General features: G+C 40.7%; 11 protein-coding genes across 18 annotated transcripts; 5 read left to right on the top strand and 6 right to left on the bottom strand.

Moving 5' to 3' along the window:
- Positions 1–4,907: 4,907 nt before the first annotated feature.
- On the top strand, positions 4,908–8,171 carry txnipa (thioredoxin interacting protein a). Its single transcript, XM_033637927.2, has 6 exons — positions 4,908–5,296; positions 5,627–5,702; positions 5,814–5,961; positions 6,120–6,479; positions 6,586–6,888; positions 6,997–8,171. Exons 1-6 carry the CDS (start codon positions 5,041–5,043, stop codon positions 7,045–7,047), a joined length of 1,194 nt encoding a protein of 397 aa, XP_033493818.1. The 5' UTR covers positions 4,908–5,040; the 3' UTR covers positions 7,048–8,171.
- Positions 8,172–33,145: 24,974 nt separating this feature from the next.
- gatad2b (GATA zinc finger domain containing 2B) lies at positions 33,146–78,834 on the bottom strand. Its single transcript, XM_033636863.2, has 11 exons — positions 78,709–78,834; positions 47,484–47,864; positions 43,876–44,005; positions 43,352–43,483; positions 41,577–41,705; positions 39,068–39,238; positions 37,549–37,918; positions 37,256–37,458; positions 36,641–36,751; positions 36,074–36,284; positions 33,146–34,743 (listed from the first exon to the last, which is right to left on the bottom strand). The coding sequence occupies exons 2-11, from the start codon at positions 47,861–47,863 to the stop codon at positions 34,607–34,609; spliced, it is 1,974 nt and encodes a 657-aa protein (XP_033492754.2). The 5' UTR covers position 47,864; positions 78,709–78,834; the 3' UTR covers positions 33,146–34,606.
- Positions 78,835–88,695: 9,861 nt separating this feature from the next.
- gnrhr1 (gonadotropin releasing hormone receptor 1) lies at positions 88,696–96,184 on the top strand. Its single transcript, XM_033636549.1, has 4 exons — positions 88,696–88,964; positions 92,433–92,973; positions 94,359–94,560; positions 95,436–96,184. The coding sequence occupies exons 2-4, from the start codon at positions 92,434–92,436 to the stop codon at positions 95,849–95,851; spliced, it is 1,158 nt and encodes a 385-aa protein (XP_033492440.1). The 5' UTR covers positions 88,696–88,964; position 92,433; the 3' UTR covers positions 95,852–96,184.
- Positions 96,185–98,413: 2,229 nt separating this feature from the next.
- LOC117263226 (immunoglobulin superfamily DCC subclass member 3) lies at positions 98,414–132,574 on the bottom strand. 2 transcript variants are annotated; one of them, XM_033636434.2, is made up of 14 exons: positions 132,257–132,574; positions 123,806–124,111; positions 120,621–120,765; positions 119,914–120,044; positions 119,617–119,754; positions 119,372–119,530; positions 110,030–110,195; positions 108,054–108,304; positions 107,739–107,903; positions 107,257–107,445; positions 104,453–104,566; positions 103,633–103,759; positions 103,276–103,390; positions 98,414–102,814 (listed from the first exon to the last, which is right to left on the bottom strand). In XM_033636434.2, exons 1-14 carry the CDS (start codon positions 132,303–132,305, stop codon positions 102,737–102,739), a joined length of 2,133 nt encoding a protein of 710 aa, XP_033492325.1. In that variant the 5' UTR covers positions 132,306–132,574; the 3' UTR covers positions 98,414–102,736. The 2 variants fall into 2 exon arrangements, with proteins under 2 accessions (XP_033492325.1, XP_033492326.1); XM_033636435.2 differs by having other exon boundaries at positions 98,414–102,811.
- A 9,696-nt stretch (positions 132,575–142,270) lies between these two features.
- On the top strand, positions 142,271–146,855 carry LOC117263053 (uncharacterized). Its single transcript, XM_078175997.1, has 5 exons — positions 142,271–142,444; positions 144,037–144,113; positions 144,789–144,928; positions 145,037–146,205; positions 146,661–146,855. The coding sequence occupies exons 1-5, from the start codon at positions 142,271–142,273 to the stop codon at positions 146,853–146,855; spliced, it is 1,755 nt and encodes a 584-aa protein (XP_078032123.1).
- Positions 146,856–168,646: 21,791 nt separating this feature from the next.
- Positions 168,647–180,147, bottom strand: LOC117263220 (uncharacterized). 3 transcript variants are annotated; one of them, XM_033636421.2, is made up of 9 exons: positions 179,811–180,147; positions 178,485–178,581; positions 178,179–178,292; positions 177,188–177,244; positions 176,078–176,215; positions 175,383–175,430; positions 174,681–174,794; positions 174,272–174,379; positions 168,647–170,905 (listed from the first exon to the last, which is right to left on the bottom strand). In XM_033636421.2, the coding sequence occupies exons 2-9, from the start codon at positions 178,572–178,574 to the stop codon at positions 170,798–170,800; spliced, it is 777 nt and encodes a 258-aa protein (XP_033492312.2). In that variant the 5' UTR covers positions 178,575–178,581; positions 179,811–180,147; the 3' UTR covers positions 168,647–170,797. The 3 variants fall into 3 exon arrangements, with proteins under 3 accessions (XP_033492312.2, XP_033492313.2, XP_033492315.2); XM_033636422.2 differs by having other exon boundaries at positions 170,570–170,905; positions 178,485–178,578; XM_033636424.2 differs by lacking the exon at positions 175,383–175,430 and having other exon boundaries at positions 170,570–170,905; positions 179,811–180,146.
- Positions 180,148–183,575: 3,428 nt separating this feature from the next.
- sema4ab (sema domain, immunoglobulin domain (Ig), transmembrane domain (TM) and short cytoplasmic domain, (semaphorin) 4Ab) lies at positions 183,576–209,009 on the bottom strand. 4 transcript variants are annotated; one of them, XM_078175588.1, is made up of 16 exons: positions 205,067–205,270; positions 204,914–204,987; positions 200,351–200,605; positions 199,870–200,030; positions 198,874–198,933; positions 198,412–198,510; positions 197,129–197,222; positions 196,439–196,561; positions 196,098–196,225; positions 195,752–195,933; positions 195,121–195,265; positions 193,731–193,920; positions 191,725–191,840; positions 191,184–191,347; positions 190,271–190,365; positions 183,576–187,853 (listed from the first exon to the last, which is right to left on the bottom strand). In XM_078175588.1, exons 3-16 carry the CDS (start codon positions 200,445–200,447, stop codon positions 187,021–187,023), a joined length of 2,487 nt encoding a protein of 828 aa, XP_078031714.1. In that variant the 5' UTR covers positions 200,448–200,605; positions 204,914–204,987; positions 205,067–205,270; the 3' UTR covers positions 183,576–187,020. The 4 variants fall into 4 exon arrangements, with proteins under 4 accessions (XP_078031714.1, XP_078031715.1, XP_078031713.1 ...); XM_078175589.1 differs by lacking the exons at positions 204,914–204,987; positions 205,067–205,270 and adding an exon at positions 208,899–209,009; XM_078175587.1 differs by lacking the exon at positions 204,914–204,987.
- Positions 209,010–211,826: 2,817 nt separating this feature from the next.
- LOC144467286 (uncharacterized) lies at positions 211,827–218,113 on the top strand. The gene is made up of 3 exons (XM_078175486.1): positions 211,827–211,903; positions 212,734–212,779; positions 214,762–218,113. The coding sequence occupies exons 1-3, from the start codon at positions 211,837–211,839 to the stop codon at positions 216,551–216,553; spliced, it is 1,905 nt and encodes a 634-aa protein (XP_078031612.1). The 5' UTR covers positions 211,827–211,836; the 3' UTR covers positions 216,554–218,113.
- Positions 216,877–227,955, bottom strand: s100v2 (S100 calcium binding protein V2). The gene is made up of 3 exons (XM_033637966.2): positions 227,797–227,955; positions 222,667–222,798; positions 216,877–218,929 (listed from the first exon to the last, which is right to left on the bottom strand). Exons 1-3 carry the CDS (start codon positions 227,803–227,805, stop codon positions 218,759–218,761), a joined length of 312 nt encoding a protein of 103 aa, XP_033493857.1. The 5' UTR covers positions 227,806–227,955; the 3' UTR covers positions 216,877–218,758.
- Positions 227,956–231,323: 3,368 nt separating this feature from the next.
- thap7 (THAP domain containing 7) lies at positions 231,324–241,659 on the bottom strand. 2 transcript variants are annotated; one of them, XR_013493557.1, is made up of 9 exons: positions 241,544–241,659; positions 239,351–239,430; positions 239,032–239,169; positions 238,786–238,896; positions 234,729–236,295; positions 234,368–234,560; positions 233,479–233,645; positions 233,340–233,400; positions 231,324–233,129 (listed from the first exon to the last, which is right to left on the bottom strand). XR_013493557.1 is itself a non-coding variant. In XM_033636551.2 (5 exons), the coding sequence occupies exons 2-5, from the start codon at positions 239,428–239,430 to the stop codon at positions 234,921–234,923; spliced, it is 1,704 nt and encodes a 567-aa protein (XP_033492442.1). In that variant the 5' UTR covers positions 241,544–241,659; the 3' UTR covers positions 234,647–234,920. The 2 variants fall into 2 exon arrangements, 1 of the variants encoding a protein (XP_033492442.1); XM_033636551.2 differs by lacking the exons at positions 231,324–233,129; positions 233,340–233,400; positions 233,479–233,645; positions 234,368–234,560 and having other exon boundaries at positions 234,647–236,295.
- Positions 241,660–244,678: 3,019 nt separating this feature from the next.
- On the top strand, positions 244,679–252,877 carry LOC117264207 (protein TMEPAI-like). Its single transcript, XM_033638077.2, has 4 exons — positions 244,679–244,985; positions 248,986–249,137; positions 249,587–249,637; positions 250,366–252,877. The coding sequence occupies exons 1-4, from the start codon at positions 244,742–244,744 to the stop codon at positions 250,807–250,809; spliced, it is 891 nt and encodes a 296-aa protein (XP_033493968.1). The 5' UTR covers positions 244,679–244,741; the 3' UTR covers positions 250,810–252,877.
- Positions 252,878–253,835: the final 958 nt, after the last annotated feature.

Genomic DNA, 253,835 nt, shown 5'->3' with positions numbered 1-253,835 from the left:
TGGGTCTAGTCTTTGGTACATTTGAAGTGGATCACTGTGGGATCCTGTCCGAACAGTAGGGGGCAGCAGTGCAGTGTTTCATTAAGGAAATGCTTTACCCACAGTCTGCTAGCCTCTTCAAGGATCAGGGAGGGAGGGAGGGAGGGGGTGAATTAGTGGGTTAAGAGGGTGAAACAGTTGGTACTAAATTTTTCAAAGAAATGTCAAATATCACAGATGGAGTTAAGGGACGCTTTAATGATTCCAATCACAGCAATCTGATTTTTGCTGCCTTAAAGTTGCCCAAGAATCAATTCTGCAGAGTTCGCAGCCTGTTATAGGCTACACTTAAAGGCCCTAAGAGTATGGATATTGTTTGAATTCACATGGTTACATAATTATGCAAAGAGTTGAGTGACCCCTTTCAAGGACAGAATTTTATTTAAAAAATGGGGAGGAAACAGTTAATACAGGAAGAAACTGGCTTAAGGGCTTTAGTTTTCCAGATACCCCTGTACTAAAGTGTGCAGCTTTCAGGCCCTGATTCCCTTAATTTCATTATTAACTTACCTGATTGGCAGAGGAGCACGCCATCCTCAGAAGAGACCAATAGTATCATTCAGAGCACAAGACCCTCTCAGTTTGATTTGTGATCAAAAAAGACAGTTGTGTGGACTTTTTCCAGAACTGAGTAACAAGTTCTTAGGGTGAATTTAGGTACATTTTTTCTTTTGGTGCCAGCCCTTGAGGATAAAACCACACTTAGAGGTGATGCATCTTCCTGTAGCCTTTATATTAGAGTTCCTGCAATATATGCTAAAAATAGAAATACCTGCTTCCCATGTCCTGACCATCACCCCTCAGAGACTCTCACTTTGTTTCCTAAGTCAGCTACTTTCTATCCGAGGTAGAAAAAAAACGTGACATAATTCGCTGTGAAGGTCCAAAGGACAGAGGGATGTCGTATGCTGTAAAGCCCTGTGAGGCAAATTGTGATTTGTGATATTGGGCTTTATAAATAAAATTGAAATTGATTGAAATTGAATATAATAAGAATTACAAATGTAGGATTTTCCCTGGGGACTATCATTGATAAAAGTGTGAATTTTTTTCTGATAGTCTTTGGGCGCAAATGGGTTAAACCAGACACTCAAAGCTTCACCATAATAGATACTGTTATCAATTAAAATTCTTTTTATTTTCAAGTTATTCTCATTTCTATACTCTCCATTCATTCTCTGCATAATTTCCTGCAACTTGTAAGATACAAACACCATTCCAGCCTCCATGCTTTTTTGCCTGCCCTCTAGAAAAAAAGGGCAGAGGAATGTCCCGTGTGCCCCCCCTGTAAATTACACCCCTGCTTCATTTGCTGAGGTGGCCCTTTGTGTTGCACTCCTAAGTATTTTATCTAATCTGCTTAAAGTGCCCCCAGAACTGTGGGAGGATGCTGGCACATCAGATTCAAGTTTGCAACTGTAGCAGCATATTTCCTCCACTAGCGAGCAGTATATTTACACAAGCAGAATGACTGTGCCACGATGACGAGCTCCGCATTCATTAAGTCCTTCAAAGGAGACGTCAAAGAAGAAGGACAATGGATGATCTCTGCTGTTCAGACTGTAAAGCCCCCTGAGGAAAATTATTATTTGTAATACTGGGTCATATAAATTCTGAAGAGTGACTGAAGAGTCTGACTTGAAGAGGGCTTTTCCTGTTTGGGCTGCACACAAGCAACCGCCCCCCCTACACCCCACCTATTTTCAGTCCATCCATATGCTCAGTATGCCTTGACATGCATGGCCATGTGGAGCTCACAACTGGTCATTCCACTGGTCAGAGTCACTCTATCCTCGCTAACTCACTTGCAACAGTGCTTTCCTCTATAAACCACAAAACACATGGGTCACCTAGTTATTAGCACCCAATCACACAAGCATCAGTAAATGTCTGACAGTAAACTCAAGTCATAGCCTATTGCATGGGCAAATTTTAAGCCTCGGGGTTTATGTCTGCTACACTCCTTCAGTAATCAGTCCATGAGGGCAGGCATGATTCATCCTCGAAGACTGGGAAATTGGGTGGAGAACTCCTTTAAAGGTTTTATGACGGAAAATGTTCCTGGTGATATTATAAAACAAGTGGGTAAAAGTTCACACATGGGAAACATGGGATCCAAAACTGTTTCTATTCCCAGCCCAGAGCAACAACAGTGGGCCCCAGTGCCAGTCACATGACACCATGCACACACACTACAACGGAAATTTCCAAAGGGTCACACACATTAAAAAACTTCTCCTAGTCATTATCATCTTTTATTTTTGGCCCCAGTACGTATTCATAACCCAAATTAAGTCTTATGAGCATGAAGCCAGGGGGAGCCACAGAGGGACTGATGTCCATATTGTCTGGACCTAAAACTTTCTCTGGAATAAATGATATTGATGTTTGAACAATGCTTCATTGCACCATCAGAATTTTACTGATGAAACACAATGTCAGAATGGTTTGCATGTAGCTGTTGTGCTGCAGTCCTTCAACCTTCAAGATGTAAGAAATGCTTGTCTGCAAAATGCATTCCAGTACAACAGTCCTTCATTAAATACAGTCGTTGCAAAACTTGTTCCTGTCCACATGTGGTGTATATATATTTTTCCTTTCAGCCTTTGTACTTAAAACACAAATCTTTAGGTGCAGTCAGGTTTTCTGATGCATCCATTCCAAGGCTGAAGCCATGCAGTCAATATTCAGGGGGTGACCAAATCTGACGGGAGCCTGATAATCTGTGTGGAAGACTGCTCCTTATCATGTGAGCTGTTCCCAAAGAAACTTTCACTGAAATTAGCACAAACAGTTGACATGCATTAAACCTGGAGCTTTGCAGGCTCAGCCAGTTGGGAATCCAGCCTTGCTGTGGATGGCGTTTGAAGTGTATGACCTCAACATTCAGCCACCAACTTTCACATTCAATATAGTGCTTGTCATAATAATATCAACTACTGTGTTCAGGGTCATGTCATTTCACACATGTAAATTGGGGCAATCTGTGGATGGAATTTGTTTTATCTTTATTTTCTTTTTGTTATTCATATGTGTTAAACTGCTGTTTTTGTTGTATTTTACATGTTTGAAATAAAGACATCAATCACAATCAATCACATGACTGAATATCAAGTTCAGCTTTTAGGGCAACATGGATAGGAAGTGAAAACATGCTCAGAATCAGTTTCATGACAATATGGATCTGCAGAAGTTAGAACCTTTAATGCTGAGTCAGACTGTGCAATACAGTCAAAAGCTCCAGAACATGTCAGTAAATTGAGCTTGAGTTAAGATTGTTTGATCGGCTGCAGTTTCCAAGCTCAGGAATCAGCTGTGAAGCTTGACTTTTATCATTTACCCTGGAGAATGGGATAATTTCTTTAGGCCTACAACAATAGAAGGTACACTGGAATCCTTCACTATTCTGAACCAGATCAATGTGGTCGCATAACTACACCTGAGCTGTCTTGGCTGTAGACGTACTTGTAGTTGACGAAATGTTAAAACATTTTTGTTAGGTGAATAGGCTACACACTTTTACCCCTGGAGAATGAGATAGTTTCTTAAGGCCTACAACAACAGAAGGTACACTGGAAGGTAGCTACCCCTGATTAAACCAAATCCTTCACTATTCTGAACCAGATCGATGTGGTCGCATAACTGAACCTGAGCTGTCTTGGCTGTAGACGTACATTGTAGTTGACGAAATGTTAAAACATTTTTGTTAGGTGTATAGGTGTACATTTTTACCCCTAGAGAATGGGATCATTTCTTTAGCCCGACAACAACGGAAGGTACACTGAAAGGTAGCTACCCCCTGATTAAACCAAATCCTTCATCATTCTGAACCAGATCGATGTGGTCGCATAATTACACCTGAGCTGTCTTGGCTGTAGACATACATTGTAGTTGACGAAATGTTAAAACATTTTTGTTAGGTGTATAGGTGTACATTTTTAGCCCTAGAGAATGGGATCATTTCTTTAGGCTGACAACAACAGAAGGTACACTGGAAGGTAGCTACCCCTGATTAAACCAAATCCTTCATTATTCTGAACCAGATCGATGTGGTCGCAAAACTACACCTGAAATGTCTTTTGCGGACATTGTTAGTGCCCAATAACAATCCAGTATCAACACTCTATCTTAATTAATAAGCTGAATCAAATGCCATCTGGGTATTTCCCACAAAATGTAGCCTACTTTAATGCACTATGAATGCATATGAACAAAACTCTGTAGGGGGATACTTTTGGCTAAAAATGTGACAGGGAGTTGGGTATAGATTCAGTAAATGTGTCCTCGGTGTCTTGAAATAATGCTAAAATCTCTTCCCTCAACTATCAAATCTTTAAAAGGCATAAAAAATCCCAATTAAATATGTATTATACTCATTATGATGTAGTGCTTCATACTGACATTTTTACCAACTACATTTCCATACAGTAGCCAGCATTCACACCACTTGCTCTGTAAATTATTGTCCTTTTTTCCTATTATTGTATGTTATAGTAGCATAATCCCGTTGATACTAATAATAGCCTGAGGGATATTCAGGATCAGTATGGTCGATACTGAAACACCTTCACTTGGACGTCTCCCGATGAGTCAGATCAATGCTCATATACGTAGCTGATCCCTGGTCTCAGTTTGTTTACTACAAAAGCACCTCTCTTTCTGTGTGCCTGCGACTTCCTGTCCTTCCTCACATCTGCTGAGCACGCTCTACATTCTCCCAGCCATGCAGTGTCCACGCGTCGATTCCGGGCGCTGATTGGCTAGCGCTGACACAAACAAAGGTTTTCCACCAATGGGAGCAGTGTGCACGCGCTGGGCCATGCTGCTCATACTGGTTGGTCATGTCTCGACATATAAAACCTGCAGTGTTCCCTTTGTTTACAGCAGGAGAAGTAGAAGCTGATGATCTTCGGTGCACAAGCAAGCGTTTAATAGCGACTTAGTAGTTCACCAACGAGGCTTGGTTTTATCGGTTTATTGGATAAGCACTTACAAGCAGTCATGGTGGCTATGGCGAAGAGAGTGAAAACCTTTCAAATTATCTTTACGGACCCCAGCAAGACTTTTTACTGCGGCGGGGACAAGGTCTCTGGACGGATAGAAGTGGAAGTGAACGATGTGACTCGTGTGTCCGCAATGAAGGTTCTGGGTCTGGGCTGCGCCAAGGTGGAGTACGCTAAAGGCAAGCAGCGATGCCGACAGGAGGACGAGTACCTCAGATATGAAGAGGTCCTGCGACTGGACGACCAGCCCACAGGTACGGTTACTATTCCACATTATCATCCTCTGCAGTCACACATACAGCTAAAAAGTCCTCGTAGTTAATTTGAACGAGTTGCTAGCAGCATGTTTTATTGATTTTATGCATTGCTGCTCCCTGGTTTTTACAAGTATGAGTCATTTCATTGGCGTTAAGGGATGATCCAAGCGGAACTTCCCTGATTTCCCGTTACAGCATACTGGAGGGTGACTCCTGTTGACCTGAGTTGATAGCCATCCCCCTCATGTTTCCCATGTGGAATTGAACAGCTGGCAGTGAAACAGTAGTCAAGACAAGGTGTTTAATTATTTAATATTTTTCTTCCAGACTCTGATGGATCAGTTGTCTTGAGGCCGGGCAACAAGTACGAGTACACTTTTGGATTTGAGCTCCCCCAGCATGGGTAAGGCCCTGTTTCTTAATTAATATGACATCATCTTTGGAGTCATGGTTCATTGAGTTATCTTTTACAGAAAGCTTTTGGTTTTGATTTTCCTTACTCATGTTTTTACAGGCAGCTGGTGTCATCATACAAGGGGAAGTTTGGTTATGTCCACTATTATGTGAAGGCTATCATGGAGAGGCCACACCAGCCCGTCCTCGAGTGTAAAAAGCAGTTTGAGGTGGAGGAGCCCCTTGATATCAACACCCCAGACCTGCTGGTGAGTTCACTGACACTGAATAACAAATCAGCTTTTCAGCGTTGCATGTTTTGCTTCAGCTCAAACATTAGATCAAACATATTGAGCTCTATTGTGTTGATTGGTTATACATTTACAATAAGCTGATGCTTGAGTCTGACCTTCCTGCCTCTCCTCAGTCTCCCACAGGTGGCATGAAGGAGAAGAAGGTCACCTGCATGTTCATTCCTGATGGCCAGGTGTCGCTGAATGTAAAAATTGACCGCCGTGGCTTCTGTGAAGGCGAAGATATCTGCATCAATGCAAAGTTTGAGAACACCTGCTCTCGCATTGTGGTGCCCAAGGCAGCCATCATCGCCAAACACATCTACCAGGCCAATGGCCGCACCAAAGTCTTTCGGCAGAAGCTGTCTGCAGTGCGTGGTAACCACATCATCTCCGGCATGTGTGACGCCTGGCAGGGAAAAACCATCAGGGTACCAAAGATTAAACCATCCATGCTGGGCTGCAACATCATCCGTGTGGAGTACGCTTTAATGGTAAGCCTTCAGTTGCTGCAATGAGATTTTTTGTGGTGTAATTTTGAGAATTGAAAATCAGTGTTTTTATATATGCATTAACAAACGTTTATTATTCCTCTATCAGATTTACATCCACATTCCTGGTAGTGAGAAGGTGGTCCTGGAGCTGCCCTTGGTCATTGGTACTGCCGGACTGGGCAGCCGCAGCAACAGCGTGAGCAGTCAGGAGGGTTCAGTCAGCAACGCCTCCCAGAGCTGGGTGTCTCTCAGGATGCCCTCAGAGCCTCCCAGCTACTGTGACGTCAGCCGTGACTGCCGCCTGGACCAGCCCCTCACTCCACTGCTGGACGACTTTGATGGTGATGACAGCCCCATCTTCATGAACACTCCAACCTTCCAGTTCCCGCCTCCTCCAGCATACAATGAGGTGGGTGTCTTATCCAGGTGTTTCCAATATCTGAGCAAAACACTCTCTGTCAAGCTAATATGTTACCTTTGCTGATAGTCAGTCTAATAAAGCTGTAATTTTTTCCAGGCTGAGGAGGAGTACAATGGCAACACCCCTCGCATGATGCCAGTCTGTTGAAGTCCAGCAGAGATTCAAGGACTATGGTCCAGCTCTCAGGGACCATCCATCCAAAGCACTTAAAAAGGAGCAGAAGGTCCAAACTCCAGAGAGGATGTGTTGGATGGAGAGGTAAAGCCACAACTGTGGAAATGGACAGAAAGAGATTTGCCTGGTCTGTCCACTCCTTCACTGCGCTTCATCACCTTCGCTGATCTTGAGTCTTCCTCTTGGTGCTCTGGAGGTCGAGCCACAGCAGCTGTGACGTGCTACATTTCTGAATAAGCTGTTCTTCCAGAGACTCAGACTTTCAGGGTCTCACTGTCCATTCACAGACACTTCATGACTATGTTTTGGGGGCCAAGCATTGTATGAGTCAGCCCCAGCCTGCTGTGACATATTTGACTTTTTGGGGTTTGCCTTTCCTCATGATGCTTTTTCATTCCTGTCAAATCCTGTATTTTTAAGGGATTTCACTAGAGGAACCATCTATTTTGTTAACTCCAGCCAGTTTGTGTTGCTGTAAAGAATGCGTCAGGAATATTGTTGCCTTCGAGAATTACTCCATGTAGAAAAACCTTCCTCAGATGCCCATAGAACCTCATGCAGCATCTTTATTTTCTCATGTACCAGTGTTTAAAAAAAGTATGGCTTGTTCCTTTATTGCACTTTTTGATTGATGCATTTTGCTCTACTACTGCCTACAACAGTTTCTTTTAAAAGTTTTGTTTGAACAATGTTAGTGATGTGGAGAGTGAAATGTTCTAGGTAAAACACTCTAAACTTGTTGGAACCTCACCTTTGATTTCCAAATCCCAGCTTGGTGATTGGCTGTAATTTGTTGACACTGCAAGTGCCAAACATTTTCCATACAACTTCGATGCTCCATTAATTGTGGGACGCACCTTATGTGAGGATAATCATTGTATCTGACCTGTGGTTGTCAAAGACAACATTTCACTCTGAGATCTCTGCTGTGGTGGTTTCACAAAATCTGTTCTTCACGGCGCAAAGAAAATCACAGTTAGAGACTAATTTGTGAGAAAGTATGTTTGCAATGCATTCTTGTTACTTATTACAAGTATTTTTTGTATGAAACCCTATGGGTTGTCTTTTTTTTATAAATAAAGTCATGTTAAAAAATATCCAGCGTGTCAGCTTTCCTTTGTATCTCTGTTTTCAGATCAGCCATCTGTAGTTGGTTAATTCTGGTTCAGCCTTCCCGTTAAGTTCGACAAGTTGTATAGAAGAGGCAGCACCATCTGGATGCTGTAGAGTAGTGGTTCCCAACTGGTCCAGCCACGGGGTTCAGATTTTTTCTTAGTCTTAAGTTTAAGGTCCACACAGTTTATTATATTAAGCGTCATAGTAGTGTTTGGCAATATTGTAATGCTAGTTTTACGAACTTAACACATTCACGAGTCTTATAAGGCCCGTTCAGAATGACCCACTTTTGGACCAATTAGGAACCACTGCTGTAGGGCAGAGCTTCATCGTGGTCGACCTTTATTATATTGTGGCCCTAATTGGTGCTTTGACCTTACTGACGGCCAGAGAGGCCTGAATATATTGGTCACCAAAGAAAAGGTAATGCTTGCGCACTTACTCCATGCCAAAGGAGTTTAATGATAACAACATTTTGGTTACACTGGGAACTTCATCAGGTTAAAATGTTGGAAAAGAGGAAACTATTGTTGTTGAAAATATAGACTGTCAATACCTACCAATTTGGAGTATTTGAAATGGTATCAGTCCTCGTTTCTTGCAGACCGACAGACCAATAGGAGCTGCACTGTCTTCTTCTCTCTTACTGTCAATACTACAGGCACTCTGCTGTTCTCTGGTACTAACCAAAAGAAAAGTCGTCATTGTAATGTTAAAGCCTTGTTATTGTATTGACGTTAGAAATTCCAGTATCAAAAAAAATGAGCTAGATCAAATTATGACAAGAAAAAAAAAGACACGCCCGAGGTATTTATATGTAAAACAATCCACTATTCAAACATTCTTACCTGACGAAGATCCAAGTAGGATTGACATTTTATTAAACTTCCGTGGCATGGAGTAAGTGTGCAGGAGTCAAATGCTGGTATGGCCTGTTACTCTGCTACATAGCAGGACTTTGAACTGAATTACTCGCTCCACTGTTGAAATCTCAGATTGGTGCAAATATTGGTCACAGATCTGGGAAATGCCAAACATCAAAGATGCACACTCTCTTACCACAGTTTGACATTCAAGAGTTTTCTTGTAGTATTTTGATAAGGACGACTGGGTTATCTTGCCAGGTGCCACCATTACCCTAATCCAGCTAAGCAGCAGATAATGGACAGATAGAGCCTGATACAAGTGGACAGCACTAAATACAAGTGTGAATGACCACAAGGACGCATTGTGATCTGATCGCTCAAACCATTGCCTGAGGTGGTCTGGGAGACATTTGATCACATATGTTTTGTAGTGTCAATGCTAATGCAACCTGATGTGTCCCCAATAAGGACTACATCATCAATGCAGGACGTGGTGGTTGTTTTGGTAACAGCACCCTAAAATTTGTCCATTTTACAGTCATTTTAAAAGTGTTGTGTGATGTGTTGGATTCTGCTGACAGCAATATCTCTAGGTGTACTGACACAACCCCTAACGTGACCCCGAGCATGCTGGCGAGCAGATGATGTAATAACTATGTGTAATGATGTAATAACACACATGGACAGCTCTGTGCCTTTGCTGTCCATGTGTGTTCTGATCACAGAGTTGCATGTTAATACCAGGTATAAACAGGCTCATAGCTTGAACAGATGATGCCTTGATGAAGCTCTATCACATAAACTTTGCATTTCAGTTTTTGTACTGAATTCATTCATTATGTTGGCATGATCTGGTAAGTTAGTGTTAACAATTGGACAGGCATTGGACACCACAGCAATGATAGAAATGCAACATGGTTGGAGATATGAAGAGAACAGTGCCTCTATTCTGCTACATTTGAGATGGTCAGTGGTCCAGTACTTAAGAAATAGTGCAATAACATCCAACAGGGTAAATTATTTTTAAAGTCCTGATCAAGATGTTCCAAGTCTCTGCAAAACTGTCTATTTTGGGCTCAACTAAAGAATGTCAGCCCTCTGGCTTCTGGGAATTTTGGCTGTTACGACAGCTCAATGTATACTACTGAGACACTGGATGACAAAGTGTTCACCCCTCATAAAGACGCACTAGCTGCCAATGACACAGTGACTTTCGACTGAGAGCTGTTGTACTCGCTGTCACCAAAAAATCTGTTATATGGATTGCGCTGTTTCTGCCCACCGAGTTAAAGGGCTAGTTCACTCAAATTGCAACAAAATATTTCTCACTTGATGGTATCTAACCATGCAGAAACTTTAAGTTTTATTTGTATAGGATATGATATAAATTATGTGTCTCATGTTTGAGATTTCTGCCTCTGTCTCAGTATATGAAGGTGAAAGAAATTTCATTTGAGCTGCTTCAGGTACACGACGCAGCAGTGCATGCAGTGGTTAGCATCATCACCTCACAGCAAGAGGGTTCCTGGTTCAAAGTCAGGGTGAGGGAGCCCTTCTGTATAGAGTTTGCATGTTCTCCCTGTGTCAGCGTGGGTTGTCTTTGGGTACTCCGGCTTCCTCCCACAGTACAAAGACATGCAGGCTAGGTTAATCAGTAACTCTAAATTGACCGTGGTTGTTAATATGTATATGTAATAAATATGAGTGTGAATGGCTGTCTGTCTCTGTGTGTCAGCCCTGTGATAGTCTGGTGACCTGTTGAGGGTGTGCCGCGCCTCTCGCCCAATGTCAGCTGGGATAGGCCCCAGTGTAAAGTGTCTTTACTCTAGTACTTAAAGCAGAATTAATGAAATTCCTCTGAGATCCACAGGTGTCAAAGAGAGCAACCTTAACTACTTCACTGACCGAATGAAAAACAATGATCATTATTATGAATTATGGGTGACAGAAGATACCAGTTAGGAATCATTTTGCAGAAGTTTTCACAAAGATGCCAAACGTTGATAACTTCTGTAATATTAGAGCTGAAGTTCTTTTTCAGTTGTTCTACAGACATGTGGGAATAGATCAGATCTTGTAAAATGCGAAGGCGCACACTGTCGGCCTCTGAGAGACACAAGCAGGAGGGTTGATTCATGTGGCTCCTGTTGTGGAGCCTGCAGCCAGGGTCCTGTGCATGATATTTTTCCTTTTCAAAGTATGTTCTCTGCTCTGTGCTGCCGACGTCTGGTAACTGAAAACAACAGATAAGGAAACTGTTTATCTGTGAATCACTCTAAGACGGGGGCGTTGGCTGCTGCAGGCCTGTCAGTCGCTGGAGGGTGAAATGTTGCTTCACAACCCAAGAATGTCATGGTCCTCAGAGGCCATGAAGTTTTCTGAGCACAGTCCTGCTTCCCAGGGGATGAGTACATGGACAAAATATACATTTAAGTACTAGGTTGTAAGAATACTAAATTATCTGTATGTTGTGCTCAACATATTTAAACCTTTACAGTGGGTGCAGTAACCATTACAGGCTCTAACCTTCACACATCTATTTAGCTGTATGCATTCTCTCCATCTGTGGAGTGGCATGTTTTTTTTTCTCCCTTCCTTATTCTGCCCTGCATACTTGGCTTCTCATGACATGGCCTACTAAAATACATCAGCTATAATCTGCTGTGCACCTAAAATAGTCCTCCCACAATGCAAGCACATGCACATTTCTTTATTGCCTTGCAATGGTATTTCCTATTGCTGTATGGGCAGCCAGTGAGGGGTCTTGTCCTTGTTAACAATGTTTCAGGGGTTTGAGGAAGGTCACAATTTGACACTTTCAGCAGTTTATAGTTACTATGGCAATGCAGAACAAACATGCTTTCTTAACTGAGAAGTCAACTAGCAAGCAAAATGTAATGTTTCCCCTTTTTTGAGTGTCACTACAAGAAAGATACAAAATATAGAATATGCATATAAACAAGAACAGGTTTAGAAATTTGGGGAAGGGTTGAAGCAACATGGGAAGGTGTCGAAAGTTTCTAAGTATGTTGCCGCCAGTGTTAGGCTGGGCAGATGAGGAGGAGGGTGCAGTCACTTGTGGAGCAAGTGTCAACAAATGGAACGGCCAGAGTCTGTTTGACTGACATGTGCATGGAAAATACTGCACACTCCTCCACTGTCCATCTGCTTTCCAAGAAAGACCAACATGGAGGAGAAACTGATCCTCAGTTTTCCATTACCTATGGCGCGTTCCTTTTTTGTAGTTGTGCAAAACAACATTACATAACAGACAAAACAACATGATGGTTAATTATATAAAAGATGAAATCATTTTGTTGTTGTGTCTGTTGTTGTTCTGTTAATGTTTTGTCTTGCAATAAAAAAAATACTATCTATATAAACAGATATCTGCATATGTATGCAGAATCTGTAGGCAACAAGACAAGGTTTTGGTATTGGAGGCATTCTGATTTCTGTATGCAGTCTGAGTAGAATCAGGTAATAACCTAACCAATCACGTGTGGAGAACAAAAGAGGGGGAACCAAACGACAACCTCCTGGGCTGAAAAATGAAGCCAGCATGAAGTGCCAAAACTGCAGTTCCTCAAATGGCCACTGGAGGCTGGCTCCAAGATGGAGTCAATCTCCACAGACACAACTTTACAGCAAAAATAAACATGTTTGTAGCCTATTACAAAAAAACAGTTTTGGTCTGTATAGCTAATTTCAATATTCACGACAGCTGTACAGGTGGTTAATTTTTTATGTAACTCACCATTTACATTTTATTAAGGCTTAAAGTTACACATATTTAATGATGTGGTCGCTTTGAGTGACAGGCTGCCTGCAACGCATCACCACAGTCTATGAGTCAGATCCACCCCTTGCTCCCCCACAGCTCCACCCTCTCATCCAAATATGGTCACTTCTGGCTCCAAAAACCAAGATGGCAATAGCCAAAATGCCAAACTCAAGGCTTCGAAACAGCAGCCCATAAACCAATGGGTGATGTCATGGTAGCTACGTCCATTATTTTATACAGTCTATGGGTGAAAATGCATCGGCCAAAATGCAATCTTGGAACCCAATGGCTATCGTGCGATGACAGATAAACCTATATCAGCTTTTTCTAAAAATGTATCCACATTAATATGCAGATATCTCTTTAAAGGAATTAACGAAATTAGTGGCACATGGAAAAGGAAGTCCTGACCGGGATATTGGGGTGGGGAGGGGGGAACATTTTTATGACATTAGATGGTGGTGTGTGGTTAACTGTTGCAGCAAAGCAAACATTTTTTCCTTATTTATAATTTTTTATGCCTCTGCGTGATGGAGGCTGGAGGCTTTATGTTTTTGGGTTGTCTATCTGTCCGTCCATCCGTTTGGCACAAATGTCCACTTGGACTCAACAATTAACCAATTAGTTTTTGGTGGCCATGGGTCAAAGGTCAAGATCAGTCAGACCTTGTTTGTCTCATTCTTGTGAGTGAGGGAATTTCTTCAAATTTGGCACAAATGTCCACTTGGGCTGAAGAATAAACAGATAAGAATTTGGTGGTCTCGGGTCACAGGTCAAGGTCAGTGTGATCTCACAAAACATGTTTTTGGCAATAACTCAATAATTCATATGCTAATTGTGGCAAAACACAAATGCCTAATAGGATATAACGAGTGGTGACATTTTATATCCAAAAGGTCAACTCACTGTGACATCATAACATTCTGCATGAAGCACTTTTTGGCAATTACTCAACACCATAACTCAGGAACAGAGAGGGAGATGTTTGGTCAGATACTGAATTGGTGACATTCATCTTGGGTGCCCATCTTGACAATGTGATGATTGTATAGATTTTTTGTGCTGTTGGGGGGATAATGGGTGTACACCCGCAGGACTGTAATTCTAGTTTATCAATATATTAGGGAGGACATTTTGATTTGAATATTGGGAGGGATGTGTCTGCCCTAGTATATATTATAATAACCAAGGACATCAGTCTTTTCATAGAATTGTCTAATTATTGACAAAGTACACAAAAAACAATCAAAGTGTGTTGGTAAGGTGTGACCTACTGAACACCTGACCAACACACGGCTAAGACTATTTAACCACTCCGTGCTCCTTGTCCCAGATTCTCCAAGTGTGTCGAACTCTACTGGAAGGATGCACAGCATTCCCCCTTTAGATATTCTCTCACATGATGTTGTGTGTTATAACAATGACGTGCGCTGTCAAATGTGTCATGTCACATGTGAAGGCTATAACATTTCGTGCCATAGAGCTCCAGTGTTGTCCAAAAATGGCTCCACTTTGGACTCATTCGTATAGGAGAGTTTTTTCCCTGCTTCTCACTGTCAGCAGAGACTCAGTCTGCAGCGTAGTCCTATAGACCTCATCACAATGTGTACAATAACCTCCATGTAGAAAATCCCTGCATCACATAAATACAATTTCACTAACAAGACCACACCAATAGTATTTTCAGAATGATTTATTACATGTTATGGATGATGAGTAGTAATGACTGAGGAGGAGAGGGATGAAGGGATGAGGGTCAAGGGATGAGGGTCGAGGGATGGAGGGGTGAGGGATGAAGGGATGAGGGGATGAGGATGAAGGGATGAGAGGATGAGGGGATGAGGATGAAGGGATGAGGGGATGAGGTTTGAGGGATGAAGGGATGAAGGGATGAGGTTTGAGGGATGAAGGGATGAGAGATGAAGGGATGAAGGGATGAGGGATGAAGGGATGAGGTTTGAGGGATGACGGGATGAGGATCAAGGGAAGGAGGGATGAGGGGGAGAAGGGGTGAAGGTATGAGAGGAGGAAAGAGAGTTATGGGTGGATGGACGGATGGATGGACGGATGCTTGGTGGTCAGAACCAGGAAGTTGAGGGGGAGCTGTCTCTTCAATCTGTAATAACACAAAAGAGAGAAAAGGAAACAAAAAAGAAAGGGGGTTTGGGGGGGGGGGGGGGGGGGGGGGTGGAAACTGAGTCAGAGGAGTAGGAAATGGATGAGGTGTGCTTAAATACTTATTAAACGGAAATGGGATGTGTTCAAGGCATGGTCTTGTTCCCGAATTTAGTTATAAAACTTCATTTCACTAACAAGACCACACCAATACTCACACTCAGCAGCAAATATAAATATAAATAGCACTATAGGTAAGGTAGATATTTTTGATTTTGGGGTTCACTATCCCTTTAATTTAGATAAGATAGGAGGTCTTAAACAGGAGAAGTCACAGCCATGAGTCAGAGTACAGTCTTTAGTTAGAAAAGGTCCCTCTTTTTTTGTTGGTTTGTTCCTTTCTTTGACATTTCCTGATAGTTTGACAATGGGAACTGACAGAAAACTTTGGGGTGACTTGCAACAGAGGTTGCTGAGTGATCAGAAGCGGGGTTGTCTTGCTTACAGCCATCTTATACCACCAGACCAAACCATTCTAGTGTATATTTAAATAAAACAATGCTCCTTTAAAAGAATACGTTACAGTACATATGTTGACTTAGTAAAGTGTAAATGTAGGTCAGAGGTCAGCATGTGTTATTTTACTGTAATACAATAGAGACGCTCCCTGTACTTTCTGCCTTTTGAGCTCTTTAGATAAACCTGACACAGCTTGCTTTTATGTTTAGGGTGTGTGTTTGGGCAACAATAATTACCATCATGTCATGATTCTTACCAGCGAGTTGCATGCCTTGCTCTGTCTTCAGACACTGCCTGTGATTGGCTGAGGCGGCAGAGAATTCGCCTCCTCTTTGGCTAAAGCAGTTGTTCACGAGGGTAAGCATTCGAGAGCTGCATGCTCACACACACACACACACACAGAACCTCTGTGGTGTTTTTTCCTCAACCTTCCTCTGTTTGTTCCCTCAGTGATTCACGTCAGAAAGTTCATGGCTTGCACAGCAAGTCTGATCACGTGCCTACGGTCAACTATGATTCAAAGTATGCTTCTGAAAAACATGCAGAGAAGTTACAGTTACATAACATAGCCAATTACTCATATAACATGAATCAAATCAAGTCTTCATAGTCTAATAATCTCATGTGTCATGCATCCCTGGTATTATAATTTATACTCATTACACGCTTGAAACTCATGTCGTTTAGTGAGATGATGTAACTCCATGTAATTGGACATATATCTTATTCACACCTTTAGAGCCATCACAGGAGTTATGGGATCAAGATATGGACTCAGCATGTGTTTTAAAATCATGACAGTTTAATGAATGTCTTACTTTCGCTAAGAAGGCTAAAAAAAAACTTATGGGCCATTTTCCCTGCCTACATTTTATTATAGTCTGAATAAAGCTACTTGATGGAGATGCTGTACATGTGACTGGAAAAGGTCCAGTGATTTAATATCACTTCCATAAAGTTGGGGGACTCACAAGAGACAGATTCATAAGCTAATGGATAAAATTAAAACAGCAGAGTCTGAGGTACCCTGACTTTTAGTCAAGGTCAAGCTTGAAAAACCACTACATGCAGCTCGTCACTGTCTTTACCAACATCTTTTAAACTCCATCGCTCCAGTTTTCAACAGAGGCTGCCAGCCCAAGCTGAGATAACCCTGAGGACATCCTTCATGTGATGACTCCTCCGACTGAGGAAGATTCACCATGAGCGGTAAACTCACCAGCAAATGATTACCAGTCGTGACGGCTGGTGTTGTTTTCACCTTGTGAGTCTGAGTGTGTGTGCATCATCATGATAAAATGTGGTCCTGCTGACACCTGTTGTAGCGGGAACTACCACAGAGGGCATTTTTATATGTATATGTCATATGTTAATGCAGGTATTATTATGTCTGACTGGGTGCAGTGGGTGTCACTGCGATTGTCGTGCAAGACGTAGTTAAAAAACTTCACAGGTGTTTCATTGAGATCAAAATGAAGGCCAAGTTCAAAGATGGGCGTAGTTCAAGAGAGAGGGCTGATGTAGCGGGGAAGGAAGTAGGAAAAGAGGCCATTGCCCCCCAAATTTTACACCCCTGGCCCACATCACAAGATGGTCTCTAGTTTTAGGATGAAATAGCTTGATATTGTCAAAATCATAATGATTATGAAATATAATTATGATCCAATATATCCCAAAAATATCATTTCATATCACGAGGAGGGGAAATTCTGAGGGATACACTGAATTCTGGCACAAAGTACTGCCCTTTGCAGCGCTGATCAAAACCTATCAGTGAACATCTCCCACAGCTCCCAGCTCCGAAGCTATTGTTATTACACCTCAGTTAATTTATTGTAGATAAAATGCCTGTCTATCGTACTGCACAGTGTCAAACCGCCATGCTATGCTTTACCCAGGGCTTATCGGGACACAGCCACCACCAGATCCATAACTCAGATACCCAGCATTTTAAACAGATCAGTTGTGTCCTTTTCTTGAGAAAGGTCTGGTGAGCGAGACTAGTTGTGCCCTGAAAGACACTGTGAAGTGTTTCAATAAACCATATAACCTCATTCGCACAAGGATTAGAACATCGGTTCTTGTTGTTGAACTGGATCTTTTCTGTTTCCAACTGTGTCTCACTTTTCAGACACAGGAGCATGTCATACAACAAAAGTCGCATGCCAGTTGGAATTTATAGTGTACACACAGTTATATTGTCAGAAGCCCTACTTCTCAGAATCTCAGAAGTTTGACAGGTTTCCCCACTTCTCTTTTTCTCAGCTGTTACATTCATCCAGAAAAACAAAGCTGGAAACCAGCGGAGCTGCCATTGGCTGATTATCTGCTGCCATGCGTCGTGTGATTGGCTGAAATCCTTGTTCATGCGTGGGGCATGCAGGCAGAGCATGTCAGCATCCTCTGGAGGAAGTCTGTTGTTTTTTTATTGCCCTGCCGCTGTACTGCATTGGCTCCACACGGGAGGGACTTTCTTCTCTCCTCTGCTGAGGCTGCTTTCACTTGTGGAATTTGAGTGTGCAAAACGCAGGTCACTATGTCCTTATTTGGTTCTGCTACACATCTGTCGTAGAATTACATCTGGCCCTTTTACTGCATACTCATGCTAAAGTTACTTTCACTCTGATAGTAAATGCCAACAGCATAGAGAGTTGCTGCTCAGTGTAAACTCAGTCTGTCAAAGAGATCCCAGGCATCAAGTGATCACTTAAAAAAATATGAACCATCCATCACCAAACATAGCAAAGGCATGGTCATGAATCTAGTCTGGGAACAGCCAGCAGGCTCTCGTCTGAGAGCCTCAGGCTGTGCACAGCTACACAGGGGAGAGCAACTCTGAAATATCCAGTGGAGCAACGAGAAGCCTTGGAAGTAATCTGATCAATTCAAATATTAATAAAATGTCAAAATCAAGTGTAGTGGTGCTGAGAAAATACAGGTATTGTAGTATTCTAGTCACGAAGAAATAAAGGCATGTAGAGCAGTTTCTGCATCTTTAAAAAACAACTGAGTTCATCTTGGAAACATTTTTTCAGGTGGAAAAAACAGGGCAAGAGAAGCTTGCTAATATTTGATATATCAAAATTTAAATCACCACAGACTCGATGTACTGCAAAGGCACCAAAATATGACTAAAGATTTTTTTTCAGATTTTTTGCCTTTACAAGACAGGACAGAGAGCCATGGGTTAGAATTGAACCCTCAGCTGCTGCAGCAAGGACAAGGCCTTTGTACATGGGGCGTCCACTCTACTGTGTGACATAGTGGGCGCCCACAAAATATGACTTCATATACGCATGCAGATTGTCAGGGCCAATGAACAACACTTTGTTTTCCTTGCACGCCTCCACCATGAGCGGAGAATCCAAAATCAGAGATAATTCTTGATGAATTGGTGTCAGAAGGGCGCCACGTTTAAACAGCAGTAAAACTATATCAAAAGATACATTCACAAACTCTCACACAACTCCTGCAGTGTAATCCCAGTCTCATTGATCCAGTTGTATGCTCAATACTTTCCAAACACATGCATTTTTGCTAAAACCTTACATCATTTAACACTTAGTGCATCTCTGCAACTCAGTGGAGTGCATGAGCAGAATTCAAATGCAGGTGCACACTACCACTGCAGAAGTGCTTTAAATAGTAATGTTTTAGTGAAAATGCTTATGTTTGTAAAGTACAGTGCACACAACTAGATGAATGAGACTTAGATTATACTGCATGAGTTGTATGAGAGTGTGTAAACGGATGTTTTGACATACACTCACTGGCCTCTTAATTAGGTACACCTTGCTAGTACCAGGTTGGACCCATTTTGCCCTCAGAACTGGCTCAATTCTTTGTGGCATAGATTCAACAAGGTGCTGGAAACATTCCTCAGAGATTTTGGTTCATATGAATGATGACATCACACAGTTGCTGCAGATTTGTTGGCTGCACATCCATGATGTGAATCTCCCATTCCACCACATCCCAAAGGTGCTCTATTGGATTGAGATCTTGTGACTGTGGAGGCCATTGGAGCACAGTGAACTCATTGTCATGTTCAAGAAACCAGTTTGAGATGATTTGAGCTTTGTGACATGGTGCGTTATCCTGCTGGAAGTAGCCATCAGAAGATGGGAACACTGTGGTCATAAAGGGATGGACACGGTCAGCAACAATACTCAGGTAGGCTGTGGTGTTTAAACCATGCTCAGTTGGCACTAAGGGGCCCAAAAGGCTGCTCACTGGATATTTTTCTTTTTTCTGACCATCCTCTGTAAACCGCAGAGATGACTGTGCATAAAAATCACAGTAGATCAGCAGTTTCTGACAGACCAGCCCATCTGGCACCAACAACCATGCCACATTCAAAGTCACTTAAATCACCTTTCTTCCCCATTGTGATGCTCAGTTTGAACTTCAGCAGGTCATCTTGACCATGTCTACATGCCTAAATGCACTGAGTTGCTGCCACCTGATTGGCTGATTAGCTATTTGTGTTAACCAGCAGTTGAACAGGTGTACCTAAATAAGTGGCCGGTGAGTGTAGTTTAACTGTTGTGATACACGTTCATCAAGAAGGTTCTCCATTTTTGGGTTCTCTGTTTACCGCAGAGGCATGCAAGAAACTGCAAGTGAATTTAGTGTAACACAGAGCGAGTAACTGATAAACAAAGGATCATTTTGAGGGCAGAGTATTCCATCACTCCAAGTAGACCAAGCCTATTTTTATCAGTACCCTGAGGGCAGTGTTCTCAGGTAAAAAACATCCACCACTGTCAGTCTGAGCATGCCCAGATTGAGAAACAGAGAAACAGTCTGAGCATACCCATTCTGAGAAACACCCATTCAGCTGGCAACTGCATGAGCAGTTCAGACCCAAGCTCCACCGGCCAGACTCCACCCACACACATAGTTTCTCCACCTGCCCACACAGCCTACTTTAGCTTCCCCACCTGCACATACAGCTTCTCCACCTGCCCACACAGCTTCTCTACTTCCATCTGCACACACAGCTTCTTTTCAGAGTCTCCACCTTCACACACAGATTCTCGACCCTCACACACAGCTTCTCGACCCTCACACACAGCTTCTTTCTGTTTTTCCATCTGCACACATGGCTTCTCCACCTCTGTCTGTGCACAGCAATCCTCCACCCGCACACATATACAGTACAGTTGAAAACAGCTTACAAGGTGGAACATGCATCACAGATGTGTTGTTTTGCACTCTCACAGATCTAAGTGGGACATAAACTGACGTGCAGTTGTGTAAAGAATCTGTATGTTGTGTATGTGTGTGTGTGTGTGTGTGTGTGTGTATTTGTCTGTGAGTGAGTGTGTGTTTAAGAGCCTGTGAGAACGAGAGAGAAAGAGAGAGGAAGTAAGTAAACAGCCTTGAGGGAGTGTGGAATGTCTGGCTGCACCTTCAGCAAACCAACTGCAAAACAAGTTCCTCCATAAGGACAGGAAGACCTTCAACTGACCTCCACCTACAGTACATGCTCCTTCCTTAAACCAACCACTGCACTGTACCATTTGTAGGTCATGATAAAGTTATCCATAATAACATATAATTATGTTATATATTATGTATGTTTAAAATTCAACCCACCATCTGAGTTTTGAGAGAGTTTTTAAAGCCCCTCCTCTGACCTTTCTTTACCCTATAGTTTCGGTAACATATTGTAACTGTGAAATGTGTTAGACCATAATTACTTTGTAGGTACTGCAGAATATCAATATCTTTAACACCATTCTTCCAGTGCTGCACCCTGTAGGTACCCAGTGCTTATAAAAACTCTTACAGGCACATCTTTTAAAGTGGGGTTGTATGAGGTACGTATCCATAGTTGGTGTTTTATCTACTGTAGATGGTGGTCAGCACACCAACAGTTTGGAGAAACAGACAGGAGTACGGACACAGAAACTTAGCAATAAAATATATTTTAGCCACCTAAAAAGGTAAATGTCAGCTAAAAAATAAGTCAAGTTGCTGACCCCTATCCACAAGAGTACTCTGTGTCAGACTCCAGCCTGCTTCTCCGAACTGGGGCCATGCCAATTGACATCTACTGGATGTAAAACACTGACTAAGGATAAGTACCTCGCTCGTATGACCCTGCTTCAAAAAAGCTGAGCCATCCCTTTAAGAGTATCATTTATTCCTCCTCTCCTTTGAAATGCCCGGTTGTTACACCTCTGTCCCCATAGTCTTGTTTTCTTGTAGTCTTTTATCAGTAGTACGTATTTTCTGGGTATATGACTCATACAATAAAAGTACAATGTAAATTGTGAGCTGTATTATAAAGTGTTACTGATTTTATTTCCCCCAATTGTAGTTGTGGACAATGCGCAACAATATCAAGGATGGCAGGATCTGAAGTGGGATCTGATTTGTGATATGAGAGCCTTCTGTTTGAACGTAAGAAACCACGAGCCACATAAAGAATATGGTGCTGGTCGATATAACATTACTGATCCCTAAAACAAGACCAAACACTGTCTCTTATGATCCTTTTATTTGAAAATGTTGAACTAGTCTTTAAGGGTTCACAGGATAAAAAGATGAGGAGCAGTGGCTTACTATTGGTTATATATTTATATATATATATATTTGAACTGTTACAAAGGACACCCAGTTTCAATTCATGATGTTAAGTGTGTGGTATTTGGAACAGACAAATCCAAAACCAAAACCAAATGAAGATGAGACAGGGTCAGTAATGATGGCCGCAGCCTCTTTTACACAATGCTGGCATACATATCATTTCTGGGAGGTTGTGTTCCTCGATATGTTTTTGGAAGATCACGGTGGAGTTATATCACACCATTGCAACTTTTGCTTCAAACAGTCTCATGGTTGAGGCTTTTTTAGCTGCAGGCTGTGGTCATTTGCAGCATCATTCTATTTCCATGACATTCAGCGCTTCTAGAAACTGAGCAATGTCCTCTGGCTGCTGTGCGGTTGTCCTTGAAGCAGACGTGAGGGTAAACACTCAGAGGACTTCACGTTTCACACAAAAGAAATGTTCTACAGAGTACAGGCCCCGCCCACTGTCACATATTGTTCCATAATAACACCACACCGTCAACCACAGACTTGCTGTGTACATGCACACGTCGCAGCTTTTGTGTTATGCAATGTGTTTTCCTGCTGCACTCACAGAGACTGAGGTGCAGCTGTTCAAGTTCCTGGAAAGTGTTGAGCCTTGGGATCCTCCGCATGTTAAACTGGAAAGACAGAAAAAACATGGGAAAAAAGAACAAAACAAGTATCAACCTGTTTCTTTGGCAATGTGTATCCCAGCTGCAATTCATGGAAATGCCCTTATAACTGTACGCTTGTCTGACTTGTCTCGGCTGTATATTGTTTGGACTTGTTCAACAGTCTTTTCTAATATGCAGGGTAATACATGACTCACAGAACTTAATTGTTAAAGGAAGACTTGGTTCTTGTCTTCCTCAGATGAGATCATCGCCGTGTGTTCAGCAAAGGCCAGCGTAGAGGAACACTTCTTGGCTGGGAGCCGATCTGACACAGCCAAAATCACTGGTCACACCACTGAGGACTTCCTCCCATACACATCCTGTCCGAAAGAAATTACTTTCGCAATCACAGGGCGTTGCTCCCTCCACTGCACAATCAAATCCATCACCAAATCTGCATCCAACAACCTCGAGACTTTGTGGCACAGACCCTCCTCTATGCCTTCACCACCTTTTGTCTGGATTATTGCAGTGGACTCAGCAAAACACTGGACAGGCTTGTGAAGAATTCAGCTGCCAGAGTTCCCACCTGCACCAAGCCCAGGCACTGTCACCTAACTGAAACCTACCTGATCACCGAGGCCAATGGACTGAGTTAATTATTTTATCAATGGCAAACACTGATACGTTATTTTCTACTCTTGAGTCCTTTCTTTTTGTCTGCCTTACACGTGCAAAGTGTCCTTAAATCCCCTGAAAGACACTAAAAATATTTGTAATAAAACAGCCGAGAGCATTTCCTGAGTGTCACACACAAAAAAAACCCTCTGGATAATCACAATTCGAGCCACTAGATGCAATCAACAACAGTTTAGTACTAACAATAAAAAACAGCATGACAGTCAAGGGTAAAAATACAGATCACAAGTATATTATTGTCCTTGACAGCTGCATGTTTTTCAGTTCCTCTGTGATATAAAATCCATGATGTCCCTCAGTAAGTGATAGCAGACCTCAGCTTTAGAGTGTTGTTCAGTCTGCTCATTATTTATCCAAAGTGGTTGCGTCCAGATAGGCAGGATATCTAGGATTTCAAGATTGTTTTCTTGGCAGGTGTCAAATAACTTTCTCTGATGTATCAATTTCAAAATAAAGGGAGGATTAATATTAAGGAGAAACAGCTAATGATCGCAGGCGGCATGATGGTGCAGTGGTTAGCATTATTGCCTCACAGCTAGAGGGATTTCTGGTTTGAACCCAGGGTGGGGGAGCCCTTTTGTGTGGAGTTTGCATGTTCTCCCAGTGTCAGTGTGAGTTTTCTGCAGGTATTCAGGCTTGCTCCCACAGGCTAGTTTAATTGGTAACTCTAAATTGGCTGTACGTGTGAATGTGAGTGTGTCAGCCCTGCCATAATCTGGCGACCTGTCCAGGGTGCGCCCCGCCTCTCGCCCAGTGTCAGCTAGGAAAGGCTCCAGCCCCCCCGCAACCCCTAACAGGATAAGCAGTTATGGAAAATAAGTGAGCTACAGTAAGGATTGTACCAGGCAATATTCATGAGATGAGCTAATGCTCTGTTAACAAAAGCATATCCCCCAGCAACCCCTGGAAACTTTCCTGTAATAAGAGCAATATAAATAATGAGAGGGTGTAGGTTATGCTCTATTAATATCTTTAAAATAAATGTGTTCATGATGTTATATTTTATTCATATTTTGTTTGCACACACAAAACTGCATAAAATCCAGATAGTGAAAATAAAGAAAGACAGAAATGTGTCAGAAGAGGTCAAGAGGTCTTTCTAAGCTGATCTGCTGATGATGTCCAGAGACTCTGATATGCTGACCCTGTGTGCAGAAACTAAAAAGGAGAACTGCTGGTTTCACCTCTTTCGTGGTCGACATGATATATCAGCTGTGTTGAAATCACTCTCTAAAGACTGTGTGTGTGTGTGTGGGGCAGGCACTTGACGGTTGCTGAGGCAGAAATGACATTTACTAAATCAATCATTGCTGCCCAGTAGAGCAGTGTTTACTCTTCAGTACTGTGATCCACAAAACAGGAAGCTCGGGTCCCGCTGGTCGGCTTGGCCTTTCTGTGTAGAGTTTGCATGTCTCCCACAGACCTGCAAGGCAGCACATCAGGTTAATTGGAGAATCTAAATTGTGAATGTCAGTGGTTGTCTCAGTTTGTGTCAGTCCTGTGATAAACTGGTGACCTGTTCAGATGTGTACCCTGCCTACCCTGGTCTGCATTACACAGCGGGATTGCTTTCCTTTGTAGTATATGGGGTAGCAGCCCAGTCTCAAGAATAAAATGTTGGCATTTTTGTTTTGGCAAATCACTGATATACAACATTTTTTTAACAAGAGGTTGGGACATTTCCAGCCATATTTATAGCACCAAAAGTGGGTATTTTATGATGACCGGTTTGGACATTTCTAGAGATTTTTATAGCACCAAAAGTGTCTATTTTTAACAGGAGGTTGGGACATATTCAGCTGTATTTATAGCACCAAAAGTAGGTATTTTTTTAATGAGAAGTTGACATATTTCCAGTTGTATTAAGAGCACCAAAAGCGGGTATTTTTAAACGAGGGGTTGGGACATTTTCAGCCATAATTATAGCACCACAAGCTGGTATTTTTTAACGTGAGGCTGGGACATATTCAGCTGTATTTGTAGCACCATAAGCAGGTATTTTTTTATGAGAGGTTGGGACATATTCAGCCGTATTTATAGCACCAAATGCGGGTATTTTTTTAATGAGAGGTTGAGATATTTCCAGCTGTATTCAGAGCGCCAAAAGTGGGTATTTTTTAACTAGAGGTTGGGACATTTCCAGCTGTGTTTGTAGCACCAAAAGCTGGTATTTTTTAATAACAGGTTGGGACATTTCCAGCTGTATTTATAGCACCAAAAGCAGGTGTTTTTTAACAAGAGGCTGGGACATTTCCAACTGTATTTATAGCACCAAAAGTGGGTATTTTTTAACTAGAGGTTGGGACATTTCCAGCCGTATTTATAGCACCAAATGCTGGTATTTTTTTAATGAGAGGTTGAGATATTTCCAGCTGTATTCAGAGTGCAAAAAGTGGGTATTTTTTAACTAGAGGTTGGGACATTTCCAGCCGTATTTATAGCACCAAATGCGGGTATTTTTTTAATGAGAGGTTGAGATATTTCCAGCTGTGTTTGTAGCACCAAAAGCTGGTATTTTTTAATAACAGGTTGGGACATTTCAGCTGTATTTATAGCACAAAAAGCGGGTATTTTTTAATGAGAGGTTGGGACATTTCCAGCTGTATTTATAGCACCAAAAGCGGGTATTTTTTAATGAGAGGTTGAGATATTTCCAGCTGTATTCAGAGCACCAAAAGTGGGTATTTTTAAACGAGGGGTTGAGATATTTCCAGCCATATTTATAGCACCACAAGTGGGTATTTTTTAACGTGAGACTGGGACATATTCAGCTGTATTTGTAGCATCCAAAACGGGTATTTTTTAATGAGAGGCTGGGATATTTCCAGCTGTATTTATAGTGTATTGGTGTATAGTGGGTATTTTTTCACAAGCAATTGGGTTGTGGGTTGACTGAGGACAGATGCTGAACTAGATTCTGTATGAGAGTGCAGTTGGGTGCAGTTTTTGGAAACAACACCAAGCATATAGTTTGCCACATGCCCTAAAGCACTTGTAGCTCATTGATTCAATCCTATGGCCATATGGGTCTATACACAAAGATGGCCTTTTTGTAGGCCTACATACAAGGCTGTGTTCATGATCAGATTGCACTCATGATGAACAGATCATGCAAACATGTAAAAGATGACTCACTATACACTGTGTATATATACAGAGGCTAGACTAGATACAAGATCTTACAGCTACAAGATAAAACAAGAGGTCACCATTGTTATATTCATAGCAGTCATATTTTGGGAGGAGCTGTTAACTCTTATCCTTGATCTATGATCAAATGTAAAGAATGAATTGACAGCGGAGGTTTCTGTTTCTCATGTTGTGTTGAGTCAGACCCAGGCAACTTTCAACACAGCTGACCCCTTTCATCTGACCTAATCCTGCCACCTAGTGGTTGATACAGGATCCACACACCATGAAGTGAAGTTGTTTTGTCAACTGCTTTTTACCAAGCCCAAGAAGACATTCTGAAGCTAAACTTTTACAAACATTTTTAAGCTGTTAACTTGGGCTTGAGAACCCAGTGAAAATTCATGTGCCATAAATAAGAGAGTTTCTAAATTAGGTCAAAGTGATGCAGTTTAATCCAACAGTCCAGCATGAAATCGTCCTGCCATAGAGGTTCTAATGTTCATTTCATCTGAGACACACTACAGTTTGAAACATTGTCCAGAGTCCCTGACAGAACAGTCCGTCTCACAGTCCTGATACAAAAAGCTTAATGAAGTCACACTTGGAAGCAAATTGTTTCAACCTTTATTAAACATAGCTTGCAAGAGATAAATATTACAAAGTTATTTCCTCCAAAATTAGCTTATTTTTTCAATCAATGCATAATTGTCAATCAACTGGCAGTATTCAAACAGCATTATTTTCTTTTACTTTTTTGAAGACCGTTAAATATCAAGCATGTGCAAAAGGTCAGGATTGATGTAAGCAAAAACAAAAAAAAGGACTTTTAGATTAGTTTCCGGTCGATTTTGTCTGTTTCCGCGTCCCCAAATGTTTATTTCAACATTGTCAACATTATACAAAAAGTCAACTGAGAATTGATCAAACTAATTTCGAAAATTAAACATTTCCCTGCATTAGCAACAACAACTAATAGAAGATAAAGCCAAACAGTAGAGGACCATACGTGTTGTATGCTGGTGTTGGCAGGAAAAGTGATCACTGATTCAGGGTCAGTTCTTCTCAGGTCAAGCAGCAGACGTGGCCATTTAACAAAAACCAGGGTTCCACTGATGTAAGAGCGAATACCTGGATGGAACATCTAGAGCCAAACTTCTGTATAAAATTGACTTTTTTATGCCAAAAGTTCCAAGAAATTATGTAAACCATGGTGAAAAGCTGGAACCCACTTGAAATGCACATTAGGATCATATCAACAATTTACCATTCACAATGAATGTCCCTGTTACCCTTCGTCACTGTAAACAGCTGGAACTCCTTTCTGAGAAAAGTCTGAATGAGAACAGTCTTCAGTGTGTTCGTCAGAGCAACAGGGACACTAGACACCATGTTTTTAAATGTCATCTTTCAACACTGTGAGTAGCACAAATGTGTCAGCACCTACTCTCCAGTCCAGCAAATTTCACAACTCAATGGTTCATAGAAAGCCAATGTGCCTGAATGTGTGGACATACAATCAGCAATAATGTAGGATAGACATGGTGTGTATGAACGTGCAAAAACACCAGTCTGGTCCTTTGGTGAGAGGCCAAACTGGCACATCAGTCTGACCCTGGATCAAACCATTAGTTCAGGAGGGTCACTCAATTCTCTCCATGTAATCTGACACACAAAGTGAAACATTCAAAGTGCTTTTATCTAGAGCAAGATCAGGAAAGGAAACAAAGTTATTTCAAGTTTCAACGCTCTGAGAGAAAACAAAAGAAATGTTCAGGTGTGTAATGTGAACCAGACTGCAGACCCTGTGTGTCTGAACCAATGAGCACCTTCCTGCAAACTCTTAACTAGTCCCCAACCAAAGCGAATGCATCCAGGGAGACCGCTTCAAGAAGCAGAGGAGGGAGGGGGGAAAAAAAAGAATCCCAAACATTTTGCACATTTGTTACACAATAATACACAGTGATCACAAAACGAAATGACAAGCTTCACAATATTCATGGCTTTTTGTTTGCTTTTCTACACAATATACAACCATTTAATTTCTTTTTTCAGTACAAGGGAGGAGAAAATGCTTATGTACAATAAGTCATTATTACTTCAAACCTAGCAAATATCGTGTCATTTATTCCATAGTCAATACATTTGTTTATTTTTTAAAACTGCAATAGAAAGAAAACAGAACTCAATTGAGACGTCAGAAAAAGAATGACTTCAAATTTAAATCTTTTAGATTTCAAGAAAGAATCTGCAGTCCAAATACAAAGGTGTGTGGATGCATCTGCAAAAGAGCAAGAGACAGGAGCTTTTTTTTTTCTTTAACTTCAGCTTGGCAGCAAAAGGAGATGCATGACAAAAACATTGCTAAAATCAAATCGTGAGTGGCAGTAAAAATTTATCCCAGACATTAAAAACTCATTAAAATATATCTCTATATCCAATTTCAACTGTTCCACCAAAGTGATAATTGATCCATGTTTTTTATAGGATTAACAAAAATGATGTTTTCCAAGTGTTAACTTGAGCTAATATCTCTGAATCTAATCGTAGGTAGTTTCATAGTCCTGGCCTAAGTCTTTCATGTCACTGGGCTGTTCATCATCACATCGCTCTGACGTGCAGGTCTGAACCAGAAGACATCCACCTGACAGTCGGGCTGGAATAAACATCACCAACCACTGTGCACATATGGACGGGGGGACTGTAACAATGCAGAGGGTAACAGTGACATAGATTCACATAAAAAAAATGACAGAAGATGTGCAGAGGCTGTGCAGTTACACCACCAATCTCTCAACTGTGTAGAGCTCCATTAAGGACATCCACTGGAGAGGTGAAACATGGTCATGGCTACAGAATTATCTAAAAGGATTGTTTGTATTAACATTACTAAAGGTGAGCAGATTTAGGGTTTATATTGCTGTGGTTTGTTCTAAATTGTCTTGACTTTAGAAGAGGAGTTTGTGAAGTGAAGTCTGTCCCCTTTTTAAGCTAGCTTGTGCTAAACTAGCATTGGTCAAACGATTTGTTTTTCCCGTAAAGGCTATCTCTCATTGGTCTCTCAGAAAAGGTTCCAAATATTACACATTCTCAGAGCTCGAAATACCACTTGCATATGCATGTAAGTGCACATAAAAGTCGAGCTGTGCAAGTAATGGTCAGCTTTACATGCACCAGTGCACGTAGCTTGGTACAGACCGTAGTCTCATGCATTGACCATGAAAACTTTTCACTTGCTCTGATGCCACAGGGCCATTTTTCTACACAATGAAAAACAAATTGATAATTGATGACATTGCGGATTGAATAAAGGGCGCTGAAGCCTTCTTTATACTCGTGCTGACAGTGCACAGATGGACATGACGGAGTGGCACATTGCAAAAGCTGCACCATGTATAACCCGATCAAGCTGGCCCGTTTGGGCTCTGATGTCTTTTCGTTCTGTTACAGTACTGGTGCTTAGAGCGTCAGCATCACAGCGATAATTTATTAGACACCACCGTGACATCTGTGAAGAAGTCCTAATATGATTTTTTAAAAAAGTTTTCATATTAGTATTAATATAAACTTAGGTTGACCATAAAGCTCAAATGGTATTCTGACATACTGAAAATGTCCTGACACCAAATAGTGAAGTAAAATAAAACCTTGGTGCAGGTAAAAAAGTTACATGCACCAGTGCATGTACACAGAAGTATTTTGAGCCCTGAATTCTGCTACTGCATTGGCTGAAGAAAACACTTCATCGCCCGGTCGTTAAAATGATTTCCCTGTTAAAATGTCAAGTGTTTCCATTTTACTAGCAATCTGAAGAGCTGATAGAAACTGAATTTAGAACATGGACAGAGAACATCGGTGTCAGTGTCAGTGTTAGCCTGAATGAAGACAGAAGCCGTCCGTGAGAAAAATAACACTAAAAAAAAATTTAAACTGAGGGGCTTTGTTAGCTAGCTTAGCTAACTAGCTGATGGACTCATTGAACAAAATGGATGCTACCACTGCTAGCTTCTACCACTGTGCAGACAGTAGTTCTGCTCAAATCAAAGAAACAAGACTGGCCACTTATTGACACACAGTGTTTGAAATTAAGTGCTATAGTTTATTTTGCCGGTTTGTTTTTAGCAAGAAGCTTAAACTTATTAGCTACTTTTAAAAACAAAACTTTAGAAAGGGTTTTTAAGTGCCACTGTAGCTTCTCTTGCTATTTAGCTTTATCTTACATTTTTGCATCACTTGCTATTCAGCAGAAGGAGCTTTAACAAGAATAAGAGACTACAGCCACACCAGCTGTGTGGCTTTACTTAGCATAGCAGTACATTGAGCTTAACGCCAATGTCAGGATGTGAACATGCTCAAAATGAATGTTAACAAGGTAGGTAGCAGGTATAATGTTTACCGTGTTAGCGTGCTACCATTTGTGAATTAAAACTTAACACAAAGTACAGCTGAAGCTGATGAGAATGTCATTAGTCTTGCAGATATTTGGTCGTAAACCAAAGTACCTGACAAAAGTGAAATTTTGGAACGTGAGTGTCTGCGACGTTGTGTAGAGGATTAAAAGTTTAAGAGTGTGAGTCCAGAATGAACTGAGTGTGATATAACCCAAACGTGATCAGAAATCCAAACACAGCGTAATCATGACTGTTTCATTCACACATATTAACTGCACAGAAACTGAGACATAAACATTTTGTCAGAAGCTGTAACAAGCTGTTGCCCAAGAAGTGAAGGAATCCAACATGGCTGCCAGAATGTGTGTTGGCCACCTGCGACCCTCTGCAACAGTGTCGGTCTCATGTCAATGGTGAACCTGTGCCACGTTGTTTCACCACACAACAATCTAGATGTTCTCTATGAACAATTTACATGCTCCTGCCTGGATGATGTTTAACATGGATCTGTGTCATCCTAAAATGAGTCACTAAAACAGTCTTTGCTTTGTGTTTTATCCAAATCCGACATGAGATTTCATGGACGACAGTTGACTATTTGCTACGGCTCCTTAGTAAGCTGAGGTTTCCCACTCAGACTGAAATGTGTTGGTCAGTTCAGAACCCTGTATCTCAAACACAAACTGACTTCATCACAGTGCCTGTGTCCTTCAGTCAGGAGTCACTTAAGTTCTGAGAGTAATACTGCACATTGACTGAACACTGCTTGAAATGCCTGAGCTACGACAACATTTGGAGCCCACCACTCCTGAAGAAACCAGTTAAGTGTTGCTCTTACACTTCACATCGGGGTAGTGTGTGTGTGTCTATATGTATTTATATAAAGTTAACTAGATGTAGCCTGATGTTAGCAGGTTTGAGCTGTAAACCAGTCCTCTCCTTTGAGACAGGGCGAAACTCTGGGACACACAACTGCCTCTAAAGCTGGGCTCAGACTAGAGGAGTTTAAAATCGTTCAAAACCAATTTTAAAATCAGGGTGTATCATGCAAATAAGACTTAACAGATGTTCTTCTCTACTCTCAAACACACTACAAGATTAGAAAACAATGGCGCATCACATAATAGAGAATATAATAAAGACTATCATGACAGAGGGAGCATGAATGCAACACCTCACGTCAGTTTTAATATCAAAAGTAGTGTGTTCACTAATGTTTGGAGCTAGAATGTTTATTGTTGCTTGGGAAAACGGTCAGCAGCTGCGTACTGACGTAATCATAACCACCATCACCCTGATTTTAAATCCTTAATATCAGCCATGATTGAAGTTGGGAACTGTATATTTAAACGTCTCACATTACCAGATAATCTGGGCCTGACATCCGATTTCTCCTCTAGGTGAATCAGGGGATAAGTCGGCCCAAAACTCCTGCAGCCTGAGCCCGGCTTAAATGAAATATTTATGGAACAGATTGAACGGTTCAATGAATGAAATGTGCAAATTAAAACAAATCTCATTTTTAGGTTTCCTGTAGCTGTGATCAGGGAAGAGCTGTGGCTGCACACAACTAGCTAATATCTGAGAAGGAAGATCCATATGGACAAATTGGACAGCTGATGGTGTCCCACTGCACTGAAAAGGAGACTAAATTTACGGCTGGGTTTTGATGATGGTACATCTACTTATCTAGTAATCATCTAACCCCAGCACACTGGGCACCAGGGATTTGGAAACCGACACTTGAGGTCCAACATTAACAGAGATCAACACTGGCAAAGTAAAAATAGGATCAAACCACTCATCATCCCTAAAACACAAACCTTGATGCAATCCACAATACTCAGGACATCTCCCCTAACACTCCGGTGGGCTGTCAGCCAGCGTCCGGACCTTAGCCACTCTCAATTGTAACATTCTTTTCCTCCTTTTTAAAAAAAATGTTTTTCCAATTGGAAATATGCAAAGTGCTCCTCTGGAGTGAGGCAACTTGTGTGCAGAGCATGCACACAATGATTGATCCATGTCTCTCCCATAAAAGATATAATCCACATCCTTTTTTTTCTCCCTCTGAAGCTAGGTATCTATACATTATCCATACAGATATTTCAATAGTTTTTGTTTTTAGCTATGTTGATTATTATCGTCTCCGGGGGCTAATACCTCTCAGGCACGCCACCATTTCATTAGGAGACGCCGCAAAAAATAACAAACAAATAAACTAACAGATAAACTAAAAAAAAAGAAGGGAAGGTTGGGTGGGAGGGGTCAACAATCAGAAAACAATCTAAAAATCCAAATATAACAAGAAAAGGAACCCAGATTTTTCTAGGTTTTTAGGTACAGAATCTGTGGTTTGGACGCAGAAAATGTGCCTCCACCTTCAGATTTGAGTTCTTTTCACTTTCTCAAAGAACATGTGATGCCAAGAGGAGCTGCTGGGTAAAAAGGGTTCAGTCTGTGCATACTGGATAACCAAAGGTATCTAGGGGGGCATGGAGGGGTCGGTGGCAGGTAGTGAGATAGGAGGGAAAACCAACTTGCTTCTCTCTGAGTGGACTCCATCATCCCCCCGTTCATACAGGGTGAGTTTGTAGACGATGTCCTCCGGCCTGTCAGCTCCCTCCTTGCTTAAGTTTATATGGGCTGTTGGTCCAGTGAAGGTGCAGTAGTTTCGTCTGTCAGTCCTGATTAGTACAACTACAGTTTGTAGTTAACAGTTACATCCATCTGGTAAGTGTTCAAATCTGTAGCAGGAGAGGCAGACGTCTGAAATGAAGAAACTGGTGATGACCTTTGATTTGGAAATGGTGGGAGCCGACTAGAAAAGCACAAGGTTTTCCAAAATCTGATCACATAGGATTCTCTTTTGTACACATATGCACCTTTTGTTAGTCATGTCGGTTGATTAGCTCTGATGGTAGCAGGATGTCTCCTCAAAATTGGTGATGCTGCCCCAAACCCAAGTTGTCGGAGCTGCATATCGGTGTGAAAACAGCTCTTGAAACTGGCCCTTTTGACAAGACGATACAAATGTGGGTGCTCTGGTCTCAATTTCATTTTCATGCCCCCCCCACCCCTGTTTTTGTTCCTATTGAGTATTTTCCACTTTGTTACTCCAAGTTAGCGAGCTAACACTTTTTACAAAGCTTCAAAGTTGTTAAACTTTATGTTGCATAGCAACCAGAATGCACCCTGTTGATCTGTTACTAGCAATAGTCACATCTAAGCTTTATAATTGAGTGGAGAAAAAAATCCTATATGATCGTGGCCTAAAGTGGCCCTACAATGACTCACCGTCACTGCCCAAGGTAAAGGAGCGACAGCAGAGAAACAAAAACGGACCAAACACTTATAAAAGAAAAAAAGCATAATGAGTAATCGTAACTGAAGCAAAAATGGTAGTTGCAGGTATAATAATAGTGCTACCAACAGCGATAATAATGGGAATTATAATTGTTAAACAACGCTGACGAAGAAGATTTTTACTATAATAACAACATTTGAGATGCACTGACAGTTTAGTGTCTTTGTCCGACTTCGTGGGTTTTCATGGGTTGGTTTAAGGTAGGCACACGGACAGGCACTGCATGCGATGGGGGGTGGGGTGGGGGTGGGGTGGGGATGTTGGTCGATCTGGGAGTGCTTCAGTATGGGGTAGGAGGGCAGGATGGGGGGGGGGGGGGGCTTCAGAGGGGCAGGAGAGCTGGGCGGGGCTCATTTCTGTCCGGTGATGGACTGCGATATGGATCGAGGTGGGATCATGTCCAACAGGTACTCTCTCTGCCGGTCTGCTAAGCTGGAGCTCTTATGGGGTCCAACTGCCGCTGGGTTCAGATAGGCAATATTTAACCCTGTGGGAACAAGACAGACACATAAAGAGGAGACTGTAAGGTCTGGCAACACTTAAAGTTTAGGCTCTGGAGTTTCCATATAAAATCTTAAATATTTATTTACCCCAAAGCCATGACTTTTGATCAGGCATAATACGTGATCACCCCATATAAAAAAATAAAATTCACTGTCCCTTAACGGATCACTATGACACCAGATTTGTCCTGTATTTTCGTACATGTATGAGGGTATTCTTTTCTCTCAGATATTGGTAGGGACAATTCTGTCCTCCCAAAATATTGGTAGGGATATGTCCCTGTTGTCCACATGCAAATCTACGCCTTTGTTTGACTGCACTGGTATGAGTGACTCTGAGCACAGACAGAGGTCGGCGAAATGCTTAACTCTTACCCCATTTACACTGTCGGTTCAAGGCAGGAATATCGCAACATTATGCTGCCTTCCAGTTTTGAACAAAAGGTACGATCATAGAGTTAGGGGACTGATTTGTCTTGCCTCTGACAGGACAACCAGCAGGATGAGATCACAGGCTGCATGGGTGTGATGTTCTGACAATGTGTTATGCGTGTGACCCACTGAGGGAGACTTAACAAGTAGCTGGCAGCAGCTAGTGGCTTACTCAAAGAGGAGGAACAGCGGCCGAAAATGCCCAACAATGAGGTCTGGGAGCTCCTTACCCTCCGAGAAGAGGACAAGATCAGCTGCTACATAACAGAGATGGTGAATAATTGCTATTGCTAGTGCCATGTTATGCCATTGTTATTGTTGATAAAGAGGCTGCGATGCCGACATGCCTTCTAAAAACCACACATGGGAGCAGCATGATGCTGCCGTTGTTTGGTTCTGTGTAAAAATGCAAAGGTGGCATGAAGAAGGGACTTCATCACGATTTTATAGTACGATCTATGTGTAAAGACGGCTTCTGTCTCTAAAAAGTCTCAAAGACCAGTGTATAAAAGATTCAGATAGCAGCTTCTCGTTCATATCATATCAGCTGTCACTGGTTCAAGTGCTCTCTTCAACCAGCGTCTATTTGGTCAAAGATTATTTGTGAGGGAAGAGGCTCCACTCTGTAGCACCACAGTCCAGTCAGAGTGGACTGAGTTGATTCATGCCAATTTCACATTCTCTCAGTAAAACTTTCATTCATATCATATCTATAATTTAAGATGATCAACTTTTTTAGTTTTGAACCACGACCTTCAATATTTCAGTCAAGTCTTGCCAGATCGAGCATCTACAGCTGTTATTTCAATGTGTCAGACATCCCTGATGAACATGAGTTGATTCAGGCACCCCAACACACAGCAGACCCTGTACAGCAGATACCTGGGATGTTGTAGATCTGGCGACGGCTGTCATGCTGCAGTCTATTGCTGCTACTGCTGCTGCTGCCTCCACCGCTGCCACAGTGCTTGGCACTAGTCATTCCCATGAGGCTGCTGGCCACTGACAGCTGGGAGGCCTGGGCGAAGTTGGACAGAACACCTCGCGCTGAGTTGGACAGACCTCGCTGCAGGGAGGCCTGAGGCTGGGGAGCCTGAGGACAGTACAGACATCCCATTAACTTCACCATTGCTGCCACACAGTGCACAAATTACACATTGTAGGTTAGCAGATGCAATGCATTACTGGATTTAGTCAATTGTCAAGTACAAATAACAGAAACTTGGTGGTTACAGCTTAAAACATGCTTAGTTAGAGTCCATTTCTTTGTTTCATGTCATCATCCGTACTGCAGAACACGAGACATTCACATGACCACAAAAAAATCCTGAGCACTTTTTTTTTCCAAAGCCTTTTTGTTACAGATCATTCTACACCGACAGGCAGACAAACTTACAAATACTTTTACACAAGCAAAGGCGGACTGTGAGATGGCAGGCTGCAGTGTACCTGGCGGAGTGCATGATGTCGAATCATGGTGTCAGTCTTGGAGGCATTGGGGCCAGTAGGAGCCGAGCTGGGAGAGAGGGCCGCCTGCTGCTGAAGCCTCTGTTCAATTTCCTGTCATGGTGGCACATTTAGGAGTTTACATTGATTCATACATTCACATACATCCATTCCATTTAGCCCTTGTAGCCAACAGTTGTTTGAAAGCAGTTGTACTGAAAACCCGGTCAGATAACCTAGCTAACATGAGTGTTTGGGAGTTTTTGGCAGGTTGACAACATCTCTAAAAAGGTCAGTGTCAGGCCCTGGGCAGAGAAGGCATGTAGTACATTGTGCTGTGTGATCACAGCGCTTTTCTGCCTGCATCCTCTCACTGAAGTACATTGAGTTCAGAGGTGATTCTCCTATGTTGCTGCTCTCTGTTAAAAAGTGTGTAGTTCACCCATTCCTTAAAAGGTGCAAATGTCCACAGGACATGGCAAAAGAAACCATTTACTAAATAATAAGATGTATTATTTCTCTGAGATGTAGGTGGCAAGATTAGGATGATGTTGTTGTGATATAACTTTATGTTGATATGTATATAAACAAACTGTTGCAGAGGGACATGGTGCTGACCTGCTCCTGCTGCAGGGCCTTCACAAAGGCGTTCTTCAGCCTGTTGGTGTGCTCCGCCTTCAGAGCCTTCTTCTGATTGGAAGTCATGCACTGCTCACAGAGAATTCGCCCGCTCTTCTCTTGCTTCCAGTGGGGGGTGAAGTCGGTTCTGCATTGGGCACAGAAGAAAGGCTCCATGCGGGCCAGCGTCCCTCTGAGTTTACCTACAGAGAAGAATTTTGGTGCTTACTTTATCTATGAGTTTGACTAAAACGAATGATCTGTTTTCTCTCCTCTGAGTGTTGGCTGCTTACCCTGACTGTCGAGCACACTCTGCACCACCTCCTCCAGGCCCACCATGTAGATGAACTCGCTGTTGGCGGCAGAGGGCAGGAAGTGAAGGAGTGGGGCGGGGGGTTTGGGTGGAGGGATCTCCAGCAGGGTTTTCTCAAGCTGCTTCCTAAGGGCCAGCTTGGCCGCCGCCTGGCTACTGGCCTGATCGGCCATGGAGCTCACCCCTCCGCCAGCCGAGCTGGACATGGTGGATGGGCTGACAGCCGAGGCTCCGCCCAGGCCACCAGCCACCCCGCCGGCCCCTGCTGCTGCTGCTGCTTGCATGTGGGCCAGGTTCATGTACATGGCACTAGAGCCTGAGCGCTGGGAAGCTGCCACCTGCTGGCTGGCCTGCAGGGAGACACACATTCACTTTTGCTTAGCAAAGTAAAGTCACATTTTTAAGGTTTGAGCACTGATGTCACAACCTGCCACAGAATAAAAGAACATTTGCTGCCTTTGCTTCCCTTCAATGCCCTGAGCTACTTTATGTGTTATCATTTACACAACAGCTTTTAATGCAGTTCTTTTTAAAGTGCTCCCTGTCTACTGATTGGCCTCAGCCTATAGAGCTGCGGATGTTTAAGTAACAATGGTCTTTGGACAGAGGTTTGCAAAGGTCCACTTGGTTCCTAATAAGTGAGAGCCAGTCAGGGAACTCAGGCCAGGTCCTGCTGCATGTGTGTCAATAACTCTAATACACAAGTGGATCCGAACAGACTCTTGACAGCTCTGCTCTTGGGTAAGCATCATGATGCTGCCAGTGCTGGTGTCCTCTTTCTTGGGTCTGCTTGAGTTCAATTCATTTTGGACTGGGCCTTATTATTCGGTCTGCTGGGATAGTGTGTGAGTGTACTCAGGTTCCAATGGGGCTGAATCTCTCTTTGCAGAGAATGGATTAAGTGACATCATAAATCAATATGCAATACTGATTTTGATCTGTCTTTGTCAGGAACTGTCAAGTCTTTAAATTCGATTGGACTGTTTCGGATTAGGTCTAAACACCCAAAGAACCTGTAATGTAACCTGTATCTTTAGTGTTTGTTAAATGCTGCTAAAAACAGAAATATGAAATAAACAACATTCTTTTTTATGTTAAGAATGTTGCCGGGCTCAAATTTTTAGTGATTTAAGTTGTTACAAATGTCAGTGTGATTTTAAAACAGGTTTTCTTACATCTGGAACAGAGTCTGAAAGTTCTGGTTTCACTCAGGCTCACTACGATGACTAAGACAGTTAACAGTTTCACCGCAGACTAACTTTTTCCCCTTAAGTTAAGCTCACTGTGGATACTCCTCAACTGAATGCGCTGCTCTCACCCACTCGCTAAAGCATTACTGATTTTTGTTACATAAAATTAAAATCACAATAACAGAAAAAATCATCTCTAAATAAGAGGTTTCTGCACAGCTACAGAGAGAAAAGCTGACTTCACTGTCAACACAGTCTATGACATTACTGAATGCACTGCAGTTAGCTGGGCTTGGTATGGCTCCATACCTGCTGGTAGCTGACTGCATTGGCCAAGCTGCTTGAGCTGGAGCGAGACATCCCAGGCTTAGAAGAGATCCTCTGGCCTTGCAACTGGGCAGGGTTGGGGGCTATCACTCGCTGGGACATCAGCATGGGCGGCAGGTTGGCATTGGCTGCTGACCTGATGACTGTATGACCCTACAGAGAGGAAAAACAGAGAAGTTAAATGAAAGGAAAATACTCAAAGTAAAGGAAACACTTTATGCAGTTAAACATTTTTGTTTGATATAAGGGTAAGTTTGGGATTTTTTAACATGGACCTCATATACCTATGTTTTTGTGTCTTAGTGACCAATTGAAATTGGTCCAGTATTAAGCGAGGCCGCTGCAACCGGCAGCAGCAAAACAAACTGCTTTGTAACCACTCTGTGCATGATCACACCGTCAATTAACATCCACTAAAGTTGCTTATTTTTGTCACAGACAGGCTCAGATTATTATTACTATTGTCTGATAGCTTATGAAAAGGATCCTGCAGAGATACAGCTTTTTATTAAAGAATAAGATCCTTTTTATTTTACCAGAAACAGCCCAAAAATCACTATTGCCAAACCCACCAGACTCCATTTAAAATAACAGTACATTTATCACCCCAAAACACTTCACTTAAAGTCAACAAAAACAATACGAAACTCATATAACCCATCTTGGTTTGTCTTCTCACTATTCCAAAAATCACTAACTCTAGTTTGGTTGAAATAACAAGTCTGGTGTCTATAACAATGGTGATGTCAGGGCAGTTTCTGGCTAAACAAAAAGGATCTTAATCTTTAACAAAAAGGTCTATCGCTGTAAGGATACTTTCCACAACTTGTCAGACACTTAAAATGACAGTCTGAGCCTGTCAGTGGCAAAAACAAGCACTTTTAGTGGACATAAATTCACATTGCCAACATGCCCCTGATGGTTACGCTGCTGTCTGTTTCAGTCTCGTTCAATATTGGACCAAGTTCAAAAACCATTGTTTCCATTCGTTACTTAGACACACAAAACATAAACTAAACATAAAGCTAAACATTTGTATAAGAAGTGTTTCTAATATTTAGTCTACCATCATTAATATACATTTTGTGGACGAAATATTACAAACATCTTTCGGTACGGTGCAATACAATCATGACGGGAGGATTTATTACATGGCTGTTATATGCCTGCATTAGTTTGAGCGGGACAGACCTTGTACACCAACAACTGAGTGTATAACACTGTGTAAATCTCTTCATAATAAATGAGGCACTTATGTTGACACGTTTTACCACAAACCAGGTCTAATGAGAGTCTATATTAAGGGTGGAGCTCTCTCTTCATGTACACACATCCAGTGTTTGAACAGATACTATACACAGTGTGGGCAGCAGAGGGCAGCAGCTGCTTGGTGAGTAAACCAACAACAAACCAGGCAGAATATCTCACACACACACACACACACACACACACACACACACACACACACACACACACACACAGCCATCCATAACCACAGAAATCTGCTGAATATTTAACACCAACTCAACATGTAATGGAGGAGCAGGGCTACGTCACGCAAGAACAAAGGCTTCCAGCAGGAGGCTGTCTTATAATCAGAGCGGGACCTTCTACCATTCACAGCATTCTAAAATAACCCCAGTATTTATGTCAGTCAAAAACAGCATCTTAATCCCAATTAAACCTGAACCTTTACCTTGACCTCACATAGCACATTTTTTGTCTCTGCATACTCACAGAGGGCCGAAGCAAATATTCTAAAAAGCTTGGATGATGAGAGATATGGAGGATACAGACATTCACCTCTGGAAAAGGCATATGCGTTTCAATTTCTGTTCGGATTTCTCCAAATGGAATTTCAGTGTTGTATTCAAGACCACTTGAGTAAAATTTAAGACAAGGCCAAGCACAGTCAAATTTGATGTTAAATAGTCAAGAGACTGACAGAAATAGAGCCCTCTCCCAAAACCAAGCTTGAAGAAAGACTTTTTATTCTGTTAAAAATCCCCCAGCGATTTAGAATTGCATTTGGGGGAATCACAAGAGACAGATTTTGGAAAAAAGAATGGATGAAATCTAGTATGGGTCGAGTTTCAAAAGCACTAGATGGTACGTTCCTCACGACACAACAGGATAGCATCTTTTCCTTAGACCCTCCCTGTCAGGTAAACACCACAAACTCCAGACGTCACAGGTTCTCTGTTATCTACTTGTAGGTATTTTGTCAGACTCAGACACTGAGGACATTCCATGAGACAGCTGTTTCACTGTGTAGCATTAACCATGACCAGTAAACTGACCTGTCGGAGTACAACTGGTGGAGTGGCCCTTTAATTTGAGATTAAGATGTGTTTGCCCCACCTGATTCCCTCAGGACTAATAGTATTATTCAAGTAGTGGGCAGGATTAATCATTAACTCTCTGGAGGTGTATACATGTAATAGTGAATCAAATGTAAAGAACACACAAACACACACACACACACACAGACCTGTGCAGTGCGGAGGTTCTGGGGCTCAGGGTTGTGCAGGCCCGGCCTCACAGGCAGCTTCCCCAGACCAGGAGAGCTGTGCATGGGAGGAGGCTGCACAGAGGATGCAGCGTTCTGGACCACTGGAACCTGCACACAGTCATCAACAGAGCATTAACACAGCAACACGATTCCTGTTATAGTAACATTTTTTTTTAACCTTGAGGTTTTACTTCACATACATTTTAAATCATATTACAGTACCCAATTACAGCTCGACCTTAACAGCCAATCTGAAAAGAGCCATGTTTAGCCTATTTAACACAGCTCATATATTTGCTTCAAATGCTGTCGACAATTTTTAAAACGCACCATAGTGTTGTCTAAGGTATGCTGCAATCACTCTACAGAATATTTCTGTCTATATAGATGCTCACTGCGTCAATGTAGGTACTCATAGAGTCATAAATTCTTACCATGACTTAAATCAAAGACACTTCTGCATTAAAAGTCTGGATAAAGAGCGGGCAAGCACTTGCATTTAAACTCTGCTCTTGCATTCCATGGAAATCCCACCTCTCAGCTCGTTCATCAGCCAGTTCTGTCATGGCTCACCTATGCCTGTTACTTTACGTGATGTAAAAAAAAAATGCATGTGTTTGGGAAGTACTGAGCATTACGACTGGATAAATGAGACATGGATCGTACTGCATGAATTGTGAGAGTAGTTTTGCTGTTAAATGTGAACTGATTTACTGCAGTTCATCAAGAATTTTCTCCATTTTCGGATTCTTTGTTCACCATGGAGGCATGGAAGACAAACAGAGTAACTGGTATGTAAATCATTAGTTAGGGGGTGAAGCATTTCTTTAAGCTACAATAATACACCATAATTTATTTGTTACATTTTTTATCGATAATATCAAACTGCAAAGTGCGATATTTCCCTCTGAAATGCAGCACAGTAGAAGTAGAAAGTAGCATAAAATAGATATTACAAATAAATTCATAGCACGCAATTGTACTTAAAGCTGCAGTAAGTAGAAAGCCTGAAAACGGTTGATTTTTGAGTCTCATCTGAGTTAGGTTTCGTTCGTCTCTGCCCTGAGCCCCTCCTACCAGACGAGCATGCGAGTATTTTATCCTACTTGGTTCTATTTCTCAGCTCTCCCTCACCTTGCAGCAGCCCTCCTCATCCCTCCCTCGCAGCCCCGCACATACCCCCCTCGGCTCGGCTCTCCCTCTCCGCGGAGAGCCCTCGGCTCTGCTCCTACGGCCGACCCTCGTGCCCTCCGGCCAGGCCCGGCCCCGCCTCACCCTTCCCCTCCCTCTGGGGCTCCGGGGAACCGAGTTCTGTCGTCCTTTTTTTGGGTTGTTTAGCCGTCCGTGTAGGCAGTTGTAGCCAATGCTGGAATAGCTATTTTACCTGGTGCACTGTTCACCATTGCCGCTTGCTCTCCCCTTCTGTCGGCGGCATGCGAACGTGCATATGCAGTGGCACAGCCAATAGGAAAGCAGTGGTCTGAGCTGACCTTTGATTGGTTGATGCACATCGGCACGATACTGATTCTTTAGAGGCTGAACACAGAGCCATGGTGAGGTGCAGAAACCTATTGTTTGTCATAGACCACTTGACTTACATCATGCTTAGAGGATATTATAAAATTTTTACTCAATTATACCAAAACAATGTTGCCTACTGCAGCTTTAAGTACAGTACTGGAGTGAAATGTAATTAATGACATTCCACCACAGAGTGTCCAGCAGTGTAAAAGTGTGGTAGCAGCAGCACTGACCTTCTGCACCACATTCTCCTTCTGCATCTGACTCTGTCGGAGCTTCTTGAGGAGGACCAGGCGGGCCTCCTCCAGACGCAGCTCCTCTCTCAGAGCTTTGATCATCTGCTGCCGCTCTTCTCCTGTCTTCCCCTGGAACACACACACACAGAGAAAATCACAATGACACATGGTATCCTGATGGCAAATTTAAGGCAACCTAATTACACATCACTGGGCTAAACAGCCTCCCTAAATACACCTTCAAATAAATAAGAATTTAAGAGAAATGTCTCCTTTATTCTGATGATGTATGTCATGATTTATCTGTGATGAGATATTTGCCTGACTGCTATTAATAAGTCCCTACAATTATTTTTTATTTCTACCGTAATTTCTAATTGTGTTTTTGCTCTATAGCTTTAATTTCTTGCTAATGCATTCATTATGTTGATTAATCAAGGACTGCAAAGATTTCATTTTGACAGTATCTGACACGCAAGTTGCAAACAGCTCTACAATATGTTCAGTGTGTTTCTTATTACCTTGAACATGTCCAAGTTGGCCTGGTGCAGGCGCTCCTCAGGGCGAGGTGTTGTTCTGGGACTGGATGCCTCGTTGTCTGACAGGATGATGACGTCCGGAGAGGGAGTTCGTCTGTCATGGTCTGCATCACTACATGGGCAAACAAGAAAAACAAATCTGGACATGAAGCTTTGAGTGGCCGACTTAGGAGTCAGTTTGTCAGGCAGTGCACACCACATTGGAGGAGTGGGATATGAGGAGCACCACAGCCTCTAGGAGCTGCTAGCAGGGCTGTTGGGGCAGCTCTGACTTAAACTTTTTTGAGCCTTTCTTTTCATTTCAGTGTAGTAAGCCCTTTAATCTAGCTGGTCACTGCAAACTGATGCAGTGCAAAGGCTTAAATACATATTTCCACTCTTACCTGTAGTGCTATTTATCCCGTTTGTTGCATTAACAGCCATCAGCGTCTCACACTTTTGTGAGTTACATCGCTACTTCTCAAAGGGAAATTTGACCCCAAGCATGAGGTCACACACTTTTATAGATCTGATTATTTTTGTCATTTCAACGCATGTAAACTTTTGGGATGGATCATACACACACATCTTTGCACGAGACCTCAGATCTGTCTGGGTAAATTTAGAGAAATGTGTCAATGATGCACCAGATGTCTGGAATAAATCCATCTAATGAAAGGGTGGAAACTTCACATAGCCTCAGTGAAGAACTGCAATATTCAGTCTTCAGGCCTCTTTAAGTCTTAGGGTAGGTCTCCACGGACTTTGGGACATTTCTGCTGTTCTTCCTGGCAGATCCTCTCAGGCTCAATCACACTATGTACTGACATCTTTATGTCTCTCCACAGATGTTTTCTGTCACGTGTCCTTAACTCAGGAGTGGCCTGATTAGCCACTTGCATGGGTATGTTACAGAGTGCTCTGGGTACTTGGTCACCTCGCTGACTGAGGTGCTTCTGCCCAGGTTACTGAGTTTCGGGGTACAACCAGCTCTAGGTAGGTGGTTCCAGACTTCTTCTGTGTCATTATGATGGAGCCCACTGTGCTCCTGGCAACAGTAGCCTTTTTGTGATTTCATACCCTCACCCAGATCTGCACCTCCACACAGTTTCACACAGTTTTATCATGGAGGTCTACAGAGAGCTGCTTGGTTTTTTGATGTCACCACAACAGTGAACAGCGGGACCTTAGAAACACAGATGTGTGCTTTTCGAAATCACGTCCAATGTATCGAGGATGCCACTGGTGGACTCGAATCAAGTTGTAGAGTCTCAAAGATAATCAAAGCTAACACTGTGCACCTGAGCTCAATGGGAAAAGCCAAAGCAAAGGCTCTGAATATATTCATAGATTTCTGTTTCTGATCTTGAAGAACTTGAAGTGAAATAATTCGATTTTTAATTAAATCTTTAACACCCCTTTCTCTTCAGTAACTTCTCTGCTGATATCAGAGATCTGACTCCACTGAGGCCTTTACATCCAAAGTTAAAACTAACCTTTTCGGCTCAACTTTCGGTTAGTTGTTTATTTTATGATTACGTCAGGCTTGTAACTGTGACTATTATCCTTCTGGTGGGTTTTTTCCTTTTCACATGTAGTGCTATATATCAGTCTAGATTGTTTTGGTGTGAGTTGCCAAGTGATAGAGATATCTGCCGCACAGCTGTCTACCTTCTCTCATATATAATGGAACTAGATGGCTCAGCTTGAGTTGCTCAGAGCACCAAAACATAGATTTTAAAAACTTAACTGAAATGTCTCTTTCCAGAAACCATGACCAGGTTACTCAAGATAATACACAGATCCTCTTGTGAGAGTTTCACGTAGGAACTATTTTCTCTCTACCAAACTACACCCGCCAGCTGCATCACTGCGCATAAGGAAGCATGTATCTACTGCCTGAGCTAGCTAGCATTACAGCTCAGCCAACGAGGACGCCTTTAATGTTTACATCTCATGCTGTCACAAGCATGAGCCTCTCGTCCATGAGTAGATGCACATTTCCTTCTGGGTGGTGATATGGTTGGCAGCTGTAGTTCAGGTGAACTGACTCTTTAAGCCCAGTACTTACAGTCTGAATTAGTCCTGCAGATAAGAATACTGTAAACTCTCTGAAACCACTGCATCTCGCCTACCCTCTACTTGTCTGTGTCACAGCTCTCTTTCTCTCTCTCCTCTTCACTCAGCCTTCTCTGGGCATCCATGTCTATGTTTACAATCCATCTATTATTTTGTCATCCTCATTGTCTACACTGTAATTTTAATATGTTGACTATTCTGCACACATGACATCTATTGCACGTTGTCTGTCCTGGGAGAGGGATCGCTCCTCTGCTGCTATTTCTGAGGTTTCTTCCATTTTTTCCTCGCTAAAGGATTTTTTGGGGGGTTTAACCTTATCAGAGGGTTTAAGGACAGAGGGTGTTGTATGCTGTACAAACTGTAAAGCCCCTTGGGGCACATTGTGGTTTGTGATATTTGGCGATATAAATAAACATGACTTGACTTAACACAATCAAGTGTGCAAAAGTGAATACGTCTCTCAGTTGAACTGGTATTAGCTTATAAAATGAAAGCATGTCAGTGGTAAAGAGAGCAGAATGAGATTCAACCCCAGTCTTCTGATAATTCTGAGCTATTGTGAGAGACAACATCAGATCCTTTCTGCAGTGCCAAGGCCAGCCCCACAACTCCATATCAACACAATAACTGTCAGAGCTTTTGTTAGCAAAAATATATTTTAGATCAGGTTTTCATATTAACAGTAATGAGGAGCAAAATAACTAGCAAGATGTGAGATGTGAAAGGTTTAGCCTGCAGTAGCCACGGACTGAGAAAACGCTCACTGGCAAATTATTTGATTTGTACCTAATTAAGATCTGTCAGTCGGCCAAACTACAAAATTAAGCTCTTTCTCAGTGTAATATCGTATCATGATGATACTGATGATTTACACCCCTAATGGTGACTTATTATTAAGCCTTCACTACTTCCTGCAGGTGGATATTTAAGAGGAGGAAACATCAAACCACTGCAAACTGGAGACTGAGTTAGCATGGTGCTGTGTGTATGGGATGTAATCGAGAAACACATGATAGACAGGTGTCCAGAGTGAGAGCACTATTCAGACTGGAGGCTGCAGATGGATCACGCATATCGGACCAGAGCAGGGCACGAAAATATAAGTGACTTTCAAAGTCATGAAAATACCAAATTTTTAGGAGCTGTTTTGCTGGTCTTAGCACAGCCACAAAATGCCCAAATGTGTTTAAGACACCTTATATCAGGGGTAGCCAACCAACCAGCAGTCTCCAATCACTGGTTTGTAATGTTTCAGGTAAAGGGGGACTCATTTCAATGTAACACATGTTGCCACAGGTGGAAACAATCAAATGAATGATGGCTTTCAGGGTCCTGGTATTGTTCATGCTGGCTCACTGTCAAGGGAGAATTAAATAGAACAGAGCCATCATACTTTTTTATGAGTAACACCTGGTACTTTTCCCACTACGACAAGTCATAATATCTGCTTTCTTCTCTGTACAGGTCAGTGTTCAGAGGTAAGTAGTACTCCACTGTGGTTTTTATGTGTAAATAGACTTTGTTCTCACCATCTTCTTCCAGCGCTCATATCCACCGGCTCATCCAGGATGTTTTCCTTCCCATTCTTACTGGCTCCAATATGGCTGCCATGGCCTCCCAGCCTCATACTCCCATTCAGCTTCTCCTCATAAGCAGCACCCATTAGGCTCTGGTGGTGGAGGCTGCTGGCTCCGGGCCCCTTCCCGTCTCCCAGGGGCCCCGCAACCTCCAGGGCTGCTAGGTCAGCTAGGTCCTTGCGTTTAAGTAGTGCTAGCATCTTGAGGCGCTCCATGGCCTCGTGTCCCTCCATTTTGAGGCGCTTGGCCAGCGCCTCCTCTCGCTCGCTAGGTGACTCCAGACCTCGCTTCAGCAGGTTGAGCCTCAGCGCCTCCTCAGACATCCGCTCCATCCTGTGAGACAGGAGAGGAAAGAGGGGTTAGCAGAGCCACATCAAACATTAGCTATCACGATGCCTAACCCCCCACCTGGATTTAGGTCAAACACCCAAATACACTAGTATATAGATTGAAGAATGGTGGAATGGCTTCAAATGGCTACTTACACACCTATTTCTGTCACTTTTCATGTGAACAACTGAGTGAAACACTACACTGAAAATGTGCTCCCGACATTAGCACTGGTCTGTGACTGGGCAGGGGAGGCAATTATTTACTTCTCATAATTTCACTTGAAGCACTTGAAGGAAAAGCATTAGCACTAACAAGGAATATTAATAAAAAATAAAAAAGCAGGAACTACAGGCACATGACAATGCATCAGCCGAAGTGCCAAAGGAGAGTCAATCCTGAATATCCTCAGACAGGTGCAATCAGTTTCATTGTCAGGGGTCAAAGTCCTTCAGACTCATCCTCTACAGACCATAAAATTCATTCATATTGAAATGTGACAATGAGGCAAAGCAGGGAGCGTTCCATATCAAACACCACCTGAGTCAAATTAAAGGAGCTGTGTAGGATTAAGGAAGTTACATTGGCAGAAATTGAATATTCATAATTATGTTTTCATTAGTGTATAATCACCTGAAACTAAGAATGGTTGTGCTTCCCTTAGGTGAGAATGAGCCCATCCAGCCCATACATAGGGACCAGGTCTCCCACGGAGTCTGCCATGTTTCTACAGTAACCCAAAATGGACAAATCAAACACTGGCTCTACAAAGGGCCTTTTGCATTTTTACCTTACCTCAAGGCCACTGTAGGTGGACCTTAAGCGAAGGATGAGTGGAGGGGTATTCAGTTGGTTGCAAACTGCAACATCACCCCTAGATGCCACTAAATCTAATACACAGCTCCTTTAAGTATTGTAACTAACCAATGTAACCCAGTTGACCTGCGGATCAGTGCAGTGAAATGCCAGGATGCAACGGGGATAAATAAATAATAAGACAATATGAGCAGCTGATTGTAAGCTCATTCAGATGGAAGTGGGTTAAACACAGCAGGCTAAGAATAGCCTGGATCTCTGTACTGGATGGTGACAAATACATTTGTGAAATGTTTGATGCCTCTGTTTGTGTGTGTGTGTGTGTGTCTGTGTGTGTGTGTGTGTGTGTGTGTGTGTGATTCAGAACAGCAAGGAGGACTTTAAGGACAACAACAAGCCAAGTCTTATGAGCATTAACTCAGTCATGTGACTGGCTTCAGCATGGGGGCTGACAGCACAGTGAACCAATCAAGATACTGCATCAGAGCACAAGCTGGAGGAAATGACAAAGCAGAAAGGCTCACTGTACACATCCTGCTGGCCCAGTTTCAAATCCATGGCTTTTAAAACCTCTGGCTGAAGATGTCGCAGGTCACTGAAGGAACCCCACAGTGAATATGAACTGAATTGTAACCTCTGGCTGAGTCAGGGTCTCATCTGATGGCTGGGCTCTGCAGTTATTGCTCTATGGTTATTGTTCAGCTAGCAGCACTGTTTTGTCCAACAATAAATCTCACCCAACAGTTTTCCAAAACTGATCTACACTTTAAGGGTGAACAAAGTAACAGGAAACTCTGAACAATAAGGTGCAATCCAGTTGAACAACCCTGCAATAAATACAACCTTTACAAAACTTTCTCACTGCTAACGTGTGAACGCGGCATGTTGCTCTGGCCTGAGTGAGAAACAACCAGCAAGAGGTAGAAGGCATTACAGGCACATAAAGCCACAACACCCTTAGGAAGTGTCTCGAATATGTTAACCACAACAAGTGACCGTGAAAAAAGTTGATGTAACATTTCTGACACTAAGTGACTAAACATTAACTAATGTCACCTAAATGTCAGATATGACAGGTGTAAACAGGTTGCTAAAGCTTTCAGAGTTGTCAGATCACTGCACCATTTACACCACACAATGGGCATATAGAGAGGGTTAGGATAAGCTTACAAGAAAATATCACAGGTCACCCAGAGAGGGTCAGAATGAAACAAAGCAACATTCGAATAAAGTTACTAGAAAATTACAAAAACATCACATGCAATAGTCCACCTTCCACCTTGTCTTCCCCGCTCTCATTGGCTATAACTTGCTGACACAGTGATGCATCAACGAGCCTCTTAGCTCCAAAAACTAATTCTGCCAATGCTAGCCATGACTGATACGTTACAGGATGCACATTCAGCAGATGTCAGTGCTCCTGAGCAGAGTGAGTTCTTAAAGTTAAAGTTCTTAAGTTAAATCACCTCACTTGTAGCTCCAAAAAACTAAGATGGCAAGAGCCGAAATGCCAAACCCAAAACAGGATGTCCACAAACCAATGGGTGATGTCACAGTAGCTATATCCATTATTGTTACAGTCTATGGTTCCACCTGAAAAAGAAAACTCGTCAAAATTGCATAGGGATATTCAGTGCTTCACTTTCCCTTGAAAAGCCCCAAAATCCTTGATGTTTATGGCAAGCAAAGAGACTCAACTCCACAAATCAGGCAGCTGAGATTTACAAAGTTCATAGTTCACGTTATAGTTCATGCAAGATGGAGACTGTTCTTACTGTAGTGGCTGGTGGTTGGATTTGACACTACTCAAAAACAATGAGTACAGCTGCAGAGAACTGCAGGCACACCGAACCAGTGATGATTACCGACATCATGCTGGGTTTAAACTTTGATGCAAGACAAAAGTGCTGCAAGGCAATTTATGCACTGGGGCCAGAGCAATGTCCTGACATTTTTTGAGACGATCCACTGTAAAACTAAACTGCGCATTCCCTGAACGCCCATTAAAGGTATACTATGCAGGATTTTCCTATAAAAACAATGTATGGACTCATACAGAAAAAATCCCTCTAAATCATCTCTTATGACCCACTGGAGTGTGTCGTGGTGTACTTTTCAGCACAGACTCTGCCCTCTGCCTTTATTTCCTTCTGACTGTCTGTGCCGGGACGTTTATGGGCGTGTACCCTCACAGCACTCAGGTGAGGTTGGGGTTTTATAAAAAAGGTAGCTACCAGCTGCCTGACTGTAAGCAGCAGGCATCCAGGAGACAATATAGCGAGGCAAAACGCCAAATCGAAAAGGGTTAATATTGCTGCTGACTTCTGTGAAAACACCAGGTTACCTTTTATTTCCATACTTGTAAATTCAACATCACTGTTGTGCAGTAATGTGATGAAGACTCAAAGTGAATCTTCACTTGCAGATATACTGCAACTCAAAAAGACTTGAGTTTACTGTGATGGATTACACAACTCCAGCAAGTTTTAAGAGTCTGCCAAGAAACAGATGAATTGAAACCACTGGCTGCCTATAAAGTAGTGTGTATATTGTGTATATAGAAATAAGATTCTTCAGCATGCATTGGAAAACGCCTGTAGTAATGTATAGTTTATGTGATTTGTAGTCATGGAGTTAAAACACATCCCGTTCTACGTGTTTATTTGGTACAAGTTAGTCGTTTTTTTTTTTACATGTGAACGACTAAATCCTGCAGGCTTCTCCTCCATTATGACAGACAGTGCATCGTGCGTGTGGCCAGACAACATGCAAATGGATGCTTTCATTTCCAGCACTGCCCCACGGCATTAACAACACCTGGACACTGAATTTGGCAAAAATGTCATGTACAGCGGAGCGTCAGTGACTGTAATTCAGACAGAGATTTAATTGGCCTGTTATCACTTAATCAGCTTCCTATTAGCAGATTATTCCTGCTGGTGTCATTCTATCGTTTCCCCTCATCTATTGTATCGCGGTGCCGTGGCTGCCACCACTCTAATCTGTTCATTCTGTCCTTAACGTCTCTGTTATCCATCACATCTACAGCAGCCTCTTTAACACAGGGAGGAGTCTTAATGATCGCACAGTACGGCCCTCCCCGCCACTTCTTCTTCTTCTCTAATTAATTTGTGACGCAGCGGCGGAGCCCAGTCGTCGCCTCCATTTGCTGAGAGAAAAACACAAGCAGCCCCTGCAACCTCTCCTCCGAGCCTCCACCTTTAATGAGCCAGAAAGCACCACTGAGAATGGCGCTGATGAGCCAATCAGGGTCGGCCTTGTGCTGCGCGTCAGTAACTGGCACCTCACACCCTTCCCCTCCACCTCCCTCTCTCCCCCCTCCTCCTCCTCCTCCCGGCCACTGCCGCCGCCGCCTGCCTTTACATAATATAATGACTGTTTCAGTCAGCTGCTATACAAGCCACACACTCTCTTTCTCCTCACCCTCCACCCCTCCCCTCTAATCCCTCCCACTACCTCCTTCCCGCCCCGCCCCTCTAGCTTTGGGCGCTCTGCCAGGCCAATGCAATAAAGGAAAAGAAAAGAAAAAGAGACATGAGGTAGAAAGACACAGGGTGGAGGTTGATGGAAGGCAAATGCAGCTCCACCTAGAGCCAAAATCAAACGCATCGTAAACCTAATGCCAAGACAAAGTTAGACAGGTAGACATCTTTATCAAAACCATGACAGAGGACTCCTCACACTGGCAACACTGTACCACCAAAGTGTAGAGTACCAAGTAGAAGTAGCCCTCTGTCATAAAGCGGCAGATCGAAAGTGTCCAGACATCCACGTACAGCACAGCATTCCAACAGAAGGCAGGATTTTGTAACCCCCTCTCCTGCTCCAGCTGTATTGTACCACAAAGAAACCCCTCCCTGCTCCTCTACCCTCCCCCAGTTCCTCAAACCCACCGTCTCCCCCCCTTCACTGTAAAAATAAACACATGCTTACTTTCAGGGGCCCCTTAAATGTAGCCAGAGCTGAGAGCTTCATTTGTTAATATTACACCAGCCAATCAGGAGTGGATATGGAGCCTGTGTAGGCATGTGTGCATGGGCGTGTGTGTGTATATGGGGGGTAATAAAGGAGTGACACAGCCAAGATACACCGAGAGCGGAGGGATTTTTTTTCTTCATCTAGCGTTATCCTCGCACAAGTCTTTGTGTGTAGGCTGTGTGTGTATGTGTGTGTGTGTGTGTGTGTGTGTATGTACAGGGCTAGAAAGGAGGCAGAGATGGCAGCTCTCTCCTGATGTAATGCCAACTCTTAATTCCCTCCTCCCATCCCCCCACTGCACACACACACACCCGACACACACACACACCATGTTCTTTATGCACAGAGCTGTCGATCAGATGGCTGCTGCTAAAATGTCCTCCTCAGAATTAAACCAGCGGCCTTTGTCACACTCTCACTGTCCACAGCAGAGAGCGCCTTCCTGGCCTGTCCTGTCCTGGTCTGTCCTATGTGGCTCAACACCAGGTTAACACCATTTGCCAAACGTGCCCATTGCCAGCTGACTGAGTATAATGGTAATAAGGCCGGCAAGGACAATTTGCAACTGCACTGTGGAATCTGCTGCTCATTTCACGCACGATCTGCATCATGACAATTCATTTGGCTGATGCAACTCCACTCCTCCCAGTCCGCCTTCTGTCTCTCCACCACCTCCACCTTCTCCTCCTCCTGGACTCTGATTTTTTTTTTTTTTTTTTTTTAACACACGACCAAGAAAGCGTTCTCTTTCATTTTTCAACAGTTTGATTCATCGGTGGATGTCAGGCTTATCGCTGAAGTGCAGGAGCCAGATGTGTCAGCCTGACTTCCCATCTCTACCCAAAGACAAAAAAAAAAAAGAAGAAAAAAAAGTGCAATTACTGATCCAGTGCTGCGAATCACCCGCCGCCTCCATTTGTGCCATTAATCCTACCGTCAAAATGGTGGTGATGGGTGCAAAATGGCTGCCATGGCACAAATCTGGCAGGACCCTGAACCCAAATCAATATCATGTAAAGCTACACACACTACCTCTTCATGGTTTCTCTTCTGCTGTGGATTCAAATCATCGTTTTTCCAGTTGCACGCTGGATTTTCTTTGTAACTATGTGAAGAAAAGGCGCAGGTAGTATTGGTAAAATGATTTTAGGTCTAGAGGGATTTCATTACTGCTAAGCCTTGTGGCTGTACCGACTACTAAGCGGGGAATCAGACAGCAGGGGGCTTCATTGGTGGGGGCGTGTTGTTTAAGGTACTGGTGAGACAATGAAGTACAATTCAGGAAGTTCAGTTAGAATAACAGATTAACACATTTAACAAGCTTAACAGGCACCAAAACACTGCACACAGGTTTGTCAAATTCATTTTTTTACAACTCTGGATCACAGAAACAAAAATGTTATCTCTGATCACAGTGTAACGCAACATCATCCAGCAAGGCGCTGCAATGGCCTCCTTAAGCATCCTGGAACCTTGTTCAACTATTATGCTTTTGTGTCCCAGAGCCCTCTATGTTGCACCCCTGCTGCATCATGGGACTGGCACTGAAGTCAGTGAGGGTCTGCATTGTTTTACGCAGGGCTAGAGTTGGTCTGGACGCATATATTCAAACTGTCAATCTTCAAGAAAATGATGCAGGCCTTACCTATGCTGGACTAACTTCTTAGACAGAGCTTCACTACACTTGTTCCGCCCTTACCCCTTTTCCATCAACATGGAACTGGTTCCAGTTCCCACATGTAATTATGAACCCTTCAGAGTAATTTGACCAAATATAATTGGTTCAGAACCCAAAGAGTTGGTTCTCAGCTGGTACAAAAGAAAAAGGTTTTACTTAACCTGAAGTGCAAACTATGATGACATCAATGGGCATGTCATATTCTACAGTTTAAAAAGAGGGGATGGAGAATGCAACAGTAGAGAACTCGTCAGGAAAAAAAAGTGTGCAGTGGTCTTATTAATGGTCGATCCATGCTTGTTTTTTGGGTAAAAACAAATATCTGTAATAACTCGCAGGTAATCAGTTTAATCCACAATTTTGCTCCTACTGTTTATTTTTGTTGTGCATTTTGCAACGTCTTCCATTGATAACACATCCTTGATTACAATGGTTTGACTCAAAATTGGTGGAAACGCTGGCTAGTTTGCTAGATAGCACCAAGGTTCCAAGAATCCTAAAAGGAACCAGTTCAAGAACAAGAGGTCATTTGGTGCAAAGGGGGTAACAGCAGATATACTGATGACATCCAAAATCTAAGAAGATATCTAGTCTTAGTCATAGTCATCATAGTCATATCGTAAGTGTTTTCTCCATATCTGGGATTCAGTGCTGGTACCCAACGGGACCTTTTTTTGGTACTCTACCCTCTCTTATGACAAAAATGGAATTTTAGTTGTTAAATACAAGTCCAAACTTCCAGCTGCTGGCAAAAAGTGAATGGAGAGTCTGTGGGATTACAAACTGGAGTAGAGTGGCCTGTTTTTGGACAGAGCCAGAGCTTGGGTACCTAGGTTGCAAAACTTAGATAAATATATTTATTCAGTGCATTTCTATTAGGCAACAACCGTTCACAGGCATATTGTCGAAGGAAAAAATAGACTTGAAGTGTAAATAAACCCTTCAGGTCACTGTTATGCCCTTGAGATGCAGCAAAGACGCAAGCCTGCACAGAGCTGGTGCACATAGCTGGACTGATGACAATAAGAGGTCGTCTGTTGCATGAGACATGCGAGTGAAAAATGCTGATTCGCTTGTGACATAGGGATGGTTTCCACCTGGCGCCGCGTTCTGGCTGCAACACAGTTTTGTTCCATCCTACGTTGTCCAGAGGGGCCATGATTAGCTCTGGCAGCCGCGTGGCATTCTCTCAACCAGATGTGCTCACAGGTACTTGATTGATTTTACGTGAATCACTTCTCGGAGGTACCGATGTAATTTGGTCAGTTCCCTTAAAAGTACCAATTTTGGCACCCAACCCTAATGCATGAATCAAAGCCCTTTTCAATTTTGGGTGCTGGTGCTGAAACTCCAGTATCCTTGACCGATGCCAAACATCTTCAACAAAATCCAGTCCTACTGCTATAGTGCATTTTATTATTAGTCAGTGCACTGTATAAATTACAGTATTGTTTGCAAATGCGATAAAAAAAAAAATCTCAGCTCAACTACAAATGAAGGGTTCAAAGAAAAAGACAGAGTGAAATATACCTGCAGGCTATACCTTTATCATTCAGACATGCTGCAGTTTCATTGATCCAGTCAGACAGTGTGCGTATTCAACAGACAAGAGGGGGTTTAAAGTTTGACTGGAGGATGGGAACAAAATGGCTGCCGTGGACAATCCCAGTGAGATCCCCTAAGATGCATGATGCCTCAGTCAGTATCATATAGAGTAGCATGAGGGCAGCCATCAGCAGTTCTTACTGCTGGTATATAGGTCATGTTAATCGTGGCAGCACTGAGCTTTAGGCTGTGCGTACACTTGGGCTTTGTGCTGAGGTCATACAGGGTGAGCAGCAGGAAGCTCTATGCTCAGTCTCATCACACCCAACGTATACAGCACCCGGCTGTATACATTGGGTGTGACATTTTACAACATCGGTACAGCAGCTCACTTAACAGGTGCTTTTTGGCTGCACTGAATATGACATTTTGTTGCTTCTAACTTCCTCCGTCATCACTCAGTCTAAATGTCAGTACAGTCGATCTCACAGCACGACTGCTGTCGTTAACCTGGATTTTGGTTTATTTTGTCTGATCATGTCATGACTGGAGATCATGAAATGATTTTATCTGCAAATCAGCAGCTTCGTACTGGCACATGGTGGTCAACGTAGCATTTGTTGGGTTGTGATCGACTTTTATTTATATACTGACAACACACACAAAACAATGTGTGAATGTAAACAACTGTCCGGTGAATTCAGTTACATTTTCACCCTTTCTCTGACTACAAACCTAAAAAACTTGCTTTTGTTGTATGTTCAGGCAAAGCCAAAAAAACCCCAAATGAAATACATTACTAAAAATGTATTTTAACTGAACTGCCAATAAATTTAGGCTTTTATATACATTCCAAAGTGAATTTCATGCACTTGTTTCTTCGGCAGACAGACCTGAGGCCAAATGCATTAAACTCAATTCATGAACAGGGTTGCCACATGTTCTCTGACTTCAAATTCAAGAACTTTTCAAGGACCTCCCAGGCCTAATTCCCTCGAATTCAAGGTCCCAATATTGCATAGCTTGAGACATGGATCAAGATTAATTATTGTTATAACACTGAGAATTTTTATAATAAGGATAAGCAGGCTTTACAGAAGCTCACAGACATTTTTAAAGCCTACTTACCTTTATGTGCTTTAAACGTAAAATATTAAAACGAAATCAAGAGCAATTTTATTTGTTTTGTTCTAGCAAGCCCTTTCATTGACCAGTGTCTATTCATGCCTATTTACTTCCAAGGCCTTGAGTTTTTTCCCTCAAATTCACAAACTTCAGAGGATTTCAAGGACCTGTGGGAACCCTGTATAAATCTCAGTCATTGCGGAACTGGGCATGCATGCAGGAGCCTCATTTCCACTCCCACAGATCACCATAAATGGATGTCCTAACGCCCTTAAACCTCCGTTTGTATATTGATACTTGCACCCGCTGCACTACTCGTTCTACCTGTCAATGAGCAGAACTGCAAAGATGAAGCGCTGTATTACCCACCCGGTTGTATCAGCAAGGTTCTCCAACAGAGCAGCTGTCATTACACACAACTGTGACTATTAAAAGCACTATACCACTAATTCATTACCTGCAAACCATCATTATGATTCTGTGAGATTATTGTTGGTCAATTTTCATCAGTCAAATTTTCCAGATCAAATGACAAGATCTTTAACAAGGAGATGAACTGATGAAATTAATCACTTATTGTTTAAATTAAGTTTTTAAATTTGCCTTGGATTGACATTTTACAGAAGGCTGTGTAGCCTGCAAAAACAATATCACAGTCAGTGAAACAACCTCAACAAGGTTTTACTACAAGGTTACATCTCTCACTTTTGTTTCATGTCTCATGTCTCATCACTTCACCCACAGCTTATCTCAGCTAAACTGTGTGTACGCTGGTCTGCAGTGTGCCTGAGGTCCGCACATTCTCACTGGGCATTTCTTATAAATAAGAGTTTTTATGTGGAAAAAATGTTTGTTTTTTTAAACACTGTTTAGACTCGGGGTGTCATGATTTAGATTCTTTGTTTTTGGACTGTGGGAGGAAGCTGGGGTACCCGGAGGAAACCCACACTGACGCGGGGAGAACATGCAAACTCCGCACAGAGGGGCTCCCTCCTGGGAACCCTCTTGCTGTAAGGCAACAGTGCTAACCACTTCATCACCGTGCCACACTAAAAATAAAGGTATTGCTATTTATTAAATTTTAAGTAACTTACGTTAAATTGACCATATGGCCTCAGTTTTGTGCATTACAGAAAAAAGGCAGTTATATCACACTTGACACCATGTAGCCTATCTCTTTAAATAAGATTTTGTAAATATAAATGACAGTTGTCACGGCATTAGACGAATAATCTGTTGATCTTTATGAATCAAGTCTTGATAGTCTAACAATGGCATAGACATCAGCACTGAAAAAAAATTAAAGCGAAACTTGATTGAATCGTGAACCTTAAATCTAAAGTTTGAAATGGTGGATTTGGAGAATTCTAACACCCCTACTTTATACATCTGGCCCCTGGTGTATAATACTGATAGCAGAGTGAGATGCTCCGGTCATGGATCCAGTGGGTACACACACACACTGACTAGAGTGACTGCAGCTTCAGTGGCCACAATGCAGCTGGATGTTGTGCATGTATGAAAAAGAGAGGGAAGCAGAATGAGTGCATGTATCCAAGCGAGAGAAACTAAGAATGAACAGAAAAAGAAACTCGTATTCTTCAATAAATATCAATGTGTTTCTCTGGTTTAACAGTGAAGAGTATGAACTACACTGCTGACTTTGCTAAAGCTGACAATCATAGAATAACTTGTGGCAGCGGTCTCATATGTGGCCTTGTGGTAGAGTGTCCGCCCTGAGACTGGGAGGTCGTGGGTTCGATCCCCGGCCGGGTCATACCAAAGACTATAAAAATGGGACCCATTGCCTCCCTGCTTGGCACTCAGCATCAAGGGTTGGAATTGGGGGGGTTAGATCACCACATGATTCCCGAACGCGGCACCGCTGCTGCTCACCGCTCCCTCAGGGGATGGGTCAAATGCGGAGAACAAATTTCACACACTCAGGTGTGTGACTATCAGTGGAACTTTACCTTTACTTTATATGAAAAGGTCTAACGTAGGTCAAACCAGGTTGAGTGGACTTGTGTCTCCTGCGTGTGAAGAGCTATAAATGAGGCCTCCCTTGACCAGACCTTTGGCTGGGAGCAAGTGTGGACCACTGTGTTTTCTACAAGAAACTGAAAACATGACATATTGGTTGTGTGTGTTGTTGAGGTTGTTTACAGTGTTTATGTGGTCTTCTTTTTTTTGCATGTAAAGGAACACACCTGCAAAGTTGCACTAAAACAGAACGTTTGATTGTTAGATGTGTGTGTCAGTCATCACCACATAAAAAGTCGCAATTATCACAATTCTGCCACATTTCTTGCTGTAGTTTTAAAGTGTTGAAGCACTGTCAGCCCAGACAGGAAGATGTCTTTTGAATGAGTTTCACAACCATCGATGGAGTGTTGCTCTGGTGTAATGTTATACAGTGGGCATCTTTGACTCAGCACGCAAAAACAACTTTTTTGTCCACTTGCCAGATGGCTAGTGAATGTTCAAAGTTTACCAGCCACTCAATTTATCGTTTTTGTGCCTGGTGAGTGACGCAAATCTACCAGCCATTTGCATAGTTAACCAACATTTAGCTACTGGATGGTGCTAATTTTGTACCCTGCACGGACCTACATGAAATTATACAGTGACACCAGGGTTTCTCCCACATTCATTTATTTGTGGCAGCATTCACTGCCACATATAGATTTTCTATTTTTGGAGCTGGACTATTAATTCAGAGAACTGTTGGAATATATATATTGTTCAGTTATTCAGAGCACCAGGTGCAGTGAAACTGAAACCTAACCGTTTGTTAATTCAAACAGAAACAGAATGCTCCATTTCTTAGAGCAACAGCGCTCTCAATTTAGTGTTGTCTGTTGTTTTACCAACCTACTTCAATATAAAACTGGCTGATTCCCACAGAAACTGTGCACCTCTCAGTCCAGTGCTGGGTTTAACCTGTGTGACTGCAGCAACAGAAACTTTGCTCTCACTCGCCTTTGCAGCAGCTGCTCCTCTAACCCATCGATCTGATCCATCAGCTCTGACTGATCCAAACACAAACTGATCCATTTTCTACCATGCAACTCAAACTCAACAAACTGCCACCAAGGGGAAAAATCAAAAAGACCAAAAACCTCAGGGCCCCAGCAAGGGTAAAAAAAACAAAAAACAAACCAATTCAACTGGTGGAGCACCAACGCAGGTCCAACTACAACTTGTCCAAAGACTACATGGAAACCAACTGCTGTTTTAATCATGGGATAGTATGCATGGTGTGTGCATTCAAGTGATTCACTCAGCCCCATGTAAATAGTGCATCCCACTGAAGCAAACCCATTAGCTTCAGCATTGTGTATTATTTATCGATATCCACGCAGCCAGTCATCTAACCCTTAAAATATTCCAAAAACAGAGAAAGCAGACTGACAGCATCACAACACACGACTCACTGGGGCACATGGACCACCTACATTGTGTTTCATTGATGCAGCAGCACCTTTGTGAAGCAGAAATCGAGTCCTGACACAGCTCATGCCCTGTCCACAGCAGAGAGGCTGCTGTGTGTGTGGTGGAAGCTCCTTGTTGCCAATCATCAGCAGTCCTTCAGGAAACCAGCTACCATCTGGCTTCTTTAGCCAGTGCTAAAAAAGATGGAGAGATGTCATGGAACAACAAACCCCTTCCCGTGCCAACAGGAGGCAGCGGTTCAGCTCTCTGGTCCAGCTGACACACTGGAACAGCATCTCAAAAACACACAGACACACACAAACACACACACAGTCTGCCTGGCTGTAAAGGATGTTGATGACAGGGCTGCTGGGAATATGACCAAAATTTGCATATGGCCAGTTTTTGACACTAATGAGGCCAATCAGAATGGAGCTCATAGCAACAGAGTTGTAATTGGTTGTGCGGAGTGGCTCAGGAGTTTGTGGTCGTGGGATGCAGATTCAGACGGCGGTGTTTTGTTGTGTACAGAAGTCACATCCAGCAAGACCACAGTGTGATAATTACACACACCTTACCTTACCACAGCACGTAAGGCAACACGCACACACACACACACACACACACACACACACACACACACACACACAAACATACACGCACACACCTTCCACCTTGCGCTCAGACACAACGCTGCTCTTTATTAAACTAGACAACAGCTCATTGTGGGCGTTGCTATGACAACCAGTCATCTATTTTTAAGCCGTGCCACTAATCAATTCCTGTTCTGCTGTCGCCTGAGGGGTGGGGGTGTGCATGTGCGTGTGAGGGTACTGATGTGAGGGGAGGGTGGGGGGGCAGTGGTCGGGGGCAAAGGGGAGGAGGAGGGGTGAGTGTGCAGTTGGAGACAAAGAGCATGGCAAAAGAAGTGAGAGGAAGAAACAGTGTCGAGGATTCATACCAGCACACTCCACACAGCTGAGGTCTTTATCCACATTACTGTCTGAACGCTTCCACGCTAATGTCCGTAAACAGATATCTGCATATCTATGAAGAGTCTGTAAGCAACGGGACAAGATTTTGGTATCGGAAGTGTTCTGGTTTCTGTTTGAAGTCAGAGTAGTATTGACCAATCATGTTTGAGCAGGCTTTGGTTTACTGCAGGTAAGCCCATGTACAGAGACAAAGAGGCGAAACACATTGGCGGGAATCCATTCACTAAAGACGATTTAGCTCATTATTAAATGTATCTGCGCTCATATGCAGATATGTGTTTACAGAGATTAGCCAAATTGTTGTCTGGACCTGTCTCAAGTTGCTAATTGAACTGTAAACAATGAACGGCGCACAGAAGAAGTCGTGGGCCGGATATACGCTGGCTACATCAGAACCCCAGAAATATTGCATCCATTAATCAAAAGAGTGAAGGACTGATTGGCAATTAAACTATCTTTAGATGCAGCAAGAGATGTCCTGAGCCGAACCTAAGAATATGTATTGGATCCAATCCGATATTGGCATATTCTGCAAGACTGCTATCAGCTAAAATAAAGCCGATCAAAATCATTTTCTTTGGTGAACTCTACTGTGTTTTGTCACCTCAGCCAGCCAGTGTCACAGCACTGGTCTCCTTGCTCTCTCCAGCAGGCTCTATAACGCAAACAAACATTTTGGCAAACCGTTAAGTGATTCTTGGTCTGCAAATGCACAGACTGGCTAAGCTAAAACTCTCCTCTCTTTCTAGTTAGCAAAGAGCAATGTACAAAACATTCATGTAGCAGCTTCTCATTTCTTGTTGGCACTGATTGAAACTTTTAAAATGACTAGACTTCAAACAGGTATCCAATATACAGTAGGCTGCATGTTATTTTAAATCAATGATGTTCGTTATCAGGGCTCCTGAGTGCGAACAATAACTGTCAAGTGTGACTAAACATTTTTATTGGTCGCACCTGTGCACTTGACATTTAGCAGGTCCGTCTGTGTGTGTAGCGTAACTTTTTTCCCACCTACATTCTGCGAAAAACCCACCCCTACTCTTCCTCTGATTGTCTCTGACCCTGATATACTTCTTTCCTGAATGTGGGTGGGGAAAAAACATAAGGAATGTGTCAATGTGTCTATGTGTGAGCGCCCTGTACTGCTCGTCAAATGACATCACAAACTTAAAACATATCTGTAATTCAAAATTAAGAGAACTACTGATTGTTTTATCATCAACTAAAATGCTGTGATGTCTGTTACAGCAGTGCCTGGTCCTGAAAGGCCCAGCCATCATCGGCTAAAATAAACGTTCCCCTGACCCCACATCTTCAGCGTTTACAATCATTTACATAATGTGTTAAGCTGGGTTCTAACTAAAGGGTGTCCAGCTGTCCCACGGACGAAAAAAAAGAAATATCAGAGATGATAAAAAATATATCTTGGGACGTCAACAGAACAGAACAGAACAGAAGGTAGACCTTGCCTGGGAAAAAAAAAAAAATACAACTGCGAATTAACCACACCATTAATCTATGAGGAAGCTGTCAATGTAGAATTGCGAGAGAGTACACGATTCAAGAGTGTGTGAGCACTTTGTCACAGACACTGATAAACGCACACACAGCGAGAAGATGAACCTTGAAAATGAAATCTGAAAGAACTGAACCAGTCGCGGCTGTCAGGCAGTCACAATGGCATCTCGAGGCAGTGGTGGAATTTTATGCTTTCTGTTGTGGCTGGTGGTCTGACCGTTAAACCGTACTGCGGAAGTGACAAAGACAAAGATGGGGACAAACTCCAAACACGCTCTCTCTCTCTCTAGCCCCTTTCACACTGCCTCTTCAAGGTGGGAATTTATACCACCTCGCTGTTCTGTATAACAGGTACAATCGCAAAATTAGCGGACAGAGTTGTTCGCCTTTAAGCCGGCATCAGAGGTAGTAAAAGTGCCAAAACGACCTCTGTATAAACGTGACAGCTGGCAGTATGGGATCATTGGATCATGGTTCTGTGTAAAAATACAAAGGCAGCATCAAGAAGGGACTTCGCAGCTCTATGGCATGATCTCTATGTAAAAAGGACTTATGTCTCGCACACTGGAGCACGCCAGACAGGTGGCCTTCTCATGTGCGCACACAGCCTCGAGCACACCATGAGTATTTACAAAAAAAGCTAACATGAAGTTCACATATAACAATAAAAAAGAAAAACAGTTGATTTAAGAATTGATTGCATGGGATATGATTACGTCAATGTTTATGTGACAAATGTTTTCATCAAATGTGAGCTGATTTATATTCTATTTTTTATTAAAGCCCCATTTATTGAAGCCCCACTTCTGGATAGTTTTATTTGTATTTCAGGATGGTTGTGAAAAAGGTTTTCATTTAAGTTAATCATTATAGAAGTTTGTTATGGGAACTTACAGATAGGGTAACACATAAAATGCGTAATTGTAGTGCCAAAGGGCGCAATAAAAAGTTTTAAGTGCACCTATTCCGAGGTTATGCACCTTAAAGAAAAAGTTAGATGCACCAGTGCAAGCAATGTAAAAATTTAGTTTAGCGCCCTGATTAAAGATATTCAATCAACATGTCATATCCTCTGCTGCTCATCTCATTTTCAGGTTGTAGCTACAGCCTGTCAACATTAATTAGGCTGCCATTAAGAACTGTTTCTGCCTCTCAGCCAACAAAATGTGATTACAGATCTAAAGTCAGCCTAAATAGATTTGTTAAGGAATAAGAAAGGATTGAATTTGATACCCATGTTTGATATTGGATTCCGATTCAGTGACATGTTACCAAAACCCAACCTTGGTGAGTCAATTTACCTGGATGGCATGGCATGCTCTCAACCTCGGCCATGCAGGCAACTGGGCCAATCGGTAGGAGTGCCGTGACCAAGATACGACCACTAACCCTGCTCCCATTAACACTGCCAGAGGTGATGCCCAGATGTAATCCAGTACAAGTCTGTGGAGTTTTTATTTATATTCTTCACATGATTTGATACGTACCTTAACATATTGCCCAAATAAACATAACAAACATGAATGTGTTCAGTAAATCTCATAGCAAAATGTCCAATAGTTGTTGATCATTTGGAACTACAGAAAAGGACATACATCCTCCACCGAGTTGCCAGAAGAAAATGTTGGCATCGTATGCCTCAACAAACAACAGATATGTTACATCTTTACGTTTCATTTGTATCATATCAACATGTCTAAAATGGCATGGTATATGAGCTGAGTATGTCATTGGAAAAAAGAGGGCATGGTGGATGGCATGACATGTTGGCGAGATGCCTGCCAAGGTGCAGACCACTGTTCGAGACCAACAAACACAAAACCGGTTGTTTTCTCACGAGTCATCCCTGCTTTTTCAGTGGTTTTTTGGCCACGAAAGATAGGAGTTTCGTAGCAACCTGATGCTATGTTTCCAATAGGGATAATGCCATGAAAAGCCATTATTTTTTTTACAGAGACATCACAGTATATCCAGCCATGATAGTGCCACGAAAGGCAGTTGTTGTTGTTTACTGAGACTGTGCAGGTCTTTTAAGCCAAACATGATCTTTGCCAAACCATATCCAACGGTTGTCTGGGCCTAAACCTAATCACGCATTTACTACAGTGTTGTTGAAAAATCAAAGTTTCAATATATCTGCTAAATAATAACCTACAAATTTACTGCATTTGTAGTTTGCAGAAATGTACAATGCCAACATTCATTCTGATAACTGGGTCGACATCCTCAAGAGAATGGGTTCAAAATACCATTCAAATATAATGTTTAAGTAGAAGCATTGGTTTAAGGGTTGTAACAGAGGAATGTGTTTATACAATCAGTTGCACTTGTCCCAATGGGTATCATAAATATTTACAAAATATTAGCAAACCACGAGAGTCTGACCTTGAGAAAGGTCAGGCGGTCACTAAAAATACCAGTCCATTGGGGACAATGGAAATCCACAACACACTCCACAGAGATCTGGCCAGGGGTTTTCAGGTACCATGTCACAGAAGAATAACTGATATCACCATCCAAAAACTCTTGGAAAATCATCTTAAGGAAATAAAGCTTAATATGAACCATTCCTGTGCAATCCCAACAACATGGCTATATGAAAGACTCCATCCCACCATACCAAATAGCTTCTTACATCTCATTGACTGTCAGTATGAAGGAAGTGATGGAAGGACAGAAAGTTCGAATCTTCTGTGGGATTTGAATCATCAATATTTCGGGGGCAGTCTGTCCCAGATAATACTTGTCTTTTCCATTTATCAATGAGAGTGCACTACATATTACAGTTAACAGCAGCATAAACTACAACCAGAAATGAATGTCAGGCCTAAACCATTAACTATTTTGACATTGAAAGCATGATATTAAAGACAGCTATTTTAAAATTGTAAAGGCCCTGACACCGTCAGTCAATGTTGGGCTGTTGGTGAGCGTCCCTGGCTCTTGCACTGCAGCGCGTCCCTAAGCGACTTTTTTCTCGCTGCTGAACTGGCATCGGCGACTGCAGAGCCTGTCGGTGAATAAAATCATTTTAGCTCAGCGCACGAGAATATGTAAGTGAGGAAAGTAAACAAAGAGCTAAAGTCAAGAGGGAGTGAGACCAAAGCAAACTTGCTACATAAGATAAGATTATTTGAGCTCTCTAACAGAAATAGTTTGTGTAATTGTTCACTGCAGCACGGTAAAAATACTTTGATATTAGTGGCAAGAAGGTCCTCTGGTTACCCTTTGTGAACAACGAATACAGACAGCTCCTGTTTGAGAGTTATTTCCTCTCACGCAAGTGCATAACGTATGTGCTGGTTGGCTATCGGTTTAAGTCTCTGTGATGTGTTCATGTGCAACTTTTTGGCCAAGACATAGGCAATGTGAGGTGACACAGCAGGGGGCGCTCATCACCACTAGTTCTCTGATGTTGGTGTGGTGTGTCTGGGCCTTCAAGAGCCACACTTAAATTGGATTTTTTTACAATTACTTGGCAAAATCTTGAAAACATGCAAGTACAGCCAGCAACCATCTATTTCTCTGTTCAAAAAAGCAGCTGTGTTTGGCAGGTTGAGTCAGCTGTAACTAAAATAACTGGTTTTTGCTCTCTTATTAGGACACGATCAAGAAACATAGCTGTGTAATTTTGTTGTAAATTTTTGAAATAATTACAAATGGACTGTCTATATCCTATTCAAAAAGACCAACATAGTCAGGAACTTTATCTACATATGATTATGCTTGATACAAACTTATTTTGTTTAACACAATGCAGAGCACCAACGCAGGCCTGGAGTTTAATTTATAAAAAAATAATCACAGTTATTTCATAAAAGTCCTATGATCTGTTGTTCATAAAGCAGTCGGCTGGACTACTGTGATCCTTTGTGTTAATGTGGGAGAGAAGCATTCCTTTTATGAAAGGCAAGGAAGAGAAAAACTATCCGTAAAAATGTAAATGTGTTTTTGGTTCCCTGAGGTGAAGTCAGAGAAACTATTTACAGAAGAAAAAAAAAGTCACTAATTATTCCTTATTGTCAGACAACAGAGGTGTGTGTTTCTTGTTGTTGCTGCTGTGACTCTCCTGCTGCAAATTAGTCTCATGTTCCTTTAAAAAAGCACAGACGTAATATTTTTTTCTGTTTTTTTATTTATTTATTTTTGCCCAGGGAACAGAGCGCAGTCAAAACGCATTGAGCCAGTCTGAGCCGGTTTGTGACCTCAGGGTATGGAATTATCTCTTAATATGTAGCCGTTAGTGGTCAAAACGTCACACAGTAAGACAGTCAGAGAGACAGAGCCAGGGTGGGAGGTGAGGAGAAGGAGGAGTAGGAGGAGGAGGAGCAGCCCCGGTGTTTTCAGAGCAGAAAGAGGAAAATATCTCCCTTTAAGAGCTGGCACTTTGACAAGAAAAGACTGAGTGCAGAACTTCAGACCACAGGGTGGAGCAGACACGGTTTCACCAGCCAAAAGAGAGAAAAAGAAGAAAGAAAAAAAGCAGCGGGAACATGAGACATTGAGTCAGAGCGAGGCACACAGAGGTAGCACAGACATCTTAAAATGGGGCCGAATGTGGCAGTCAGGAGGAGTATCAATACACAGCAGAGACAGAAATATGCCAAAGACAATCGACACGACGCTCCTCAGCACGGCGTTATTAGCTACACTAATCCCTGACACTGAATTACACATATTCACTGTCATATCACACTGAATTCTGGGTATTTCTGGGGCAAATGCATCATTGTTGGATGCTGGTGTTTGTTTACATATGGTGCAAATGTTACAGCTGCTATTTTTAGGTACACATCCCACTACATCACAGGAGATCTGTTACTGAACAATGAAATGGATGGTGGGTGGTAAAAAGTTACATTTACTCCATTACATGTACTTCAGTAACTTTTGTGCCGCAAATTACTTGTTGGTGTGATTTTAATGCAGCTTACTTTTCACTTTTAAAATTCTCCCATTTTTGCTTATTACATTTTGATACATTAAAGGCACTACTTTAATCATTTTATGCAATCATGTCTGATGTGTAAAGAGGCTGGTGGTCTGCTGATCCAAGGTCTACTGGCACTCTTGTTACCCTACCGCAGCCACGCCCATTCATGATTCTGTCCATAGCAGAGTAATGGTTGAAGCTAAAGCGGGAGATTAAGATGACACAAAAAACATCCCTGGCCTCACTTTTTTACCACTGTTGGAAAATGGCTTTCAAACAGTGCTAACAGCTACTTTTAACATACCACAGTGCAGCGAGCTCCAGTTGTGAAAGCTGGTCTGAGGTCAGTATATCAGAACTGTAAGTGTTTGTTGTGTTAATGCGAATAAGATTAATGCTATGCATACATTATCTCATACTTTATAACTACTAGTTTTCTGTCATAATGTGATACAACCATGCGTGACTTTGCAATACTATGAACAGGTCATGACCAAGCCTGACAGAAGAGAGCAAATTATGCACGTGAAAAAACAAAGGAACAACCTTTAGTTTTTGTCGACATGACTAGTAAGTTTCAACACAGATGTCCTCCTCTAGTAAAAGGTAAGTGAATGCATCTGTATTTAACAGACAATTCGCGACGAAACGTCACATCATTATCTCTTAATTAGCCTAAATTAGTCTTCTGATATTAGACATTTTCCATAAACTGTCAGATTTACTCTTGGCCTAATATTCTTATTTGGTTAAGACATGTTCTAACAGTGCTGCCTTTAACAAACCCCCTATAATAAGTATAATAATTATGCAAGCTATAAATGTGTATCACACGTTGTGCAATGTAAAACTTCAATCATCCTAAAAGTTAAGTTGAATGGATGAACGGTACTTTGTACTGCTGGTTTGGTTCCGATTTAGTAAGCATAGTCTATGTATGTCAACTACTCGCAAAGTCCGAGTCCGAGAGGAGTGTTTATTGCTGCGTTTTGGGACCAAACTCGCATATCCTGTAACTGACGTCAGAGAATACCAAATGAAAGCATGTGGTTAACATGCTTGAGCCCTGCTACAATGTGCTTTTATGTGTGCATTTTAATGAGACTGTTGTACCTGCTCTGTGAGCAAGCGCAAAATGTGGGCGCCCTAACTCTTACAGTAAGAATTATGGTCAATGAACTACCAAAATAAAATAAATGAAAAAAAAGTATGCCTGATTCATGAAAACCCCAAACTGAGGTACTGAACCGTGAATTTTGTGTAACGCAACACTCCTAGCATAGAGGGACTACAACTGCATTTTGTTGTGTGACCCTGTGTTGTGCAGTTTCTTTGTCCTCACCATTTAATAGTTATTAGCACTTCTTTAACAAAGCACAGTATAATGCAGTTGGAAGGACATAAAAGCATACGCTGTAATTGTATGAAGAGAATTTGCAAACATCTATGCAACATTTATAACTGGTGCACAAATTATTAACTTGACAACTGTAAGAAATGTGATAGCCCAACAATATTAATATGAAGGAATGAATTTCGTGTCTGAGGGCACATTAGTACCAACAATCAATTGCTTGTCAGCCAGGTGCTCCTCCAAAACTGACAAGAGTAGCCACACAACCATCTCCAACTTCAGTTCCTGCTGACATTCGAATGCACTTTATGAGTTATTTCATTTGTCAAAATGAATCAACTCATTGGTGTGCACAAGTTATTATTCAAGAGCGCAGACTATACTTTTTTTTTTTTTTTTTTGCCAAAAAATAACTTCTACTACTTCTGATGTGCACCTGCTGGGCTCCAACATTAAAAATAGTCCTTCTCTATAAACTATTTTAAAGCCACTATGAATTACTGGTACATGTGTATAAACAGCACATACATGCTAAATGTGGGTAGGGAGAAAAACAAAGTGACACTGCATGACAAATGCTTTTTAAAGCCTTCTGTATATTTTTATGTATTCTATGTATGGCTCATGCCCCTCTTCTAAAAACAGTGACTCTTTCTGCTGTTAGTGGTACATGTCTGACTTTCCACCACGTGCAAAATAGAAGAACATCCACTGCACATCATCTGTATGATAACAGGATCCCATCATCATAATATTAATAATCAAAATGTCCAGGAGAGCTTTCATAAAGACACTGTCTGTGTTTCGTCACGATCAAATTAAAATGGTCATTAAAGATCCCGTCAGGTACGACTGCAGAAACACCCTGATGCTGGCTGTGTACAGTGAGCACTGGGACGATTGCATTCAGACAAGTTGACTGGGGTGACCTTGTGCAGCACCTGGCTAAATGCAGCACAGCAATGCAGCAATGATCTGCACACTGCTTATTCACTGGCTGGATTAGTCACAGCTGCACTGCCACTGACTGCTGGGCCATTTCTACAACCGACTCTGAGAATAATCAAACAGCAAACATTTCCCCCAGTCCCCTTTTTATTTTACTACAGCAAGTGCACACCACTCCCTGCTACATGCATTCATTAAAAAGCACAGACATCAATAAGTGCCAACTTACAGGTATTACCTGCACCCACTCAAAAATGTTTTTTTTTCTTACTAATTACAAACTGATTATGCAGATTTCTCTCATCTCAAACACAAAGTAATGCAGACAGACTCTTTTACACTCTTTGCAAGAGAATCCAACTTTACTGTGACACAGCAGGTCTCCAGATTGGTTACACATCAAACATGACTCTTCAAGTGTTACAGAAATGAGTGTGCAATTCCATACATTCCCACATAATCACATAATAATCATGTGAGTAAGGATAAAAAAATCAGCATTTAAGATTTAAAATAAAACTACCTCTTATATAGGGATGGCCCCATCGAGTTTTCTGGCCATGATCCAAGCCCTTCAATGTTGGGTACCCACTGACACAGAGCCCAAACCAATACTTAGGTAGCAACACAAGATATGCAATGTTAATTAAATATGTACAACTAAATGTTGCCCAGTGACTCTGGCACACCTTGTTTTTCAGCTGCATGTTCCAAATACTGAGGTTTCTGATTCAAAACGATTAAGTTCATCAGTGTAAATTATAACCTTTGGTATGATCTGAAAGGTAACTGGAGGGGTCCGATTCCTGAAACTGATGTGATGCGATCAGCTAGAGAGAGGACGACTCACACTGTTGGAGTTGTTAGAACTACAGAAACACTCAGTCCACTCTAAATGCACAGTGTTGTTACAAAGTGAAGCTTCTTACCTCACACAAGCCCCTACAACACACATGCCCACCCACCAATTCTACCGCGCCAGCTCAAGCAAAAACTATGCCAGCAAAGTGCACATCCACTCACAACCATCTCACCGTCTACAGAGTGATGTCCAGTTTGCTTGCCAATGACTGACAGTTGGAGGTCCTCCATTTTACAAAGCTACATTATTCTCCAACTTTATCCCCCACTTCGTTAATCAGCTAGCAAACCAGCCGACCGTTTCCTGGAGCCAACTGCAGCATACTGTCCAAACTATGGGAGGTAATCTCTATGAACATGTATTTACATATGTATGTAGAATCTGTGTGCAACGGGACAAGACTTTTGTATCATAGTGTTCTAGTTTACGTTTGTAGTCCAAGTAGCAAGTCAGTCCAAGTGGAACCCATTGGCATGCAGACATCTGTTTACGGAGATTAGCCGATATGACCAGCGCAGGGAAAACGTCTTGGCCCAGATATCCGCCTGCTACACTAGATGTCCCGAAATATTGGCCGTTGCCCCCTGAGGCTCATTGATGTCAGACCGAGATTGTACGGGATGTAACTCCAGTACAACCCCGAGATGATCCAGAGAAAACATACTCAAGCTGCCAATGAGTCGCAAGACGGTTTACTTGGTTCTGTTTTGGTGGGCCAATTTCTAATCCTGAGTATTTTTGGTTAGCTTTTTTTCTGGGATCCTGAAGAGGCACTTTCTGCTGAGAAATTGACTGCTGTTGAACTGTGAAATTAAAGAGAGCAAAGGACTATATTCTTTGGGTTTGAACTGAGCACTTATTGTATGATACACTGTTGTGAACTATGAATCTTGTGATTTTTGGAGTTTGTGCTATTGTGCTACCTGGTTACTGAGTTACTGATTATCCCAAGGTTAAAGTAATGAATGGCTTGTATCCTGTGAAGGGTTGTCTGGTACTAAAGACAGGACTAAAAAAATACAATCTTTGTCAGACTTTAAAATGCAGGATTTTCATTTAAAAATTGTATATATTTATACAAAAGAAATCCCTCTCAATCATCACTAATGACCCACTAACAGTGTGTAGTGGTGTATGTGTCTGAAGGGACCTAGCCCACTGCCTGTATTTTCTTATTTTCTCCTTAATTTGCTGTGTTCAGAACATTACTGAACGTGTAGCCCACAACCAATAACAGCACACAGGTGAGGCCTGCACTTTATAAAAAGGTATCAACCAGGTAGTAGCTACACGCAAGCTACAAAAAAAATTGCAAACACAGGGTTAAAAAAAGTGAATATTTCCAACCTGGACTTCAATTTCCGTCACTGCTGTGCTCAAATCATTGTTCACATTCCCATTCTACCATTTTCAGAAAGCTATTAAATACATATAGTGAGAGGCAACCATGTTGATTGTTTGAATGACAATTTCATTTTGAAGAATACTTTAAGCTGCACCAATCAATATCTTTACATTTCAGTCATCTGATCGCCTACTGATCCACTGCTAATGTGAAAAGTGAGTATTTTAGCCTCTTTTAGCTAGCTGTTCTGGTTGTACTACCCATTCTGTTTCCAGCTGAAAATAAGCTACAAGCTTTAAAAACCCAGCTGTACCTGCTCGGCACCAAACTGCAGACAGAAAGTTAGCAACTAGCTGGTGAACATATGGAGCAGCTAAAGAGACTAGAGCAAGGCCATCATTCATGTTATTAGTAACACCTGTGCTGTTCCTATTATGACAAGCGAAAATGTCTGATGTAAAAATGTGGATTTGCAGGAAACCAACAGCACTTCAAAAAACAGTATAGTGCAATGCATACTTTATTGCGAAGATGCCACAGCTTCCTGTGGCTTTAGTCAACATATTTACCAATTATGACCTCCTCAGTGAGTAACAACTGATCTGCATAAAGACAAGGACGTTTTGTGGCACTTACTTTGTTTTATCAGCACACGTTTTAAATACAGCAGGGTGGAACAATAAAGAGTGAGCTAGTCAGATGAAGAGATGCCCATGTCAGGCACTTGCTAGAGTTTGAGGCAATGTCAAGCTTATAACATGCCATCAAGGTACAGTAAGTGACACCCTTTATGGTGCGATCCTGGGCCTGACAATCAATGGTATAGCTGCATGATTTTGAAAAAACTAACACTGCCATATTTTTTTCCTTGGATTTATATTGTGATATGAAATAATACAGGAATTGTAACCAGATTACTTCAATAGCTCTATCTGGAAATAATTAATTATTCGACAATTAATGGTGTGATTTTGTAGGGGAGTGCGTCTGCATAGAAAGTTTTAAAAAATAACAATGAAAGCTGAAAAATGATTTGCTACTCTGAAGAATTAGGCTAGGTACAACTGTATTCATATAATACTCTTCTGTCAATCCAGGCTGAAGTCAATGATCTAACATGTCATATTAATAATGCATGTTGTTTAACCTAAAATAAGGGGGCTCTCTCACGTTGCTTCCTTTTTGTTCCTCGCTCATTTTCAGGTTGTGGTTAACTACTAGCTGGGCGAGCTTTGGTTGTTTATCAGGCAGTCTTCCTTTATTGAGTGATTTAAGTGTGAACATTACCTTTCCAGCCTTGCGGCTCCAAACTGTGGGTGGGAGACCTCTGGTTTCTTTAGGCTAACTCAATTAGCTTACTCAATTTAACCTGGCTCATAGTTGATAAATAGCTTTTACAATCCAGCAACTCTATGGTAAAAATGGTCGGAAGATGTTTTGATATGCATTTAAAAGATGCTTTATTTCTTCTCTGCAGTGAACACAAAATGTGGCCCTTTTTACAGTTGTTATAATGGAGCTTATCCAGACACTTTCTGCTGACTACTTCAGCTTTTGAAAAGCATGCGCAGGTGATTCACACTTCCCTAAACAAACACCACCAAAGAAGTTCAAATATACATGTAACCTGTCTTAAAGGGGAAGGCATGTTTTCCTTTCGTATCAAGCAGCAAAAATCGAACATCCTGTGATTCAGCTATTGCGCATGCCCACACCGTAATGTCGATGCTGAAACAATATATTGTGCAGCCCTAGAATTACATTTTTTAAAACCAAAACCCGACCCGAAGCAAACATCAAGCACCCCCGGTCAGGTAATCTGCATGTGAAAATGAGTCCAACCTGACCTGGCCAGGTCACCCTTGGGTTCCTATTAGCCTCAGGCTGAGTTAAAGAACTTCACAAGGAACCTTCACTGACGTCAACTGATGTGATCTGTACAGGAAACTGAGTGCAATGATAAAAGGAGTTGTGATACTGTATGAAGGAGGGGGAAACACATTGTGAAATGATGCTACCTTACCAGAAGTTAGAGCCAAATGTGTTCAGCTGATGAGAGGGTCTGGTCTCAAATGTATTTCAGAATGTAAATCTTCCTGATTGTTAACTCTATAAATGATTTAGGACTGCTCGAAAGATATGACTCAGTTTCAAAAAAGAAACGATTTTTTGGAAATGATGAAGAATCAATAAGTTCTGTTCCAATATCCATGCACACTCAACATGAATGAGTTCAGAATCAAAGTTCATGCCATTCAGATTGCTCCACACCACTGGCTTCATTATTTTAAAATAGTTTTTGTTTTGTTAATGGTTTTGATTCTATTTTATGAGGATACAGATGGTATTTTGCAAATTAAATTAATTCGATATTCATGCACATTTCAATTGTAAAGACCTCTTTCATTCAGTGTGCATTTTTTATTTGTCACCATTTACTTTTAACAAACAATCAACAAAAATTCATACACCAAACCAGCCAGTGAGATCTTGGCTCCATAAAGCTTGAAATTTTCTGCTTGGCAAGATTCAGGTTCTGCTTTTGGAACACTTTACTCTTCTTTTTTGGGTGGTAGCCACCTAAACAATGTCCAATTCCATGGTCAACATTGGAGAAATTTAAGAGTTCCGACTGCCTGAGACAAACTAGGTTGCGCAACATGTCATGTGACCTTGACATGTCCAAAAATGTTTTCTAAATGTTCTGAATGCCTGCAGTCATAGCCTCCACCTGGCTGCATCCTGCTGCCTCCCCGATCTCTCTCCAACAACTGTGTCTTTTGTGTGTCTGTAGTCACAACACCATGAATTGTACAAACAGGATAGCAACACACCTTCCAGACAGTCCCTCCGTGTAGCCATTCATAGTGTCACACTCGGTTGTTTACATGAAAAGTGACAGAAATAGTTGTGTGAAGAATGAAAAAAAGGAGCAGTTTAAACCTTGCCTACTATCACACATCCACGCAGCTGGCCAATCACTGAAAGCGTGCACGATTGTCAGATTCTGACCTTGGAAAGGACTTACCAGATGCTGTTTGATGATTTGACAAGCAATTGGTTTTAAGCATACTGACATGATGTCCACTCTGACCACTTTTTTGTAATATGCAAAATAGATGCATGTTTGCTCCCACCATTATTTTCAATTGTAAAATTCAATACAAAGATTTGCTTCATGCTTCATACACCTCTGTACAGTGTATATGGCCGAGTCCAATAGACGTCCCCATCACAAACTATTTCCTGTTAAGAACACATAGGCTTTATCTCTGGTCTTCCCAGTGTACTGGCTACATGGATAGTTTGGGAACCATGTACACTGTCAATCATTCAAAACATTCCGCTACTTTTCTCTGTGTGATTAAGTGTTTTCCATCCGGTTGGTAGGAGAATCCAAAAAGGCTAACATCCTTCATGAATTGAGGTAAATTGGGACTGTGTTTAGCAACAGTAAAATTATATAAAAACATCCGCTTACGAAGTCTCACACAATTTGTGCAGTATAATCCAAGTCTCATTTTTACAGCCGTATGCTCAGAATCTCCTAAACACATGAATGCTCACAAAAACTTTACTATTTTAAACACTTCCACAAAGAAGTAGTGCACCCCCACGTGTGCTCGAGCACTCTACCTGACCTCGCATGAGACAGTTTGTACTGACATGCTTTAAATCATAATGTTACAGCAAAATTGCACGTGTATAGGAAGTACTGGGTATACAACTGGATAAATGAGACTTGGATCATACCACACAAGTTGTGTTCGAGATTGTAAATGTATGTTTTAGTAAACGTCTGCTTTTGTTAAACGCGGTCCCAAATTACTTCAGTGCACAAAGATGTTTTGCCTTTTTGGATTCTCAGTTTACTGTGAAGGCATGCCAGAGAAACAAAGTTTTCGTCACCAATTCAAGGTAACAAGCAGTGAGTAACTGATATTTAAATTGTCATTTTATAGGTGAAGTATTCCTTTAAGGATATTTTTTTTCTCTGAACTCTAGCTGCCATTGTTGTTTGTGTAGGCATAAACATTTAATGTTCGACAGAAAAGTTTTCTGCCACTTCAAGTCCTTCCACATCCAACAGTCTGGAGTTTTCAGTCCAACCAAAATTACAACAGCTCATTTCACTAAACACATTTTTTTTTAATAGTATAGAATGCCAATAATATTTTTGACGTTGTTAAGAAACAGTCTCAAGTAGACTACCTATTTTGTCTATCATTAACAAGTTTACATTTAAACTGCAAAGCATATATCTTTAATCATAATTCTTTAATAACCACATTAAAGGATTCCTTCCTAACATTTGCTTATGTTATGTGTCCTCTAAAAAGATCATATAAGCTAATTTATCATGATCCCAATTATCAATGTCTGTATCTGCCTCAAAAATCCATTAATGGTCCAGGTATATCAGTAAGTACTGTGGTTTCATAGCCTAACTGGGACACAGTGTTGGGGTTACAAAACAGCCAGATTAATGCATCAGTAGTTTTCTTTTTACTCTTTAATGAAAAGCCTTCCTAATTACTGCCCAGGTACATATGTTACAAACTACATTATCTGCAGTGTTTCAGTGAGGACCAGCTAAATAATTAAAACATTAAACTCTAAATGCACTAAGTTCCTCAAAAATGGCACAATAATACTCAGGGGGTACTGTAGAAACCTGTCATAACAGTATAGCACTCTTCATCTGTATGCTACTGGGGCTGCCATGGGACTCAGAGTTGGAAATAGGAAGAGGAAGGACTCCATCATTGAGAATACTACAGTTCATTCACACTCTTCAACAGCAGGGACCTTTCATTCATACAGACCCACTATCACTATGTGAGTGGAGGGCTGAGTGTATCAAGGTCTGCCAACTTTTATCTCAGAACTAAAGGCTGTGGGGCTACTTTACTTGCACGCTTAGATGAAGATTTGTGAAGTGAGCACCATGTCCTAAATTCAAAGTGCCTTGATGATTTACCCTATTGTGGAAAAGGTGCAATACAAATAGCCCAGAGAGGAGACGACACTAGAAACAAACAGCTGGTTGAAAGTGATACACTGCTGAGGATAGTGAAAGGGGTGCAGGTTTCATGGCAAGAAAACATGAAGCAGTGACAACCACTTTCCTGCTGTCTGTCATCTTTTCACTTCAACAGACAGTTTTCCTGGGACATAAAGTTTTTTTTGTTACCCAAACTGGTGTGAAAGACAAAACTTGACTGTGACTTAAAACAACCCATTTCTGCAAATGTCTTTTTGTCGTGGAGGAATGTAACATTAACAACACCTTGGCTCCTCACCTCATTTCATCACCCTCCATCTCAAAGACTGTACATATTCAAATTTGGACAATGCAATCACAAAGGCAGTGATGGCAGTCATGTGTGGATTCATCTGCATGTGACTCATGTAAATCTTGAGGAGCAGTGCAGCAACAGGGGAGAGACCAATTCTGGTCAACAGACACAAAATGAGGTCCTGTATACTGCAGAATAATAGGCAGCACACATTAAATATTGATTCCCGTTTGGTCTCTAACGTCATCTAGACATCTACCTCTGTTAATCCGCCGCTCAGGAAACAACCAGCCGCTCGGCCTGAATAAAGCCTTGCCCTTACAGTAAAATGTTGGTTATGCTGTCAGGCGCCAGGCAGCCATTTAGGTGCATATGGAGCCAGTTGAGTCTCTACGTAAATGGCTGATGCATTTCGAATTTTTCTACCTAATTGCTGAGAGCCATCAGCGACCCCGGCCTCCTCCTAGCGCGTTTTAATCCGCCACTTCACACAGCTTTGCTTGAATATAACCGATCTAACATCTCATCTAATCCCGGTGCTCTTTAAATGAGCGTTAACAAGTATTTGGAGGACCCTGGCTCTTTCTCCAGTCTGAGTTAACCCCTAGAGACTCTGGATCAAACAATGAAACGGGATTGGAGGCATTCCGCACAGCGTTTCTATCACAATGTAATCACAATATCTCCGCTAACAGCTCGGTTATTGTCAAAACACAAACAGCCGGGCAGGATTTAGATGTCCGATGATGTTTCTGCTGCGACTCCAGACCTTTAAATGCAAATTAACAGTTCGAGGCGACGGCTACTGGTCGCCAACATGTCAGCCCGCATCAATAAATAGCAAAGCAAAGCCGCTCTATTGTCTATCAGCATATCCACCGGTAGGAAAACGACACAACAACTAGCCGTCCTGCCGCGACATGAATCCCGCCGCTGCCATTTCAAAACATCTCCCGCCGGAGCCAGGCCTCGCTCACATCCTCGGACTCACCTGTGTCTCCTTTTCGCCTCAGTGTGTACCGTCTCCGGGTTCACGGTCCGGTCCTGACGCGCTGCAGCGGCTCCTCACCACCAGTCCCCGGCACCGGCAGGCAGCACTGAGCCGCTGATTGGGCCTCGGCAGACGCTCACCCCCTCGGTGCAGCCAGACAGAGCGCTCATTGGCCAGGCCGTCACTCCGTGTAGCCCAGACAGACCGCTGAGTGGCTGTTCGTTTCCCCAGCAGAACCAGACAGACAGCTGATTGGCTCCCCGTCGGTTATCACTGGAAGCACACGGGCAGCTGATTTGTCGTTTATTTCCGCGGCGGAGACAGAGAGAGATCTGATTGGCTGGTAGTAGTGTTGTTGTCTGTGTCTGGATGGAGAGCCATGTTAACTCCAATGGGGCTAAAGAAACAATGTGTTCGTTTACATTCATTAAAGTAACCGGGTCATAAATGGCTTCCTGCATTAATTCTTTAACATAGGGTAGGTTAATCCGCTGTCCTTGACTGGAGCCAGGGATCAGGATAAACCTGGTTGTTACATTTGTACCGGAGAGTCCCGATTTCGTGTTACACCGGGTTACCAGCGGGTTTCTGTGCACGCATGTGCATGACAAAGACCCAAGACATGGCAAACATAGCTGTGACAGCAGTGCGGATGGCTGATAAGAAACGTCATTACTCCTATCAGAGCGGGTGCACTCCTGAGCAGCCCTCCACTGTCTGCTCCCTGTGCGCCGTCAGTCCAAATGCTCTGACAAAGAAAACTCTTCAGCCTGCAGCGTCATTGCACTTCAAATGTGCCACGATTCAAAAACATTGCCAGGGACATGAGAGGAATGTGATACTAATCGGCTGTGCATAACTCTTTACTGTAACAGCGATATTGCAGTGCGTTATCCTGCTTTAACCTATGTAAGCATAGACAGTCTGGTGGATGTAAACAACTTGTAAACGAATCAGTTCAACCTTCTCATTAAAAGACACTGATACGAATAATTGGTCGAGATGTCTAAATGCTAAAAACTGAATTGTCAAGCTGAGATATGTTTTTACACAGACACGTGAGGAGACAATAGAGAGCATCCCTATACGATGTCCTGACCTACTTTGCATATTGACAGTAAAATTATTTATCACCTGTGCCCACTTGATATTTTCCATTCCCTATTTTGTTTGCAACACCCACTGATTGTCAGCTATAGGTGATCCCATTGCTTTCCGATTTCACTCCTGGCATGCAGCACAGACTGTGGGTTACTGGTACAGTATTATAACATTTCTGTGCATGCCATGTGGCTCCACTATCTGGTAAACCACAGTGTAACATACAGGTAGGATATCGTCATTTGGAGACACAGTCAGGCCATGCAATAATACACATTATAATAACCTGGGTCTCGGGCAGCAGACAATGAATGAAGTTAAAATGTTGGTGGTAGCAGCTGTTCATGTTGACTACCAATGGGCCCTCTAGTGGCTTCACAGGTTTTAACTTCACTTCCAGTCAAGGTCTACAGTATGAATTCTGTTGTTATTGTTCATGTATTTATTTAGTTTTAATGTTCAGTTTATGTAATTGATCTGTTTTAATTGTTGAACAAATTAAGTTGTGGTAAACATGTGTTGCTTTTGTGACTTATGTTGGAAGCACTCTCTCAAGGCTATTGCAGTTTTTTTTAACATAATAATCCACTCAGTATGCTGCATTTCCTGAGAATCCTATATATTGTCCAACTTCAATTAATAGCCCAGGCTATTATTTGCTCAAATCACAGAACTCAACAAGCTTATATTTGGGGCAGATGTGTATGTGGGACTTTTCACACAAAACTGTTGCAGAGAAATTGTTTATTTAAACCAATATGAATATTACTTGTATAAAAATTAGGCTTCAGATGATTTATCAATTATGAGTCATTCATTTCAACTCGCTCCAAAAGACAGAGAGAGGGTGAGTTATGGCCCCTGAGGATTACAGCACCTGGCATACCAAAACAACACCACTTTACCCTGTTAAAACAATACTCACAACTTGTTTTAATTTCTATGAAAAACACTTTTGATCCTCTTGATCTGCAGACCCGTACATACCTAAGGAATATAAATATTATATAGGGTAATCCAGGAATGGACACATTATTAAGGTCGCTAACAACCCAGTTTTATACTTCCGAAGAACTTCTACATAAAGAACTGCTTGCCGGCCAGACCAGATGTCTAATTGAGACAGGCGATTTACAGTATTATAATTGAAAAATATAATGAAAAGACAAAATTATATCGAACAGTTGCAACAGTTTGCACAGACTGGCATCCAAATTTGAAAGACTGTAGCTTGTTCCCTTGCAGACCTCCTCATGTAACTCCACACAGTGGACCAGAATACTGGACCATTAGTTGCACCTAATGGCTTTATAAATAGTTAATAAATCATTTACTAATGCTGTTTAGGTCAGTTATAAGCTATTAATGAGAACGTTGGGATTGCCAGGATATTAAAAATTCTCTCTGGCAGATGTTAAGATTACTCCAACAGGACACTTGCTGCTCCAGTGGAATTTTACCTCTGACCAAATATCCATTTATAAACAACTTAATAACATTTACAGCTGCAGACTTGATGGATTGTAACCCTTTATTAACAGGTTAGCCGACAGAAATGGCTGAGCCCCTGAAAAAGTCCAGTGACTGGGCCTTCCCTAAATTTGCTTTTCTTATGTACACACATAGATGTAAACTGAGAGAGACTTTCTCAGTCTCTAAGAGGGCACTACACTTCTTTCTCACAGGTGGTACTGGGCTTGGTGGCTCCTTTATTGATACTGGTTACCTCTTGGCTAGTAACATTAGCTGTAACGTTTGTCTGTTGTTTGCCTCTTCAGCCTGGCTGGGAGCAGCTTTCTGAGCTGACTGAAAAAAGTTGGTCATTTCATCACTATTGGAGTTATAGCCCTTTCCATCTCCCATTTTTTCCACTTGCTTTTCCACAGATTGACCTGTATGTCCTGGTATAGCAAGGAAATTCACTCTAGCAAGTAATTAGTTTACTTATACCATTTTCAGGAGAGAGCATTGTCATGATGAATAAGGTTATATCTTACGAAAGCAAATGATAAATTCTGTAGAGTGCTTATTTTTATTGTTGTTTGAATAAGTAGCGGTGAATATTTTTATTTTAAAGTGCTGACCTCAACAGGCCCCCCACCCAGGGGCTGCACCCCAGGGAGCTTTCTCCTTTTCCCTGTTTATGAGCAGCCCTGTTTATTAATGGCTTTATTAACATGCATGTAACATCAGAGTTAGGCTTCCCTTATAAAGGCCAGACAGCTATTTTTCCGCTTGAAGCTTTTTGTTTTGCTTTCAAACCATTGTCAGGAGCGAGAAAGCTAAAAGTTGAAGAGGGCCTACCTAACCCTTAGGATCCTGGTCAACTTTATTGCAGCACAACACAGAGCATCCTAATATAGGGCATTAGAGTATGGTATAGTAACTTTAACACTGCTGAAAGCCTGCAGCCGTAAAACTGCACTTTGCCTCCATGCGTCTAAACGTCTATACATCCAAGCCCAGAAACAACTTTAAATAAAGACTATAACTGAACTCAGAGCCACAAACTGCTCTCTCTGTATAGCTTTTATGTCCAGTGTATTTATAGTGTACATGATTTTTTTCTCTTGAAAGTATTTTGCACTATTATTATTCTGTATGTGTATATGTATAGTATGTTTATTGTGTAAACAACAGTGTATCCTATAATTATACGGCCTATAGACTTTTTATGTCTTTAATGACTTCCACTATCTTGGAATGATGGGACTATTTTTTTTGTGTGTGTGTGGTCCATTCATCCATAACAGTGTATTCATCCGCTCAGCACGAATGCAGCATCTCTGGCTATGGTGTAACCTCACTGTAAGGACAGGACTCCAGGGAGCTGTGCACAGTCGCTGTACCCGATGTTGTGCAACTACAAATAGTTCCAGTACATAATTCCCCCTTAAAACCACAAACCTTTATTTTCCCTTGACATTTCTGTTTGTGTACAGAATACTGAAACCAAACAAGAAACATGTCAATAGCGAACTTTAGAGGTGTTGGTTGGTATGTCTTTTTTACTTTGGATGAAGCCAGGCTGGCTGTTTCCCCTTGGTTTCAGTGTGTATGCTAAGCTAGGCTAACCTGACTCCAGCCCTGTATTGCTGTTGCATAACCTCTGATACAACTTTGCCTCGCTATTCTAATTTTGGGTACAGTTGCTTCTGTTTTTTTGCAAATTAATTGCACCGCATACTCAGTCCTGGTGCGTGCTTCAGACTCTTAATGGCTTTATCTCGCATCACTGGGGGCATGCAACGTATTTGTTTACTTATCCTGACCTCAACAAGATGGCGGCATGGTCACATGGTTGTTCCGCAGCCGCTTCTGACAACATACAGCAGTGATCCAGATCAGGAGCAGGACCACACCTTACATTCCCAGTGTCACACCAGTCCATTTCACCATAAAGCACAAGCCTCCTCCCCTTCTCTTGCCAGAGTCCTCTGCTCTGTTAGAGCAGCAAAAAGACTCACCTGATTGAATGGCACTGTCCAGGACTCAGCCAAGTTTCAGTGAAACAAAGGGTATTACAGTGATATCCTGTTGTAAACTGATGCAGCATGGATGTCGCCCAGTTTATTATCCGACGCCTGTACAATGGCCAGTAGGATGATAGTTCAGCTGGTGCCCATCTTCTCCATCTCTTCTTCAATGTTTACTGATATTTACATTTGAAAATCTCCACCTGGCTAGCAGAAGTAGGCAGGAGGAGAATTTACACACTGGTAAGTTGATTTTCTCATTCTGAAAAGCTGGGAGATCAACATGAACACAAGTAGACCTATACTCTTAATGGGAAAGCTACCTCTTTATCCCTGCATTTAGGAAGACAATGGCTATGGAGATTAATGAGTGTTTGTATCTGTTTGTTTTGACTGAGGTAAATCTAAAACAGGCGACAGAGGGTAAGGATTAAAACTCCTGATGAAGAGGGTGGGTGCCATCAGACAGGATGCAATTTTCCATCCTTACCTGACTTTATACAGAATGGACAGGCTACTCTGTGGGATGTGTAAAAAATGTGTTACTTCTGTTTACTATTTTAGCCAGTGCACTCTTGGATTTGATATGTAGATACAGCCATGCCAACTGTTGAGGAAAATTGTTACAATTGATTCAGCGTAGGATATATCGATAAGAGTCATCAGGGACATGTAAGCATAAACTTGGCAAGTTTCCATAAGCAGAAAAGTTGTAGTTGACCTTTCCTACAAGCAATTAAGCATTCAAAAGTGAGCTTGTTATCAGAGATTGAACCAAGATGCTACCTCTTGACCCTCAATAATGGTGCTCTGAGTGAGGGGAGGGATGTCATTGGAAGTTAATGCATGTCTTCTGTCGATGACACACTGAGTTGAAGGATCATGTTTTTGTACCATCCTACAAAATAATCAACCACAGGGCCATGACTTGGTTCATTATCGTAGAGGAAACTAACTATAACTGAGTCGTCTGCAAACTTCAGGATATATTGGTTCTAAAACTGGCTCCGACAGTCGTCTGTATGCAGAATACAAAGGAGTGGGGAGAGGATACACTCCTGGAGCGAACCTGTAGATGAAGAGAGCTCCCCTGACAGTCACAAATTTACCCTCACCCTCCAGGTTCTGTTCAAGATGAAGTCAAGGATCCAACCAGCAGAAACTAGAGTCAACACTGAAGTAGTTGGAATGTTTATCCACTAACAGGAGGGGTTGAATAGTGTTGAAAGCTGAGGAGAAATCAGCAAATAACTCAGTGTGAGTTTCACTGCCTGCTAGGTGTTTGAATAAAAGGTCAAACATGGAGGCGCCTCCTGTACAGATGTCTGGCATTGTATGAAAACTGAAATTAATCAAGAAGGTGCTGGGTTTTGTCCAGAAGGTCATGTCTTATCTTTTTCAAAGGACTTCATGACCTGGGAGGTCAAGGCCATTGGCATATAATCATTCAGGACCTTTGGGTGATTGTTCTTAGCTTCTATGCTGAGTACTAACAATTGAAAGTGTTGATACAATGGGAAAATAATTGCATGTATGCTCAGAATACAGAAGGAATTTTTTATACAAAGATGGACACCACTGATGGAGATCATGGGGGACATACCCTGAAGTGATACCCTGAAGTTGTCTGATGACTTCTTTAAAGTAAGATAAAATAAAGAGGACATTTTATTTTATAGATAATATGTACATTCTTCTATTATTTTGGACTGAATATGTATGTTTATGGAAGATGAACTTATACATAACCCATGTTCATTTTGAATCTTAATATGTTTATTTTTTTATGTTGTTTTTTTCAGTGTTATAGCGAAATTGTCGACCTATGTTGATTTTTTTTAGCACTTAAAAGTATTAACTACAGTATGTTCATCAAATGTAGTGAGCGGGATGAGTTAGAGATGATATACCTTAGTTGTTCAGATTAATTTAGGAAGTTATGAACATCACATCTGAGGTAAAATTCATTGATCTCCTGACCCAATAAATCATCAGATTTAATGACACTCTTCTACTTTTCTACTGCAGACCAGCCATAGTTTTCTTGACATCCAAGTTTGTCTTCTAGTTTGTCTTTGTACATTTCAATTCTTTTTGCAGAATGGTTGCCTAGCTTAACTGCTTGTTTCTCTTTGTTTAACAGAAATGACTTATGGAGCTAGATCTTACTGTGCCTCACGGTTTTATCTGGGTTTTCTATATCCTCACAAAACAACACACCCAAGAGCAAACGCCATCCATAAGTTAATCAGTATTGCTACCGGAGTCAACCAACCTGTCCTGGTCAGTACAGTGGCACAACATGCACCCCTGCAGAGTTAATGAGGAATCGACAGTCCGGTTATTAACCACTTTTGTGAGCACTTTCCCCTCAGCTGAGCTGTGATGATGTGCACCCAAGTTGTGTTTGTAAGAGGCTATTCAAAAATCTTAAGGAGTCCTCTTGACTTACCTGCAGCCAGCTCAAAAACACACAAGAATCTTTTGGTAACAGCATTTATAAAGCCCACGTTTATAATGTAACAGCATAAAAAGTGTGCCTATTCATACTTCATTTTGATATGTGTATAATGCATTTCAGGAGTTGCTGTAAGCCGCCATAATGCTTTATGATGTCACATTAAAACAGGCCAAAGTATAATTAAGCAAGGCAAGGAAGCTGTATTTGTATAACATATTTCATACGCAAGGGCAATTCAAAGTGCTTTACAGAGCAATAGAATATAAAACATAATAATGGTTACAGCTTTACAATAAAAGAGTAAAGAGAAAAGATATAAAAGGTAAAATTGATTACTGTATTAATTGTATTATTTGCTATTCTAAATTTTACAATTAAAAAATCACCATTAAAAATAGCAAAGATGCAGATAAAAGGTGCAAAGATTAAAAAATAAGATTAACATGTATAACATCATCTGGGAGGTTATTCCAGGTTTGTGCCACATAACAAAACCCTGCATCACCATGTTCTGTTTTAACTCTTGGAACAGTTAATCGGCCAGCCTCAGACGTCCTCAGGGTCCTAGAAGGTTTATGTGTCACAAGCATGTCAGACGTATATTTGGGCGCTGAGCCACAGGCGATTTATACACAATTAGGCTGAATTATCAACCAGGTAAAGCGGGCTCCAGACTGTTGGGCTCCAGGTTCATTATGTGGACATTGTTTTGAGGTGATGTATTTGGAAATATGGGAGTATTTACGACTAAAGCAGGCTATGACAAAGACCTCAAGCTTTGTCCTGCTGTATACGTTGTGTCCTCATGACAGGCGCTTTGTCAAAAAATAATAGGGGTAATAGGGGCCCAGCAGCAAGTTTTTGCAGCAGGGGCCTTAACGCAGATTGATCCAGTCATGAGTGTAATTATGTCTGACTCATTCTGCGAAAGAGTTTAAAAGGTGTTATTAACGTCATGCTGGTGGTGGTGGTGATGATAGTGAGTGAGGTCTTTGGATGGCATAGTGCCTTAATGGGAGCTCATTGTCTGGATGTGCCTGTTCATCTGTTTTGATATTCAACAAACAATATTTGACCTGCAAAAATAAAGTCCTCAAAAACTCTGAATAGACAGCATTTGTATGAATATCAAAGAACTCATATTGGCCTGCCCTCAGTATTGATGTGTAGCACACATAAGGCTGAATCAGAGATAGGACCATCACTGACGCTGAACCCACAGACATTACTGAGGTGACTCATAAATGACATCAGAAAATACAAGAAATTGGAATGTACGTGAAAAGAGGCTCTCGTATCTGTCCTCTGTATCTGTATCTGCATCACACTCTCTACTGCTGAATACATTCATCGACATGTGTTGTCACATCTCAACCTTTAAAAGCTGTCAATCAGAAACACAGAGCCCCATCACTTTTGAAGATAAATGTAATCAGGTTAACCATATTTCAAATACTGCACCAACCTGTTTTCAGTCTGCATCATATAAAACACATTAAATGGAATTCATATACTGTAAACTGGTTGCCACTTTAAAAGTCTGAACATGTCAGTGGGTTGTGATACTTTTTATCTAGCACTTGGAGCGCTACTTTATCTTGAATAAGATATTTTACATAGGAAATTCACAGTGTCATCTGCTATATCCCCTGCACACAATGCAGATATTTGTTGGCCGAGCATGCATGCTCCTTTACACCGAGAAGCAGGGCCGTAATCACTTATTTAATACTGGGGGGACAGAGGGACCATTTTCGATCTACACCTTCTGCAACTAATCCTCGAGGGGTGTCTGGGGCAAAATGCCTTCAGGATAAATGTTCAGAAACATAGCAGCTAAAGTGACTATTTTATAGCATTTTAAAACAAAATCTTAGATGTGGGGTTCCCAAAGTTTTGATGACTGAACGCCATTTGAGGGAGCCAGAAGAAGTATCAGATATTGGATTTTTTGCCGATGTTTGATATGCCTGTAACAAAACAGTTGAGGAATAACCAATACCAGTATCAGTAGCCTATGTCCACTTTTTTCTCTGAGTAAGTCCCTTCTGTAGTGGGATCAACATCAGACTGTGCATACATACTCTTATCATGATAGCCCATCAGCTGATGGAGACATGAAATGCAATACTTTACAATGCATGTAATATTCGTTAATTGCGCAAATTAAGAAAAAGCATGTTGGCCGATTCCAATACTTCATTTTAAAGTCGATATTGGCCAATACCGATGACGAGCCGATATTATCATGCATACACAATGACTTTCTTTTTTAATTACTATACTATGATATATTACTGACCTTATTTATGATAGTCTAACACTATAACAGTCGACAGTGATATACCCTACAGAACACTCATATTACAATCTAGCTTTCCACTTTTTAATACATTTGAAAGCAATGACATTAAGAGAGACAGTGTTTGGCATTGATTGTACCTGTCCACAGCAGTCGAGCAACAGCTTTGCTTGGCGTATGACAACACCACTTGGACAAACCACACGCAGAACTGCAGTACACTGAAATACTCGAACCAATAGTATTAATAATGGCAATTTGCTAAGTTTATTTATGATTATTTAGCCTTTATTTGCTTGCAATTATTTCGGACAGCAATACGTGGTTGCCTGTCGTGGTAATGTTTTTGAAATATATGGGGTAATATTTTTGCAATATACTGCAAAGGACAGGTCAATGAAAGTAGGCAGGTACAGAATGTTACAGCTGCAGACAGCCACATGTGTAAACATTTTAAAACTGTAAACATGATCCTGGCAGAGCCCATCATCTCCACACCTCTGCATAAAGAGCACATAATATACTGGAAATTCCCCAGGATGCCTCTCTGTCACAAAGGTGGCTACCGCTGCAACACCTCGCACGTCACCAACCCTAATTAACCAATCGGCGTTGATTCTTGTGGCTCCTCGTTCATGCGGTACAGATATTCTCTGTAGAAGGCAGTATATGTGTGTCTAAGTGTGTGAATGTGTGTGTGTGTGTGTGTGCATGCGGGCTGATGGAGGGAGCAGATGGAACCGATGCAAAAAAACATCACACTGCTCCGGTTGAATTTTCGTTGATTTATCAGATGGTAAAAAGTGTGCGTCTGGAGGACAGGGAGCAGGGAAAGTGATGCTTCAGCACGTTGGACAGCTCCGCTCTGCTCCTCTCTTCATCTGACCACCAGTGGACTCACCAGATTCTCCTCCAGGTAGAAATACGTCTGCTGATTGTGTTTTTGAAGCTTAAAGTACTAAAGTGTGCTTACAGATATGGTTTAATGTGTTTGAGTCAGTACCAGTGGGTGCAGGTCGGTGGGGGACGAGGGCGCGTCCCCCCGCCCTCACCCCCAGTATCGGAGTAATGCAGTCAAACATATGCAGCTGAGAATATGGAAAAAGTTAAATAAAGAGGAGAATACATTCACTCAGATTGTTATTCTTAAAAGACCAGAGGAGTTGTGTTTGATTTTATTGTGTGGAAATGAATTAAATGATACCTGTGCGTTTGAGTCATACGTTGCCTATACTGAGTTCTTTGGTGCAACAACACATGTAGACGTGCAGTGGTCCGCCAGCAGAGGGCGCTCCTGCACCGCCTTCTACTGATGAGGACCAGTGGTATGCGCATGTGGTGGCTAATTACAAATGACACTTTACATCACCTCTGATCACCTTACAAAGCATGCTGTCGTGTCATTTTCTGTCGCAGTTTTTTTTTGAAGCACTCATCAGCTTCTAACTTCCATCAGAGACTCTCTTTTTTTGTTTACAAGATTAAAAATGTGCCTGGGGGCCCCTCATGTGTGTCCCTTTGGAAAAATTTGATGTCACCTGCTATTTTTACACTTTTATAGTCTTAGTTATGTGAAGGAACTACTGTATTACAAATATATTAGACACTTACCAACACATATTTGCAGATTTTAAGTGTTATAGACTTGTTGTGAGATTAGAATGAGTTGTATGAACTATTATAGATTTTAAAACTAAAGCATCACTTCTTGAACTATGATTCCTTTTGTTAAAAAATAAGCCATGATGATTTTAATGAATAAATGTGAAGACTTTTCATAGATCCCCTGGTAGAGTACCACTGACCCCCAGGAGTCCCTGGACCCCACTTTGAGAATCACTTGCCTACAATATAACATAAAAACCTCAGATTTGGGGAGGGTTAAACATTGGTATTGATGTCAAAAGCACATCAGTTGGATCTATAGAAAGCTAAGTTTGGCTCTCCTATTAAAGAGGGGTAAAGATATAAGAGGACAGTCTCTTTATTTCGTGGTGTGTGTGGCTTTGGCCTCCACCAACTCCTGAGTGAAATATCCATCTCTTTAGTTGTTGCATTCTCCACGGTGTTCACCAGCTAATGCTCTATCTGCCTGCTGTCTGCTGCTGAGCAATTAGTGTACAGGGGGTCTATTAGAGCTTTTTCTCCAACAACAGCTGCCTGCCACGTCTAAACATGACACTATGAGATGAGGGCGAACCAAACTAGTTGCGGATGTGCTGCAGATACAGAAAGTACAAGAAAATAATGCCAATATCTTCACCAATTTTACATGTGCAGCAATAAGAAAAACAATGCGTGGTTTTCTGCTTTTGCAGTGTGCTCCTGTATTTGGTTGTATTTTGTTTTCTGCATTTGGTTTTCATCACCATATTATCATGTCATCATGGTCATGATTGGCAAGTCAGAGAAACAACTCAGCAATATATTTGACAGTACTGTACGCAGGAAGGCCAAACATATAACTGCCGATGCCTCACATCCATTACACTCAGAGTATGAGCTGCTCCCGTCTGGGCATCAATTTAGGGTCCCAAGAACCAGTCGAAACATATATAGGAAGTCATTTATTTCCTATGCCGTACAGGCAATGAACAAAGAATGACTGCATCAGGGAACACTACTATTTTTATAAGATGTGCTCTCTTTTACTATTTATGTAACTTATTGCTCTTACTTGCCCATGTGCACTATTGTACCATACATATTGTAAAAATGCATGTTTTGCATCTGTCTATCTAGTTTGTCAGTTTACTGAGAGGTTCCTCAAATTTTTCTTGTTTTTATCGCAACTAGGTAGGAAATGCAGCTGTCTCAAGATCCTGATGCTGGTTGCTGCTGCAGCATATTAGTCATGGACGGCTTTGTTTTGATGACATATTGTCGTTCTAAAACAGCTTCTGACTACTTTTATCTTCTGCTGATTTGCAACAGCAATACCTGAAGCTCTGTATTGTGAAATTCCTCTTTTTAGGCTCTGCTAACATTGTTGTGAATGAAACTTGCCCCCCACACACAGAGCAGAACAGGAGTCCTTGTATGCCAGTTCTTAGGAGCAGGATGACGCCAATGACAACATCTCATGAACACGCTCCTCTCCATGAATAGGATTCATCAAGCTGACAGTGTGTCCAGTTAAGAAAGTTTAGTGAATCTGACTTGGAGTTTTGGATAATAATACAGATATTTTTCTTTAAAGTTTAAGTTAAACCCACTGACTCAGACGTACTTTTATCTTAGCTGTATCCATCAGCTCACTTGATTGTTTGTATGAACCAAAAATTACCATTTACTTAGTGGTGTTTTATTCAACATGTTATTAATGATGTGCCATGTTTCAAATGTCCACCTTGTTTGTCCTAAGAATCAGCAGTACTGTCAGTACTTTCTCTGCCAAGTGGTTGTTTTTATCTCTTAACCTCCACAGGTTTAGTGGGTAAGTTGCTGCTCTGTGAGATTCTGTTTCAACAAAATAAGAAAACACATCAACATCATGTAAAATCAACAAAATCTGATATCCTTTGATCAGCTCTGACTTCAGCCCTCTGTAGAAATTCAAACTACAAGCTGTTGTATTAAAAGATTTAACAAGGCTATAGCATGACCAGCAAACTCAAGAGCAAAAACAGTACCCAATCCAGGAATTAAAATCAATATCAACTTCCATGAGTGAGTGAGGAGTGCTGGGAGTTTGCAGCACAACCTGCTACCCTGGCATTTAGTTTTTCTAATTAGTAAGCAAGCTGTTGTCTTCACTGTCCTTTCACTAGAAGAAAACATTGACATTTGCAGATTTCTTCAAACCACAAATATGCTGCATTTGTTTGTTTTATACCTAGCATATCAACGTTTCTACTGACGTAGTACATGAGCTGAGTTTATCATTGGAAAGTGGAGCCAATGGTTTAGATGGTGTGAGTCCCGAGGCAAGACACCTGCCAAGCTGCAGACCACTGCAGTCCTCTGTTTGAGATCAATAAACAACAAAACCGGTTGTTTTTCAGTGACTTGTCGTGTTTCAACTGAGGACAGTGCCACAAAAAGTGATTATTTTCTCTGATGGTTTCTCCAGCCATGATTGTGCAACCAAACTGTGATTTTTATGCCTTAACATCATCTTTTCCAGCCATAACTGAGTGGTCTTTGTGCCTAAACCTAACCACACATTAACCACAGTGCCGATGAGATTTAAGAATGACATACAAATGTAACAAATTTGTAGTTTGCAGACACTTGCAGGAGCTTTGTCCCACTGAGACTGCTTGCATGTTTTGTGTTAGCAGGTCATGTCATAATACTGACAAAAATGTCAAAACAAAGAAGTTGAAGAGATTTTGTTTGGTCATGGTCCATGTCAAATGATTGTTTTCTCTCTTTGCCACAGGATGACAGAAAACGTGTCTCTGTGGGTTTCCACACCTGCAGACCCTTTACAGACAGGCCTTGTCTTCTCCCTGCTGAACTCATCTGCTCCACCCTCCCCTCCACCCTGGAAGGTTCCGTCCTTCACTGTGGCTGCTCGTTGTCGTGTAGCAGCCACCCTGGTGCTCTTTGTCTTTTCTGCTGGGAGTAACCTGTCAGTCCTGATCAGCGTGTGCTGGGGACGGGGCTATCGGCTGGCAGCACATCTCCGCCCGCTGATCGCCAGTTTGGCATCAGCTGATTTGGTGATGACTTTTGTGGTCATGCCACTGGATGCCATTTGGAATATTACAGTACAGTGGTATGCTGGGGATGTTATGTGTAAGCTGCTGTGTTTCCTCAAGCTCTTTGCCATGCACTCAGCAGCATTCATACTGGTGGTGGTAAGTCTGGACCGCTATCGGGCCATCCTCCATCCTCTGGATTCTCTCGATGCTGGACTCAGGAACAGACGCATGCTGCTGGTGGCCTGGGCTCTGAGTGTGCTGCTGGCATCTCCACAGGTACAGTGGGTTCTGGGTTACACATTGATCTTTAAGGCTGTTATTATTGTAGGCATATATGATTAACACCAGATTGGACTTATAGTTCCACTATCATTAGATTTTAGATGTGGTAATGATCAAACAGCACCGCAGCTTAGACTTTTTTCACCTGTGAATCATGTTTTGAGGTTGGCTAACAGTTGGGAAATGACAGGCCAGCAGGGGCAGAAAAGTAAAAGAGAGAGTGCATTCCCGGCAACTAATCCACAACCACGCCAAACTGATAATTGATGTGCCTGTGGACACATTATTGACCTACCTGTGTTAGCTGGACATTCTTTACCATTCTGCATGCGTACTGCTGTTTAGCATGACAGTGACATGACACTATCCCAACATGTAATTGGTCAGAGGATGATTATTTTACACCTTGGACAGGTCCAACTTGACAGACACACTTCCATCTAAGCACATATTCAGAGGTTTCACTTATACTGCATGGTGCGGCATTGCTCTATTCATCTCGCTTGGAAACGTTCTTTTGTGGTTTTCCATAGGCAAAAGTTGTGGATTATACCTGGTGCCTGTTTCCAAGCAAGCTGAGCGAACACTAGAATATAAAGTTAAAACTCTGCAGACCACTAATTAGACAAAGTGAACTGTCATTGGCAAGGTTGGCAGCAGAATGGCTCATTGATCTGTTGGAGACAATGGAGCTTTATGGCACAGAGGAATAGGCTTTGACACACACGCACGCACACACACAGTATACTTGTTAGCAGGATACATTTACTGGTTGGTCTGGAATTAGTTGACAGTGACAAACACATCAAATTTAACTCTAAATCATATATTTATAGTTTATTAGCAAACACTTTGTTATAATTGGAGTGATCAGTAAAACTCGTATTCACACTGCTGCTGTATAGACGCTTAATTGAAGTAGATGTAGCCCTCTTGTTAATTTGTCTAAGTGTGTTCCATCTCTGACATTGCTGTTATCAACCCTGTGTTCACCCATAGCACTGCCACTAACAACCATTCAATGAACAGTGCTCCAGTTCAAGTGTAAATCTCTTGTAAATCCATACCTCCACTAGAAAGTTACTAACCAACTTAGTTAAGCTCCAGAATCATGTCGAACATCACCTTTTAAAACTGGCTCTAGAACAGGTAAGAACCTGTTGGTTGCAGTGTTTTGTTTCTGACGTGGTATAATTGGTACACTTGAAGGGACCCACACTACACAGAGTCAAAGAACCCCCCTGCATTGTGTGGATCTTTGTGTATTTTGTATAAACAAATATATTACATAGTTTGTTTAATAAAACAAACTGCATTTGTGTTTTTCAGTGACTGCATGAAATTAATTTCTCATCTCTTTGCGATCTCTTCATCCTCAGCTTTTCATCTTTCGGGCCATTAAAGCTGATGGAGTGGACTTCATTCAGTGTGCAACCCATGGCAGTTTCCAGTTTCGCTGGCAGGAAACGGCATACAACATGTTTCACTTTGTGACACTGTATGTCTTCCCCCTTCTTGTCATGACTTTCTGCTACACCCGCATCCTCACCAAGATCAATGGGCAAATGCACAAGAGAAAAGGTGTGTGACTCTCAAAAGACATTCGGAGGTCTAACTAGGGAAGTAACGAGTTACATGTTGTCTCATCGATATAACAAACTTTATTTTTATGTACTTTTATTTCAAGTATAGGTACATTGCAATAGTCACTTTTAAAAGTCCTGATAAACTGTGTGACAAAGATAAATCAGCAGCTGCAGCAGTGAAGAAGCTGCAGGTGCGTTTGTGATCGCTGGAGGGCAGAGTTCCATATTCAGAGAGGTCACACTGCACTCAGCCGACACACTGGAAGTGTTATAAATGTTTATGGTCAATGGTGGAGTGTCAGGAGGGCCAGTGTTCTGACCAATAGAGCTAATGCTCAGAATGACCTACCAACATGAGGTGCACATTTCCTGTGTGTTTGAGAGGCAAAAAAAATATTCCAGAGGAGACGTGCATATTTTTACCCACATTTACAGAGGTAGTAGCATATTTTGATGGATGCTTCCAATGTGACAGAATAAGCTACTCTACTATAAACTACATTTACAGAAGTAGCAGTCCATTCTGATCTATTGCTGCCAAGCGGCAACCTCCTGGGCTAATAAATGAAGCCAACGCTGAAGTGAAAAAAACAACATGCTAATTATTTGCTACTTTAATGCACCACCCAGCAAGCATTCAACTTTAAGTAATATGTTCGCTTTTGGCTGCAGCCAGTGTGGGATTTATGTTGTTTGTACATCTCTGTGTTGGCACTTGAAACAAATTTAGGACAATCGGAGACGGGTTGAAATAAACCGAAATTTCCCTTTAAGGTGGGGGTAATCTATTCTCTTACATTTATGAAATGTAAGAGAATGAAATGTATGCCTTCCCATTTTTCAGTTTTTGCCCATGTTGTGTTTCTGCAGATGGTGAGCACTGCCTGAGACGCAGTGGAACAGACATGATACCCAAAGCCCGGATTAAGACTCTCAAGATGACCATTGTGATTGTTAGCTCCTTCGTCATCTGTTGGACACCCTACTACCTCCTGGGGATCTGGTACTGGTTCCAACCAGCCATTATCAAGCACACACCTGAGTATGTCCACCACATACTCTTTATCTTTGGCAACCTGAACTCTTGCTGTGACCCGGTCATCTACAGCTTCTACACACCATCTTTCCGGGCAGACCTTGCTGATGTTGTGGCGTGCTGCCGCGGTCGCCGAATCAACAATGCCTCACCTCGCTCTGTGGATCGTCTGTCTGCTCGCAGCGGTGGAGCTGCTGTGGAGATGGAGTCTGATCTGAGCTCAAACCAGCACAGTGGGAACCCTGTTTAAACAGTGGTGATCTGACTCTCAGGAAAAAAGCATTGTTACAAAATACCCAGCGTCCTTAATGCAGGTGTTAGCTGTTAGATGCTCATGCATGAGAACATTATGGGAAGGTGAACAATGTTGGCTTTTCTTACCTTTTAGAAAAACTGTGAAACTGTGATTCATGAGCACGAAATAACCTGTTGTTATGTATGCAGTTTACTAATATATGTGCAATTTATATGTAATGATATACTGAATTTGTGTACCAACATTATTATTCTATAAGTGCAAACAGGTGTGATGTAAAGTATCAATCTTATATACTATATGCTCAATAAAAGTGTAATATCCTTATTAGTTGTGACAGAATTTAAGTCTTGTGTGTTACAATGGAGCTCCGAATAATTTGGAATATTTTGAAATTTTGATGCGGAGAGCAATATTCTCAGATTATTTGTGTGTTTTATGTAAATCATTTCTGAGTTTTTCTCTTTTTTTATGCAGAAATATGTAATCCCCAACGCTGACATTGTACAAAAAATATACTTTCCAAGAAGTTAATTGCCTTTTTTTAAATGTCACCCGTATATTGAAGCAGGCTTGCTTGCAGTGCTTATCTAAACATATAGGCTGTGTTATTGATTGTAGTGTTTGCCATGCTGCAAAGCTGTTGTATTTCTTCACCCTCAAGAGTGTCTGACCTTGGATTGGAAAAGAAGGAAAGGAAAGTCAACTGAGACTGCCATCCTTGCTGTCAAAGAGGAAATCCACACTGCTGGAGAGCTCCCTCATCTCCATTGTCATCCTGCTGGCCTTTCAACAGCATTATGACACACTGAACCACTAGATCCTCCTCTAAATCCTCCAAGAACCAAGCGTCTTAAGCCCCGTTTCCACCAAACACTTTTCATATGGCACCTTGTGGATGGTACCAATGGAACCATTCCGTACTGTCCCCATTTTTGGTACCCCTTTTGCTGGGGTACCTAGCATAAAGATCTTGTACTAAAAGGTGGAGCTGTGAACAGTGCAGTCTGTCTGATTGATCAGCAGAGGACGTTCACTCTGCACAGGGCGGAAGTGTGGCTGGTTTTGAGGCTCATGTAACCACAGTTAATACTGTGGAGAGTTTGCAATATATTAACAAACTGTAATTGTCAACTCATGCATTGAGTAACATTTCAAGTTAATGTTCCACCTTAAAAGTTAAGTTATTTTTTCTCTGACTCCAGCTGCTACAAGAGGCAGCAAAATATCCTTTCATTTTATAGTTGCAGTTTACTAATAAAACTCTTCTCAGTATGAACAGTGGTTGCATAAGCCTCAAAACCAGACACAACTCAGCCCTGAGCAGAGTGACCATCCTCTATTGACCCATCAATGGACTGCAGTGTTCACAGCACAGTGTAGGCTCCCTTTTAATGGAAGTGAGCCTAACCCTAACCCTAAAGTGCCACACTTACAGGGTAACTTGGAGAGAATCTTTGTCTGATCCTTGTTGCTTTGCTGCGGTGGTTCCTCAGGGTTTGGTTCTGGTTCCCCTCTTCTCTTTTTCGCTCTGTAATTTACTCACATTGCTTTTCCTACCACAGCTATGCAGATGACACTCAACTCATCATGTCTTTCCCATGGTCTGTAGTTTAAAAAACGCATCATAAACAATAATTCTACATGGCATTCAGTTAATTATTTTACAAGCTCTTTCTTGTTAAGTATGTAGAATGAACCCAACCAAACACATGTTGTTTGGATGGCCATAACAACACATAAGGAGGCATTTTCACTGAAAGTCCAGAGCTGGTATGTGGACTGATGCATGATGTCATGAGCAGGCCTCATTTAAACAGTGGGCACAAACAATGCCACAGTATGTATGTAATCTTTCTGTCAATATAAAGCCCAGGTCAGACCAAAGATTCGCGATGAGACGAAACTGTTTTAGAACGTTGCAGAGAAAAGTTGCAGCGGTATGAACTGGCCAGTCTGAATTCAACTCAAGTTGGCTGATGGTGTAATCTGCAGCTCTGCTAGTCAAATCGCCAGTGGCTGATTTACACCAGTTTCAACAGCCAGTCATCTTGTAGTGACGTCCACTGGCCAAGTCAAAATGACAGTGTGTTCACTTGGCGGGACAGGTGTGCCAGTGTTGGACAGTGGGTTGCTGCTGGTACTCGCTGTATGTGCTGTATCTGATGCTTGTTTTGTTTATGTTTTTTGCCATTTCATCACTACTACAAATGCACCTTCAGCCAGTATCTCACTATCATAATCATTCATATTTTAAGAAGCAACAAATTATATTTAGCCACAAAACAAGCTTGAAAAGCTGGAAATCAGAACTTAGGTACAAAGAGTTGTTGCATAGAGTTGGTACACCATCTCATCTAGTTGAAATGGTGTGAACCGGCAGGTTTTTAGAACACTGCAGAACGGCGCATTGCAAGTAGTTGCCTGTTTCAACTTGTCTCATTGCAAATCTTCGATCTGAACTGGGCTTAAGGGATCTCAGCACACACTAGGTGGTACATTGGTAACACCATTCATCTGCTAAATGCTAACAAAAGTAAAATAGAGAAACATTAATTAGGCAAAAAGTCTTTATTTGGTTTTAGGCATGTTGGAATGTGATCAAAGAAGGAGAAAAAGGCAAAGGTCAGGTCAGACATTCAGATAGAGCAGTCACCAAGAGCCCAAGCTGTTTGGCAGGAATCAGAGAGTTCAAAGTTAGCAGGTAATTTTAACTCTTTTCTTAATTTAAAATATCACACTTTAATAATTATGTAAAAATGTAAAACTTGACACCAGATTTAGCTTTAAAGTGATGTTTCTTCTGTGCTCATTATCATACATTTCTTAATAAGTTATTTGGTTTATATGCAAAACTCAACAGAAACACATTGCTTCAAAGAAGAGTAGCTTATGGACACTCAGTACCATCAGGATTTGCCTGACAATAAATATGCAATTAATTTGTCATATGAGCACCACCGGTGTCCATGGCCAAAGAACTGGTGTTGTCTTGTAATTACCTTTACAACTTTGAGACTTACAGCAGGGGCTTGTAGGCTAAATAAATAAATAAATAACACCAAAGGGTCAGTTCAAACAAATCACCAAAAAACATTTATCGCCCTCTTACCGCTTGTGGTATCTCAATTTTTTTCTTTCAAAAGTTGCACTGTCTAGTTTAAAGCTACAGAAATTCCGTCCACTTCCATTTTACTGGATTAGTGGAAAAAACATTGGGAAACACAACTATGAGGTTTTTTAGTCATTTGTGTGAACTGACACCATTTTGTGTACAGTCAAACCCTTCCATGTCACAGCTTGATCTCTGTTTCCAGCTTATCTATAGTCATGTCCTGTACCTCCAAACATTTTCATTTTGGCCAAAGACCGAGGACGGGGCCTTAATCACAACAGTTTAAAGCTTTAGGTTTTCAGTTGGCTACATTACACCAGTGGAAAGCTTAGAGAACAGAGAAGCACTTATAATCATTAAAGCATTGTTTCTCGTTGGTACTAGCAGCCAGTCTCTACTGTCCTACGTTTTTTTTTTCCTTTTTCTGAGGTTCATTTTCTTCTAGTCGCTGGCTCTTCAGGGCAGAACGTGAGTTTGGCTTCAAGAAATCTCCAGTCTTAAATTTAGTGTCTCTGGAAAAATCACATCACTTGCTCAAAGGCCATCATCAATTAATCCTAACAATCATATCATCCGTACACATGTCAACAAAAGAAAACAGTTGAAATGATCATAATTAATGTTATGAGATCTAATAATAATAATAATAATAACAATAAAAACTTTTTTCAAAAAAAGCAAACATTTGCTTTGGCAATTTTTCCTGTGCACAGCAGGAAGAACATAAGACTCAAATGAAAAGAGACAGAGAAATGAATCGTTCCAAACAGAAGCAACAAATGCTTTCCATTTTAAAAACTAGTTTAACCACTACACACTTCACACTACAAAAAACACATCGACTTTTTAGGTCTTCCATATCAAATACGCTTTTTGGTATCGCATTGGTTAACAGCTAACATGTCAGAAAGGAGACAAGGGGAAAAGCCCTTATCTTTTATAAAGTTCTGCTTTGAGTGAAGCTAAAATACTAGGAAAGGGTAAAGATAAACCTTGAGGACCATTAAAGCTTGAGGCAAAACACACTTTTGGTTAAAGATATGTGAGTTTCTTCAGCCAAGATGTAAAGCAATGGTTGAAACCCTGGTTCAAAGCATTATTTTCAGGGTTTCAGTAGGGAAACCTTTTTTTAAAGTCCATCTGAAATCACAATCAATCATGCATGTTTGCAGACAAAATTATATCAAAGTGAGGTCAGCATAATGTATTTAGTTAGGTGTAAAAAAGCAAAGACAGCATAATGGCAGGTCTTCCATATGGCACTATCTCTGTTTAAAATGGCACACATTAAACACAGAGTTGTTAAAATGTAAAGTTTCACTGCATCCCCTACATAATTACATACAAATGTAGCATATCAGTGGTTTGCAGAAATGTACAATGCAAACATTTTTCTGGCAACTGGGTGGGTTAGTCAGTGTCAGTGATAAAAAGGCGACATTATAAGTAAAGAATATAGAAACAATAACAAAATTATTTGAGACATGCAAAATTAATTTCTGCTTTTTGGGCACTGTTTTGTTAGAATAAAATGTGGAATTCATTATCAGCTGGACTTTAAATGCAGTTGTGTTCTTTGGAAGGCTTTGTATAAAAAGCTTAGGGTCAAAAGCAACTTTTTTAAATCTAACTTTTGGTTTCTTCTCAAAGCTGCTGCCCTCAAGGTTCACCTATTGTTCGTCATTCACACACATGTATATAATCACGCTCACAAAGCGTGTTGCTGTGCTTTGGTTATGAGGAGGTTTAAAGGTAAAGACTCTGAATGTTAAAAATGTAGAGGTATTTGGTTAGATATTTCTTTAAGATAGCTAAATATTTGGCAAGAATCGAACTACTTTAAAAAAGAAAGCAAGTATTCCTTATAGTATTGACATAGAAAGTCTTTCAAAATATCTGACATCTTCATTTGGTCGCTCACTAGAAGTTAAAAGTTGTCAACAAAATAAAGGGTTCCATGTTGAAGGGTGCACCTGGAATGACCAAACTTAAGGATATGAAAAGTATTATTTAAAAAAAAAATGACAACAAAATCATGAGAATTTTTTTTTTTTGGCTTGAGTTCAGTTAAAGCACTTTTCACACAGGCGACCCCTATCAAACAGGAACATCCAAAAATTTTAAGTAAATGTATTCTCTCTTAAAATAATTTCTTAAAGGAAAAAAGGAAAACCATCAAAATGTTTACATCTTTGGGTATCATTCAGCTTGGTTTTCATAGAAGAACTTTTTGGATAGGCTGACACGGTGAAACACGAGCCTCATCCGTGCATTCAGGCACGTGTCACCTTAAAACTTCTTTCGCCGCCAACTCAGTGTCATCGAGGTCCCAGGGTAACCGATTTGGCATCTGGAGAGTGAACTTGGCTGCATGGCCTCAAGCAGTAGTTTTTTGGCTTAGCATCAGTACGCTATCAGGTTTGCAGGTGTGCAGATCAAAGAAGCATCCTGTTAGTTTGATGTTGTTTTCTTTGATGGGCTTCATGGAAAAAAAAAATTGAATGCATTGCTTAAATGGTTCACAAAACATTCTTTGACGTCCATATTTTCCATGAGCCACATTCTCTGCACAAATATGTCTTTGGAGATGGATCCTCGTGGGTATTTGAGAGCCATGAATAGCCACATAGTTGAGCAAGAGTAATCAAGGAGGCAAAAACTTCATGTACTCCTTAATGTCTGCTGATGTGAGATCAGAAAAGTTGGAGATTTCCACCAAAACTGGCAGTGTTGACGGAAACAAAAGGTGACCTGGCTTGAAGAGGAGGTCGTTAAGGCTCTTGTCGATCTCCGATTCACTAAGGCTTGTGGCAGTGGAACTGAGGCTCTGCCACAGTTCCGCTCTCCCTGGTAGTCATCCTGGTGAGCACTCTTTGGACTGTCCTGGTTGGCGACTGACATGGATCACTGGCACTGGTCGAGGAAGTGGTTGCTGAAGGGAAAGGGTGTCAGTATTTTTTGGTTGAGGTAGGCTAGCACACGCTGCATAATCAGGCTAAAATCGGCCTCAAGTATGGCTCAGACATTCTTGTAAAACTGAGGTAGCTTTCTTTGGAGGTATGCAGCTTTTGGTTGAGGAAGGGTTGAATAAAGAATGCCTGTTTACATTGTTCCTCTAAATGGCTCATATGGTGATAGACAATCATTTTTAATCCGACTTTCCCCCTCATAAGGCGTTCGCAAAGGCCACTATGTTTCTTCCTTTTCTTATTGCAGAGGAACTGAAGGCAAAGTCTAGAGTTCTGTCACAACAGACTAATAATGGCTTAATTTGAGGTTTTAACACCATGGTGCACAATCTTCACATGTCAGCTTACCAGAGGAGATCTGAGAAATATAATATTTTGGTTATGGAACAGACTCCTACTGGAAAAAAACTGACATGAGTGTTTGTGGTGTGCATGCAAGAAGAATGTGACAAGACCTTATCTGGAGTGGCAATGCTCTTTGAAGGCTTTTTCTACATGCACATGTGCACATGCACAGGCAATAAAGGCAATAAGCTTTGGTTTGAGGTAGAATTGGAGGATGGGGGTGGGATGGCAAAGGACTAGGATATCTCTTAGCTCTATCAGCTTTCTGTCACAGTTTTATGGAGGCTACTTTCAGGTTATTAGCAGCAGGTCTGGGATGAAGAAACCTATGACTGACCCCTATCAAAGGGCACAGAAGGTGCTCATTAATGGGAGGCTTGGGTTTCATAAGTGAGTAGACTGCTGGGGGGAGAAGGAAAGGGATGTTGGTGTTGATATCATTGACCAGTGTTAGCCAGTGTCCGTGCCAGGCAAACCTGACAAGTGCTGCTCAATGACGACCTGGTACTGCGCTGGACAGACCACCTGCTAACAGGAAGAGACAGGACAGGAAAGAAACAAGAGAGAACAAAGACAGGAAATCAGATACTATTCAAATATGGAACTTTTTATGACATGCATAAGCACTGCAACAAAATATCGATAATTTTTATGGGTATTTTTGACCTAGAGGATTTTTTTCATAGTTCTGAGAACATACCGAGAACCCCCCTTTTTAATGTGTCCACATGGCAGAATGTCAGAACATCATTCCAAACCACTATCTATGAATAGTCGTTAGCAAGGCAGCTTACCTGAGGCTATTCCTGATCTTGAAGTAACCAGGAGGTCACTTTAACAATTTCTAATCGAGATTTTCAAACTTTTTAAAATATAATTTTCAAATATAATACTTTGTTCCAAGTTCCTACCCTAAGAGAAATACTTGAAATGGTAACGACTTTATGCTTAATAAATGAAGCTATGACCAGCATATTTGGAGTGACTACCTGAGGCACCGGCTCTACTCTGGGGCGGTTTGCTCCATCTTTAGGGATGCCGTTGTGTCCTGTGCTGTCCCTCGGTACAGACCAGCTGTCCTGAGTCCCTTTACTGCAAAACAGACTGCAAACAGGTTCCATCTATAAGTGCACACTCTGTATAGCATTACATCAGCAGAACAAAAGAATAATTCATGAAGGTGCAGAATTTTAAAAAGCCCATCCTATTGATCAATGATGTAGTCCGGTTCAGGTTTCTATATCACAGTAAACATGATATATAATCAAGTGGGTTATAATTTAACAATACCTCATGATAGTGTATAAATACATAGTAAAAAGGATGTACAGTGTATTGGTACTTACCTGCGGCGGTATCCAAACATGAGGAAAAGAACACAGAAGATGATACAGGCAGTGCCGATATGGATGCCAATGACGATGCTGCCAAGAGAGGCCTCTCCTTCCCTGCACTGACACAGACTGTTCTCTCCTGGAAGCAAACACGGCACTAATGAAATATATCCTCAAAATGAAAAAAAAAAATCTGAGCTGCAGCCAAACTAACATTTGGCACATAAACAGTCAGCTTTTTCCAGTGTTTTACACATTGCTGATATTATGGTTTAAAGGCCAAGTTCAGGCACTTCATACAATAACTTAATTGACAGTTGCAGTCTGGTGGTCTCTGTCTGGCAGCCATTTCAGTTTTAGAGCTTCTTCTAGCAGCTAAAAGAACTTTTAAGAAGTATTTATCCTGTGATATTAATTCATTTTTGATTTATCTATAATGTGATGTATATGTTTTGTGCTTCAGACAGATGCCTTTAATAGTAAATGTTGACCTCTGACATAGACTGCCAAATCATTTTCTGAGTTTTCTACTTTGTTACATAACTGGGATATTAGGTGTTTGTTGTATCTATTTAATAATATATTAACTAGGTTAAATTCATTATATTTCACATGTATAATATATTTTAACAGTTTCTGACTTGTAGATGTCATATGAAATCTCTTTTTAAGGTTATATATATTTCAAAGAAATGCTGGTCTTTTCTAATTTTCAGTCGAGCGTGAATTAAAAAAAAAAAAAAAAGGGTGATATGGAATTAATGATACAATTTCTTTTCCTTCTCAGTACTGCTGAAAGCTGTTCCAGGACACAGTTTGTGATCACACTCACCAGTGGTTTTGTCACTTGAGCCTTCCTCTGCCAGCGACACCAGCCTCTTGGCGCAGTCACTCTCCCCGTTTCCATTGTAGGCCACCAGTTTGACTTCATACACTGCGCCTGGATCTGAAACAGAAGGCCCCCACACAGAATCAGTCAGTTGGAAACAATGTTTTTAAAGGGGAAAAGATTTGTGTCTTCATTTAAGTGACTGTCTCCGCTGAGGATGTGTGTCATTTTTAAGCACAATCATACTCAAGTTACCTGTTACTACAAAACCCACACACTGGCTATTGGATTGGTGGTGCAGGGATTGCAAGTGCACACGCTAATTATCTCCAGGTTATTCATTATAATCTCACACTTTATGTGACAAAACCCAACTGTGTCTTTGTGTTAAACCACATCACATCGTCTTGTTCTCACATTACATGGCTTTCTGGATCACTGATATCCCATTTAACAATCTCCTTTCTACTGGTGATTGTATTTCATGCTGTGAATTTAACTGACTCAATCAGTAAGTGGCACTATCCTTTTTACAGAAATGGTATTGAGCATCCATTCCTTAAAACACCTGCTGCATGCTGCCTGTTGTGACCAAGACATGATGTGTATGTTGAACCACTACGCCACACTTTCAATTACATCCAGTGCTACTAAATGATGAACCGATGAGGCGATTGTCATGCGGCACATGAAATATGATTGTCATTGACTGCACTTATGCTGTGAGGATCAATGCGTGTTCAGTGAATTAGGGAGAGCGTTGACAACAGTTGTTAGAGATGAGTAAAGGAGCAGAGGTTGACTGATAATAGACAGACAGAGTTATTCAGGCATATCTGTAGGCTCATTATTCTGTCGATAACCCTTTAGTATTCAGCCTTTATTTAAGCTGCCGCTTGACAGGAAATATTTTCTCATGGTCAGCTATGACTATTTCATTTTTAATCATCTTAATTTTATAGTGTTTTCTCTAAGTAGAGAGAATAAATAAACATGCTGACATGCCATAAATAAAAGTGGTAATACTTTCCAGGTCTGTAGTTTCCTTATAATGTTCTGGGACGTTTGAAAGAACTCTTGAAAAGATCTATGTAATTTGGTACTAATTACAAGCAACATTTTAAGACAGTGGGTGCTGTAAGTTGCTTTCACCTAAACCAAAACATTTTACTATTCACTTATGATACTCAATTCTTGTTGAATTGTATGTTTGCCTTTAAAGTAATTACACATTATTGCATGCTTGGCTGACGTGCTGTCCTTCCTTACAGCTTTCTATGGAATAACATAAACCTCTGGCACTGCCAAGATAAGCTGCAGTTGATTTGTCCGCTTGTTACGTTCACCTTTGACACTATTACTATACGCACCTACCCATAAGTGTGCAAAGGACATACTGATGGACAGACTGGCAAATAGAGGCAGACCTTTAGATAATCACATATAGTCTATATCTGACCATAAAGAGACCTATTAAATAAAACTGTAAAAAGCTCAAAAAGACAAGGGGGACAAGTTACTGCCCACAGCATAATCAACAATGCGACACATTTGACAGTCAGTGGTGCCAGATTTTGTCCAAATTGTGCATTTTGTGTTTCAGAGAGGTGTTACATTTTGCCTCTGAAATAGAATCAAGTAATGGGAGACGGCACTGTGAAGCTGATGTCTTGTATTCCAATTCAATCATATTGTTTTGTAAGTAACCAAGACGTGTGTGTTGTTATGGTTACAGGCATTGAGCCCGGAGGAGTCACTGTGTAAACAAATGTGAAGGGAGAGGTGGATGCTGTTATTCAGACAACAAGGAGTGAACAACATCCTGTTAGTATAATGTGGAAATGTTTATGTTTTTTTCTATTCATTTCTTTTTCATTGCACCTGCAGCTCTTATTGTCAGTGCTGACCTGTTGTATAGTACATGCTGATTAAAATGTGGGAGGGAGCAGTTTTTCAGTGTATTGACCTGGCAAGATTTCATTTTTATACATCATTAGGCTCAGTGTTAGGTTGATGGTTGGAGTTAGAATGTGTCAGCTACAGGTTGTGCCCAACCTGAGAGAAAACTCTGTCTGAAAAACATGACTGAGGGCAAGATCTTACACCAGTGGTTCTCAGATTACTGCAGAATTGGCCTGCAATAAGGTGCCCAGTGGCCCGCCAACCATTTACTAATTTACGGTAAGATTAACACTGGGAATTTCTTTGTACTTGAAGTAGAAAAGCAACAAAATAGAGCTGTGGCAGCTCCTAAAATGTGGAACGATCTGCCTCTGCACATTAGACAGGCGTCTTCTCTGTCTCTTTTTAAATCTCTTCTTAAAACCCATCTCTTCTCCCTGGCCTTTGACACCCTGTAAGATGCTGACTTTTTTTTTTGTTTTATTGCTTGTTTTATTTTATTTTATTGTGTGTTTTTGTTGTATAGCTGTTATTTTTTACAAATGTTTTATGTCTCTTAATTTATTTTACTTGTATTTTATGCCTTGTGCGAGCTGTTTTGTCTTTTATTTATTGTCTTTTATTTATTCTTCTGTACAGCACTTTGGTACTCTGTGGTTAAAGTGCTTTACAAATAAAGTTGGATTGGATTGGAGTGGTTTATCAAAAATGTGCCAGGGTAGGACTGACAGAGATTTAGGCTGATGCCTGAATGCCCTAAAATCTTAGAAACACCCCAGCCTACACCTGACCTGTGCTGGGCTGAAAACCTTTCAAATTATTTATTACATATACAGATAAATATGATTAATATTTGTTTATTAAGTGGTCCAAGGACAAAGCAAGCTCTGTATTCCTATACTCACCCAGATTAGCAATGGTGTGAGCATTGACGTGACAGGGCAGCTGGATTGGCGTCTGATAGTCAGCGTGGGGGACCCTGCGATAGGACAGCCTAAAGCCCTCAGCCTTACCAGCCTTACTGGGGAGCTCCCACAGGACTTGCACGGCACTGGAGTTCACCACCTTGGTGAAGAAGGTCGGAGCGGTTGGCACTGGACAGAGAGCAGAGACAGAACACAGAGAGTGATGAGAATTTTATTCCATCTCAGGATATTTAAGTCTTATTTCTTTCAACATGACTTGTCTTATTTCTAATACCTGACTTTTCAAAATATTGTCTTTACTGTTTTGAAAGATAATTCTCACTGATCTTCTCTCTTTTCATCATTTTTTGATCGATGACCAGTATCATTCACAGTGATGTAAAATAATAATGACAAACATGATTCAGAAGAAGGAGCAGAAATGAACTCCTCATGGTTTCATCAGTGCTTCATGTTCTTACCGCCCCCTAGTGTTGTAGTCACCACAGTGTGGGACTGCTGGCTGGCCCCCAGAGGGGAGTAGGCCTTCAAGAAGAGGGAGTAGGTGGTGGCTGGCTCCAGGTTGGTCACATCATGCTGGAAGGTACCTTTACTGATGGCTTCCTGCAGCTCCAGACTGTCAGGCTCTGAATCACACACACACACACACACACACACACACACACACACACACACAGAATTAGAATTAAGTTATTATTGTGACTACACATTTTGAAGTTAAGATGGCATCTTTCTAAAGTACACTCTTGCTCTTGTGAATGTGCGCTGACACTCACCTCCTATCTTGCGTATGTGCAGGACGTAGCCGATGATGCTTTCAGTGACATTGGCGGGTGGCTGGCTCCATGTGATCTGCAGGGCGTTGGTTGACAGCACGCTGGCTTTGAGGCCCTGGGGAGCGGCGGGCAGGTCTTTCACCTGGGCCACGGCGAGGCGGGCACTGGCTTGATTGGTACCAGCACTGTTCTCTGCAATGCACTGGTAGATGGCCTCATCATCTGAGCTGATACGGGTCAGAGCCAGAGTGCTGTGAAGATAACACATAGCTGTATCAATTTACTGGGAAGGCAATACTGTGAGTACAACTAAACATTGCACTAGTAATACCTGTACTCCAGCTACAGCTATAGTAGGCCCATCACTATTATGATGACTACATACTAATAATAACACTCATACCATATTAGAAATACAGTATCAATACTTCCAATACTTGTGTTACTCCCTCCATTCCTGCTATTGTTACTGCTGTTCACCCTCCCAACTTTTACCCATATGGTTCCTTCTACTACTGCCGCTGCTCAAAGCTGGGCAAATTGGGCAAGTGGCCCAAAGGTCTGCTTTGTGAAGAATTTAATTAACTTTAATTCACCTCAATAACTTCATCCCATCCCAACAGGGAAATTTAAAAAGTGCAAATTTGTTTGGGATTATGCTCCAAAACACACTATAAATTAAAGCAATAAAGCATTTTTAATTTATTTTGAAGTGGTATCTTATGAGAGACCCCGTGTCCAAATCTAGTTTTAATACCTATATCTCTTTAGTGCATAATGTGCTTGCATATTTTCCAAATTACAAGGCATTTAATCAGTCAACAAACTTGGGTAAAGGTTGTATTCTAGCATTGGTTGGTTAGTAGGTAAAATACAATTAAATTTCCTTGTGTGATCTGCTGCATGCACTCTGGGTAAACACATACAAGATGCACACATGATGAAATAATTATGTAATGATGCATCTTAAGAGGACAGTTTCATCTTGAGATTAGATAGTTATCGAGAATCTAAGGACCTTCCACCCACATTATAAGGGTCATTTTCTTTAATAAATTGCATACAATATCAAAGCACTCAGCATCAACACCTAAATATATGGTTGTGCCACCATTCATAAACATACTGCACAGACTGAATATTGTAATGGATGGACTGAATTTCTTTGTAATTCTTTTGTCGTAGACCACACACTGAACATCAGAGGACAATCAGGGCTCAGTAGCCCCACACTCTCTGTGCATCGCTGCCACCATGTGGTACAACTGATAAATGCAGGACTGAAAAAAGGCTCTGCTGTATATTAGTGGTGGCCTGCACAGATTGGGATTTTGCCATTCAGACCAACTTCTCATTTTCATCAAACCGAACGCTCCAGGTACTACCAACAGTGGAAAATAATGTAGAGAAAAGCACCTGGTACCAAGAGTGAGATGAGTTGAGTTGTGCCGAACCATGCAGTGGAAATGAGGCATAACTGACATCTACGTTTTGCCTGCTTTCAGTAACACTGTCATGACATAATTCAGTGCAACACCAACACTGTATTTATACGTGCCACTGCTCTGATTTTGTGTTGCCATTAAACTTAACTTTATGGTCAAATGCATTCCTGAGATGTTTGTAATGTTCTTCTTCTTAAAATATCCCTAGGACTGTATTCTGTGACAGTCCAGTTATCTGCACACTCTGTATAACATGTTAAACCTCCTGCAGTTACTATAATTGAGCAGCTTTTCATGTTTCATTGATTCGTAGGTAGGGGAAATTATTAGCATATATTTTTTAGGCTAGATAAACAACTTATCAGTAACTGTCCCATCAGGATCACACTGAACTAATCATGTTGATTCAAGCTTTACTTGGTTTCTTTGAACAGCATTTGAGAAAAAAGTATTTTTTATCCTCAGTTTATAATAGGTGAAATAGAAAAAGTGATAGACTTCATATTACAGTACATCCCTGCTGCCACCTACCTGTTGTTATTGGTCAGCTTGACGTTGTGTCCGGGCATCAGGACCTTGCCATTCTTCAGCCAGATGAGATGAGGCTCAGGGACGCCCTGGGCCACACAGGTGAAAACAGCACTGCCCCCTGCTGGTTTGGACACAGACTGGGGCCACTGCAGGAACTCAGGAGGAGCTGAGGAGAAACAGGGAAGGAGATAAGACAAGGTGCACACAACAAAAACAATCACAATATCCAATCACAAAAACTTAAACTCATGTTTCCCATAATGTGCTGTATTCTTTACCCTAACACTGCATCCAAGTGTACATATGAAGGGGATAAAAAGGTTTTTAAACACACAGTGTAGAGTAGTCCATAGCAGAATAGAGAAAATAGCCCCAAAAAACACTCAGATATAAGTAAAATAGTAAAACTGACACATTAGTTTGAAAACTGCCTCAAACCATTCAGAAATACATGTTTCATTAGATTATAAATCTGCGTCTGTGTCTTGGCTTCATATGTGAAGGGTGTCTCTCCAAAACCCAAACAATTGTTAGGTCCCTTTACAGCACACACACACACACGCACGCACACGCAGCCTGCTGACCCCAGTCAGTCCTCGGCTGTCCAGATGCAGGGTTGACTGCTCCTCCTGACACCCAGTTCAATATAGGCACAATAGACATGCATATATATGCTGGGATATAGGCAGCAGTCACACACGCACTTCAGCCCACGCTCAGCATCTCATTGATCTATTGACCTCAGCACCCTCTGTGGCCCTGCACCCCCTGTGAGGGGGATGTGTCAACAAGATGGCCATTTCAATAAGGAAGCATTCATCATTGCAGCCAGAGATTTCTCTTTCTTCTCATGGTCAGACCACTTTTTGCTAGAACCGGTTCATCTGAACCAAAACTAACCCATGAAGAAAGTAACTAAGGGAAGTCATAACTGCAGTCTGTAGGTGTGTGTGTGGTGAGCAAATGTAGACATGGTGGAGTAAAGAAGACTTTGTGGATTTTGAGAAACATCTTTAGATTTAAACATTTCTTCAGTGTGTTCACATAATTACAAATTGCTTGATTTAAACAGATTAAGCCAGCATGATGAATTAATTTTGACACATGCTAAATCTGCATTTACCAAAAACAGAACACACTTCACGCTGAGAGCTTGAGCTGCCATACAACAGCGCAGGTGCTTTAACCACGAATCCCCTGACAAAGAGGAGACCACAACGCACCAATCTGCATGCAGAATGGAGAACAAATCTAACAGACCTTTTAAGCCCAGCTGGACAATGGAGGTCAAGTTTGTTGCAGCAGGCGAACAAACCATATGTGCATGTTGTTGTGAAGATGTGATGTGTTAGGGTCAAGTGTATAGTAGCACATTTAAAGCACTGCATACCTCTGAAATTAAGGCTATAGAAATGTGTGTTGCTAAATGTGGGAAACCACTCACAGATAAAGAATACATAAAGGACAACAGTGCAAAAGTTTGTTTGGTGGACAGCTGAATAAAGATACCATCATATCCAGGATTAAAGACTTAATTTAGTCCCCAAGAACTGCTGAGAGGAGAATTAGTGAAATATTGAAATGACTGAAAACCAGAAATAGGGCAACTGAGCACCTACAAAAGGGGGCTCTGCACAAATACAACTCTCATATTGTTATGAAAAGGGTCAAATGTCCAATAATAGTGTAACTGTCAATGCGTAAGCTTAACAAACACCACTGACACACTGATCATCTTCATCTTTGTAAACTAACACTCATCATGGAAAAGGTTGCAGACCTGTACTGTCGTGTTTTTGATGTGTTCTGCATGTTTATCTCCCATTTATCACCACTATTCCTTTCCATTAATTTCACAAAACGTTACTTGTGTGCCAGTTAATTTCTCACAGGTAACATCATGTGTCCAGGATGTAGGAAGCTATCTGGCGATGAGTTAGTCAGACTTCTTTAGATCTGGCATTCAGAAAAAGCTGCCCTGGGTTTTACTTAGCAAAGTTATCCAAGACATAACAGTCAAGTTACTCCACAAATGACAGAGGCACTGTTCCTTTCCCAAGCTCTAGGTTTTACTTTTACTCAGCTTTCATTTAGTAAATTTCTTATGTGTTCAGTATCAGTGAATCCCCTGGTAAGATGACTCTGGCCCGCTTGTTGGAATAAACCCCTTGTCTGCTTTTACCAGTTAAAGCCATTGTTAAGTTTACCCATGAGAACTAACTGGTAACATAGCACGAAGCAGAGAGAGTGTTGCTATGGTTGCCTGAATATCAATATCGGCATGTATGATTCGATTAACACCTGCCAGCCAATCAAACATAAACACAACAGTATTTTTGGTGGCCAATGTTAAGTTACTATTCCAAATAACAGATCAAGTTCAAGGTACTGTTTTCTTCATTGTCTCTTTCTACCTCTCTTTCTGTGTGTGTGTGTGTGTGTGTGTGTGTGCATGGTCATTATCTCTCAGGGAGGATAGCTGTCCACCCCTTCATCTGTTCAGCCGCCCCGCCATCATGTTAGAAAGTGTCATGCATCCTCAGCTGACCGTTCATCAGTCGATCCATAGTCTGTATTGATCGCTGATTCTGTTGACCTTGAGTTTCACCACACCTCGTCCCTCTTCTTATTACTCTTAGTCCCTTTTGTTTGCAGCCTGTTTGGGGGGGCTCCATTCATCGATGCACTGCTCGGACAGGCACTGAGCATTACCGGATTAACATATGTGTGTGAGCCATATTGTGTTTTGCTTCTATATATATGATATATATATGAGCAGTAGATGTGTTCTCTACTCTAGGGAGCGTTACTTTCCAGAGGTTCTACTGTAATAAGCTGCAAAGAGGTCCTCTAATTTCTTAACAATTCTAGGACGTTAAATGGCAACAACTATGATCTGGAACCAGTTCTAGGGAAATAGAAACAGTGTCCTTTGACAGTACACACAGCATGTACCGAACTGTATTTAGGTTTTTCAGAAAGTTCCTTGATTTGTAAAGTGTAATAACGAGTATAGTAAGGAATTGAAAGAATAGCTGAAATCTGTAAAAACTGACAGCGATCTATTTAGACCCAAGTACATATTCATTCTTTACTGAATATTTGTTTATTTGTATGTTTGCTTATAATTTACACAGACAAACATAGCAAGAAATACCCTAATAAAAGTACTGGTCCTGCATTTAAAGTATATATTATCAGCAAAAAGTACTACCGCAAGTAAAGGCTTCACTATGCACATGGGGGCTGTCAGAGTGTTATAGTCAGCCCAGTTGCCAGAAGAAAATATTAGCATTGTACGTTCCTTCAAACCACAAATACGTTACATTTATGCGTTTCATTTGTATCATTCAAAACCAACAAACAACCAAACCAGTTGTGATTTATCGAGTTATTGTTGTGTTTTCAGTGGCTTTTTATTTATTGCGGCTCTTTCTGCTGCTATTATGCCTTCCAAACCTGGGTATTTTAAGCCAAGACATGATCTTTTCCTCGCCTTGTAGTCTTTGTGCCTGTAACCAACCACACATTAACCACAAGGTTGTTGAAATGTGAAGTTTCAATGTACCCGCTTCATTATAATGTGCAATTGTAACATATCAATGGTTTGCAGAAATGTACAATGCCAAGTTTTTATCTGGAGATTGGGTGGTTATTATCACTGATTCATTAATATCCTCGCTGCATTGTTAGAGATTATTTTTATTCTGCTGCTGCTTATTTCAATCTAGAAAACTGCATCATATTTTGGTGGCTGATCATAGGTTTTGTATGTAAATTCTTAATCCAAACCAAAAACTGTACAGCTGTCTATTAAAACAACATATTATTTTCTCTTAAAAATAACTGAACTCGAAGTATAGAGGAACCCAAAATTGAAATAATTGTGTAAAGTACCTGTAGTACTCTTGTTTTTTACACCAAACACATTACACTTTGAGGACAGTTAGCATCCTGCTTTATTTCAGTCCACACTCAGGTAAGTCCTGGAACTACAAGATAAACCTAGCCTAACCTTTTTCCCCCTTGAGGTGACATATACTTAAATTGTTGTATTTTGGAAACACATTTGAAGATTTTGACACATTATGATGCTGATGTTGATGATAAATGTAAGAAGTATACTGAGACTGTCAGTGGGATCTGCATGATAAAAGATCAGCAGCTCAACCCGTTCACAAAACAGGTCAACAAAAAATGGAGAGGAAGGAGCGAGGAAGGGAGTAGAGAGGGACGGGTGTATTTAACACACCATTCTCCATAATGGCTGGCCATCCTTTGTGTTTCCCTCTACGTGGTGACACCCTGGTTGCCCTCACCCCTCTGCCGGGACACTATTCATCTTCCAGCTCTCCCTAATTAACTGTGAGACCACACCTCCTTTCTCCTTCCACCTCCCTATCTGTCCATCCTGACTCCACCTCCTCCTCCCTAACCTCAACCGTTTTCACAGACATGCACCCTGAATCCTCATGTCGAGGTCTGGGGTCAGAGTCAGAGGTCAAAGGGTTGCAGGTCATCAATCACCCCCCACCATTCCTTTCCCATTGGACCCTCCTCCTGCACCTTGCACCCTACATTGACCGTCTAGATGTCCTCTACTTTTTGTTTCTTTGTCTTCTTTGTCCCTTCGTCCTGACCATGACCGTGGACACACACATACGCAGACGGGCTAGCACACAGACTGTGAGAAAGTTCAGACCTCTGCTATAACCTTCACACTCTAAACACAAACAGCAGTCAGACGCACAGATTCTCAGTGAACTTGACTTGAGCTGAATAATGAAAACATTCACTGTGAGTCATCACAACATCTCTGCACTTTCAAGCTCTAATGCTTTTACAGCTGTAATGAATGAGTTGACTGCTACTCTTGCAGAGCATTTTCCAACCTAATATTCCGTTATTGTAAAATTTGGGCATTCTGTGGACAAAAAAACAATTAAGAAATATTTTTAAATACTTCAAACATATTAATATGCTTGAAATAGAAGAATATTTCGTTTTATAAATAGAAAAATGCGTCTTTTATTTTAGTTTCAAATGTAGTGTAGGACCTCTGAATGCTGAATTTAACCTTTTGCTGTGGATGTGTTCTCCGACAATCACAGAAGCAATTATCTTTTTCTCAGGCTTGATGTAACTTCACCATTTCAGGAATTTTACTCAGGCATTTAGGCAGTTTTGTTTCTACATCTACAATTTTTCTGCACATTCAAAGGCATAGTTTCAAAAGATCAAAATCATATTGACACTAATCTGATCCCACACCCTTCCCAGCATAATCAAATAGTTAGAAAAGGCATATTATTGTAATGCTTTATTCCATGTAGTCTATCATATAAGATATAACATTAAATCAGTTTAGATAAAAATGACCCAGTGTCAATAAAGGAATTAGTTATTTTGACTGGAGCTAATCTCAGGTCTTTCTTCTAACACAGCTTTGTTGTGATAATCTATTTTTTGATGCAGCACTGCAGAATGATAAAAACATTTCAACTTCTGAAGCTGTGGGTGGGTGGTCATGTTACCAGGTGGCCAAAGCCTAAAGCTGTTATTCCCTCTCAACCCCCCCAAAAGAGCAAATTGATCAATAAATTAATGAATATATTAGAGATCAGATCCCTGTTCCCCTGCTCCACACCAGAGGCACTGCCAATCACTGTGAGAGAGTGACAGGGGAAAGTATTGATTGATCCTGTCAAAGAATCGGACACAAAAGGAACAGAGAGATGGATGGATGAAGCTAAATTATATGAATATAGATTGATGTAACTGAGATTACAAGAAATCTAATGAAATCTGCTCCAGGTCTTTCTGTTGGTTTATATTTCAAATGGGATGCATTGTTTGAAGTTATACATGTGGAGTATCATTTTCTCAGTCACTAATATACAAGGGAACTACACTCATTTTCAAAATGATTTTTATGGTCTAATATAGTCCAAAAAACTTCAGTAAACATGATCCAGAAACTAGAGTGCTTAAACTCAAATTTGTATTGTCATAGGGTATAAACTCTGGAGCTGCTTTATAGAAAATGAATCGGGAAAGATGTAGATGTAACTGAGAGCAACCAGGGGACTGTTCTGAGTATACGTGTTCATTTTCTATTTCAAAACTGAGAGCACTACAATAGGATAAAGCTCAATCGGTTGTCTATGAAGGAGCTCCAGATTTTATACCCTATGACGTCACAAGTTTGAGACTAACTTCCCTGGTTTCTGGCTTTGAGAGAGAGCAGCTCATGTTCACAAATATTTATTAAACTTTCCTGGACCATAAAAATAACATATTGGAATTCTTAATTTCAGTGTGTTCCCATTAAGAATTACATAAAAAATAAATACATTCCCTAGTTTTATTATAATACCCTACAGCAGCAGCAGCAGTCAAAAAATTACATTTACATAACAGGGAGGCTCTAAAGAAAAGATGACATTAGTTGCATTATGGTGGATGAAGGATCCTTTGCTACAGACTAAAAGTCTGGAAATTTTGCTGCATTGTGACCATTCTATTTTTAATATGTCTCTCACAAGTCACCCAACTTTAGGGAAGTGCAATACAAAATTGATGGAGTACTACTTAATGTTCTTGTGACTGCAAATAGATTGAATAAACTGAATAAAAAAACACATTTTCTTCTAAAATGCAGTGAAACAGACGTATTAAGTCCTCAAGTGATTGTAAGCAGTCACTCCCTTACAACTGGTCTCATAACATCTCTGCCTGCATGCACAACCCAGTCACCAGACAATATTTTGGCATTGTACGTTTCTGCAAACAACATACAGTATATGTTAAATTTGTGCATTATTATGTACTGGATACATTGGAACTTTACATCACAATGCTGTGCCTAATGTGTGGTTAGATTTACACACAAAAACCACTTGGATATGGTTAGGAAAAGACCATGCTTTGTCTTAAAATAACCAGTTTTGGGGGCCCAATCCTTACTGGAAAGGCAGCAATGTCTCTGTAAAAAAACAACTGCTTTTCATGGTACTATCCCCGCTGGAAAAAACACAACACACAGTAATGGGTGGCTAAAAAACACGCATGACTAGTGCCTAAAAAGCCGCTGGAAACAAAGTGACGGGATGTTAAAACTGGCTTTGTTTGTTAATCTTGAACAGCAGTCTGCAGTAGCTTGCAGCCTGACTGACATCACGCCATCCACCATCCTCTCCCTCTCTGTATGACTTAGTCAGCTCATACACAACGTCACTCGCCTTTCTACAAATCAAATTTCACTCCTTACAGGAACACCCTGTACATATACAGAGGAACCAGATATAGCTTGCTAATTAGAAACTGAACACTTTAACGCTCTTCATGTTTCTGTCTCATCCCCCTGTTCGCCCTCTAACACTTTGGGAGGTGAGCTGCTAATTGAGCTCGCCTCAGGACAGCTAATTAAAACAAAGCTAATGACAGTGAGAAATATATGTGGGCTGAGTGTATGGACATCTGCAGGGTGATGGATGAGTCAACGTCATAGAGAGCCCTCCACCCCCCTCATACACACACACACAGACACACCACTGAACACTGGTGTTAGTGCTTAATTGTTACAAAGAGACTGGAAAGGGTGCGCATATGTGTGGTTGAAATGGGGAGGGGTCACACACCAATAGTGTCACCGTACAGCAGGCCCATGCTCCTAGCCTCCACCCCCACTGAACAACCAGGGGCAAAGGTGAGAAGAAAGGGTGGAGCTTTGCTATTGACCCTTTCCTTCCTCTCCCCTCCGCCACCACCGCCAGTTAATATGGTCAAGTGCACACTCAACACACACACACACACACACACACACACTCAAAGGATCGTTCATAGAGGTCTGCTTATTAAACAAAGGCTGCTAAAAGGCTACATGTTTGCAGGAAAGGTTGTATCTATATCAGATGGTCAATTTACAGAGCAGTATGATTGCATAACAATTTTTATATTTTTAAATATGATTCAAACTTATTTTCTTACGTAAATGTATCTTCATTCCTTCCCTGACTGTTACGTGCCCTGCACTGATTTGCTTTTACATTAAAGGAACAGTCCAACATTTAGGAATCACATGATGGATTTTTTTAAGGCTAAATCTGACATTCACTTAAAGCAACAGTTCACCCTAAAATCACAAATAAATATTTTTCCTCTTGACTGTAGTCCCATTTCACAATCTAGACTATTTGGATGTGAGTTGCCGAATGTTGCAGATATTGGTTGTAGAGGTGTCTGTCATCGCTTGAATATAATGGAACGAGATGGCACTAGAAAAAAACATCAGCAGCATTGTCTCTTTCCAGAAATCATGACCTGGTTTCTCAAGATGATCCACAGACCTTGATGTGAGCAGTTTTACATAGGAACTACTTTTTCTTCTGGCAAACTACACCTGTCAACTGTATCTGCAAGGCAAAAGGAAGCGTGCATCTACTCATGTAAGAGAGGCTCGTGCTCAATGCGCATGACAGTGGTAAATGTAAACATTAATGGTGTCCTCCTAGGCTTAGCTGTAATGTTAGTTAGCTGGTTGGTGCTCGGTGAGCTAGCAGTAGATGCACACTTCCTTCTGGGCAGTGATTCAGTAATACAACAGCTACATGTAGGCCTATAATATGTGAGACATAGGATAATAATATTGATAAACTTTTATAGATGTTTTTTGCCTGTTGAACATTTCTGAGGGTCCACTGGGGAAATTTGGACTCATAGACTGAGTATTTTTGAAATGGTTTTGTCCCTGCCTATAATGGACCTCACTTGGCGTAGGTACAATAGCAAAAAAGACATTGTCCCTAAAACTGTTGAACTGTTCCTTGTTAACAAAAATGCTGTGTCTGCAGAATTAAGGCTGATTTCAAGTTGTACATAAGCTTCATGCAGAGCCTACGGCAAAGTCTATGCAAGTCGCTTACATCATTGTGAGCGCTTATGCTTGTGTGCTGGTGTGTCTATCATTCTGCAATTCTACCGCCAAAACGTTACTTGGTGGCGGGGTTTCTATGCCACCATGTTGAGATTCTGTGAAGTGATTCAGCCAAAACATAAAACATGGCTTAGCAGCAATAATATTTAACAAGTAAGAAGTTTGAAATGACCAGGAGGTCTGTGTTGCTGCAACGTGTCATTATATTTTCTCGGGAGGTGCACATCACGTACAGTATGGCATAAGCTATGGCATAAGCTATGGCGTAGATTCATCACAGGTGTAAACCAGGTTTTAATCAATACAAACTCCATGGCGAGCACTGATGGCAAGTGAGGAGCTCTCCTGGGCCAATAAGTGCTTTGACCCAGAGCACTTTAACAGTATGTAACTCTGTTTAGCCTTACCTTGTACTACGAGTCGTCCGAGTGCAGTACGTCTCATTCTTGTGCCGGGCCGATTTGCAGCACACACATACACACCAGAGTGCTGCAGGGAAACATCTGAGATCATCAGGTTCCCTGTTCCTAGTACCTGGATCCCCTCCACCCCGATGGAGCGTCCATCTGATGGACACACAGAGATAGTTTGTGAGATCAAGCTTAAAACGTGCTGCGTATTGTTAACTTCTCCTCCAATCATCTGGTGGTACCTAGCCTGCTCCAGGAAACAATTGGCCTCGGGTTTCCTGTGGCGATGCACTCCAAGATGGCCGTCTGATGGACAGTGATGGTCAGATTCTGGGGCCCTGACAGGATGACTGGCTCCTTGTAGGTTCTGGGAGCCCCACCTGGTAGGATGAAGGAATATGGTAAAAAAATTGTGAGATATAGTGCAGTGAAGACAATGACCTCTATACGTACATGGACACATCCCATATACCTTACAGTTTAATACATAAAGAAATGAATAATGTAGCTATAACCAGTGTACAAGTGTGTCCACCAACCAGTGATGTTGAGCATGGCCTCATGGCTGTAGCGAGTATTGGCGATGTTGGTGGCGACACAGCGGAAAACTCCTGCATCTGCCTGCCTCACGCCTGTCACCTGGAGAATACCCATCGGCAGGAGAGTGTATCTGGACAGGGAGGAGAGGTAAAATGATAAATGTCCTGTCAGTTTTAGCCATAAGTGAAACTGTTAAAATGTGAACTGAAAAGTAACACCCCTAGGCAGCACGCAATGCAAAAGTTACAGTACTGTGGGTTGCTGATTAGCAAATGTACACAGTGATGTACAAATACACTTTAATGTCGAGTGACTAATAAGTGCAGTTTTTTTCATAGTGCAAATATATATACTTTTACTGTAATAATTCTATAATTTCTGAGACCGTACCACATGTTTTTCACATGTTTTTTTGGGGGGGGTGGTGGATGGGTCATAAAAACCTCATCTTTACTATATAGATCTATACATTGCATGACTTGTAAGCAACAAAAATAGCTTCCTGAGTCTGTCCAGCCATATTATGACAAAATGTAGATGTTTTAGGTGTAAAAAAAATAGGCAGGGAATAATTTTATAGTACTTAGAGGAAAATACCTATTTGTACCCTTCACCCTTGAATCGTACATGTTGACAGCTGAGTTTGTACAGTAAAAGTTGAAGGAGCAGCAAGGTTTATACACTGTAGAGCATGTGTGTATGTTACCTGTTGTCGGTGGTGTTGAGCGGTGCTCTGTCTCTCTCCCAGGTGATATTAGCTTCAGGTACTCCGTTGATCTGACACTGGAAGCGGGCTACGCTTCCCTCATCCACCGACATAGACAGAGGGTGGGTGTGGAACTTCGGAAGAGCTGAGGAGCAAACAACACAAAAATCCGCTTAAATGAGTAAATTCAGGACATTTTGGAATGAGTTAAGGGTCATAATGATTTCTGTTGAACTCTAAACTGTGGTTGTGAAAGTGCAAAATCTTGCAGTTTGAATTAGAATTATTTTAGCAATTTTATGATCCATTTCCAAATTATATGTAGCCTTTGTTACTGTAAATCATGACATATTTTTTTGCTCACAAAGGCTGTAATACCTACTACACACACACACACACACACACACACACAGATTCCTAATGACCTGGTTGCCATAATCAATAAGGGTGTATACCATAGAGGAGGGGTCTGCAAATGAGAGAGCATCACCATGGCAACTCATTGCATTGAGGTAAAACCACCTCGGGATAGCCGTAATTCTCCTGGATTAACCATAAACCCCTGGTTTTATTGGACTGATTGAAGGGGTGGGGGTGGGGAGAACGTTGTACAAGTAGTGCAGGTACATGTGTGTGTTCAGCACATGTAGGCGTGTACATTACTGTACACGCCTATATGTGCTGAGCAGTGTAATTTATAGGTTTTCCATAATGAATCTGGCATGTTTTGGTGGTAGGTTTGTATCTGGGCACTTGTTCCCTCTGGCAACAAAGGATCAAAGAGTCCGAGGGGGGTGTGGGTTGCCGAGTATGATGCAGAGGTGTTCACCGTTTGAAGCATCATTTATAACAAAGACTATGGGATGTTTTGACAGAGAAAAGGCAACATGTGGTGACTATCTGTGGGACATCCTCTAGCTCACTGTGCAGGTTTACGGCCTGTGGATAATGCTGGGATGTGGATATTAAAACGCCTGAGGAAGTGACCGTTTGTCATCTGTGTTTTGATAAGATTTAATTTAGATTTCTTAATATATACAATCTACATCACATGCACTTCACATACACATCAACAAAACAAAACCCCACAATTGTAATGAAACACCAGGATCATTTATCTTCAAGTTAAGAGTTTGTAGTCCTCACATAAAAATCACTGTAATGAAGGTCATTACTGTGTTACATTTTTTTTTTAACCAAATGGCCTTCATAAACTCTAAAAGTGTGAAGGTAAATCATGTTTATTACAACTTGGAAGTTCGAACTTATAGTTTTATCCAGCATTCCTATTGTATATGATAATATCTTATTCACCAGTTTCTTTGCTGTGATAACCTGCAGAGTGACTGGTTTAACAACTATGAAAAAAGTCCCACAGAATGAGACACTAAACCTCTAGAACAGTTATCGTATGCTATCTCAGCCCCTGATAACCAGATGAAGAAATGCTCACATAAGCACTGTGTGCATGCACGTTGAACAGAGAAGCATGTTCAAAACAGCTACTTCTTCTCTTAAAAGAATAATTCACCTGCAAAACAACCATTTGTATGTGAATTGCTCACCATGTGTTACCTTCAATAATGAAGAAAACTGTTTTTTATCATAGGCCTCCACAGTGAAGGAGAATCCAAAGACAGCAAGACATACAACAACAAAACTAAATCAAAACATGTGTTCTCACGCTCCCATACAACTTGTGCAGTATAATCCAGCTCCTATTTATCCAGTCATATGCTCAATACTTCATAAACACGTGCATTTTTTCTAAAACATTTTGATTTACAACATGTTAGCACAAACTGTTTTAAGCCTGTCTGGGTACACGTGCGTTTGAAGTCTGCTCAAGTGACCTAATTCGCAGATGCATGCTCAGGCATGCTACTCATTGGCTGAAGTGTTTTTAATTCAAAAATGCATGTATTGGGAAGTACTGCACATACAACTGCACAAGCTGTGTGAGAATTTGTTAAAGAATGTTTTGATAGCTTGGCTGTTTTTCCACTTGGCTCCCAATACTTTTACTTACAGTTACAATTCATGAATATTCACTTTTTTGGATTCTTTGTTCAATTGAGGCAAGCAAGATCAAGTTTTCTTCACAAATTCAATGTAACACATGAAGAGTAATTTATATACAAATGGTCATTTAGCTGTGAAATGTGATATGAGAGTCCAGTATGATTTCACAGAAATATTCTTTATCAAAACATTGCAGTAATCATCACTGGCTGGAGCCAAAATCAGGTAATGTAAAATGAAAGAGCACCGTGAAGCTTAGTGCTCTTTAAAATTGATGGTTTAACCAAGATTACCTGCTACACTTATCTTACCAGCCACAGCAGCTTGTGTTATTAAGTGAGTAACTTACTGTACCAAGGCTTCTGGCTTTCTAAGATCATTCAAATCAGGGAAAAACTAACTCATGATGGATATTTTATTGGAGGTTTTAAGCTTTTTTTAAGCTTATTTTAAGCTTAGCATATTCAACTTGACTATTTATGGGCCCTAATTAATCAAGAATTTCTTCACCAGAACCTGACTACAACTGTGGAGAAGGCTGCAGGTCCTCATATATAAGGAATTAAGACACACAGAAAATATTATTTGATAGTTTACTGAATAATGAAATATAGAGAAACCAAACAAATATTTGTATCATTTTTGGTGTCTAGCAGGGAGTGTGTTGGGGAACTCAGTACTTCTAAAATCCTGACACCAGTCCTTTATTACAATGTGCATTAAGTAATGAAAAACAAGTTACTTTGAACTTTAAAGTAAATTTCTAATAAGACCTCTAAGGAGAAAACTACATTAACCAGAGAAAGAAAATGTAGCATCTCCTAATTACACAAAGGGATCTCATAATGACGATATCAGTATCTAAATTATGAGATAGTTTCCGAAAGTATGAGATAAGGCTCTCATAATTATGATCTCAGTTTTTCCATATCTTTACAATGTAGCTGTAGGAATTGATGATGTGCAGATGTTGGATAATGCACTTCCTCTTTGCCTCTCCAATTTCCTACTCAACTCATTTGCACTGTGAGGAATTTGTTCTGCTCATCAGGGAATAAGATAACCAATTAGATTATTTCCTCCAGTCTGTACCCTTCCAAAGCATATGTACTTGTATGCATACATATTGTGAAAGTCATGTGCAGTCACTGTCAAACACTTACATGCCAAATGGACTTTGGCCTTGCGGCTGACCAGCAAGCCATAGCGATTTTGGGCGGCGCAGTCGTACTCCCCCATATCTGCGTCACTCCCCTCTCTGCGTTTCTGGAAACTCTGGATGAACAGCGTGCCATTCGCCAGCACCCGGACCCGCGGACTGATAGGTAAAGGTACCCCATTTTTACGCCAAGTGACCATGATCGGTTCCTCGCCCTGTACCCGACAGTCCAGCATGAGTGGACGGTCCCTCACCGCGATCACATCACTTGGCTCTAGCAGGAAGGACAGCTCTGAGGACAGACAGCCACCTGCACACAGGAGGAGGAGAAAGACAGATTATCAGAGAGAGAAATGCTACAAATCTGATTACTTGAAATGATAATTTGTTGAGAAATATTCAAACTCAGAAATGTAATGAGGTCCATGTAGGAAGTGATGGGAGGCTCAATAAAGGTCAAGTCATACTGTCAATATCTCTACAAACTGAAATACATTCCAGTGATGGAAAATAATAGAAAAAAACTAGAGTACTGGGTATATTCTGAGATCAATCACTCTGAGTGTGAACTACCTTTTACAAAAACACACATAGGCATACAACTCACACACACATACACACATACATTTAGGGTCAGTATGTATGTGGCTAGCTAGCTTCATATAAAAAATGATGCCAGAAAACTGTTGGCATTGTACTTTTCTGCAAACTGAAATCGATGCATTACTTTTGTACGTTGTTTTGTAGTGGATACGTTGAAACATTACATTACTTTAAGTTTCAACAATGCTGTGGTTAATGTGTGGTTAGGTTTAGGCACACAAACCATTTGGTTATGATTAGGAAAAGATCATGTTTGGGCTTAAAAATCTGGATAAACAGCTATGGTCACTAAAAAACAGGATGAGTCTGGTATTAGAAATACTGATATGCACAGACCCAAGCTTTGTGGCAACACCATGTTGGGGTCTACATGTAGAACATTGGCTGTTTGTTGCAAATACATCTGAATGGCACAGTCCAGTCCAGCAGTCCTACTCATTCAGTCCAAACACACCATAAGAAACCAAACAAAAAATCCAATGAAACCGTCATTTAGAGTCATAATAAGTTTTTGGAATCAGTTTTACATGAAAGAGTAACCTTGAACTGCACTTGGAGGGTTTTCTACTAAGACATGGGAGGATTTTGGTTGAGCATAGGAAACTCCATCTATTTTTCAACTAAAACCCACAAACACACCATGGTTCAAGATACAATAGCACAAGGGGAGGCTTCTCTGTTGGACACCAAGCCTCAGATTACCCTAACCAAATTATCTGAAAAACCTCCCTCAACACCCAAAACCACCTCATTTGATTGATGGTGCATTTGGTTTTGCGGCCTATAACGCTTTTACTGAAGTCAAGCCACAATGGAAGCTGGATGCCAGTGAGCTATCCAGCCAGAGAGGGCAACAACAATACCCGAGTTTGGGAGGAGAACACTGGCGAGGGTTGCTGGGGTCAAGTTAGGAGACCCTCTATTGAAGTCGGGGCCAATTGTGACAATAGTGTTGTGACTATGCTTATTTGCACCTCACCCACAGTAACCTCTGTAAAAACTCCCGTCCGCCACCATGCACCCAAGGGCACCATCTGCCCCTTCTTATGCATCCCCTCCACCCCTCCTGCCTTGTTGCGTCCTTTCAGATCCATCTCTGAGGTGACTTTCCCATGCCACCAGAGCTCTCTATCTCACCCTTGTCCCCTCCCCTCCATGACCTTGGTGACACTCTCAGTCTTCCCTATTTTCTTTAGCCTTTTTTGGTGTTAATGTCCACAAATGCAAAGAACCTTGAACCCTAGGCTAGCCGCTTTCCTTCCCAGCTGTAAAGCGGTAACAATCATGGTTGCACTTGAACCTGCATAATGCCTTATCAATGTCATTACGAAGTCTTGCATCTGTCCAGCCAAACACACCCTTTTCTTTAACTGAGCTGTGAGCTGGACAACAAAATGTATTGTTGTCCAGCCACCATCAAGCATCACATCCTACACACAGCAGCCTGCAGCTGAACTTGACTTTGGATTGACTTCAGTTGTTTTGTTTATTTCTGTTCTCAGTGAAGTTCATTTTTACTCTGAAGGGCAGCTGATGCTCTGTACTAATGTGTTGCTAGCTGTTTAGATACCACCAGTATATATCTCTGTGATTTCTGCCTCTGCCTCACTATATTGGAAACTGGTTTGTGGTGCTCACAGCATTAAAAAACAACATTTTTACTGGAACATGCCTTTCGAGAGTCTTGGAAACAGATGTTAATTCTGATTTCAATTTTTTTTTTTTTTTTTTTTTTCAATTTTTAATCCTGTGAGCAGATAAGACTTTAATCATCTCTGTTGTACTGGGTTGGAGGCATAAAACCAAAAACATCTGCATGGATATAGACCAAAGTGAAATAATATCACTTTTTGAGATTTGGATCAATTGACCCTTTAACACCCTCACTACTCCCCAAAAAAAGCATCCTGTAAATGGTTGGACTTAGGTATCATGGCATTGTAAATACAATTACCACAAAGTTGGCTATTTTAACAAGCTGCAATCTCTCTTAATACAAGAAGGTTGCTCACTCCTTATCGACAAGGTAGTTGATGGAATGGGTTTGAGGTTTTACAAGAACTCATCAGATTTCAGACTGCCACTTATAAAACAAATCAGCAAAGCTTATCCAAAGCCTGAACATAGAGCAGAGCTGTTCCCCCTCCTCATGATCTCTGTCACTGGCATCACTGATGTGTCACATCAAGAAATGAGCATCTGCCCTCCTTAATGAGAGATCTCCCACCCAGCAGATGCAGCCAGCAGAGAGGACTGTGGCTCTGGGCTGATAGAGCCCTGCAACCCCCCTGAGCCCCCATCCCTCAGGCCTGGTAATGAAATTCAGGGCTCTCAAGGGGGACTTGCATCACATTCTGTGGCCAGCGTTATCGAACACATGGTGTTGCAGCCTATGAGGCCTAAAAGACCAATGTTGATCTCAGATGCAGGAGAGTGTATGACTAAGGTACTGCTATGACAAGGTTATGTCATAGCAGGAATCTTTGTTGATATTGGTTCAAGAAGAACTAATGCCAATTAACATTAGATTTCTGTGCCTGGTTTCCCACTTTATAATCACCATTACAATGTCTACATAGGTGCAGGATTGAGAACACACTGCAAGATGACTTCTAAAGACTAATCGCTTATACAGTACATATTGTTCATTGTTTTGAGATGCTCTCAGAAGTTGAAATATAGTCTAAACTATAACCAAATACTAAAGTAAAACACAACTCAACATAAGCTAACATAAGGTAATGTATAAGGCAATCGAAGGTGAATGCTGACCATTTAAGGGGGCACAAAGGAATGTAGTGTAAGTTAATGCACTATAAGTTAAAGTAACTTATGGGTACTTATGTTATGCAGGAATTGTCATTTTACTGTATGTAAACAGTATTGCTGGTGAAAGTGAAAGCCAACTCCAGATTCACTCTGATTTTGTGTGCAGGTTTCTCCATCCTATATTTGCATTTTTTTCTGCACTGTGTCTGTGATTTTTGAATGTGTGCTGCTTCCAGTCTGGCACCTCATTGTTACTTTTTTATGAAGTCCTGACCTCACCTGCATACTGTGCCCAGGAATGTCCCGAACACAGCAAAATAAGAGTAAAATAAGAAAATTCAGGCAAAGGGCGGAGTCTCTGCAGATATATAATTGCCACACACTGGTGTGATGACTGAGAGGGATTACTTTTGTATGAGTCTATACATTGTTTTCTTGCAAAATACACCTTTAAAGTAACATAATTTAATGTAATGTAACTTACGGTAACATAACTTGCATTAAGATAACATAACTTAAGATACCATAGGGTAACGCAAGTCAATGTAATGCAAGATAAAGATAATTTCAGTCATTGACACAACCTAAATCTGTAAAAAGGAACTGGTTAAAGTTAAAAATCAAAATTCTTGTTTGTCAACAGAATCTACCTTGATGACTCATCATCACATGCTATGCTAAGGTTTTGTAAAGGGTAGAGCGAACCAGTGTTAGTGGAGAGCTGTAGTTCTTTCGGAGTTCAGTCACACAGTCTTGCAATAATTTTGATATCTTGGAAGCTTACCATGCAAGTTTTGACACTGTATTGGAAAGGTGTTAATTCAAGTCTTTGGTCATTTTAACGTTAGGTGGATGAAACTGGAACATCTTTTAGGACAGTGCAGTCCATTACAACATCATCTCAAAGTATAGCTTCAGAATTGACCATCTAGTTGAACTAACACCACCAACAACAAAAAATGTAGTGTTCACTGGGATCAATCGTTTGTTAAGTTTCCAGTTTCAGGCCTCAAATCCAGTGAGACTCTCCGCATCGAGATAAATGAAGGATGTTAATAGTGTGTCAAGACTAAACGACGTTAGACAGCAACATTTAAAGCAACTCCACTGTAGGAGTTAAATGAACTCTCTACATCTTCCAACAAGCTAAACCCGCATGAGGTGTGATTAAGTGCATAGCATTAGAGATTAGACTCTTTTCAATATAGGAGGACTATAATGAGATTTTTCGAAGGGAGGGGTTAACTCAACAACCCCCACACTACAGCCCTGTGCTTGTAACCCCAAGCCCCTCAGGGGTCATGAGAGAGTCAGAGGTGAGGAGGATGGATGTGTAGATGAGGGTGGGGGGCAGCTTGCGTCCAGCCCTCCACAGCTATTGTTTAGCAGGATCGCTGCCCCTGAACTTCACAGATTTCTGTCCATCCCCCCGTAAAAAAAAAAAAAGACAGACAAAGACACAGGGGTCTTGACCGCCATATCCAAATCTGTTCATCAATTTATTTTCCTTTATCCTCTCTTCCCCCTTAGACAGCTCTGTTTGAAAGGCAACTTTTGAAGGCTGCATGGATTTGAGCCAGGAATGGCAAGTAGAATAAAAATGAGAAAAGGTGGTCCCATATGATGTAGGTTTGAGAATAAGGTTGAAGGTTTAAGAGTGAGAGTCTGGGTTGGAGCTTCACACTTTATGGATTTACAGCATGTATCTGCAGAGATACAATTAGAGCACATTTTTGATAATTAATTGAAATATTAACAAATCAGAGCACTTTTAAAGCTGCAATGTGCAGATATGTTCGAATATTTCCATTTGTTAATTTCCTTTGCTCTTGACCTTGTCCTCTATTATATCTGTTTCTGAAAAGGGAGCAATTTGAACAATGAATGTGTAGTGGGTCTGAGCTGGAAGGTGGGAATGGCCGGGCAGGCGTGAAACCCATTGCCCCGGGGCTTCCTCCTTTGTCCCTCTAATGGGAAGTTGCTCCTCTTACTTGGAGACGGCGGGTTTTCTCAGCTGTGTTTCTGTTAACATGCTATTGTAGTTGTTGTAGGGGGGGTCTGCCTATAGGCCTTTTTTATTGTCATTTCCTGGGTGCCATGTGCCAAGTTCAATGTCTAATCAGTGTGTTTCTAAGAAATGAAGATGAAACATGCTTGTGTCCATAACTCAGAGTGCACTTTTAACACATATAGTCTTCCAACTTAAAGGTTTTTTTAGAGATATAATATCTGAGCTTTGGCTTCAAAAGCAATTCTATTTTGGGTGCCTAATTTTGAGAAATATAAACTGGCTTCCTACCAAACTCATTTATCATCTTTTTTGACAGAAGAAACTAAAATCTGATAAAAGATTATGGATCTGCCAACTTTATGAAGTTGACAGTTTTTGAACTTCTGTACTTTGGACACATTTCAGTTTAAACCAGTCCCAAAGATATATTGCAGTTTGGTACTAAGCTGTTTTCAACACTTCCAAACAGAACTTCATTTTATTAGTAATCTGAATGTGAAACCTACAAAATTTCTAATGATATTAAGTGGATTTGTTTTATATAAATACAGTTATATTAACACCAAATGTAGTGTGCTTGGTCTTTTCACAGCAGTGAATCTGTTTCCTGACCTATTGATAACATGCTTACCTATGCATAAACTGATATTGGCCCCATGGGCCCCTGGGACCAGGATGTCCCATCTGCATTTGGGGGCTGATTTCTAATGGTCAGTGCAGATTCAAAAAGCCTGGCCTAAAAAACATGGTCCCCACTGGCCAGGTGGATCAATAAGCAATAATCTTGAATGTGATGGAGAGGAGGCCTCTTTGTTGGTCCTGCAGTTTTAATCAGTGAGGTGTCAAGAAGCAGCAACTCTTATTAGTTAAATCTCATTAAAAACAAAAAGCCTGCAAGGACTCTCAAACCTCACAAAACTCAATAATAAGACACTCAGGGACTCATCATTGTGCAAGAGACTGGACACTGGACAAATGAGGCCGTCAGCTAATGGGACAATAACTGTAGTAGCAGAAGACAACTATTTGTTATAGGCTCCTTTGCATTTACCATGAGAACACTGGGTTTACTGACTCTGACCAGCAGTTTAAGCATCTGGAAATTTACAGATCATGAACATCCTATAAAAGCTGGTGAAGTTTATGAGCAGCTTTGGGTTTATATTTAGCACATGGTCATCCTGTCTGGTCTCACCAGGAACCGCTCGGTCATGTTTCTACTATCACCCACTCTCACTGGACATACCTGGGTGGGAACATAAATCATTAAGGATCTCACAGATTTACTGCTAACCAATAATGAAAGAAGTTATATGGACTGACAAAAGTTCACAAAGCTGTGCGTGCTTGTTAACACCTCATAGTCAGGTTAATACTGGACCTCTACAGAAAGTCCCATTATCCTCATAGTTATACCTTTACATGGGTCAAATCCTTTTAGCATTACCCTAAACTCTCCACAGATTGAGATGTTTGCCTCTTTTCCATCACCACAGGCCCTTTGTGTCCCCGCTGTGGATTAAACCAGAGGGTGTTTCTGCTGGCCCCCTCCACCGTGGACACTGTGTGTGAGGAGCCCTGACAGGGGAGGGTTGCTGAGGACATGGTCATGGGCAGCTGTAGGGGGGATTACCCTCTACACACATATTTTTAATAAGGTCTCAATCTGTGCGCAGACTGGGGGCAGTGTTATGGAGATGAGGGTGTGAAGGTCAGCTCACTGAAGACTCAGGACTTGGGGGGGCCTATTGTGTCTGTGCCCCCTCCCCACAGACTGCTCCACTGACCAAGATGACCCAGAGCGAAACCCCCTCCCAAAGGTCAGAGGTCACTGACTCTGACCCCTGAGTGTGGTCTGAGATAAAGACAGTCTCCTTTACCGTCTGCACTGCTCCCTTTCTCATGCAAAGGTGCTCTGCTTGTTTTTTAAATAAAACATTTGTTTGTTGTACAACTTTTTGGGTTATATTACTGATGTTTCTGTGATAATTATGCCTGAACAACAACTGGAAAATTAAAATACTTGACAGTGCAATCCTCACTTTGATGAAATCTTAACTTTAGGTCCACTTACAAACATCTGGAGTTCTCATCTGCACTTCACAGGCTTCCTCAGTGAATGGAGTTTGCTTAGTTAAAATCTTAGGAAAAGGGTAGTGAATGGACCTCAAATTACTTTTTTAGTTTTTTAACCACTGTTTCCAAGTTCAAGAATGAAATTTCTTGTTTAGTCAAACAGTGTTGGATGCCCCCTTAATTTGAATCTTTCATTTTTATTCAAGATAGATCACTAAGTCATATTATTACTCATGTATATTACTATTTTTAGGAGTTATGTTTAGGCTACCCACCCCCAAAATAAATGTCCACTCACTGTTGTAAGAATGTTACACAATGGCCAGCTAATTTGCATAATGTTCCCATGGCTATAAGAGGTTATTCAGTGTTTTCAATATAACAACTTTAAATGGACTATAAAGTATGTATACATTCATATACCACATTCTAAATTTGTGTTGAAGTTACATTTTTTTGGTCTCTGTAAATGGCAGTTTGTCTTGGTGTGTCTGAAGCTTTTCTCTCTTCCTGGAAGGCCACAAGATGTGACAGGAAGTGTAGGAAAGAGTTTGCATATTGTACATTTTAATTCAGGGGATCAGTGAAAATCAATTAACAACCATGTACATATTGACAAGTGCTAGTCATCTGGACAGAGTGGAAAATTGAAGACAGAGCAGAAGCATGTTTCTACAATTTACAAAAATTTAAGGAGCTTAAAACACAGGGATGATTCACCAGTGCAGGTGGAACACTAATCTTTACACTTACTGACAGGTTCAATGGGGAACAACTGGGCATTTAACAAGGAAGCTGTTTGATGATTATAGACTTAATAGGTGCCAAAGATTTGAGAGATTTGAAAGTCAAAGTCAAAGCAGCAGCACAGCAGTGGGAGCTGTAGCAGCATCCTCTGCTCTGTGCACTTGGCAAAGTTCCCCTACTTCCCATCCTGCACTCTCCAGCAGCTGAACCAAGCTACAATACTGAATATGAAATTTAAAGTGTACTTACTCAAACAGTAGAAAGCTGCCAGGCAAGTGAGCAAGAGCCTCGGTTTCATTTTGGTTTTCTCCACTCCAACCTCCTTGATGTCAAAGCTTCTTCCCCTTAGTGCCCTCAAAAATCAAATGGATAAGAAAAAGTAATCCAAATGGAAAGCTGTCTGTATCCTCCTACTTTTTGTCTTCTTTGGTGATAAAGCTAAAAAAAATGTTTTCTTTTATAAAAGCATTGCTATTCTGTAGGTTTCCTGGTCCAGCATCTGGCCCACGGAAGGCTGCTGGTCATGTCCAAAGCTAATCTGAGAACATTGCAAGGAAGACCCTTCAGCCTGGACGGAGCTCATTAGTTATTCAGCCTCATTGTTGTCAGTGAATGGACACTGATACAGCAGCTTTCACCGGCCGCTGCAGGTTGGTCTCCTATGAACCAATCACAGCCCTGCGGTGACAGGGGGGTGGCGGCTCAGCCTAGAAGGCAAGATTGATATTCATTTAAACAGAAGGCTGCTGGCCATCCACTCTGCCCCGCCCTGCCCCCTGCCTGATGGGTTATAGTGTCCTGAGCTGGACACACTGCTCGGAGAACACTCTGAGCCTGAACAGCTTCTATCAGAAATAAACACATGACCTTTTCAGGTAGCCATTATCAGGCTGAAATATTTCTCAGGTGGTGTTGTTGTTGCAAGAAAGCACCTTTGCTCTGTGATCCTTGCAGGCATGTGTGTGCGTTTCTGCTGTATTGTGTGTATGTAGATTTATTTGAAAGCTGTGCCCTAAAGGTGAAAATTAAATGGTCTGACTGTAAGGGATAAAAAAACAACAACTAATTCCCTTGTTTGACAAGGTTGTGTAGCTTTGATTAATGTGATTAACTCAGTTGTTAACATGCTCAAACCTGAAAGCTGTAGAGCCCCACTGGACAGTGTTTATAAAATTATGCCAATATGACCATTATGATTCACAGATACAACTAGAGCTACTGTAATACTAATATTAGTGACACACAGTAGCTCAGTTGCAGTTGGTTGTTGGTTACAATAATATCATTTCAAGTGATGTAACCCAATCACCAGAAAAACTGTTCGCATTGTATGTTTCTGCAAACTACAGATCCGTTACATTTGCATGATATTATGTAACAAATATGTTGAAACTTTTTGTTTGAACAACACTGTGGTTAACGCATGGTTAGGTTTATGCACAAAAATCACTTGGTTATAGCTAGGAAAAGATTATGTTTTGGCTTGAAATTGGCACAGTCCCCACTGGAAAAGTAGTGTGCCACTATATTGGCAGGAAACACACAAATGTCTGTAAAAAACAAACGCTTTTCGTGGCACTATTCCCGGTGGAAAAACAGCTACCTGTAGCTAAACAACACCTCTGTTTGGCGCCTAAAAAGTCAGTGGAAACAAAGCAGTGACTCGCCAAAAAACAACCACTGTTTGTTGGTCTCAAACAGTGATCTGCAGTTTGGCAGGTGTCTCCTCTAGATGACACACCATCCACCATGCCCTCCATCCCAATGACAAAGTCAGCTCATACATTATGTCACTAAAAAAATCATGTTGTTTGATGAATACTTTGGCATTGGCATATGATGAGCAACAAAATGCCAAGTCACTTACAGAGGGACAAATTTACCTGAGCTCTAGATGGGTTGGTAAATACTGCACACTGTACCAGATGATGAACAAATCATTCTAAAATGACTTGGTCGATACTCTCAGTCCATTCACAATCATAATGTTGAGTTAATTTTGCAGAGGAGGGATGGCAAAGCTGTGGATGTGATCTGTGACTGTCTAACCAACATAGGGAAATATTGCAGTCATACAATACATGGTGAAAGATGCTATAACCCAAGTCTTCAACTGAGTGACTGGGATAAATCCACCTGGAAAAATGTGTTCCCAGACACAGCTGGGAAAATTCAAGGACCAGATCATGGACCTAGGAAAAGTACGAAAGTCACAGCTTTAGCCTTTGAGACAGATGCAGATGTCATTCCACACTATCATCCTCTGAGAAAGCATGCTTTGCCATGATACCTGGAAACATTTTACATCATGAGTTGACTGTACAGCCACAGAGGAATGCAAATGTTAATGAACTTCCTATAGATTATGCACAGATGTAAATCTGCAATATAGTTTTAAAAAGACATGTCAAATGTTTTTTCCTTCTTCCTCCTTTTCCTTCTGAATTAGGTTGCAGGTTATACAGCCCCACTCACAGACTTACAATTTCATCACCATTTTTTACTTTACCAGACATTACATTACTCAACATTTCAAAACCTTTCAACCTCCAAACATGGAATCTGACATTCGCCAAGCAATGCGTTTCTGTCACTTCATGTTCAGAGAGTTCTTTACAGCCATGTCTTAATACTGAGGCTGTTTCATAAACTAGTTGTGCATTTTCCTGCGAAAAGTAATGTACCAAAATTCGTACATATCCGACGAATTTTGAAAGGCTGTAGTCACAGTTGCCTAAACCTAACCTTTATAACTTTACATTAATTATGTAACTGTACATTAAGGGTGTAATGTCATTCGTGGGGCACTAATTTGTAGGATATTATACGAATTGTTGTGTCTCCATTTTCTTAGGATATCATATGAACTGTTTTATGAGTTGATACAGAGCAAAATTATAAAGGAGCAGGAGTTCTTTTCTGTTCTCAGACTTTGTCAACTCTGAGAACAGATAAAATGCACTGAGGTGAGATGTAAATTTCAGAGGCATATTTCTGAAATTGCGAAGAATCATTTACAAGCCAATGAAGTTTTCTTTTGGAACTTACTGTTATCTCAATTATCTCAGACAAATAAAGATGACTGCAGTGAGAGAGGAAAAAGAGCATTTTAGGATCTTATGTTAAGATCGGGCTGGGACAAGAGGAAGGCTATTTCTCAGGAGCTGAATTTAAGAATTATGAGAAAATGGTCATAATCTCATTGACACTGTATTAAGCTCAGTGATGTCTAGGGGAAATAGGCTGGATAAAGAGGAGAACTTACTCTGAATTTTCCTTTCCTTCTCCCCTTTCTATCCCCCAAAAGGGGCATGGCGTTAATGTTTTGTGACGTAACTTCATATGCCGTGTGTGCAGCTAGTCGGCTGCAATGTCTAAACAGCGAGTAAAGTTAGCAAGCGCTAGCAAATTACTTATCTGAAAATGCCTGAGACTTGTGTGTTTAATAAAGTATGGTTGTATTGCTGTATAAGCCTACCCATGTCAAAGCAAAGTCTAGGATTATGAGCTGGTGTGTGGTTGGTGTTGTCACCCTAGGATCATCTAGCAAAATCTCCAACTTCGCTGTTGACAAGTCCAAAATAGAAGTCAGTTTACTGCACAGGGGTTGGGTGTAGGAGGGGTGGGGACATGGGGTGCAGGCTTGAAGGTGGGGGTTGGTTTGACCCTGTGGTCTTTAAGAGGGACCTTTTCTGATGTTTTTTTGGCAGGGGGTAGAGGGGAAGAGGCGGGATGTGGAAGGGATGAGGTCACCCTCCTCATCTTCCATCATAGTCGACCAGTCTCCCCTTGATGTGTCATGGTGGCTGTGGTGGTTGTAGCCATTGGAAATGATTTTGGGTGAACAGGCAGCCATGAGACAGCCCCTGCTGGGTGTGTGGAGGAAGCAGGGGTTCCCTGTTTGTGTTGGTGGGGTTGTGTCAGGTTTTTGTGCATGTAAAAGAGCTGTTGTGGCACCAGGGCGGTCCACAGCTGGCTGATGTCCTGGTGTACCCATACTGGTTTCCTATCAATAGCTGACCATGGCTATAACCTTTAAATGTGTTATTCCACCACCACTAAAGACTAACCGGCATTCTTTTAGTACCTTGTTTCATTAGTTATTTTACAGGAGTTTAGGTATAAGTTATCATGGCAATCTAACCAGGTTAAAAAAGAGTCAAGTTCACAGGACAGAAAACTCTTTAGACTCAACATACCTCGCTAAGCAACTAATTTTGCTTTGCGCTACACCCTTCATATCTGCAAAGCCTAGCTTGGCTTTCACTCCCCCTCTCCTTTTCCCTCTGTGTTGCCTGCCTGAGTGGAGACAGGTGTGCCAGAGCAGAGAAGAGCCTCACCAGCTGCCCTCTATCCTGCAATCAAGACTCCTTATAAGACTCAGCTCTTCCACATCCACCTTGCCAGATTGTAGTGACTGTTGAGCCAGTCTGCGTTGAAGCCTCTCATATATTCACTCACTGCCTTCTTACTTCAGCCAAATCTTGTTTCTCATTTAACTGCAGTTCTGTCTGCTCTGCTCAGGTCTCTGTCTTTAGATCTCATCCTGTTTGCCTTGTCTCCCTGCACTGGATCCCCAGCTCAGCTTCATTCCAGATTTGCCCTGCTTGGCTCAGTTTTTCTTCGTCTGCTCAGCCCAGGCTTCCCCTCTGCTCAGTGAAACTCTTGGCTCACAGCCATTCCATGCTCCCTGCAATAAACAATCTTGGGTAACTCAACCTCCTGCTTCTTTGTGTCTTGCACTTCAGTTCACTAGTTCAGCCTTAAGAATTCTAAAATTTTGGGATTTAACTGTATCTAAAATTTAAGGCAATATGATCTCAATGAAACACATACAGTGAGCCTGTTTAAACATGCATTTCAGTGATCTGGACACAAGCGGACTGCCAAGAAACATTGTCATGGACAAGTGTCTCTATCAAATGTCTCCAGCTGACCGCTTGTGTTCAGGTTTTATTACAGCCTATGTCACATATGCTAAAGATCAAAGGGTGCTGCGCACAGTTATGACATCCGCACTCTCGCTATCTGCTCATTAGTCATGTTAGTGGTTGTGTTGGTACAAACGAAGATAACACTGTCAACAACCTTTTGTCCAACTCCTTGTAAACTGGGCAAGTTGTAGAATGTTAGCAGCTGTCACCAAAACAGCCATTGATGATCCAGTCTTTGTAGGAGATGCATCAGGACAGCATTTATAAAAGATATTTGGTCAAATGCCTCCCAGACCACCTCAGCAAGTGGTTTGAGTGATCGGATCACAAAGCGTCTCGGTGGTTATCTACACTTTTTTTTATTAAATGCTGTCCACTTTTGAGCCGAGTGCTCAAGACATGTTAATACCAGGTGCAAACAGGATCATAGACAGTCTTCCAACAGTCATTCATAACACAAGTGTTGGAAATATCCAGACCAAATACTTGGGAACTGTGTTGGATGACAGATTTAGTGAAAATACAGATGTCATGAAAAAAGGTCAGCAGCCATTAAACTTGCAGCCACAGAACTTGATTACTTTACCCCTTGTAGTATAGACCAATTATTTGTACTTGGACTTTTGAGCTTTTCATTTTCTTTACTGAACATAATGTGTGCCTCTGTGGTGTTAGATATTACTGCCATTAGTCTTTAGATATTTCTTTTTTGCACATTTATGACATTTGTATTTTTAGATCGCTTTTTACTGTGTGTAAATAATTGTCTTTGCACTCTCGATGCCTTTAATTGCCCCTTGAGGTAGAAATAAAGTATTTTAAATTGTAGTGCAGTGGCTTAAACAGAGTGCCATACATCTTGTAGGAAGTGCTGTACTAGTGGAGTTTGTGTCTCCATCTTCCTCAAAATATTGTGTCTATGTTGGGTGAATGTTACTGATACGTTATTGCCAGTCTCATCCACATACTGCAAACCACATTGCGTATTAAGTAAATCGTTTTTAAAATAAGGGCTCCCACGTTGATTTGTCTTAAAAACTTGATTTGTCTTTGTGCTAAAAATTTGTCTTTCTGTGCAGCCAAGGTTAGTAGTTTAATAATTCCCCATTATCAGTGGATTTTGGAGTCAACAGTGGTTTGACATTGACATTGACTTGTAGGTAGGTTTGTAGGTTTGTTTTTGCTGTAACTCTGCAATGACCCTTTATTATTTATTCTTTATTTAGGATCCCCATTGGTCGTTATAGCAGTAACAACTATTCTTCCTGGGATCCACGCAAAACACAAGAACAAGACAAAATGACTTTGTAGACAATTTAGAACAATGACGAATTTAAATAAAACCCAAACAAGAGACAACCGTAGTTATCTTACATTTACAATTCCATCACATCAGTAGATCACAAAAGCAAACCAACAAATTCCATAACCTTGGCTCATAGAATTATATGTAACTGCATGAACTTTATGTAAGTGCACAAAACATAGTTGGACACTGAGGCATCACCCAAGTGAGTGCCACAAATACACATAACCTTCACAAACATTACACCCTGTGGTCCTAGATCCTCCTTTAAGATTTTGGAATTCAGTTTTGATCACTGACTAATTTCAAAGCTGATGGAGAATATGTAGTGACAAAGGGTTTAAGGTTGAAACTACTGAGGCCTGGTCTGTTGGACTGTAGACTCCCCTACGGAAGGACCTAGGGTAGCCTCTAGTGGTCAAGACTGAAAAATAACATCTTAACATCGTGGCCTGTTTGAAGTCCTCTTTTTGGCTATACATGCTGAGTCTTAGTACCTGAGATTTTACCAGTCCAGCACATGTAAATTTGGGATAATAACTGGTTTCATGGAGAAGAGTATGAATTTTTGTTATCTTGACACATGTATTCATATCAAGCTTGTTAGTGTTGTGAAAATTTGAAATTTTCAGTGTGATAGTGCTCAAGCTGGTGGTAGATTTGCCTCTGTGTTTGGTGCATACAATAAACATATTAAGAGAAATAAAAATAAATGTGAAGTACTTCAAAAGTCAGGAACATAAATAAAGAGTAGAAAAAATACAATAAAACAGTTTAATCAATTTAAGAAGATGGCCTATTTCTTACTGGATTTTATTTCTTCTTGCAGCAAACAAAGACCAGCCTATACTGCACACACAGGCACAGACGACCTCCAGTAAACCAAAACAAAAAAAAAAACAGTATTATTTGTGCACTGCATGCAATGACTGTCCAAACATAATCCAAACTCTCTCCTGTTAAGGCAGAAATTGCATAGGAATACACAACAGCCAATGATGTGTGTGTGGTGGGAAATTTGGATGGACCTCCATGGCCTTTGATAATGTGGCTTGCCAGTGTATATTCATCATTCCAAAAGCTCATTTAACAACAGAACAAACCCAGGAGTGATGCAAATTATATCCTGCTCACGACTTCCAAAAAACATGCATTTTCACAAAGAAAACCCTTAGTATCAGGGTCTGGCTTTGAAGAGAGCATAGATAAGTTCTACTTTCAGTTCAGTTTTAGAGTTCAGTTTTAAGATTTTAGCAAAAATGCATGTGTTTAGGAAGTACTTAAAATACAACCGGATAAATGAGACTTGGATTATACTATAAGAATTGTGTGAGAGTTTGTAAACAGATGTTTTTATTTAGTTTTGCTGATGTTAAACGTGGTCCCCAATAAATCAATATGTATGCAATTTACTGTGTAGGCATTTGAGAAAAAACATTTTCTCTAATTGGTGATATGACATGACTAATTGATATGCAATTCATTTTGTGGGTGAAGTATTCCTTTAATCTCTTTGCGTTGTTAAGTGATTGTGGCAGTAGTACCAGTAGCAGAGACACATTTACAAATAGAGCTACCTACAGGTACAGTTACGTACAAATAATAACAGCTGTGTGCGTAACTCAAGTCAACCCTAGAGAGTGGGAAACTATGCAGGAAAGTTGTCTCAGTAGATTTATTTACGACAAACATGAAGCATTCTCCTAAGGCTTTTAGATTGGCTATCAACCCTGACAATGGAGTATACAGCAGGCTCTGAATACACTTTTTCTGCAAGTAAATTTAAGATTAGATAATAATTGTAATAAAGGGTTTATGCAGCACACCGATATCTAAACAAACTAATTTAAGCTCTATTTTCTAGCCAAAGTAAACTCTGAGGGTGTATGTGAGGCAGATTTGCCTTTACGTCTGAAACACAGGAACAGTAATGTAGAGGAGATATCATTCATTTGTGGGCCAGCCTCTAATCCATGCCCATTTTTATCCTGACTGAATAAAACCCTGGACATTAAGGACTACAACACCATTTTTGTAATCAAGCAAGAACATCCCACAGATCACCAGAGCAGTACTGGACTAACGTTTACTGGCTTGTATTCACCATGGTGCAAGTGAGATGGCTTTGGACCAGTGCTCTGTGTTTAGTGAGCATGGCTACTTCAGGTAAGCAAAAGTAAAGCATTAATAGCAGGCTGGAAGAATAAAATGAACATTGCTCCTGGGATTTGTATCATTTACAACTAATCAAAGAAAGTAAAATGTCATACTTAAAGTCCTTTAAGTAAGTTAAACTGTTTTTCTTGCATATTTTAGCCCATTTATTGGCATGGTTTTGTGAAATGTGAATATTTGGTGATTCACTAAATGTGCTCAAGAGACTAGAGGTTTAAATGCCAAAATAGAGGCAGTATGAATCAAGCATTTCAATGGCCTGTCAGATGCCCCACTGGAAATTGTTTTTTGGGTTTGTTTGTTTTTTTTGGCTCATCTCATCACAAGGTCCAGTTGATAGCTGTTCTGGAGTTTCCAATCATATCACACTGTCTTCTATAGCTGTTGGAGTTGTCCAGTTATCACAGAATTATAAATGTTCAAATTTCAATTTCTTTGAGTACTTTAAAAGCGTGTCAATTTTGGCTTAAAAGTTGAGATTGAAAATTTATTAGTTGTCTTAAAAGCTGTTTTTAGTTAGTTAAAGCATTTTATTGAAAGTGGAGTTATTTTGCACAGATCATAACTAGATATATACAAAAAAAGAAATTATTGGTAAATATACAAATGCAATACGGAGATAATTAGTACATTTTAAAAACTGATTTCTTTTAGCATTTTATTTAAAAAAACATAACATGGTAGAAAAAAGGAATAAAGAAGCAGAAAGAAGAAGAAAGTTGTTTTTACTTGCATAAAATCCGATTCTGGTGAATGCGCTCTCAGAGATTCCAATCAGTGCATTGTATTAAACGGGCCACGCTTTCGCAGCCTCTGAGCTTACCCTATGTGCAACTGCTGGATATCTAAATTGGGTCACAGATATGTGACTGATTTTGATATTTTCTTTATGGCCTATATTTTTTTATTTTTGTTTTACTTAGTCCATCTGCAGTTATCTTCATGCTGTTGAAAATAGATTACAAAACAATGCCCAGCTCAAATTTAAAGCAATCTTACAGGGTAAATGGGGGTCACATGCAGAAGAAAAATGCTACAGTAGTTCATGTGTTTAAAAATCATGTGTTTAAAAATCAATATATAAAAACATTTCTGATATTTAGACAATGTTATGAATCTTTATTTCCTCCTGTATGAGGGTGCAAGGCTGTGGCCATATCCAGGGCTTTGACAATCAGATTCAATCAGAACCTCAATGTGTGAGTTATATTCTTATACATTTCTCTCTGTCACACTAAAACTTGCAGGTCTTCTGGCTCCTCAGTCTCTTCGCCTGCAAGATTTAAGCAGTGCAGAGCAACTCAGCGCTACTCCACAGACAGCCTTCATTTTGCCACTGAAGATCACCAACAGGGTCTTCAGCAATGCATTGCTCGATCAAACATCTCCAGAATATAAGACCATGTTTCAAGAAGTCAGTGACCTGGTAAGATGAATAACAGCAACATGTTGTTATTACACAGTTAAAAACTTATATCGGTGGTATGTTATAAGCTCATTCAAGTCCTTTAATCTCTAGTCTATCCTTGACTTTTTAAAGTCTGAATATATATGATGTGTTCAGTATTTCTCTGACAGAATTTTATTCCTGGTACTGGGGAAAACATTTTAAACAGCATTAAGACATTTGTGTGACAAATTTAATTAACAGAAACCACAGTTTAACTGAACAGTTAATGTACACAAATCAGCCAAAACATTTAAACCACTGACAGGTGAAGTAAATAACATTGATCATCTCGTTACAATGCAATGTCCTGCTGGGAAACTTTGGGTCCTAGCATTCATGTGGATGTCACTTGACGCACAACCCACCCAAACACCACTGCGGTCCAAACAAACCCCCTCATGGCAACACCAATCCCCAATGGCAGTATCCCTCCCCAGCAGGACAATGTGTCATGCCACACCACACAAACTGCTCAGGAATGGCCTGAGGACCATGACAAAGAGCTTAAGGCCTTGGCCTGGCCTCCAAAGTCCCTAGATCCAAATCCAGTCAAGCATCCTTGGGGCATGCTGGTACGTCATCTCGCAACCCACAGGACTCAAAGGATCTGCCGTGACGACCCTGGCGCCAGACATCACGGTGCATCCCCAGACTTCCTGTGTCCATACCTTGACATGTCAGAGCTATATCCAAACCACAGAGGCCCAACCATGGATGGGTGGTACGTCTAGTTTATTGGCACGTCCCACCGATGCTCAGTCGAACTGGGGAATTTAAAGACCAGGTCAATGTCTTTGGGTCTTTGTCTTGTCTTTGTCATATTCCTTGGGGGGGTGGGGTGGGGGGCACTGTCATCGAAGAAAATTGTTGCCATGAGGGGGTTTGCCTGTAACAGTGTCCTTTTATTTTGTACAGCACCAAAGCTCGGAATTGTATTGCTGTGGACAGGGGTTGCAGCAAAATGAATTTTAGCCACCTGAAAAAATTAATATCACTTTAATTGTATGCTATGCTTGGAATATTTTTTCTGCTTTCTCTTAAACACAAACCAGTTGAAGCAGCGGTAGGCCCTGCAACTCCCGTGTTCTGCAAAGTAAAATTATTGTTTTTGTCAATAGAGTCAGGTGGCTGTGAGATAACGGGTCCAGTTCCCTTTTGGAAAAGGCTGTCTGACAACAAAGTAAACAATGTATTCTCGTCCAACAGTTAGTTCATTCTCTTATAAAAATGCACATACAATGGTTCATATGATATCTATCAAATTAACACCCCAGAAATGACATTACATACTAGACGTAGGTTTAGGCAAGTAAAGTTACTATGGTTAAGTTTAGGAAAGAAACATGGTGACGACATACCTTAAAATAATTCAAAGCACTTGGTTTCACTTGGTTCAAACACCTACTGGGAGAAAGTCTTGTCAACCTTCCTCCTTACCAGTGATGTATAAAGAGACCCTAACCCTTACACAAACTTCCGGTCTTTATACTATTGCAGCCTTCCCGATTACATGGGTTATGCATGAATTACTGGCTCATGATTTCATAGGTATACATACCAACAGTGCATGAAAACAGCTTAAGGTAAGTGGGGAAAATATTTTAAATAAAACGCACACTTAATATTAATATTTTTAGGTGGGCCTTTTTTAAGGTGGCTAAAAACGAACCAATTGAGGCAGCAACTGCTCCACACTATTTCATTTTATGTAGTTATTTTTACAAACATCGTGATTGGCTCTATTAGACAATCACCCAAATTACAATTTATGTCCAGTGCCAACTTTCAGTGCCTATGTAGCAAGTAGTATGTTTTTCATGTAATGTACTGTGTAGCAAGGAGGCCAGCAAAATCCACAATCATATGATCCTGATAGGGCAGTGTTAGAGAGGTCATTTTGTGCAAGAGATGACAGAGAGAGTATGAGAGATACTGTAGATATTCACACGAGAGGGGCAAACTTCATACCCATTGGTCTGGATCGCTATATGAGTTTTACAAAGTCTGAATGCAATTCATCTGCAGTTCGTGCACAAGGTAGCAGAAATGATGTATGTGCTCAGCCTTACATAAAAGTCCATGCTGTCAACTGTCACTACATCAAGTTTGTATTCCAAAGTTAAGTTATAAGGTGTTGATCTGTATTTGTTTTTGTCTTTTGCAGTTACAAGGCGTCTACGGCTGCTCTGAGACATGTCCAACAAGTAGTTTCTATGGAGGTCCTGTAGAAATGACTTTCAGGTATCATCAGTATCATTAATTTCTCTGTCGTCCAATTACTGCATTTAGGTGTATACATTAAGCTATGTGAGAGGGGCAGTGCAGACTCCACTTCCAAGCAAAACCATAAGCAGAACAGCAAACCGTTGGTCATGCACTATTGTTATTATCATCATTATCCTATGCAACAGGAGTTAATATATCAGTATTTTTAGAACTACTAGCCTACTATATATAGTTGAAGTAGAGGTAATTATTTGCAGAGAGAGTTGAAATTATCCTCTTATCAGAATATCACAAAAGACAAATATAATTGTGTTTCACTTACTTATCTAGGTTATGATAATACTTCAGTCAGGACCACCTCAGTCAAAGACAAATTTATTTCCATATTGCAGTATTATATTTGGCAGCGTGGCTCTGTTCTGGGGCCTCTCTGCCTTTCCAAGACTACACAGAAAGCCTAAGGCAGAGAGATCACACCTCTATGCCCTTCCATGTGCCCTTCCATGTGCCTTAGACTTTCTATGTAGGCACATGGAAGAGCATAGAGATCACACCTCTATGCCCTTCCATGCGCCTACATAGAAAGCCTAAGGCAGGGAGAGCAGCAGCAAAGACCCAACAGGAACAGAACAGTGCAGCATCATGACAAACAGAAAAGACACTGATATTTTGATTTGTTTTCTTTCACAGCTCGGGATCTGTGATCGCAGATGCAGTTATAGTCTTCGATACCACATCTATCAATCCAGTCATCGTCTATTTTTTATTTGTTAACAATGTCAACAGTGTTGAACCCAAAACTCTTCAACTTGATCTGGACTTCTCAAGCCGTAAGTTCTCATTTTGTGCATGTAATTTCAATTAATCCACTCAGTAATGTACATGTGTTTTCAAGTGGCATTCTACATATGTAATCAGTAATTCTTGTTTTTCTTTAGTTGACAGCGTAAAGGAAGTTACACTGTCTACAATTACAACCACGACTACTACCACCACCACAACACCACCTACTACAACTACAATAACTACGACAACACCTACAACTACAACCACAACTACTACAACAACCACAACACCTACAACGACTACAACCACAACGCCAACAACTACTACAACAACCACAACACCTACAACTACAACCACGCCACCAACTACTACAACTACCACAACACCTACAACTACTACAACCACAACACCTACAACGACTACAACCACAACGCCAACAACTATTACAACTACCACAACACCTACAACTACAACTACAACCACAACGCCACCAACTACTACAACTACCACAACACCTACAACTACTACAACCACAACACCACCAACTACTACAACTACCACACTACCTACAACTACTACAACCACAACACCACCAACTACTACAACCACCACAACACCTACAACTACAACCACAATGCCAACAACTACTACAACTACCACAATACCAACAACTACTGCAACACCTACAGCTGCAACAACCACAACACCTACGACAACTACAACAACCACAATACCTACAACTATAAAACCCACAACACCTACAATTACTACAACCACAACAGCTACAACTACTACAACCACAGCACCAACAATTACTGCAACACCTATAACTACCATACCCACAACACATACAGTTCCTACAACCATAACACCTACAACTACCATACTCACAACACCTACAATTAGTACAACTACCACTACACCTGTAACTACCACTGAACTAACAACTCTAGCACACACATCTGCTACTACTACTAGCCGAGATCCTCCAGCTACATCTTCAAGCAAAATAAACACCTCTTCTGATAAAACTGTACCGATTTCAACCACCACGACAAATCATGGAGACCATAGTGACCTTTACACAACAGGTGGAAGTGGAAATCCCACACAAGGCCCAGCAATGAAAAACACAACTGTGAATCCGCATGACAATCGCACAGATTCTCACAGTGTTTCAACTGGAAAGCCCAAAGATCCCCCGACATCAGGTGGAAGCAGCAGCAATGGGAGCAATGATTTGGTGCCTGGATGGGGTATTGCCCTCTTAGTATTAGCTGCTGTTATCTTGCTGATTCTCATAATCATCTTTATCATGATGGTGAGTGAAACATGTTTAGTACAATATACTTTTTCATTCCACAGTTTTTGTTGCGAGGCTCTGTGTGACTTATTACAGTAACAGTATTAAGTTTTGGTAACAGATGGAAACAATTCACAGCATGGTTTCCAGCAGCAGCTGTTTTCATGCATGTTCTGTTACAAGCCTGTCCCATACTGATGGCTGCTCCAAATGTGACAAAAAAAATGTGAAGGACACAACTTGTGCATCCTTTGTGGCTCCCAGCTCCCACAGAGTGCTGGGCAGTTGTTTCAGTTTGTGCGAGACCGAGTGCAGGATTTTGGGGTGTGGTTTAGGATCACTTTCTTGACTTCTGACTCCTTTAAAGACCATTTCATTTGTTGGAAGAAATGAACTAGGACGTAGCTTCATGATATAGTTGTTCACTCTACTGTCTACTCTCTGAACTCTATTTTGATACTCTGTTGTTTCAGTTGGTTAAATGGTGTTGTAAGAAAACGGAAAGCGGTCAAATGGACACTGCTGAGGATCCATATCACACTGTAAAGAAACAACCACCCCAGGACCCTGTGCCTGTGTACTCACCTCCACCCCCAGTGATGCAGAGACCGGACTCAACCCCTATTATTATTGTAAGTACTGCAAGTACAGTTGGACCTGTGCAATGATTATGTTTTGCTTACATATTTGTATCACTGTGTATTTCTTATTTACTGATAGCGTGATGGGACGTTTGAACTTGGTCCTCTTGTGTTTTTCAACAGGGGGATGTACCCAAGAAGAACAGGACTGGGTTCTATTCAGTAAATCCCTGAGATCCTCTGAATGAATGGGAGCCATCAAGCAACAGGTAAATCAATGAATTTATCCAAAGATACTGATAGCTGCCCAGGTATTTGGGAAAAAAACCCCTTCAGATTCTTATAACACAGTGACCTGTCCACAAGTAACAACTTTAAAGTGTACACAAAATTTTATATGTACAGTACAGGCCAAAAGTTTGGACACACCTTCTCATTCAATGTGTTTTCTTTATTTTCATGACTATTTACATTGTAGATTCTCACTGAAGGCATCAAAACTATGAATGAACACATGTGGAGTTATGTACTTAACAAAAAAAGGTGAAATAACTGAAAACATGTTTTATATTCTAGTTTCTTCAAAATAGCCACCCTTTGCTCTGATTACTGCTTTGCACACTCTTGGCATTCTCTCCATGAGCTTCAAGAGGTAGTCACCTGAAATGGTTTCCACTTGTGTGCCTTATCAGGGTTAATTAGTGGAATTTCTTGCTTTATCAATGGGGTTGGGACCATCAGTTGTGTTGTGCAGAAGTCAGGTTAATACACAGCCGACAGCCCTATTGGACAACTGTTAAAATTCATATTATGGCAAGAACCAATCAGCTAACTAAAGAAAAATGAGTGGCCATCATTACTTTAAGAAATGAAGGTCAGTCAGTCCGGAAAATTGCAAAAACTTTAAATGCGTCCCCAAGTGGAGTCGCAAAAACCATCAAGCGCTACAACGAAACTGGCACACATGAGGACCGACCCAGGAAAGGAAGACCAAGAGTCACCTCTGCTTCTGAGGATAAGTTCATCCGAGTCACCAGCCTCAGAAATGGCAAGTTAACAGCAGCTCAGATCAGAGACCAGATGAATGCCACACAGAGTTCTAGCAGCAGACCCATCTCTAGAACAACTGTTAAGAGGAGACTGCGCGAATCAGGCTTTCATGGTCAAATAGCTGCTAGGAAACCACTGCTAAGGAGAGGCAACAAGCAGAAGAGATTTGTTTGGGCCAAGAAACACAAGGAATGGACATTAGACCAGTGGAAATCTGCGCTTTGGTCTGATGAGTCCAAATTTGAGATCTTTGGTTCCAACCGCCGTGTCTTTGTGAGAAGCAGAAAAGATGAACGGATGGATTCCACATGCCTGGTTCCCACTGTGAAGCATGGAGGAGGAGGTGTGATGGTGTGGGGGTGTTTTGCTGGTGACACTGTTGGGGATTTATTCAAAATTGAAGGCACACTGAACCAGCATGGCTACCACAGCATCCTGCAGCGACATGCCATCCCATCCGGTTTGCGTTTAGTTGGACGATCATTTATTTTTCAACAGGACAATGACCCCAAACACACCTCCAGGCTGTGTAAGGGCTATTTGACCAAGAAGGAGAGTGATGGAGTGCTGCGGCAGATGACCTGGCCTCCACAGTCACCGGACCTGAACCCAATTGAGATGGTTTGGGGTGAGCTGGACCGCAGAGTGAAGGCAAAGGGGCCAACAAGTGCTAAACACCTCTGGGAACTCCTTCAAGACTGTTGGAAAACCATTTCAGGTGACTACCTCTTGAAGCTCATGGAGAGAATGCCAAGAGTGTGCAAAGCAGTAATCAGAGCAAAGGGTGGCTATTTTGAAGAAACTAGAATATAAAACATGTTTTCAGTTATTTCACCTTTTTTTGTTAAGTACATAACTCCACATGTGTTCATTCATAGTTTTGGCCTGTACTGTACATGCATAAGAAATACAGGACAGGAAAAAAAGGAAAAGACGAGGATGAAAACAAAAAAATAAATAATTAAAAGATAAATAAATAATAGTAAAATTAGTATCAGTTATACAAAAACAGTACAATTATACGTCAGTTCATACTGTGTCCACAGGAAGGTTGAGGCAGAGCGATAGCATCAATGAAGTATTGACCGTAAGTGTTCAGGGAAGGTCAACTGTGTCTTGGAAGATCGAAGCACAGTGTTCAGTCCAATACAAGGAAGTAGTCCAATGTGGTTAGTCCACTTGAATCCTCACCCTTTTGATATGTTCAATAAAGGGTCCCCAGATTTTAGAAAACCTGATGAGTTAGAAAGAGTGTACCAAATTTCTTCAAGATGTGGGCAAGAAACCATGTCATTTAGCCATACCAACTATACCAAACATAATACTTTGCTGTAATGTAATCAGAACAACCCAGTATCACGGTGAGAGACCCAGGGACTAACTGTTTGCTATATCTGTTTCTATACAATTGAAAATGTCCACCCAGAAATTCTTGAGTTTGGGAAAAGACCAGAAAAGGTGACCTAAGGTCCCCACTTGTCACAGGTAGGGGACAAAGAAGGGAATATTCTGTTCAGTTTGGCCTTGGAGAAGTGCAGGCAATGAATGACTTTAAACTGAGTGAGCTGAAGTCTAGCATTAATGGAACATATTTTAATCCTTTGTAACCCTCTTGCCCATAATTCATCTGAAATCACTTCACCTGTATCCTTAGACCAAGTCTCTTTAATATGGTGAGAAGGGGTTGCCGAACTTAAGAGATGGACAAAATGGGAGATCAAATGCTCGAATGAGGGAGCTCTAGTAATTAGATCTGATTTATATTAGTCTGACAGGGACAAACACATGATGTATGTGAAGTTAGTTCTGCTAGACGGCCCAGACTATGTTTGGTAGACCATTTGATCTTTTGCACATGTGTTTTTGTTGGATAAAGTAAATATGTGTGGCTTTTTTCATTCATTTTTTTATGCTTTTTTGTTTGTTTTTTGTTTTTTCCTGTGTCCGTGACATCCTTTGATACTTCGTTTGACACTATCAGGTGAAAAACAAATACTTTATTAATATTTACACTTTTAAAATCAAGTGAAGTATTACATGCTTGTGAAAACCACATATTTTGAAACTGCAGAGTTTCACATTGCCAGATTTGAGTTAAATGCATGTTTATGAAATGGACTGCATCTCAAAATTTAGTGATTTTTCATTTTTCAGACAAGTTGAAGCAGTACATTCACTTTTATGGGTTCAATACTGCTACCTATTGGACTCATAAAACTGAAAGTGCATTATCTTCATAATATGCATTGTCACCCAGCCCAACACAAGGCTAGGTCCTGGAGAGTTGACATGCTGGTGATACAGGCATTTTTATCTTTATCAACACTGTAATAAATGGCTATATAAATAAATATAGTTGAATTTTGACTGCATGTTTTGTAACTGATAGCTATTTAATGTTGTGTTGTAATGCAGAGGAAATGAAGTGTCTCTGACCTCTCCCACTTTCCCAACAGCAGATCATAATCACGACTTACTCATTAGAACATTGTTTGACACTTAAACCAAGGCGCTGTCTGACAATACAACCAGGCTGGGCTTTGTGTCTTATTCTATGGAAGTATGAGGTTATTAAACAAAGGCATGCTTCTCAGCACATATGAATGTAACAACAGAGGGTTTACAGTAACGGGCACAGTTCAACAGACAAGTCCACAATTCAAATGTCACTAAGACATAGGAATACTTCACCTGCAACATGACCATTTGTATGTCAGTTCCTCCCCGCATGTTACCTTAATTTGTGAATTTTCTGCATATGCCTCCACAATGAATGGAGAATCTATTGGGGTGTATTTCCTGGAGTTTCACGTTGTTCTGCTGTCAGTCTTAGCTGGTGTTCAGACCAGAAATTTTAGGGCGTGTCTTTTGCAGTGGAAAGAGTTTCAGTACCACTATCTGCAGCAATAGTATTCTTGTCATCTTTCCTCTGGACAAAATCAAAGTAATGGGAATATTTCAAGCTGCTTAAGGTAAGAGTGTCCGCCTTCCAAACTAGCTTGCTGCTTTGTGACATGCATGCACAGCGTGACGATTATGAAAATTATGTTGTTGAGATCAGTAATGATGTGATAACAAAAGTAACATAAGGAGTTGTTTGGTTTTGGGGTAACTGTAACATTACCCAACTCTTTACTTGGAAAACACTGTTCCTAAACACATTTTCGCTAAAACCCAGTGACTTAAAACAAATTAGTACATTCAAGTGTAATGCAGGGCCAAATAATGTGCCTGGCCACACTCATGCGTTTAAACTCTACTCAAGCGGAGCTCATATGGATGCATGTGCTCAGGCATTCGTAGGGCACACTACTTTTTGCATGCACAACAGTGCATATGACATCCCACAAATAAGCGCACCATGAGTGACGTTACATCCATAACAATATTGGTGCATTAATTTTTGTAGGAAAACATACAAACAGTTTGTGAGAAAAGCCTGACAGTGCATATGACTGGATGAATGAGACTCTGATTATGCTGCCTGAGTTGTGTGAGTGTTTGTGAATAGATGTTTTAATAGAGTTTTGCTAAATGTGTAAACTGTTGTTAAATGTGGTCCCAAAAGACTTCAATTCATGAACAATGTTGACCTTGTTTTGGATTCTCCGTTCACTGGGGAGACATGCAATAAACACAAAGTTTTCTTCAAGAATTCAAGGTTACACAGTGAGTAACCAATAAACAAATGGTCATTTTATGGGCGAGGTATTCCTTCAAAATAAAAGAAATGTAAGCAGTTGTATAAGTGAGGGCTGTGGGTATTTGAAGCTACACTGCCTGATTGTGCTAGCTCCCAAAATACCATACTTGTACTGGTGACATTAATGTTACCAAAATGTCAAAATAAATGATGAATTAAGCAGAGCCTTTTTTCCTTGGTATGAACACGCTACTAATGCCAGTGGCTCCCAAACTTTTTTTCTCTCACAGCACCATTTGAAAGCTGAAAAAAACCCAAAACAAAATGATCGACTCTCCTATTCAGTGACTAAATTGATTGCATTTTTCTCAACTAATTATGATGAAAATTCTGGTAACAAACGGAGCTGAGGGACATTGTATTGAAATAACATAATCAAGAACCTCCTTGACATGTTTTTGTTGTGCAAACAAAAAATGCAAACTAAACTTTGCCCAAACCACCAGAGCTTTTATGGACAAAAATCATAAAACTATGCCACTATTTTGACAGTAAAATCAAGAGCATGACTGGCGATATTTTGGATTTATGTGTGCTTTCCATAAAGAGACTATACTGACCAGTTGTTTGAGTTTACAGCCATCACACTTTCCTCATTTTTTATTTATTTATTTATTTTGTGTAAGCTGAATGTTGTTCAGTAGCTTTTAATACAACACAGTTAATTTTAAAACAGCTTAAATCTGCTTTAAGCTGCAAACAGACTTGGTCCAGCCCTGAAAATTGATCATGTCAAATGTCTGTGTTTATCATTGCCACTGAATTAGATTTTTGCTTGTCCTTCCAGGCAGACTGCAGTGAGCAGAGGCAGAGCGAAGAAACATGAACTGCATCAACAGCATGGATTTACAGTTATCCAGATATGTTATTTATTGCACAGTTGTTTTAAGTTTTGACATAGTTCTATTTTTTGCCGACATGTAACAGATTAATTATTGAACATTGTATATACTAATATATAGTTAATGGAGACGTTATTTTTGGCAATTATTCACTAGAAGCCAGTGATGAATAGTTGATGTGTTTTTCTTTAATAATGTTTCCCTGCATGATTTTAAAAATGGTAATTCACAGAATAAATTCATGGGAACTATATACATAGGAATTATGCCTGAAATGTTACCATAATTGTTACGTATTTGAAATGTTTATTTTATGTTAAATATTTTAAGAAGTCTTAATTAAATCTGTCTCAAATATGATTAAAGAAACTTCAAGACTGCTGAACTTCCTTTCATTTTCATCTTCATACAGATACAAAGAACCAGAGACAATTACAGACGTCACTAAATGTATTGGAAGTTAAAATGTTGAAATCAACCAGTGTGATAAGACATTTCATATAATATTTAATTCATTCAACTTATGAAGTGTTCAGTAGCCGAGGAATATATTCACAAGTTTAGTATTTACCCAAGAGGTAACTTGAGTTAAACAAGCTTACCAGCTTGGTGGAAACAGGCCCCCCCCCTACACTAGCGTCCTGGAACCTGTCAGTTATACTATCAACTTACCTGTCAAGCAATGTGCCCTGCGAGGTGACGAGAGTCTTGAAAAAATGAGAAAATGTATAGTATGTCGTCCAGAATCATGAAATCATATTCATAGTATAGCAAGCCATCCAAAATCATGAAAAGTCATACTACAGTATGCCGTCCAAAATTATGAAACAAAGTCATAGTATAGTATGTTGTCCAAAATTATGAAAAAAAGTCATAGTATAGCATGTCATCCAAAATCATGAAAAAAAGTCACAGTATAGCATGTCATCCAAAATTATGAAAAAAAGTCAAAGCATAGTATGTCGTCCCAAATCATGAAAAAAAGTCATATTATAGTATGTCGTCCCAAATCATGAAAAAAGTCATGGTATAGTATGTCATCCAAAATTATGAAGAAAAGTCATAGTATAGTATGTAGGCCATAATCATGAAATAAAAATCATAGTATAGTATGTCGTCCAAAATCATGAAAAAAAAGTCATAGTATAGCATGTCGTCCAAAATTATGAAAGAAAGTCATAGTATAGCATGTCGTCCAAAATTATGAAAAAAATTCATATTATAGTATGTCATCCAAAATCATGAAAAAAAAAGTCAAAGTAAAGTATGTTGTCTCAAATCATGAAAAAAAAAGACATAGTATAGTATGTCGTCTAAAATTATGAAAAAAAGTCATAGTATAGTATGTCATCCATAATCATGAAATAATACTCATGGTATAGTATGTCGTCCAAAATCATGAAAAAAAGTCATGGTATAGCATGTCATCCAAAATTATGAAAAAAAGTCAAAGCATAGTATGTCGTCCAAAATCATGAAAAAAAATTAATAGTATAGCATGTCATCCAAAATCATGAAAAAAAGTCATAGTATAGCATGTCGTCCAAAATCATGAAAAAAAGTCATAGTATAGCATGTCATCCAAAATCATGAAAAAAAAGTCACAGTATAGTATGTCATCCAAAATCATGAAAATAAGTCATAGTAGAGTATGTTATCCAAAATCATGAAAAAATGTCATAGTATAGTATATCATCCAAAATCATGAAAAAAAGTCATAGTATAGCATGTCATCGAAAATTATGGAAAAAAAGTCATAGTATAGTATGTCGTCCAAAATTATGAAAAAAAGTCATAGTATAGTATGTCGTCAAAAATTATGAAAAAAAGTCATAGTATAGCATGTCATCCAAAATCATGAAAATAAGTCATAGTATAGCATGTCATCCAAAATTATGAGAAAAAAAGTCATAGTATAGAATGTCGTCCAAAATTATGAAAAAAAGTCATAGTATAGCATGTCATCCAAAATTATGAAAAAAGTCACAGTATAGCATGTCATCCAAAATTATGAGAAAAAGTCATAGTACAGCATGTCATCCAAAATTATGAGAAAAAAAGTCATATTATAGCATGTCATCCAAAATCATGAAAAAAAGTCATAGTATAGTATGTCATCCAAAATGATGAAAAAAGTCATAGTATAGCATGTCATCCAAAATTAAGAGAAAAAAAGTCATAGCATAGCATGTCGTCCAAAATTATGAAAAAAAGTCATAGTATAGCATGTCATCCAAAATTATGAGAAAAAAAGTCATAGTATAGCATGTCGTCCAAAATTATGAAAAAAATGTCATAGTATAGCATGTCATCCAAAATCATGAAAAAAAGTCATAGTATAGCATGTCATCCAAAATCGTGAAAAAAGTCATAGTATAGCATGGTGTCCAAAATTATGAAAAAAGTCACAGTATAGTATGTCGTCCAAAATTATGAAAAAAAGTCATAGTATAGTTTATCATCCAAAATCATGAAAATAAGTCATAGTATAGTATGTCATCCAAAATTATGAAAAAAAAGTCATGGTATAGTATATCGTCCAAAATTATGAAAAAAAATCATAGTATAGCATGTCGTCCAAAATTATAAAAAAAAAAGTCATGGTATAGTATATCGTCCAAAATTATGAAAAAAAATCATAGTATAGCATGTCATCCAAAATCATAAAAAAAAATAATTGTATAGCATGTCGTCCAGAATCATGAAAAAAAGTCATAGTATAGCATGTCGTCCAAAATTATGAAAAAAGTCACAGTATAGAATGTCGTCCAAAATTATGAAAAAAGTCATGGTATAGTATGTTGTCCAAAATTATGAAAAAAAAGTCATAGTATAGGATATCATCCAAAATTATGAAAATAAGTCATAGTATAGTATGTCATCCAAAATTATGAAAAAAAAGTCATGGTATAGTATATCGTCCAAAATTATGAAAAAAAATCATAGTATAGCATGTCGTCCAAAATTATGAAAAAAAGTCATAGCATAGTATGCTGTCCAAAATCATGAAAAAATGGCATAGTATAGCATGTCATCCAAAATCATGAAAAAAAGTCATAGTATAGCATGTCATCTAAAATTATGAGAAAAAAAGTCATAGTATAGCATGTCGTCCAAAATCATGAAAAAAAGTCATAGTATAGCATGTCATCCAAAATTATGAGAAAAAAAGTCATAGTATAGCATGTCGTCCAAAATCATGAAAAAAAGTCATAGTATAGCATGTCGTCCAAAATCATGAAAAAAAGTCATAGTATAGCATGTCGTCCAAAATCATGAAAAAAAGTCATAGTATAGTATGTCGTCCAAAATTATGAAAAAAGTCACAGTATAGAATGTTGTCCAAAATTATGGAAAAAAGTCATAGTATAGCATGTCATCCAAAATTATGAAAAAAAGTCATAGTATAGTATATCATCCAAAATTATGAAAAAAGTCATAGTATAGTATGTTGTCCAAAATTATGGAAAAAAGTCATAGTATAGCATGTCATCCAAAATTATGAAAAAAAGTCATAGTATAGTATATCATCCAAAATTATGAAAAAAGTCATAGTATAGTATGTTGTCCAAAATTATGAAAAAAAGTCATAGTATAGTATATCATCCAAAATCATGAAAAAAAGTCATAGTATAGCATGTCATCGAAAATTATGGAAAAAAGTCATAGTATAGTATGTCGTCCAAAATTATGAAAAAAAGTCATAGTATAGTATGTCGTCAAAAATTATGAAAAAAAGTCATAGTATAGCATGTCATCCAAAATCATGAAAATAAGTCATAGTATAGCATGTCATCCAAAATTATGAGAAAAAAAGTCATAGTATAGAATGTCGTCCAAAATTATGAAAAAAAGTCATAGTATAGCATGTCATCCAAAATTATGAAAAAAGTCACAGTACAGCATGTCATCCAAAATTATGAGAAAAAAAGTCATATTATAGTATATCATCCAAAATTCTGAAAAAAGTCATAGTATAGCATGTCGTCCAAAATCATGAAAAAAAGTCATAGTATAGCATGTCATCCAAAATTATGAAAAAAAGTCATAGTATAGCATGTCATCCAAAATTATGAAAAAAAATCATAGTATAGCATGTCGTCCAAAATTATGAAAAAAAGTCATAGTATAGCATGTCGTCCAAAATTATGAAAAAAAGTCATAGTATAGTATGTCATCCAAAATCATGAAAAAAAGTCATAGTATAGTATGTTGTGCCAAATCATGAAAACAATCATATAGTATGTTGTCCAAAATCATGAAAAAAGTCATAGTGTAGTATTTTATCCAGAATCATGAAATAAAGTTATAGGGGGGTCTTGTTACATCTGTTCAGTGAAATGTCTTTAAAGCAGTTGGCCACTGTGGCTTTCATCATCGGACTTTCTCTGATGATGAAAGGCTCATTTTACCATCCACTCAGAATTTACCTGTACAACACACTCACTCACACTCTCTTGTGATGCAGTCAGGTAAACCTTTATAATTGTGACTTAAATAAACCTGGTCGTGGACTTCTTGAGTATGAAAGAGTGGGGGTCGGTTGGGGCACTTTTGTTTCAACATGAAATAACCTTTCATTACTCACAGACCCCTTGTGTCATGGCCAATGCCCTTTTTCCCCTCCGCTTTCCCTGTGTTTCTTCTATTTACCCCGCCCTTGTGTCTCGTGCTCCTACCTGTCTCCCTCCCTGTCTGTGTCTGTGGGGTCAGTGTGGGCGTGGTTCTCCTGGCTCTCCTGATTCACAGTTGTCCTAACCATACAATCACCCATCATCTCTCTGTGCGTACTCATCTGCCAGCCATTAGCCACTAGTGCCCCTGTATATCTGCACCAACTCCTCATTCAGCCTGCAGCAGATTGCTGCGTCAGCAGTTGTTTGCAGTTTTACACCGAGCATGAATTTTCAACCCAAAAACTAACATGGAATTTTGTAGTGATTTTGGAATAATTTCTTATGATTTGGATGGACTTCCATTTCAGCAAATGTATGCCTGCAGAAATATAAGTTTGACCAAAGTAATTCTTTGTTCTAGCTGATGTCATACCGCCCAGCAGATGCTAATGTTTTAAGTTGGTTACAGAATGATGTTAGTCACAACAGCAAGCGTTAAGCATCAAATTTGGGGTCTGATTATTTTCTGTGCAGTCAACGTAAATCCCTTCGACAGTCTCTGTCTGGATAGGTTTTTGTTGTGTGAAGTGGCCTCATTCATGAAATGTGCAAAACATGAATGTGCTATTGGTTTGCTGACTGTAGGGATGTCCACTAGCCTCATAACTGCAGACCACATGTGAACACACCAACTCAGGACCTCCACATCCAGCGTCTTCACCTGCAACATCGTCTGAGACCAGCCACCCAGACAGCTGATGCAAAGTTTCTGCACAAACCACCAGAAAACGTCTCGGGGAAGTTCATCTGCATGCTCGTTGTCCTCAGCAGGGTCTTGAGCTGATAGCAGTTCATCATCGTAACCAACTTGAGTGGGCAACTGCTCACCTTTGATGGCCTCTTGCACTTTAGAGAAGTGACAGAAGCTGACATAAGCTACAAACAATGAACACAGTTGCATTTTATTGATGGCAATTTGAATGTGTAGACATACCAGGACGAGACCCTGAGGCCCATTGTCATGCCAGTCATCCACCGCTATGACCTCATGTTATAGCCAGGTAATCCACGGCATGTTGCAAAACTGAAAACATCTCAGTTCTTGCATGGCCTGCATACTCACCAGACATGCCACACATTAAGCATGTTTTGGAAGCTCTGAATTGACGTGTACGATAGTGTGTTTCAATTCCTGCCTATATCCAGTAGCTACACACAGCCATTGAAGAGGAGAGGGCAGATAGTGTGCATAAAAAAGTCTTAGATCATTAACTTAAACCTATGAAAAATGAGATCAGAAACAGAAGTGGTCTGTTTGTCTCATGAGTTTGTCTCAGCCCTGAATTGAACCTGGTTATTTATCAGTCTTCACCAAACAAAAAGAAAAACATTGTAGGTGAAGTGAAAAGGTGCATCCTGCTTTGAAGAATGTAAATATTTGATGGTGATACATTTCACAGGGTTATACGGGGATCTGTGACGTTAGCATACAACACATACCTGCTGGGAACTTATTGTCTAATGCCAACTATTGTTAAAATGGCATTGTGGTAACACAGCACTGGGCAGGTAACACTGGTGACAGCTCTGCTCTCAACTCTTTCAACACTCCAGTTGCTTATCAGAGCATAAATCACAATGATAAAATACTGAGTGTTGTGTATACAGGTATCCAAGATTAACTCCACTCTTTCTTCCATGTTTGAGAAGAACCATTTACTCAGAGCTGTTAATACAAAGATTAATGGCCGCTGCATTGTTAGGAAAACAGTAGGCAACACAATGGCACTGTGAAAAGGCAACAATACAATGTAGGGTGTAACCAAATACAATGCAATGTGGCCAGTGCCGCACACACACTCACACACACCAAAACACACACATACTAACGCTGATTTCATCTCTGATTATTCCCATAATTACATTTCTTTTTTTAGCATCTGTCCGCTTTTGTGCGTAAGAGTCCAGTATCGCCAGTATAAGTTGGAGTTCAATTGAAGCAGGTTGGTCTCTTCTTTTTAGTAACACTGAGACTATGTTAGACCTCTAACATATATGTGTGATCTGCAGGCGTGTGTGTATAAAGGCACCAGATAAGTAATCTGTGGATATGATCAGATATTTGTGTGCCACATGGTCAGAATGAGATATAGTGCCTGCTTGTCAGAATCTTGTCATAGAAATGCAGTTTTTATTTACAGACTGCTGGATGAGAGTCTTAACTGTCTTATTGCCACAAGACCACTGGTCCACTGGACCTCTATCAGATGGAACAAATTACATACCATACTCTGCCAGACTATTGCTTTTATATTTCCCCTATGCACATATCACATACATACGTGTCACTGTCTGGTACAAATTTTGCACCTGTACTTTCTGTGTGCTTGTAACTTTTATTTTTCATTTCTTTAAAAAAAAAAAAAGTTACTATAATGCATACAAATGTTATACACAGCTGGAAAAAAAGAAAAATGTACAAATTGCATTGTTGTTGATGAAAACTAAATAAAAATTGCATTAAAAAAATAAAAGACCACAGCTATGGTTATTTATTAACAATTGGGAACACACGTCTCTATATTGAGGTCACTTTTTCCTCTTTACAGACATGCAGCACAGCACAACAGTTCTTTTATCATCCACAATGCACCAATGCAACCAAAACACATCTTAGAATAAACTCCTCTTCCAGAACACTGAAAACATTTGTCACTCATTATATAATGACCATAAAATCATAACAACAGGTATCTTTACAGCAAGTGAATTTAGCATAAACCAAGATTCAATTACAACAAAACAAAGGCTCTTTTTTTAATGAATGGATTGTGGTGCTACAATATATGGCTGTCACAGAAATTAATCAGAAATGCAGTTCCAGTCCAAGTGCACAAAATTAAACTAATTCCAGTGATGCAATATAAAACTACATATTCACTATACATACACCAGACAGCTACAGAAATAAAATACAGCAGCGCTAGTTAATCTGTCTTCTGCATTTGGCCACAAGTTCTCATCCACATCAAACCGCATGTTCTCTCTTGCAATACAGCTGGTAAAGAATCTGTGCATGCCTGATCCATCCCTGGCAGTCTCCTGCAGATGTTTTCAGACATCAAGCATTCATTGTGTCCGAGAGAGACATCTGGTGGTCATAAGCTTTCCAACTTGCAGGTTGAGGAATGAAGGTAAGGTGGAAGGAAAAGTGACACCTGACATGATCTTGTCTTTTGTTTTGCTGAAAAAAAAAAATCTTGATTAATGCCTTGTTGAAATACTGTTGGAAAAGGAACCACAGTAAGCACCTAAATGAAACAAATTCAGACTTTAATTACAGCTTTTGTACTGTAATACGTTCTTTCTTCACCAAAGAACCAATAAATGAAGCTCAGTGTGAGTTCAATCAGGAAGACTTTATTTATTCTACCTCCCACTCCCACTGCTTCCCCTAATCAGCCGACTACGGGTGTTCACACTTCTAGTTATCCAATCAAACTTCGCCACGATCTCTATCAGCCAATTTGGATGCCACTGCAAACGTTGAAATCTGCTCTCTCCTCTGCTGCTGTCAGCCGTCAATTTGGGCAGAACTGTCACACCCTCCTCCACCCTGTTCACCTCCAGCCATCGTATCCAGACTCCAGAGGCCTGTGCTATGAAGCCAGTTCAACTTACCCACGATATCTTTTCGTTATCACAGTGTGTGGATTATTTTTCCCATAAAATATTATCTGTTTTATCCTAGTTCTCATCACACAGGTGTCACATGTTATTTTGAGCTGCAATGATGGAATTAGAGTGTATAAGTGGCACTGTCAATGATCACTGCGGACTGAAATATACTTTGAGTACATTAAAATCCTGCCAAAATCATGTGTTCAGTATTGTAAAGAATCTGTTTGTTAGAAGCTTTGTTATAAAATCAGTGGGAACAGAGTTCTGGAGCAATGAAATGATTCCACTGACCCATAACAATAGGCTACATAGGCTCCTATTTTTTACCAGTCACTCTGGACTTTTGTCCATGGATACTGTTATCTTCAGTGATCTGATTGGTCAGATGTCAGGGTGTTGACAGGCTGTGATCTGATACCCTGAGCTTATGCTGAACAGCGGGTTAGCTGTTCAGCACAAGTTACCATGGTGATTTATCAGGGCAAAAAGACAACCAGCTTTGTAGTACTGAAAACATAGAACAAAAAATCATATAACAAAAACAATCCCCCATAAACTAATACATTTATGATGTAATTTGCAGCAATATATATATATATATATATATATATATATATATATATATATATATATATATATGGATAGAACATTCTTTAAGAAGAACACAAAATATAAAAGCTTTGTTTTAGCTAATTATCATATTCGCAAAATTATATTATTATATAATAATATAATATTACATGATAATTATATCATTATATGATAATAGAATTTATATATGTTTTAACATAGCCATACTAGTATATTAAGATTATTATAGATGTACCTCAAATGTGCCTGTGCTTTTTTTTTTCTTTGTTTCCTTTTCCTTGTTAATTATTTATTTAACCTAACCCCCTGGCATGTTTGTTTGAATTTTGCACTGTGGTTATTCCTACTGGTTAAATGAGTGACGTGCAATTTGATGATAAAATAATAAAAATAAATAAAAAATAATAACAATAAATATGGTATCAAGACTTCCAGTGAACAGATTCAATAATTTACTTTCTATGTTATAAATATGGAGGTAAGAAATAATTTTAAAAATCATTGATTTGCAAGCTGGCTGTTAAACAACCTGTCATGCAAAGTGTTTGCGCCCTCTTGTGGTCACAGTAAGTAACTACAACAGCACTCTACTGTCAAGTTAGACACAATTCTACAGTGACACTTCTGGCCAACACTATCAAAATAAAACCTATAGCGGTTGTGCAACAGCACAGTAGACTATGGCATCACTGACCTAGACCCCTTCTACCTGAGAGCATTTACAGTCAGCCCCTTAACCCCCTTATCAGACCATAGTAAAATCACACTCTACATTAAAACGACAGCAAACGACCCTCACACAGTAGAACCCTGCAATCTGACCTACAGAAAACAACCTTATAAATGGACAAACAAAAGCAAAGACGAATATCAGACAGCAATCAAAAATCCAATCTTTCAATCCCAATTAGACTGTTTTCTTTCCACCTCGTATCCCCTCAATCAGGATGGCCTCAGACAGGCTGTACAGGACATGTACAACATATTTGACCATGTGGCAGACTTATCCAGTCTGAAAAAGCGCCAGCACCACAGACCAAAAGACCCGACCAATGACAAGTGGTTTGACACAGAATGCAGACAACTGAGAAAAACTCTCAGAAATGTGTCAAATCAAAAACACAGACAACCTGACAACCCTGAGCTCCGCCTCCAGTACTGGGAAACACTGAGAGTATACAGAAAAACACTCAGAACTAAAAAAGAACAGCATGTGAGGCATCAGTTACAAATAATTGAAGAGTCCATTGACTCCAATGACTTCTGGAAGAAATGGCACTCTTTCAGCAAACCACAAAAAGAAAAATTGGCTATTCAAAATGGTGACATCTGGAAAAATCACTTTGAAAGTCTGTATACTGCTGTTCCCCTGAATTCGGCCCAAAACAATCTTCTCAACAAATTACAAATTTTAGAATCAGTCATTAAAGACAACCAGAACTCTCTAGACTACCAAATTACTGAAGCAGAGCTGCTGGCTAAAATTCAGGCACTGCAGCCAAAGAAAGCCAGCGGTCCTGATGGCATTTTAAATGAAATGCTAAAATTTGATGACCATAAATTTAACATTGCCATATTAAAATTATTTAACCTTATTCTGGGTGTCGGACATTTCCCTGACCTCTGGAGTGAAGGAATCATCACACCAATCTTTAAAAGTGGAAACAAATTCGACCCAAACAATTACCGAGGCATCTGTGTCAGCAGCAACCTGGGGAAGTTGTTCTGCAGCATCCTAAACAGCCAACTGCAAGACTTCCTCAGAGAACATGATGTCCTGAGCAAGAGCCAGATAGGATTCACACCCAAACATAGAACAACAGACCATATCTACACCCTTCACACCCTCATTAATAAAGACGTCCACCAAAACAAGAGGAAAATCTTCTCTTGTTTTGTGGACTTCAAAAAAGCATTCGACTCAATTTGGCATGATGGACTGTTCTTAAAATTAATTGAGAAGGGTGTAGGGGGGAAGGTCTATGACATCATCAAAACCATGTACAGTCATATGAAATGTGCTGTTAAAATTAACAACATGGAAACAGATTTCTTCCCCCAGAGTAGAGGAGTAAAACAGGGCTGCAGTCTCAGCCCCACCCTCTTCAACATTTATATCGATGAATTGGCCAAATCACTAGAACTATCTGACATCCCTGGTCTCACTCTGTCTGACACACAGGTTAAATGCCTACTTTTTGCAGATGATCTCATATTGCTGGCTCCATCAAATGAAGCACTACAACAGCAACTGGATCACCTGCAAACCTTCTGTCAGACCTGGGCCCTGACAGTAAATCTGGACAAAACCAAAATTATGATATTCCAGAAACGACCCAGGGGTCAGGGAAACCAAACCAAGTTTTTCCTGGGCTCTCATGAGGTGGAGCACACACACGACTACACATACTTAGGACTACACATCACGTCCACGGGAAACTTTAACCTGGCTGTTGATGATCTCAGAGAGAGGGGAAGAAGGGCTTTCTATGCTATAAAGAAATCTTCAAACATTAATATACCCATTAGAATCTGGCTCAAAATATTCAAATCTATAATTGAACCAGTTATTCTGTATGGTAGTGAGGTGTGGGGTCCTCTTGCAAATCAAGATTTTGAAAAATGGGACAAACACCCCATCGAAATCCTGCATACAGAGATTTGCAAGAGCATCCTCAGAGTGCACAGGAACACCCCCAACAACGGGTGCCGAGCTGAGCTAGGCCAATTCCCCCTTTTAATTAGAATTCAAAAAAGAGCCATCAAATTTTATAAACACCTTAAAACAAGTGACCCCAACTCCTACCACTACAAAGCTCTGCAATGCCAAGAGGAGAGCATGGAGAAGAGCCCCCTCAGCCAGCTGGTCCTGAGGCTCAGCTCCTCTAACAGCACAAGACCTCAGGACAGCCCTCACACAATCTGGACCCACCAAATTATAGAGAAACAAAAAGAACATTACATTAACTATTGGACATCGACCACAAAAATGCAAAGCAAACTTCAGTGTTATTTGGCTCTAAACAGACAGTACACGGTGGCAGAATATCTGAGCACCGTGACTGATGAGAAACTGAGGAAGACTTTGACCATGTACAGACTCAGTGACCACAGCTTGGCCATAGAGACGGGCAGACACAGGCAGACCTGGCTGCCCAGAGAGGACAGGTTGTGTGAGCTCTGTCCACACAGACAAGCGGAGACAGAGACACACTTCCTGTTGCACTGCAGCAAGTATGAACACATCAGAGCCGACTTCCTCTCAAAAATAAAACATAAAGTCACTGACTTTGATTCTCTGCCTGATCAAACTAAAATGCAACACATCCTTGGAGAGAACAGAGTCAGCAGCTTAGCAGCAGCAAAATATGTCAGGTTATGCCACAGCCTGAGGGACAACCATCACAACACCTGACACACCTGTCTATATTTACAGTCCTTGTAACTCACAACCTACATTTTTCTTTATTCATTTTTTTTCCTATATTATATATTGGTGTATTGTATTGTAGATTGGTGTATTTTGTATTATATATCATATATTTAATCTTTTTTTTTTATAGTTTTCTGACTTACTTTTATTATTGTACTTTATTTGTAAATTTTTAATGTCTTTGGCAATATTGTTAATCTACAGTCATGCCAATAAAGCTTATTGAAATTGAAAATTGAGAGATGTAGTTGCGCACTGTGACCACTGGAGGGCAGGTGACGTGTACAGTAGGGCAGTATCATTAATTTACCAGGATCTAGCTTGCCAAATGAGTTAATGATTTGGTCATTCAACCTCGCGGAGCTCGAATACATACTGTAAGAAAATATATTTCCCTGCTCTGTCATTATTAGCTACTTTGTGGCCCTGATTCTGAGATGCAATGTGATGCAGTCACAGCTAACATTAGCTAACATCAATAAAATGTGTATTTGATCTGTTAAACCCCCTGCTATTTTTGTTTTGTTTTGCAACTTGTGAATAGGTTTTTTTTTTCTTTTAATAGTGGTAGTCTTTCTTTTCACTAGTAAATTTATGATGTAATATGCAACAAAATACATATGTATTTATCTATTTTTATTTTTTAGATGAACAAAAAATAACGATAACTTTGTTTTAGCTAAGTATTATATTAGCTAAATTATATTATTATATAATAATATAATTCATATATTTTATAATATAGCCATAATGTTATATTGAGACTATTATATATATGTGCCTTAAATGTGCATTTGTTTGTTTGTTCTTTCCTTTTCCTTTTTTATTATGTATTTAACCTAACCCCCTGGCATGTTTAAATTTTGCACTGTGGTTATTGTTACTGGTTAAATGAGTGACGTGCAATTTGTTTGATTGTTGTTTGTTTGATTTTTGAAAAAAAAAAACAAAACCACAAAATATTAAATAATAATGATAATAATAATTAATATTGTATTAAGATTCTGGTGAACAGATTCAATAATTTGCTTTCTATGTTACAAATATGGAGGAATATGGAGGTTAGAAATTATTTTTAAAATCATTGATTTGTAAACTGGCTGTTTAACAACCTGCCATGCAAATCACAAGCGTTTACGCCCTCTTGTGGTCACAATAAGTAACTACAACAGCACTCTACCGTCAAGTTAGACACAACTCTTCAGCCATACTTCCGGCCACCACTGGCAAAATAAAATCTGTGGCGGTTGAGAGGTGTAGTTGCGCACTGTGTCTACTGGAGGGCAGATAACGTGTATAGTGGAGCGTATCATGCACCGCAGCTCGTGAAGAGTAAAGCCGTTTGTGAACTTCCGCTGAGCATAGAGCCCTGTGCTAGTGTAGGTGTGCTAGTAATATTGTTGGTTAAAACGTCCTAAATTATATTAATTTTCAATACATTTTGTTTCATGTCTTTGTGTATTTAATTCCGATTTGGATGTCGATGTTTACCTGTCAAATTAGACAATTTTACAGCGATACTTCCGGCCAACACTATCAAAATAAAACCAGTAGCGGTTGAGAGGTGTAGTTGCGCACTGTGTCCACTAGAGGGCAGATGACGTGTACAGTAGAGCGTATCATAAATTTACCAGAATCTAGCTTGCTAAATTAGATGATGATCTGGGAACTCAACATCACGGAGCTCAAATATATATTGTAAGAAAATATATTTCCCTGCTCTGTCATTATTAGCTACTTTGTGGCCCTGATTCTGAGCTGCAATGTGATGGAGTAACAGCTAACATTGAGGATAAAAATGAGGATAAAAATATACTCATGACATGTAAAAACACTGTAAGGTTTGTTAATCAACACTCAGTTCCACCTCTATTATTATTATTATTCAGTTTGTAACTAACTCTTATTGAGTTTTGATTCAGATTCAGATTCAGAATACTTTATTAATCCCTGGGGGTAAATTGTTTGAACTGAGTCTTCATTAATAATAATGTGTTCATTTCATAGAATGTGTAATAAAGAATATTAATATATATCAAATTTATATTTATCATTTTTAAATCGATATTTTATATGTATAAAATCTTTATAAATGATCATAATCCTTGAGGTTCAGATAATCGTGATACCCTCTGGTGGCCACAAGTAATGAGCATAGGAGTATCAAGTTAGACACAATACCATAAGGAAACTTCCGGTAAATACTTCCACAATGAGACTTACAGTACACATAAGATTACATGCTGTGACCGTGGTTTATCTATCTATCTATCTATCTATCTATCTATCTATCTATCTAAAGAGCAGATAAATAAATACCGAAGCTGTATGGAAGCAGTATGAGTCTAGGAGACTTGATAGTCGAAAAAGTAATCGCTATTTTTTTGTTAGCTAGCTAGCTAACGTTAGCTAGGCAATTTGTACTATAAAGCTATAAATCAGTAATCAGTTGATAAGTGCACAACTATGCTGTGTACTCAAATGTAGTCTGGGGCCGTTAGTGGCCGTTTTGGTAAGGAACCGGAACCAGGGCGAGTGAGACAGGATCCGGAATTCGATGGATGCGCCTTTCCGTCAAAATAAAAGCACCAAGCTAATAAAAATGCGGTGAAACTTTAATTTAAAGAATGTAATTTACAAGAAAAGCCCCAAGCCATTAAGTTAATCGATTTTCTTACACCCCACATCACCCCAAATCGATGGTGTGCCAGAATTTAAAGTTTTACTTTGGTGAACACTTTTACTTTGGTGAATTTGGTGAATGAATTCGGCATCCGCTCTCTAGACCGGAACCAGAATCCAGACAAAATTCAGAGTGAATAGGTGACGCGAGGCTACTCAAACGTTTCATTTTAAGTGTTTACTAAAAGAAATCACATGTTACTATCTCTCTTTTCCACAGATTTTAGTCTTTACACTTGTTAAGCTGGTACCTGGCAGACGGGCAATGGAATCCTATCTGTACACTGCCCTCTTGTGGTGACACTGCGTTACTACACTTATGTGCTCGTGTCGTCATTATTACAGTCTGTGGTGTCAAGTTAGACGCACTCACACAGCGATACTTCCGGGAAGTATTTTCAAAATAAAAGCGATAATATAAGTTGTAACTGCGCATTGTGTCCACCAGAGGGCAGCATTTACACGTGCTTGAATTACATAGGATTATTAACTGCTGTCTGTAGGCATGAACTCTACCAAGCTTCAAGGTATACATAATTGCATATAAAGACTATTATAGATGTGCCTTTATTTTATTTTTTTGCTTCATTTTTTACTATTTATTTAACCTAAACCTCCCACCATTTTTGTTTTGCAACTTGTGAATTGACTTTTTTGTTTTAATAATTAATGTTTTTATATAACCACTTACTGAAATATAAAAAGAAATAGTTAAAACAAAAATCATATAACACCCCGCCCCATACACTAGTAAATGTATGATGTAATATGCAACATAATACATGTGTTTAGATACCGGTAGATCAATTTTTATTTTTTTAGAGACACAAAATACGAAAGCTTTATTTTAGCTTAATGTCATATTAGCTAAATTATATAATCAAATAATAATATTATGTTATGATTATATTATTATATAATAACATAATGTATATATTTTATAATATAGCCATTTTTGTTTTGCTTTTTTTATTAATAGTTTATCTCTTCACAAGTACATTTATGATGTAATATGCAAAATAATACATATGTATTTAGATAGATCGATTTTTATTTTTTAGATGAACACAAAATACGAAAGTTTTGTTTTAGCTAATTATTATATTAGCTAAATTATTATTCAGGAAATTAACAAGGCAAGAAACAGGAAATTTAAAGTCCCACATATACTGTGTGTGTAAAACTATATAAGGACATGTTTGAAAAGAAAAGCTTCAGTAACAACACTACAGTATTAAATGTGATTATCAGTGATTGAGAGTGATCATAGATAACAATTCTTTTTCATTTTTACTGGTGCAGCACTAACTTTTATTTCATTGTAAATAAAATGTTAATACATTCATTTACAGTTCATCATGCCATTCTGTGGTATTCACAAAGTCCTGACAATATTAACAAACCAGTGCAGGAAAACATACACTGTCAACACATGTCTGACATGAATCTGAACAGGGAAACTAACTGAGGCCTCTGTTTTACAAATATCAATGTTGTAAGTCCAAACTCAGTCCAATTTTCTGAAGTGTTTTTGCCAAGTTTCCTTCAAACAATGAGCAACTACAGGGACTACAGTTACAATATCATTTACAGACACATTTCTCTCTTACATGAAAACACACCAAGCAGCTGTTTGATTGTGTGATAAAGGCAGATACCCACAGCTACTTAGTAAAAAGACTCCTGTGACATGTTGACCTATGTCACAAAGAATTCCCTCCCACCTCAAACACATAAACACACTTCCTGGGCGCAAAAAAGTGAAATTATTGCAGCAAGCTGCACTTTGCCACTGCTTGGTGTGTTCTCAGCAGATCTCCACAATGGTACCCTGGCTACCGGCCTGCTGCTGTGCCTTTAAAGTTCAGCTCTAGAGGAGAGACAATTTCATTCATGAATTAAGGACATCTCAGTCATGTCTAATGAGAGACAGCAAGCCCATGATCAATATTAGCATTAGCTTAGGTTTGACACCGTTATAGATGCTGCTTGTTTAAACAGCCTCGCATATGGCTTCAGCATTACCTTGCTGGTATGTTCCAGTGTTTGTGAGTCTATTAAAAATCTCCATTTTATGATAACATATAGTAATCTCATTGTATCCAGATAACAAGTGGTGGCCATATCCATCCATTCATTATGTTATCAAGGCAGTGGACCACATGTTCCGCAGCACTTCCTCCAGCTGTTATAGGGAGGCATCCAGCGGACATTTCTTATTAATGTGACGGAGCAGCTCTCGACTCAGAGCTCCACACGACTCTCATGAACAGGAGAGCAGTGGAAAGATTATTAGCAGGATTACTGTGGCTTGTGATTGAAGACTGGAAAGTAAAAAGAGACAGATAAATGGATTTGATTGTCTCCAAAGTGGGAATTTGTTTACACGGTTTGCATTATGCCACAAACAGGGACTGGAGTTTTTTTTTTAGCATTAAGAGAAATTGAGGGTACTGTTGTTTTTGGAGCTTGACTCAAAGTCTGAATGTCTCGCCCTCTGCTGCCTCTTCTAAACCCCAAAACCAGATGTAAGTGCTTAATCACTGGAGGGCTTTGCGTTTTAATCAAGATAACAGGTCTAAAATAATATAACTAACAATGAATGGACATATAAACAGTAGATTAGCTGCTGTGATACTCTGTCATTACAAATTCTGTAATGGCGATAAGACAAGTTTTATAGAGACAAGTTTGAAATATACTCAGTGAAACAAAATCGTATTTAATCAGTCCAATATGCTTTAGGCAAGAGAGGTTTAAGATCTTCGAAAGGCAAAATAGTACAAGGTTATTATATCTGCCTTCTTTCTAATAACACAAAATGTGCACTGACTATTAGTGAATATATTCTACATACTCTTAATAGTGACCAAGATCTCTGCTTGTCCCTCACTGTCAAAGCTGAGAATCTTGTTTTCTGCTGCTTTTTATTTCTCACTATTTATTTTAGTGATGTTAGTATTTGAAGAATAAATCAACATTACTAATAACACTGATCCATATCATCACCACAACATCGTGTGCTAACACTGATTCTGTGTTAGCACACGATGTTGTGGTGATGATATGGATCAGTGTGTGCACACGATGTTGTGGTGATGATATCGTGTGCACACACTGATCCATATCATCACCACAACATCGTGTGCTAACACTGATTCTGTGTTCATGTCATGCCAGAAGTGAAAGGACAGAGTTACGACTTTTTGGGACATTCACATTTATTTTTTGAACAATTCTTATTCTGTTCATGATCTTGAACTGCTACCATCAGCACGTGTCACTGTGATACACGAGTCATCAAGCTAAACGGGAGGTTACTGAGTCCTGATTTGAGTGACCAGCAGAGGGCTGTCAAAAATATTAATTACGTCCATATTTACACTCTGACTGACATGACATGACACCACAGGGAGCAGTGTGTGTCGAGTTCAGGGCTCTGAGGTCACAGATTCGATCGGCTCCACCTGGGGTTCAGTGGGTGGGGTGGAGATGTCCTCCACCTGCTCTGAATCTGGTTCGGTCACAACTACAGCCACCTGTTAACACAGAGAGAGCAGTGAAACATGAATAGGATGTGCAGAAAATATTAACATGTTGAGTGGTTATTTAAGTGTGTGGTCACACGTGTCCCGATTGTTTTGAGCCCATGTCATGTTGGCTCTGTGAGAACACTGCTGGTTAAATCCTACTGTGGTTAGGGTTGCAGCGATATTCTGGTTTTAAGGTACACAGTGATATAAAAGTTGACGGTTATCATACTGTGTACATTTGTTTATCTACAATATTGGAAAAAAAGCAACTGGACAGATAATCTCCCCTTTGTTTTTGTTATTTTCAAAGAGGAGACTTTCAAGTTTCAGTTTTACTAACAAATAACCCTTCCATTTTCTTCCTTTGAGGGTCATTCTGACTGATGAAAATAAAAATTCTGTAATACTGTGAAACTACGATATTTCCTGAGACAGTTATTGTACCTTGTGGACCAAATACCTCAGATCACATGCAAACTGCATGCTGTGGTTCAACATGACGTGAACCAACCATAGACTGTATAAAAATAATGGACAGAAACTATGCTCAAATTAAACAGGATGATGACACTGACCCTTGTGTAAATTAAATTTTGTGTTTTTTGTGAGCTTGGTGGAGAATGAATTTCATTTTGCTTAACTGCCCCATGTAGAGACTAGGAGGAAACTTTTCAGCTAAGAAGCCCTTATTCAATGTGGTTATCTGAGGGTAAGATTTTGTTCTGGCTCTTTAATGATGAGATTTTTTTTCTTAGCAAGATTTATAGAAAATGTATGGAAACATTAAAAAAAAAAGACCTTTTTGGTATGAATTTTTTTGGAACAGTATGCTATGGCTTGTCACAAACAAACAAACAAACAAAAAACTCATTACTGTGTGAGCTCTGCAGTAAAGATTAATGAAGTCCAAGGTCACTTTGGGGATTTTGTAGCTACATCTATCAGTAAGGTCTTTTTTAAACCACAGTTTTTGTTTGTTGGATTGAAAATAGTTATCTAAGAGACTTAATATTAACAACTCTTGTTAAATTTTTGACAAATCAATGTGTAAATGAGGTAATGTTTAGATAAAAAAACAGGTGTGAACACACTTAAAGAGCAGAGCACAATGCAGAGTCATATGAAACTATGTACAGTGTGCAGGGGCTCTGTCTCTGTTTCTGTGGAGGACACTTTATAGATATATAATGAACAGTGTTGGGGTGAAGAGAAGTATTCAAATGTATAAGTTTTATTACTTTGATGAAGTAATTAAAATACATACAGTATCTCATATAAGTGAGTACACCCCTCCCATTTTTGCAAATATTTTATTATATCTTGTCATGGGACAACACTATAGAAATGACACTTTGATATAACTTAAAGTAGTCAGTGTACAGCTTGTATAGTAGCATAGATTTACCTTCCTCTGAAAATTACTCAAAACACAGCCATCAACATCTCAACAGCTGGCAACATAAGTGAGTACACCCCACAGTGAACATGTCCAAATTGTGCCTAAAGTGTCAATATTTTGTGTGCCAACCATTATTATCTAGCACTGCCTTAACCCTTTTGGGCATGGAATTCACCAGAGCTCACAGGTTGCTTCAGGAATCCTCTCCCACTCCTCCATGATGACATCATGGAGCAGATGGATGTGACAACACCTTGCACTACCCCACATTCAGCTTGAGGATGGCCCACAGGTGCACAGCTGAGTTTAGGGCTGGATACATACTTGGCCAGTCCATCACCTTTACCTTCAGCTTCCTCAGCAAGGCAGATGTCATCTTCTAGGTGTGTTTTGGGTCATACTATACAAGCTGTACACTGACTACTTTAAGTTATATCAAAGTGTCATTTCTATAGTGTTGTCCCATGACAAGATATAATAAAATATTTGCAAAAATGGGAGGGGTGTACTCACTTATATGAGATACTGTACATGACTTATTACATTTTAAAGGGATAGTGCACCCAAAAATGAAAATTCAGCCATTATCTACTCATCCATATGCTGATGGAGGCCCTGGTGAAGTTTTAGAGTCCTCACATCCCTTGCGGAGATCGGCGGGGGGGAGCGGCCAGCACACCTAATGGCAGACGGCGCCCCAGACTAATGTCCAAGAACACAAAATTGAATCCACAGAGTATCTCCATACTGCTCATCCATAGTGATCCAAGTGTGCTGCAGCCACAACATAAAAAGTTGTTTCGAAAAACGTCATATGAACTCTGTTTTTAGTCTCACTGTAGCCTGTAGCTCTGACTGCTTCTCTGTGCTCCGCGCTCACGTGCGCACCTGCGCGAGACCAACGAAAGCATGAGCTTTGCTCACCCGTGTTTACATCATGTGACACGTGCACCGCAGGGAGAGACAGCAGTAACCATAGAGCTAAAAGATAATTTGCACTACAGTCTTTTAGCAAAGAAGACTTTGAAATTGAGGAGGAACAGCATTTCTTTGTTGAGCCGTATTTGTTTGAGCCCAAGTATACGGACAGAACTCAGGCTACTGGACGAAGCAGCCGCCGCAGCTCATGAGCCTAACCCTCAGCCAGCCGCAGAATACCGGAGTCAAGCACTGGAAACCTGGTGGTGTAGTTGTTTCAAATGCAAAGCAATGCCAACAGGTGAGGAAAGTCTTTGCTGCTCAAACTGGGAATTGGCAATGCCTGCACTTGAGAATCTGGACATCAGTACTGACGAGACTGCTGCTTTTCAGAGATTACCGATCACCCTGAGCGCGCACACGTGAGTGCGGAGCACAGAGAAGCAGTCAGAGCTACAGGCTACAGTGAGGCTAAAAACAGAGTTCATATGACGTTTTTCAAAACAACTTTTTATGTCGCGGCTGCAGCACACTTGGATCACTACGGATGAGCAGTACGGAGATACTTTGTGGATTCAATTTTGTGTTCTTGGACGTTAGTCTGGGGCGCCGTCTGCCATTAGGTGTGCTGGCCGCTCCACCCGCCGATCTCCGCAAGGGCCTCCATCGGCATATGGGTGAGTAGATAATGGCTGAATTTTCATTTTTGGGTGCACTATCCCTTTAATAGGGTAACTAGTAATCCGTAACCTATTACATTTCAAAAGTAATCTTCCCAATACTGATTATGAACACAGTGGAATTAAAAGAAAACATGAGGGGCTACAGAGTGCCACACAGGCCTCTCCTAAGAGGAGACAAATGTTTCAGTCCAGGAGGTGCACCGGGCTCAAGAAACATATTGTGTACATAGCAGTCCAAATATATGGCACCATGGATATGCCACTGCCAAACAGTGAATCAGAAATATACATAACAAATAAGGCAACTAAGGGAATAACCTCAATTGGGCACCCTTCACCATGTACTTAACAGAGACTGTGTTTTCTTAGTACCTGAGATGACTCGGCTGCAGCTGGAGCAGCCTGAACAGCTGGAGCAACCTGAACAGCTGGAACAGGTGGGGGGCGTGTCTGTGGATAGACAGGTCTCTGGCTGGGAGCCTGCAGGACACACACAAACACACACACATTTAACTGTTGCTATGTTTGGTACAGTAAGAAGTTGTTTCATCTCGGCCTTTTGCCAAACTAAATTTGACTACTGGAAATAACAAGACTCACTTTTAATGGCTCAATTACATTTTCATTTAAGTGAGCACAAAAAATAAAGGAGAGGTGGGAGCTTCTTAAACAGAGAATGCCATCTCACCTAACCACATTTCACATACTGTACACCAACCACCACTATCCAATGTAAAAACTTTGCCGTACATTATTTGGGTACTTTTTAATCAGTGCTCACCCGGGCTCCACCAGCAGCTAGGACGCTGAGTCCGAACAGCATGGCAGTGATGCAGATCAACAGCTCCAGCACCAGAAAGATCACCAGCGTCCCCAGGATCCCGTCGATCAGCAGCTAGCCAGAGAAATGCAAGAGCATATGAGGTGACAAAACAGGAAGACTTTGTAAACTGCAAAGTGTTTCTAGCTGTGATACTGAAGAAAAAAATAGAAGTGTAAAAGACATGGGACATCTTGTCTGTTACTAAAATGTCCAGTGTGTAGGATTCAGAGGGATATATTGGCAGAACTGGAATGTAAAAGTATGTTTCCTTTACTATCCTGAAAATAAGAATCGTTGCATTTTCATTAGCTGAGACTGAGCTGTTTATATCTACACAGGGAACAGATCCTTGTCTATGTAGATCGCCATATTGCACCACCATGTTTCTACAGTAGCCGAAAACGGACAAACCGCACACTGGCTCTAGATTTGTGTTTTCGGATCAGCCATGGCTTGTTCATCATTTGTTTTGGAGGGGAAGAGATAATTCAATCAATTCAATGCAATCTGCAATTCTCACTGCTCGATGCCAGTAAATCCCCCTAAATCTTACACACTGTTCCTTTAAAGACATTTCTGTCTCCTACATGCACTCTACAAGACAGGACAATATAATCCATCTGACCAAAATATTAGTTGTAACAGTAGTCAATCACTTACTTTACACTTTTGCTCGATCAGCCCGGTGCATTTCCTGAAACAATGTTGCTGCAGTGGACAGTGAAGACAAAAAAACATAAAGTCTGCTTTTTCACAACATGTAGTGTCAACTATGGAGTCATAGTTACATACATTCATGTGATTCTCCTACCGGTCGACACATTAAAGTGTGCTTTTCAAGTCAACATACTGTAACACTTCAAATGATATAAAAGAAGCATAGAGAGGCAATGAGAAAATGCAGGAACTATCAACTCATCACAGCGGCCAGGAAATATCTGTGATGATGTGACAGCAGCTCAACCGCTGCCACTTCTGGACTGTAAATGTGTTTTTCACATTTACATTGTGACACAGTGTAAACACTTGTCACTTTGCTCCTAGTTTGATTCAAACAAAGTATGGTCGCACAACCTGAGAGGGTTTATAAAATATTTCTGTCCTGCAAACATTGTTTCAGTCTTGCACCAGGCAAGACTTCATCATGAAGATGTAATTCAGTTATGTGCTGTGGATGTTAGTCCTAATCAGACTGTAACTGGCCTTGACTACAGTTTCACAGCAGTAAAGCTTCAGTACAGTCGTAGCTATTCTCTTTTGCCAGTGATTGTTTTATGTTCATTAAAACCTCAATCTATTTAAGTCATATAGTGGCCTGTGTGTGTGTGTGTGTGTGTGGGGTTTAAAGACAATACCACGGCATGCAGCTCCAGCCTGCGGCAGTGTTCACAGTGGTAAGAGTCCTGGCGGTAGGGCAGGTGTTTGGACATCAGACCCAGGGCAGCAGTGGCAAATGCAGCGCTGATGAGGTGCAGCACCAGGACAACTTTCACCTGCAAATGTTAACAGAAGTGCTCATTTACTATACTAGGGCTTAGAAAGAGTGTTTTACGTTGCTGCATCATGCCTGGAAGGCATGGATATTCTTCCCAGTGTTGAATCAGATCTGCCTCCAGGGCCTGGGTCGAAACACAACGTGCTCCCTGTGATCCTGTGGACGCCGCCATTGTTGTTGTTGCTTGCAGGCTTGTCAGTGTTGCCAGATCTTGGGAGAGAAACAAGCAACCAGGGCTATGGAAACAAGCCCAAAAGAAGCGACTCGTGGCAGACTATCTGCCAACTCACCTCTGACCCAAGGTGGCTCCCAAGATCCTCTGCGATGTCAAAATCGGGGTGAAAATCGTGTAATGTGAACTAGCCTTAAGTGGACTTTTTTAGTCAGCTACATCTCTGTGTGCAACAAAACAACACTAACAAAAAATTTACAACTAGCCTCAAATGTGAGCTACCCTGATTGTGTCTATGACATTTGCATGTCCGCAGTTAACTTGTATAATGCGGTGACATATTTGGCAGGATTTAGGGATTTTAATGTCAGCTCAACCTATGTTCCACATATGTTTCAGGTCAAGTAATGACACTAAAAAGCTAATAAGGGGATCTCTGAGCTTAGTTTACTTTCTTACAGTTCCCAGATGGCCCCACTAAACACTATCATTTTTTTAAATATTCTTACAGTAAATGACGATGCAGTGTTGTATGTGTACTTCATAACTTTATCTAACTTCATCTTCTTTTAATTTCTTGTATCATTAACTAAAGTAGTTTTTGTTGTAGCCACTAAACGGGGAGTTCATGATAATTTTATTGTGCAGCACCAGTACAATATTATAGGGTTTGACAGTGTGTGCATCCTGTCCTGAGTCTGTCCACATAAAGAGGAGGAGTTAGTGAAATATTCATAACACACCCATATCAGGGACACAGCTGTTGTGCACAACAGTGACCTGTATCATTATACTCACCCAAAACAGAGTGGGTCTCCTCCCGCTGTGGATCAGCACTGAGCCAGACAAGGTCACCTGGTGGGTTCAAATACAACTTACTAAGACACAGCATTTGTAGGAAATGACAGTTAGATTTTAAAGGGGACCTTTAATGCTTCTCTGTATTTTGTGTCTCATATCGTGTTACAATGAGGATGTTCATATTTAATGTGGCTAAAATTTCAAATAATCAAGTAAACGCATGTATATGTAATCCCTGTGAGCAAAAATCTTAGGTTTCCTACCAAGATGAATATTTTGTTTCCAACATTTTTTTCTACTCTGACCACACATCATAATGTGCCAGATTTCTTTATATGGTCATCTGCTAATGTAAGTGTTTACATTACGTAGCCTACACTGCTACATGAAGCTGCGTGCATCATATTCCTACTGGAGCATATCTAGTTGTATTTAGAAGTGGGTTTTTTTTTTACTGTACAAAGCACCACTATTCTCCGTTACAGTCATTCCCCAGGTGCAAGTAGGCTACACTGTTAACGTACATGTAGCTAAATGCTAACGTCAGGAAAACATGTAATCTTTGTTGAAGTTGATGTTAATTTCTCCTTAGTTTCAGATCATATTCCTGCTGGAACATGTCCAGTTGCGTGAGACACTTCTGTTGGTGTTGTTTCATTGTTAAATGAGCCATTATTCGCTGTAAGAGTCATTTACAGACAAAGCAGAATGGGCTTTTTCAGGATGGGGGAAATAAGAGACAGGCGATAAAATGGAGTGTTCCAGCACAGACAGTATGAGGAAAATAAAGTGTCTTTTGACCACCAAAGCCTGTAAACATGTTCTATTAGAAACCCTTAAATACAAGTATGAACCTGGGAACTTGCGCAGTAGGTCCTCTTTAATATCAAATATACAAGTTCTTCTTAATAAAGTGCAGGGAAAACTACAAAAGCATGACAACCTGGTGGGTTTAACAGAACTTCTCATTCAATGGCCTTTAACTGACCTGTATGACAACGATCAGGAAGAGCGCCACATCTCCTGTAAAGTGGACCTCATGGATCTGGAGCACGGAGGCACTCAGACAGAGAATCAAAGCCCCAATAACGACCTGGATCGCCTGAGAGGGAAGACAAGGTGATCAGCATGTTGAGTACTACAGATGCATTCAAAAAACATGGCAAACAGTCAGAAATTAAGAGCTCTTTGTAATTAGCTCTTTAATTATAGTGTGTATATGTGGGTTTGAATCACTGATTGACATGGCATATTGTAGGTGGTTTAGTTACAAACTCTGAATACTTCTGCTCACCCCCAAAGTCTTAGGCTCCATCTTCAGGTGGGACTGCAGTTGGCCTGGGGACAGTGTCCCCACTGCAGGCGTTGGGTCTTTGTCAGTCATCCTGCTGCTGAGGGAGAAACAAACAGTACGCAGAAAAGGATTCAATCAAAGAGTAAGAGTATAGATAATGAACAGAGAGGGTAGTTAAATGGTTTGGGAGGAGATTAGGATAAATAAAGTGTGAGATGGACAGGATGGACAGGAGGTGAAAATCATAATCTCATCATAAACTCCTTTCACTTATGAAGACACACGAAAGACGTAGTTAAAAGCTCAGAAAAGTAAGTGGACCTTGAGTTAACATTACTTTGTCAAAAATGTTTGTATGTGTTCAAAAGTACAATAACAATTCACCCCACATATATTATAGTCACATCTAATCCACTGACCTGTCACACATATTTGTAACCCTATTTTAAAGTCTAAATAATATTCTGCTGTGTTCTGGGATTGGCAATAAGCAACACTGTGATCAAATGCCCCGCTGTCCCCTACTGTCACTCTGGGTGGATTTTAGGTTGCTGGAATGTCATTATGTCCCCTTACTGGATGTGTTAAACTGACTGGCAGCCCTCATAGCCACCAGGGGCTTCATTTTGTAAGCAAATTTGGTAAGTATTAAAGTTCCTATAATGAGTGCAAGATTAGTGAGCCTGGCACATGGATGCCTCAACATTATTCACTGGTGCATTTTCTGCATCAGCACTGATGTTAGAGTATAAATGATGAACAAGCAGGATCCAGGCCAAAGCCTGAAGCCTGACTTTAAATGCCAACGCACATCACTGTTACAGCCTTGAGTCAGCAAAACTACAGGACTTCCGAAGAGACAACAAAAATAGTGTGGCGTTCGCAATCATTAAAGGTTGAGTATTGCATAAATATTAGAGAATATTCCAGACATTTTTAATTATAGATAGCAACCGCCAAAAGCACCCATTTCTATGAACTCTATGCAGACAGAATAGCATCCAGAGCTCCATGGAGTTCATGCAGGTCCGCAGCAGAGACTCATGATGCTGATGGGACCGCAGTAGATTTTGGCACAGCTGCAGGAGCCGACCCAGCCCAAGTACAGGCCGTTCCGTGCAGGACTCCTTGTGATGTTTAGGACAAGCCGCCTTACTGGGTTTATATCGTTCTTTCCTACTAAATGTGTCCATACAAACTACTGTGATGCAAAATACAAGCTGACGTTTCACCTCCTCAGCGCTGTTTTCAATGTCACTTCGTCCGGTCCCAGGTTACCTGCGCTAGTCTCTTGCGGGACAAAATGCGGCGAGCAGATGATCTTACCTTAGCTGTGTGTCAGCGGCTCGCCGTTTCTTCCTTTCTGCTCGGTTAAGGGGTACAGCCACGGGTGTTGTCAATACTGTGTGGGTGCTCTGCAGGCTGCAGCAGGGTGTGTTCGGGAGCTGGATTTCACTGCAGCGCACTGATGTAGCGACTTGTTCTGCAGACTCGCTGTCTGATGCAGTTCATATGCACGACTGCAGGCAGGGGAGTCTGCAGCGGGCTGATCTCCTGTTACACAGACAGTGGCTTCATAAAAAAGTGACACACAGCTAACTCTAAATGATGCTTTATCGAGACTAGTTTAGTCTCAGCTGTCAGAGGACACACAGAAACCACAATCTATCCCACAGCCACAACAAACCAGGTGCAGTGACGCCCCCAGAAATGTTTCACAGGGGTGCCACACGGGGCCACTAAAAATCTTGGGGTGGCACACCAAAATCAAAAGTCATAACTAAATTCTAGAAATCTAATTATGCTGTTGAAGTATACAGGCTAGCTGAAAACTATGTCCATATGAGAGTTAAGGAATCGCATACTGACTTACTTAAGTTTCTTATTTTACTATTTAGTTTTTACAGTATTTACCTGTAGTTAATAATTTCAGTTCCACAAAAATTCTGTTTTAATGTGTACATGTTTTGTTGTGTTCACACCGAGCACAAATAAAACAATTTGTGCCAGTGAATTAGATGTAAAGTCAATGTAAAGATGGATTAGACGCGAAATTCCCACAATGCAAAAAATGTGGCGCAAATGAAGTAAGCAGCAAGATTTCACATCATACGTTGATTCATGAGAGTTGAAATATCTGAACTTCAGCGACCAATTTGTACCACGATAGCCAATAAGCACTGAGATCCTCCAGAAGTGTATGATGCCAAGGACGTAGAGGTGGAAGTTCATTCATCGAATCAGTGATTTCACACAAATATGATGTGGGTCCTAAGGTACTGACCTGTAATGACCTAAAATAATGACCTAAGGTACTGAACTTTTGGTCTCGGGACACCAAGTTTCGGTCAGGTAACACTTGTTTATCATAGCAAAGGTGATCGCGCCATCTGTGACTCTCCTTGTGCTAGCCTTGTGCTTTCCGAGATCTAATGTAGGATATCCATTTAGGGCGGCAGTAAAGGAGGAGATTTGATGAAGGATGTCCATCTAGGGATAGAAAAAGGTATAAAAACTCACAGTTTTAGAGAAGTGCAGATCCCCTGATCAATTGCTGGGGGACACTTTGTTGCTCTGAACAAGAACCAGAGCTGAACAAAGTTTTTCCATCTGAGAAGATATCAACAACTTTGGTGTTGCCATGGCCTGTGACGAGCCAGAGCCTGATGAGATGGGGTTACTAAGAGTGCTTGAGCTCATCTTGTTTGTACTCAATCTCCTAAGCGAGGTGCTGTTATCGATTTTAAAGATTTTTACATTTTTACCTCCAACCTTGTTCTTCAGAAATCAAAGTGAAGGCTCTTATCGGTTAGTCTAGACTCAAAATTTAACATTTCCCTAGCAGCTAAAGTAAACTTGCAGCTTAAATAATTTCCAGCAACCACAACTGTTACCTTTTAGAAGGGAGCTGTCGTCAACTTAATTGTTCTCTCTAGTAATTCTATGTTACAGACCACTGAGGGTGCTAGTGAGAGGCCAGTGGGGAAGGCTTTAGGAAGAAGACAGTTAATAGCTAGATGAATCACCTTCGCATCAGTCTATGTAATGATTAGAATCTTGCACTGTAGGTGAACAGGTAAGCTAATCTTTTCCACTTTAATGTGAAGGCTGGTCTGGACTCTTGTACAGGAGTGCCAAGGTAACATAAGGAACAAAACATTTACTGGTAACAAGCCTTTGAAGTTTAGGGGAGACTTGTGGGCACCCATAGAACCCACTGTCATTCAGATATCTTAAGGTGAGAGTTCAAGGGACCCCTTTTACAATTGCCATGCCAGTTGCTCCCTCACCAATTTAGCCAGGTGTTGGAGCTTTATTTCCCCCCCTTCCCAACAAGCTATGCCATCATGGTTGGAAGCAATGGATGCCTTTGGTTGTCTAGTTTCACAAGACACCACTACCTTTGTGCCAGGTTAAAAAATGAGCATGCCACAGTCTCTTAAAGACAGTGCATTTCTTCCCCATTCATTTTTATCAGGGTGGACAAGTGCACCAAAAATCACTTTTCCAAAATAACTTTGTGTCATATTTGCTGAAAACTGTCACAATATTCTGAAAGAAGTACATGACATGGATAGTCTTTTAAAAAAAACATATCCCTTCTCCTCTTCACATCTGTAGTGTGTGGAAACAGGTGAATAGTGTTTACAGTTTTGGGAAAGTGGTCTGTCTTTTGGTAGATGGCATCATGGTCTGGGATGTTTAGTTAACAGGCCAAGTTATAGTGTGAAAGCAGTCGGGAAAGACTGAAAACCCAGGACTTTAGTTTGGGTAAAAATAAATTTTGGCCACAAGGGGGCACCAACAGACAAGCACGTTTTCTATGGCTATGACAGTGCATGTGGATAAAGTATGGGTATAGCAATCAAGCCATGAGCCTCATAATGCTAAAAGAAGACTTACAATGGGAACTCTAAATACTGTACAATAATTTAAATGCCTAAAGGAACTAAACATTGGGTGTATGCTGTAAATAGAGCCACACTGTGATCTTGTGCAACTTGTTTAGTCTCAGTTATTCACAATGCATTACCTCATGTTTGATTTTATTGACATACACACAGTATAAGCAATTTAAAATGCACTCAAATGCACCTGCTGACTACTGTTAACATTACAACTTGAAGTGAATACTACTTGGGGAATCAGTGGGCTGCCACCGTGCCTTGGTCAAAGTCATTGTTAAGGGTATTCCTAATTCCTTACTTGTACTTTATGTGTTGAGGGGGCACAAATCTCACATTAACAACAGGCCTGTCTTACTGAGCTTGTCTTGTTGTGGCAGCTGTGTTCAGAGTCACATGGTGGAACACGGAAATGTATTTTTTCACATTTCACAACTTCGACTCTGCAGCTGGTGGGAGTCTGTCCGCATTTAATAATATCACATTCCAATAAGGGATTTCATAACAGCCAACACTAGATAGATTGTGGCATTCTCTGCCCCATCCTTGAAGATATTTCCGGATATCTTCCTGTATTATCACTTCATATCCTTTAACCTCTTTTGGGAATCTCTTGTCCAGCATCCATTTCTCTATGAAAGAACAGCACTGCTTGGGTGACATAGAGATGTTAACATGAGCATCGCCTTTCCCAAGTTAACAAAGAAATGTCTCATGTGTACATCTGCGACCAATTGTTCCCCTTTCCATTAGTGATGGGCGAAAATGAAGGACTCTTTTTAGTGTCTGTTTTATACTAGGTCATACATCCAAGTACTCATGAATCCCATTACAAGCTGTAACTATTTGCAGCAACAGCACTGAATGAACAACCTCCGCTGGCCAAGGCCAGTGGTGCATTTCTGTGTTCTGTGGATGGTCATTCTTCCTACTTTGGTGTGTTCATGAGCTTTGAGTTGTAATGTGCCAACAACATGGAAACTACAAAGGAGAGGTGATGTATTTTATTGCTTAGACCATTTCAATGACACTTATTGACGAAGAGCAAAGGAAACGGATCAGCTGAGCCATGAAATATGGTTGGAAACTCATTTTCAGGTTATTCCGATACCAAAGGTCATATCTGTAACATCATGCTGAGCATGCATAGCGTACTTATATACAAGAGGGATGCTGACTCAATGTGTTAAAATCAATATTTTATCTTTATTAATGTAAACTTGTACATGAACACTGGTAATGCATTGAAGAGGAGTTTTGTGGGGCGGGCAGCACTAGCTGTTGACTGTGCATGTACTATAACGGAGTAAACTGACACCATGTTTTGCAAAATGTATCAACACTCAAAGGTTTGATATACCGTAAAACTTCAATTAAAAGCCCAGTCCCAGTCAAACATCCAGTTCCTTTTAATAGCCGGGTGTAGCTACACATTTTGACAAATAGAGACCTGGTCTGGTTACCAAGCAGTTCAATTTATAGAAGTTCTTTAGATGTATAAACCCAGATTGTTGATTACCCACTGGAGCTAATGCTGGTTACTTGCATAGACTGCACATACAAATATAAATGTTTAAACTTTGGCAAAATGGAGATGCTACATACTGAATCCATGAGCACCAGAGAGGACTGTAATTCATTCAGATTTACTGGCATGATGAAAAAACAAGTAGTGACTTCCTTCCTCTGAAGCTGTCATGAAGTCAGAATATGCATCCATTCCTCAATTACCCTGTAAGTTAGTCATATTCCTTAGGGTCCACCAATCAAAAGAATCAAGTGTTTTTCATAAAAAATAATCCAAGTCATGAATATTGTCTTAACAGGATAAAGTGGTGTTGTGTCGGTATGCCAGGCGCTGTAATCCTCTCTGATGCCCCATTTGTCTGAGCTAGATCAAGCTGGATTCTTATTTGGTATGTTATTCTTAGTTGAGCAACAGTTTTGTGTAAAAGGAATTAAAGGCCTGTCCCATTTGGATGCTTCTCCCAAATGTGAGCCTCCTGAGTTCAGTGATTTAAGCAAATAATAGCCCAGGCTACTAACTGAAGTTATACAGTATTTACATGTATATTGTGAAATGAATTGGCCACTACTTTCTTTTCCTCAATATCTTCCAACTGTTAAAGACACATGGGAATATTTAAGCAAGAGTAAAAATATTTGTCCCAGAGATCTTTCCTTGCACCTCAATAAACACATGGAGACATAAAGAGGAAGAGCTGAATGGATAGAAATCAAACAGTGGGCCATACATCTTTACAAATTAATTACATACTTTTAATGGATCAGTCAGACATTTTAGGAATCCCTCATTTGCTATCGTAGCTGACACTCAGATAAGATTATTCAATCCCAGTTTCATCTCTCTGAGATGTAAAAATGAAGGATTTGTTGTTTTTCTCAAAAGTGTGTTTTTCAGTTATGGACAGATTTATGCTACTTTCAGTGCTTGTGCATGTAGACTGTATGAATAAGACATCAGGATCGACATAAACGTACTACAAAATCATGGCAATGCAAGCATAAAAAAATGGACAAAAACATGCAAAACCTGCAAAAAAGAGGACTTAACTATTTTTTCACATTTGTATCAAGGACAAAGGACTCAAAGATCCATTACTGCAAATGTGCAAAAGTACTGTATGTTTTGCCCAAAAACATAATTAAATAACACTTCAAATTCAGTGAGTTTGTTGATGATGTTTATTTGTTCTAGATTTTCAAAAATTAGAAAAAATGGAGCTGGTTTTCTAAAGGAGAATTGGGGTGGATGGTCATCATATTGCCATCTAAAAATCCAGTATCTAAACTACAGAGAATGTTGTCAGTGAGCCCAATACGATATAAAAAAACTGCTGATTGTACTGAAGGCAAGCATTTTTCAGATTAAGCAGGAAATCAGACACCATGTTTAGATGCACTGCAACCTGGCTAATGTAATATTCGTGTATCCGTACGGGATTTCTCCCCGACCCCCGTATGGTTTACTAGTTTTTACTGTAGCAACACAAGGCAATGCCCCCTGGTTTGTGTGAGTACATGGTGGGCTGACAGCGCAGAGAAGTCAGGCTCTGTTGTGAGAGCAGTTTTCCTTGGAACAACTGTGCCTGGATTTTGTTTTTTAAAGGGACAGTTCATCCTAAAATCAAAAACATATATATTTCCTCTTACCTATGGTGCTACTGATCATTCTAGATTGTTAAGGTGTGAGTTGTCAAGGGTTGGAGATATTGGCTGTAGAGATATCTGCCCTCACACCAAAACAATTAAACTAGTAGTGCAGATTCAAAAATATGTCATTTTGATATTTGGGTGAATTGTCCCTTTAAATAGTCATTGGATTACTGGTGGAAATTTATTAAGCATTCTGGAGACTTGGTGCAAGTTTCCAATTTATTCTGACTGGATGTCCAGTGTGTATGACGCACAGGAAATCAGTGAGATGACCCAACAGCTTCACCAAAGCATCACCTCAACTGTAGCCAAGGCACGTTTACATTATGAGTGTAATATCGTCTCACAAACAAAAGATAAACAAGTCTGCTTGACCTCTGTAGCCTTTTCCAAGTGTAGATGAATCTGCCTACAGTCATCCACCCCAACCACCTATTTATGTTACAGGAACTTGTGACATACTGGACTGGGAAACACCTGGCCACTGTACATAAACCGAGCATCAACTATATTTCCTCCAAAATGTGTTTGGCAAAGCAAATTGGCAGAGTTGCATACACGGCCATTTTACAATCTAACATTTTGGTCATGTGTGTTTTGATTTAACGCTTAAAAATGCAATTATCCCATAAAAAGAGATGCTTCGCAGTCACTGGCTTTGCATGACATACTGATTAGTCTATAAAAATATTTAAAGAATCAGCTGTACTAGATGAGCTTGTACCTTCCTGCCTCAAAAGTTACCGTTTAGTAAGTGAAAACACATAGAACAATCAGAACACAACAGCCACTGTGTTTCAGTGTCTGTGTAGGAGCCATGTTGTGTTTATTTATTTATTCTGTACCTCCAAAATACAGGGGGCAGTATTTCCTTTGTTTACTGACTCTACCCAGATGTTGGCGGGGGTCACGTAGGTTACTTGAGGTTACTCAGTGTTACACAGGTGTGGCTGATTAGAGGGGAGAAGCAAACAGTTTTCGACTGTGTTTGTGCTTGTGCTTGTGCCTGTGCTTGTGCGTTTTTCTGTTTATAATTTATGTGGACAAGTATTAAGTATGTGGCTTCCGCAAGAAATTAAATGAACATTATTATTTCAAACGCAAAGGAAGTTTTCGTTGGTTTATTGCCTTGCCCGAGTACACGTCAAAACAAAATTAATCAGCATCCAGTAGTGGCTACAGGACCAGTCACTACAGTCTGTCAACGACAAAAACACCCCACGTCCACAGTCATGAGACTCCATTTAAGTACCACAGGAAGAGTTTCTTTCATCCTATTAGATACAACTCTTACACATCAGAAGCAAAGTCCACAGTATTCGTGCAGTGTCATCGGCTGTGCAAACAGAACCTCCCACTGGGCTGACTGACAGTCACCATGGTGACTCTAGTACCTGGGATGACCTCCCTTCACTGTTGACCTCATCTCAAACAGTTTAAATGTCTGGGACTGTTCAGATGGGGGTGTTGGGCAAATGCCCATTAGAGCCTGTGAGTGCCCCATTACATACTAACCCACTGGCCTGTCCGCTGTGTGGGGCTTGTCCGTTGCGTTTGCTAAGAAACTGGTTCCCCCTGAGGGCCTCCTGCTCCACAGGGGTCCTTCTGTCAGAGTCTCTGCTCGGAGTTCCTGCCTGTGGGGACGTTCGGCTGCGGCAGCGCTTTCTAATGACGTACAGAAGCGTGGTGATTAGCAGACTGAGGCAGAGCACCAGCAGAATTGACACAACCACCAGCTCCTTCAGGTAGCAGGGGCCTCGGGCCGACGGCAGGGGCTCCCCATCCAGAAACTTTGCGTCTTTCTGCCCAGATTCCCCTGTCCACTGGGTCACATTTCTGCCCCACTGTCTGGTGGAGGCCTGAGTGTCCCTGCTGGACAGCGTTGGCTCAGTCTCTCTTTGTTTTGGTTCTGTTCTTTTAGTCCCCACAGAGGTTTGCAGTCCAGGCCCAGGCCTGGCCACAGCCCTTGTGGTGGGTATGGGGTGTGTCTGAGGCCGGGTGTAGCTGACTGGAGTTTGAACCACGGGGCTGCTCTTCTGTTTTACATGATAGATGGCCATAGTCTGTTGGTATCCATTCTCAGTGGACAGGCAGAGGTAGTGGCCCAGCGTGGCAGGGGTGGCGACAAAGCTCAGACTCCCGTCCTCCAGGTGCAGGTAAAGCTCTGAGGACAGCCGGCTGTTCGGTCGCTCCCACAGCTGCTGGGAGAGCTGCGACGCTGCAGGACACTGAAGCCGCACCACTTCATTCAGAGACACTGACAGCAGCTCACCTGCAGGACATGAGGCTGATATACAGATTACTCACCAAAAACCCAGATACACCAAGACCATCCATACTCCTCTACCTAACATCACTGAATATCAAAAAAGCTGCCAACTACAATCTAAATCTGCCACAGAATGTGTTGACCAGTACAGAGATGCTTAAATGTGCGTGTTACATGAGCATGTCTGAAAGACATTATTAAAGCAAAAGGCTGCAAGGAAACTAATATTCTTCGCATGCTCGCTGCATAGTCTGTGCAAAGCGTGCCTACTGTAACACAGGTGTGTGGGATGTACTGATGTTGACCTTTAATTAAAGTGCATACATCAGTTTGCTTGTGCTCAGTGTGGGATTAAAACCCATGCAGGGGAAGTAAAGCTGATGTGATGGTGGAACAGGGTATTTTAAAAAAAAGCTGAACACAACTGATTAAGCTAATCAGGTGTGGGCAAAGAGATGGGAAATATGCAGGCTGGCCTTCATCAGGAACAGGACTGAAATCATTGCTAAATGCTCCGTAGCTTTGTTAAACTGATAAACAACGCATATTGAAAAACTTTTTTTTTTTGTTAACATGACAGTTCATCTGATTCTATACCTTAATGTAAGCATGATGGCCACACTCAATGTAACTGCATTCCTTCACAACACTGGTTGTGCACATTCTCAGATTAACGCTACATGTCCTCCACACGCAGTTAGGACATTTACAATGGACTCAGTATATCAGGGTGTGGAGAGAGGTCAGCAACAGACTGAGCAAACCACAACAATGATGGTGTTAAGTTTTAAAAAGGAACAAATAAACCTCTCAATATATGTGCAAATGCATGGCACTAGAGGTTGGTGGGAGTAGCTGCTCATTAGTAACCAAGTAAAAAAAAAACCCAATAAAACCAAAGCTGTTACATTTCTATATGGACCTTCTCATATACTCCTCTGTAAGTTTGGACTGGGACACTCAGTTTTTATAGTTGAATATTTTAATTATGACAATAATTTATGAGGATGAAGGGCCATCAGTTATTTAAAGAGTAACTAAACCCTAAAACCATTTTTTTAAGCTGATAATTATTGTTTCTGTTTGTACAGTAGTGTTACTAACTGATCCTGCTCAAAATCTTGACAGTTTAGTGCAAACTGTTGAAAATGTACATTTTACTTTAAAAATGTGGTATGGAGTGCCCTCTACAGCTTGAAACCTGGTTACTACATTTGAATTTACATTACATTACATTGGAGGCGAATGACTCTTTTTCGGGGCGAATGACATCACTAACCGTCCACGCTAAAGCCTGCCCTCCTCCCTTTACTATAAAACCATTCTGTCCGCAGTTATCAAACTGATAGCGAGTAGGTTGGATCAGAGCAGAGAGAGTAGTAGAGCAGAGAGAATAGCTAGTAATTTGTCGAATTGTATTGTTAGCATAGTGTATTTTAGTGTAGGTTTACAGGTTAGTTGGTCAAGGAGAGGTGCAGAGGCTTGGGAGTATATGTGCGAGGCAGCGAGGGAGGGATGTGGAGGGCCGCTCCGCCATGAGAGAGAGCCGAGCCTTGGGGGTATATGTGCGGTGCCGCGAGGGAGGGAGGGAGGGAGGGGTGGATGGATGCGGTGGGCTGCTGCGCGGTGAGCCCAGGCTCCCAGAGAGGGAGAAATAGAACCAAGTAGGATAAAATAAGTCAAAGTGTGGAGAAGGGGACCGGCTGAGCTCCGGCCGCCTTCCCTTCTGCCTGTGTGACACAGTCAGGGGGAGGGTTCCAAGCTACCATCAGCACAATGAAAAGCCTCTCTCCTCTCCCCGCAGCGAGGGACAATCTTCACTCCGCCTGCCCCCCTCCCTCAGCTCCGCCTATTTTTTCAGAATCTTTTGAAATCAAGCTGTGGGCGGAGTAATGCCCAGAGAGGGGGGTTTAGGTCCCCTTTAATACATTTGTCCACTTCATTAGTAAATTAAAGGTTTTAAATATTGTCCATTACAGCCTTATTTTAATGAATGCTGTTTTAATATGCCTTTAGTTAAAAGGTGTGTATTTCTGAGACAGCCAGACCTTCACCATGTGTGCATATGCATGCTCTGAGGAAGTTCTAAATTTCTTTGCAGAGTATGAACAACAATTCAGGTAAGAAAATACTGATAAATCCTGGATTTGTGCATGAAATGTAAGCACAGTTTAAGCACAGATATGTGCATGCCCACTGTTTGTGAATGAGGCCAAACGTCATGACAGAAATGTCAAAGATATGTTTGAGGTCATTTGAAAACAGCACGTCCATCACACAGATGTCAACTAATAAGTAATCTTTACACTTTAAAATGTCCCACTCAGAACTAACAATTTTCCAAAAAGTATTAATTGCATCAGTGCCGATGTTTCCTACATGGAGCATATAAACAGCTTAAGCAAAGCAAAGCAGCTCAGATAAGTGACACTTACCTGCAGGCATTTTGTTTGGACCAAATCTGGCTGTATGTGTAAATGCAACACTGTTGCATGCCTCCTCAACGTTCCCTCGATCTACGTCCTGGCCACTGAGGAGGGAGAAATACAGTCAACAAAAATGGCTGGTACAACTGCCATACTAAATAGCAGCCACTCCCGTTTCCTTTTTTATAGTTTATTGGTATTACCGTTTCTTTGCTGAAATCTGTAGCAAGGGAATCCCGTGGACAAACATTCTGAGATTCTCAAACAGCTCATAGTTTAGCCCAGACATTCACAAGTGGGAGTCTCAGCTCAGGAGAGCTATAGATAAGGGCTCAAAGAGGAGGCTTTAAATTATCTGCTCCATAACTGCACTATCTTTGCTAGGAAATCTTGATCTTCAGCTCCTGCAAAAAATGTTCTAATGGATTGAAGTCTGGTGATTGACTGACCATTCTAAAACCTTGATTTTCTCAGGGAAAACAGATGACTGGCTGCTCTGTGTAATCCCATGTGGAACAAAAAAGTATGTCGGGTGCTCTTGGAAAACAAGGAAAAAACAGGATACACAGGAACGCCGTCCAGGCACTCCAAAATACAAGAAAAAATATATCGAGTAAGGAAACATTAAAAAGCCTTTATTGTGGTGGCTAAATCATTAAAAGAGTCAACAGATTTTGACCACTGCAGGTCTTCATCAGGTCTTCAGACAACACGAATATGGTCTCATCTATACCAAAGCAACAACCAATAGGAGGGCAATAACGTCTGTAGAGGTGTCAAGCTCTTGAGGACCCAAAAATTTACTATTTGTCATCATCAATCGATCCATGTGTTCCTAAAATGATGAGGCAACTACATTGTTTGTCCACAACATAAACACAACATTTTAAACTTTATAATGGCATAATCTTGTGGTACTCACAGACTGGTCTGGGTGTTTGAGGCCTCCACACAAGCCCGGCTGACAGAGTCCCAACCACAGAAGGGGTCTCGCGCCAGGACACACTGAGGACAGGTCCAGTAGAAGGAGCAGTTTGCTGTTGGAACCCTCACCACACCCTCTGATGTGCCAACGTATATCACACCCTGTAGTGGGACAAACAGTTAGTATAGCACCCTCAGATGATTTTACATGAACCTTTACCTTTTCTATGACATACACTTTTAGTAATGAGTGGATCTTCACAGGTTTATATATATTAATTTCATTCGGGTTATGTGAACTGCATATATTCTAATCCTCATTCTGAGAAACGCTAGGGTCTAAGTACCATGTCTGAAGGGTTACTTTTAGTTTCAAAGGTACCATACTGAAGGTGTTTGGTGGAAACGGGGCTTTACTTACCTGCACATTAAGAAGAACGCTTTTTTTTTTTTGCTCAGCACTCAACACAGACACAGTTTGAAGGGAAGAGAGGAGTTGAAGTAAAGTGAATTAAGTAAATGTTCCTCTCAATGTGTACCTTTGTTACGGAGAGCTTCAGGCTCTTGACAGGCTGAGGCTGCTCAAAAACCTGGACCTCCTCTATGATGTGGGCTCCACTCTGCAGCAGCACAGCTTTGTGCAGGTAACCAGACTCTGAAACAAAGTTAGTGAGAAAACAGTCAGGTTTATACAATGAACAGACTTAATACTGTTATAGCCCTCATGGAGTTGACAGTAGGTTGTGAAACGATAACATCTAGTCTGAGATGTCCAAGTTCTCGAATAAAACATCATCATTATTACACAAAAGACCTCTTTCTTCAAAAAAAAAAAAAAAAAAAAAAGGATGTTGCGATATTAAAATGGCAACAATTAAGCAAATTCAGCCAGTCCCTGTGAATTCTGCACGAAGAACAGCTGATTCCAAACTTTTCAGCAGTAATGTGTATCTACAGCATCATCAAGATCTAAAATAATCTTGTGGTGTGACCACTTGTGGCACTATGGAGCAACGTTTTTACGAGTGGCTCACTGTTTTGGTTGTGTTGTGCACACAAACATCTGTGCTTCTAACCATGAACCTGTGTGTCAGTTTGTTAGCATCAGCTGTCGGCATCACAGTTTGTTATCAGGGGAAACACCCCAACAGTTTTGAGCCTCCTAGAGCTCAACAACCGACCTCTGAGGACTGCAATCAACACAAAGACACCCCTGTCCACAGTTAGCCTGCTGTCAGTGCTCTACCTCACCATACAGGATTAACAGTGCAGGCAAAAGGGACATAACATTGGATTGGATAACTGGCGATAGAAGGGGTGATATATGGAAATTAATACGGAGGTCTCACACAGCTCTGATCTGACATATAACTCTGGTTCAGAACTGAAAGCTAACAAAAACTGTGCCAAACCCAACCTTAACAATACCAGTTTAACAAACAAATAATAATAAGCAGGGTCCATGCACATTGTTTGGACATACAGTATATGCATTGCACTACTTTTAAATCATCGTGTGTAAAAAGGGTGTTTACACTGAGCAGTACGGTACAGTTCAGTTCGGAAAGCTGTTTTTCATTTCCACTGTGAAAAGTTGTGGATGGTACTAATGGAAACATTACGATCGTCCCCATTTTTGGTCACCCTTCTGTTGGGGTACCTAGCACACAGATCTGGTACTAAAAGGTGGAGTTGTGAACACTGCAGTCTGTTGGTCAATAGAGGAGGGTAACTCTGCTCAGGGCTGAGTTGTGGCTGGTTTTGAGGCTCATGTAACCACTGTTCATACTGTGGACAGTTTTATTAGTAGACTGTAACTATAAAAATGAAAGGACCCTCACTGCAGCCTGTTTTGTTTTGTTCTGAAAATGTCAGCATGCAGCCTCGTTATGTGGACGATAAACAAGGTGCAGACCTCCATCTGTGTCACCAGTGATGAGGAAATACAGTGAGTGCTCAACGAAGCAGTGAGTGACAACAACCCCACCCACATTTAGAGTACTGTTTGCGGTGGAAACGCTAGGGTCTAGGTACCATGTCTGAAGGGTTACTTTTGGTTCCGAAGGTACCACACTGAAAGTGTTTGGTGGAAACGGGGCTACAGAAAGCAGAGAGAAACAGGAGGATGCACCCACTAAGGTTCTTGAGCTGGACTCGAACTGGTAACCTTGCAGTCACAGAGTTTGTGTCTTAGACCCTGAGGCCTTCAAGACAATATATGTACATTCTGACCGCAATGGACACTAAACATTGACAGAGTTGTACATACAATAAAGTTATTCACTTTCACTGACTTCAAAGCAGTACTTTACTAATAATATGTAAAACTATGAATTATTGTTACGGTGGCTTTACGCCCAAGTCGACAGTAGAGAAACGACAGGAAGTCTTATAGCTGATTAGGAGCCAACCTGGACTCCAAACATTAACCTCTTTCTACATGAATTAAAGAAAAGAAGCATTCTACAGTGTTGTGAATCCTTATGAAATAAATACTTAAACAGGACATACTGTGTCATATTGGCCAGCCTCTCACGTGGCCTACCTGTTAGCAGAAACAGGACAGTGTAGTCTCTGTTGTTGGCAGCCTGGACTCTCTGCACAGTCAGATGGCTGTATTTGTGCTCAGCAGACACCATGGTCAGACTTCTTCCAACCGGTCGCACACTGTCATCTGCTAGAAAGTTTTCTTTGACGAAGCGCAGGGCGTTGTCAGATGCGTTGTGGAGGCCACACTAGCATACAAAAAGGCAATATGACAGTAACAGAAATTAAACACACTTTGATTAAATCATTTCAATATAGTACAACTTGGATTTGAATTTTTATGGTTCATCATTTGTAGTTTACGATCAGAATGTTCCATCGACTCTTTAGTAAGTGATACATTCATCGATTAGCTATCCAATCAGCACAAGCCTGGTGTGCACACAACTAGTAAGTACAGGAAGTCAAAGGTGAAGCAGGAAGTGGGTCTGTAAACTGTTAAAACAAACATTTTACTGTTTGCCCAAACTCTGTCTAACCTGGAGGTATGTTTCCAACTTGTCAGATTGTCTCACTCACTGACTTTAGTGATGTCCCCATGTTGCCAGTGGAGTTGCAATGATAAGTAGATTAATCAATTTGTTGACCAACAGAAAATTAATAGGTTCATCTCTGAGGATTGAATAATCGTTTCAGTAATTTTCTAGGCAAAATAGCCAAACATTTGCAGGTTGCATTCTGCTTGTATGTGAAAATTGAGGCCTTTCTTTATCATACGTAAAAATAAACTGAATAGCTTAACATTTTTTAAGTGTCGGTCAGATTAAACATACTATTTGAAGACGTCCCCTTGGGCTCTGGGAAATTACACAGGGCAGGTTTTACTATTTTTTTATATTTTATTGACAAAACGATTGAAAGATTCATTGAAAAACGAATGCGCAGATTAACTAATAACGAGAAAAATCATTAGCTGCAGCCCTAGTTTCCAGATCTCAGCTATTAACTTGATGAAAGAAGTGTTGTTATTGATAGAACAAAAGCATAATAATAAGTCCTGAGTTATAAGAAACTCGGGTCTTAGACAATTTAAATTGTTTCGCCATCTGAAACCTGAAACTTCCTGAAATAAATTGGAATATGAACACAGCCTGTTAGAGGTAAAGCCAGTTATATCTCCCTGTATGTCTTATAAATTCAAAGTCTTGACTTCATAAAAATGAGCAGTCTTATCCCAGCCTATCAATGTGTTTATATTTTTTTTGGCATGTGTATATTTTTGATTTGCACCTTCTATAATTTTATCGTGTATTTTGTTTCTATTTAAACTCATTATAATCGCACTCTTCCTACTTTGTACTGTAACTGCTGCATGACAAATTACCTCTGGTCAAATCAAGTTCCATCCTATTGTTCCATTTTCATACCAATTACAAGGGACCCTTTACCTCTCCTGGATTTGCGACCTTCTCTTGAACCCGTGTGCTCCACTGTAATGTGTCCCGGTTCAGGACTTTGTAGTTACCAGAGAAAACTGATTTAATGTCAGACAGGCGGAATGAACACACGACTGACCGTCCAGAGTTGACAGACCTAGTTAATAGGAAAAAAACAACAAAACATAAAAGACACAGTGAATATGAGCTACAGACAAAATACATGAGTAGATATATGTGTAGATAAATATGACAGCACAAGGTAAAAGCAGTATGAAGATTCCTGCTTCAGCTTGGCATACAGTATATATTAGGGATGTTGTTATACTAGTTTTTCCTTCCCTATACTGATTCCGATACCTGAACTCGCACATCTGCTGATCCAAGATACTGATTTGATGAAGTTATGGTAAATATAACTTCATCTTTTTAGGTGATGAACAATGACTAAAAGCTTTGCTGTGACATCCACTTTGGAAACCGTCACTTTAAAAATAAGACTCTGGCTTCATGTCAAGTAATTTGCTGTTTGGAAAAAACATTGCGAGAGGCATAAAAGTGATGCTGCGGGAAAAAAGGCCACCATAGCTTCAGAGAATGTAGATTAGGTACTGAATAGATCTTTGCCCTTTAACAAACTGACCACTGGGAGGTGAAGATGCCATAAAAAAGTGTGTCATCTGCAGAAGCGCCCTCTGCTGGTGGGAGGGTGTCTATGTCCTGGATCACATTGTAGGGCAGCTCATTGTCAGCCTGGCACAACAGCTGAGCTTTGGCAAACGTGGTCCAGCGTCGCTGCAAGGTCCGCTGACCTCCAATGTCACTCTGACACACAAGAGGAGAAGAGGGCATCAAGCACAAGACTAAATTCCAATTACGAGAACATTGGTGAATGCCACAAATTGTCTTAAATTGCTTGTATGTACCACTTGAGAAAAAATGTGGTTGTGGGAGTGCTTGTTGCATGAGGCACACCGTTTAACCCTTACCATGCAGATCTGAGAAACACGAGAAACAATAAATTTATCAATGAAGTCGTACTCTCTGCCCACTTCACTGAAGAAGAAGTAGATTTTCTCCTCATCAGGAATGAAACTGGAGCTGATGAAGGTTGGATCTATAGTAAACAGATGGCAAAGTGTGCTGAAGATGTAAGTTTGTGGAAATCACCATTCAAATAAAAGGATATGGTACAGCTTATCACTAGGTTTGTTTCAGGAACCCTTTGAGTCCATTAATGTGAAAGTGTCTTTTCCATGATTTCATAATCATTAAAACAATTCTATTCACAACTGCTAGGGCAGTTCATTTTGACAAACAACACACTCACCCTCCAGCCATCCTAATGTATCATCCAACTTCAGGTCAACACGCCTGCCCTCGCTGAGGTGCCGTGAAATGACTGGCCGGTTCCCCCTGTAGTCTGCAACTGTCCCGGTATAAAGCTCTCCATCTAAGAGACAGAACACAATACTTCAAAGCAATGCTGAATATGACAAATAAATAATAAGTCATGTCCCTTTAAAATCAATGATAATTAGTTTCCTAGCATGCAAACATAGAAAATTGTAAGTGCTACATTCTAAACAGACGGTCCAGCACTGCAGCTAAAAGGGGGAGAAATATATGAAATGTCCCTTAAAGATTAGTTACAGCTACGACGCACAACTCTACATTTAATTTTCCCTTGCCAACATGAGAAATCAGTTTTCAATTTAATGACTCCTATTGTACTGATAATTAATAAATAATGATGAATCATTTAGATCAAGATAAAGTGTGGTAAAAAACTTTTTCTTTTTTTTTTTTACTAAGCAGGATCATAAGATTTCTCTTTGTGTTTTTTGTCACATACCATCTTCCACCCATCCCTTGATTGGTATCAAATAATGCCTCTAGTTCTATTTTCAGTTCCACACAGGTGCTGCATGTTTGGATTTAAGCAGCAGCCACATTTTTCTTTCACCCTGCTGCAGCTTACATTTTAGTCTAGCGGCTGTGGCAGCATTGCCTTACCCACCTACGATTATGGCAGTGTTGCGTTGGAAGGGGTCATAGGGGCAGCGACCTCTTCCTTCATCAGGCTTGAGGCTCATCGTTAACATCTCTGAGTTCTGGAAAGAAAGGAGGATAAAGTCCAGCTGACATCACACTAAATGATGAAACTCAAATCACATTAAATGCAACCTGCTGCTTTTAAAGAAAATCTGAGTATTACACACTGAGGGCCGAATTCACAGAGAATGAGCTATGGCCGCTGATAGCACCTTGAATTGCATGTCACTTGCACCCGCAGTTTGCTCCGTCTTAACGTCCTATTCACAAAGGATATTGCGCTAATGATATACCAGCGCAAACACGCCCACAAAGTTTGGCAGCTGAGTGCAGTTTGCCCCTGATTTGCCCCTGATTGCAATAAGCCACATGGCAAACTATAAATGCTGGCTTTGCGCCAAGAACACCGTGGCAGAACAATGGCAGACTTTGTTTGGCAAAGTACTGAATACTGTATACCCTCATGTAGTGATGTCTGCTGGTGAGTCAGTCTAACAGTGTCGGATGGGTTGAGGCTGTGGATTTGACCAAATTTGACCACTTTATCACTATTCCCTCTCACTTGTAGCTGTTTTTCGTTATCTTTTGAATTTAATATGAATTATGGAACTGTTTTTGTTCACGTTTGTTTCCCCCGTTCCGTAAAATAAATTATTGAAAGTTGCTTTTGAAGCGCGTGACAGAAGTGCATTTTGAGAATGACTGCAGACTGTCACCTGTTCAACGCATCGGTATCTTCGGATGCCATTAAAGTAATAATGATTATAATAATAATAATAATGTCAAAATATTATTTACAGACTGATTTAACAGACGATCACTGCGGCGAGAGGCTTCCACAGAGGAGCGCCCAGTTTGCACCAGCTTTCTAAAGACGTTATTTACTTCACTCAAACTGCGTGTGGCTATTAGCGCTGGTGTTAGTGAATTAGACGTTGTTTATCAATGAGGCTCATTTGCATAGAAAGGGGCGATTTTTGTGCAAAATATATGCATATTACCTTATTTCAATACGTGCAAATAACACCGGAGCACCGAGACACAATCTGCTTGGCAGCGCCGTTAGTGGAGCATTTCACCCTCTGTGCGTGCTTTGTGAATTAGACCGTATCTGTTTGCTCCATTTTTTACCGGTTTAGCGGCCGCAAAAGCCACGCAATCCTTTTGTGAATTCGGCCCTGAGCGTTATCATACTGTCACAATGTTGAGCAAACTGATAAGTTCAAACCTCTGTGCAAACAAACTTACAATGTATGTGCAGCGTGGACTGAAGGCAAATGTTCCACAGGCATAGATGTGGGTGGTGTTCAAGAACTGCAGTACACGGATAAAATTGGGACAGTCGGCCTAGGAAAAAAAACACAAAAAGGACAGCAAGTTAGACGTTTCAGTAAAACCAAAAAAGTACAGCGAGCAGTGTGTGCCTAAAGCAGAGCTTTCAGATTTTTACAGAACATCAAGATCTCTTGTCAAAGCAAGCTTCACCCACTGAGAGCTCCCACTAAATAAAACATTATGAGATGCTTTGCTCCTAAACATAAACATTCATTGTGTTTCTCCTGCTCATTAAAGGAAATGGAAACATTAGCTTCATGTTAATGATAGACTTGTCGTGTCTGGGTTGGTATGCTGAGTCAAGAGGAGACATTTTGAACTGTGGACTTTAATCAGCTCACAGTATTTGCACATCAGTACAAACCAACTACTTGCCATTTTTTTGCCTTTCATGGAACATTGTTGAAGGTCTTTCTCTGAGGGGCTCCAGTCCAGCTGAAAGAAGAGGAGAGCAGCTGAGATTCACATCCATCTCAACTTCAAGATGCAGCTGAACAATAAAATACATCAAACAAACTTTACATTTATTGTGCAGGGGTGGGGAAATCAATTCAGAGAAGATGGCAGCTAAACGTAGCGGGTATTAATTTTATTAATTCATTTTTGATACTGCTGTGAATTACACTGAGAGGGATGCTACCCACTTTATGTGTGCCTTACTGTTCTTAGGGCTGCACGATATACAAAATAAAAATCATATTGCGATTATTTTGACAGATATTCCGACTGCAATATGAGTTGTATTTTAGTGGGAACGGTAATTTTGCATTTTATTGTCACTGAAAACAAATACATATATAGCTAACAATGATGATGATGTGATTTATGCTGTGGTCTGTGCCAAACAAACGTGTTCCCTTACATCTGAAATATTATTTGTAGGCCAGGGCATCTCTGTAGTACCACAATGCCACACCTATGTCGTGCTATACCTTGCACGAGACTCTCGTCCATGAGTAGATGCCCGCTTCCTTCTACACAGTGATATGGTTAGTGGTTGTAGTTTGGTAGAAAGAAAATAGTTCCTATATGAAACTGCTCACAGCAAAGTCTATATATTACCTTCAGTAACCAGGTCGTGAATACTGGAAAGAGTCATTGCTGCTGAGTTTTTCCAATGTATTTTTTTGGTACTTCAAGCACCACAAGCTGAGTATCATCTCGTTCCATTATATTCCAGAGAATGCAGACATCTCTTTGGCTGATACCTCCAACACTGTGCAACTCACACCAAAACAATCTACATTGATAAACAGCTCTACAGGTACGAGTAAAATATGTATTTTTGATTTTGGGTTGAACTGTCCCTTTAACTATGATGATTCTCAATTTAGGTTGGGCCTGCAGCTCCATCAGCAGTCGCTCCCTCACCTTACTCCTCAGTACGATGGCGTCCCTCTGGCTAACATCCAGTGCTAACACAGCATCCCGGGCTCCAACATACAGCATGTCTCCATCCTCGCTGAGCAGCAGTGTAGTGGTGTTGCTGACATCATGGCTGCTGAAGCGGGTGAGATGTCTCCCAGGACTACCTGTTGTTTCACAGCAGTTAACACTGGGATTAGGCATTTTCATCCAATTACCAGAGACAATGAAAAGCATCCTGATGTATGCAGGCTGCAGTCCGCTAATTTCCATTCAACCAGATGTCAAACATAGTGACTGCCCTGAGCAGGGATTCAGGGAGAATGCCACCCCTTTTTATGCATAGTGCTATTGTCAGTGTAAAAATGACAAACCAAAATGCCCTGTCTACAACATAAAAAATTACCACAGCCTTTTATCATTTATAAAACTTTTAAATACTTTCGAGTTCACCAACAGCATAAAGGAAAACAATGTCTTTACTAACCTATAGGGAAGGAGACTCTGGGAGTCAGCCTAGTCAGACATGGGCTCAGAAAACCCAGCAAGGCCACGACGAAGGACAGCAGGCTGGGATTCTCCATTACAGCAGGAATCAGGGAGTCTGACCTTAATTACATTTAAGGTCAGAGGGCGAGCGGTAGGTCTGATGGTCATCCAGAGTGTTAAAGATTTGTTATAAGAGGTGGAGATCATAGCTGAGGCCACATAATCTGGTTTCTACAGCAGACCATCACTGCATCTGAGACAGAAACACAGACAGAGAGATCATCAGGTTGGTTATGCATTCTGTGCTCCACCACAGATTTCATTTACAAAGGATTTAGATTATTTTCAGATGGGACATTTTTGTAACAGCATTCCCTGGGTACGTTTCCATCATAACTGCATCAATTGCACAGTGGTGATCATAGTGAACACATTTGTACACCAACAACTTAATGCAACCTAAATCACATGTAATCCTACTTTTGTCTCTAAAATTCTGAGATGTCATTTATGTCGATAAAACTAAGCATTAAAGCCGATGTTTTCAGAGCATAAGTGTACTTTCCATGACAAAAACACAAAAATCTCAAGCTGTGAGCTTAAAGAACATCACAACATGCCTGGACGTAGGGGGGAGCAACAAAGAGAGTAAAAGCATAAGGATTTGTAGCAGACATGTTGAAGTCGTGGGACTTAATGTTTTTTAATGCTCCAAGTATATCTTGCTCGATGCTTATTTATTGTTGCCGCCTACGTGTGTTCTATCTGACACTAAGCGTGCTACAGAGGACTCTGTCCCAATTGTTAATGCAAATCAACAACAGGCAGACATGGACCCAAGCTGGGTGTGCATTAACCCTTCGGCTATCAGGATGCCCCCAAATGGATAAAACTTTCTATGTGTGTCAGTGTGGAGACTTTTCGGTCGCCTAATATATCGGTCCTACCTGTGCACTAACACTCTACACATAACTAAAAAGTTAAGCATGTTTCTTCACATAAACTTTTGCTAACTGTCATTTGGAGTATGTGTTATGTTAGGGACTGTACTTTATTTATCAGAGGTGGGGTGGCTGAAGTGCAACTTCCTCTTTTTTTTCTCATTTTTTTATCTTGCCCATCCCCAAAGTTACAAATATTTTTCCTTGAGCCTCCCTGAGTGACTGGGGGGAAATGCATGACCTTCCCTCCATCATAAATAACTTTTTTAAATATATATTTACAACAAATGAAGGCAGTATTGGTGCCAGTGCAACAAGCAAACAGCAGGGGAGTCCAAGTATTCACAAAACAAACAGCTAATTTCTTAAGCAAAATGCAAATCATCCATAAAAGTTATGTATTGATGGACCGCCAGAAATTTGAAATTTTAAGAATAATTTTAATTTCTACAGTTTCTGGCTATGATTAATAGTGTGGTTTTTAGGATTTATAGAGACGGCATGCCTTTTAAACCCACCAGCAGGACTCTGGGTTTAAAGGCTATTCAAAATAAATACAAAATAAACCTTTTAAAGTTGTATGTCCATCCCCTAAGCCACAATAAAAAAACACAAGTCCCTCCCCAGTGCTTAATTTTTTTTTTTTTTGACATGTCTCCCCCATTTTGCATCACCCCTTTCCAGCCCTTATAAATAACAAACAGTCCCTAAGCCAAAGCCATCAGTTGTGTATTAGACAACAAGTGTCCAATACTGATTTGTCCCTTAAAGTGTTTATATATACAGTACAGGCCAAAAGTTTGGACACACCTTCTCATTCAATGCGTTTTCTTTATTTTCATGACTATTTACATTGTAGATTCTCACTGAAGGCATCAAAACTATGAATGAACACATGTGGAGTTATGTACTTAACAAAAAAAGGTGAAATAACTGAAAACATGTTTTATATTCTAGTTTCTTCAAAATAGCCACCCTTTGCTCTGATTACTGCTTTGCACACTCTTGGCATTCTCTCCATGAGCTTCAAGAGGTAGTCACCTGAAATGGTTTTCCAACAGTCTTGAAGGAGTTCCCAGAGGTGTTTAGCACTTCTTGGCCCCTTTGCCTTCACTCTGCGGTCCAGCTCACCCCAAACCATCTCGACTGGGTTCAGGTCCGGTGACTGTGGAGGCCAGGTCATCTGCCGCAGCACTCCATCACTCTCCTTCTTGGTCAAATAGCCCTTACACAGCCTGGAGGTGTGTTTGGGGTCATTGTCCTGTTGAAAAATAAATGATCGTCCAACTAAACGCAAACCTGATGGGATGGCATGTTGCTGCAGGATACTGTGGTAGCCATGCTGGTTCAGTGTGCCTTCAATTTTGAATAAATCCCCAACAGTGTCACCAGCAAAACACCCCCACACCATCACACCTCCTCCTCCATGCTTCACAGTGGGAACCAGGCATGTGGAATCCATCCGTTCACCTTTTCTGCGTCTCACAAAGACACGGCGGTTGGAACCAAAGATCTCAAATTTGGACTCATCAGACCAAAGCACAGATTTTCACTGGTCTAATGTCCATTCCTTGTGTTTCTTGGCCCAAACAAATCTCTTCTGCTTGTTGCCTCTCCTTAGCAGTGGTTTCCTAGCAGCTATCTGACCATGAAGGCCTGATTGGCGCAGTCTCCTCTTAACAGTTGTTGTAGAGATGGGTCTGCTGCTAGAACTCTGTGTGGCATTCATCTGGTCTCTGATCTGAGCTGCTGTTAACTTGCCATTTCTGAGGCTGGTGACTCGGATGAACTTATCCTCAGAAGCAGAGGTGACTCTTGGTCTTCCTTTCCTGGGTCGGTCCTCATGTGTGCCAGTTTCGTTGTAGCGCTTGATGGTTTTTGCGACTCCACTTGGGGACACATTTAAAGTTTTTGCAATTTTCCGGACTGACCGACCTTCATTTCTTAAAGTAATGATGGCCACTCGTTTTTCTTTAGTTAGCTGATTGGTTCTTGCCATAATATGAATTTTAACAGTTGTCCAATAGGGCTGTCGGCTGTGTATTAACCTGACTTCTGCACAACACAACTGATGGTCCCAACCCCATTGATAAAGCAAGAAATTCCACTAATTAACCCTGATAAGGCACACCTGTGAAGTGGAAACCATTTCAGGTGACTACCTCTTGAAGCTCATCGAGAGAATGCCAAGAGTGTGCAAAGCAGATATCAGAGCAAAGGGTGGCTATTTTGAAGAAACTAGAATATAAAACATGTTTTCAGTTATTTCACCTTTTTTTGTTAAGTACATAACTCCACATGTGTTCATTCATAGTTTTGATGCCTTCAGTGAGAATCTACAATGTAAATAGTCATGAAAATAAAGAAAACGCATTGAATGAGAAGGTGTGTCCAAACTTTTGGCCTGTACTGTACATATATTTACTTAATTAGTTAGTTAGTTAATGCAATACTTTGGACCTCTTGTAATTGTTAAAAAATGCCAATATATAAGCTGTCATGACAATTTGTGCCTGAGGAAGGCAAGATCCAAATGGATTAAGGTAAACTGTACCATTGTTGACTACAGGGTGCTTTTTAAGACCTTTTCAGGACCTTTTCTAACCAAATTAAGAATTATTTATGGACAAATCCTCTTTTTCTTATTCAACCATTGCATGCAGGTATAAATATAAGTCCGGTGCAGAGGTAGGTTATATGTAGGATTACGGTTATTGGAGTAAACTGGGTTAATCTACATTTTGCAAACAGGTAAGTACAAGTATGCAGTAAAAAGACACTATTAGGTTCAGTGGAAGGTTTAAAGATTTGTGACATCAGAAATGTGGACTTTCACACAAAATTGAGCTTAACACATTTAGAGCTGCAACTAATTATTTTCTCCATTAATAAATAAAGAGTTAATAAGTCAATAAAATGTCAGCAAACAGTGAAACAAACCCAATGTTGCATATTGAAACGGCATGTTTTATCTGACCAGCTGTCCAAAAATTACCCAGCCTGCTGATGTAGGCTGCTGACATGTGCCACTTGCAGATACAGTACTCACTGACATGTTTAAACTGCTGACCTCTTCTTCTGGTGGTCATATAAATGCCACACATCAACAACACGTGCATGCATGTTCTGACAGACATCAGCTCCTACAGGTACCATTTCGCCATGTTTTGCCCACACTGCTGGGATTCATTAGGGGGGAAATACTTGAAACGCCTTTCAGTATGATGTATTGAGTAAATCACTGCTGACTAAAAACAAATAAGCAACAAAAAACAAAGAAGCAACAAACATGGTTACGTTCACATATGTGTGTGTTGTCTGTGTTATTCATCTTAGCTTTGTTGTCTTTGTTTGGCTGCATGTCACTGATCTGTTGCAGCAGTGTGTTTGAGGCACACTGCGTGCACACAATGTTGGGAAAGATTACTGCGCAGCAAACATTAGCTGCACAGCTGTTTCCTTTCGGCTAAAACACAGAGGCAGTTAACAGTTAACTGTGAACTAAACACGTGGTAAGTTCAGCTCCACAGTCAAATCCTGCTGCTAACAGTGTTACAACCAACGCGTTAACATGCAGTATTAAAGAGACGTGCTGTGGTGGTTTATGTGCTGTAACTTACTGTTGCTTCATCTTGATGGAGCCTGTGCTCAGATGGAGTCGCATTTCTTATCTGTGCAACAGGACGCTGTAACACTAAAGCCAGCCGTCATTTTAGTAAATCTTAGAGACAAACAGCACTCATCCAGCTGATATAGAGTTAAAGTGATCTTACATCTCTGCGGCTGGTTTCCTCCACCGATTCGTTTCCTCTCTGTTTTAACGCTCGTTAAGAAAATCCGCAGTTTTCTGTCTTTGCACCGGTGGAAACTGGACAGAAGAAACGTGACCCGGTGAGGAAAACGCTGACCGCGGTTGAGCCTTTACTATAACAACAAAGCCTCAGAGCCTCCTCCCATCTGAAGGTCCAGCAGGCTCCAGCCTCCACCTACAGGGCGCCCACACACATTACAGCCAGATAAACACATAGGACAGGAGATCCATCCACATACAGCACGGTAGGAGCGGGAAGAGGAGCCACGATATGATGTTATCACGATACTTAAGTCATGATACAATATTATTGCAATAAAATATGAGGCGATATGTTACCTTTTTTCAACTGTAAATTATGTCCCCAAATGAAAACTTTCTCTACATCTGTTTTATCTAATAAGTTTTCATGCCACTTTCTTTGCAGCACCAAAATGTATAGTGGACTGAAAAAGTGATTGATTATATTTGTCGGTGAAGATTCTCAGTCATCCAGGTCATGGTAATCGTAAGTGCTATATCGTAGGCAACTGGACTTACTTGCACTTCTTGAAGCGGTTTCACGGGTCACGTGACCACTACAACTCTGCAAGGGTTCTCACCCACACAGGGTTCATAGCCTTCAACTTCGTACCAGTCATTTAGAACTGAAGAAGCTTCTTGGATGAGAAGCGAAATGTCCTCAAGAAACGCAAGCAAGTCCAGTTGCCTATGATATAGCACTTACGATTGATTATATTAGTCTAATAGGCTACCTAAAGTTTAATTTATATCTGTCGTATTAATAATTTCTATAATAGGCCTATCATTCGATATGTAGCACCGTGTCATGATATGATATTGCTACAGAAAAGTATTGCGATACTATGCTGTATTGATTTTTTAAAGCCCTACAGCAAAGCACATAGATCAGGGGTGTCCAAACCTTTTTTGAATGGGGGCCAGATTAAATAAGGTGGGAAAAAAACCTGAGTAATGTGAGCTGCTTCTCACATTATATGGCTTATTTAAAAAAAAACAAACAAATTATACAAATGCAACTGTTTTGTTTTCCATTGTAAAAGTTGAATACTTTACTCTGCTCCTGAAAGCAGTGGCTGTCACCGTCGACTTTACGCTTTTTTCTTTGATACTTGTTTATCGTCTCCTTTTGAAAGCACACTAGTTTTGCCCCTTTAGTTCCTACTTGATGCTTGTCTATGAACTGTATGATAGTCCTGCCATGAGTGGGAAAAATGGAAAAAATGCGAAGTGTTTTTGATTTATTAACCAATATTGTGTGGTGGGCCACAGATAGTATATTTTCAAATCCAATTTTAGGCTGTTTTAAGTCTGTCTGAGGGCCGTGATTTGCTCCCAGGCTGGACTTTGGACATGCCTAACATTTACGTCTTCTACTGCTCACAGTGCAAAGTGATTCAAGCAGTTAATGTTTTTTTATTTTTACTTACTGTTGTTTCATTGCTGCACTTGTCCCCTCTTTGACCACAATTAGTCATAAGTATTGATTGGAAAGCATAGATTTTCCTTAGGTCAACTGTCATTTATTTCATGTTATCAACATGAAGAGACATGAGGTCAACAACAGGGCTGGTATCAAGCCTTTCTCAGGCCACCAAGAGCAATCTGTTTAGCCCCCCTCAGTGTATTAAAGGTCCAGTGTGCAGGATTAAGGGGCATCTGTTGGTAGAAATGGTATATAATCTTCATACCTGTTTCATTAGTTTATAATCACCTGAAAATAAGTTTTTATTACCTTAGAATGAAATGTTAGTATCTACATGACTTAGGAAACCCTTCATCAGAGAATTAAATGACTACAGGCCCATTGCCCTGATGTCTATGGTCATAGGTCACAGACTGGTGTTGGCTCTCCTGAGAGGAAATCACAGGCTGGACCCACTTACAGTTTGGGATTTGTGATCTCTCCACTGCTCCTCTCCTTCTACGCCACAACTGCACCTAAGAAGACTGTTTAACTCCTTAAATTTGCAACACAACAGACATCTGCCTAATCTGGGACAGTGACAAGTATGCATATAGACGGGAGCTTAAACAGCTGGCCCTCTGGTGCAGTCACAACAACCTGGAGCTCAGTTCACAACTGCCCCTATTACGCTACTGAACCACTCTGTGTCGGCTGGGACCCATGTCTCCCAGGACATACAGTGGGCATCCAACATTAACTCCATCAGGATTAAGGTCCAGCAGAAGCTGTACTTCCTGCACCGGCTCAGGATGTTCAACCTGCCTCAGAAGCTGCTGATTCACGTTTACATTGAGACTACTCAGTCTGTTCTCTGCACATCCATCACTGTCAACAGACTGCAGTGGACAGTCAGGACTACAGAAATAATCACAGTTGCTCTTGGACCTTTTCTCCTGTTTTCACTTTCCTTATCAGCCCTGCAGTTACTGCTCAATTCATACAGCCCAGCTCCATTCACTGCTAGACCATCAAAGTTGCCAAGTGCTTCTTGCCTTTTCCTTGTAACTTCTGCTTTCTGCTATCTGTTACCTGGAATCTTTAATTTGTCACCTGCCTGTGTTGAACCTCTGCCTGGTTTCCCTGCCTGGCCCTTTGGATTTGTTTGCCTGTTTTGACTGCCTTCTCAGTTTGGCCCTTTGCCTGCCTCATGATGCCAGTAAACCCATACGGCTTCACCGAATCACTAGTCATCCCGTCTGCCTGATTTGTCAGCGTTTGGGTCCAGTCCCTCTTTCCTGTATTCAGCAAGTTGTGACAGAAAGATACTGTCCCATTCCATTATGGGTGTATCATGTTTTTGGAGCTAGAGCCATACTAGGGACTGTAAGTCTCTCAATATCTCAGTCTCTGCTGCACAGCGTTTGACTATTCTGTAGCATATCTGTGATATATCTTTTGCAAGTCCACCAACTTTATGGAGCTGCAATACTAAATGGTGAAATACTCCTTTGACAAGCATGGTGACAGTAGAAGTCCAGTTGTGATTGCCCATATGTATTATCAAAAAACCTGCAGTTTTATTCTAGATTTTATCTCTTCAACCCCACAAACGTAACAATGGTCCTTTTTCATTTTGAGTGGATACAAACATAGCCTGACATCACCTGACCAAATCCCAAATGCAAGTTAGTCTGGAACCTCTCAGTTCAGTTTTGGTTTCCACGCTGTAGGCCAAAAAAGCCTCTGAACACAATTGAATAGATCTACAACCAATCAGTGCAACATAATACGACGTAGCACTGAACAACAGAAAAAATGTAAAAAAGACTACAGAGATGGGCTGTAATGGTGTAGCATCAATATGTCTACTAACAAGTATATCTATTTTTGCCATCAGAACTTGAAGATAAAGGGTGTTTTTACTCACTCGACTAAAATACCTGAAACAACAGGAATCTTCGAAAGTTCCTCAATGGCGCTTCTCTTTACAGTCATTGTCTCAAACACTCTCCGTATTAGATTAACGGTTGTGATTGGCTCGTCACATCTCAAGTTGCTGGAAATCTGTCCAAAGTGGGGGCGGACCAGACGCATCTGCCAGAGCTAATAAAACACAAGCTCACAGATTCGTATGCTTCCCAGGCAAACACAAACCCACAGTCACACAATTTCAACATATATCCTACATCAGCTGACCAACACATCTGAAACATTTCTATTTGATTGAATTTGTCACTCACTAAAAACAGCTGCAATAAGATATTGCTACAATATAGTATGCAAAACTATCATACAGCAAGGAAAGTCTTTTTAAAGAGAGAAAGGTAGTAAACCAACATCTTAAGCCAGAAATCTGTGCATCTACCTGTTTGGTATCCGTCCTGATGTTTTGCTGAAGAATCTTCTGATGTTCGGCTTCACAATCTCCACCAGGTTATCTCATCTGCACAGACTCCTTCACTTATAAAAATGCTATTGCTGCATCATTGGTCAAACCATACTGCACACTACATGCACAACAACTTTATGCACAGTGAGGATTTTGCTCGTTGAGACGGTCCATTTTTGGCTCTTCTTAAAGCCACTGCTATTTATTCTCCATCCAGCTTTAGCTTCCAGTTCCACTGTTGATCAAAATGTCTGTTTTACCTGTCATGTCACACCATTACAGATTAGTATAAAGCAGTAATTCCAGTACCAAATTTAGGTTTTAACTATAGCGTGTAAAATTAGACTACAGAATTAGTCATAGGTAGGTTTCATTATGAGTGCAGTGGAGAAAGGGCGGGTAAGATGGCTAATGAGGAGAAAAGAAGATTGGAGAGGATTAGCAGTGACCTGGAAACAGCCATGTGGTAACAGGCTGTACGCCTCCCAGCGTCAAACATGAAGCTGCTGGCACACAGGTTGCTGTTGAGCAATGAGCATGTCATAAGACAAGGAAAACATGGCAGTGGCATTTTCAGAGGGTGATGTTATGAAGCTCTGAGGGCAGCAGATGTTGAAGTAAGGGTGACTGGCCAATCTTGGTCTGACTGCAAGCATTTAGAGGCAATTCAGTGAGTGCAACCACTACCTAATAAATGTGTCTGGGTGTTCACAGTACTTGATAGAATACTTCAACCTCCAGATGACCATTTGTATATCAATTTCTCACCCCATGTTATGTTGAATTTGTGAGGAAAAATTAGTTTTTCTCAGTGCCTCTGGTAAACAAAGAATCCAAAAAATTAATTAAGAATTCTTGATCAATTGGAGTCATAGTCATCAGTCTAGTTTTTGGTGTTTGACATTCTCCCATTAACAACACTTATTGACTTCTTGCTTCTTGCTTCTTCCCTGCATGTTTTGTATGCCCCCTGGTGTTTCAGAGAATACTGCAAATCTTTGGGTGCTTGTAGCTCATGTCATGGCCATCTGTAGAAGCCCATGCCATGGCGTCTTGTGCAGGCACAATCAAAGCTAAAGCCTCCTGGGGATGTAATTGAGAACTGTTCATGCCCATGGATTTCAAAAGAACAACAGCAAATGAGGAAACAGACCTCTAGAGGTTAAAATTGGGGAAGGAGGATGTTGACTGTGAAACCCCTGGGTGGATGAGATGGGATGTGTTCATTTAATGTGTGAGTGTGGGCTTGGGGTTGTCTTTGCTGGCTTTTGATGTTTCCACAGTTCTTGTTGTACAGTCTGTATTCTGCAGTGTGCACTGTACCTCATGGTCAGTAGGGTCCAAAAAGTTAACTTGTGCCCAGAGTACCCTCTTGGTTGAATCTCATCCCGTATAGAGAATCTTCTTCATCTTATTATAAAAGAGGTTTTTCCTTTAAGGGATGTGGGAAAGAAAGCCCTGGAACTAATTTTCACTGCACCAGCTCGGTCCTGGACACACCTTAGATACTGTAAGGACTTTCCAACAATGAAAATTTGCAGCCCATGTTTTTTGAGTGTTGTCATAATACTCTTAAATGGATATGTATGAAACATGTGCAGTCTAATACAGTCAAAAGGTCCTGCAAGTTCTGCCATCACAAAGCTTATATTCATTCTTTGTTGATGCTATCAGATAAGTCTTAAATTCTATGGACGTCTGACCAGGAGTAAGTCACAGATGTGCAAGTCACAAGCAAATCTTACGCAAGCAAGTCCACAGTGACTGTGCTGAAAATACAGCAAGTTAAGTTGAGTCTCAGTTGTAAGTCAAGTAAGACAAGTCAAGTTATTGCTTAGTTTAAGCAAGTCACATATCAAGTCATATGAAATTCTGACGACGAAAGTGTTGCTGTTTAGGGTGAGCTTTCTAGCTAATGTTCAACTATCCAATAAGCTAATAAGATAGCTAAAAAGACACAATCACACACCTTTCTTTGTGGGTTTTATAATGACAGATGAGGTTGGATGTTTTGGTGGTCATGTCACTGATTTTTTGGGTTGCAGACCTTGTGACTTGTGTGCTGCTGTTCTCTTACTACTGCCATCACCAACAACATAACCCTTGAATCCACATTGTATTATTTTTTGACAAGCTGCATACATGATGGCTGCCTTGTGCGTTGGCCTCTGTTCATCTGCCACGTCCTAGGAGGTTGCCAGGCTTGCTCGTATTGTACTAGAAACTACCCAATCATACTTCAAAACAGGAAGTCAATATTTAGAAAAACACAAATATTTAATTTAAAAAAGTCAAGCCCTTTCGAGTCATGTGTCTCAAGTCTAAGTCTCAAATCATGAATACCAAGTGAAAGTCGAGTCTTTTGTCACTGTTAGTCAAACAAGTCTAACGTCCCCAAATTTGCAACTCAGGTCACATCAAGTGACTCAAGTCTCCCACCTCTGGTTTGAGGTAAGTGTCTGTCCATTTTACTGTATTACATACTGTATGTTTAATTTAATTAGACTTTCAAATGTACCTAGTAAACAATTTAGTCAGTGTGGCTTTGCCGCTCTGCAACTTGGAGCACTGTGATAGATCTGTCATTTTAATATTCCGTGACACATTTGCACCTAAAACACTTGGATGTGTGCGTACCTTTCTGTAATATTCAGTCAAACTGTGGACAACAATAATTCACAGTCCAAACAGAAAGAAAGCATGCTAATCTACATGTTTTACACATGAACCTAAAGTGGAGCAGTTAGACTAAGATGTTCACAGCCTGCAGTTCTGTAATGTTTAACCGATGAACTGTGCAGTCATAAACGTTATTTAGTCATTTTCTTTCTTATCTAACCAAATGTGGATTGAGATATGACATGAAACTCCTGCCCGGTGACTTCACAATGATCTTCACTTCACCAGAGAAACCATGTTGAAACCTTGTGGATTTTGTGTTGTTATCGTTCAGCTGTCTTTGACAGCAGGAATGAATGCTGGTAAGAACATTACACTTCTTTAAAAAGACACTAAAATAAGCTTTAGTTTAAAACAGACACAAATGCTCCTGTTTAGTCTTTTCTTATATGTGGCATTTTAGAGAAGGCTGTAGAAAAACCATGTGAGTCACATTTATGCTGCCAATATATCAAAGTTGCCGGCAGAAAATGTTGGCATTGTGCATTTCTGCAAACTATAGATACGTAACAGTTATGTTGCGTATGTAGCACATGAATATGAGCTGAATTTTCATTGGGAGGTGAAGGGGATGGTGGCTGGTGTGAAACCTAGGTAAGACTGCTCCTAAGCAGCAAACTACTGTAGAGCATTTTTTGAGATCAACAAACAACAACCCTGAGTGTTTTTCTACCAAGACACTGGGGACTTTCCAGCTGCAATTGTGGCATCAAAACTGGGTGTTTTTTTTAAGTGAGACATTAAGGCATTTCCATTGGTGGTTGTGATGACAAAACGGAGTACTTTAAGCCAAAACATGATCTTTCCCTAACTCTAACCAAGTGGTTTGTGTGCCTAAACATAACCACATGTGAACCACAGCATTGTTGAAATGTAGGGTTTCAACATATCTGCTCTATACGAAACAAACAAATGTTACATATCTGCGGGTTGCAGAAACATACAACTGCTAACATTTATTCTGGTGAGTAGGTTGCATATGCATACTAAGTGAGCTAAAGACTTAATCATATTCAGGCAGATGTGATGGTTACTGTGACCATCTGACAAGCAGCATTTTACACTAACTGCATGAAAACCAGTGGAGTGTCAGATAATGGCTGTCATCTATTAAGTTTGCATGTCATTACAGATTGGAGTGTTCAGAGGACTCCATTCAGCTCTGATGTAGGAAACAGGTGAGACACCACATGATGCAACAGACCGCTGCTTTTATGGGATAAACCTGACATGACTATGCAAATTATATCTCAAAGGAAACAGCTGTAATATGCAACATTGCAATAATGCATTTTTTTCTGCAAAATTGTCAATACTAACACAACTCAAACAGAGTAAAGATAAGTAGCACCAATTTCTATCAGTCACCTCTGACAAGTCAAATCAGGCACATCTCAGGACCCTGTCCTATGTGTGTTGCTTAACTGTTCCAGAGTAATATAATGTTAGCCACTCCAGACTAAAATATCTCACCAACTATTGGATGAATTGCCATGGCATTTGGTACATTCCCCCACAGCATAATGTAAAAGCTTAAGTAATCCTCTGACCTGTTATTGCCATTATCAGGTCAAAATTTGTCCAGTATTTTGGAAAATGTAATAGTAGGATGGACGCTTATAAACATAAACTGCTTAACATTTAGCATGTTAGCATTGCCATTTGGAGCATGTTAGCATTTAGCTCAAAGTGCTACTGTATCAAAGCACAGTCTGAGAGAGGTGCTAACATGGCTGTAGTGTCTAAGGGGGGAGGAGAAGCCATGATGGGTCCTGTAAGAGGCTCCTTTTTACACTGTACATTTTACATACAATTTATCCTACTATAGCCTATATTCTATTTACTGTGTACAAAGAAAACTGTCAACTGGCAACAAATAACAGCACTCAGTGTTAAAATCTACAATGGGCTGCCAACTTTTTAATTTAGTTTGGAGCAAGATTCTGTATTGCTGAATTCAGTGCATTTTATGAATAGGCCTTTTGTCGGGGTCGGGGTCATCACAAGCATTTACAGACGAAAAGTTTAGTCAGTAATCCTGGTCGATGATGAATAAGTATGGTTGATCAGCATACTTTCCAACCTCCAGACATCATAGCCTAAATTAGAAGACCAAACCAGCGTATCTGTGGATCTTCCCCTAGGAAACTGTCTATTCCCTGCATTCTAGTAAATTTATGGAGTCATGTTGTTGTTACAGTGTGAAGAAAGGCAGACAGGGGTAAGGTGGCATTAAAAGACAGGACAGTCAGTCATCAAGTAACTACACCTATAGTAGCACTGTATGAAAAGTAAATGAAGGAGAATAACACTGTTCAGAGACAGCAGGTACTGCAGAATCATTTTGTTTTTGTTTTTTTCAGACAACAAACTAAATTTGATTAAACAAGAAAGCCAGCCGAGTGATAGAAGAAAGGGGAAAACCTTTTAGCTGAATTATTTGTAATGGTTTTCTTATTGATTATTTCAGAAGTGTTTTCAAACTAATAAGACTTGAGGTAATTCATCTTCTGACACATTAGCAGCTAAATTAAGTTATTAACCAAAAGTTATGTCTGATAAATAAGTGCTAAGATAAAAATCAATAATGCTTTCATTGGATGATGGGCTGTGTAGCATATCTGCTAGACTTTAACTAGCCTAAATGGCTGTTTAGATGTCAGTAGACATCAGATCCACGCAAGATCATTATTGTCCTTAAAAGGTGTATGCAGAGACTATCAGCGCACTGAGTGTTTCTTCTCCTTCTGACATTGGACAGTCAACCCATTATATGAAGATACTACATAATGCATTTGCATTACATAGTTTTTTAAGTGTTGCTGTTGTCTGTCTGTCAGCCTTTTGGATGTTATCAGTTATGAATTTGTTTTACCCTGCCTGACAAAATGGAACTGTGGCCTGAGAGCGTGAAAAGCATCAATTGTGTGATTCTTATAGTCAATGCCTTACAGTCCTGGTGTACAAACTCTCATCGGCACATTTGACTCCAAAAGACTGTAACTGAAAGGTCAACACAATAACACCTAAAGAATGTTCTTATCAAAGAGCATGCTACAATTCTTCCTATTTTTTTTTCAAGTGAAACACTGTTATATTCAGGCAACGGCAACATTTAATCCACTGGCTCATTATTTACCAATCACCTATCTATTTCCAGGGCATATCTTCATCCTGGAGATGCTGGAAAGTGGCCATCTGATCCTTACAGAGACACCAAGCCCAAACTAATTACTGGAATCAATAAACGTGTGGATATGTGGCAGGCAGAATGTTTGATATTCAGCTGTAATGACACATTTGAGACAGAAATGATGTCTAACCAACAACATATGACGGATAGGGAAGGAGGTGATACTATAAACAGCCACCAGACTATAGTTATCATGGAAGAGGACCCAGCAGTGATTGAGGCAGCCACTAACCTCTTTGAGAAGCATCTCACTCTATCAACTTTGTTCAGGTACCACAAGGGGGTGCTACATATTCTCAGGGGAAGTCGTGTCTTTTCTACTAGAAATCATGATGTCATACTGGTCGGCCATGGTAGTAATGGTTCCAATGGAACAGGTCAGTTAGCTAGTTATGGCCCAGAGGAACTTGCCAGATTTCTGTCAAGCCTAAAAACTGAAGGCGTCTTTGGTCATCTTGGCAAAATCACCCTCATCGGCTGCAACCTTGGAAAGTATCAGCACTTTGTGTTACAGTTGCTACAAAATCTCCGGTCTCTCAGAGTGGAAACAAAGCTACACCTACACAAGTCCTTCCTGTCTGTTAGTTCTGGCGGAGAGATAATGACTAGGACTGACGGAGTCTGGAGGTCCCATGACCACAGAGGAAGAGTCACTGCTGAGCTGGACCAAAGAGGAGGCCTGCTTACGAAAGTGGAACTTGGCTGTGCCGGGCCGGTAATTTCTGATTATAAAGGAAACGTTTTATATCTCCAGACACTGGAGTGGCCAAGCCAACCTCAAATGTTTGTTCCAGTGGAGTTGCGCAAGAAGTACCCTTCCATTGATTGCCTGGAGGGGCTTACTTGGAGCTTGTTCTATGAGGAGAATGAAAGAAGGCGTGCTCCCGATTATGTCTCAGACAAAAGACTCTTGACAGCAATTTGGCTTACAGAGCCAGGACCAGAAGAGGACAACATTGTCTTCAAGCATATCACTAACATTCAGGATCTGCTTGTAGAGATACGATACAATGCCAAAGAGGAAGTTGGATCAGACCTTTACTATGTTCTCAATGAATGCATTTACAAAGTACATGGGAAAAATCTAAGTGTGAGTCTGGTGGGCAAGTTCATGAGTCCTAGTAATCAAGCTGAAGTAGAAAATTTCCGTCAGAACTTCAGAGACCAGCAGGGTGAGTCCTCCCTGCAGGAGCTGAGACAGGATCTCAAAGCATCCAAATTCAATGACTTCTGTCGCCAGACTTTCCAGTACCAGCAGTGTAACTACAACTGTGAGAGATGGGGTCGTTACTTTATGGCTGCGGTATTTTCCGCGTCTGTTTATAACTTCAGAACCTTCTCGCTTTTCCTCATGAGTGTCATAGGTTGTGAAGTAGGCCGCTCACGAGGGACTGACGGCCCCCTGTGCACAGCGTTTGTTGGAGCTGACCATCCCATGATGACTGAACAACCCTGGCCTGAGCATCTGCGACGAGGATTCTACGGCTGCACTGTTGACAACTATGAAATGGCACCGAAGGACAGACAGATTTGGTTGGATGAAGTTGTTGCAAAGGAAAATGCCCTGTACATCAAATCGAAGCAAATAATGAATGCTGTTGACCATGATGAGCAAACAGAGCTGGACATCTTCGGGAAGGTCAAAGTCATGAATAGGTATGTGTTCTCATCTTATCTAGAATTCTTTCGAGGTACACCTGAGGGAAGGAAACTCAAGAGAGGATGCACTCCCTCTTTCCATGAGAACTTAAATCCATAATGGTGGCATAATATGTGATTAGAGTTCATCTCATTTGTGTATTCATTGCATAGCTGGTGATAGTATTCTTCTTAGCAGAAGGGTCTGACACATGTTGTATTCTGCCTGATACTGATATGATACTGCTATAAAGTGCTGCATAATCTACTGCTTCAGCTTGTTGGCTCGACTATGTATTTGATTAATTGGCTAGAAGAATAGGAACGATCCAGATAATGTACTAAATTAAAGCAATAAAACAAAACTGTTACAGCAGATCTGTCACATTTTAAACTATTTTTTCTCAAGAAATCAATAAATGATTAAACAATAATTTACTGAAGTTCTGGTGGTTTCTTTGTATGTTTATTACATCATGTTTCTTATGGTGTCACACAGGCCAGAATACAGAGAATTACAAAATATAAATACATAGAAAATGCAGGTTCGCAGAGGGTAAAGCATTACAGGTAGAAACTTATAATGGGACTATAAAGTACACAATTCGTGTTTTATCAAATGATTGCAAAGTCAAACATAAAGACAGAAATAACCCAAACTACACTTTAGCATTCTGTTGCTGACACGTGAATTCAAATTGAGATGATTACTGCCACATTTTTAAAGATCCAGACGTTGCTTACACTTGTAATGGCTGTAAACTGTCAACACAATAACACATACTGTGAATTGGAGTCAGCACAAAATAAGAAATTCTATATGTTTCAAAGCTTCTGAAAGTTAAACTCATTTTTCCTCAGTGTTTCTGAGGATCAACTCTGATGATACATGCTCTCATACTGATGTTTTCAAATGGTACTCATGAGTTAGCATTTTTGTCATGTGAAGTTGGCTACACTATATTACAGTATAGGAACTATATTCTTAGCATTTATGTAGTTAACTAGTGAGATGACCATAAGAACAAGCCCTTGTTCCCTTTTATAAAATAGTGAATAATGCTGTCTCTTATCCAGAAGGCCATGCTTCCATTTGATACTATTTTCACAACTGTCACCCCTCCGCTTTGACCTAGTAGGAAATATCCTTATGAAGTTTTGAATACCACAGCAGAGGGCCATTCATCCTCCTATTATCAGTGAAGTAAACATAAGTGGTTTGAAGGCACCACAAATCACTATTATACATGGAATAAAAATTGGAGCACATAAAGGAAAGTGACTATGGTAATGGCTATGACTGTGATAATGCCCAGTGCCTTTTGCACCGATAAAATTCAAAATGAGTACTAGTGCCTCTGCTTGTTGGATCACCTAATAGTGTCTGAAGGGTATAACATGCATCGTACTAATACTTTTATTTGTACAACCTCTGAAAGCAGAAGCATTAACAGCTGTTTTAAATGTCCCCACTTAGAAGCCTGCCAAGACAGAAAGTTGATGAAGCCGGGTTTCGACGCTGTTAGACAATCCAACAGGCACTGCTTTCGGAACAAACTGACACCTTTATATTGATGACACATTGTACGACTCTGTACATTTCAAACATACTGAAGCCTTTAGAGAGTAAATTTTGAATGCTGAAGCTGTGCATTTGTTTAGCTCCACCTCTACTCCCCAAATCTCCTCCCAGCTCATAGGTGATGTTTTAAACTCTGCCATGAATCAATCTTGAGTGTAATCTGGGAAGACATTTTGGGATGTGTGTTTTTCTTTTACTAATACAACACAGAAGGACCACTAACATTCTGTGGCTAATAACATGCTAGACAAAATCAGATTGTCCTGTCAGGAACCTGAGCCAATATCAACATGTGCAATATGTAAAATAAAATAACATACTGCATGTACTTAACTCATGATCACCAAATGGCTACGAATCGGTTACCTTTTACTCAGTGTGAGGTTGAGTAGATGATTTCATTGTAAGATAGTTAAAAAATAGCACAAAGTAATGACAGCACAAGGCACAATGAAATGAAAGCTAGATTGAATTTGAACTTAAAATGGTGCAAAGGATTCTGGGCAGTTTACTGGCAGAAGCGGGATGTAGAAAACTGTCTAATAAGAGATCACAGCATTTAAAAAATGTAAAATTTTAGTCAGAAATGTTGGGAACTGCCAACTGTGTGCAGAGTAGACTTTGTACCTTTGTATTCTGTCCGACACCTGATTATGAGAGTGATGTGCATATGGTTACTCTGTTAAGTGAAACTCCAGGGTGGAAACAGGGTGGAGCTGATGTGTTGGGCTGAGGGCTTGCTCTTCACAGGAGGATGCAGCTGCATGAGGAGCCCCCAAACTGGTCTTTGAGGAGGCCATGCTGACTGGTGGCTACTTGCTGGATTAAGCTCCAGAAATGCTTGAAAGAGATGCCCTCGCCCTCACCTACGCCCATCTTCGACAGGATGTCACCAAGTCCCTGGTCTGAGCCAAACTGTTTTGTAATAAGGAGCAAAGAAAAAAAAGTGAGAAATGATTTGTGTGTTCAGTGAGAAAGTGAAGGTGCTGGCCTCTGAGAAAAAACTCACTTTAAAGGATCACTCTGGGTCTAACACTGTATTCATCAAAGTTGTGAAGAAATACTTAATCCATTACATTTAAATACAATCAAGAAATAAATAGATAATATATCAGAGTCAGCCTAAAAAAAACACTGTGTGTAATTTATGTGTACTTGTGGAATGGACACATTGTCTATGGGTTATGCAAAGGTGGTGGTGGTGACCTAAAGGTTAGAAAAGCTTGTTTGTGACCAGAAGGTTGCTGGTCTGATCCCCCGACAGGTTAGGTGAGATATAATAATGATTATATTAATATATGGATAAACAGTTTGTTTTCTCTTCTAAATCCCTTTGTTTCATCTGTTGGATTGTTTGCAACAAGTCACACCTCTTGTGTTTCCTTACCTGCCACACTTTTTTTTAGTGATGTCACCAATGATGTCAAGTTATTACAGTGGTCAGTACAATGTTATCATCAAATAAACTAAAAAAATAAGACCTAACTTGTAATAAACAAGAAGGATCTTTCATACACTTCAAGTTTTCATATTTGCAATGTATTAGATTTACTGAAATGTCTCTTCACATTAAATTATTACTTTGCAGGAAATTACCTTGCACATAATAAACTAATAAAATCATGCCATATGTCAGGGTTTCTTCTGCAACAAATATCAAATTGATACAAGGACAGAGAAAATCAGGAAATCCTCACTCTGGAGTATGTGGAATATTGGTCTGTGGATTAAACAAGTCCTGCACAAGACGTGCTGCTGATGAGGTACGGGACTCCCTAAAAAACTTGGTATTTCACCCAGGGGCAGTGCCTAACATCCTGTGTCAAACAGAATATCGTGTGCCTGATGTGTGCTCTTGTTGGCTCGCATCAGGTTGTCTCATCACTTTTCGCAAGTGCTGTAACCTTAAACTTGTTTATTAACCTGATGTTTGCTTCAACCCCAAGATTAAACCTACAGGAGACCTCACGCCTACCTGTAACTTCAAAAAGAGATTTTTTTTTGTGATGATTGATTTACGAAGATACACTTAGATTTTTGCTCCTTGTACTGCTAGCTCTAACTAACATTAGACCTCCCTGCAGGTTTCTAAATAAACTTTTACCTGACTAATGATAAATTCTCAAATTGACTATCATGACGTTCCACTGGAAAATATGTACAACCAAATAGTGCTAAAATATACTGATATTTAAATGGGCTAAATTATGTCCAACAACAGAAATCTACTCAGATAGGGGGTCTTTATTCTGATATAAATGTAGTACTTTGCGTAAATAGATACCCAGCCCAGACTTACAGGCAGACTATCAATTTCCATGTACATAGGTGAGACCAAATATACAAGTTATAGGAAAACATGAACAGTATATTCTGTAGGCCATAATACTTGACACAAATCAAATTACCAATAACAATTAAAACTAGCCCGTAATTTGCCACTAACTCAACTCATTTTCATCAAACCAAAATAATCCATGGTTTTTGTCCTGAATTCTTACAAAGGTGCACACAGGTCATAGTGGGAAACTCATGGACGTGCCGTCAGAGCTCAGGCTAAGATTGTCACGGAGCTCGCTCACTGCTACGTCCTGCAAAACCACGCCCAACTGTCTGAAATACCAAGTCTTTAGGGAGTCCCATTGAGGCATGCCTGGTTTAGACAAATAGTTCTAGCCTCCTGCATATGTCACGTCAGTTTTATGTAGATAGCCTGATATCACAACTCACAGATTCGCCTCGTCTGTACAGCATGCTGTTGTGTGTCTGTCCCTGTAAATGACCAGTTAAAGGATAACTTCGGTATTTTTCAACCTGGGCCCTATTTCCCCATGTGTATGTGTGCGTATCATTCATAGATACAACTCGTTTTAAAATTGGTTCAGTATTGAGGGAGGCGGATGCAACCGGGAGCCGTGAAACGAGCTAAAATGGTAACGGGGGCAAATGCGTCCCATATAAGTTTGCGCATTAAAAGTGCTTTTTTTCGCCACTGACCGGTTCAGATCGCCAGTGCTATCTCTGTAAATAGCATACTAAGCGTTTCCCTTACCTCTGGGCTATGTGACGTCATCTCGTGAGAGCTTTGCTCCACTGTGTCTGTAGCTATCTCTACTTGTGGGACAGCCGTTTTCTTGAGGAAGAGGTGTTTCGGGATTGGATGTCTTCTCTTCTTCGGCTGGCAGTAGTCATCTTGGGAGAAGTGAGCACTGCAGACCCGGTGGTCTGCAAGGCGCAGTGTCTGGACAGGAGTGTTAGCATCCATTTGTAGCACAACTAGCCACAACTTCAACATCTCACCGACCGACAACGGCAGCCTATGAAAGCTGTACGGGGTGTTGCGCGACATCCTGTTCTTGCAATTCGGATAAGCACAAACACGAACCATTGTTTTCAATCGATGCAGTAAAACTCTCAACTGTACTCCGGGACAACCAGCGCCACTCTGAGCAGCGTTCAGCATGGCTCTGTTTTCTTCCAGCAACAAGCAAAGCTCTCGCGAGATGACGTCACACAGCCCAGAGGTAAGGGAAACGCTTAGTATGCTATTTACAGAGATAGCACTGGCGATCTGAACCGGTCAGTGGCGAAAAAAAGCACTTTTAATGCGCAAACTTATATGGGACGCATTAGCCCCCGTTACCGTTTTAGCTCATTTCGCGGCTGCCGGCTGCATCTGCCTCCCTCAATACTGAACCAATTTCAAAAAGAGTTGTACCTATGAATCATACGCACACATACACATGGGGAAATAGGGCCCAGGTTGAAAAATACAGAAGTTATCCTTTAAGATAGCAAGGTGCAACTTAAAGGTAAACATGCCGATTTTCAACCAGCTTGGTGTCATCGCAGTGTGTGCAGATGAACAGTGTATGCCTTCCCCCTGTATTGCTGGTGCCTGGAGCTCATCCCTCTATCTGTTGGCAGACTTTTGCCCACAATGCGACAATACACAGCTGGTTGAAAATCAGCAAATTTTTCTTTTAACTCTGCAGTCTTAACTCCAAAGGCTTAATCAGAATTTTCCAGGGACGTACTGGACTCATTCACCCCTGGGAAAAACTATTCCTTTAAAAGAATATTCCACTGAAAATGCAAGTTTTGAGTATCAAACACTCATCTGTGGGCTGAAGTGTGGCTCTGAAAAGTTTGTATCTGGCTCTTTTCAAAGGATGGCAGCTGAAGTCCTCTGACCCAGTGACCCAGTTTCATGGCAGAGAAAAAAATCAAAACATCTATTCACAACATAATCAAGTTCTCTGCCTCTTCCTTGTAATTGGTGTGAATACATAAGTCGTGATTCCTGCTGTTTCACTTGCAACCAACATACATAAGCAATACATAAATAGTTATACATGCCACAAATATTACAGCCATCTTTCAAACCTTAAGAGATGTCGACATTCAAAGAACAGACTTTCAGTGGTATAGTCCTTTAAAAAAAACATTACCCGCCTTAAATGTCAGTTAAACAAAGCTTAGATGATGGATTTCCCAACAGTCACCTGAGCCTGTGTAACCTTTAGGTCTGTGATGACTGATATGTGCATGAGCCCTGTGTGACTCTGCTGCTAAGTGCATCTCTGACTGTCTTTGTGTGAGGTGAGTAAGGTGAGGTGTGCTGCCACACCCAAGTGTGACAGGAGTTTTACCTTGACCAGGTTTGGCATCTGGGAGCCCAAAAGATTTTTGAATTCATCAACTTTCAGCGTTCCACTTTTGTCACCTGAAGCAGAGTGGAACTGGGTGACCATCGTGTTGATTGCCTTCTCGAGGTCTGAATACTGGGGAGAAGGAAGACAATAGAAAAAGGATGGTCATACCTGGATCTAATTTCATGCTATGATTAGGGGCATTGCCCAAAGGTTCTGCACAGACAACAAATGCAGCTACTGGCCAATCAGCAGGGGAATTGCAAAAAATCTTCCAACCTAAAGGACAAAAATAAAATCTATCATTGCCTTCAAAAACATCCTATATGAGCATTCTGATATGCTCCCTCTGTGGTTACGGCTGCGTTACGTTTAGGCAACTAAAACTACTTAGTTAAAGCAGCTATAATCAATATTTTCTTATATCTATGTATCAAATGATGACATCATCACATGAACCTACAGAGAATGATCAGCTGAAGCTGCAGAATAAGGACTTAGCACCCACTGCATACTCCCTGCTCAGCTGCCAGGCACAGTTAGAGCCTAGCTAGTGAACATAGTTAGCAACACAAGAGACAGATCTGTCCCTCACGAGTTGGTAGAGCCCAAAATCAGAGCTTCAAGAGAGTGTTAGCTTAAAAGGTGATCAGTGTAGATGTATTCATAACTTGTATCCACTACCCCCAAATGGCCAGAAAAAAAAACACTTACTGCAGGTTTTAAATCAGGGAATGATTGATGATCATTGGTGTATGCTGTGAGACAATATTAATTTCTCTAAAGCCAGAGCTTTTGTCATACTGTTTACACTGTATGAACTCTGCCATTAATATCTCTGGTACTTGTAGGTGATGTTGCACATCAGTTAGCAGGACTGCTTAAAGGGAAGACTGGACTGTTATGTGGTTTTTCATCTGTTTGGTGAAGCACCTACATTTGCCAGTTATTTGTTGGATTAGCCAAAAAGACATTCCTATCTGACTACTGTAACTATAAACAATGTTTTTAGTTAATTTTGCATATAAACTACTTTATCCCCACCAAATATATCAATATCAAAGTAGAACATTGTCACACACAGCATGCTGGTAGAAGACAGGATGCCAACACCTATTTCTGATGGCAAGGTCAAATACAAAGAGGCAAATAGATCTCCACCTGCTTTAAAGTGAAACCTGGGAATTCAAAGAAGGATGGCGATGCAGAGAATCATTTAAGAGGACAGCAGGTCATCATATCAATTTCAGGGCTTCATGTGTGCTGACTCATGTTGCTAGGAGCTTATTATAACTTTGGAGCATTTAGAGAAGATGAAGTTAGGATAACGATCTGTTAGTGTTCTCCCATTGGCTCTTACAGACTGACGGTACTTGATAGACAGACAGTTACAGAGCTATTAAACAAATACCACATGTATTTGAATAAGGCCATGAACGTGGTCCGCCCTTTACCATTTGCCCCACCTGAGGTTATGCAGTTAGCTATATCTCTCATGGCTCTACGCTAACTTTTCCCCCAAGGAGTACATTTGCTTCTAAATGAAAGAATTTCGGAGCACACAAAGAAATTTAGGAGCACAGTTAAAAATGTTTATTTAACACAGAGTTTATGAACAAATGTATTACATATGTATTTGAACTGCACGTGTGCAATGTTGTGAAAACTAGAGGAAGACTACAACAGTATAAGACCCCAGTATTTACACCAGAGGTATTCAATAATTGTTAAAGAGGTAGCAAAAGTCTGAACCTCATAGTGTCTTAATTGTGTCCAATAGCCTCCCCCGTGATACTGAACTAACAACCCATGGGCCAAATCTAGCCCACAATAGTGTGCAAGGTAGCCTGCTGACCATTTTCCAAAATCCAATAATTTTTTTGTACTTTGAATGTAAAATAAATTCCAGAGTGCATTAAAAACATCAAAATAGAGCTTGTTCATCAAAAAGAAAGTGCTGGGTGAGGATCCCCAGACACCCTGACAGAGGTCCAGCCCCAAATGACCTCAAATCCTAGAAACAGCCCTGACCTGTGCAGGGCGGCTGCAAATGGATTTGCCTCTTGTTAAAGATGAGTTGGGATAGCAAACGTCAAAAGGCTGAAAACAGGCAACTCATTTAATATATATACTGATAAGTATTATTAATTTTTGATTTTAACTGACTTGGCTTCCTGTCTTTTTGCAAGTGACCCCTGGGCATAGCAAATTGAGTTTCCCTGATCTAGCTCTACGTCTATCAAATGAAATCAACATGAATTTCATTATCATTCCTAAAGTATTTATTGCTCATTTTCAAAGTAGGGTACTTTTAACATACAGACACATGAACATACTTGGAAAACAAACTGCCATCTTTACTAGAAAACAATATGGGTTCTAGCAAAATGAAGCTAAGGCCTACATATCAAGGAAAAAATACACAACATGATTGATTACTCATTTATTTTAATTTTTTTTTCCTACGTCTTTTGCTGGAAAGAGAACTGAGCCTGTGACTGCACCGTTGGGTGAGGTTTGCCTTCAGGGCTTTCTGGCAGAAATGGAGTTCTTGGTTAAGGTAAGGGGAAAAAAATCATGGTTTGGGTTAAAATTAAAAGATTTCTGCAAGAAAGGGCTTTTTGGCAGAACCTTCCCCATATGCACTTGACACCAGCTGTGTCATCACAAAAAACTCTGCACTGATTGTGGCTTGTGGCATTAGGCCTATACTTGTAGTTTTTTTTAACCATTAGCAGCAGGGGGGAAGGGGGAAATGTTTTTATTTTTACTCACACACTGTTCTCGTAAATGATTTTTCCGGTTTGCACATATCTATTTTGGGGGCAAATGTTTGGGAAATACTTGCACTGTAGAGCCTCTATTCTTTTAGAGCCAGTAAAAATGGTTGTTTACAAGTTTATAAAGTTTTATAACCGAGTTGACAAATCCATCTACCACAAGGTCCATTTAGTAGCTCGCATCACATGAGCTTCCTCAACAAAATGGACCTTTAAATCAAATTTTTATGACGCTGCGTTTTTGTAGTTTTTTGTTTTTTAACTGTTGCTATTTCTATCATTTAGTAGCAAAATTTGTAAGGAATGCACAAAGTATTACAACTGTTTAAAGCAGTACACATCCAATGCTTTGGGCATATTATCACTCAACATTCACTCGCTCTTCTTTAAGTCTCTACCAACTCCTGAGAAAAATTCTGTCTCTTTAGCTGCTAAATGCTCCATTATGTTCACCAGCTAGTCTCTACCTGTGTCTGTCTGCTGTTAGCTGCTGAGCAGGTATAGTGGGGTTCAGACCTTTTTTTTCTGGAAACAGCAGCTGCTGGAAACAACACTGATAAGAGTGTGAGACTAAACCAAACATTAAATGTGTTCTGAAGTAAGATTATAAGCTTAAAGTTTAAAAAGTTCTGTGGATTTGCAGATCTCACCATTGTGAGCAACGTCTCTCCGATTACACGCAGCCATCTGATTCATTGTTAGTGTGGTTCAGAGCAGCAATAAAGATGGTTGTCTTGCTACAGTTATTCGGTGCATGTGGGCCAACAGCTTTGTCAAAACCACACCCTTTCTGACTGATGTACACATGCTGCTGCAAGCCCACTTCACCTCAACAGAAACTATCCCACAGACAGACATGGTTCAGTGTTTTACTACTGTAGAACACTGTGCCAACACCTTATTATATTCACTTAACTATTACATAAAGATTATGTCAGCCTAAAGATACCAAATGAGTCAATTAGTCTCTGAAATACAAACAGGGGGCTTTAGTTTAGTTTATTGGAAGAAAATAATTTTCAAAAAATGCCACATTTCTTTTAATATTCTTTGGAAAGATCAGTAGTGAAGAAGCGTTTAGTTAAACAGTTAACATGAGAACAATTAAAGACAGACTGTTTTTTGTTAGAGTGCCCATTACCACACCCAGATCCTGACATTTCTTTCCCGCTCATTGTTGATCACTGTTGAACAGTGAGGTGAGAGATAGTTTGGGGAATTGGGCTTGTTTGGGGGCATTACCTTGACCACAGGCTGCAGTGGATCATTGCTTGTTCTCAACTGTCTCTTATCATTTATCTTAAGTGACATGAAGTTTAGTTTAGTTTGCTTTATCTGTCATTTTCCAACTTATGCAACTCAATTACACTCGAGAAAAACAGTAAATAAACAACAATAAGTCGTTACTTAAACAAAAGCAGGTTTGGCTGACCGAAATGGTGTTGACTGAAGCCTTAGCTTATTGCAACTATTCTCTGTACATTGCTGGGATTTGTACTGTTCCCTTTATTGTTACAATGAAAATATATGCATATTATATACCCAAAAATCCCAAACATTTTCCGTTTCAAAGCTGTTCTACAAATTAATTGACTGTTATGCATCTTTGTTTTGCATTTGTTGTAATATAGTGATGTCACCGATTGTGGCCTATTGTTTAATAAGGGCTGGTCCTGTTTTTAATTTGGGAGGTGACACAGGTTCCCACCCATTGTGTCCCCTTCCCTTCAAAGTCTTAACATATAAAGGTTATCAACTTGTCAGTATTACTGAGGGAAGAGCATGTGGCACAATGAGAAAGGCCCTATAATAAAGAGGAAGCCATGTTTTATATACCACACATAGACAGGTGGATGAACTCCACCTGGGCCCTACATTCAAACTCAATCATATAAAATCGAAGCTGCACAAATGCTCTCTGTAATGTATGTCCATGCTTAGTTATAATATTGTGTGTGCAGTGCTTGAGAGGGTATCACGGGACTTCTGCTTCAGCAGGCCAATGCCTCTTCTCAGGGAGGGGCAGCACACGTTTCCGTGAGAGAAGAGCCTAAAACACGGAGGCTGGGATGCGCAATGGCTCCCATATCTGTTTGGTAAAACTCGAGCGGTTAAACTGGATTAAAGTAGCTCCTTGGATGACTTTTTTCCAGGCCTGACGTGAGAAGCAGGAAACCCTTTTATAATAACTTGCTCCACTCTGTCTAAATCCGTGTGTACATGTCTAATTTCACAGCGGACAAACACTTGGAAACTAAAGTTTAAAAAGTCGACATTGCGAAACTGTGTCGAGCTTTACGCAGGTTTTTCAGTTCTGGCTAATAAAAGAATAACTTGCATTGTTTCTTACCTGAGACATGTCGACTGTTTCAACTTTTCTTCCTGCGTGTCTCGCGCTCGGTCTTGCTGCGTGTCTCGCGCTGTGTGTCAGTGGAGCATTAACTTTACTGACAGTCACCAGCTGGCAGCGTTCCTGGATCCTCCCTCAGCACGAGAGAAAAGCCAGGAAGAAGGAGCCGAGGCACCACCTTACATCCACCTCCACTCAAACAGCACTATACTCTTCCTTTTGTCATATTATGGTATGTATATACAGTATGTGTGGGGACAAACAACGTGTTAAAGTGGGATACAGTATAAAGAGATGTGTTGGGATTATCCACTGAGACGCAGCTCGCATTCAACAGACAGCTCATTCCACATCTGGAAACCTTTAGTCAAAGTTGGACGCTGTTGTTTTGCGCAATAACTGCCTGCAAGTTGAGGCTGGTATTCTACTTTTCCTCCACACTGTCACAGTGTTAACCTCTTCATTACCAACTGTTAGTGTGACACCAGATACTTTTGATAGGTCAGGTTTTTATGCGCACTTTATGAGACTGTGAGAAACGCCTTTAAGTTCTGTTGGAGGGGAGTTTTTTTTTTTTTTAATAAAAACCAAGAGAGGGAGAGACAGAGGGTGAAGCAAACAGGCACAACCACATTCTTTCAATCCGGTTTTATGACTTCAGACAGTCAGTGGGGTGGGTGTACAAGTGAGGGGAAAGCTGAAGTTTGGTTCAAATGAACCACAAAAATTTGGCTAAAGGGGAAAAATCTGCAGAATTCCAGCAGACAGAGGATCTTTCGCCCTGAGCTAAAAGAAGAGCTTAGATAGTAGAGAGCAGCTGATGTCCTCGGGGGGAAGGGTGTGTCAGAATATATGATTTCAATGATTTACATGGTCAGAGTCCCACCCCCACCCCTCCTTCTCCTCCAGGTCTCTGAGTATCTGACTGGGAAGGGCTGATGCCACACCCAGTCAAAAGAAGCCACACTGAATTGTTTCGCTATGAAACCATCAACCTTTGATTTTCCCACAGCGTTTCTGCACTGAACTGCTCACAGATGCTTTGCATAAACATGCACACAAACATGGATGCACACATACTGGAATACATTTGTGTTAGTGATTCAGTTTAAATGGTGTTCCCTAAAACTTTATTTCCAAAAGTACTTTTAGGGAACAAACTTACAAGGTGGCCTGTTTATCTCTTCGCAACACAAAACATTCGCAACAAATTAAGTTAAGTCTGTGTCACAAGAGTTCCTTGTATGAGTCAAACTCCAAAAACACTGCGATCTTGATTTCCCATAATGCATCTCTTTGTTAGACCCTCCCTGCCTGGTAAACACCCGCAGCTCTCCAACTCTTCATGTCCAGGCTTTCTTTGATTCATTCAAGCTGAGATAACCCTGATGACAACATCTCAGCTCCTTTAGAGCCACAGAGGGCATACAACTGTTTTCACAGGCTGAGTGGGACTAATCACAGCCAGATACCACATCTTGATATGTAAAATCAGTGGAGACAGAATTTAAAGGGATAGTTCAGATGTTTTGAAGTGAGGCTGTATGAGGTACTTATCCGTAGCCAGAGTGTTTCATACAGTAGATGTTGGTGGGCATGCCCCCAGTTCGGAGAAGCAGGCAGGAGTACAAGATAAACAATGTACTGCTCTGTGGGCGGCAGCAAAATGTATTTTAGCCAACTGAAAAAAAGTCCTACCTAAACAAATCAATGTCAGTATAGATGTGCACTTTGAGACTATGTTCACTACCTCACCTTGCTGTCAGACAGCGATTTCTCCGTCAGGGAACTGAAGCCATTTTATCATTTTCTACAAAGCCAGAGCCCACTGAGAAAAACAGTAATTTAACATAGTTCAACACGGGAGCTGCTGGGGCCAGCTGCACAAAATACCTTAAGTTAAGATTTTCCTTAAAGTCCTACAGATAAGGTTCCTAAACCGATGCACAAAAGACCTCAGCAACCAAAGCTAGTTAAAGTTAACAAAAGAAGTAAGGTACCTCTGACTCTATCTTAGCTGCAACATGACCAAGTTATTGGTGATAAATGAAAAAAAAGGAACACGTCCTGAGAACCCAATGGATACACTTTTGAATCTACACTATAGATCTGACTTAATGAATTGTCGTTGCAATTTATTCCTACAATCATTTTCTGTTCTCTGGTACTGGAGGATCAAATTTACTTTGTAGTATGTGCTGTCTGATTGTATTCCTCCAGAAGTATGATCTTTTCATCCTCTGACCAATATGATTTTCTTGTCCCCTTTTCTTCTGCCATTTTTTCACTAACTATAAGCCAGCTTAATGAGACGAAAACAGGCATCGCAAGTGTGAGTCCAAGCAAACAATCTCCATGGAAGTTTTTACCACTGTAAAATCTCTTTCAGCAAAGCAAATGAGTTAATGTTTTTTGTGCAACCGGCCCCCGGTCTATTGCTGCCTCATACAGTTAGTTTGTACACAGCCCTGCAGCAGATAAGTATGCTTCTCTATGTGTTTTTTTTTTTTTGGTGTGTCATGTTGGATGTGAAATTTTGAAGCCATTTAAAGTAAATCATATTATATTAATGTATCGTTTCACCTTGAAACCTTATGTGTTTTTTTAAAATCATGACAGCGTACTAGAGTTTCCACTTCAGCCATTTTAACCCGTTGTTTTAATGTATATGAAAGTGAGCTTAGTAATATAGGATAGTCATTGATTGTACCTATATTATTAAAAAAATAGTGGGGGCAGCTTAATCTTTTATTTCATTCCAGAACTAAACAAAAATTTCAGGTATGATTCTTCCAACAATGCAAGTACTTCTCAGACAGGTTATGGAAATGACAATAAAAAGCTTTTTAAAAGCTGCATGCAAAACATCTCTGCCTGTTCCATCGAGAATATCAGAGCAGTTGGCACTGAGACAGTGTCCATAATCAAACTACCAATGACCCATGCAGCACCAAAGAAAAAACATCATCTCCAATTTGGTCCAATTTTAGTCCATCTGGTCTCCACAATCTTTGGTGGTCTCTGTATCAAATTATCAAACTCAGTCCACTGTTTATTGCCAGAGAAAAGTAACCTCAGCTTTCCCTACCACCACAGCCACATTCCTCTGTCCTAGATGACACTGAAGTGTACTACTACAGTAGCCTGGCTGTCACACAGTGTGCTGCAGAGCATATAAAACCCAGAGGACAAAGCAACAGCAAGACCTGGCATCAAGTACGAGCCAAAAGACTGACGTCATCATTCAAGAAAACCTGTTGGTTTGGCAGCCAACATGACGAAACTGTGCACACAAACTTAAAGCAAAAGAGAGGCCTAAAAATGAAGCCAGTTGGTGACTACAAGGACATCACTGGAAATGAAGTCAGCCCTTGCAGATTTGTGACTTACTCCCATGCTCCACACCTGGGTGCCTCGCCTGACAGTAAAGTGTGTGACCTTAGTGCAGCACCCACATATAGACAATCAACCATCCAGGCAGGGACAGCTTCAGAGACTGTGCATATTTGTACTGCAAAGCTGATGGCACCTATGCTTTGAAGACCATATATGAGTACCAACTCTAGATGGTTGGACCTGATGGGTGTAACTGATATGGCATGGTGCCAATATGACAATAACCTGGAGCGTGTCTACTTAAACCCTGAAGAATATGAAATCCAAACTTGACATTTTGTTTTTGATATACTTCCTGCCTGCCTTGTGCCAATGTATGACATGAAACACGGGAGTCTCTGTTTAATAAAAGTGCTTTATTTTTCCACTATGGAATTCTTTTAATTTCTATTCACTGATACACAGCTGGCCCATAGGTTACTTTTGATGCATATAAAAAATTAATAAATAAATTATTTATTAATTGTAAAACAGCCTGACAGTATGATTAAATCCTTCATGTGGGTGGATTTAGTGTAATTTCTTATTATAAACCTCAAACCTGACCTGATTCAGGTTTGGCATTCATATCATTGGTCGACTGAGTGATAAAGTAACACCATTTAAATTCTTTAAATTCTATAAAATACAGTTTTCTCACATTTATCATATTATTTTCTTAAAACAGGAGCTGATGTTCAAGAAAAATGCACCGTGATTTCCCAGAAAATATTTACTTGAGGTGTAATATATACAGTATGCCTGATGCTTCTCTTTGAATCCACAGTCTAATCAGGATGCAAAAAATAAATTCATTAAAGAAACAGGTGTCAAAATCTTAAGAACTGTCAAGGTTTGCATATATATATATATATATATATATATATATATATATACACACACTACAATGTCACATATTTAAAACTAACTTTAACTGGAAACTACTAGAACTAGAAAAGTGCACTCAGTAGATTGCAAATCTCCATTAGGTGTGTCTGGGGAAATGTGGGTGGGGCACAGGCAGCGCATGGCAGGCTGTTTGCCCAGCACGTATGCATGACAGTAGTGGAATGACAAAGATTTGAATCTCACTCAATAGTCCCTCTCAGCTCCCTTACAGGTAAAATGGTGGCAAAGATAAGAAAAACTGGGATATTCTTATCTCGTATTATTCCTAACTTTAGTGGATCATAACGTATCGAGTATGGAATTAATCTAATTAATCTATTAATTTTATCACCCCTCTCAGTTAAAGACAGGATCCCTGATTGTCTTATCAGTTAACGAACCTGCATACAGGTCACTGACAAATGTCATTTCCCATGATGGAGAAATGCCAATTAGGGTGGTTTAAGGTGATATTACCTTTATAGTGAGAGTATATTTCAGCGTTGCAAACTTTTGAGCTAGGTCACTGCACATGTATTTCCATACAGTCTAATATAACTCTTGTAGGTGGGTAATTTCTTTGCAAAAAAAGGAGGAATACAATACACTCGTTTACAGTTTCTCGTAAAGGCCAAATATTAAGTGATCCTAACATGAAATGTAGGAAGTGTGTCCAGGTGACGCAGACCCTGCTTCCAGCTGACTGTGACACACTAAAGCCTTCCTGCTCAGGAAAACCTTGCCTCAGATGACAAAGAAAAAAGGAAAAACTGGTCAATGACACCAGTTTCAGAATGATAAACCCCTGCCTTAGCATTTCCTCACCAGCCTGCCTTAATCGCTGTGACTACACCCTGCCATGTTTTCACCTGCTTTGAGTGTGTTGTAATCTGGAAAGACTTAGAAAACCACAATGTCCTTATTGTCACCCTGAAATCTTGAAAGGAGAACTTGCTCATCTTGAAGCTACTATGCTCGATCACTGATGGTGTTGTGGGCTTCCTCAAGTTGCTTGACCAGTGGTAGGGGCCGTTCAGTAAAATCATTGTCAGGGTGTGGAAGGGCCGTATCTTCACAGGACGGGAATGAAAATATAGAGGAACACATTTTTAGGAGAGCACAATTTAAGCTAGTGATTAATCTCCAATCTGAGGTTATTCACATATAAAAAGATGCCTTTCTTCTTAAAGTGATATTATATTATGGCAATCAGATAATATTAATAAAGCACTAGGGTAGGGAGTACATTTTTTCTGCTCAGGAATATACTTATCTCTTACCTCAACTCATTGGAATTTACACCAACCTGCAGGACATTGTCTTGTGGTAGTGGTTGCATGACTGAAAAGTATTAGCACTGAAAATAAGTAACATGAAAATCAGTCACAGTTACATATTGTGTACTGAACAGAAAAATACCTTGTAGTTCCTCTGACAATAGTCCTCCTTACAGGCCTCACAGTGCTGTCAGTCCAGGCAAACAAAGTTGACACAGCACAATTCTTCAGCTTTCACTTTCTGCTCAAGGTCTTCAAGAAAGACTCTTCTGTGAAGTGATATGAACATTCTTTTGTGTCCATGTGGATCTGTGGCATTAGATATAAAATTGCTGTCATTGCTTTATAGTTTTTTGCCTGACTTTGTCCATTTAAGCAATAGTTACTAAAACAGGCAAATGTCCCCTTGCTTTCACTCAGTTTTAAAGGTCTAGTCTGAAGGATTTTGTGGCATCTAGCGGTGAGTTTGCAAATTGCAACCAACTGAAACTTCTTGCCATGCGTGCCATGTAGTGCTATGGTGGCTGACATGAAAATGCCTAATATAAACAGCTCATTATACAGTAACAAAAACACAACAATTCTTAGTCTTGGGTGATTATACATGAATGAAAACATAGTTACAAATATTCTAGTCCACTTCTGCCATATATGTTCTCTTAAATCCTCCACACTGGACCTTAAAGACCACAGAAGGATGCTAGCTAGCCAGGCTAGTCTCAAGAACTATGAATTACCCCAAATAAGCCCCTTAATTGTTTAACCTTAAAACAAGAGCAGGACTGGTTCAGGACTAATGGAACCTTAGAAATTTAGCTGGACCAGATAGCTGTCTTAGCTAGCTAACTCTATTATTTTTATTTATTTAACCTTTATTTAACCAGGCAAGTCATTAAGAACAAATTCGTATTTACAATGCCGGCCTCTATGCTAATGTCTGCCTATATAGCTTGCCAGTTAGCCTTGCTAGCTAACATCAATATGGCTAGCCCAATTCACAGTGTCAGCTAATAATCGACCTAACATCTTACCTTGAAATGGCGAGCAGGATCTCTTTTTATTTTGTGAATCCATTCACAGCGAAGTGCAGGATCTTTGGGAAAAAGATGGAAGGTTTGACCTCTACAAGATTTCTTTCTTTTGGAAGAGGTATATTTGGGAACTCAGCAGTGAGGCTGCATTGCTGGTACCCCGAGTTCCAATGTCACTTCCATCCTCCTCGGCCTTATTTTGGTTTAAGATGGTGACACAGGTGAATAAGGCGAATAGCACAGAGGAAGAAAATATATCAGGCTTTGATACACACACAGTACTTGTTCATAGATACATTTCCTGTTGGTTTGGCTCTACACACACACAAAAAACATTTATCCATTCATTTTATCTTTTTACCTAAGCACTGAATCTTTTTCAAGCTTCTTTGAAGGAACTGCATCTGACTGCAGAGCTGATTCTTTAGTGTTGTCATACATTCCAGAGGCCAAGCATCCTGTGAAATACACATTTAGGTCCACACAACACACTGCATATGCTGGCAAAATAGCCTGGAACAACTGAATCATTCAGAAAACAAAGTGACTCCTGTCAGTTTATAAACTCAGTGCTCAGCTGGAGGTGAAATCCTTCCAGATGTTCTTTCAGTTTCTCCCTCACATCTTCTCCCATTGCCACTGGTGTAGTGTTAATGACAGAATGCTGATCACTGTGATCATCATCACACGTCGTTTCAACTCTAGACAGACATTCGTTGTTCTCCGTCATATGCCCTAAGTCTGCTTTAAGATCCAGTTCTGACACAAGTATGGTTTGCGCTTCATCAGCGACTCTGTCCGTCTTGAGCAAGCTTTGTAAACCATCTTCAGCAGGGACAGGCACCAGAATGACCTGTCCCTCAGCACTGTCTTGTATCCAAAAGAGCTGCTGCTGCTGCAGGTCCAGGTGATGCTCCTGACCCATACTTTCTGTCTCCCCTTCACACATGTCAGAGAGCAGCAGCTTCTGTTGAGAGCCTAAAAAGTGCAAACTCTGCTCATGAGTATCAGACAGAGACACTCCAGCTGCATGTTGAAAACCTTGAGTTTGGAGCAAGAATTGGGAATTTGTTACATTTGAGTCACTGGTTTCTACTCTTTTTCCAGGTGGTCTTTCCAGCCTGACTATCTGTATGTCTTTGGCATTTTCACTTGTGTCACAATTACTAGTTTCAACACTTCTCTGACTCTTCAGAGAGCCCTCGTGCAATGTGGGCTGGACATCTTTCCCAGTCTTTGTAACTCTGCGAGCTACCTGACCGCCAACCTGCCCTCTTCCACAGTAAATGCAGTATCCCTTCTCCTCCTCAGACCAGCTGTTATTGTCTGCAAGAAAACGATCTCCCAACTCCATCTGATCCACACATCTGTCCTCAAACATTCCTGTGTCCTCAGATTTAGCATCAGTCTCACTTTCCTCCTGGTTAGAACCTCCTTTGCCTCGTCTCTTCTCCCCACCTGGTGTACAGCTCCCTCTATTTTTACAACCATCTTGTGACAACAGCAGAGTGTGCTTCAGTCGTTTATCACGGAGCCTCAGCACAGTGCTCCGCAGGCGGTTCTCCCTCCGCCTGGCTGCGTGCAACTGTCGCAGGGCCTTCTCCAAGCAGTCAATAGCCTGGTCGTAACGTCTCCTCCACTGCAGCGGGCAGAGCTGTGCGTAGCTGTGCTCCTTCGACAGGTAGAAGCCTGGAGGAGGGGGCAAGCGCCTCATGTACCGTGATGGGGAGAGGGGACGTGGTGCTGGTGATGGACATTCTTGCTGCAAGAGCTGCTCAGCCCCTGATGGCTCTTGAGACGATGCAGGTATGTTTTCATTAGTCTCATCAGCTGTACCCACTGACCTCTGAACTGTGGGTTCTTCTAAGGTTTGGCCCTTGTCTGTATCCTGCTGAGCGTTCTCCTCGTCAGCAGAGCAGGGTTTCTTCCTACAGAAAGATGGGGACAAAGGTCTTTGTTCCATTAATTTCACCTTCACATGACAGGAAATACAGCTGGGTGACAAATAAAAGCTTTGCACATTAAATTCTCATCATGCTTATTAGCACTCAAGCTAAGGCTGTAAAGTTCGTCTGCACGAATGCTAACATTAGGACTTGTATTTTGCGACTGTATCATTGTGTATGGGGAATGTTTGTAAGTTGTTTTTTATTGAGAATGTCATTTTCTGTCCTTTCTTTTGTGACTGAATTTCTCTTTGGTAAAATAAAGTTAATCAATCGAACTCAAGTCCAGAGAAGTCAAGGGGAGAGGAGCAAGTAGAGATCTCTAAGGAGCGATAAGTGTTCCATGAGAGCAGCCTTTGCAGAAGTCATTTGCTGATCAACATGCCTTCTTAGTAAATATCAGTTGTTAATTACACACTGCAGCTGATCAGATTGATCTGATTACATCACAACATCAATGGAGTTTCATTCCAGAGGGAAGACAGATAAGAGATTAAACTGAAGTGTATGAATTGTTTTCTGATTCACCATCTAGTTAAAAATCTGAACAAGAAAACACACACTGAACACTTTCTTTATTAGAAAGATTTTCCTTTTCACGATCTGTTATTGCCCTCATTTATTTAGGAGACAATTTAAGTCAGAGAAAGTGTGTCTAACATCACCCATGAGGCTGATATTTCCTGAACCTTGGATTTGATGAATTGCAGAATTTCAATTTCCCCAGAAACATTTAGCCTAATATATAATTTCCAGTGTTCAAAATGCACCATAATCATATTCTGGCTTATTAAATAATGAATTCACATTCGGAATATCAATAAACACAGATGCAAATAATGAATAGGCCTAAATCGTACAGCAGTCTGTGACTCTGAGCAGGACACAGTAAATTACATTACATTATGCGTGTGCAGACACAAACTCCATTACAAGTTTCTACACCTGTTAATAAAGCCGACCAACAGCTGACGCCATCAGAAACAGACGCTGCATCATGTGATGCTTCAGAGGACAATACGTCTCATTTCTCCAAAGACATATCTTCTCATTTCCTCTCACCTCGCATCTCTCCCTGCATCTTATGAGGGCAGAGCTAAGACGCGAGGAAGAGACCCAAGTGAGGGAAACATGGATTCGAGATAAGGTATTTGGATAAACCCACGGAGTGCTGAGGTGGCTCAAGCCTCCATTTCAGCTCTATTCTGCTTGTTTCAATCTTCCCATTTCCCTCTGGATAATTATTACAGTCTATCCATGAATTACAACCATTACAACTCTCTGATTTACTGAATACTAATAGGAATAGCTGCACTCTTCCGGTGTTTACTGCAACTGCTGCACAACAATTTCCCGCTGGATGAATAAAGTTCTTATCTTATCTTACTCCCTCTACTGGAGGGATAAACAACATTTTGAAAAATATATTCTCTTATTTAGTATTTTGGTTGTGGTGGAGTTGCTGTCCTAACAAATGGCTCTGAAATCTTCCATGGGTGTTAGGTTGGATTGTGATCTGGTGACTGTGAAGGCCAAAGCGTATGATTCACATCCTTTTCATACTCATCAAACTAGTCAGGGTGGCCTGTGACCTGTATACAAGCATCTGCATCCAATATGTTTCTACACTCATTCATCCCAGTTGAATTTGTTACATGTAGTATACTGGCCAAGAAACGGTTGGAGAAAGTTAATGTTATCTCAAGATAAAGAGATCCTTTTATTATGTCGGCCTTATCAAATGCTGCGGTTTTAGTTTACATAGCAGCTGATAACATTAGCTCCAGTAATGCAGTTTAGTTCATTTCTCCAGTGTGTAGGCTAACACTGTATGTGAAGCTGTTGGAGGTAATATCCAAATCAAAGCATTGCAGTGATCTTGCTGATATTTTTTGTACGGGTGGTTCAGATCAGCTGCACTGCATGGTGTTAACAACATTTAGGAATACCTGTGTTTACTAAGCCTACCAAAAATAGCTCATGTCATATGAACAACGCATATTGCATTAAACCAGTTTTTTCCATGGTGACACTCTAATGCTGCTCTTCTCACTGTCAGTAAACTCAGTAGTCAAACTGACAGTCAGGTAACAGAGCAGAGACTTAGTGCCTGTGCTTGTATTGTTTACTTTTAAGCCATGTGGTCTATTGTTCTGCAGATGGCCTCTACTTTTTAGGGCATAACATAAGTCACCAATGCCAGAACTGGTAACAGAAGAATAGACAATAATGATGTCTAAATGTTTAAGTCTTTACTTTGTTGAAACTGACATATCCTCTGATCATTTTTTTGTTGTCTATAGCTGTAGACAAAAAGTCATGAAATCCTGTCTCAATGTCATTTTACAAGCTCATAATCCTTTATGTCACGTAAGCACATAAGTTAGGCTCATAAGCTGCAGATCAAAGGTTGGCAGACAGACACTGCTCATGACCAATGACAAAATGTGACTCTGTATCGATTCAGTGTACCTGACTGGTATGTCCTCTTGTGTCTGCAGTGCTCCTTGTCTTTTGCATTTGGCTGAAGAAGAGGAATCAAACACTGTAGGAAATGCATCTTCCTTTAGTCTTCTGATCCCACTGTGAGTAAAAAGGTCAAACACATTTTAGGCTGCTATCCAAACACCGTCACCAGTAAAGAAATATTTTGCATCAATGGTTAATAACAGAAAGTACTGATAATTATCTCTTAATGTCCTGATTGAGTTGACAGACCTGCATCCAGTCAGTTCAAAGCTCTCTGGGGTGAAGTGTTTGGAGCAGAAGTAGACAAAATCAGTCTGAGGATCCCAGGAGTCTGCACGGTGGGAGTTGGTGATCCAAAGGTTCCTCCGAATTGCTCCTTTTGGTAATCTGGCCATTACAATGCCAAGTTATTATTAATGAAAGCAATGTTTTGTCTCTTCAATACCGTCGTCATGTTTGTCACTTTAATGCAAAAGTTCAAATTAAGGAAATCTCTTCATCATTTCAGTGCTCTCTGAATGGTACATCAAAACTACATTGATAACATGATGATTTCCAAAATACTCACTTATGAAAGGTGATACCAGCATTACGTGTCTCACGGTTGTCCCGGGATTTGCAGCCACCCGCTGAGCAATGTCTTGGCATCTAAAAGTGACACAGTGAAGAGAGAGAGAAAAAGTACAGTTATTTATTTTGACTGGTATCAATAATTCAATCATGAGAAGAATTTAATGCCCGTTGGGAAAGTTACACTGTGCAGTCCTTCAACTTCTCATTGTGGATATATGTGCTTGTACAGATTAATGACAGGCATCAGGTTTAAGACCATGAATGTTTTTAAGCAGAAATGAAGCAGACACTTATCTTGGTAATTTGAAGGTAACTAACATTTTATAACGACCACAGTGGTTTCTGATTAGTGCCAGTTACTGCTCTGTTGCTGCTGAGTTCAAAAGCTACTTCAGGAAAGGATGAGTTAGGCTATGAGATGACAGGCCAAGGTACAATTATGAAGGCTGTGTTGCAGCTTGCACCACCATGTGAATTAATTTATATGAAAGAAACTTGTGATTATACAGCTGCCTGCAACTACCTGTTATTTCCTGATTACTTTCTGTAATCATTATTTCATCCATAAAATGTGAAATGAAAAATAACAATCACAATTCCTGGGGCACAATGTGATGTCTTCAAATGTCTTCTTATATGAATATAGTGGGAGGTTTTCCAGTTCAGTTCATCCACACCAAACTGGGAAAAGCATTTCTTTATGGTGCTGCCTATATGCACTGGAGCACTGGACAAGTCTGTCCGCATACAGTGCATTTGTGTCCAGCACGGACTTGTTGGAATATGGATTGATAGCTGGAGACATACATTGAACCCCTAACTGCTCGCAGCGACTACAATGCCACAGCCCCATTCCGCTGACATCTGACAACAATGCATGTCTCCAGATCCTGTGTGTGTTTGTACGTATATTTAAGGCCCATGAGTGTATTTTAAAAAAAAGCATAAAAAACATGAATGAATGTATTCTCCAAGAACATTAAGAGAAAAGAAATAAATCAACAACTTTATCTTATAATTAATAATAGCTACAAAAACTATTAACCTTATCAGAGGCGGGGCCAAGTCATTGTTTTGCAAGTCACAAGTAAGTCTTGAGTCTTTGCACAAAAGTCTCAAGTTAAGCCCCAAGTCCTGCAAGTTTTGAGTCCTGAACAAGTCCTGATGTGCTCCTCACCATTTTCAATGCCATTTTATGAATAATAATATATTGAATTTGCAAAAATCTTGAATGCTTTAGAAAAAAATTAAATTATTGGTAAAAATGACTGCAACAGAAAAAAGTAATTTGTCCTGTTGCATTTAACTCATCTAATTTAGAAAAAATGTCTATTATCTCTCTTCCCAGAGTGCCTTGTGGGGAAGAATTAAGTATTTTCTAGTCAAAAGGCTCAAATCCAGGTGAAGTCACAAGTCATTGGTATTTAAGTATAAGTGGAGCTGCAAGTCTTTTTTGATTTTGTCAAGTCTAGTCTACAGTCATCAGATTTCTGACTCCAGTCCAAGTTATGTCCTTACCATATTATACATCACCTGAATTAATATAACAATCAATTCACATTCACAAATGTACATTTACAAACAAAACATTCAGGTCTGTGATTATTAAACAATATTTATTGCATTTTTGCTGCTCTCCAACTATCCCCTATTTTTTTAGGTGTGTAAGTTACTTTTATCTCTTTTTTAACTTATTTATTACTCCTTGTTTTGATTCTTTCTAGTGTTGTTGGCTTGCTTGTAAATTCTTGACTTCAGCAATAAAGTTATCACAGAGGGGGAAAAACGCCGATACTTCACTGTCCTATTAGCAAAATATCTGAGAAAAGAAAACAGACGCAATAACATTAGATGTTGACTTTTGCCCATTCTGCCATTCAAACGTTGTATTTTCGGAGCACTGTGCTGCTGGGTGTAAATCCCACTGCCTCCTCGTTACGACTGACTTTTAAACTATTAATTTATACGCATCGGCTTTGAGACATTTGTATGAAACAGGGAAATATTAGTAACGTTACTGCCACAAGCCGCTGTCTCATCGTTTCCCTGATGCTAACTTTGGGCCATGTAACAAGCTAGCCAAGGAGCTAGTAAATAAGCTAACCCATTGAAGTTCCGGTGTTCAGCTGCAACTAGAGTTCAGTAAACACCGGGGAACACGATGATTCATAAATACTAAAGATATTACCCCTGCACTGCAGATTTCGACCTCACGAAAATGGCTGATCTTCTCTTCGTCCACCTTCTTCCTTCTTTTCCTCGTCCTTCTTTTTTTGTATACAAAACTTTATTCGTGCGTCTTCTTCTGTGGTTGTACTAGTGGACTAGAAACCAATGTCACAGGCCCATACCGCCACCTGCTGGAAGAGAATGTAACAACATGACCGTAGAAAAAAGTTACAGCCTAGATATTGAACCTGCTTGGTTTAAATTAGGGCTGATAAGGGACTGATCTTTATTTATCAACTATATTTTTTATTTTGATCCTTTCTGAGGCCACAAATATTAGTTTTCCTTGAGCCTTCTTGAGTGACGGGTGGAAAATGCATGACCCTCCCCAAGAAATTATAAGATATTAGATTTTTAAATATCAGTGTTTGATAGTTAAAAGTTAAAGATGAAATCCTGGGGTTGATGCACACTGGTTAGTTCATGCAAACAGTTTATTTATTTATTTATTTTTTGCCAAATTTTAAATGAGACGTAGAATAAAGTGATTTTGAGGAAGTATCTCTATTTTAAGATCAGATTTGGTTCTGGGGTTTTTTTCTGACAGAAGCATTCATCTCACATGATGTATCCAAGGACTGCCAGAAATTTGATTATCCAATGTTAATTTCTGTGTTTACAGTTTCTGGCTATGATAAATGGTGTAATTGTGAGATAAAAAATAATAACATGTATTCCATGGCATGTTTTCTTTAAAAAATTGATGGTAAAATAAATACAAAATACAACCATTTGAAGTTGTATGCCCCTCCGCCAGCCAAAATAAAGATTAAAAAACCCCTTCCTCAGTGCCTAACATTATGCGTATGGTATGTACAGTATGTACAGTGTCCTAGCCTTGTCTGTTAGCTTATCTGTTAACATTCAGTAAATCTACTAATTTAGTGTGGGATAATCCACCAACACGCTTTAATGCACATGGAATTTAGTTAAGATGTGCTGATAATATAAAATTTGAGTCTTTAGTTATCATACCTGTTGAAAGTGCATCACAACCGGGGTTCATCCCAATACCCCTCCTCGATTCCTCAACTCCTCTATCCTCGATCACTTGACCCAGAAATTGATTAAGACTTGCCATCTTGAAGGACATCTCAATTCGATTCTAGTCAAGTCGACAAGTCTTCTCACACTAAAAATCACAAGCACCAAATAAGACAGATGTGAGGAACCTGTCAAGCTCCCCAGGCAACGGTTTATCTGCTCTCCTGTGGAGTTCATCTGCAGTAGGCATCATCTGGAGTACTAAGACAAAGTCCGCAAGTATCATCTTGGCAAGAAAGAGGTATTCTTGTTGTCTGTCATGAACTACAGACGGTTCGTTTTCATGCTCATCTTCTCTGTGAAGACCAATGACCTGGCACTCTCCCTTAAGTACAATGAGGACATGATGGGCTTGTTCTTCACATTTGATAGTCAGAACTACTCCAGGTAATTGTAATGAACAAAGCTTATGGCACACTTAACACTCAACAACATTATTCATACTTCGTCAGGCACTTGGTCTAATTTGAAGTTTTCCTCACCAACCTTAAATAGACTCATCTTGGTGTCATAGACCTCATCCTTTTAATAACCTTGACATCCATGTAAGATATAAAGTAGCTACATTTGGCTATTGCAGGAAACAACTGTGAAACAAAATAGTAAAAGTTATGAGCTTAAACTGTGTCATTTGCCCATTTTTCCGAATAAAGAGTTTGATTCCTGGTTTCCAAATTTTATGAAAAGCAGGTATATTTGTCTTTATATTGTCTGGTTCAGGAGTTATGAAAATCGGCATTTTCCGCCATTACCATGGACATTAAGTCAAGATGGCCTCCCAACAAGCCCATGGGCCATGAGTTGACCTTGCGGACAAGAAAAATTCTTAACTAGTCACCATTAGGATCCTAAAAAAACAGGTTACAAAAAAATGTGATGCAGGTGCACAGGACCCCATTTCTCCTGCTAGACTATAAATTCTCCACCTTGCACATTATTGGAGGGTCCACTCTCTCTATAGGCCCGTTTCCATCCCAGGAACTTCGGGGTAATTTTACGGGGCCGGGGCCATTGGTGCGTGTCTCCACCGCAGGAACCACCCCCGAAGGACAGAGTTCCGGAACTTTTACGGGGGCTAAACAAGTCCTTGCCTCAGGGTAGGTACTCAGAACGGCCCCGAAAGACTCCTGGCTGGGGCTTGGGGATTACTTGGTGCTGATTGGATATACTCAAGGAGGGATGTGACGTCAACAGAAAGCAACAAAATAGCCGGCATTTTTAAAACTCAGCAGATGAGGGTTAGCTCGTTCATATAGCTTTCGTCGCCATGTAAAAAAAAACTCACTAAATGGCCGGTGAAAAAAATATTCTTTCCAGCGGATATCTTAGTTATAACATGATTGAGCTAGCAAAGCAGTTTTGTGTTGATGTGTGTGGTATTTATTCAGTTTTGGGAAATCACGATGTCTAGAAAGCATCAGCTAAGAGCAGCAGCAAAGCTAACAACAGGATGTCATCTGTTAAAAGCCTCCCGTTGTCGGATACGACGTGAAACTACTACAGTTAGCTCAATCATGTTGTAACTAAGACATCCGCTGGGAAAATTTTTTTTTTCACGGGCCATTTAGTGAGTTATTACAGACACCGCTATCGGCTAACGGCATCCCTACGTCGCCCTGGTCAAAATGGCCGCGCGACGATTACGTCACATCCAGAGGTAGCCCGTAACTTTACAGGAACCTTCCTCGTACTCCACTCAGTGGAGACACGGAGGTTGAGAGGGCCGAACGAGAGGACGTTCCTGTAGTAGTTCCTGCCCCCCAAATAGTACCAGGAACTTCTTCAGTGGAAACGGGCCTTATGGGCCACCATGGGCCCCAGTGTAACCGCACTGCCTGCACTGTCTATATTTACGCCCCTGGTGTGTAGCCTACTTTTCTGAAATGTTGTTCAGGTTTTAAACGCCTCTTCTGGGGATGAATACATTTGAATTAAAATTATTTACATTTCTAAAAGTAAACCATTTTGACCAGTAAGCATTAAGCGACCCTGCCCCTCCCCCCATTGAGAGGCGGGCTCTGAATCACAACACACACCCATCAGTCTGCTGCTCAGCGGAAGGACCCGTAGGCAGTAACGGAGAGAGTACCAGAGTATGATGAGATGAGGATCCATGCACAGCACGGAGCTCCGGGGGCGTGATGTAGGCTGTGTGCTCGGGGTGGGCGCTGACAGGCTGCTGGACCGGTCGCTCCTCTCCGGCCCTCGGCAGCCGGCTGGCGGCTCAGCTCTCCGGCATCCCGGTGCTCTCTGCTTCATGCAAGACAGAACGGTCCCGGGAAGCTCCAGTAACGCAAGCTCCAATGGTTTTTGCTCCTGTATCTGCACTGGACCCCAGAAACAGGGCATGGATATATGTAAGTCACTGTGTTATTTTTTTAATGTAAACAGTGTAAATTGAGATGCTGTTTCTGACTGATGCTTCTATTTTAATTACTGCGCTGAACTATGTAACGTCAGTCCAGACCCAGGAGTTTGGAAAAGATGAGGTGATGTCTGCCGGCCGGCTCCATCATCATCGGCTCATCCCTAGTTTGTCAGTATTTAGTATTTAGTGGATTTGTAACATGATATGAGAAGTCTCCGTATGGGTGAAGTGAAGAGTGCTGCATTGAAGGAATAGCAGCTTACAAACAGCCAGATGGCTGAGAGACGGCAGGGTATTGCTCCTGGTCGGTCTGTCTGTGTGGACAGGCCGGCTGATGAGGCATCCACCCTCCCCCACATCATCTACTTCCCACCGGCAGACTGCTGTCAGACAGCACAATCCCTGCAGCACAAAGACACTCCTGGAAACCAGTGAGGCATCACTGGTGACAAGTATTAGAATGCATGATGATATTTAAAGCTACAGGAGATCTGATGTTGTATTTTTATCTGCAAATTTATAGGCGCACACGCGATTTTTCCAGTAATCAGTTTTATGCAAATGAAACCTGGAAGGCCAGGGGTCAGTCTGATTGACCTGCATGTTATGGTGCATGTGAAATGAGGCCAAGGAAACCCAGTAAAGGTTGTGGGGTGGGGGGACATAAGACATGAGCATGAATTTGGGAATAGTAGCTTGACATAATCTTAACTCAAAGTCAGCTTAGTTTATTCATTGCATATTGACCTTGTATGTTAGCACATGGTTATAACCAGGTCACATGATGACAACTCGTCCTAACTAAGGTAGCCAGATTCCTATTTTCATTCATAATGCTACATTCGGCCCAGACTTCATGTCTACCATTACTACACAGTAGTATGAATTTATCATCATTTGTGGACAACCAGGCAGTTCTGACCAGTCCACTTATGTCAGTGTTAGACTGCTTTTTTTTAGCACCCATATCTAATGGTGCAGTGATACTCAACTTATGGCCAGCAGGCCAAATCTGGTCCGTGATAGGGTGCCAAGTGGCCCCCCCAACCATTTTCTAATACACAATGAAAATAACGTGATTCACAATCAAAACAGAGCTTGTTTAGGAAAAAAAGTGCCAGAGGAGGATCTTCTCGACCCCCTGACAGAGGTGTGGGCTAACCCCCAGTGTTCTCAAATCCTAGCATCACCCCTGCATACACCTGACCTTTGTGGAGCTGCTGTGAATGGCCCATGCCCTCCTGTCATTTTGCAGAAGTGGCTCCTGGGTTAAGTGTCTGGAGCATTCATCCATTAAGAAAACTGGATCATGTGGTCGCAGATGATGCCACATTCGGTCCAAATTCCATACACCAAAAAAGGGGTTTTAAGGCCTCCATAGGAACAGCCCAGTTCTTCATTGTACCCACAACATTGACCAAAATATTGCCTAAATGCATTTTGGAACTAACAGCAGGTCATGGTATTCCTGCAAAACGCTGCTGAGAATCAATATAAATTTATGGAATAGCTCGCGTTTTCATTTTAGTAACTGCAGATTATTTTTACGAGGTCCATGGCTCAGTTGTTGGTTCTTGTAGTTTCCTGTATTCTAATGGAGCATGATGGGGCCTTCTACCATACCTGGAGCAAACAATGAAACAGAAATGACTTGTGTTGTTTGTTGCCGATACTAATTTATTAGAAGTGTGCTTGGCTCGATCCTGTTCATCCCTACACCCACACCGACCTCTTTGTCTCGATGTTATGATCATAGACGAGGAACACAGACAGCTTGAGTTATAGGGGGCATTAGGGAAGGGGGTGTAGAGAAGGGCTGATGAGACGACTCACACAGACACACAGACACACACACACACACACACACACACACACACACACACACACAGGTTTATTAGCAATGCACCAGACTCCTCATTACAGCCAGCTGCTGTCTCTGCTCGCTCCTCCCCAGGGTCAAGGGTGAAAGGTGAAGGCCTGTCAGTCACCGACAGTGTCTGGGCCTTTGTCCTCTTTGTTCACGCAGTGGCTGTCATGCATGTGCACACATTCTCCAGTGTTCCATGTTTTATTGCCTCTGCTCCAACCTGAAATAAAAACAATTATATGATAAATACCAACATTGTGCTACATTGTGTACAGTGTTGGTATTATGATATGAGGCTTTTTGTGGAAACTAAAGTTCTAACCTTTTTCCAACACATCAAGCTACTGTAAAAATGGATGTATAGGAGGGCAGAATATTATTCGTGGTACCTCTGGCATTAATATAAGACTTACTGTGTGTAAAGCAGGCAAGATAACCATTACGCTATAGAGCCACCTATTAAGAGCCAGCATTTTCTTATATGTCATGACTGTAGACCATTAGTCTTGCTAGTATTCACTTAGTATTGTTACCAGTATTAACTGCAACAACTCAACTAAGAGTCAGGGGTGGTTTGCACAAGGCACCTTAAGTTTGCTCCTTAAGTATGACACTGAAGGTTTAGTTTGTACTTAGCTTAGAAAATTACTTAAGGGTATTACACAGGATTTCCTTAGTGAAGGAAAGACATTAAGTCATTAGCTTTCATTGCACCGAAAGAGATTTTACAGCAGTAAAATTATACAGTTTCCATGGAGACTATTTGTTTGCTTGAACGTGCGCTTGTGATAGCCAAGGCTAACTTTGTATTCTCTCACAAATTTGGCCTGATAGTGAAACAAAAATGGCAGACAATAAGAAGACACAAAAACCAAACTGGTTGGAGGAAAAGAAACAATCATACTTTTAAAGATATTCAATAAAAGAAAGAACATACCGAAAAGTAAACTTGATCTGAAAATAACAGCAAACATGAAGCAACGAACGTGGGAGGAAATTGCAACATTTCGAGGCAACACGCCACTGACTTGTGTACATGAAATGCCTCACCAGTTGGCTGATTGGAAAGATCCTGTTGCATAAAACCGCAGTGCAATCATTTATTGTAACGAGGCTGGAAGAGCGCAACTTCAGAAAGTCTAGTGATCCAACTCCAGGCGTTGAGACAAATCATAAATTGACTTTTGGTCAGATTTCTAATGCAAAATCAATTGCCCATCATAAAGGGTGTCCATCAAGTTGTCTTCTTGGGATGCCTTGATTTTCCTCATTTATCACCATAAACTCACACAGACTCACAGACTCACATCCACACTCTCATCAAATGCGATTCTAAACACCGTGGCTTTTTTAAAATCATCTGTCTGATGTACTTAAACATTTTATTATTATCACACTTATTGATAGTGTGCCATTAGTTAAGCTACCATGTGCCCCGTGCCTGAGAATGAGCCGTTCATACCTACATATGGAGCAGGTCCTCTTATATGCAGGTTCGCCATGTTGTTTCTACAGTAGCCTAGAACAGACAAATCAAACACTGGTTTGAATAGGGCGTTTGCGTTCAGTTTTGCTACCTCACTGCTAGATGCCACTAAATCTCATACACTGGACCTTTAACTGTATTGGGAGTACTGGTGTGGTCTGGGCGATATGGAGGAAGTCAAATATCACAATACTTTTAACCAAATACCTCGATATCGACACTGTGACAATATTGTAGTACTGTCTATTGGTGCTTTCACAAAATATTTACACAATGAGATTTTGATAAGTAGTCATCAGTAATGTGAATATAATGACTAAGTAGGTAAAGGCAAACAATAGAACAGCAAGAACAGTCTGGTAATTTCATAAATTTGTCACAGCCCGGCTCTGAGGCAGCGACAAAGATGGGAGACAAGACGATCACTTTACTGTAATGCAGCCTGCAGGAAAAGACAACACTTCTAAAGTCTACGATTATATCTTATAAATATATATAATTACTGTATTTAAAGTCTTGGAGAACTAATAAGTAACCCCATGACAGAGCCCATCAAGGAGCGTCCTCAGTAATATGTAAAAGCTGTCTTTTCTCATGTCTCCCTGTGTGTTTCTCTCCATCTCTCTGTGTATGCAGCTGAACTGGAGTTTGTTCAGATAATAATAATCCTGCTCGTGATGACCTTCATGATAGTCGTGATCATCTGCCTACTCAACCACTATTGGCTGCCAGCCCTGGCTTTCCTCAGCAGGCTCAGCCACACCCAGCGAGACCAGGCCACACAAATAGTAGGTGACACTACCAACACACTCAGAGAGGCTGGGCTCATCGAGAGATTGTTCCACTGGTCAATGAGTCCATTAACAAGAACACAGATGCAAAAAATTGGGATTGCAACTAAAAAGACTGAAATGAATGAGCACTTTAACTTGGATTTGAAGTTATATTCTTAATTAAACACTTGAAAAATATCACTCAACACATACTGAATTGTTTAGGCCAGTACTAATATTTTGGAGTGTGGATGAGGATTAATTTTCATTGACCATCATGGTCTCCACTGCTTTCAATCCCTGGTGTCTGTCCTTGGCCCTCCATTTTGACATTGACAAGTTACCGTGACAATGTACTACATCAGAGTAAAGTCTGTTAATAACTTTATAATTGATTCATCTGTAGGGGCCATTTATCTGATTTTCTCCCTCTGTCTTTCTCTGTGTCTCCCTGTGTGTCTCAGGATGGCAGTGTGTGGTCAGACAGTGTGCTGACTCAGCAGAGAACTGGCGAGGTAAGTAATGCCTGTTGAACCTCATGTTACCCATTTTATTTAGAAAGCCTTGAGGGAATTAAATGGTGTAAAGTGTGTCATGGAGTAAAGTGCTACTTGGGTAGTAATCAAGCCCAAACCGGACCCAACAGGCATTTTGTTGTTAATGTCCGAACCCCAACTCGAGACCGATGCAGTTAACGTAACGTTACTGCATTCATGTGTTGTCATGTAAATAACAAACCCCAGCACTGAGCAAGAAGTAGTCCAACACAGACAGTAGGTCTGTCATTTTCAGGCTGAACCCAAACTTCATTTGTTAATATTGGTCCGAACCTGACCAAGCTTGAATTGACTAAGAGGAGAGAAGTTTTGGCGACAGTACTTCAGCGCCAACCTGTTTAATGGCAGCAACAGAAAGTTTGCAGATTTTTCTTGTGTTACGTTTGAATTTATGGTTGAATAGGCTAATTAATAAAAAAAAAAAACTAAAATAAAACAGCTTCTTAATATGTTATCAGACTAAGTCCTCATGGTCCTTCAGATGGGGTTAAAACTAATTCCGAGTCTTGAGTTTTGCTCCTTTGGTTCTTTAGATCTTTGAATTATTTGGTTAAGAAGCAAGCTGCTTTCCCCATATTAGACTAAATAATTCCAGGAACTAAGAATCATGTGTCGTACCAGCCTTAATTGCCTGTGTCTGGAAACTGAAACAGGTTCCTTTGCTCTGTGTGTTTGTCCATGCTAAGGTGATGTGTGGCCATGTGAACAGCAACCTGCCACCCTTCATGCAGCAGCAGCAGAGGCTGTGTCGCTTCCAGCCCACCTACCCCTACCTGCCACAGGAGATCATCAACCTTCCCCCCATCATCTGCCTGTCAGATGGGGAGGAGCTGCTGCCCTACAAGGGTCCCTGCAGCCTACAGCTCCGCCACCCAGAGCAGCAGCTGGAGCTGATCCGAGCCTCCGTGCGCGCTCCCCCGAACCGGACCGTCTTTGATGGTGACCTCATAGACGTTTATATACACAGTAAGAGTGTGCAGGCCCCCAGCAGTAACTCTGGAACCGGTGATGCCGATTCCAGGATTGAAGGTCCCCCACCCTCTTACAGTGAGGTGATGAAGGACTACCCGGGCTCTACAGCCTGTTACAGCCAGTATAGCAATAATGACCGCCCAGAGACAACAGGTTAAGACATGACAGCCCACAGACACTATACAACACTGGCAGCAGTGGCCCTGAAAGCACAACAAAGGCCTCCACTGAATTCGAGCCCTGACACACCAGGCTGACTGTCAACTATGGGCCAATGTCAGGCTGTCAGTGAGCGTTCATCGCTCTACTTTTTGCCGTGTGTCCCACGCCATTGGCACTAGTTGGCCCTTGTTGGCAGCTTTTTGGCCGATTCAGCACGTTGAAGCCTGTTGGTCAGTGAGATGCCTCTGATTGGCAGTTCACTCAAGGTTCAAGGTTCAAAGTTCGGTTTATTGTCATTTTAAGGTGTTAAAAACAAAGGTCTCCTAAAGTCCACAACCATCTCCTTAGTTTTCCCCCCAGTGATGCAGAGATTGTTTGCTCTGCACCAGTCCACGAGTTCTTCCACCTCCTGCCTGTACAGGCTTGTCGTTGTTGGAGATTAGTCCAACCACAGCCGTGTCATCTGCAAACTTCACTGTATGATCGCTTGGGGACCTTGCAGAGCAATCGTGAGGAGCATGTACAGCAGGGGGCTCAGGACACATCCCTGTGGGGAGCCAGTGCTGAGTGTGATGGTGGAAGACTGTGGCCTGTTTGTCAAAAAGTCCAGAACCCAGTTGCAGAGAGATGGTTTTAATCCCAACAGCAGCCATTCAGTGCACAAGAAGAGAAAGGGAAGTGAGGAAAGTAAACAAACAACTAAAGTCAAGAGGGCGTGAGATCACAACAAACTCTTCAGCAGAAGTGGTTTGTATTTGTTTGTGTTATTGTTCGCTGGGGCAGAGTTAATACCCTTTGTCCTTTCAACATCAGGTTGTGTTGCTAATGTGCTTCTTGGCTAACCAGCATCTTGAATCCATCCCGCTTTTTCTTTTTTAATGATGAATACAAACCACTGCTGTCTGCTGCTATGAAGAGTTTTGTCCTCTCATGCAGGTGCAAAACATACATGCTGTCCTCTGGCCATTGTCTTTGCTGTGAGTTCAAGTGCAACTTTTAGGCCGGGATACAAGGATGTGAGGCTACGCAGCAGTAGGCCTTCATTGCCACTAGTTCTTTGATGTCGGTTTGGTGTGTCTGGGCCTTTGAACAAGCTTAAACAGCTAACTGAAGTATGAGAGAGGAAGGAGAGGAGCTGATATATGCTTAACAATTCTTCTGTCACCTGAGGGGAGAGCAGTATTTCTGTCTTAGCTTTACTGCCACACCAAACATGAACTAATTCCAGGAGCTAAACTGTTTTTATGTAATATTAAAGCTGCAAGATTTTTTTCTTAGGTAATATAAATGTATGCTTTGGATGTCTAATTTTTTGTCCTTTTCATTTCTACATGTTGACAATGTTCTGACTCTGTTGCAAAGAAGATGGAGCCCAGTCATTTGACAGTAGGTGATTTACTGTTTAGAGTTACCAGACCTGTGCATAAACCCCTCATAAATCCAGAAATGAATCACCAGTCATGGGCACAGACTGTAGGATGTAAGTTAAGCAAAACTTGAGTTGCACTATAATTTAAAAGCAGAGAGTGTTTGTGTTTTAGAAGCTCCTAAGATCAGAATATTTTTTTTCCGACAGATTAAACTGTGAGCCATTTTTCTCTTTCTGTTTACACTGCTGAGAACATGGTCCATGCGCTCTTTGTTTGGATGTCACCTTTTGAGAATGGACTGACACCAGGGCTGAAACAATTAACCATGAATGATTCTTTTTATTATTGATAAATCTGTTCATTAGTTAGTCAGTTGTATTCCAACACCCAGGCAAATGATTAACAGCTGATTATCAAAACCAACTAACCGATTAATTAACTTATTTTTGTTTCAGCACAACTGCTGTTAGCAAGCTAACAGCAGTTGTTTCAGCACAACTGCTGTTAGCTTGCTAGCAATGTCAGGTTTCTGTACAGTTCTGCACTTTAATGTTTTTTTGTCAATACAGTTTGCACTTACTGTAAGACCACATCGAAAACCTCGCACTGTATAGCTACAGTAATGCACTGAAAGATTCAGTTTTAAGATTTTAAATTCAGTATGAGCAGAACTGACCTCATTACACACCCTCCAGCTACACACCGGTGCACATAGAATTTAGGGGAGCTTCTCCTAAATGACGTTATTTTGAAATTGGCACTCCATAAACATTCAGAGATATTTTATATATTTGCTGGTAACCAGAACCGGTGATTTATTATTATAATGTTTTAATATTCTGTTAACAGATATGTATTTCAAAAACATGACATTTTCATCAAAGCACTCAAAACGCCTGACATCATCAGCAGATGATGATAAAGTTGATAAAGTCTTGCTGTCATTAAACATGTCCAAAGTTATTTAAATTCATGAAGAAGGTTCATCTGTTTACTGTGGAGGCATGTGTGAAACAATTACGTTTTCTTTAGTTCTCCATGAATTCAAGGTAACACGTGGTGATTAATTGATATACAAATAGTCATTTTGTGGTATTAATTCCTTAAAGAAATCCCACACACTTTGCAGACTGAATAAAATCGCAATATCTTTGCACATGGACAAAATGCTTTTTTATGCTTTTAAGACCTGATGTTATGGAGCCATGCTTGTTTGTGGGATATGCCTCGGATGCACCCACATAAAAATATGTATTTTATATTTATTAGATGCTGCAGCTAAAGGAAACATTTGGCAAAGCCTGTAATAATTTCTTAACGTTGGAGCAGAATTTGAATTTGAACCACAGTTGAGGGAGTTTTACCATAATCTCCCAGAGTAGCCTGGACTGAGACTTGCTGCTGTGTCTGTCTTTATGTGTCTGATTCAGAGAATGAAGGTTACATGTTGTCTTTAGTGCTTCGGCTACATACATGCTGCAGCTGTCAGTGTTAGTACTTTTCAAATTTCACGTGTTGAAATTATTTAGGAAAAAATATTGAAAGATGACTTTTGTTCTGTTTTAATATTTCCTTTAAAACAAGCTCTTTTGCTCTTGTAATTTCCAGTTTACAGTTTTTCTGACTTGTTTTCAGGAGGGTTTGCATGTTAC

The sequence above is a fragment of the Epinephelus lanceolatus genome, chromosome 16, assembly GCF_041903045.1.
Source record: "Epinephelus lanceolatus isolate andai-2023 chromosome 16, ASM4190304v1, whole genome shotgun sequence".
Classification (NCBI taxonomy): Eukaryota; Metazoa; Chordata; class Actinopteri; order Perciformes; family Serranidae; genus Epinephelus; species Epinephelus lanceolatus.
This window is presented reverse-complemented; position numbering and strand designations above follow the sequence as displayed.

What these genes read in the sequence shown, in the direction of transcription:
- txnipa (XM_033637927.2), top strand. Translation starts at nt 5,041, where the DNA reads ATGGTGGCTATGGCGAAGAGAGTGAAAACCTTTCAAATTATCTTTACG. An exon ending in ACTGGACGACCAGCCCACAG is followed by an intron (nt 5,297 to 5,626) that starts GTACGGTTACTA and finishes TTTTTCTTCCAG; the next exon opens with ACTCTGATGGATCAGTTGTC. An exon ending in CTCCTCCAGCATACAATGAG is followed by an intron (nt 6,889 to 6,996) that starts GTGGGTGTCTTA and finishes AATTTTTTCCAG; the next exon opens with GCTGAGGAGGAGTACAATGG.
- gatad2b (XM_033636863.2), bottom strand. Translation starts at nt 47,863, where the DNA reads ATGGAGCGGATGTCTGAGGAGGCGCTGAGGCTCAACCTGCTGAAGCGA. An exon ending in GAGTGTGCTCGACAGTCAGG is followed by an intron (nt 37,459 to 37,548) that starts GTAAGCAGCCAA and finishes TCTTCTCTGTAG; the next exon opens with GTAAACTCAGAGGGACGCTG. An exon ending in GACATCATGCACTCCGCCAG is followed by an intron (nt 36,285 to 36,640) that starts GTACACTGCAGC and finishes TACTGTCCTCAG; the next exon opens with GCTCCCCAGCCTCAGGCCTC.
- gnrhr1 (XM_033636549.1), top strand. Translation starts at nt 92,434, where the DNA reads ATGACAGAAAACGTGTCTCTGTGGGTTTCCACACCTGCAGACCCTTTA. An exon ending in TGCTGCTGGCATCTCCACAG is followed by an intron (nt 92,974 to 94,358) that starts GTACAGTGGGTT and finishes CTTCATCCTCAG; the next exon opens with CTTTTCATCTTTCGGGCCAT. An exon ending in GCAAATGCACAAGAGAAAAG is followed by an intron (nt 94,561 to 95,435) that starts GTGTGTGACTCT and finishes GTGTTTCTGCAG; the next exon opens with ATGGTGAGCACTGCCTGAGA.
- LOC117263226 (XM_033636434.2), bottom strand. Translation starts at nt 132,305, where the DNA reads ATGAAACCGAGGCTCTTGCTCACTTGCCTGGCAGCTTTCTACTGTTTG. An exon ending in GCACATACGCAAGATAGGAG is followed by an intron (nt 107,904 to 108,053) that starts GTGAGTGTCAGC and finishes TGTGTGATTCAG; the next exon opens with AGCCTGACAGTCTGGAGCTG. An exon ending in GACTACAACACTAGGGGGCG is followed by an intron (nt 107,446 to 107,738) that starts GTAAGAACATGA and finishes CTCTCTGTCCAG; the next exon opens with TGCCAACCGCTCCGACCTTC.
- LOC117263053 (XM_078175997.1), top strand. Translation starts at nt 142,271, where the DNA reads ATGGCAACACCAATCCCCAATGGCAGTATCCCTCCCCAGCAGGACAAT. An exon ending in CCTGTAGAAATGACTTTCAG is followed by an intron (nt 144,114 to 144,788) that starts GTATCATCAGTA and finishes TTTCTTTCACAG; the next exon opens with CTCGGGATCTGTGATCGCAG. An exon ending in TAATCATCTTTATCATGATG is followed by an intron (nt 146,206 to 146,660) that starts GTGAGTGAAACA and finishes CTGTTGTTTCAG; the next exon opens with TTGGTTAAATGGTGTTGTAA.
- LOC117263220 (XM_033636421.2), bottom strand. Translation starts at nt 178,574, where the DNA reads ATGACTGACAAAGACCCAACGCCTGCAGTGGGGACACTGTCCCCAGGC. An exon ending in TCCTGATCGTTGTCATACAG is followed by an intron (nt 177,245 to 178,178) that starts GTCAGTTAAAGG and finishes TGAACCCACCAG; the next exon opens with GTGACCTTGTCTGGCTCAGT. An exon ending in CTGCAGCCGAGTCATCTCAG is followed by an intron (nt 170,906 to 174,271) that starts GTACTAAGAAAA and finishes CTGTGTTAACAG; the next exon opens with GTGGCTGTAGTTGTGACCGA.
- sema4ab (XM_078175589.1), bottom strand. Translation starts at nt 200,447, where the DNA reads ATGGAGAATCCCAGCCTGCTGTCCTTCGTCGTGGCCTTGCTGGGTTTT. An exon ending in CCATGAAAGGCAAAAAAATG is followed by an intron (nt 198,511 to 198,873) that starts GCAAGTAGTTGG and finishes TTTTTTTCCTAG; the next exon opens with GCCGACTGTCCCAATTTTAT. An exon ending in TGAAGCTCTCCGTAACAAAG is followed by an intron (nt 191,348 to 191,724) that starts GTACACATTGAG and finishes GTCCCACTACAG; the next exon opens with GGTGTGATATACGTTGGCAC.
- LOC144467286 (XM_078175486.1), top strand. Translation starts at nt 211,837, where the DNA reads ATGTTGAAACCTTGTGGATTTTGTGTTGTTATCGTTCAGCTGTCTTTG. An exon ending in GACAGCAGGAATGAATGCTG is followed by an intron (nt 211,904 to 212,733) that starts GTAAGAACATTA and finishes ATGTCATTACAG; the next exon opens with ATTGGAGTGTTCAGAGGACT. An exon ending in AGCTCTGATGTAGGAAACAG is followed by an intron (nt 212,780 to 214,761) that starts GTGAGACACCAC and finishes ATCTATTTCCAG; the next exon opens with GGCATATCTTCATCCTGGAG.
- s100v2 (XM_033637966.2), bottom strand. An exon ending in AGATGCCAAACCTGGTCAAG is followed by an intron (nt 218,930 to 222,666) that starts GTAAAACTCCTG and finishes ATTACAAAACAG; the next exon opens with TTTGGCTCAGACCAGGGACT.
- thap7 (XM_033636551.2), bottom strand. Translation starts at nt 239,430, where the DNA reads ATGCCAAGACATTGCTCAGCGGGTGGCTGCAAATCCCGGGACAACCGT. An exon ending in GCTGGTATCACCTTTCATAA is followed by an intron (nt 239,170 to 239,350) that starts GTGAGTATTTTG and finishes TGTAATGGCCAG; the next exon opens with ATTACCAAAAGGAGCAATTC. An exon ending in CAAGAGGACATACCAGTCAG is followed by an intron (nt 236,296 to 238,785) that starts GTACACTGAATC and finishes ATCTTTCTGTAG; the next exon opens with GAAGAAACCCTGCTCTGCTG.
- LOC117264207 (XM_033638077.2), top strand. Translation starts at nt 244,742, where the DNA reads ATGCACAGCACGGAGCTCCGGGGGCGTGATGTAGGCTGTGTGCTCGGG. An exon ending in GAAACAGGGCATGGATATAT is followed by an intron (nt 244,986 to 248,985) that starts GTAAGTCACTGT and finishes CTGTGTATGCAG; the next exon opens with CTGAACTGGAGTTTGTTCAG. An exon ending in CTCAGCAGAGAACTGGCGAG is followed by an intron (nt 249,638 to 250,365) that starts GTAAGTAATGCC and finishes GTCCATGCTAAG; the next exon opens with GTGATGTGTGGCCATGTGAA.